Source organism: Schistocerca cancellata, chromosome 1, assembly GCF_023864275.1.
Source record: "Schistocerca cancellata isolate TAMUIC-IGC-003103 chromosome 1, iqSchCanc2.1, whole genome shotgun sequence".
Lineage (NCBI taxonomy): Eukaryota > Metazoa > Arthropoda > Insecta > Orthoptera > Acrididae > Schistocerca > Schistocerca cancellata.
Window position 1 is genome coordinate 477,870,532 of NC_064626.1, and position 288,358 is coordinate 478,158,889.

At 42.4% G+C, this 288,358-nt stretch overlaps 1 protein-coding gene and 1 non-coding gene across 2 annotated transcripts; both read right to left on the reverse strand.

Moving 5' to 3' along the window:
• Positions 1 to 65,998: 65,998 nt before the first annotated feature.
• Positions 65,999 to 221,111, reverse strand: LOC126177426 (serine protease easter-like). Its single transcript, XM_049924455.1, has 8 exons — positions 221,046 to 221,111; positions 145,304 to 145,506; positions 139,422 to 139,632; positions 124,792 to 124,897; positions 120,186 to 120,388; positions 103,597 to 103,695; positions 102,166 to 102,251; positions 65,999 to 68,075 (listed from the first exon to the last, which is right to left on the reverse strand). Exons 1-8 carry the CDS (start codon positions 221,107 to 221,109, stop codon positions 67,845 to 67,847), a joined length of 1,203 nt encoding a protein of 400 aa, XP_049780412.1. The 5' UTR covers positions 221,110 to 221,111; the 3' UTR covers positions 65,999 to 67,844.
• On the reverse strand, positions 152,147 to 152,229 carry Trnas-gga (transfer RNA serine (anticodon GGA)). The gene is given in 2 exon segments: positions 152,147 to 152,180; positions 152,190 to 152,229. It is a non-coding gene; the product is annotated as a tRNA-Ser (tRNA).
• Positions 221,112 to 288,358: the final 67,247 nt, after the last annotated feature.

Sequence of the window (288,358 nt, forward strand, 5' to 3'; positions counted from 1 at the left end):
GTGCATGGAGAATAACCTGAACATTGGACATATCCGTGAGCACGGTGCGTAAAATCCTACGAAACATCCTTCTTTGCTATCCATTCAAAATTGCATGTGCACGAGTTACTTCCTGTTGAGCTGCCAGCAAGAGAGACCTTTGCTTTAGAATTTCTTGCTCCGAAAATTCTCTCTCATTTCTTCAGGTGTAGCTGGAATGTCTTTATAAACAATGTCTTTTACGAATCCCCACAAGAAAAAAAATCCAGCGGCGCCATGTCTGGCGAACGAGCTGGCCACGACACATTTGCTCCACGTCCAATCCAACGATTTGGGAATTGTCCCTGCAACTCATTTCTAGCCATCAGTGAAAAATGTGCCGGTCACCTGTCGTGTTGATACCACATTCTGTTCCTTGTTCCTAAAGATATTTCTTCCGGTAACAGACCTAATGTTTTTTGCAGAAATGTGATGTGCTTCCTACCATTAAAATTTCCTTCGATGAAATAGGGGCCTATAATTCTGTCCTCCAGAATCCCACACCATACATTCACCGACCACTGTTTTTGTTGTGCAACTTGCCGCAGCCACCATGGATTTTCAGTTGCCCAATAATGCATGTTATGCAAATTAGCATTTCTATGGTTCGTGAATGAGCCTCTTCAGTAAATTAAATAAAATTAATAAACGTGCCATCCCTCTGAATCTGAAGTTGAACCCATCGGCAGAATTCAATGCGACGCACACAGTCCGTACCAGTTACGTTTTGGTGGAGACTGATATGGTAAGGATGATATTTAAGGCTATGCAGAACACGAACAACATTACTCTGGCTCATGTCAGATTTCCTTGCGATTTGACGCGAACTAATGCAAGGATCCCGAACCACCGTAGCAAGAGTACCAACTACCGATTCCTCGTTAGTGACTTTCCTTAGCCGGATATGTGTCCGATGCGTGAAAGATCCAGTTGTTCTAAATTTATCGCACACATATTTTAATGTACGACGTGTAGCGTGAGTACGTTGAAGATATCTTTCAGCTTAGAAGTGTCTAGCCCTCACTGAATGTCATTGGCATTTTCCATAAATTAGAAACATATCGACTTGTTCTTCGAAGGAATACATCATTCACATTCGCTTGATTCGACGATACTAGTCTTACTGCTCCTATTAGTGTTGTATTGCGAAACCGTCGAATGGTGTTTGCATGTCAATGGCACGTTAGATGGTTACGCCGTATTCGGCGAATATTTGCTATTTACACGATATACGAGAGAGAATTGTCAGAGCATATGCTTCGATAAGTACCGAAGTGATAAGGAATACCATTCAATCCATGATAAGAATATTGCAGAACTGCATTGATACCAACGCTCATCACTTCCAACAACTTCTGTAAATGGACGTTCATGCGACCTTCTTGACCTTCGTTGATCTTCAGAGACCTTACTGTTACACATCATTGGATTCGTCTCGATAGTCGCTAATCAGCAAGTGAGAACCAAAATACAGCATCCCATTAAAAAAAAAAGTTTACCTTCATATCTCTGACGCGACTCCACCTAGCATCAAAAAACCAACGTCATATAATGGCCCCCGTTGTCCCACGCAACATCCTTTGTTCCACATACTTTTCAGCTACTATCATACTTTCGGATTTATTCTAGGTGGCAATAGTTAGTGACTCACCCTGTATATATATATATATATATATATATATATATATATATATATATATATATATATATTCCTAATTTTCAAGAGTGGAGGATTTACCAAATTTCTTGTAGAGTGTGTAGTATGGCTAATATCCTGTTAAAATCACACTAGGCTAGCGGGTACAGGGGAAAATTCGGATACATTCCCATTGTGTTCAGTGTGATGTGGTCGCGGAGGGGGGACATAAAAGGCTTACCAAGTGAACCACATGGCCTTTGTAAAACGAAAATAGCCATGCAAAACAAACGTTGTTCATAGTTCTTACAGACTCAATTTCACTGGGAACTGAGTGTAAAAGATGTATTGCTGTATTGAACACATTTGTAAACAATCCATATTGTTAAAGCTGAGGATCCCGAAACATCCCTAACAGACTAGATCACAAATATAATTTTATTTTATTACTACTTTCAGCTTATCTACAACAAATAGTGGCTTATAGATAAGTTAATGTAATGAAATACAATTATATTTGTGATCTTGACTGTTAAGTTTTCAGAATCCACTGCTTTAACATAACAGATTACTTAGCTCCAAATGTGACCACGTGAAATAATAAGAATTCACATTCTATGCTCTGTACAATTTACAGTGTTTTCACCTTGCCCCATCCTTACTATCCTCAGGCCACATATTTAATTATTAGACAATTCGATTCAGTACTCCACCACAAGCAAAGTCCGAGAAATGTTTCAAACACATCACATCGCATTCATGCCACTCATTGGAACAGTGAAAACTGCTAGCTTGAATGACAGCAACTCCTGAGAGCTTGTCTCTCTTTAATTTTTATCACTGTTATGAAGTTTAATGAGATGGGGGTGACAGTAAATTCTTACTGTCCGCCTCGGTACTTAATTGCACTGACTGACAAGAGGTGATGGGCCTTTCCATCTGTTGACTAAGATTTTCTGACCTGTCCTTGCTGTTGTTATGTGGGGAGAGATGCACTGCTCTGAGTGTTACCTGAGTGCCGACTAATAAGCCGATCCTGGGAAGGCGGAAGTGGCCAAGCAACCAGCAGTGTAACGTTCTCAGTGATAGCCCTCTCGCACGACGAGCCGGTGGCCTAGAAATTATTTCCTGTCAGTAGACAAACTGTTTCGGAATGTGCAGGTATTTGTGGGCTGGACAGCTGATGATCACTTTTTCAGAGAACTGTATCTATTGGCGTTGTAAAACGTATCTTCTCTGAATCTGAAATAAATCTGTGCTGCTGGATGCCCAACAGTCTGTCGCCGACACAGCTGGTGCATTTTTTTTTGGAACGTTGGGTTCCCACGACAAGCTATCTCCTGTGCGCACTATTGGGGATCTGATGATGACGTCAGAGATGTACCGGCGGCGTCAGTAACTTTTGGCGGCAAGTCATTCTATTGGGGGAGTAACTTTCGCCCATCTCCTGTGAGCCATTTTTGATTACACGATTGGAGTGGAGGAATCTTGCCATGTGCCATTTGTAGGTTGATATTTGCGTGTTGCTCCAAGTGGAGTATTTTGGGAGAAAAGGATTTGGAACGACTTTTAGGACAGTTTTTTTCTGGGACGAAGAGGTGTAGGCATGAGTGAGTTGATTTTTGGGACTTCGTTTGGGGATGCTGAGCAGGAGAGTTCGTCTGCGGGAGGTGACTGAGGCGAAGTCCAACGCTGAAGCCTGAGCACTAGTGTCCTGGACAAGAACGCGCAGATTTTTTACAGCGCCGAGCACGGATTTACCCACGATGGGCAGTGTTCTGCGGTGAACATCTTTGCAGCTGTGGCACAGAGCGAATTATCTATGCTGCCTTACATCTTCAGTGGCATGTTCTTTCGACTCCCAGCAGCAGTTGTTCAAATAACGCATGTTGCACAGCCCTTCGATTTAGTGGTTTACAATCGCTGTCACATAAGACAGAGTCACTCAGATGGCATTACCATTGACACATGAAGAGAGAGGTGCTTTTAGAGAATTCCATTCCTTCATACAACTTTGGTAACCGATCGTAACTATTGACATAACTGTGATTTATACATGTTTTGTTGGGCCTGTTTTTCTGTACTATTTACGTTTTACATCTCATTTCATGTAGGTTTCTATTGTAGTAAATCAAACGTTTTAATGAAGAGCTTTCCTTATTTCAATAGAGATTATGTCTTGTTCATTTTGTAATTTTAAATTTTTTGTCGGATATTTGATGTTAAGTATTGTTTTATTGCAATTTAGGGTTCACTACTAGGGCCAGATAAAATTCACAGGCATTAAGATAGCGCATTGGCTACAGATTCCAGTAGTGTATCTGTAGGGTGGATGCCGCGCTGTTAGAGGTGGCATGTCAGGGATTGCGCGGCTCCTCCTGCCGGAGGTTCGAGTCCTCCCTCGGCCATGGGTGAGTGTGTTATTGTTAGCATAAGTTAGTTTTAGTAGAGTGTAAGTGTAAGGACCTATGACCTCAGCAGTTTGGTCTCTTAGAAATTCACACATTTTTTTGAAGGGTGGATCTGTGCCAGGTGCCATTTCAGTGGAGAAATTAATCACAGATAATTCCCACATTATCATTCGACCATGGCATCTTGTAAGCTCTGTGTATTTATCCTGTCTTGCGAGAATATTTTGACGTCAGTGATGGGGTGAAAGCTGGTATGCTGTCAGTCAACCGCGAAATTTGAGAATATTTGCTGTGGTTGATGGCTAACCGTCCAGCACAACACTGAAGATCCAATAAATCTTCAGTGTGAGAGAAAGCAGAAGCGAGTGTGTTTTGACAGGAGTGTCACTGGTGCGATTTCATTGCAAATTAAATACGCCAGTTGCACAACAATGTTTGTTCGATGTTTCAGAACCTCGCATCTTTATGAAAGCCATTTGATATTTTAGGCCTTATCGTCGCCTAATCTAATTCGACTAATTTTTATTGCCTTCTCTTACTTCAGCTGACATCCATTTTACAACCTCTTTTTAAGACACTGTCCTTTTTGTTCAAATGATCTTACCAGCCGTTTTCCTCTATTACAGAATTACCAGGTCAGTACAGTCTGATAAGTAGACCTCTGATAGATCTATAAGTCTGGTCGCAAGAGGAATGAACCATAAGATATTTACTTCCTGTATCAGGTACACCATGTCTTATGAGAGTGTCCAAAAAGTCGAGATGAAAAAAAGCAACATCATTTCACAAGAGTACTCTGCAAACTACTGTGAAAATGCGTGATAGAGGATACTTCCCATTGTATCGCGTATTAGTGTTTCTTGCCATTTCATTTATGAATGGAAAACGGGAAGAATGACTGCTAAAATGCATACGTGCGCGCTGTAGATACCACCACCTAGCTTTCGTGGTGCCTGTGGGAGTGATACGAGAAGGCTGTGGTATATCCTAGATGCCTTTCATACCTCGTAATACTGGTTCTTGAAACTTAGTTACCAGATTTTTATGGGATATTTAGCGTCTGTATTCAGGCTTTCATAACCCCACAACCTTTTTATCAAGTTTTTTTGTATGAGTTGACTGAATCCAGCTCTGACTAATGTCTATGTATTGATTAAATGCTATATTTCGTAGATTATGTTGGGTGCTCAATTTCTAAATGTGGAGCGGGAGTTGTTTTATTTTTTGTACTGGTTGAAAGTAATGAAAGGGGTTAACATGTTACCACATTACTGTTTGCAGAAGGACACATTCATTGTTGTTGTTGTTGTTGTGGTCTTCAGTCCTGAGACTGGTTTGATTCAGCTCTCCATGCTACTCTATCCTGTGCAAGCTTCTTCATTTCCCAGTACCTACTGCAACCTACATCCTTCTGAATCTGCTTAATGTTTCCATCTCTTGGTCTCCCTCTACGATTTTTATCCTCCACGCTGCCCTCCAATGCTAAATTATTGATCCCTTGATGCCTCAGATTATGTCCTACCAACCGGTCCCTTCTTCTTGTCAAGTTGTGCCACAAACTCCTCTTCTCCACAATTCTATTCAATACCACCTCATTAGTTACGTGATCTACCCATTTAATATTCAGCATTCTTCTGTAGCACCACATTTCGAAAGCTTCTATTCTCTTCTTGTCCAAACTATTTATCGTCCATGTTTCACTTCCATACATGGCTACACTCCATACAATTACTTTCAGAAACGACTTCCTGACACTTAAATCTATACTCGATGTTAACAAATTTCTCTTCTTCAGAAACGCTTTCCTTGCCATTGCCAGTCTACATTTTATATCCTCTCTACTTCGACCATCATCAGTTATTTTGCTCCCCAAATAGCAAAACTCCTTTACTACTTTAAGTGTCTCATTTCCTAATCTAATTCCCTCAGCATCACCCGACTTAATTCGACTACATTCCATTATCGTCGTTTTGCGTTTGTTGATGTTCATCTTATATATTCCTTTCAAGACACTATCCATTCCGTTCAACTGTTCTTCCAAGTGCTTTGCTGTCTCTGACAGAATTACAATGTCATCGGCGAACCTCAAAGTTTTTATTTCGTCTCCATGGATTTTAATAGCTATTCCGAATCTTTCTTTTGTTTCCTTTACTGCTTGCTCATGACACAGATTGAATACCATCGGGGAGAGGCTACAACCCTGTCTCACTCCCTTTCCAACCGCTACTTCCCTTTCATGTCCCTCGACTCTTATAACTGCCATTTTGTTTCTGTACAAATTGTAAATAGCCTTTCGCTCCCTATATTTTACCCCTGCCACCTTTAGAATTTGAAAGAGAGTATTCCAGTCAACACTGTTAAAAGCTTTCACTAAGTCTACAAATGCTAGAAACGTAGGTTTGCCTTTCCTTAATCTATCTTCTAAGATAAGTCGTAGGGTCAGTATTACCTCATGTGTTCCAATATTTCTACGGAATCCAAACTGATCTTCCCCAAGGTCGGCTTCTACTAGTTTTTCCATTCGTCTGTAAAGAATTCGCGTTAGTATTTTGCAGCTGTGGCTTATTAAACTGATTGTTCGGTAATTTTCACATCTGTCAACATCTGCTTTCTTTGGCATTGGAATTATTATATTCTTCTTGAAGTCTGAGGGTATTTCGCCTGTCTCATACATATTGCTCACCAGATGGTAGAGTTTTGTGAGGACTGGTTCTTCCAAGGCCGTCAGTAGTTCTAAAGGAATGTTATCTACTCCCGGGGCCTTGTTTCGACTCAGGTCTTTCAGTGCTCTGTCAAACTCTTCACGCAGTATTGTATCTCCCATTTCGTCTTCATCTACATTCTCTTCCATTTCCAGAATATTGTCCTCAACTACGTCGCCCTTGTATAGACCCTCTATATACTCCTTCCACCTTTCTGCTTTCCCTTCTTTGCTTAGAACTGGGTTTCCATCTGAGCTCTTGATATTCATACAAGTGGTTCCTTTTCTCCAAAGGTCTCTTTAATTTTCCTGTAGGCAGTATCTATCTTACCCCTAGCGAGATAAGTCTCTACATCCTTACATTTGTCCTCTAGCCATCTTTGCTTAGCCATTTTGCGCTTCCTGTCGATCTCATTTTTGAGACGTTTGTATTCCTTTTTGCCTGCTTCATTTACTGCATTTTTATATTTTCTCCTTTCATCAATTAAATTCAATATTTCTTCTGTTACCCAAGGATTTCTACTAGCCCTCGTCTTTTTACCTACTTGATCCTCTGCTGCCTTCACTACTTCATCCCTCAGAGCTACCCTCTCTTCTTCTACTGTATTTCTTTCCCCCATTCCTGTTAATTGTTCCTTTATGCTCTCACTGAAACTCTGTACATCCTCTGGTTTTATCAGTTTGTTCAGGTCCCATCTTCTTAAATTCCCACCTTTTTGCAGTTTCTTCAGTTTTAATCTACAGCTCATAACCAATAGATTGTGGTCAGAGTCCACATCTGCCCCTGGAAATGTCTTACAATTTAATACCTGGTTCCTAAATCTCTGTCTTACCATTATATAATCTATCTGATACCTTCTAGTATTTCCAGGATTCTTCCATGTGTACAGCCTTCTTTTATGATTCTTGAACCAAGTGTTAGCTATGATTAAGTTATGCTCTGTGCAAAATTCTACCATACGGCTTCCTCTTTCATTTCTTTCCCCCAATCCATATTCACCTACGATGTTTCCTTCTCTCCCTTTTCCTACTCTCGAATTCCAGTCACGCATGACTATTAAATTCAATTAAAAAATTTGGCAAAATGGTAAAAAGTCGAATATCGATTCGGGTTATAAAGTGAGCTGTAATAGTAGGCACTTGGTTGCAGGTGCCCTTCTCAAGAATGACGCTTTATCATGGGATTTGTAAAACGTGAAAAATGATGATAAGTGTCGTTACCGAACTTTAAAGTTGATCAGAGAAAAAATACTTATCATGCGTGCAAAGGAAATGCCAATGTCAGCAATTGACCCCTGCAGAAACACGTCTGAGAACAGGTCTGGGCAAGTTATTATAAGGTGGGGAGAAAAGGTGATACCTCGTTATTTTTATTCTTCCCTCTCAAATGTTTGGATAAGTGATTACGTGAACATATCACAAGATTTTGTTTTACTTAAATTGGTTGGAAGCTAACGAATCCAGAGGTTACAATTAAACAACTTTTATGAACCCACAGGTACAATTCAACAGCTTTTATCTTTGACAATATGTCCACGAACCCAGTAATGATGCAATATCGTTTTCGAAAACAGTGTATTGAGATCCTCATTTGCTTTCCATTAAACACTGGTAAAAATGGTAACTATGAGAAATTCTTTACTGTACTAATGATAGTCGAATTGTTATTCACAACTCATTCGAAAGATTTAGCTCTTGATGATGTGATTTTACTGCTGAATCTCTTCTTGCAATGCACTAAGAGTTTGAAGGCTATTTTCTTCCATATTCGCTAGTGCGGCAAATTTATCGAGCAAGACGGCGAAGTGATAAAGGCGCCAGTGTCAGATACGCAGAGCTGAAATCTCCTCCTTAGCTTCCAGATTTAAATTTGTTGAGTCCTACACAAATAGTTACATCCCAGATTTGTTTCTTTAGAAATGACAGAGAGGAATTCGTTCCCCTTTCTTCTTCTTCTTCAGTTTATGAAACTGCTATAAATACATCACTGTCTTCTATGGTACAAACCAAACTTGAGCTGGGCCACGTGGCTAGCATCTTGTGATATGCCCGCATTGCCAGACGTCTGTGCTAACAACGTTATGGGTCGTTCACTACCAGCTGCTTCAAGGTCTCTCTGTCTAGAAACTCGGCCTGTCCGCAAAGTACTCACTTTGTCGCACTTCATCTGGACCGTAAGATTTCCCAGATTAACCCACAGACACTATTCTTTTAATTAGACTTTCATCTTACCATAGATTCATTCTTTACAACTTTAAAATAAATATGATTGACAATTAAGGATTAAAACTTAATTAGTTGTGAAGTTAACTCTTTCGAGAAGATGTTTTAAGCATTTAATGAAATCTTATAGCTTGTCTCCATTGACAGAAATTTAAGACTAGCTGAGTACTCGTCATTTCCCAGGTATGCATTTATTCCGTCAGCCCATCTTCTCCTTACCACTCTCTTCATCCATCTCCTCCACTTCCCTCCTTCTGTCCACTTCCTCCTGTCCCTCGCTCTGTCCGTCTCGTGCTCGCCGTCTCTCTGCCCATCTCCTCTTCCATTTCTCTGCTTATTTCCTCCTCCCCATCTCTCTATCTATCTCCTCCTACTTCCTCCCTCTGTCCTTCTCCTCCTCTTTTCTCTGTCTGTCCATCTCTTCCCCTCTCCTCTTCCCTCATGATTTCTCATAACTGTGCCCATGCCTTCCACCCCCCTCTCTGTCGGCCCCCCCCTTTTGTCTCCACGTTATCACACCAATCCCAATTAGGAGTGGCTGACTCTTAACCCCGCAGTAATCGTATTTACACTCCTGGAAATGGAAAAAAGAACACATTGACACCGGTGTGTCAGACCCACCATACTTGCTCCGGACACTGCGAGAGGGCTGTACAAGCAATGATCACACGCACGGCACAGCGGACACACCAGGAACCGCTGTGTTGGCCGTCGAATGGCGCTAGCTGCGCAGCATTTGTGCACCGCCGCCGTCAGTGTCAGCCAGTTTGCCGTGGCATACGGAGCTCCATCGCAGTCTTTAACACTGGTAGCATGCCGCGACAGCGTGGACGTGAACCGTATGTGCAGTTGACGGACTTTGAGCGAGGGCGTATAGTGGGCATGCGGGAGGCCGGATGGACGTACCGCCGAATTGCTCAACACGTGGGGCGTGAGGTCTCCACAGTACATCGATGTTGTCGCCAGTGGTCGGCGGAAGGTGCACGTGCCCATCGACCTGGGACCGGACCGCAGCGACGCACGGATGCACGCCAAGACCGTAGGATCCTACGCAGTGCTGTAGGGGACCGCACCTCCACTTCCCAGCAAATTAGGGACACTGTTGCTCCTGGGGTATCGGCGAGGACCATTCGCAACCGTCTCCATGAAGCTGGGCTACGGTCCCGCACACCGTTAGGCCGTCTTCCGCTCACACCCCAACATCGTGCAGCCCGCCTCCAGTGGTGTCGCGACAGGCGTGAATGGAGGGACGAATGGAGACGTGTCGTCTTCAGCGATGAGAGTCGCTTCTGCCTTGGTGCCAATGATGGTCGTATGCGTGTTTGGCGCCGTGCAGGTGAGCGCCACAATCAGGACTGCATACGACCGAGGCACACAGGGCCAACACCCGGCATCATGGTGTGGGGAGCGATCTCCTACACTGGCCGTACACCACTGGTGATCGTCGAGGGGACACTGAATAGTGCACGGTACATCCAAACCGTCATCGAACCCATCTTCAGCGATGAGAGTCGCTTCTGCCTTGGTGCCAATGATGGTCGTATGCGTGTTTGGCGCCGTGCAGGTGAGCGCCACAATCAGGACTGCATACGACCGAGGCACACAGGGCCAACACCCGGCATCATGGTGTGGGGAGCGATCTCCTACACTGGCCGTACACCACTGGTGATCGTCGAGGGGACACTGAATAGTGCACGGTACATCCAAACCGTCATCGAACCCATCGTTCTACCATTCCTAGATCGGCAAGGGAACTTGCTGTTCCAACAGGACAATGCTCGTCCGCATGTATCCCGTGCCACCCAACGTGCTCTACAAGGTGTAAGTCAACTACCCTGGCCAGCAAGATCTCCGGATCTGTCCCCTATTGAGCATGTTTGGGACTGGATGAAGCGTCGTCTCACGCGGTCTGCACGTCCAGCACGAACGCTGGTCCAACTGAGGCGCCAGGTGGAAATGGCATGGCAAGCCGTTCCACAGGACTACATCCAGCATCTCTACGATCGTCTCCATGGGAGAATAGCAGCCTGCATTGCTGCGAAAGGTGGATATACACTGTACTAGTGCCGACATTGTACATGCTCTGTTGCCTGTGTCTATGTGCCTGTGGTTCTGTCAGTGTGATCATGTGATGTATCTGACCCCAGGAATGTGTCAATAAAGTTTCCCCTTCCTGGGACAATGAATTCACGGTGTTCTTATTTCAATTTCCAGGAGTGTATTTCCAGAAAGTAACGTGTGTACCAAGTTTGGTTCAAATCGATAGAGGGATTTAGGAGAAGCTTTTTACCCATGAATTTAACAGAGTGCACACATGCTACATATGCTTCACATATATTTAAGGCATTTCACGCATATTTATAGACATATTATACCCTTATCTCTAGCGAATTTCTTCTGCAGTTTCGTTTTCATACAGCTCAATCTCTATGATGTCATATCTCGTGAGCTATGTGTCGTACAATGATATAATTTGGTAGGTATATTTAGCGGCAAATGTGGATACTGTCTGCGATATTTGTTAGGAGCAAAGATAGCAGCAGAGAAGTAAAAAATTTAAACCTTATGCAGAAAGCGGCAGTTTTTCGCGCACTCTGTGTTTACGACATCATGTATCCTGTACTGTGTGTCGTACAATGATATTCTGCAGTACGTTCAGTTCAGTGATATATGCGAATACAGCCTGCAAAATGTGTCGTGAATACAACGTCACACCCAATGCGACAGTTTTACTGCGTGAGAAGCAGTCGTAAGCTACATACTTTCTCACAAGCAGTGCTGCCTCTTTGATAGGTACGTGCTTCTTACCACCACAGCGATTCTCTCCAGACACTAAGTGATATGTGTGCCAAGTTTGATTGAAATCGGTAATGTAGTTAGAAGGAGATGTGGGACATACAAAAATTCACATACAGGATATCCCGCTCCCCCCCCCCCCCCCCCCCCACAAGTCGTCAAGAGCATTTTCTCCGACGTTTCAGCAGATATTTGCAAATTTCGTTTCTACGTTGTGTAAGTAGAGTCAGCCCAAACAAATAAAGCTCATCACGTCTTTCATGCGACGCTCAGTGTCGACGGAACGCGTTGGTTTGTTTTTCGTTAGAAACAAAATTACTTTTGAAACGGAATTTTCCATGCTCATTCATTATGGCAGTCCAAGATTAGTCTAACCTGACAACTGTTTTACGAATATCTATTAACAGGTGAGCCGTGGCGCCATTGAGTTATTGGACTGGTCTGTCTGGCGCCACTAGCTCAAGGGTAGAATCGACTATCACGCTTGCGGCCCCATTGCCAATATCTATGAGGAAAAGTTGGTATTTGTGGGTTGTGACTTAGAAGATCTTTGATTGCCAATATATATACAGGTTCACTGGCCCGAGAGAGAGACGGCAGCAGTGGTCCAGCCACCCAGCAGCAGTGGTCCAGCCAGCAGCAGCAGAAGTAGCAGTGGCCCAGCCAGCCAGTAGCAGCAGTCCAGCCAGCCAGCAGCAGTGATCCAGCCAGCCAGTAGCAGCGGTCCAGCCAGCCAGTAGCAGCGGCCCACCCAGCCAGTAGCAGTGGTCCAGCCAGCCAGCCAGCAGCAGCAGTCCATCCAGCAGCAGCAGCGGTCCAGCCAGCCAGTAGAAGCGGTCCAGCCAGCCAGTAGCAGCAGTCCAGCCAGCAGCAGGACCGGCCCAGCCAGCCAGCAGCAGCGATCCAGCCAGCCAGTAGCAGCGATCCAGCCAGCAGCAGCAGCAGTCCAGCCAGCCAGCAGCAGCAGTCCAGCCAGCAGCAGCAGCAGTAGCAGCGGCCCAGCCAGCCAGTAGCAGCAGTCAAGCCAGCCAGCAGCTGTGGTCCAGCCATCAGCAGCAGCGGTCCCGCCAGCCAGCAGCAGTGGTCCAGCCAGCAGCAGCAGCGGTCCAGCCAGCAGCAGCAGCGGACCAGCCAGCCAGTAGCAGCGGTCCAGCCAGCCAGTAGCAGCGGTCCAGCCAGCCAGCAGCAGTAGTCCAGCCAGCCAGCAGCAGTGGTCCAGCCAGCCAGCAGCAGTGGTCTAGCCAGCCAGCAGCAGCAGTCCAGCCAGCCAGCAGCAGTGGTCCAGCCAGCCAGTAGCAGCGGTCCAGCCAGCCAGCAGCAGTAGTCCAGCCAGCCAGCAGCAGTGGTCCAGCCAGCCAGCAGCAGTGGTCTAGCCAGCCAGCAGCAGCAGTCCAGCCAGCCAGCAGCAGCGGTCCAGCCAGCAGCAGCAGTGGTCCAGCTAGCCAGCAGCAATGGTCCAGCAAGCCAGTAGCAGTGGTCTAACCAGCCAGTAGCAGCGGTCCAGCCAGCAGCAGCAGCGGTCCAGGAAGCAGCAGCAGCGGTCCAGCCAGCCAGCAGCAGTGGTCTAGCCAGCCAGCAGCAGCAGTCCAGCCTGCAGCAGCAGTGGTCCAGCCAGCCAGCAGCAGTGGTCCAGCCAGCCAGCAGCAGCAGTCCAGCCAGCCAGCTGCAGCAGTTCAGCCAGCGAGCAGCAGCAGTCCAGCCAGCAGCAGCAGCGGTCCAGCCAACCAGCAGCAATGGTTCAGCCAGCCAGATGCAGCGGTCCAGCAGCAGCAGCAGCAGTCCAGCCAGCAGCAGCAGCAGCGGTAACAGTGGCCCAGTCAGCAAGCAGCTGCTTCCAGCCAGCCAGCCAGGCAGCAGCAGCAGCAGCAGCAGCAGCCCCGGCCCCGTCCGTGGCAGCAGCAGCTGCGGCGTTCCTGCCAGCCGTCGCCAGCGGCAGCAGCGTGGGACTCTGGTCCTCGTCTTCATCTGTCTTTGTCCGTCTTTGTCCGTCTTCATCCGTCCCCAGTTTATCCTCTCTTTTCTTTGTCATGTACTGTCTTAGTTCATACCTGTCATCGTGTCAGCCCCCACCACCACTGCCACTCCTACCACCACTGCCATAGTTTATACTTTGCCCTCTGCCGGCACCAGCACCATTACATGGTGTGCCCAGTCACCCACCCCTTTCCATCCCTCCTCTTCTAACTCTCCCTTCGCCCTCGCTCTATGTTGCCCCCTCCCCAGCTTCTTCCTCCCGCTCCTCTACCTCTGATCCTTTCCCCCCACTCCCCCAGCCTGTCATTGCAGCTCCAGCTAGGGTGGTGACCTGACGGGCCACTGTCCATGCCCAGCTCTCCCCATCGCCTTCGCCATCATCGTCACCATCATCGCCGTCACCATCGCCATCGCCATCACCATCGCCATCTCTGGCGCTGACCACTGCGTCCACGCCGGGACCTGTCACTTCCCGCCACCTCCCTGTAGCTCCCGTCCCTCATGTCACCACGCACCCTTCTGCCGCCCTTAAACTCCCTAGTGGCACCACCACCTCCTCCACTCCCAAAAAGGCCCCACCCCTCCTTTCCCCCCACCCCCAGGATGCCATGGATGTCTCCCCACCTGGCCCTGCTCCCTCTGCCTCCTCCTTCTCCTCCTGCCCCCCTCTTCCTACAGATACCTCCTCTCTCATCCTGATCCTTCTCTCCTCGAGCCCCGGGACCTCTCCCTCCTCCTCCGGCAACACTTCCCAGGAGCCCCTAACTCCCTCCTCACTCCCAGATGGGACTCAGTTGTCATCTCCTCCCTCAACGCCTCCCTCACCCCTGCTCCTTCCCCATCTCCTACCCACCAACCACAACCCCCGTGTCACCTGCCAACCCTCACCGCCGTGATCACTCAGCTTAGTCCAATGATCACAGAGGAGGAGGTGTTGGCGGAGCTCAAGGTGCATCCCTCGCTGGAGGTGCAGGCGGTCCACCGCATTTTTAACTCTGCCAGCCCCACCCGCCTTATGTGGGTTTTCTCCGAGGACGCCCCCTCCATTGACCGCCTCCTGAAGGAGGGTGCCCTCCTCTTCAACCAGATATACAAAGTCGATCCCTCCTGTTCACCTCTTCAATCCCTCCACTGCTAGAGGTGTCTGCGCTACAAGGCACACACAACAGCTGAGTGCCATGAGGCCACCACCTGCCCGCATTGTTAGCAAGCGCACTTTCTCCGGCAGTGCCCTAACATTCAGTCCCCTCCTTACTGTAATACCTGCAACCTCCCACATCCCACCTACTCCCAAAAATGTAAAGCCTGACTCCCTGCAACCACCCCAGAACTCACCGTCCCTGTGCGCCCTCTGGACGCCCCCACACCTCCTGGCAACTCCCTTCGTCCCCCCCCCCCACCGCTGAGGACATCATCTGTTCCTCACCATTGTCCAGCAAAATGTCCACTATTTCTAGCGCCCTCACACCCTCCAACAAACAGATATCCCTCGCCACCTGTTCCATCTTCCACCTAAAAATGTATGCCACCTACTCCCACAACCAGGTCCATTTCACCATCTCCCGTCTCGACACCCTCGTCTAAATCCCTGTCATGGTGCGACAGAACCGTATCCTGTTCAACAACAACTGTTCCCTTCCTGCCAACAAGAACCTCTTCATGCACACCCTTGCCACCCACCGTGTGGATGCCTTCCTCCTCAATGAAACTTTTCTTCAGCCCCACCACACCCTCCACACTTCGCCCTAACTCCTTCACCGCTCCAACAATCCCTTCCCCATAACGAGTGGCGGAGTTGCCATTGGTCACCACCACCAGATCCCAGTTCGGCTCCAACCTCTCCTTCCCGACCCCACCGAACACCTGATCCTTAGTCTCTTCTTCCCTGGCCTTACCATAACCTGCGCCACCATCTATGTCCGGCCTAACATCCCTATTCCTTTTGACTTCCTCTTCCACATTGACCATACCTTCTCCTCCTACGTAATCGCCGCCGACCTCAACATCCATAGTCGTTCCGCCACCCAGTTACGGCAGTGGCATAGGTTCCTCTTCTCCCTCCAAGGCGACCTCGTCCCCATTCCCCAGCACACCCGCCCTGAATCCTACTCCACTCCTGATGTCATCCTCTCCTCCCCTAACCTCCTTGGCCGCATAACGGTGGATGTCCTGGACCCCATTGGTAGTGACCATCTCCCTGTCCTCAACGTTTCAGACGGTCGTCGCCCCTGCCCCAACCACCGCCATGACCCTCCCCCAAAGATCGTCCATGATATGATTACTCCCGTGCCAACTGGAATGCCTACCGGGATACCCTCTCCACCCAGGCCGATGGCTACCCCTTCACCTACCACCACCCTGATGATATTACCCATGCCACCTCCTTTCTCCAGCAGACCTTGTCTGAGGCCGTGGAGGCCCACGTCCCATCTGTCGCCATCCACCCCCACCGTCCTACCTTACCCCCACAGGCCGTCCTCCTCCGTGAATACCGCCGTATCTACAGTGCCTTCCTCCGCACGTGTGACCCGGACACACTACGATGCCGCCGGCAACTCCAGAGACACATCCGTAATTTGCTCGTGGCTAAGAAACGCCGGGACTGGCGACAGACATGCACCCGTTTAAACGCTACCCTTCCTATCAACTCGTCCAAGTACTGGTCAGCCTTCCGCCGCCTTACTGGATCTAAACCCCCCCTCCCCTACTATCCTCTCCTGCATGACAACCAACCTTTCCCTGACGCCATTAGTAAGGCCAATCACTTTGCTTCCTACCTCTCCGATGTCTTTACCATCCCTGACGATCCCCAGTTCGATTACTCCCTCTTCCCAGATGTCCTCGATAGAACTGATACCTCTGTCCCTCCCCTCGCACCTGGTTTCCAGTACTTGGACAACATTGCACACACAGAACTCAATGCCCCTATCACTACACACTCTGCACGAAACGCAACACCGCTCCTGGTCACGATCGTGTCACCTATCGCCATCTTCGTGAAGCTCCTGCCTCTTTCCTCTCCACGCTGGCCAGGCTCTACACTATAGTCCTGTCCACCGGCTACTACCCTGACCTGTGGAAAACCTCCCGTATCCTGATGTTCCTTAAACCGGTAAACCGCCTTCCGCTGTGTCCTCCTACCATCCCATCAGCCTTACCTCGGTCTTCGGCAAGGTCCTGGAATCCATCCTCACCTGACGCATCCACCAGCATCTCCGCCAGCACCACCTCCTTCCCATTACCCAATGTGGCTTTCGGCCGTTCTTCTCTTCCGATGACCTTCTCCTTCACCTCACTCATCTCCTCTCCAAACAGCTTAATTCCCGTCGTTCCACTATCTTCCTCTCCCTTGACCTCGAACGAGCCTATGACCGCGTGTGGCATTCCGGTCTCCTCTTCAAGCTCCAAACTTTCGCCCTTCCTATTAACTACGTCCGTCTAATCGGCTCCTTTCTTTCCCAACGTCCTTCCTACGTCACCATCCACAACATGGATTCCTACACCTTTTTCCCCTCCGCCGGTGTGCCCCAGGGTTCCGTCCTCTCCCCTCTTCTGTACCTCTTGTATATGGCGGACATGCCGCCGCCCTCACCCCCCATTCACCTTCTCCAGTACGCCGATGACACTGCCTTCCTTGCCCTTGCCCCCATCCTGCAGCGCTCCCAACACCTTCTCCAATTCCACCTTGACCGGTTCACCGCAGAATAATTAATTAAATCGATCAATTAATTAACTTCTCCCCCACTGGGAAATCCCTCAGCCGTCCCTTCCCTCCCCTTCCCCACTCCCCCTTCCCCCTCCCCCCCCCCACTTGGAAATTGGCAAGAAAGAGGCTTAATCTCCGCTGGAGAAGAGGAATCTCACTACACGATACTCAAATCAATGTCAGCTGCGTAGGAAAGGATATATTGTTTATTTATAAGATTCATTTTGCAGGAATTGGATCGTTCTTGTATTTGGTAGAAAAGCTTATCATTAACTGCTATTTATTTAATTTCGGCAGCTGCAGGTCTTGTAAAATACATCAAAAAGAATTAATCAAAGGGATCACTTTTTCTGGTCGTGCAAAGAATGTCATGAAATCAATCTTCTGATTGCGTCTTCACACTGATTGCAGGGATGCTACACCTGCCATCTCCCGTATTCCCACTTGCAAAACTCACTAGAGAGACCTGTACACACGGCCTTCTCATGTGGCACGTAGACTGGAAGTCATGAAAATCCCTGAACGAAGTGTCAGCTGATGGCAATCCTTTGCATAGTTGAGCCAACAGGTAAGAGGTGGTAAGAAGCACTAGATTTCTGCTGCCTCAAACCTCAGTTGTGATGTTCTGCTCTGATTAGAGTGCTACAAATTGGTATTGTGAATAACATGTCACAAAAAAACATCGCTAATGAAGACATTCCACAAAGATCGCGAAAAAATCTGCCTATCACATATAATGCAAGTAGATTCTATAAAACATACACCCACTAACAGTTCCAAGAAAATGCATGAAGCTATAAAAATAACTCCCTTACTGCACTTTGCTGTGACTATCGTGATAACATGCCTTCTTCCCACAGTGTCCAGAAGCCTTGTGCTTAGGCTGCAGACAACTAGCGAGCGATCCTAGCACCTTCAAGTGACATAAGTGGGAATTATTGACTGGTGATCACATCACAAAGAGTGATGTCATCCATCCCCATATGTATAGACAAGAGACAAACAAAAGCAAATCAAATAATTAAATTTCAAGAACACTCGCCATACATCTGAGGTCATGTACGCAGAGACGTCTGAGAACACAAGCACACTCCTCCACCTGCTTCCCATAACCAATGTGGTCACAAAGGCAGCTGAATGTGTATTGAACAGTAGTTCACTATTCACCCAACCAGGGGACGACTTAAGCATCGCCACCTGGACCGTCCAGGGACCCTAAAGCAGAAGTCGGCTCCTTTTGATACCTGGGAAACCACTTCCATCCTCTCTTAAATGGCTACTTCCTGTTTGTGTACGAACCAACATGTCCAAACATGCAGACACAGGTTTTTATCTGTCCTCAGACTACTGCATTCCTATTCGCTACTGCTGAATAAAACAAAGTACATACACCAAAAAACGTTTTGCTTCACACCGGTTCCCAAAACTCCTGAAGATAGACGATGGCTATGAATATTGTATCACAGACACAGTCCCTTTGACTGTTCAGAAATGTCACTAAAGACGCCCAAAGAAGTAAATAACCGTGCATGAGCAGCGCCTATTAGATGGAGGGGGTCAAACAACCGATCGTTCCAGTCATTCCACCAGGAAGAAGGTACATGGCTCATGTTGTATGTAGTTCATCCAAGCCTAGACGGTCAATACCGCGGTTCGATCGCTTCCGCACTGTTACTTTGTGCCAGGAAGGGTTCTCAACAAGGGAAGTGTCCAGGAGTCTTGAAGTGAACCAAAGCGATGTTGTTCGGACATGGAGAGATACAGACAGACAGGAACTGTCGATGACATGCCTGGCTCAGGCCGCCCAAGGGCTACTACTGCAGTGGGTGACCGTTACCTACGGATTATGGCTCGGAGGAACCCTGACAGCAACGCCACCATGTTGAATAATGCTTTTCATGCAGTCACAGGACGTCGTGTTACGACTAAAACTGTGCACAATAGGCTGCATGATGCGCAACTTCACTCCTGACGACCATGGCGAGGTCCATCTTTGCAACTACGACACCACGCAACTCAGTACAGATGGGCCCAACAACATGTCGAATGCACCGCTCAGGATTGGCATCACGTTCTCTTCACCGATGAGTTTCGCATATGCCTTCAACCAGACAATCGTCCGAGACGTGTTTGGACGCAACCCGGTCAGGCTGAACGTCTTAGACACACTGTCCGGCGAGTGCAGCAAAGTTTTGCTGTTTTGGGTTCGCATTATGTGGGGTCGACGTACGCCACTGGTGGTCATGGAAGGCTCTGTAACGGCTGCACGATACGTGAATGTCATCTTACAACCGATAGTGCAACCATACCGGCTGCATATTGGCGAGGCATTAGTCTTCATGGACGACAATTCGCGCCCCCATCATGTACATCTTGTGAGTGACTTCCTTCAGGATAACGACATAGCTCGACTAGAGTGGCCAGCACGTTCTCCAGATATGAACCCTATTGAAAATGCCTGGGATAGATTGAAAAGGGTTGTTTATGGACGACGTGACCCACTAATCACTCTGAGGGATCTACGCCGAATCGCCGTCGAGGAGTGGGACAATCTGGACCAACAGTGCCTTGATGAACTTGTGGATAGTATGCCACGATGAATACAGGCACGCGTCAATGCCAGAGGATATGCTGCTGGGTATTAGGGGTCCCATTGTGTACAGCAATTTGGACCACCGCCTCTGAAGGTTTCGCTGTTTGGTGGTACAACATGCAATGTGTGGTTTTCATGAACAATAAAAAGGGCGGAAATGATGTTTATGTTGACCTCTATTCCAGTTTTCTGTACAGGTTTCAGAAGTCTCAGAACCGAGGTGATGAAATACTTTTTTTGATGTGTGTATATAAACCCCACCCATCCATTTCCATCCTCATTCTGCTTTTCTCCACGGTGGAGTCATCTCGATTGCAATCCTTAGGTTGCTTGCAAGCTGCAGCGTTTATCAGTTAACAGCATCAGCAGTACCAATGGCGGCAAACGACCAAGACTGACGCAGGAATGGGACTACTGGATAAACACATACTTAATTTCACGGCATGGCATACCATGAGATCGGATATTTTCGTAAAAGTGTTTCGTAGTATCAAATAACTGTGTGCCAAGATTTCAAAGTATGTTTTCGCCCAAACAAGTTTTGTAGCATCAAATCATTATGTGTTCAGATTTCGACGTACATTTTCGTAGAAAAGTTTTGTAGTATCAAATCCTTGTGTGTTGAGATATAGAATTTAAAAAATGTTCTTAGTATGTGTGTTCAGAAAGAAGCTTTTTTTTTCCTTGTTGCTTCAACATACAAACGCCAAATCGCGAATGGGTTAGAGATGCCGGCCGCGGTGGCTAAGCGGTTCTGGGCGCTGCAGTCCGGAACCGCGCTACTGCTACGGTCGCAGGTTCGAATCCTGCCTCGGGAATGGATGTGGGTGATGTCCTTAGGTTTAAGTAGTTCTAAGTCTAGGGGACTGATGACCTAAGATGTTGAGTCCCATAGTACTCAGAGCCATTTCATTTTTTTTTTTTTTTTTTTTTTTTTTTTTTTTTTTTTTGTTAGAGGTGGAGAAATTGCAGTGGCAGCAGCAGCAACAGGATCGTAAGTGTATATATACTCTTCTTTCTATATGAGATATGCTTCTGTTATTTAGTGGGCAGTGAGTCTTTGCTGTTGTACATGATTTCGAGGATCAAAATCGATAGCTGTAACTTTTTCACTAAGAATTTCGTAGAACTGAATACATGTCATCTTATTGTTTCAGTATACATCCAGCGGACAACAGGCGACCTCACTCATGAAAGCCAGCAATAGCAGCATTGTAAGTAGTAAAATTTTTCTTCTTCGTGGTATTGTGTGTATATGTAATATGCTGCTGTTAGATATTTCGTCATATACGTAAAATATATTGCATGTCCTTTGTTGATGTTGTAGATGATTTCGAGCAGACGGAAGAGGGAAGCAGGGAGGGACAGAGGTTGTGCCACGCACGTCACAGCAATCGTTTAAGTACGTATTTGTTTGTCAGATTTTTTTCTTCGTTCTGGGTGTGTACTTTTTTTATTAAATCGATATGTTGCTGTTGCAGGTGGTTTCGGAGACTTCAATCGACTGGTCCTTGGTGGTTCACGTGAGGAGAGCCTGAATGGGTGGAGGAGATGGAGAGGGAGTTGTGTCATTCTCTCTTCCTCTAGCTGCTCCTGGGAGTTCTGTGCGTTCTTGACTGTTCTGGCAATAGCCGCAGCGTCACCAGTTAGTGAACCCATCCGTGAGAGACCTGCAATGGCCAGAATGAGGAAGGGAATAAGTCCTCCTGGTGTATTGCGTATCAGCAGAATCCTGGGAGCTTGGTGTCTTCTTCTTTTTTAGTGCACGACTTACAGCTTTCATAAATTGCTTGAAATTCACACCCAAACCCGACTTAATTTTACCATACACAGTTTTATCAACTACAAATGCTGCAATGCGCTGTCCTATGACAATATCGTTTCTTGCACATATTACCTTGGCTTTATCAGCTAAAATTTGATCTGTAGCATGATCTCCTTGGAGGTCATTTTGTTTTGTCTATCCAATGTCATGTTACACACACACCTTTTGAAGCAGGTTAATCAGCTTGTTAACACAAGTCAAACATTTTGGAAGCTTTGTATCAGGTCCTCAGTAATTATATCCTGGAGTATGCAGTTCGACTAGAAGGTGTTTTCGAGAATAACGTCATCTCCTATAATGCGTCTCCTGTCACTCATGTTATGTTACTGTGCTAGTTGTGCTCTGTGCACACCAATATATAGCAAATCGTCAACGTTAATCCAGCTATTCTGTATTGCGGGAAAACGAAGCCATTTAACTAGTGGTCTATTCTCTCGACGTCTTATGACATATCCCATGAGAAACACATGGGGTTCTGAGCTCTTCTGCATTTCCTTCGTGTAAAAGCATCCTGAAATTTCAGTTCCAATGCCATCCCTTTTGATGTAAGTTCTGGGATTTGTTCTCTGTACTTTGGAAACTGTGAACATCTCACTCGACCAGTTTGAGAGGTATGACTTCTCAAATGCTGTCTTGTGTTTCGAGATATGGACAAATCAGCCACATAAAATTTCTGTTTATGGGGATATAGCATTTTAAAATGCTCCTGTTCATGAGTTCATTATCACAAACATCGATTGCTCTCACTCTTATCGTGCTATGTTAGGTTCTATTATACTGTGCAATTATTTCTGGGAGGATGTCTGTCCATTTATAGGAGCCATAAAGATGAAAACGTATCCACGTTTGATCTTCTATTGTTCTGTTCAGACATTCCACGATACTCGCCTTCAGATGGGTGAATGTTGAGTAGTAATGTATTCCACTACCCGTATCACAGTCTTGAAATACCTATAGTAAAACTCTCCACCGTGATCTGTTTGGAGGTTGTCAGGACATCGATTCGTCCTTGTCTGCAACAAATGCACAGACAACTCTTTAAGGGTTGTGGAAAAATGGGGTTCAGTAGAAGTGGTCTCCTTTTAAATTAGCTAACCACTATCTGTATTGGTTTTCATTTAAAGTTATAAGCTGCATGCGCAATTTGAATGGTTTTTCACCAGTGACACTAAATGTTTTGTCTATCCTAGTATCTCTGTGACGGTTAATGAAACTGACAGTAGCATCGCCGTCGTCGTTGTGTGATTTTGCTGAGAGTTCATCGAATGATTCATTAACTGGTTTAAACGTTTCTCTCAGTGTGTGCTCTCGATCCAAATGTTCTAACCTTAGCAACAGTAGCTTCTCTCGAACAGTCTTCCATGCAGCGATGACTTATGCTTAGTCGACATCTTGCTATATACTAAGCGAGCTGCTTCACAGGCTTCACCTTATATAATTTCACTCAACCTTTACCGTCAAATCATGTATTTTCTTTTTCAATTCCATTAACGTTAGAACTACGTCGTCTACTTTCTTTCTCAGAATCATGTTGGTGTACGTCTCTAGTTTCTTAATGTTAGCATCTGATTCGTTGATTAATCTCAGAAGGGCTTAGCCATACGTCTCTAGCTCCTTAACTTTAGGTCTGAGAGACTATATACAGACGCATTCTCTGTATATGCACACCTATCCTCTCGGGCTGAGTGCCTGACATATGTGTGAACTTGTCGTGCTGTGATGTATATTAACAGACTCATTACTTTTTTCATATATAAAGAAACACCTGGAAGTTGCACCTGTATCTACCGTCATTCAGTTTTCTTATTTCATCAATAACAAGAAACCAGTATAGTGTATGAGTCCATCAATCTCTACACATCTTTACAAAATCATTGAATGATATGTCGGTTCCCACATGCGTCTGGTAAATGTGTTTTGGATTTCAACTATCTTGTTTGAAAACTAGAATGAGATTTGCATTATCCCTCATCAACTATTTTGGGATTCTGGAAAACATCTGACTCAAATAAAATACGTCAACACCCATACGACGGCCAAGACAGAAACATCGTACAATTTTATCCTGGTTTTCCACAGCAACAGCGTTAAATACGAAAACTGTTGAACTTTAATTTTTCTGGTGGAGGGATTTGACTGCTCTGGCTTAATGTCATACATGCTACACGATCTACAACATGCAGTATATTTTGCAGTGGCTGGTACAGTCACTTGGGTTGAAACAGTGTTTTTGATACACACATAAATGCTCAAAGTGGACTCCATGGGTGTGTTAGTGCTGACATGAGAATATTTGTCATGGGCAGTTGGATGGACCTACACCTATCGCTTGTATGTTATCAGGTAGGAGAAAACCATTCGTCTTCTTCTTCTTCTTCTTCTTCTTCCATACAATCACAGGACTAGTCACTTAAAACGAAGTCCTGATGCTTCATTCACCCTGCCATGATACCCACTATATCATGTTTTGTTGTACGATAGCTCAATCATCTTATCAAGTGAGCTACCGTGAATACGTTGTAATGAGAGGGTTATGAAGTAAGCAATAACGCACAGGATATATATATATATATATATATATATATATATATATATATATATATATATATCCTGCATTAAATCAACAACAAAAACCACTGATTCATTTTTTTACAGTCTCTTCCATGCAACTGTTTCTTGAATGCACTAAATACTGAGTGTATTTCTCTCAAACTGATAGGTGTTCCTTAGGCTTCTTCTTGATACACTGTTCTAAATCGTCTGCATGCGCACTACATGTGCAGATATAGTTTACAATATCCTTGTACACAGTCTGAACACACAGCGGCCCACAGTTCTGTCTTTCCAGCCCAAGGGCTAGCACCATTCATAGGCCAAACAAGTTTGTGACAATGGACTGTTTCAGATCGATCTCCAGATCTCACTATGAGTGTCACGCCTTCGTACAGTGATGTTACAAATGGCGTCAGGCCAACACAGAAAATGTTTGTAGATGAAGAAAACTCGGAGGTCATCTGTTGATTGATGTAAGATTGTGCATTACGCAGTTCATCCCATTTCAACTCCATAAGCCACACTTTAACACTTCTCGATGCATTTTGAGTCTCTAACACAGCATGCCAGTCACTGCCCACTGATGCTTCTATACCAATATTTTAGCGGTTTTAACCGCTAGCCGTTAAATTATAATTTGAAATGAAAAGCAGTAGAACACTAGGAGGAATCTATAGCTTCTTTAATACTACTTCAACACTCCGTCCTTGCAGTAACACCAGAATAGTTTGGGATGGTGTGTATGTCAACGACCAGTACTGACTTGCACCATATGGTGTAGGACCCCCAGCACAGTTCTTCTGAGAGTCGGGAACTGGTTGGGTGTCTTCGTTACACAAATCGATGAGTGGGATGAACAATAGTAGCTCGTGGACCTGCCCGAACATGCCGGTCAGGTGCGCTACTGGATTCCATGGTGCTGGCCCTGACACGTTGCAGGTCACTGCAGGTCCCGATGAGCCGGTGGTGGCCACTGCTGATCCAGACACGCTGGATATCGCGTCCGGTTCAGACATGCTGGAGGCTACTCCTGAACAAAGAAGAAGAAACAATATGAGTCCACAGACAGTGGCATGGAGTTGAGCCAAGAAAGGGAACTTGACGAACTTGACAAAGAAGATGAAGAACCAGTACATGGTATGTTGTTTTTATGCTTCTTCTGCAACGCAGAGGCAGATGCAGACCTCGGCTGCTCCTGAGGCTGATGGTTCCTCAACTGACTGCGACTGAGAGGAAGTCCGTTTTACATCCCTAGACGTTACGATTACTTGACCAGATTTAGTGTTCCTACATTCCTATAGGCTCCCACGAATTTTTACGTGGGGGAAGGGTGTGAATTCTGTCTTCCTATTGGTTCCCAGGGTAAGTATTGCGGGAGGAAAAAGCCATTTTAAGCGCCCTCTGTGGCAGTTTTGTAAGCTAGCTGAGCTGCAGCCCATGTCTCAACGTGAACGCCTCTGGTTCATTCTACTTGGGTTAGGAGAAAAGGACGAAGTTGTCTCCTGCACTGCGGGCTTCTCTCCCAACCTTTGCGCTCAGGAGTACCCTAGGCGGCAGGTGCGGCTGTCCTGTAGTCAGTACAAAGACGCGATCAGAAGATTTTTTAGGAGCGTAATTACACGCATTGAGTTATGATGACGTCGATTTCGTGACGGTGTTTCTTGCACGATCGGAAGAGAACCAGTCTATTTAACCCTTTAGTGAGCCGTGGGAAACATGCTTCCCACTACAATGAACTCGCTCCTAGTCCCGTGGGATTCACAGTTCCCACCTCTGTACGGTGCTACCGCCTAGTGAACAGTACTACTTCCAATCGGAAGTTCCCGCCGTTTTTGCTGTACCTTCGTGCAGAGGCATTGTATAGCTGAGTGTTGCTCTGTAGAGGAGCCTTTCAGTGCTGTTTGCGTGACATTTTGTGATTTTTTCCTCAAAGCTATAGTATAAGGTAAATACTTTTGTTTTACCCAAATTTACGAAGGAAAACTTAAAATTGGAACGAGGAGAATTCCAGTTTGAAACAAAAGGAGCCATTTCTGCAGTAAAATGGATGGATAACCGTCCAGTCACTTTCCTGTCCTCAATTCATGACCCATGAGAAACAGCCACAGTGAAAAGGAAAAACAAGGATGGTAATAGTGCAGAGATTTCTTGTCCTGAATTTGTGGCAGAATACAACAAAACAATGGGTGGTGTCGACAAGTTTGATCAATTAAGAGAAAGGTATGCTATTGGCAGACGTTCTGCAAAATGTTGGCACAGAATATTTTATTTCCTGGTGGACGTTGCTGCAGTGAACAGTTTTATCCTGTGGAAAATAAGTAAAAGAGAAAGTGGACAGCATGATCAGCTCACATACTGGATCCATCTAGCCAGACAATTGATCGCTGGCTTCTCATCCCAAAAAAGGCGTGGACAAAAACCTGTCTTTCTGGCAAAAAGGGGTAAAGTACCTGCAGTTTTTTGTCATGTGGCTGTAGGGGAGCAAAATGGAGAAACCTACTGGACGTGCCGTCATTGTAGTACCAAAGCTGCGGAAAAGAGCTCTCGCTGTGTTGTACATATTGTCAAATACCACTTGGCATACACCCATGTTTCAGAAAATTTCATGGCAAGTAATTTTGAACAATCATATATGTCATAAATATGACGTATATTGAAAAAGTTGTTTTTGTCATTTAACTCCAAGGAAGGGCACTGGGAAGAATACTTCCCACCTTGTTGTGTGACCTCACTTTCACAGTTGGAGCAAATTTGATATTCTGATATATATATTATGATAAATATACCTATCTGTTAACTACTATCTGCTCTCCATTCACTAAAAAAAAACTGCTCAATAATTTTGCCCACGAAAGGGTTAATTATTTCTTCTCGATATGTTGTACAAGATCTGCATGTCCCCAAATCAAGTAATCAGCAGAGAATGATGAGCTTTTCCCTCGGAATAAAAGAGAGATCCAACCCCCGTGAATTGAATTTTACAAATAAAAATATATCCATTTCTATATAACTGACACTTATTTGAATCTCATGACGTGAGATCCTTCCTCTCTAGCAGAGAATAAGTCTTTTTCCCATCAATTTCCAGGGAGGAGGGGAGGGGATGTGGGGGAGTGCAAGGGAGGGTTGAGGGATTTATCAGAGAGACAAGTCAATTAATTGATCAATTTAATTAATTAGTCAATTATCTGATTCATAAGTGTGCTTGTATTGGCGAGGGGCAGGGGGTAGGACTGGGGATTTCACAGAAGGGTGGGGGTGATGGAGAGGGAGGGGCAGGGGTGTGGGAGCTACTCAGAAGAACGGATTATCCCCAGTGGGTCATAAATCAACTCCAGGGACTGTAAATCGATTAATCCCCAAGGGGTCAGAGAACAGTCAAGTTTGCCCCCGAATGTATGCAATCTGCACACACAAAGTGGCTCAGAATGTTACAGTGACAGAGTGGGAGTTTGTGTTCTAAAAAAATTCCATATTGTCCGAGTATTTACTGTGTCTAGAACGGTATTTTAATTCTTTGCTAGATATAGTGGAATCCATACTTATTATAAGAATCGATATAATGGGTGGTTAAAACTAAAGTGCAGCTATTCTGACGTCTACATCTACATCTACATCTACATTTATACTCCGCAAGCCACCCAACGGTGTGTGGCGGAGGGCACTTTACGTGTCACTGTCATTACCTCCCTTTCCTGTTCCAGACGCGTATGGTTCGCGGGAAGAACGACTGTCTGAAGGCCTCTGTGCGCGCTCTAATCTCTCTAATTTTACATTCGTGATCTCCTCGGGAGGTATAAGTAGGGGGAAGCAATATATTCGATACCTCATCCAGAAACGCACCCTCTCGAAACCTGGACAGCAAGCTACACCGCGATGCAGAGCGCCTCTCTTGCAGAGTCTGCCACTTGAGTTTGTTAAACATCTCCGTAACGCTATCACGGTTACCAAATAACCCTGTGACGAAACGCGCCGCTCTTCTTTGAATCTGCTCTATCTCCTCCGTCAACCCGATCTGGTACGGATCCCACACTGATGAGCAATACTCAAGTATAGGTCGAACGAGTGTTTTGTAAGCCACCTCCTTTGTTGATGGACTACATTTTCTAAGGACTCTCCCAATGAATCTCAACCTGGTACCCGCCTTACCAACAATTAATTTTATATGATCATTCCACTTCAAATCGTTCCGCACGCATACTCCCAGATATTTTACAGAAGTAACTGCTACCAGTGTTTGTTCCGCTATCATATAATCATACAATAAAGGATCCTTCTTTCTATATTTTCGCAATACATTACATTTGTCTATGTTAAGGGTCAGTTGCCACTCCCTGCACCAAGTGCCTATCCGCTGCAGATCTTCCTGCATTTCGCTACAATTTACTAATGCTGCAACTTCTCTGTATACTACAGCATCATCCGCGAAAAGCCGCATGGAACTTCCGACACTATCAACTAGGTCATTTATATATATTGTGAAAAGCAATGGTCCCATAACACTGCCCTGTGGCACACCAGAGGTTACTTTAACGTCTGTAGACGTCTGGTGTGGGCTGCAATTATCTTATTGCAGCGAAAGTTCGTAGATGCACTAATACATTAATGTGAAACCGATTAACAATGGAAAAAATTAGTTCCAACTTTGACAACCAGGTGTAAATCTGGCGCTATACAGCATCTGTCGACACCTCCAGAACTCATACTGAAGAAACTGCTACCAGTGTTTGTTCCGCTATCATATAATCATACAATAAAGGATCCTTCTTTCTATATTTTCGCAATACATTACATTTGTCTATGTTAAGGGTCAGTTGCCACTCCCTGCACCAAGTGCCTATCCGCTGCAGATCTTCCTGCATTTCGCTACAATTTACTAATGCTGCAACTTCTCTGTATACTACAGCATCATCCGCGAAAAGCCGCATGGAACTTCCGACACTATCAACTAGGTCATTTATATATATTGTGAAAAGCAATGGTCCCATAACACTGCCCTGTGGCACACCAGAGGTTACTTTAACGTCTGTAGACGTCTGGTGTGGGCTGCAATTATCTTATTGCAGCGAAAGTTCGTAGATGCACTAATACATTAATGTGAAACCGATTAACAATGGAAAAAATTAGTTCCAACTTTGACAACCAGGTGTAAATCTGGCGCTATACAGCATCTGTCGACACCTCCAGAACTCATACTGAAGAAACTGTGTGAGCAGCAGTTGATAATAAAACAACATTATACTTTTCTGGCCATGTCCCGTTCCAAATACATTCCATATCAAAACATTTCTATACATCTTCCTTGTATTCACGACGCCAGATTTGCACCTGACAGCCAGAATAGGCAATAACCTTTTTTTTTAGCACAAATTGTTTCCGCATTAATGTATTAGGATATCTACCACGTGTTCCTTCCAGACAATAATTACAGCCCACACTGAACCTCTCTGAGGAGCTTCCTTTTAATTATAACCAACTGGTGAGATCACTCAGATGACAAAAGACATGGGACAGCGATATGCACATTTACAGATGGCGGTAGTATCGCATGCGCAATGTATAAAAGGGCAGTGCATTGGTGGAGCTGTTATTTGCACTTAGATAATTCATGTGTAACAGTTTACGACGTGATTATGGCCGCAAGACAGAAATTAACAAACTTCCAACGTGGAATGGTAGTTGGAACTAGACATATGGGACATTCCATTTCGAAAGTCGTTTGCGAATTCTATGTTCCTAGAACCACAGTGTTAAGAGCGTGGCGAGAATACCAGTTTTCAAACATTACCTCTTACCACGGACAACGCAATGACAGACACTTTCTCATAACCACGGAGAGCAATGGTGTTTGGGTAGAGTTGTCAGTGATAACAGACAAGCAAACTGCGTGAATTGACCGCTGAAGTCAATGTGGGACTACAACGAACGTATCCGTTCGGACAGTGCGACGAAATTTTGCGTTAATGGGCTATGGCAGCAGACGACCGCTGCAGGTCCCTTTGCTAATAGCACAACATCGCCTGCAGCGCCTGTCCTGGGCTCGTTACCATATCGGTCGGACCCTAGATGACTGGAAAACCGTGGTCTGGTCAGATGAGTCCCAATTCAGTTAATAAGAGTTAACGATAGGGTTTGGGTGTGGCGCAGACCCCACGAAGTCGTGTTCCCAGATTGTTAACAAATCAGTGTGCAGGCTGGTGCTGGCTCCTTAATGGTGTGGACTATACGAAATGGATGGGTCGTCTTGTCCATCTGAACCGATCATTGAGTGGAACTGGTTGTGTTCGGCTACTTGTAGACCATTTGCAGCTATTCATGGACTTCATGTTCCCATTCAACTCTGGAATTTTTATGGATAACAATGCGTCGTGTCACTGGGGCACAATTGTTCCCGATTGGTTTGAAGAACATTCTGGACGATTCGAGCTAATAATTTGGCCACCCAGATCACCGAACATGAATCCCGTCGCACATTTGTGGGACATGACTGAGAGGCCAGTTACTGCACAAAATCCTGCATCGACAACACTTTAGAAATTATGGACGATTGTAGAGGCGTCATAGCTCAATATTCTTGCAGGGTGCCTGCAATGGCCTGTTGAGCCCATGCCACATCGGGTTGCTGCACTACGCCGACACGATGTTAGGAGGTACCCAATGACTTTTATAAAAAAAATGGCTCTGAGCACTATGGGACTTAACTTCTATAGTCATCAGTCCCCTAGAACTTAGAACTACTTAAACCTAACTAACTTAAGGACAGAGCTGCGGACGACTTTTATCACCTCAGTGTGTGTGTGTGTGTGTGTGTGTGTGTGTGTGTGTGTGTGTGTACATTCCACACCTCCTCTTAAACCTTTGGACGGATTTCAACCAAACAACCCCTACTGTCAGGCAGCAGTCGCTTTTGAGGTAAGAACCACTTTCCTGTTATAGTACAGGAGATGTGACGTCATAAACACTGAGGCTCGTAAAAAAAGTGCCTCATCATGCATGAGGTTTAGATTTATTATTTCTTTACTACTAAGTCTATTGCGAACATTTCTCGCAGACAGTATCCACATATGGCACTGAATACACCTAAACAAATATATCATTGTATGAGACATAGTTCAAGAGATATGATATCATAAACACTGAGATGTGTGATAAAATGCCGCATCGTGCATGCAGTTTTAATACATTTATTCATCACATCTCAGATACTCCTACAAACTATTCTATTTAAAGAAATCTCTGACACGTGGCAGCGCTTTCGACAGCTTTCAACGGCGAAGTGTAAACGTCTATAGTCGAAAACAATAGCCATTTATAGAGCTACGAAGAGGCATTGTCATGGAGACGTTTACAGAATCGATTTTGTAGGCACGCGGAGCAGGTGCACCCAGCTTACAGAAACTGTGCAGGATCATCAGGTGTTTTGACGCATAAAGGGAAATGAAATTTTTTCGGTGTCACAGTACAAACAAAGTTTATGTTTTGTTTTTATTTCTAATATAAAAGTGGCAAAATGAATACCTAGGCAAGGCTGGGTTTGTCAGTTAGTTATAATATAAAAAAATTTCCGCTAGTCCTAGGTTGATTTGAAAACTCAGTGCTTTAATAGAACCTGTCCTACTGGAGGTTGTATGCCCTTGCCTCCCCTCAACCTCTGAACTGAGTTTCCCAGCCAGTTACAGGAGGATCTACAGTTTAACGAGGATTCTGAAACACGGTGCAGCTTGGATTTCTTTACATCGTGAATAGTGATCTAAATCAACTGCCCGCTTTTTGTCACTTTGTAGTCAGTTAAAGGATGATACCTGTGAAATGGAAGAATATAAAAAGAACTTAATGGTAATTCTAAGAAAAAACTAGAACGTACACCAATCTGCTTAAAGAATTACGTATTTGTCTCGTTAGAACGACCTAGTTGTAGACAAAGAGACCGAATCGACAACCAAACCTTGGACAACCCTGTCAACAGCAGGCAAGGTGCATTCTTCGGCATTTTACACACCAAGAAATCATTGCCGGAGATAAAAGAAGCGTTAAGTAATACAAAAAAGACTGAGTCCGACTTGGTTTTGATCGCCGACCCTATGGATTGGTAAGCTAGCTCTTACTCGTATCTAGTACGTCACCAAGAAGATCATAAATTTTAAGACTGCAGATTTCTCTCTTACACACGGATTTTGACATGATATGGGCAGAATTCATCGTAAGAATAAACGATCTAAGACGAAAGCAGAGAGAATTAGTGAGAAGTAGAAGGACAACCAGGTAAACATTAAGGTGAAGAAAAACAGAAATTTCAGCTGAAGAAGTCTGCCATATAAGTAATGAGCTTCACGAATTTGGCGGAAGTAAAGACGACAGAAGTAGCAGACTGGCATAGACGGAGAGAAGATTTCTTAAGAACTCATGCATGTGGGATTTCGACACACAGTGTGCTAGAGACAGCGGGTCCTTACTCTTGGTAAGATTTAAAAAAATTTATTATTCAAAGTATTGTCTCTCTCTGGGCACTAGTTTCTCCCATCTTTCGGGCAGCATACCAATCCTGCAGCGGAAGAACTGGGCGCCTTTTGAGGAAATCCATGAATCGATCCAATTTTGCTATTGTTCATATGACCGGAAGTACTGGTGAACCAAGCCGTGTGCCGTTGACGGGAAAAGGTGGTAGTCAGAGGGAGCAGTGTCTGGAGAATACGGCAGGTGGGGTAGGACTTCCCATTTCAGCGTTTCCAAGTATGTTTTGACGGGTTTTGCGACATAGAGTCGACACTGTCATGCTCCAAAATCATCTGTTCATGTCTGTCGCTGTATTGTGGCCCTTTTTCTGTCGCTCGGCTTACTCGCCCCTGCTGCTTTCGCTAACAATCTCCTGTGATCGTTTACGTCGGTTTCAGTAGCTTTGAAATCCTTCTCTCTTCGACGGTCATACCGGGCTTTGACGTCCAAATCGTCTTCTTCAAACTTTGAAATCATTCTCTGCACTAACTATTAGGTGTTTCACCCTGGGTCTTACCCAGAACTTTATGAATCTGAGCCTCAGATTTTTTCATGTTAAAGCAGAAAATTAAACCTTCCTCAAAAATGGTTCAAATGGCTCTGAGCACTATGGGACTTAACATCTGTGGTCATCAGTCCCCTAGAACGTAGAACTACTTAAACCTAACTAACCTAAGGACATCACACACATCCATGCCTGAGGCAGGATTCGAACCTGCGACCGTAGCGGTCGCGTGGTTCCGGACTGAGCGCCTACAACCGCTAGACCACCGCGGCCGGCAAACCTTCCTCAAATGACGAGAATTTGCCTAGTAATTTCATATATTGAATCGAGAATAGTAAACTGTCTGCTGCAAATGACTCGTGAGTATAGCTTCGAGTGCAATTGGATTGTATGAGAAGAGGAGCGGAGCAATAGTGTTTCTGATTGCGATGGTACTGCAAGGCGCCATTTGTTTTCATCTGCTCTGAAATTCGGCATAGCGCGCTGGGCTATACATGTACGAAACAAAACTTCTTAACGAAAACCTTGGCACATCTTATTGGGAGTAATCGAGTATTCAGGAGGGAATTTGTTGTGGATAGATGCAGTCCATTCAGCCACATATGGAATGCAAGTGATTTCTGCCTACGCCTTCTTAACTGTAGACCGTGCTTTTGGCGTGTCCCCTCTTCACAGCTCTCGGACCAAGATCTGCAAGGGTGGTCCAGGGGTATGTTTACAGAATCATAATGTTCACTCGTACTATTCGCCTAGAACAGAGCTCACAGGTGGAGCCAATCCGAATTGGTTACAATCACTATGAACTTAGCTAGCTGTGCCTTAGTTTTGGTTGTATAATGGAATTTGTTGTCACTGTGGTGTCTTATGTGAATAGTATGGTGAACTATTGTGAGGAGTAGTACGCTGGGCAAGAGTTAACCCTACTGCTTTCTGTGTTTAATTCACTTAAAATTTTTGATCACAGGGGTGAGCAGGAACCCTATACCTCTTAGAAAATTCTTTTAAGCAAGAATTTTGTTGTTGTTAATTATAGTTATTTTACGAAGTGTCAGTTTAAGCTTGTTCACTAGCATGGCTGTTTATGTTTTATCTCGGAGATGGAAGGGTGTTATTAAAATATTATATACCTGAAATGTGACGGACAAGGAATTTAATTGCCTTTTGCCCGAGAGTATGGTAGAAATTGGGATTGTGACCTTATATCTTGGCCATGTTCTAATGAGCAGAGTGTCAATTGTGTATAGGATTTAGCTGGGTGGTCAGCAAGGCCCACATGTTATCGGGTACCTTGAAGCTGCGGAGCAAGGTTACTTTCCGTGAAGTGAAGGCTGCTACTCATTGTATTTTGAGTAAACTGCCGAGTCAGCCTAGGCATTTGATGCATGAGTGTTTGTGGTGGCGTAAAGTAATGTAATTTTTTCTATTCTGAAACTCATTTGTGATGCCATCGTACTACTATACTTACAGTGGTTGGACAAAAATATGGAAACTAGCGCAATAAATGCACGGTTGAACATAAATGCAGATGCTAGCCAAGCCTGCATGTTGCGCTGTTATATTTGATCAAGAATGGCTCCTGTGCAGTGTTATCAATACGTTGCAAGTGTCAGTCACGGTGAGAACAGTTTTTTGTTTAGTTGTGAGAGCATTATGTCGGATAAGTGAGTTCTAAAGTGGGGAAATTGTTGATGTTCGCACAATGGGTGTTTCCGTAACCAAGGTAGTCGATGTGTTTGGTGTTTCAAGAATCATCACATTGAAGATTTATACCGAATACAGGGAAAGAGGAAAAACATCATTCACTACGTCACAATACGGAAGGAAGTCCGTATTTACGGGCCGTGAAGAGGATTGTGACGAAAAATAAGAGGACAAGAGCTGCAAAAGTCACTGCAGAACTGAATGCCGCAGTCAGCACCAAACACCAAGAAGCAGTGAATTTCAGGGCGAGATGGTTTTCCAAAACCACTCATGTCCTTAACAGGAAAAAATGGTGACGAAGTCGTAAGACCTGCCTGCGGAGCAAGGGATTCCTGCTGCACACTTTCCAACTTCTGGCAGAGTTCACGTCGCAAGAGTGAAACATGGCGGGGTTCGGTGATGATCTGGCCAGCCGCATCGTTACATTCCATGGGCCCCACGAGTACTCTGCACGGTCGCATAACTGCCAAGGAATATGCGACCATTTTGGCTGATCAGGTCCATCCCACAGAACAAGTTCTGTTCCGCAATAGTGATGTGTTCCAAGACGACAGGGCTTCTGTGCACACAGCTCGCATCTTCCGGGGCGGGGCTTATCAGCACGCGGATGAATTTTCGATCTCCCCTGGACATCACTCACCGGATCTCACTATTACTGAACCTCTGTCGTCTACTTTAGAGAGAAGGGCGCGTGGTCGCTATGCACCTCCATCACCGTTAGGTGAACTTGTCACTATTTTGCAGGAAGATTCCATTGAAAACGATACAGATCCTGTATTTACCCATTCCGTGACGGCTAGAAGCCGTGGCAATGTATTGTTTTTCGTTTTTCTATATTTTTGTCCAACCCCTATATAGGGTGTTACAAAAAGGTACGGCCAAACTTTCAGGAAACAATCCTCACATACAAATAAAGAAAAGATGTTATGTGGACATGTGTCCGGAAACGCTTAATTTCCATGTTAGAGCTCATTTTAGTTTCGTCAATGCGTACTGTACTTCCTCGATTCACCGCCAGTTGGCCCAATTGAAGGAAGGTAATGTTGCAATTGTGCAATCACGTCATCAACACAGATTTTCTGTGAACGTTTGGGCAGGCATTGTTGGTGATGTCTTGATTGGGCCCCATGTTCTTCCACCTACGCTCAATGGAGCACGTTATCATGATTTCATACGGGATACTCTACCTGTGCTGCTAGAACATGTGCCTTTACAAGTACGACACTACATGTGGTTCATGCACGATGGAGCTCCTGCACATTTCAGTCGAAGTGTTCGTACGCTTCTCAACAACAGATTCGGTGACCGATGGATTGGTAGAGGCGGACCAATTCCATGGCCTCCACGCTCTCCTGACCTCAACCCTCTTGACTTTCATTTATGGGGGCATTTGAAAGCTCTTGTCTACGCAACTCCGGTACCAAATGTAGAGACTCTTCGTGCCCATATTGTGGACGGCTGTGATACAATACGCCATTCTCCAGGGCTGCATCAGCGCATCAGGGAGTGCATGCGACGGAGGGTGGATGCATGTATCCTCGCTAACGGAGGACATTTTGAACATTTCCTGTAACAAAGTGTTTGAAGTCACGCTGGTACGTTCTGTTGCTGTGTGTTTCCATTCCATGATTAATGTGATTTGAAGGGAAGTAATAAAATGAGAGCTAACATGGAAAGTAAGCGTTTTCGGACACATGTCCACATAACATATTTTCCCTCCTTTGTGTGTGAGGAATGTTTCTTGAAAGTTTGGCTGTACCTTTTTGTAACAGCCTGTATGTAATTTACATCTGTACGTAAGTGATTTTTATGCTCAGAATTTGTAAATCTTAGTTAATATATGTTAAGCAGTCATTCTTCACTTTATTTACCCAGCTACCGATCACATAGCCCACCTGTGTAACATTGACCATCAACATAATATTTCAGTTTTTTACAGACCTCCTAGATGGGAAGAGAATCTTCCATAGAGTGCTCAAGCAATACTTATTTTTCATTTAACAACACACTGGTATAAAAATGGAAATGTCGTCTTTACTGCTTGTAATCTAAAGACGTGTAAGTAACATCAAGATATAAATAAACCTTCAGAAAAAACAGTGTGTATACGCCGAACGAAATAAACTACACAAAATAATCCACAATACTTAGATTCTTGAGATATTAGCGAAGAATGAACAGCAAATATAGTAAATCAAAGTCAAAAATTAAAACAGATATAAGTAACTGTGGAAGTATCTCAGATATCAGAACAGAGTGACACGCCACAGTGGTGTCGTACTCAAGAGGATTTGGGTGTTTGTCTAGAAAGACTAGCACCTTGAGTTGTGACTTTACCTACAAGATGCTGTATCAGACAGTGGCAGATCGACGAATATTCACTCTCGATCAGACATGTATTTTGCTAGACGAGGGAGAGACAGAAACAGGAAGACAATTTGATGAACCAAACGAAGGAAATGTTTTCTTTGTATTCTGCGTCGGAAGTGGCGAATGGCTATCTATTGTTACAACGCTAAGATTAACAAGTGGTTATAATAACGGTGGTAACAGTATCCAAAAATTTTAATCGATTAGACACGAAACTGTTTGTTGTGACGTGTGTCAGTACCTTCTTTAGTTTTTTAAACTGTTTCATATATTGAAATGACGCCCATTTCTAATTATAGTAACAGAATAATCTAATAATATTACGGCGGAGAACTAGGAATCATTTATTCACCCGTTATCTTTTCACTGGAGGAAATTGCCTAGAGGTTTTATAAAGATCAGATCATTTCATTAGGTATTACCACTTCATAAGGACAAGCACATCGAGTCACTTTTGCTGCTACCGACAATCTTGCTGTCGAATAATTAGTGTCATTTTTCTTATTGTATTGTAATTATGCATGTCATTGTTCCTTTTGAACTATAGTGTGTTATCTACAACACATTTCATGAATGAATAATATACAGGGCTATTACAAGTGATTGAAGCGATTTCATAAATTCACTGTAGCTCCATTCATTGACATATGGTCACGACACACTACAGATACGTAGAAAAACTCATAAAGTTTTGTTCGGATGAAGCCGCACTTCAGGTTTCTGCCGCCAGAGCGCTCGAGAGCGCAGTGAGACAAAATGGCGACAGGAGCCGAGAAAGCGTATGTCGTGCTTGAAATGCACTCACATCAGTCAGTCATAACAGTGCAACGACACTTCAGGACGAAGTTCAACAAAGATCCACCAACTGCTAACTCCATTCGGCGATGGTATGCGCAGTTTAAAGCTTCTGGATGCCTCTGTAAGGGGAAATCAACGGGTCGACCTGCAGTGAGCGAAGAAACGGTTGAACGCGTGCGGGCAAGTTTCACGCGTAGCCCACGGAAAATTGGCTCATGCCACAACTGGAGACCGACAGCGCCGACTTCATCTTTCAACAGGATGGTGCTCCACCGCACTTCCATCATGATGTTCGGCATTTCTTAAACAGGAGATTGGAAAACCGATGGATCGGTCGTGGTGGAGATCATGATCAGCAATTCATGTCATGGCCTCCACGCTCTCCCGACTTAACCCCATGCGATTTCTTTCTGTGGGGTTATGTGAAAGATTCAGTGTTTAAACCTCCTCTACCAAGAAACGTGCCAGAACTGCGAGCTCGCATCAACGATGCTTTCGAACTCATTGATGGGGACATGCTGTGCCGAGTGTGGGAGGAACTTGATTATCGGCTCGATGTCTGCCGAATCACTAAAGGGGCACATATCGAACATTTGTGAATGCCTAAAAAAACTTTTTGAGTTTTTGTATGTGTGTGCAAAGCATTGTGAAAATATCTCAAATAATAAAGTTACTGTAGAGCTGTGAAATCGCTTCAATCATTTGTAATAACCCTGTACTCTGATGCAGTAGGCAAAATGCTTCACTCCTCAGGCACATGTCTAAGTGATCATCGTGGGTGAGCACCACCTATTGATCTTACAAAGAACAATGAGAACTTTCTTTCTTAAAGATGAGTTGCCACAGAACATTATTCTGTACAGCTTCAAATGAAAATATGCGAAATATGATAACTTATTGATATTTCTCTCCTCAAAATTTACAGTAATTCGAAGTACAAATGTGGCTGAATTGAGTTGTTTTATTAGTACAATTTTTTCCAATTTAAATTCTAATCAGTATAGACACAAAAATTTTTTCAAGTTTCCACTCTACTTATTTCTCCTCAACATTTGTTATATTGATTAGTGGTGTAGCCACTCTAGGTGTGCAAAACTGAATAAGTTGGGTCTTTTTGATATAGAGTGAGAGAATTTGCAGAGAACCACTCAACAATATTTTTAAGAACATTGTTTGCCATTTCCTCTGTAGCTTGTAATGGTACTTGAATAACGCAACCATTACGGCACTTCATCTGAACCTCTCGATACCAGTAATATTCTACTGTATTTCTGTTAACTACTTAACATATTTCTGAGACAACATTCAGATTTGATTTCACTTTTGATACATCGATATGTTTATATTGAAATGACATTATTCTTATGTGTATTCTTTCTTTTGTCACTATGATCTTTGACGTACTTGTAACTCTGATTTTTGGGCGCGTAAGCGATAGTTAGTTAGTTGTTGAGTTGTTAGAGAGTCGGACCTTGAAAAGGTCAAGTCGTGGACATGATGTTGGAAAGACGAATATTGTCGTCAGCTTTGAGGAAGATGTTTTCAAGTATGTTTTGTATTGCGAAGTGATGTTTGTGTGTTACGTGATATAGCAATAAAAGCAATTAAAAGGAAGTATAACTTAAATTCGGAGTGCTGATTATTTTTTTACATCACCATTGCCCAGCAAAAGTGTAATCTTCAAGAATGGTTTGTGAAGCGTATCTACAAAACTTTTGAATATAGCAGGATAAAACCTAGGCTTCTTTGCATCCGAGCTTGGAATCATAACCACCTAGATTTTCAACGATTGAGCCATGATAATACGAGACCAGCGTGGGAAACACAAAAAGATGAGTGCCTAGTTTTTTGATTATTACATGAAATGACTTTATTAACTGTGCTCTAATGACACCTGCCACATAATATGACTGTTGTTGCCCGAAAATGCAGTATTTAGCAGCGTGAGCAACACCACAATCATTAAATTTTGACCTTTGTTGTGGTGGGGTTGTTATGTATGTTTTGATTCGTTAATGCTAGCGTTACCTATAAAAAGAAGTAATTCTCCTTGTTATATATTATACGGAAGGTTGTTCGCTTATGTGTAACAGTAGTGGATCTAAAACTGAGTCTGGTGACCCCCATAGGTGATTTCTCCACAGTCAGGAGATCCTTCCCTGGTTACACAGTTTGTTAGATATGACGTTGTCCGTTGATGGGCTGTACCATCAATTCCGTAACACATCAGTTTATCTAGGAAGATAGTCAACATATAGATTTCTTAGTCGCACCGAGAACATATCGGAAAGTAGTGGAATGGTCGTAATTATTTAGTTCTTATTTCAGTGAAATAGAAGACCACGTCTCCTCAAACTAAGGGTGTTCGATGCGAAACGTTAGAGTCGCACATGTGAGACACGAATGTTGCGGCATTCTGTTGGGAAAGAAGGCCGCCGAACAGGTTCCCAGAGGTGAGGGGTCACGGCTCGTCGTGCGTCACTGAAGTGCTCGCTGCCATGAACAGCGCTTCTGGCGGCAGCGGCAGCGGTCGCGGGGAGAGGTTTCGCAGAAGCTCCTCCTCTCTGACGACTTAACCTTCTGAAGACGTTAACAGTTTGGTATTTCCTCATCCAACAACTTCTCACTTGTGTTGTGTCCATAAGAGTGATGCAAGTCTGCAGACCTAACTTTCTTGTTGGTGGTGGCTGTTCATAATCGAAGTTGTGGACTCATACATGAATTAGTGAAAGAGTAAAATTCAATAACAAAGAAAAAATCGACGTCAACGTAGACGAAAGCGAAGGATCTAACTTCCCGTCGACTAGTAAATCGGGCTTGTCCTTTTCAAAGGAAGAACCTGGATATTTCTTTTGAGTGGTTCAGGGAACCACGTTGAAGTATGTCGGGATGAGCGGACGGGAGTTCGAATTCCGCCCTTAATCACGGCGCCATCACGTTCATTGTGCAGCTTAATACATAAATATCCAGCTGAGTCTACGAAGTTAATGTTTTGGCGCTGGATACCAGAATATGTATCTCTGACTCTTTCCCACTCTCGTGATTAGACTAACTGTATCACTGTTTTTCCCTACATGTTGTTATTCATAATCAAATGGTTCAAATGGCTCTGAGCACTATGGGACTTAACATCTGTGGTCATCAGTCCCCTAGAACTTAGAACTACTTAAACCTAACTAACCTAAGGACATCACACACATCCATGCCCGAGGGAGGATTCGAACCTGCGACCGTAGCGGTCACACTGTTCCAGACTGAAGTGCCTAGAACCGCACGGCAATTCATAATCTAGTAAGCTTTGAGTATGTTATAAATGTATGTTAAATATAAGGGCAGTGGTTATGTGTAGATACAACCTTCTATAGCAGTTTTTTCTGACGTGTAGCTCCTAGAACTTATGAGCAATTTTTACTAGATTTGTAGCCCCTGTACTTTGAATGGCCAGGAGCTCAGTCTATACTATTTTCATCAACTCATATGCTCACATGTACAGGGCTATTACAAATGATTGAAGCGATTTCATAAATTCACTGTAGCTCCATTCATTGACATATGGTCACGACACACTACAGATACGTAGAAAAACTCATAAAGTTTTGTTCGGATGAAGCCGCACTTCAGGTTTCTGCCGCCAGAGCGCTCGAGAGCGCAGTGAGACAAAATGGCGACAGGAGCCGAGAAAGCGTATGTCGTGCTTGAAATGCACTCACATCAGTCAGTCATAACAGTGCAACGACACTTCAGGACGAAGTTCAACAAAGATCCACCAACTGCTAACTCCATTCGGCGATGGTATGCGCAGTTTAAAGCTTCTGGATGCCTCTGTAAGGGGAAATCAACGGGTCGACCTGCAGTGAGCGAAGAAACGGTTGAACGCGTGCGGGCAAGTTTCACGCGTAGCCCACGGAAAATTGGCTCATGCCACAACTGGAGACCGACAGCGCCGACTTCATCTTTCAACAGGATGGTGCTCCACCGCACTTCCATCATGATGTTCAGCATTTCTTAAACAGGAGATTGGAAAACCGATGGATCGGTCGTGGTGGAGATCATGATCAGCAATTCATGTCATGGCCTCCACGCTCTCCCGACTTAACCCCATGCGATTTCTTTCTGTGGGGTTATGTGAAAGATTCAGTGTTTAAACCTCCTCTACCAAGAAACGTGCCAGAACTGCGAGCTCGCATCAACGATGCTTTCGAACTCATTGATGGGGACATGCTGTGCCGAGTGTGGGAGGAACTTGATTATCGGCTCGATGTCTGCCGAATCACTAAAGGGGCACATATCGAACATTTGTGAATGCCTAAAAAAACTTTTTGAGTTTTTGTATGTGTGTGCAAAGCATTTTGAAAATATCTCAAATAATAAAGTTATTGTAGAGCTGTGAAATCGCTTCAATCATTTGTAATAACCCTGTATATGTGTCATATATACGGACACTATTATTCCCTTGTATGTGACTACAGCGTTGTTTCTTTGCGGTGTGCCTTGTGGTCGGAATCCAATGTTATTGGTAAGCTCGCTGGACACTGCTTGCTTTGGAGCTCTATAGACGATGTAGAACTGATACCAAGAGGTAATGTGGACCTTCGCCGTTGACGTAAGCCGTGGCAGTAAAACAGAAGAGACGAAAAGAGCACCTACAGTTTACTTGAAACTGGAACAGGTAAGGATACCTAAACTAGAACTGGATATGATGACGGTAATCGATGTACCGTAACGGTGCAGTAACATGGGTCCACGTTGACAGTTACACAATGGTAGAAAAGAACTATCGTGTTTGGACGTGTCCACGATCACGCCGGGAATGAATTTACTCTATTTGTTGCTGCATCAGCGCTAAATGCCCAGCTTGTCTACAAAGACCGGTATACCACTCGCATCCAGGAAAGCAGTATGTGGAGAATGTAGTTCAGACCGCAGGTTGCTTTGTGATATTTGTAAAACCCCCGCGGTGTGTGAATATGAAATCGTACCCGAATGACGGAATTGCCCAGACTCGCGTCACACACTCCTTAAGAACCGATGTTAAATTTTAATTGGCCAACAGAGTCGTTATCTCAAAACTGAGTCTAACATGGAACCCTAAGGTGGAAAATTCCTACAAAATCGTACTGAATGACTATTTTTACTCAAACGACAAAAAGTAATAATAATAATTATAATAAATTGAAGGCAACTACAAGTTACTTCAATTGAAATACAAATAATACCAAACTGCTATTTTATTTTATTAAAAGTAATTAATAGCGTAAGACTAAATGACGGTTATTAGAAAAAGTGATTGCAATAAGAATATGAAGTGATGGCTGAGGAGGGGGGGGGGGGGGGGCAAGCATTACCGTATCCTAACATTGCATTCAACGAATGCAACCCATCAAACGTTGTAGTTACTCCCATGGTTGAGTGAATAATAAACGAAACGGTACTATCAATGGAACTGAGATTAGCAGTACTGTGGCAACGGAACGCCCCTTTGCATACATCAACGCCCACCTATCGCCGGTGCTGATGCGTCTTGTCATCAGTCTGCTGTGGCGGCTAGTCGGCTGTGCGTGGCCGCATGTGAAGAACCAGAATCTCGCTCGTCAGGACTCGGATACAGTGAAGCCCCATCCACTGTCTGAACTCAGAGTCATCGGCGTAAAAACCACCGATCTTTAACCTTCCACGTCCATACCGAGAGTGCCCGTCTTCACGTGTCCTTGCTCTCGATTCCGCTATTTTCGCCGTTCCAGCCACAACAGCTGATGAGGAAAAATGTTACTGTTTTCCGCCAATAGAGTGGGAACTGCCACGTTTAATAAATTCCCACCACAGAATGTCTCCAGACGTAGAGCACATCTTCCTCGCCAGTTTTCTCTAGAATTTCCCGTCTGACGTCAGTAGGCGACGGGCGAATCAGAGCGTTGTTTATATACTTTTGACTTTGCAGAAAACTGAGCAACACGACGGGAACTTCGCGAGGCTTATCCTCTCACAGCGCAGGCACAGAAATTCCAAGACTTGTGATTTCTCACCATACATTATTAGGTGACAGCCAGCACTTGAGAATATCACCCTCAGGCTTCTACAGAGCCGAACCGTGTTGAGTACCGCGAACCTTGTCTTATTGGCAGCCCTCTCACGTGGCTGCTTGACTCGCGTAAGCCGGAATAAAACCTCTGGATGTCGTGTGGTCTCCCCAGCCACTTTCAGAGTTTTGTGCGAACTGAGAGGTTCTCAAGCATTCTAAGAATAGAACTACAAGCTTCGACCGACAACCACCGCAGTTTCATAAAATACATTCCCCAGCACTTTAGCATGATGAAACTAAAGTGTCCTGCCTATCGCCGGTTGTGAGAAGCGGCAGATAAATTTAGCATACAAAAGGAAGGAGGCAACCGAACGGTTTGTAACCATATTTTGTTTTCCTTTTCCATATTATGATGTGGGACCACTCACTCAGGTTATCGTTAACGTGAACCGGAATGTCTATTTCAGTTTTCTCAGTAACCACATACTGCCCTTTCTGCTATATCTTCATGATGAGTATGTTATAGGCACTCCCGTCTCCCAAGATGCCGCTGTGCTCACAGGGCTAGGAGCCTAAGTTCCCGATGTGACGAACAATCGGGCACGCTATCGCACTTCTACTGGTCTGTTAAACCACCCGGTCTTAATCCTGCAGGAAAGTGTTTGGGACTGTTTGGAACAGCAAGTCAGATGTAGCAGTCGACATTCCCACAATTTCGTAGCTCTATGGGATCCAGGCGTCAATGAGAAATTTGTGGACTGTGTTCCTTGCCTAATTGAGGTTATTATGAAGACTAGAGGTGGTGTTACGTGACATTTGCGGTGATGCATTCTAGTGGGTGACTAATCTTTTCTGCACTGTAATTATCTTTACTATTGACACTGGAAGTCTAATGTACAGCTTTCAATTCGTGCATGACTGACTTCTGCCACAGCCACTCTGACGTTCCTACTATGCTTCATTTATCCGTTATTTTTGTAAAGAACGATTTCGGTCCTTTACTTTTAGCAACAGCAACGCTTACATTACAATGGATAATGACTTTCATTATACCGCAGAAACATAGGTTTGCTTGTTGGGTATTTAAAACGTAGATAAAGTAAGATTATTCAGACTTTCTCGGCCGTAGTTTGTAGAATTTCTTGGCATACTGGTTGTCTTCGGCCAATGCTTCATCTCCCCTCCGTTTCGCAGGTGATGGGCTATCGTTTTCAACGGTTTCGAATCAATGCTGGGAAACCCATCGGCGGAGACTAAATGCTGGGAAGAAGATACATTATTGAACATTGGACAATATTCCCTAAAATCTATGACCAAGTGAATTCTACACATGAAGAATTTTCCTAAAAAGGTAACCTCAAGAGCAATATCGCTGACTTCACAGCCAAACTGAACGAGTTACTTCAGTGTTTATATCAACGCATTTATCCGAACTTTCTTTCTATTGAGAAATTTAGACAGTCTCGCCCCCAGTCTTGCCAAGTTGAATACACGTATAGCTAAAAAAAAAAAATTTTGCCTGCATCACACCGTGCACTTGGCGGTATCACGAATCTTTGTTGTCTCACATATAATACAATCATAATGTATATAAACTTAGTGTATCAGTCTAAACACAGTGTGTAATATCTTTTATTTGTTAAGTAATACCACCATAGTCACGACAGTTACTGAAGTTAATAAATGCATCAAGAAGGCTAGGAGAGTTTTTGTGCTGGAAAGATCACTTAAGCAGTTGTTAGCACCCTTCCTAGACAATGAGAGGACGTCATTTAGTTCCAGTATGGTGCTCACACAAGGATTATGGGCAAATGTTAAACTGAATGTAAATCGCGCTTTGCAGAAATATGTGACGAGTAAATGTATTGTGACGCACAGTGGTTTAATAACAACATACGAGTACATTCACTGTCATGTGATCTGTGGTACGTGGGGAGTGTAGTTCCGACCGGAGGTTGTACTGTGATGTTTTGGTTATTTTATCCCATACCATGACTCTGGACCACACATTCGTATTGCTGTGAACACGAACTGGGACGTCTGTTTCAATGCTGGAAAACCGATGAAAATTCTAGTATGAAGTAAACAACGACTACACCCCTTCAGACTCTATTTCCTGAAACACTTTTGAAGGCATAACAATATTACCTACATTTCCAGAATTGCCCGGAGCCCCGATGCTGATCTGTGAGATGTCTTCTGTTCTGCTCCACTTTGATTACTACTTTAGGCCTATCAGGGCTACTCTATCCAGCAACAGTAGCGTTTTGTTACCTGCTTCATTTCTTGCTAGATCCACACAGTATATCGCAACTATTAGTCACACACTGCCTGGCACAGAAACTCAAGCACCGAGAAGGGGATGAGGGAACGAAACTTCACGGGTTGAGAGGCTACGTGATGTTATTTCAGCTATTGCAAAATCGAGTCAAGTTTACCAATAACTTGGCAGTATGAGTCACTGGCACCGGGAGACACTGGAAAGTTTCAGGTTGATTAAGTAATGGTACGACAGAGATTTCGAAGTCAGATTTTGAACTGTAAGAAATTTCTAGGGGCAAATGTGGTCTCTGAACACAATTTACGTTAATGAACTGAAGATTAAAACAGAAGAAATTACAAAAAGGTAGGAAAGTAAGGAGATGTGACCTGGATAAATTCAAAGAGGCAATGGCTGTTGAGAGTTTCAGAGGGAGCTTTAGGCAACAGTTGACCGAAACGGGGGAGAGGAATAGAGTGGAAGACGCATAATTGCTTTGAGAGCTGAAATAGTGAAGGAAGCAGAGGACCACATAGGTAAAACACAAGAACTAGTGGAAATCCATGGATCTCACATGAAATGTTGAATTTAACTGATGAAAGAAGAAAATATAAAATGCAGCAAGTGAATCAGACAAAAGGCAGACAGCTGCATTCAACCAGATGTCTAATCAATGAGACTGATAGCAAGTGCAAATTGGCTAAACGGGAATGGCTGCATAAAAAATGTGAGAATATAAAACTTATGTAAGTAGGGGCAAGACAGATACCGCCCATAGGAAAATTAAAGAGATCGTTGGAAAAAAGAGGAGCATCTGTAAGAATAATAAGAGCTCAGATGTGAAACCATTATTACGTGAAGAAGGGAAAGCTGAAAGGTTAAAGGAATATATAGGGGATCTATACAAGGGAAAGGGGGTAGATGAAGATGAGATGAGAGCTATGATCCTCCGAAAAGCACTGAAAGATCTAAGTCCAAACAAGAGTAGTGGAGCAGCCGGCATTCCCTCGGAATGACTGAGATCCTTGGGAGAGCCATCCACGACAAAACTATTTCCGTAGAGTGGGAGATGTATGAGACCGTCGAAATACCCTTAGACTTCAAGCAGAATATAATAATTCCAATTTCAAAGAAAGAGGGTGCAGACAGCTGCGAATATTATCGAGTTATCACTTTAGTAAGTCGTGAGTACAAAATATTGACGTGAATTATTTACAGAAAAGTGGAGAAACTGCTAGAAGCAGTCCTTGGGGAAGAACAGTTTTGGTTCCGGAGAAATGCTGGAATACGTGAGACAATATGACATTACGTCGTATCTTAGAAAATACGTTTATAACATTTGTAGATTTAGAGAAAGCTTTTGACAATGTTGATTGGAGTACACTCTTTGAAATTCTGAAGGTTGCAGGGGTAAATTACAGGTAGCGAAAGGTATTTACAACTTTTATAGAAATCAAAGGCAGTTCTAAGAGTCGAGCGGCAACGAAGGAAACCAGTGGTTATGTTATTCAGTCTCTACATGGAATAAGCAGTAAAGAAAATCAAAGAAAAATTTGTTGAAGGAATTACAGCTCAGGGTAAGAAATAAAAACTCTGATATTTGCCAAGGACATTGGACAGATCTAGAGAAGATGACATAAGACGAAAACATAAAAACAGAACGACGGTAACTGAACATAGTCGAATTAAATCAGGTTATGCTGAGTGAATTAGTTTAGGAAACGATACACAAAAAAGTATTGTTTGGGCAGTAAAATAACTGATGATGTCCGAAATACAGAGAATATAGAATGTTGGCTGATAGTGGCAAGAAAAGTGTTTCTGGAGAAGAGAAATTTATTAACATCGAATATAAATTTCGGTGTTAGGATGTTTCTCCCGAAAGCGGAGTTTAGCCTTGTATATAAGTGAAACGTGGACGATAAACAGTTCGTACAAGAAGAGAATAGGAAAATTTGAAGTGTAGCGCTACGGAAGAATGCTGGACATTAGATGTGTAGGTCATGTAACTAATGAGGAGGTACTGAGTAGAACTGAGGGAAAATTAAATCTTTTTGGTGCAACTTAACTGTACGAATTGATAGGTCAATAGGACAAATCCTGAGACATCAAGGGATGACCAGTTCAATACTGAATGGAAGTGTAGGGGTAAGAATTATAGAGGGAGGCAAAGAGATAAATTCAGTAAGAAGGTTCGAAAAGATGTAGGTTGCAGGAGTTATTCAGAGATGAAGAGGCTTTCACAAGATAGAGTAACATGGAGAGCTGCATTCAGCCAGTCTTCGGACTAAAGACCACTTCCTCGGCGAATGCGGGCTGGTTCCCTTATTCCGCCTAAATTACACTATATCGGCGACTGCTGCGCAAACCCTGTCTCCATGTACGCGTACACTAGAATTACTCTACCACGCAAACATTGGGTTACACTCGTCTGGAATGAGACGTTCCTGGGATGTCCACTGGGGGCTGAATCGCACAATAACCCTGGGTTCGGTGTGGGGCGGCGGTGGGGTGAGTGGACTGCTGTAGCCTGTTGTGGGGTTGGGTATCACTGAGGGCTAAGGCGGGGACGAAGCCTCTCCGTCGTGTCTAGGTCCCCAGTTCTATACAATACTATACAATACAATACTTAAGGAAGGAGAAGTGAAATGCTGCGAGAGTAAATAAAATAGAATACCTGACAAAGAAATGTAGCACCCAGAAGACAGTCTAATGCCATGTAACTTCATATGCTTACACACCATTATGTAAAAGAACAGAGTTGCAATTTTCCGTGACAGGTAGAGTGACCAACAGAGTGCATTAGTATTGCTCAACTTCATTGTTGTTACCAGGAGTCATAGGGTATAGTGTCAAGTGATGAGATATCAATTCAAAGAGATGACAGTTTGAAATGAACCGCATCTTTGATCTCCATTAGGCCTCCTGATCGAATCGTGCAATATTTAGATTTATGGAGCATTCGGACATCAGTGACCCGATGTTGGACTCAATGGGAAAGCGACAGCAAGTATTCTTGTCGTCAAGGTTCTGACCGAGCACGCCTGACCACAAAAAGTGGGATCGCTGTGTTGTGCACCAAGCACATCAGAAACCTTCGCATTGTGCCTACCATCCCAGGACAAGTAATGGACTTCTTGCAACATTCTGTGTCCTCCTGAACCATTGGTCAGAGGTTAGCAGCAAACGGACTGCGGAATTACTGTACCATGTGTAGTCTGTCGTTAAGACCACTACACAAATAGGGTTGAATTTGTAGTGGTGACATGACCAGGAAAAAGGGCTACTGATTAATGGCACTGGATTGTATTCATAGCGGAATCACGGTTCTGCACCATCCCAAATGACCATCGTTGATGAGTGTGGCAGTGATCTGGCGAAAGGATCCATTCATCCAAATTATTGGAGAGCCACAGCTGTGTTATTCCTGGCGTTGTGGCGTGGTGAGCCATTGGGTATGACTTCAGATCACGGCTGATGGTGATTTAGGGAACTCTGATGGCACAATGGTACATCACAAACATTGTGTATCCTCGTGTATTACCTCTCATTCGATAGTATCATAGCGCCATTTTTCAACAAGACAGTGCTGATCCACACACGGAACATGTCTCTATCAATGTCTGCATAGTGTTGAGATACCCCCTTGGTGTCTCCCATGGTCAGCAAGACCCTTGATGTCCCCGACAGAATACGTCTGGGGCTAGCTTTGACATCAGTTCTGGCCCTGTGCAGGTATCAAGGATACTGAATACTAGTTACACCAATTGGAGGCCAGTTTACCTCACAAGAGGATACAACGGCTCCAGGACACGTTTCCCAACAGAATCAGTGCGTGTATCCAGGCCGGAAGGGGTGGAGTGTTGTACTGGCAACTGGGCTCATAATTCTGTTGTGGTCTTTTGTCCGAAGGCTGGTTGGATGCAGCTCTCCATGTTACTCTATCTTGTGCAAGCCTCTTCGTCTCTGATTAACCCCTGCAACCTACATCTTTTCGAACCTTCTTACTGAATTTATCTCTTTGTCTTTGTGTATTCTATTTTATTTACTCTCGCAGCATTTCACTTCTCCTTCCTTAAGTATTGTATTGTATAGTATTGTATTGAACTGGGGACCTAGATACGATGGAGAGGCTTCGTCCCCGCCTTAGCCCTCAGTGGTACTCAACCCCACAACAGGCTACAGCAGTCCACTCACCCCACCGCCGCCCCACACCGAACGCAGGGTTATTGTGCGATTCAGCCCCCAGTGGACACCCCAGGAACGTCTCATTCCAGACGAGTGTAACCCAATGTTTGCGTGGTAGAGTAATTATGGTGTACGCATACATGGAGACAGTGTTTACGCAGCAGTCGCTGACAAAGTGTAACTTAGGCGGAATAAGGGAACCAGCCTGCAATCGCTGAGGAAGATGGAAAACCGCCTTAAAAACCATCCACAGGCTGGCTGGCACACCGGACCTCGACACTAATCCGCCATGCGGATTCGTGACGGGGACCGGCACGCCTTCCCGCTCGGGAAGCAGTGCGTTAGGCTAGGCGCAAATTGAGAAGCGTATAGCACGTGTGACGTGACACGACACTACAGCACGACACGCTGCCGCACGAGTCGCGCGGGTGCAGCGCATATTGCGCCTCGTACACCAACTTCTCAGGCGCCGACTGGCGAAGCACTGCGCTGACTGAACCGAAGCGCGCGCAACCTCTAATCTTTCTCATACGATTTTACAGAAACTATTCTCTGAAAATACATGATTTTTGCCTTACTTGTAGCGTTATATGTCAGCTTCGTGACGAAGTGCCCATCACCTCGCTAATGACCATTCTTATTGTGATGTACACATTTTAGTAAGACACTACGCAAAACTCAAAAAGTTTGCAACGAAAATTAGGGGTCGCTATGATTTTGCGTTTGATGCATATTACACCATATGTTGCTGCGTATGAAATTTAGCTAACATGCTGAATTTTTGTTTTGCTTTACTTGCCCGCGAGAATGAAATACTCGCAACATCTCTCGTATCTCCTAAACCGCTCGAGACATCGAAACGAAAGTTTGGCGAATGATAACACACAAGGAGGAGAGTGTTTTCCCAATTATTAAACACACGGAACTTTCTTATCTGTGGCGATATATCACTACTTTTTTTATTTATTTCACTCCAGTGACTAAGTTTTTAAGAGTTATCGACAGCTAGCGAAACAAGAGCTTCCTAGTATGAAAATAAACATGAAATTTCTTCTTTTATGTTACTGCAAACCGATACTAAGAGGTTTTTCGTAAGCTATTGAGCTCTCTGATTGCCAATTACTTGTTTAAGGAGGCCCTCCGTTTCGGAATTCTCTCTCAATAGCTGCTGTGTACCCGTGGTCTAGGGGTTGCGTTTTTGATTCATAATCAAAACGTCTTCGGTCCCGGGTTCGATCCCCGCCACTGCCTAAATTTTGATAAATAATCAGCATTGGCGGCTGAAGACTTCCGGCATAAGAAGTCAGCCTCATTCTGCCAACGGCCTTGTCAAAGAGGGCGGAGGAGCGGACAGAGGTTCAGGGCACTCTCTTGTGCTAGGGGTGGGAAACTGCCCCTAAAGACCGAAGAATCAGCAATGATCAACGACATGAGGATGCAGAAGGCAATGGAAACCACTGCATTAAAGACACGTAACATGAATCCACTGGATATGTGGCCTGTAATTGAAGAAGTGTCATGATGATCTCTCCATTGGCAAAAGATTCCGGAATAGTCCCCCATTCGGATCTCTGGGAGGGGACTGCCAAGGGGGAGGTTACCATGAGAAAAAGATTGAATAATCAACGAAAGGATAACGTTCTACGAGTCGGGACGTGGAATGTCAGAAGCTTGAACGTGATAGGGAAACTAGAAAATCTGAAAAGGGAAATGCAAAGGCTCAATCTAGATATAGTAGGGGTCAGTGAAGTGAAGTGGAAGGAAGACAAGGATTTCTGGTCAGATGAGTATCGGGTAATATCAACAGCAGCAGAAAATGGTATAACAGGTGTAGGATTCGTTATGAATAGGAAGGTAGGGCAGAGGGTGCGTTACTGTGAACAGTTAAGTGACCGGGTTGTTCTAATCAGAATCGACAGCAGACCAACACCGACAACGATAGTTCAGGTATACATGCCGACGTCGCAAGCTGAAGATGAACAGATAGAGAAAGTGTATGAGGATATTGAAAGGGTAATGCAGTATGTAAAGGGGGACGAAAATCTGATAGTCATGGGCGACTGGAATGCAGTTGTAGGGGAAGGAGTAGAAGAAAAGGTTACAGGAGAATATGGAACAAGGAAAGAAAGAGGAGAAAGACTAATTGAGTTCTGTAACAAGTTTCAGCTAGTAATAGCGAATACCCTGTTCAAGAATCACAAGAGGAGGAGGTATACTTGGAAAAGGCCGGGAGATACGGGAAGATTTCAATTAGATTACATCATGGTCAGACAGAGATTCCGAAATCATATACTGGATTATAAGGCGTACCCAGTAGCAGATATAGACTCAGATCACAATATAGTAGTGATGAAGAGTAGGCTGAAGTTCAAGACATTAGTCAGGAAGAATCAATACGCAAAGAAGTGGGATACGGAAGTACTAAGGAATGACGAGATACGTTTGAAGTTCTCTAACGCTATAGATACAGCAATAAGGAATAGCGCAGTAGGCAGTACAGTTGAAGAGGAATGGACATCTCTAAAAAGGGCCATCACAGAAGTTGGGAAGGAAAACATAGGTACAAAGATGGTAGCTGCGAAGAAACCATGGGTAACAGAAGAAATACTTCAGTTGATTGATGAAAGGAGGAAATACAAACATGTTCCGGGAAAATCAGGAATACAGAAATACAAGTCGCTGAGGAATGAAATAAATAGGAAGTGCAGGGAAGCTAAGACGAAATGGCTGCAGGAAAAATGTGAAGATATCGAAAAAGATATGATTGTCGGAAGGACAGACTCAGCATACAGGAAAATCAAAACAACCTTTGGTGACATTAAAAGCAACGGTGGTAACATTAACGATCAAATAAGGCAGAAGGGATAGATAGCATTCCATCAGAATATCTAAAATCATTGGGGGAAGTGGCAACAAAACGACTATTCACGTTAGTGTGTAGAATATATGAGTCTGGCGATGTACCATCTGACTTTCGGAAAAGCATCATCCACACAATTCCGAAGACGGCAAGAGCTGACAAGTGCGAGAATTGTCGCACAATCAGCTTAACAGCTCATGCATCGAAGCTGCTTACAAGAATAATATACAGAAGAATGGAAAAGAAAATTGAGAATGCGCTAGGTGACGATCAGTTTGGCTTTAGGATAAGTAAAGGGACGAGAGAGGCAATTCTGACGTTACGGCTAATAATGGAAGCAAGGCTAAAGAAAAATCAAGACACTTTCATAGGATTTGTCGACCTGGAAAAAGCGTTCGACAATATAAAATGGTGCAAGCTGTTCGAGATTCTGAAAAAGTAGGGGTAAGCTATAGGGAGAGACGGGTCGTATACAATATGTACAACAACCAAGAGGGAATAATAAGAGTGGACGATCAAGAACGAAGTGCTCGTATTAAGAAGGGTGTAAGACAAGGCTGTAGCCTTTCGCCCCTACTCTTCAATCTGTACATCGAGGAAGCAATGATGGAAATAAAAGAAAGGTTCAGGAGTGGAATTAAAATACAAGGTGAAAGGATATCAATGACACGATTCGCTGATGACATTGCTATCCTGAGTGAAAGTGAAGAAGAATTAAATGATCTGCTGAACGGAATGAACAGTCTAATGAGTACACAGGTATGGTTTGAGAGTAAATCGGAGAAAGACGAAGGTAATGAGAAGTAGTAGAAATGAGAACAGTGAGAAACTTAACATCAGGATTGATGGTCACGAAGTCAATGAAGTTAAGGAATTTTGCTACCTAGGCAGTAAACTAACCAATGACGGACAGAGCAAGGAGGACATCAAAAGCAGACTCGCTATGGCTAAAAAGGCATTTCTGGCCATGAGAAGTCTATTAATATCAAATACCGGCCTTAATTTGAGGAAGAAATTTCTGAGGATGTACTTCTGGAGTACAGCATTGTATGGTAGTGAAACATGGACTGTGGGAAAAAAAATGGCTCTGAGCACTATGGGACTTAACTTCTAAGGTCATCAGTCCCCTAGAACTTAGAACTACTTAAACCTAACTAACCTAAGGACATCACACACATCCATGCCCGAGGCAGGATTCGAACCTGCGTCCGTAGCGGCCGCGCGGTTCCAGACTGTAGCGCCTTTAACCGCTTGGCCACCACGACCGGCGACTGTGGGAAAACCGGAACAGAAGAGAATCGAAGCATTTGAGATGTGGTGCTATGGACGAATGTTGAAAATTAGGTGGACTGATAAGGTAAGGAATGAGGAGGTTCTACGCAGAATCGGAGAGGAAAGGAATATGTGGAAAACACTGATAAGGAGAAGGGACAGGATGATAGGACATCTGCTAAGACATGAGAGAATGACTTCCATGGTACTAGAGGGAGCTGTAGAGGGCAAAAACTGTAGAGGAAGACAGAGATTGGAATACGTCAAGCAAATAATTGAGGACGTAGGTTGCAAGTACTACTCTGAGATGAAGAGGTTAGCACAGGAAAGGAATTCGTGGCGGGCTGCATCAAACCAGTCAGTAGACTGATGACAAAAAAAAAAAGCTGCTGTGAGATGATTTTGGCAAATTACATTGTGACAAAGGAAGTACAATTAAACCAGTTACCAAGAGAAATGTGGCCTTTACTCATAAATGGTTATGCTTCTTCGAATGAGAAAAGGTTAACAACTCACACAAAAACAGACTGGCAATTCTGTTGGAATTTTGGTGGAATCCCCGTAACCCATCGCATTTTTACCACTGAGCGACTCGAATGGAAACTTACCAAAGGATTTTATTCCTTCTCTTGATCTGAGCAGTATTAAAATAATGACGAGCGTTCCTTCAGGTGGAATGATAGGCGCATGCCAGATACTGGTTACTCACCTATGGCTTGCAAAACTGACAATGCGTGATCGCGAATAAAATAGTTGTTATTGAGAAAAATAAACAATTGATCTGTCGCACAACACAATGGTCAGTGTATCGTCAGCAGCGAAGGATAATGTTCGCGACAGGAATGCACAAGCTAGCCATGTGTGCCTTGTGGGATGGAGTTCGAAAAACATTGTCACGAAAGTAGATCTGCCTTTGTCAGTAGCACATTTCAACAAATTAAATATATTTAATCATAACACACTTTTAGGATATTCCTACTTTCGTAATAATACCGACCATTTTCTTCATTTGTGTAGCCTGTTGTATAATTGTATAATTAGTTTATTAATGCTGATAATGCCCATGCAACAATTGAAATGCTTTTTCTCATCATGGCGAACCAATTAAAACATTGTTATTTGTGACTGCTTTCGACTGTTTCATGCTTGCAGTGGAAATATGTTGTTCACATGCATGTAGTACAGTGTGTTGTATTACATTATTACATCCATATCAGAGTAATCACAGCGAAACTTCTATACTTAAGATCTTGGACACTTTTTATCACATGCACAAATGGATCACACAAGTAGAGATCATCCCTTTCTAAATTTTTGTAACAGATCGTACAGATACGCTAGCTTACTAGGCAGCGAGAATATAACCTTGCTTCACTTTCCTGCCTTGGTTCTTAATCACGTGATTTTATAATATTCCTTGCTTCCTTATTCACTACCCTCTGTCCCTTCTTGCGATCTGAAAACATCACAGAGGCATATGGTGCAATTCCAGCGGCCAATGGCTCATCAGTTGCTGAAGTATACATTTTTCTTGACAGAAGAAAAACAAAACAAAACTGTTGTTGTTGTGGTCTTCAGTCCTGAGACTGGTTTGATGCAGCTCTCCATGCTACTCTATCCTGTGAAAGCTTCTTCATCTCCCAGTACCTGCAGCAACCTACATCCTTCTGAATCTGCTTAGTGTATTCATCTCTTGGTCTCCCCCTACGATTTTTACCCTCCACGCTGCCCTCCAATACTAAATTGGTGATCCCTTGATGCCTCAGAACATGACCTACTAACCGATCCCTTCTTCTGGTCAAGTTGTGCCACAAACTTATCTTCTCCCCAATCCTATTCAATACTTCCTCATTAGTTATCTGATCTACCCATCTAATCTTCAGCATTCTTCTGTATCACCACATTTCGAAAGCTTCTATTCTCTTCTTGTCCAAACTATTTACCGTCCATGTTTCACTTCCATACATGGCTACACTCCATACAAATACTTTCAGAAATGACTTCCTGACACTGAAATCTATACTCGATGTTAACAAATTTCTCTTCTTCAGAAACGCTTTCCTTGCCATTGCCAGTCTACATTTTATATCCTCTCTACTTCGACCATCATCAGTTATTTTGCTCCCCAAATAGCAAAACTCCTTTACTACTTTAAGTGTCTCATTTCCTAATCTAATTCCCTCAGCATCACCCGACTTAATTCGACTACATTCCATTATCCTCGTTTTGCTTTTGTTGATGTTCATCTTATATCCTCCTTTCAAGACACTGTCCATTCCGTTCAACTGCACTTCCAGGTCCTTTGCTGTCTCTGACAGAATTACAATGTTATCGGCAAACCTCAAGGTTTTTATTTCTTCTCCATGGATTTTAATACCTACTCCGAATTTTTCTTTTGTTTCCTTTACTGCTTGCTCGATATACAGATTGAATAACATCGGGGAGAGGCTACAACCCTGTCTTACTCCCTTCCCAACCACTGCTTCCCTTTCATGTCCCTCGACTCTTATAACTGCCATCTGGTTTCTGTACAAATTGTAAATAGCCTTTCGCTCCCTGTATTTTACCCCTGCCACCTTTAGAATTTGAAAGAGAGTATTCCAGTCAACATTGTCAAAAGCTTTCTCTAAGTCTACAAATGCTAGAAATGTAGGTTTGCCTTTCCTTAATCTTTCTTCTAAGATAAGTCGTAAGGTCAGTATTGCCTCACGTGTTCCAGTATTTCTACGGAATCCAAACTGATCTTCCCCGAGGTCAGCTTCTACTAGTTTTTCCATTCGTCTGTAAAGAATTCTTGTTAGTATTTTGCAGCTGTGACTTATTTAACTGATTGTTCGGTAATTTTCACATCTGTCAACACCTGCTTTCTTTGGGATTGGAATTATTATATTCTTCTTGAAGTCTGAGGGTATTTCGCCTGTTTCATACATCTTGCTCACCAGATGGTAGAGTTTTGTCAGGACTGGCTCTCCCAAGGCCGTCAGTAGTTCCAATGGAATGTTGTCTACTCCGGGGGCCTTGTTTCGACTCAGGTCTTTCAGTGCTCTGTCAAACTCTTCACGCAGTATCGTATCTCCCATTTCATCTTCATCTACATCCTCTTCCATTTCCATAATATTGTCCTCAAGTACATCGCCCTTGTATAGACCCTCTATATACTCCTTCCACCTTTCTGCTTTCCCTTCTTTGCTTAGAACTGGGTTTCCATCTGAGCTCTTGATGTTCATACAAGTGGTTCTCTTATCTCCAAAGGTCTCTTTAATTTTCCTGTAGGCAGTATCCATCTTACCCCTAGTGAAATAAGCCTCTACATCCTTACATTTGTCCTCTAGCCATCCCTGCTTAGCCATTTTGCACTTCCTGTCGATCTCATTTTTTAGACGTTTGTATTCCTTTTTGCCTGCTTCATTAACTGCATTTTTATATTTTCTCCTTTCATCAATTAAATTCAATATTTCTTCTGTTACCCAAGGATTTCTACTAGCCCTCGTCTTTTTACCTACTTGATCCTCTGCTGCCTTCACTACTTCATCCCTCAGAGCTATCCTCTCTTCTTCTACTGTATTTCTTTCCCCCATTCCTGTTAATTGTTCCTTTATGCTCTCACTGAAACTCTGTACATCCTCTGGTTTTATCAGTTTGTTCAGGTCCCATCTCCTTAAATTCCCACCTTTTTGCAGTTTCTTCAGTTTTAATCTACAGCTCATAACCAATAGATTGTGGTCAGAGTCCACATCTGCCCCTGGAAATGTCTTACAATTTAAAACCTGGTTCCTAAATCTCTGTCTTACCATTATATAATCTATCTGATACCTTTTAGTATCTCCAGGGTTCTTCCATGTATACAACCTTCTATCATGATTCTTAAACCAAGTGTTGGCTATGATTAAGTTGTGCTCTGTGCAAAATTCTACCAGGCGGCTTCCTCTTTCATTTCTTAGCCCCAATCCATATTCACCTACTACGTTTCCTTCTCTCCCTTTTCCTACACTCGAATTCCAGTCACCCATGACTATTAAATTTTCGTCTCCCTTCACTATCTGAATAATTTCTTTTATATCATCATACATTTCTTCAATTTCTTCTTCATCTGCAGAGCTAGTTGGCATATAAACTTGTACTACTGTAGTAGGCGTGGGCTTCGTGTCTATCTTGGCCACAATAATGCGTTCACTATGCTGTTTGTAGTAGCTAACCCGCTTTCCTATTTTCCTATTCATTATTAAACCTACTCCTGCATTGCCCCTATTTGACTTTGTGTTTATAACCCTGTAGTCACCTGACCAGAAGTCTTGTTCCTCCTGCCACCGTACTTCACTAATTCCCACTATATCTAACTTTAACCTATCCATTTCCCTTTTTAAATTTTCTAACCTACCTGCCCGATTAAGGGATCTGACATTCCACGCTCCGATCCGTAGGATGCCAGTTTTCTTTCTCCTGATAACGACATCCTCTTGAGTAGTCCCCGCCCGGAGATCCGAATGGGGGACTATTTTACCTCCGGAATATTTTACCCAAGAGGACGCCATCATCATTTAATCATACAGTAAAGCTGCATGCCCTCGGGAAAAATTACGGCCGTAGTTTCCCCTTGCTTTCAGCCGTTCGCAGTACCAGCACAGCAATGCCGTTTTGGTTATTGTTACAAGGCCAGATCAGTCAATCATCCAGACTGTTGCCCTTGCAACTACTGAAAAGGCTGCTACCCCTCTTCAGGAACCACACGTTTGTCTGGCCTCTCAACAGATACCCCTCCGTTGTGGTTGTACCTACGGTACGGCCATCTGTATCGCTGAGGCACGCAAGCCTCCCCACCAACGGCAAGGTCCATGGTTCATGGGGTAAAAAAAAACTATGCACATATAAATAACAGAAAAGTATATCGTGCTAACGAAGAAAGCTGGAGCGTTTAAATGGCGAAAAACGAAACACTACCCAAAAACACAAAAAAACAAAACTATGCACATATAAATAACAGAAAAGTATATCGTGCTAACGAAGAAAGCTGGAGCGTTTAAATGGCGAAAAACGAAACACTACCCAAAGGCAAGCTAGAAACAGTCGAAAAGCAGTCACAAATAACAATGTTTTAATTGGTTCGCCGTGATGAGAAAAAGCATTTCAATTGTTGCATGGACATAATTAGCATTAATAAACTAATTATACAACAACAGGCTGCACCAATGAAGAAAATGGTCGGTCTTACTAGGAAAGTAGGAATATCCTAAAAGAGTGTTATGATTAGATATATTTAATTTGTTGAAATGTGCTGCTGACAAAGGCAGATCTACTTTTATGACAATGTTTTTCCAACTCCATCTCACAAGGCACACATGGCTAACTTGTGCATTCCTGTCGCGCGCATTATCCTTCGCTGCTGACAATACACTGACCATTGTCTTGTGCGACAGATCAATTGTTTATTTTTCTCAATAACAACTATTTTATTCGCGATCACGCATTGTCAGTTTGGCAAGCCCTAGATGAGTAAACAGTATCTGGCATGTGCCTATCATTCCGCCTAAAGGAACGCTCGTCATTATTTTAATACTGCTCAGATCAAGAGAAGGAATAAAATCCTTTGGTAAGTTTCCATTCCCGTCGTTCAGTGTTAAAAATACGGTGGGTTACGGCGATTCCACCAAAATTCCAACAGAATTGCCAATCTGTTTTTGTGTGAGTTGTTAACCTTTTCTCATTCGAAGAAGCATCACCATTTATGAGTAAAGGCCACATTTCTCTTGGTGACTGGTTTAATTTTACTTGCTTTGTCACAATCTAATTTGCCAAACTCATCTCACATCAGCTATTGAGACAGAATTCCGAAACAGAGGGCCTCATTAAACAAGTAATTGGCAATCACAGAGCTCAATAGCTTGCTAAAAACCTCATAGTATCGGTTTGCAGTAACATAAAAGAAGAAATTTCATTTTTATTTTCATACTATGAAGCTACTGTTTCGCCAGCTGTCGATAACTATTAAAAAATTACAGTCACTGGAGTGAAATAAATAAAAAAAGAAGTATAAGTAGTGATATATCGCTATAGATAAAAAAGTTCCGTGTGTTTAATAATTGGCAAAACACTCTCCTCCTTGTGTGCTATCATTCGCCAAACTTTCGATGTCTCGAGCGGGTTAGGAGATACGAGAGATGTTGCGAGTATTTCATTCTCGCGGGCGTGAGATCGGAAGTGAGCGCGCTACATGGGATCCATTTTCTCGAGATCGGAGGCAGATAGAGATCTCCTCCCAAGCCTAAACAAAAATTCAGCATGTTAGCTAAATTTCATACGCAGCAACATATGGTGTAATACGCACTAAACGCAAAATCATAGCGACCCCTAATTTTCGTTGCAAACTTTTTGAGTTTTGCGTAGTGTCTTACTAAAATGTGTACAACACAATAAGAATGGTCATTAGCGAGGTGATGGGCACGAAGCTGACATATAACGCTACAAGTAAGGCAAAAATCATATATTTTCAGTGAATAGTTTCTGTAAAATCGTTTGAGGAAGATAACAGGTTGCGCGCGCTTCGGTTCTGTCAGCGCAGAGCGTCGCCAGTCGGCGCGTGCGAAGTATGGTGTACGCGTCGCAATATGCGCTGCACCCGCGCGACTCGTGCGGCACGTGCGTGTCGCGCTGTAGTGTCATGTCAAGTCACACGTGCTATACGCGTCTCAATTTGCGCCTAGCCTTAGACCGCACGGCTAGCCGGGCGGGCTTCCTTAAGTAACTAGAGTTGTCTTCGATTTGAAAGATGATTTTCATCAAGGCAGTCCTTTACATGGTCTTACTGGCATCGTACAGTAGGATGTTTACACATTCCCTCATGTAGCACCTGCAGTTAGTCTGAAAACTGTGATTTCGATTAAACTGGTAGAATTTCATAAGTGCTATCTGATGAAATAAATGGCGAAATCGTTGTGCTGGAATATTAAATATGTCAATCTGACTTTCATTCCTGAATTGTCACATCCCCTCTACACTCAGAAACGTGTAGCGTCGTACTTCTCGTCGTACAGCAGTTGCTTCTGCTGAAACATGCTGTATGAATTATGTACAGACAGGTGGGAAAGTTGCAGACGAAAAGTGTTACGGAGACTTTCCCGTAATTCAGAGGTGCTATTCTATGAGGAGTCTTTCCATTCTGTGAGGCTCTATCCACACTGTTGGACTGTCATTGGAAATACCCATATAGCAAATGGGAAAGCATTTAAAACGAAAACTTATTAAAAAGACAGAGTAGTTCACTTACTCCAGTCCGTGGCATGTTGATATGTAACCGCAAGACGGCAGCAGACAAACTAACTATCAAGCCTGCATAGGATACAGAAAGAGAATAGGAATTAACTAGCCATGGTAGTGCTAGAGATTCGCTCCAAATGCTGGCCAGACCGCAGCGCTTACCAACTTATCGACACCATGTAGACAGGTGGCAAAGTTGTAGCTCCGTCCTCGAGTCAGACATCCATCAATGCCTTATTCTCGCGATGCCACTGAATTAATAGCAAGTGACCAAGTTTCATCCAGAGGGCTGGACGAGTTCTTTAGTTTGTTTGGAAGGGGAGACCACCCTTGATTACCAACTTCTGCCGGTCGACGATGACAGAAGCAAGGCGCATGTCCTGCAATTTCTCAAACGATTTTACAGAAACTATTAGGTAAAAAAATTACATTTTTGTGTTACTTGTAGCTTTATATGTCAAGTTCTTGATGATGTGCCCTTCATTTCTTTAATGATCATAGTTCTTGAGATATGTACATGGAAGTAATACACTGTCCGAAATTCGAAACAGTTTACAATGAAAAATGGGGGGTCGCTATGATTTTGCGTCTGGTGCATATTGCATAATATGTTACCACGTATGAAATTTAGCTAAAATATCGAATTTTTCCTTAGACTTGGATGGAGGTCTCTATGTGTCACTAAGCTTGAGAAAACTGATCTGATGTAGGACATACATTTGCCATCACACCGCGCTAGTGATGAACCCAGAGTGTAATATCCACAACATTCCTCATATTTCATCAACGATCTTAGATATCCAAATGAGATTTTGGGAAATGATAGCACACAAAGAGGAGAGTATTTTTCCATATGGTTAATATGCAAAAATTCATTATCTGTAATGTTATTCCACCAGCTACAAACTTTTTAGATGAAAGAATGTAATTTTTAGGGGTCATCGATAGTTTATGAAACGAGAAATGCTATGTGTTTCGGAACAATATAAGTGAAGACATTACACATTTATTTTGTAGCGAGGCTATGTTTTTCATAAGCTACTGACTTTACTTTTCCTCAGTTCCTCTGTTAATAAACTTAAAAATAAAGCACTGCTTCAGAATTCTCTCCCAACTGCATATGCACAACATGATAGTGAGGTGGCACCGTGTGAACTCCGCTCTGTTTTGGCGAAAGAGTCAAATTTTAATATGGCAAGACGAGAAATGTGTAGGTTTTACTCAAAATTCGACACTCATGACGCTTCGCTGCAAGTTACAGAGGGTTAACATGTCAAGCGAAAATAAATCGCTGCACTTTCAGCAGAATTCTTTTTAGATACTAACTTAATGTTTATAAAAATTTGAGCGTAGGCTTCAGTTTAGAGCGGCCCATCCCCTCCAGCGCTTGGCATTCCCCCTACAGCGTCTGCTCATCATCCCCACCATTGCCTCTCTCGCCAAGCGCTTACCTGCCGACTGCGCATCTACCGGCCATGGTAGTCTGCGCCGACTCTAATGGGGGTAAGGACACGCTGCTACGACACGCTGCTACCTGGCATGGCACCAAGTAGCTACCACCGAACGAGAAATGACTGAAGCACAACAGGGCGTAGTGCAGTGTCTGAGGCCGTTTTACGACCCAGGTAGTGTGCTTAAATGGCTAAAATCATAATCCATGTTGTCAACTCTGCAGGGAGGTTGCACTGGTCTACCACTGTTACGTTTTTATATCGTGCGCGAGGACTTTTTGAACTTAAGCGTTTTCCCCTTATAAAATTTGAGCAGGTACAGGTTTTTCCAATATCGAACGCCATATTGGGATTTTTTAATATATGTTATTTATGGCAATAACATGATTATTATGGTAATACTGTGAGCCATTTCTTCACAAAACGTTGCTAGCGTCAGAAAGTCGCGCTTAATTAATTTCATGGGATAGATCAACATATAAGATTTCTGTAGTTGCTTAACATACATGCAATCTTCCGTGATTCCAATAATTCGTTTCGTAGTTTCATGAGCTGTTAAAATCTGTGATCGCTGTTTAGATGAATTGATTTATAACAAGCTATTCATTTACATGGACTGGATGTAATGGTTGATTTGGCCTCGCCAACGTGAGCATGAATCGCTCTGGAAAGACTATAACCTACACTCTTAGATGTGAAGTATATCCGAAGTAAGGTTTAATTTTAAAGTCTAAACGCAGCGCCACTCGACATTTTGACATAGATAACACAGCGCGATTCTGTGATCTAGTAGTTGTTGGTGTTGCCCTCTACCAATGCAGGGATCTCCGGTTTGATACATTGTCTGACAATTCTTGATACAAGTAATGTAGCACAAGTTTTTTAATGCCATGGGATTCAAAAGTTATTGTAATCAAATGACTTAACTGCACTCATTGAGCCTATTACACTCATGTAACTATATTTGATTACAAACATTCTCATTTATCATTGGCGGAGCAAAATGAATACGAGAAGCTCAAACAATATTGTCAACGTAAACCAAATATTGATTTTGCAAAGATAAATCACCCACAACCTGGATGAATACATGTTCTCCTCTTTCAATTGTCTACAAAAATTATTTCAAGTCTGACATGTGTTTAAAATATGTTGATATATTTGCAGAGTACTTACCTTCGGCGTATGAGCGTCAGCAATGTTTAATAATTTCTAGATGTGTGTGATAAAGCAAATGAGTGTGAACAGTATAAAACAGCTTTCTACCAGTAAATAACAATGAAATTTACGAGAGCTTCAAAACTAAATTATGAAGAATATTGGAGCGTGATTATTTAATTGAGCTGGAAAATACATTTGTGTTCATGAATGGCGAACGTAATTCACATAGGTCGATAATTTCTATGTAATTTGTCCATGTTTAAAAAGACTGCCATGAAATTTATGTTGACAAACGACATTATTAAGAACTGATGTGAAGGTGAACTATTGTTGGCACTAAGGACATGCTAAATCGCTTGAATGGACACGGTGGACTTCGTTCCCCATCCTTCCCTAATATGATGGGACCGATGACCTCGCTGTTTGGCAACCAACCAACCTAAGGACCTGATGAAGAAAATGTTGTGACAAACATCCTAGGCATCATCTCTGGCCACGAATATGTTTCGTTCACATTATTTTAACAAGGCAGTAATTCAGTTTCAAAATGTTTTTGAAAAATCATGATTTGTATACTAACTGTATGCCACTTTATTAAACACACGCAGATTACACAGACCATATCCGCGCATAAAAAATACACAAATCACAGGACATCTGTAAAACAGTATGTGTGAGCTTAATGCTTTCCTGCATTCTGTTGTTTTGATGCAGCTAGTCTTTAGCGTTGATGTACATACAAATTATCATGCGAGACGCGTCTTGGAATTAAAATCGTTTTTTTATACCTGAGAAGTGTTTTTCACTGAAACTGTTTTTAATAAAGTGACAAGCAGCTATTACGCAAATTACAATTGTTCCAAAACGCGTTAAGTCGTTTCGAGAGCCTCACAGATTAATAAAAAATGGTTCAAATGGCTCTGAGCACTATGGGACTTAACTGCTGTGGTCATCAGTCCCCTAGAACTTAGAACTACTTAAACCTAACTAACCTAAGGACATCACACACATCCATGCCCGAGGCAGGATTCGAACCTACGACCGTAGCGGTCACGTGGCTCCAGACTGTAGCGCCTAGAACCGCACGGCCACTTCGGCCGGCCCACAGATTAATAATGTAGCTGTAGAACGTAGGAGTATTAGTTACCTAAATATTGAAATCACTTTTTATTGCTAATAATTAGTCAAAATTAATAACACTGAAGTAAGATGGATTGCCATTAAAGAATGAGGGAGTTGTAACACTGAATGACTTTATTTCTCCATTTTATCAACATAAACAAAAGCCCCTGAGATCATTCTTAACGACATATTTTGTCAGTACAGAAATAGAGTTCTCTACTAGAATTATTTCGAACAGTAGTAAATGTGGAGACATTTATTTCACATTTCTCCTAGAATTTACTTTACCTACGTTACTGGTAACGTAACGAATTTCATTCCGCAAGTACAACGTAGTGAACACACTGTAAGCAATGCTATTCCGCAACGGACAATTAATGTAACAGGAAAATTTCTAGTGAAAGTAGCTTTTCGAGGTGACAGCTTCATGTGCAGAAAGTGCCACAGGTATCTAAGGAGTGCTCGTAGTGTACTGCAAATATAACCAATATCAAATAGAAATCTTCACGTGATGTAAGTATAACAACGTTTGCTTGCACGTAGACTGAAACTTTAATGTTGCATCGGTTTCCCTGTTTGAAACATTTGTTTATTATTAACAACAATCGTGAGTATTTGTTGCTGCTATAGGCGCAAACGGAGAAAAAATTTACTTGCCAAAGGTAATTACTGCAAGGGTCTAATCCGAGTTATCATACCAGAAAGAGGTGGTTTATATGTTGATTAATATCGAGACAAAGTCTAATAAGAAGTTAATGTCGTAGGGATATTTCACGTGACTGCATGTTTACAAGACAAGTTCCAGATAAATTTCGGTCGAGTGTTGTCAGTCAGTTCATTACATACATATTTCGTTACATGCATATTTCGACCAGTTTTCACCTACAAGCAAGATTTATGAAAAGCAGTGTGTAAGTCATTACCTTCGGATTATACAGATCTCCAAAGATTGTCGCATATTTTAAAGTAGCCACAATAGTCATGGACAAAGAGTATGTACGATTAATAGATTAGTTCTTGAAAACCGTTTCGTCAGTAAAAATATTTCTTTGTGTGGTAAATTGGTAATTGGAAGCATATGATAGCTCCAGATTCAATATTTTTTCTGCATTGTTTCACTTTGGTGTACTAGAGGCCATGTTAAAACACAAACTCGGATATATGGTCTGGTGCAGTATTTAACCTAAAAATAGCTGTGATCTGGTGCAGTATTAAACCTAAAAATAGTTCTGCCTTCTTTCCCTATAGCGGAAGAATTATCGGCGTCTTATCGCAAGTAAGTCAAACGCTCTCGCCTTTATCTCTTATAAGGCAAGATCATTCCAGATATAAATTGGAAATTATTAAGATGCCTACGGAGTGCGTTTACAAAATGCACGGTGCTTCTGAACGGGATCTGTCTGTACGAGCGATGTCATGACGTCCAAAATTCTCAGAGTGCTTACGGATCAACCTTACGCCGCACCGCAGTCATGTGACTTTCGGGATCCGTTTATGTAGGTAACAAAAATTACTTTTTGTCAAACTGAATTTTCACTCGATGGATATTCCTTCCTTGCATGTCTGAAGTTGAATAAGAAATTTACAATTAATTATCGAATCCTCAGCATCAGCTGTAGTTTTGCAACTGAGTAACAAAATTTTAAATTGTACGGTGGTCTTTTTCGTTTTCATTCAGAGGAGTCCTGTGTCTCAGGACGCTGCCTGAGCGACCGACAGATCCTGTTAGTAGTAGGACAAGTGTTTCGTCACGACTTCTTAATAGCAAACAGACATGTAGCGCTGTAACCAGTCCAGTAACAGGAACAAAGAAACACAATTTTATTTTTAGGCAAATTAATATTGCAACCAGGACGTAGGAAATATAAACTGTCCGTGAAGACAACCCCGGTTTCATTTAAAAGGAAGTGTCTGTCCCCGGAGACGGCAGAGCAGAATGTGAAAGTGAGGACGCCGGCTAGGGCTGCAGGGAGTCGAGTATCCAGGGCACGTAGGCGGCGACGCGCGTGTAGACGCCGGGCCAGCCGGCCTGGCCGCACTGGCGCGGCCCGTAAGACACGACGCCGGCCACGTGGTGGCGGTTGACGCCGTCGACGGCGCCCACCGCCATCAGCGGGCCGCCGCTGTCGCCCGTGCACGAGTCCTTGCCCTCCTGGCCGCCGGCGCACAGCTGCGTCGCGTAGCTCACCTGCAACATACCGAGCACACACACACTGTACATCGTGCTCGGTCACGACATCTACATCTACGCGATTACTCTGCTATTCACAATAAAGTGCTTGGCACAGTGTTCGATAAACCGCCTTCGAGCTGTCTCTCTACCGTTCCACTCTCGAACGGCACGCGGGAAAGAAGAGCGCTTAAATTTTTCTGTGCGAGCCCCGATTTCTCTTATTTTATCGTGACGGTCATTTCTCTCTCTGTAGGTGGGCGCCAACATAATGTTTTCGCAATCGGAGGAGAAAACTGGTGAATGCAATTTCACGAGAAGATCCCGTCGCAACGAAAAACGCCTTTGTTTTAATGATTGTCTGGCGAAATAAATTAAAAAAAATTAAATTTATTGATTTTTTGAAAAGAGAAAAAAATTATGGATATGGAACTGTAACTTTAGAATTTTTGAAAGGCTTTTTTACGGACTGTATTGACCGGCTTGAATACGGACAAATTCAGTGCTGCGTGAAATTTGCCTGTAATATAATTTACAGTTCCGATTAATTACATTTTTGAATTCTACGTCATTGTTGATTTAGTCAGAGTTCTCACCTTAGACGTAGAATTAGTCCTTCTGCCACAATATTAATTCATTAGTCGCCATCGATGTTCTTCTCTTTGTTGACCGTGTGTATCTTCCTAAGTTGGCATCGGTTTACTTCACGAAGACAGTGGAAACGAAGGAATACAATGCTACGTCGCTTTAAATAATTCTCGTAAAACTTAGATACTTCTCACTATTTTTTATTCACAAGACAATAAGGCTTGCTCTGCTCGTCGCACAAACCATTAATACTAACAAGATGGCTGCCTTTCCGCACACACCAAAAATTACGTCTATCCCCTACAAGGTAACAATCGAAAGTGTATCTTAACTCCTCCTTGGAGTATGAAACAAAAGAGGATCCAATATGAACATTATAGAGATTATATTCTACATCCCTCTCAATTTAATCTTTGGCGCAGCCTTTAAGGTATTGTATGTCTCTGCGTCGGAATGTGTCATTACAAATGCCACTCCAATTCACGTATCATGTCTGTGACACTATCACCCCTATTTCACGATAATACAAAACGAGCTGCCCTCCTTTGTACTTTTTAGAAGTCATCCGTCAGTCCCGCCTGATGCGCATCCCACACCGCACAGCAATACTCCAGAATAGGGCGGCAAGCGTGGTGTAAGCAGTCTCTTTAGTAGACCTGTTGCACCCTCTAAGTGTTCTGCCAATGAATCGCAGTCTTTAGTTTGCCTCTACCCACAATATTATCTATGTGATCGTTCCAATTTAGGTTATTTGTAATTGTAATCCCTTAGTTGAACGTAAAAGATTTGTTGATGACATGGTATCAGTGCCAGAAAGTGAGCGGACAGTGAATAACATGCTCAAAGACCTCAATGAAGCTTGTGTGGAATATGGAATGCAAATAAACACAGCAAAAACAAAGAGTATAGTCATCAGCACAATATTAAAATAGGACAACCTACCATTAGCCAAGTAAGTGAATTTAAATATCTCAGAAGCACAATAACTGAAGACTTCAGATGTCACCAGGAGGTGGAAACTCGAATTGCCATTGCGAAGGAGGCATTCAACAGGAAGAGGAGACTCTTTTGCTGCAAATTAGATAAAGGACTACGGAAAAGGCTTGGCAAATGTTTTGTCTGGAGTGTGGCACTACTCGTATATGGGGCAGAAACATGGACACTGAGACGAGAGGGTGAAAAAAGGTTAGAAGCATTTGAGATGTGGATGTGGAGGAGAATGGAGAGAATAAGCTGGATGGAAAGAGTGAGTAATGAAAGAGTATTGGAAAGGGTTGGTGAGAGAAGATGTCTGCTGAAGGTTGTAAGAGAAAGGAAAAAGAACTGGTTGGGACATTCATTGAGAAGGGAGTGCTTGCTAGTAGATGCGTTGGAAGGATTGGTTTGTGGGAGAAGACTGAGAGAAAGAAGGAGATACAAGATGATAGACGACATAAAGGGAAGAGGAAATTATGCAGACCTGAAGAAGACCGGACATCCTGGAGAATTACCATGTGAAAACCTGCCTTTAGGCAGAACACTGATGATGGTGATGATGATGGTGAGTTGAATTTACAGCCTTCAGATTTGTGTGACTTATCGTGTAATCGAAATTTAGCTGATTACTTTTAATACTCATGTGAATAACTTCACACTTTATTTAGGGTCAATTGCCACTTTTCGCACAATACAGATATCTTATCTAAATCATTTTGCAAGTCGTTTTGATCATCTGATGACTCGACAAGACGGTAAGTGACAGCGTCATCTGCAAAAAATCTAAGACGGCTACTCAGATTGTCTCCTGTGTCGTTAATATTGATCAGGAACAACAGAGAGCCTATAACACTTCCTTGGGGAACGCCGGATATTACTTCTGTTTTACTCGATGACTTTCCGTCTATTACTACGAACTGTGATATTTCTGACAGGAAATCACGAATCCAGTCGCACAACTGAGGCGATACTCCGTAGGCTCGCAGTTTGGTTAGAAGACGCTTGTGAGGAACGGTGTCGAAAGCCTTCGGTAAATCTAAAAATATGGAATCAATTTGACATCCCTTGTCGATATCACTTATTACTTCATGAGTATAAAGAACTAGTTGTGTTTCACAAGAAAGATACACTCCTCGAAATGGAAAAAAGAACACATTGACACCGGTGTGTCAGACCCACCATACTTGCTCCGGACACGGCGAGAGGGCTGTACAAGCAATGATCACACGCACGGCACAGCGGACACACCAGGAACCGCGGTGTTGGCCGTCGAATGGCGCTAGGTGCGCAGCATTTGTGCACCGCCGCCGTCAGTTTCAGCCAGTTTGCCGTGGCATACGGAGCTCCATCGCAGTCTTTAACACTGGTAGCATGCCGCGACAGCGTGGACGTGAACCGTATGTGTAGTTGACGGACTTTGAGCGAGGGCGTATAGTGGGCATGCGGGAGGCCGGGTGGACGTACCGCCGAATTGCTCAACACGTGGGGCGTGAGGTCTCCACAGTACATCGATGTTGTCGCCAGTGGTCGGCGGAAGGTGCACGTGCCCGTCGACCTGGGACCGGACCGCAGCAACACACGGATGCACGCCAAGACCGTAGGATCCTACGCAGTGCCGTAGGGGACCGCACCGCCACTTCCCAGCAAATTAGGGACACTGTTGCTCCTGGGGTATCGGCGAGGACCATTCGCAACCGTCTCCATGAAGCTGGGCTACGGTCCCGCACACCGTTAGGCCGTCTTCCGCTCACGCCCCAACATCGTGCAGCCCGCCTCCAGTGGTGTCGCGACAGGCGTGAATGGAGGGACGAATGGAGACGTGTCGTCTTCAGCGATGAGAGTCGCTTCTGCCTTGGTGCCAATGATGGTCGTATGCGTGTTTGGCGCCGTGCAGGTGAGCGCCACAATCAGGACTGCATACGACCGAGGCACACAGGGCCAACACCCGGCATCATGGTGTGGGGAGCGATCTCCTACACTGGCCGTACACCACTGGTGATCGTCGAGGGGACACTGAATAGTGCACGGTACATCCAAACCGTCATCGAACCCATCGTTCTACCATTCCTAGACCGGCAAGGGAACTTGCTGTTCCAACAGGACAATGCACGTCCGCATGTATCCCGTGCTACCCAACGTGCTCTAGAAGGTGTAAGTCAACTACCCTGGCCAGCAAGATCTCTAGATCTGCCCCCATTGAGCATGTTTGGGACTGGATGAAGCGTCGTCTCACGCGGTCTGCGCGTCCAGCACGAACGCTGGTCCAACTGAGGCGCCAGGTGGAAATGGCATGGCAAGCCATTCCACAGGACTACATCCAGCATTTCTACGATCGTCTCCATGGGAGAATAGCAGCCTGCATTGCTGCGAAAGGTGGATATACACTGTACTAGTGCCGACATTGTGCATGCTCTGTTGCCTGTGTCTATGTGCCTGTGGTTCTGTCAGTGTGATCATGTGATGTATCTGACCCCAGGAATGTGTCAATAAAGTTTCCCCTTCCTGGGACAATGAATTCACGGTGTTCTTATTTCAATTTCCAGGAGTGTATTTTCTTAAACCGTGCTGACTGTGTGTCAATAAATCGTTTTCTTCGAGGTACTTCATAATGTTCGAATACAGTATATGTTCCAAAACCCTACTGCATATCGACGTTAGTGATATAGGCCTGTAATTCAGAAGATTACTCCTACTTCCCTTTTCGGGTATTGGTGTGCAAGACTTCTCGGGTGCACTGCGTGCTGCTCGCGTGCGGACCGAGGCTCGGCCTGTCTCGCCACTACTCGGTACATCTCGGCATTAATCGGTCCTTCTCGGTACAGCGTGAGACTTCATTTAGCAGTGCGATGCGACACTTCCCTCTAACATTTGGTACGCCTTACTTTGGTCGTTACGACTTTTTTCAGTTTCGCAGAATCGGTGTAAGTGCGTTTATCCTTCCCTGCTTGTTCGTGGTATAAGGGGAGGTCAAGGTCCAGTAGCTGTTTGCCCAAAAGTGTCCTGTCTAGCGATCTATCTCGCAGTCCCTTAAAAATGAATAGGAATCACTGAGGAGAAAGACAAGAATTCTCAGAATCTGTTATGTAGTCGCATAATGTACGAGTACCACAAATTTGATGTGGAAAAACATTGCAACACCGTACACTAAGGATTTAAAGGTTTAGTTGATGATGAAAGTTAAAAATTATAACGATCGATAGACGGGAGACGGGAGTCATTGTTCTGTACGTCAAGAAGCATTTTGTGTTAATTATTCAGGCGTGGAACATGTGATAGAATTGGTAGTGCGAGTAGTGAATTTTGTTAAACTGCACTCATTATTACATCGTCGTAGTTGCTGATGCGTCCTCGGGGCTGTATTGCCGTGGCTGAAGAAACTTTTCGGTTCCTGATGTTCCGTCCAGAGCTGCACTGTACACCTTCGGAGGTGCTCCAGTCGACGCTGATTCTTGCCGCCTGACGAGTCGGACGTCGCAGACCGATTTCAGTACTGCATAAAATGAGAGTGGCCAGGTTTGCACTGTACAGCAGAGATAATCGTTGTTAGGGATAAAACATAACTATCGATTCTCGTCTCTCAAGAGTAGAAACTTACGTATCGATTTTGCACAGCCATTATCTATATTCGTATATCATTGAGTTCCATGGCTTCCACTTTTTTGTTCAAATTACCACTATCTCTTATACGTCTCGATGGTTTCACTATATAATCGTGGATAATAGTTTGTCACAGTAGATAAAATTTGGTTTCGGAAAACTTCATGATTTCCTGACTGAAGCGCATGTTCTGCAGTAGCTGATTTTTCGTTTCTCCCTATTCGGTAAAGACTCATATGGTTTCTCTTTCTTGTATTCACGCTTCTCTTGGTAGTTCCAATGTAGACCTTTCCGCAAGTGGCAAGTACACGGTATCTTATATACTCCACTTTTTGACGGAGGACGGCGATTGTCCTTTACCGATCGCAATCGCAGTGCTTGACATATTTTCTTAGATAGTCTGAAAACAAGTTTGATGTCATGTTTCAATCAAATCTTGCCGATCTCATTAACTACTTTTCTGACAGCCCGTGTTCAACGGATTTATTCTATACAAAAGCAGCTTTACATCGTCAGTTGCAACAGTTTTTAATGGATATGAACGAAGAGTACAGGGACGTTACATGTTATTGCAAAGTACGCTGTTTAAGTCAAAGGACATGACTCGAATGAGGTTTCGATTTAGGGCCTCTATTTTTGAAGTTATGAAAGAAAAGGAAAGCAAGAACGGATATTAGTACATCCGTAATGGATTGGAGATCGCTCGTTCTGCATAGAATTTACTGCAGACTGCCCGCAGTAATACATTTCCTGGTGAAAAGCAGCTTATTTATGATTTGAAGGGGTTGGATTTAGAAAGAAAATGCGCTGTGGAAGGGACGAATTCTTACAAAAAGCATAATCGATTTCCCTACATTCACTGGCCTTAAAGAAAACGCGAATTCAGAATAGTCCATTGTGGCGTTGAAATAATTACAGGAGTAGCTGTCTTAACGTTTGAAAATACCGACAGTTTCAAATCTGTTTTTGAGCTGATTTCGAGACAGTTTGCCATTTCAGCTTGTGCACCTTCAGATGGAAGCAGTCAACATGTAACGTAATTCCCGTTTAAAAGACAAATAGATTTATGTTACAGATTTCCAGGAGTTGTTGGCAGTTTTTCAAGGGAAAACTTTCCATGTCGCCAGAATGAGGTTACAAACGTGATATTAATCTTGCAACAAACATGTAAGGCTTTCACTAATGTGAATCTGTATAAGTCACAATTAGGTAGGAACCAGAGTGACGAAAATCTGCGAAACTGTCTGCATCTGTCCGTATGCCGACAGTTTCTGCCGGCAGTAACTGTACTATGCCTTCAGCGTACCAAAAGCAATTACATAATAGTAAAAGTTTCTTTTGTTTGTCATCTATGTTGTTAAGAAAAATGAAATATGAAACAAAGCCGCATGCGGCGCTTTCACAGTATCCGTTCCTTCTTCTTCCCGCTCAGACAGCGTAGACAGCGTGGCATGGTAGAAGGGAATGTGTGCACTCGCATGAGAGAGATTGACACGTGTGCAAAAACAGCCACGTAAGCCGTGTTCTTGGTCGTCACTGAGGCAAATATTCGCTGCCACACGCACCGCTGCGCGTGAGCATGATTCGAACGGCTCGAACAGTTTACGTCATAACTTCAGAAAACTCGGGTTCTGCTTGAGTTTTCAATAGCCCAGCAATCTAGCGACTTTCTTTGATACTGTGCCAACGTATATCTAAAACCCGTTGTAAAAGATCAAACACATCTGTCAAATTTCCTGCTTGCTATCCGCGGGTTTGTCAAACAGGAGCGTTTATCTACGAACCAAGTTTGACAATCATAACCTTACTTTTGGAACTGCTCTCACATTGTGTGCCGTCGTCTCGTGAGATATTTTGATACAGAATGGGTACCAGCAAAGACACAGCAATTCTTACCGTGACTTTAGCATTGTGTATAAAGGAAATCTGGTGAAGAAAATGTTACACACAGGACTGTCTGCGAATGGACATTCAAACTTTTAATGTAATAATTACTTGGCCCTGGTACTGAAAAACAACACACAGTTGCTCGCTCAACAGTCATCCGCTACGTTTAGATATCTGGCAAGTGGAGCAGATTTCGAATGTTTAAAATTTCTATTCCGCACTGCATGCACACAGTGAGTGGCGCTATTATGCGAAGCAATAAATGCGTTAAAAGATAATATTTGAAAAGTTTTTTAAAATATCGCTGCGTGAGAACATAAAAAAATTCTGTGGGAGAGCTGGAAAGCTTTTACGTCCTTATTTTCTTGCAGTTCATTTTAAATGTAGTGAGTACAATCTAAATTTTTTTCTTTTCTCTTCTCGTATTATACTGGGATGGGAACGTTGTAAAACCTCTACCAATTTCGTGACCACTGGTGATCTTTTCTTCTTGAAGGTATATTCGTTTGATCTTTGGGTCCAAACTGTGGGAATTTCATATAACGAGATGAGCTGCAGCAGTTTTCTTTCTGCTCATAATAACCGTGGAGACATCAACATGCGTATGGTCCACCATCTTAGAAGTTTGGCAAGCAACTGGCTTTTGTTTGACAAATGCAAGCACAAACTATCAAACTCGCTTGTCATGTTGTTGTTGTTGTTGTATTCAGTCCAGAGCCTGGTTTGATGCAGCTCTCCATGCTACTCTAACCTGTGCAAGCTTCTTCATCTCCCAGTACCTACTGTAACCTACATCCTTCTGAATCTGTTTACTGTATTCATCTCTTGGTCTCCCTCTACGATTTCTACCCTTCACGCTGCCCTCCAATACTAAACTGGTGATCCCTTGATGCCTCAGAACACGTCCTACCAACCGATCCTATCTTCTAGTTAAGTTGTGCCACAAATTTCTCTTCTCTTCAATTCTATTCAATACCTCATCATTAGTTATGTGATCTACCCATCTAATCTTCAGCATTCTCCTGTACCACCACATTTCGAAAGCTTCTATTCTCCTCTTGTCTAAACTATTTATCGTCCAAGTTTCACTTCCATACATGGCCACACTCCATACAAATACTTTCAGAAACGACGTCCTGACACTTAAATCTATACCCGATGTCAACAAATTTCTCTTCTTCAGAAACGCTTTCCTTGAGATTCCCAGTCTACATTTTATATCCTCTCTACTTCGACGATCATCAGTTATTTTGCTCCCCAAATAGCAAAACTCATTTACTACTTTAAGTGTCTTACTTCCTAATCTAATTCCGGCAGCATCACCCAACTTAATTCGACTACATTCCATTATCCTCGTTTTGCTTTTGTTGATGTTCATCTTATATCCTGCTTTCAAAACGCAGTCCATTCCGTTCAACTGCTTTTCCAAGTCCTTTGTTGTCTCTGACAGAATTACAATGTCATCGGCAAACCTTAAAGTTATTTCTTCTCTACGGATTTTAATACCTACTCCGAATTTTTCTTTTGTTTCCTTTACTGCTTGTTCAATATACATATTGAATAACAATGGGGAGAGACTGAACTTCCCCGAGATCGGCTTCTACCAGTTTTTCCATTCGTCTGTAAAGAATTCGTGTTAGTATTTTGAAGCCGTGGCTTATTAAACTGATAGTTCGATAATTTTCACATCTGTCAACACCTGCTTTATTTGGGATTGGAATTATTATATTCTTTTTCTTCTTCTTCTTTTGCCTGCTTGCCTGCTTCATTTAGTGCATCTGTCTCATACATCTTGCTCATTAGATGGTAGAGTTTTGTTAGGCCTGGCTCTCCCAAGGCGGTCATTAGTTCTAATGGGATGTTGTCTACTCCCGGGCCTTGTTTCGACTTAGGTCTTTCAGTGCTCTGTGAAACTCTTCACATAGAATCATATCTCCTATTTCATCTTCATCTACATTCTCTTCCATTTCTGTAATATTGTCCTCAAGAACATCGCCCTTGTATAGACCCTCTATATACTCCTTCCATCTTTCTGCTTTCCCTTCTTTGCTTCGAACTGGGTTTCCATCTGAGCTCTTGATGTTCATACAAGTGGTTCTCTTATCTCTAAAGGTCTCTTTAATTTTCCTGTAGGCAGTATCTATCTTACCCGTAGCGAGATAAGTCTCCACATCCGTACATTTGTCCTCTAGCCATCCCTGCTTAGCCATTTTGCACTTCCTGTCGATCTCATTTTTGTGACGTTTGTATTCCTTTTTGCCTGCCTCACTTACTGCATTTTTATATTCCCTCCTTCCATCGATTGAATTCAATATATTTCTGTTACCCAAGGATTTCTACTAGCCCTCGTATTTTTACCTATTTGTCCCTGCTGCCTTCACTATTTCATCTTTCTTCTACTGTATTTCTTTCCCCCATTCTTGTCAATCTTTGCCTAATGCTCTTCCTGAAACTCTACAACGTCTGGTTCTATCAGTTTACCCAGGTCCCATCTCCTTAAATTCCCACCTTTTTACAGTTTTTTCAGTTTTAATCTACAGTTTATAACCAATAGATCGTGGTCACAGTCCACATGTGTCCCTCGAAATGTCTTACAGTTTAAAACCTGGTTCCTGAATCTCTGTCTTACCATTATATAATCTATCTGAGACCTTCCAGTATCTCCAGGCTTCTTCCATGTATACAACCTTCTTTCATGACTCTTGAACAAAGTGTTAGCTATAATTAAGTTATGCTATGTGCAAAATTCTACCAGGCGGCTTCCTCTTTCATTCCTTACTCCAATTCCACATTCACCTACTACGTTTCCTTCTCTTCCTTTTCCTACTGTCGAGTTCCAGTCGTTTGTCATATCGGCACTGAATGTGAATTACTCTCTGGCAAAAAAAATGGCTCAAATGGCTCTGAGCACTATGGGACTTGACTTCTGAGATCATCAGTCCCCTAGAACTTAGAACTACTTAAACCTAACTAATCTAAGGACAACACACACATCCATGCCCGAGGCAGGATTCGAACCTGCTAACTCTCTGGCATCTCAGACACATCTTTTTTTGAAACTTCCTGGCAGATTAAAACTGTGTGCCCGACCGAGACTCGAACTCGGGACCTTTGCCTTTCGCGGGCAAGTGCTCTACCATCTGAGCTACCGAAGCACGACTCACGCCCGGTACTCACAGCTTTACTTCTGCCAGTACTTCGTCTCCTACCTTCCAAACTTTACAGAAGCTCTCCTGCGAACCTTGCAGAGCACTTGCCCGCGATAGGCAAAGGTCCCGAGTTCGAGTCTCGGTCGGGCACACAGTTTTAATCTGCCAGGAAGTTTCATATCAGCGCACACTCCGCTGCAGAGTGAAAATCTCATTCTGGAAACATCCCCCAGGCTGTAGCTAAGACATGTCTCCGCAATATCCTTTCTTTCAGAGTGTTAGTTCTGCAAGGTTCGCAGGAGAGCTTCTGTAAAGTTTGGAAGGTAGGAGACGAGGTACTGGCAGAAGTAAAGCTGTGAGTACGGGGCGTGAGTCATGCTTCGGTAGCTCAGATGGTAGAGCACTTGCCCGCGAAAGGCAAAGGTCCCGAGTTCGAGTCTCGGTCGGGCACACAGTTTTAATCTGCCAGGAAGTTTCATATCAGCGCACACTCCGCTGCAGAGTGAAAATCTCATTCTGGAAACATATTTTTTTGACAAACACGTCAAACAGCGCAGCACATTGCCAAATAATTTGCCAAACATACGAAATTTGGCAAATGTTTTGATCGTATATGAGGGTCTTTCGTAAAAATAATCGTCAAACGAGGATTCAATAGCTTCTAGGGTGGAAGTCATATATAAAAACACCAACTAATAAATAAATATAATACTGCAATAAAAATTCAGTCTAAATCTAGAATTTTTACTCGTTCCGGCATCCAGTGATGTTTGTGTGTACTACAGTACCCCCACAACAAATCTGGACGCTGTAATTTATTCTCGCGACCACCGTTACAGTTGATTCAAAGGATTTATTTTGTGTATGAGCTATTTAATTCTTAATTAGTTTTCTTCCTTGTTTTATCTTAATGTTAGCATTTTTTCAAACTAACGAAAAGCTTGTAACTATTTTAGTCGTTATTCTACTATGAGAAGGGGGACTGAAATTTTTATCTGTAACCCTCATGATAAATATATTCTCTAATATTACTGTTTTTGAATGAGATTTTCCCCTTTGAGTATTTGTCTTTACTGATATACCGACCAGCCAAAACATTATGACCACTGCCCACCGCGACGTTGGACGTCGCCTGGTGTCGCTACAGGCACATGACGCGGTAGCAAAAGTTTGTATGCAGAGCAGACACGGCCGGGGTCACCCTAAGGGGAATCCTTTGAAATAAGCGACTTTGACAAAGGTCAGATTATTATTATGCAGAGACTGTGAATGAGTATCTCGAAAACGGTGAAGTTGGTTGAATGTTCACGTGCTACTGTCGTAAGCACCTACAGAAAGTTGTAGAAGGACAGTGAAACTACCCCTAGGCAGGCACTAAATGGTTGGACGTCCACGACTCTTCACAGAATTTGAGATTCGGAGGCTTGTCTTCCCTGTAAATTGGGGTAGATGGTGATTTGTGGCCTATCTACCGAACGAGCACAATGCTTTGGCACGCACAAGTGTTTCGGAGCACACCGTTCACCGTACATTGTTGAACGTGGAGCTCCGCAGCAGACCACCCCTACGTATTCACATGTTGACCCAATTTCATCGTCAATTATGATTACAGTGAGCACGGGAACATCGGGATTCAACCGTAAACCTATGGATACGTGTCGGCTCTTCGAATGAATGACATTTTTGTTACGCTAGGTTGATGGAGGTCTCCACAAACGCTGTCATCGAGATGAATCTTCTTCTCCTTCCATTGACACCACATTCCGGGATGGGACTTGGTCTCCTCAATAATTTTCTGCCATTCCTCTCTGGACTTTGCTGGGTCCTCCAGTGACGCCAACCGACTCTGGCAGCGTCCTCTCCAACCTCGTCACTCCATTTCAATCTAGGTCGTCCTCTTGCTCTTCTTCTTCCAGGTTCACTACAGCAGGCATTCCTTGCGAGATCTGTCTCATCGAGTCGCATTACATGTCCAGCCCATGTCGGTCTGCACAGCTTTATGAAGTTTGCCACATCATCCTCCTTATAGCATTCATAAAGTTCGTCATTTTTTCGCCTTCTCCAGTTCTCATTTTCATATACAGGTCCAAAAATCCTCCTCAATATACTTATTTCATGTGCTCTCAGTTTCTTTTCACCCTGCTTCGTAATTGCTATGTTTCTGAGCCATAAGTAAGTACTTGGCGTATCAGCGTTTTGTAAGGTCTGCACTTAGTCCCTCGTGATATAAACTTGGATTTAAAATGTCGCAACATTCAAAAGTAGCATCGGTTAGAAGCACTTATGCGAGCCATAATTTCAGTAAAGGTGGTGTCATTTGCTTCTATCGTTGAGCCCAGATGGGTGAAACATTCTACTCGCTCAAATGTCATTCAATCAAGGGTTATTGTGGGCTGTAAGGGTTGGTTAGTGCCATTATATATATAATTCGTCTTTCCTGCATTAATTCTCAGGCCCATCTTCTCTGGACTCAGTTTAGAGCCGAAAATGCACTTTGTAGATCACTAAATGTTCTGCTCATTAAATCCAAGTCATCTGCATACCCCAGCAATTGTACAGACTTATAGTAGAGAGTTCCTCTCGTCTGGATACCCGATTCATGTACCACTTTTTCAAGCAGCTGATTGAAAAGTAGGCAGGAAATCCCATCTTCTTGCCTTAGCCCAGTTCGAGTGGGAAACTGAAGTGATAGCCTTGACTATACTCGCACGGTACACTGGGGATACTTTAGGGTGACCTCTATTAAACGCACCAATTTTCCAAGCACTCGAAATTCCCGCATTGCCTCATAAAGTTTGGCCCGGTTTATTGTGTCATACGCAGATTTAAAGTCAATGAAAGAATGGTGCACACAAACACTTAATTCATTGGTCTTTTCTACTATTTGTCGGAGAGTAAATACCTGGTTTAAGTGGACTTTCCTGGTCTGAACCCACATTGAGAGCTTCCAATAATATCTTCTGCTATAGGTGAAAGTCTACTAAACAGGATATTTGATAGTATTTTATATATAATATTTAAAAGTGTTCCGCCTCTGTAGTTGCTGCATTAAAATAGATCTCCTTTCTTATGCACCAGACACACTATCCCTGCATCCCATTCTTCTGGTAACTCTTCCTTTTTCCAGATGAGGCACACAATCTTGTAGATCCTACGAATTAGCTCAACTCCTCCAACTTTCAATACTTCAGATGTTGTATTGTCATTCCCCGGTGCTTTATTGTTCTGCAATCGAGCAATTGCTTTGTTCACGCCTCCTTGTGAACGGGGAGGTACTATGTCAACATCTTCTTGAGCGACTGGGATATCTTCTGCAGGGGACTCAGGCATTCAGCAGTTCACTGGAATACTCTACCCAACCCTCCAGTACCTCTCGGTCATCGGTTAGTAGTGTCCCATTTTTACCTTTACATAGGTTGATGCGCGGCTTAAATGCTCTTCTTCCACTATTAATTTTCTGATAAAATTTTCTGACATCGTTTGTTTTTCCAACTGTTTCCAGTTCTTCAGTCTGCTTTCTTTCCCATTCCTTTTTCTTTCTCCGATGCAGTTTCTTCTGTTCTTTCCTTTTATCTTGATAATTTCTTACCGCTAAACCAGTATATAACTTCTGAAGCATTTTCCTGTATTCCAGATTTTCCTCCTGACTTATTCTCTTACATTCTTCATTAAACCAGGAATTCCTCGGTTGTTTTCCTTCTTTCCCTTGCACTTCTTCTGCTGCTTTAATGACAGCATCCCTGCAAGCGTTCCATTCCTGATACAGGTTATCACTTACACTAGGGGCGTATAGTGCAAGATTCTCAGCAACCTTCCCAGAGTACGTTTCAGAGTTTTCCTAATTTTTTAACTTCGATACCATATGCTTACTCTGAGGGGTTCGTTTGACTTTTCTTGCATTGGATATTCGAGCTCTCAGTTTCGCAATTACAAGATAGTGGTCTGAATCGACATTAACTCCTCTGTAAGTTCGTACATCTAATAAGTATGAGGAATACCTGCCATCAATAATTACATGATCAATTTGGTTGAAGGTACGCTGATCAGGCCTACACCATGTTGCTTTATGAACCCTTTTGTGTGGGAACATAGTGCTACCTACAGCCATGTTATGTGACAGTGCAAACTGAATGATGGTTCAAATGGCTCTCAGCACTATGGGACTTAACATATGAAGTCATCAGTCCACTAGAACTTAGAACTACTTAAACCTAACTAACCTAAGGACATCACATACATCCATGCCCGAGGCAGGATTCGAACCTGCGACCGTAGCAGTCGCTCGGTTCCGGACTGAAGCGACTAGAACCGCTCGGCCACCGCGGCCGGCAAACTGAATGACTGTGACCATAGTAATTTGTGTATTCATGGAGGCAGTGCTTTCCTATTGCTGGGAGGTAATGTCCTTCTTTACCAATCAGTGCATTGAGGCCTCCATTAATTATTTTAGTGTCATACACAGGGAATCTGTCGTAAGTTCTCTCGAGGCTCTCAAAGGAGGTTTCTTTATCCTGGTCATCTGATACTTCTGCGGGTGCATGTACGTTGATCAATGAGTAGTTTGAGAATCGCGTCTTCAATCTCATATGTGAGATCCTTGATGTTATTCCAGTGAATCCACTCGCTATGTGTTCAAACTTTTGTCTTACTGTGAACCCTGTACCAAATTCATGGTGGCTATCTGAACTATGGTAGAAAATTATCCAGCTTCCACATCAAGCACTCCATGTCCAGTCCATCGTATTTCCTGTAGCGCAATTATGCCTTCATTGGTTTTAACGAGTTGATCTAGCACTGACCTCAGGGCCCCCGCCCTGTACAGCGATTGTATGTTCCAATAAACACATCATTTTTTCGTTTTCGTTTGCCTTTAACAGTGCCATGTCGTCGTCCAAAAATCCGTCCGGCTTCTTTACTCTGAGGTTTCTCAACAACAATTTTTTTTACAGGAAGAGATTGTTAGCCGCTTGCCCAACCCTCAACTTGGAGGACAAGGATTTGTATGAGGTTTAATCCTTTAGGGAAGCTGGCTTCACTACGCCTATAGAGCCCTCCCTGCCCTATGTTGTAGGACACTTGGCTCCGGCTTGGGTGACCCTGACAGTAGCTATGCTACCGCCGACACAGCTCTTGACTTCATCGGAGCACGCAAACCCTCCCACCCGGCACTGAAGGTCCTTCGATAAGGCGGTGTCCCCTGGGAAGGCATCGAGATGAATGGAGGCTCGAAACGTGCAGTTTCCACGGACGCAGGCTGATGGGAGCAGCTTTATGCTGTGGGGGACATTCTCCTGTACTTGCATAGGATCTGTGGTAGTAATCGAAGACACCCTGACAACTGTGACCCACCTGCATCCCTTCATGCTTGATTTCTTACTCGATGGCGATGGCATCTTTCAGCGGTATGATTGTACGTGTTTCGGAGCTAGAACCGCGGTATAGTGGGTTGAAGAGAATTTTAGTGAACTTACGTTTATGTTGCGGCGACCAAATTCGCCTGACGTAAATCCTATGGAACCCATTTGGGTCGTTGTTGGGAGCCTTCACCACATACGCAGGTCAGCGGCCCGTTATTTAATCGAATTACATGACCTGTGCGTAGACATCTAATGCCACGTACCTCCACAAACCTACCAACAAACTGTCAGATTCCTGATACCCAGAATTAGTTATGCATTTCGTTCCAAAGACGGACAAACAAGCTACTAAGGAGATGGTAATAATGTTTTGGCTCATCAGTGTACGTTATTTATGAATATACAAACATTTATGGTGATTTATGAGTAGTATTATTGTAAATTTGTTCAAATGCAACAGAGGTTTTGTACATCTGGATTTAAAGCTAGTTCCTCCTCTGTTTCACGAAATCGTTAGTTTGAAGCGGAGCTGTAGCTTCTTGATGTAGTTAGTTCGCATGGTTTCTCACCTATCAGTTGTCCTCGCGGTGCGTGAGAGTCCGCAGCTCGTGGTCTAGTGGATAGCGTTGCTGCCTCTGGATCACGGGGTCCCGGGTTCAATTCCCGGCCTGGGTTGGGGATTTTCTCATACCAGGGACTGGGTGCTTGTGTTGTCCTCCTCATTTCATTATCATCATTCGTGACAGTGGCTAGATTGGATTGTGAAAAAACTGGAATGTGTAAGAATTGGGACTTTGTACGGCCGCTGATGACCGCGTAGTTGAGCCCCCCACAAACCAAACATCTTCATCGTCGTGGCGAGTAAACCAAACGTCACATGATTGTTCGAACAGCACTCGATACCACAGCTAGCTCTGTGCATATTGAGAATTCTCGAGCCCTTTTGAACGTGAGTATCGTTTACTCAGTCCTAATAATTTCGCTCCAAGCACGACCTTATTTTTAGATATCGCTACCGTAACCCAAGCCTCATGACGTAACATTGAAATTAGAAACGTTGTATGAAATAATGAACAAACATAACGTTTATACACACCACCCACAGTGGTATTTAGGGTACTTTATTACGCCACAGCCAGTTTCTTTTCACGTTATGTAAAAACTGTTCGACCTCTTGAGTCATGATATCGAATTAATTCTGTAAGAATTAGTTACGAGGACTACGTGCGAATTTTCAGTGTCACCCTTTAACGTGCATTGCAACGAAACCGGTTGTGGCATAATAAAGGCACTATTAAAGTAGCTGTGGTAGTTTTTTTATTAACGTTAACACGGATCACCTGTGGCGAACAGAATAATCATGATTTAACAAACATGTAACTCTCCTTGTTGACGCAATTTTTTGCTAATGTAAGAGTTAAACAACTCGACTATTAACTACTCGTATAATTACAATATTAAATGTTTGATAAGTAGAGCAAAATACATTGTATGTGAAACCTGTGCGGAGTTGTGCTGCCTCGAGACTTACCGAGTCACGCACTAACCCGGGGGACTAATAATACTACAGAATAAAAGTAGCAGGAAATCACAGGCGGCTGTACGCCTAGGTTGTTTTCTCACTCGGTGAAGGGAAAGACATACCCTGGCGGCCGCAAACCGAAAAGCCACATTAGATGCAAATTCAAATATTCTTTTTTGTTTCTTACCACATTACTCATTTCATTTCACACTGTTTTTCATTAGTTACGGTATTTTATCTACTTATTGTTATGTATAAATATATATCGTTATTACTCCATTATTGAAGTTAAGAAGAGAAGAAGTATTATGTAGACAACTGTCAACGTTTTGAATATATAGTACGACCTTCTTTAGACACAAATAAGGCAGGTTTTCAGACAGCAATAAATAGACATCATTTTTATCGATATAAATACATACGCTCAGCATATCTAATATTGTTGGTAAAACCCATTGGACAACATGTTAATCACACTATTAAAAGAGCACACAGTATTCGAGCGCTGCATGCGGTGAAGAAATACCAGACGGTCATGTGACTCTCAACCGCTGAGGTGCATCATGGCAATGAAGTGCTGGGGATGTGGCAGTCGATTATATGGAATCAGCGGAGTAAAAGGTGGAAGTGCGACAGAACGGCATAAATGAGCTGTGCTATTTTGACCTGCCCTTAACCGCACCGTGACTTAAGTTGTTCGCTTTGTTGGCTATCAACGTGGACTGCCTAATATGTCTGAAACGAGTGGCGCACTACTGGGCAGCCTTTTAACAAGTCGTAAGTGCAGCGGCAGCCAAAAGACACTAAGGGACAGAGAAAGGACACAAATGTCTCGTCTTGTCGCTGACAAACCGCTTAAGACCCGACAAGAATTATTACTGTAGGTGCGTTTCAACAAGTCTCCTATCGAACATTGTGAAGGAAACTGCAGATGTTGGACGTGTGGAGTCGGGTAGAGGTGAAAAAGTTTTTGTTCAATGCTATAAACAGCTCCTCATCGCCAGTGGGTCTGACAGTACACATACTGGATACTGGCTGGCAGGAGCTACAATGAGTCGCGATTTTGTCTTTTTTCAAATGATGCAGGGCGTCGAGTGGACCGACAGCCCAATGAGGCGATTATCCCACACTGTGTGGAAGGTGTAGTTTGGGCCAGAGATTGTGAGGCTGTGTTAGTCTCCTATCACAGTTGTTATTTTAAGAACGCAACAAGAGCAATGACAGAGACATGGTCGACGGAACATTAATATAAAAGGATTTTGCACGACCTAAAGATTGGTTTGAATACCACTGCGCTCTAGTAGGCATGGTCTTGTTGGAGGTGGAGTGCTGTTTTCTTTCCCGATATCTTTGGACTGACTAATCCAGCTAGTTGTGCTGTTTTGTGTGTGTGTTGGGGGAGGGGCGGGGGGCGGAGGGAGAGAAATTACGTGGAAAGTGTAAACTGCTTTATTTCAAGTACTTCACGGAGTGCTCAAAAATATTTGAATGCCCTGAAATTTTTGCACAATTTTCAAAATTATCTATTCCTAAACTACATGAAGAGTATAACTTGTACTAATTTAAAAAAAAAAAAATACAGGATACTCAAAAGAATTCGAATGCGCCAATTTTTATCTGTCAAATTTACCGGTGTACCTGCTTGCCTCTTTAACCATTTACCTCTTTACTAATTTATGCTTGCAGTGTACCTCGTCTCTAAAGGAGACTGTGTATAGAGCATTGTTGAGTACTGGTTCAAATGGCTCTGAGCACTAAAGGACTTAACTTCTCAATTCATCAGTCCCCTAGAACTTAGAACTACTTAAACCTAACTAACCTAAGGACATCACAAACATCCATGCCCGAGGCAGGATTCGAACCTGCGACAGTAGCGGTCGCGCGGTTCCAGACTGTAGCGCCTAGAACCGCTCGGCCACTCCGGCCGGCCCTCTTAAGTACTACTCTGGTGTTTAGGATCCCCAGCAGAACAGATTAGAGAAAGGTTCGGAGGTATGCAGCTAGATTTGTTACTGCTAGGTTTGATGATCGTGCGAATATTGTGGATACGCTTCGTGAACTAAGTGGAAATCCCTAGAGGGAAGGCAACGTTCTTTCCGAGTAACACTAATGAGAAATTTGGAGAAGTGGGATATTTCTAATTAGTTAATTCCATTGCATAAACTAACGTTAGTTTTTAACTATTTATGTAGTATATGTTTTATTGTTATTCTGATATAGCAGAATTACAAATATCACAAATTGTATTATACAGTAAGGTGACTAAAGTCATGGTATAGCGGCATGCACATACACAGATGGTGGTAGAATCGCGTACACAAGGTATAAAAGGGCAGTGCACTGGCGGAGCTGTCATTTGTACTCAGGTGATTCATGTGAAAAGGTTTCTGACGTGATTATGGGCGCTCGATGGAAATTAACTGACTGAACGCGGATCGGTAGTTGGAGCTAGACACATTGGACATTTCATTTCGGAAATCGTTGGGTAATTCATTATTCCGAGAACCACAGTGCCAATAGTGTGCACGTAACTCCACATTTCAGGAATTGCTTATGACCACGGACAACGCAGTGGCCGACGGCCTTCACTGAAATGCAGTGCGGAGAGGGCCCCCCGGCGGATAGACCCGATCGCCTGGTGCAAGTCTTTTGAGATCACGCCACTTAGGAGGCTGAAATGATGATGAAAACGACACAACCACCCAGTCCCTGAGTGGAGAAAATCTCCAACCCAGACGGGAATCGAACCGGGCCCCCTGGCATGACAAGCCGGCGCGCTATCCATTCAGACGTGGCCTTCACTTAAAGACGGAGAGCAGCGGCGTATGCAGAGTTGTCACTCCTAACAAACAGGCAATATTGCTGAAATAACTGCAGTAGTCGTTAGGGCAGTGCGGCAAACTTTGGCGTTAATGGGCCATGGCAGCAGGTGACAAAAGAGAATGCTTTTGCTAACAACACGACATCTTCTGCAGCACCTCTCCTGAGCTCCTGACCATGTCGTTTGGACCGTCGATGGTTAGAAAACCGTGGCCCAGTCAGATGGATCCCTATTTGAGTTGTTAAGAGCTGATAATAGGGTTCGAATGTGACGCACACCCCACGAATCCATGGAGCCAAGTTGTCAATAAGGCGCTGTGGAAACTGGCGGTGACTCCATAATGCTGTGGGCTGTGTTTACATGGAACGGACTGGGTCCTCTGTTCCAACTGAACCGATCACTGACTGGAAATGCTTCTGTGCGGCTACTTTTAGACCGAAACTTCCTGGCAGATTAAAACTGTGTGCCCGACCGAGACTCGAACTCGGGACCTTTGCCTTTCGGGGGCAAGTGCTCTACCATCTGAGCTACCGAAGTACGACTCACGCCCGGTCTCACAGCTTTACTTTGGAAGGTAGGAGACGAGATATTGGCAGAAGTAAAGCTGTGAGACCGGGCGTGCGTCGTGCTTCGGTAGCTCAGATGGTAGAGCACTTGCCCGCGAAAGGCAAAGGTCCCGAGTTCGAGTCTCGGTCAGGCACACAGTTTTAATCTGCCAGGAAGTTTCATATCAGCGCACACTCCGCTGCAGAGTGAAAATCTCATTCTGGATACTTTTAGACCATTTGCGACCAGCCGGCCGCTGTAGCCGAGCGGTTCTAGGCGCTTCAGTCCGGAACCGCGCTGCTGCTACGGTTGCAGGTTCGAATCTAGCCTCGGGCATAGATGTGTGTGATGTCCTTAGATTAGTTAGGTTTAAGTAGTTATAAGTCTGTGGGACTGATGACCTCGGATGTTAAGTCCCATAGTGCTTAGAGCCATTTGAACCATTTGCAACCAGCCACGGACTTAATTGTTCCCAAACAGCGATGTCACGTCACCGAGCCACAGTTGTTCGCGAGTGACTTGAAGAACATTCTGGATAATTCGAACGAATGATTTGGCCACCCAGATCTCTCGACATGAATTCCATCGAATATTTATGAGAAAAAATCGAGAGGTGAGGTCGTGCACTACATCCTCCGCCCGGAAACACTTACGCAATTATGGACGGCTGTAAAGGCAGAAAGGCTCAATATTTCTGCAGGGGACTTCCAACGATTTGTTGAGTCCATGTCACGTCGAGTTGCAAGTTGCTGCAGTAAACAAGGCAAAAGGAGGTCCGACACGATACTAGGAGCAATCGTATGATTTTTGTTACCCCAGTGCATGATTATGGTAACTATTGAAATACACCACACAAGTATACGTTTTCGAGCAAGCAATAGCTTTTGTCATGTGACTGGACGATGGATAGCAAGTGGAGCACGAAATTGTTTTCCGGAAAGAGATTTCAGTTAACCCTGAAAATTCAATACAACTCACTCTGGGATGCTGCTCTGTCAAACTATCTAGAACAAAATTGAAGATCAAGACTCAGTGACTTGATCCATGTGTTCCATACTAAATTCTGGTTAACAGTTTATTAACAGACAAAGATTTTTGAAACTGTTTTAAGTTTGGTACAGTCGACCTCTGTTTCTGTAGCTCATCGTTTGCTCAAAAACGCCTCTAAATTTGATTTCTTATATCTGAGCTCTGCAACGTAACTACAAGAGATCTTTTTCAAAAAATGGCTCTGTGCACTATGGGACTCAACATCTGAGGTCATCAGTCCCCTAGAACTTAGAACTACTTAAACCTAACTAACCTAAAGACATCACACACATCCATGCCCGAGGCAGGATTCGAACCTGCGACCGTAGCGATCTCGCGGTTCCAGACTGTAGCGCCTAGAACCGCACGGTCACTCCGGCCGGCCAGATCTTTTTCCTAAACATTTTCCGTCAAAACACACATACCTTTAATCATGTCTATACTTCATGCTGTTGCTGTATTAAAAAAAAAAAACCTAATGCGTTAACACAACTGACAACTCCGCCCAGTGAGAATTTTGTAGTTAATGTTTGCCTCTTTTTCTTTCGTCCGAAATATGCCTAAAATCACAATTATGGGATAAGCAGTGGGAGACAGGAGAAAAACATCGTTTCCTTTCCTCGTAAAGTGCACTTTAAGATGTAAGTTTGATAAGCAATATTGACCATGTATGCGGCATGCGTACCACATGACGCCGATTGGATGTCAGTGAGACAAGACTTGTCGGAGCAAGCAAAATGTTCAGTCAGTAAGTTTAGTCTTACCTATGCCTGCCTGCCTGCCGTGTGATACTTGTCAGTCATCAAAGAACAATTTTCAAATGGAAAATATAAGGGGCGTTCAAAAAGAAACGAGCCGGAGTCTGAAATGTCCAAACCGGCGACAGGAGGGTAATATATAGGCGTGTGTAAGGAGTTGTCGTTCCGACCAGAGCGCGGAAGTTCACAGCCCGTCACGGGACTATACAGAGCTAGCAGCAGCATGCATCAATCGTCCAACGCTGCCAGTCGCATTGCAAACAGTAACATGGAGGCGACAAAAGGAGAGCAAAGAGGTGTTGTTCGTTTTATGACAGCGGAAGGAGTAGGAGGAACGGACATTCATCGATGAAAGTCATAAGTGCATGGAGAAACATTGCATGTCCCTTGCAAGGGTCAAGGCATGGCACAAGCGCTTCAGGGAAGGACGGGAGTCGTTAGCCGGTGATGCACGGTCTGGAGCACCACACTGCATTACCGATGACATCGTCCAGCTGGTGGATGCATTCATTACACAGGACCGCCGGGTGACAGTTGTCGGATTGAGTGTCGAAAGTGTTCACACATCATCATGAAGAAACGACAGAGTCTCCAGTGGAAGCATCCAGGGTCATCACCACAAAAAAAGCCAAGGCTATCCACACTAGTGCAGGAAATGTTGGGCTGAAGTTCTTCTTTGATCAAGCAGGCCCCCTTCTGATTCACTTCCTGCAGCACGGGACAGCACTGAACGCCCAGCGTTACTCGCAAACCTTGACCACCCTTCGCCAAGCGATTAACTTAAAACGACCAGGCAATCTCACCCGTGGGGTTATCCTGCTCCACGACAATGCAAAGCCTCATACGGCCAACACAGTCGTGGCACTCCTGCAGAAATTCAAATGGGAGGTTCTCGGCCACCCTCCATACAGTCTGGACCTCTCTCCCTGCGATCCATTTTTGGCCCTCTTAAAGAGGTTCCGAGGGGCAAACCATTCACCTCGGACGACGACGTACAGCTGTACGTGCGGAACTGGTTAACATCACAGCCCCGGGAATTTTATAAGACAGCCATTCACCGCCTTGTGTCACAGTGGGACGAGTGTCTCAACAGTCAGGGTCAGTACCTCTAACATACAGGTACCGGTTTCTGTAATTATGCCTCCGGCTCGTTTCTTTTTGAACGACCATTATAATTAATTTGAGGTTCCGTTGTGCGTGGTACCATCTATGACAAAGACACTGAACTTTGTGCCTGCACAACTGTTTCACATAATTTTTTGAATAAATATCTCTGAACGTGGCGAAAAAATAATCGGTGGCTTCAGATACTTTTGAGCACCCTGTAAATTACTTTGAAATTTTGCAAGTTACATTGACGACGTAAGTTTTTTGATTAACAGTTTTGAACGTAGCGCAAAACAAACAGCGTTTCGATACTTTTGGGCACTCAATAAAGAATTTTGAAATATTGCGCGTTAGACCCTTTACCTAAGTTTCTCGCCGAAAATGATGCAAAAAAATGTAATATTTTTATAACGAAATTTACATAGACTAGATTTTGTTTGATTTTTCCCAGTTCCACTTCTGTACTATATATAAAAAAGACAGAGATATAAAATATTTACTGATGAGGTAAAATTTTAAATGCGCCCACTTTTTATGCTGGAAATGTTGTAAGGAAGGATACTTTCAAAAACGGCTTAGAAATTCAAATATATGTGTGTGTGTGTGTGTGTGTGTGTGTGTGTGTGTGTGCAAGCGCTTACGAAATGTTGTGTGTGTGTGTTGTGTGTTTGTGGCTTATGAGAAGTTTTTGACAAATAACGCTGTGGGTAATTGCTGTGAATAATTTAGAACATGGAGAGGTATGGGAAAAAATGTATTCTTCACTGTTATTGATAGCGAAAGTTTTGCACTGTGATTGGCTGAAAAACACTTCCCATCGTCCGGCATCACGCAAATTTTAAATTTGCCACCACCCGCAACCATTAATTGTTTTAAATATTCCGTCCATCCATAATTTTAACATTCTCAAATCTTCCTCCATCTGCCACCTTCAATTTTTTAAAAGTACCTGACATCCGTCATCTCTATGACGTTAGTGAAAAAGGGGTGTGTGGCTTATGACGTCACTATGATCAAATCATAGGCCAGGGGCTTGCCTTGAACCGTAACAAATACAAACAAACTGGATCTGTTTGAGTAGGTGTGGCAAAATAGCAGTAGCATTCCTATTGCAAGGACGACGATTCAAATTCAAAACAAATGGAACTTCATCCTCTGGAATAGAAGAGAGGTTTTTGTTGTTGTTGTTGTGGTCTATAGTCCAAAGACTGGTTTGATGCAGCTCTCCATGCAACTCCATCCTGTGCAAGCCTCTTCATCTAAGAGTAACCACTGCAACCTACATTATTCTGAATCTGCTTAGTGAATTCATCTCTTGGTCTCTCTGTACGATTTTTACCCTGCACGATTCCCTCCAACATTAAATTGGTGATCCATTGATGCCACAGAATGTGTCCTACCAACCAATCCCTTCTCCTAGTCAAGTTGTGGCACAAATTCCTCTTCTCCCCAATTCTATTCATTACCTTCTCATTAGTTATGTGATCTATCCATCTAATCTTCAGCATTCTTCTGTAGCACCATACTTCAAAAGCTTCCATTCTCGTCTTGTCTCAACTGTTTATCGTCCATGTTTCACAACCGTACATGGCTACACTCCACACAAATACTTTCGAAAAAGACTTCCTGGGACTTAAAACTGTTCTCGATGTTAACAAGTTTCTCTTCGTCCGACTCGTATTCGGGATGATGACGGTTCAATCCCGTGTCCGGCCATTTGATTTACATTTTCTGTGATTTCCCTAAATCGCTCCAGGCAAATGCCGGGATGGTTCCTTGGTACGGCTGACCTCCTATCCTAATCCGATGAGACCGATGACCTCGCTGTCTGGTCTTCTCCCCCAAAACAGACCAACCATCTTCTTCCGAAACGTTTTTCTTGCCATTGCCAGTCCACGTTTTATATCCTCTCTACTTCGACAATTATCACCTATCTTGCTCCTCAAATAGGGAAACTCATTGCTACTTTAAGTGTCTCATTTCCTAATCTAATTCTCTCAGCATCAACTGATTTAATTCGACTACATTCCACAATTTTCGTTTTGCTTTTGTTGGTGTTCATCTTACATCCTCCTTTCAAGACACTGTCCATTCCGTTCAACTGCTCCTCCAAGTCCTTCTCTGCCTCTGATAGAATTAAAATGTCATCGGCAAACGTCAAGGTTTTTATTTCTTCTCCCTAGATTTTAATTCCTGCTCCAAACATTTTTTTTTCTTTTGCTTCCTTTAGTGCTTGCTTAATATACAGATTGAATAACGTCGGGGATAAGCTATAACCCTGTCTCACTCCCTTCTCAAGCACTGCTTTCCTTTCGTGCCCCTCAACTCTTTCAACGACCATCTGGTTTTTGTACAAATTGTAAATAGCCTTTCAGCCCCTGTATTTTATTCTTGCCACCTTCAGAATTTGAAAGACAGTATTCCAGTCAACATTGCCAAACCTTTCTCTAAGCATAAAAATGCTAGAAACATAGTTTTGTCTTTCCCTAACCTATCTTCTGAGATTAGTCGTAGGGTCAGTATTGCCTCGGGTGTTCCCAAATTTCAACAGAATCCAAACTGATCTTCTCCGATGTCAGTTTCTACCAGTTTTTCCATTCGTCTGTAAAGAATTTGTGTTAGTATTTCGCAAACGTGATGTATTAAGCTGACAGGTAATTTTCACACCTGTCAACACCTGCATTCTTTGGGACTGGAATTATTATACTCTTCTTGAAGTCTGAGGGTATTTCGCCTGACTCATACATCTTGCTCACCAGATGGAAGTGTTTTGTCATGGCTGGCTCTCCCAAGGCTATCAATAGTTCTAACGGAATCTTATCTACTCCCGGAGCCTTGTTTCGAGTTAGGTCTTGCAGTGCTCTACAAAATTCTTCACGCAGTATCATACCTCTCATTTCATCTTCATCTACGTCCTCTTCTATTTCCATAATTTTGCCCTCAAGTACATCGCCCTTGTATAGACTCTCTATATACCCCTTCCATCTTTCTGCTTGCCCTTCTTTGCTTAGGATTGGTTTTCCATATGAGCTCTTGATATTCCTACAGGTGGTTCTCTTGTCTCGAAAGGTCTCTTTAATATTTCTGTAAGCGGCATCTACCTTACCGCTAGCGATATATGCTTCTACATTCTTTTCATTTGTTCTTTAGCCATTCCTGCTTAACCATTTTGCACTTCCTGTCGGTCTCATTTTTAAGATGTTTGTATTCCCTTTCTCCAGGTTCTTTACTGGATTTTTATATTTTCTCCTTTGATTAGTTAAATTCAATGTCTCTTGTGTTATCCAAGGATTTATACTAGCCCTCGTCTTTTTACCTACTTAATCGTCCGCTGCATTCACCATTTCATCTCCCAAAGCTACCCATTCTTTTTCTACTGTAGTCCTTTCCCCCGTTCTTGCCAATAATTCCCTAATGCTTCCCTTCTGAAATTCTTTACAACCTCTGGTTCTTTCAGTTTATCCAGGCCCCATCTCCTTAAACTCCTACCTTTTTGCAGTTACTTCAGTTTTAATCTACAGTTCGTAACCAATAAATTGTGGTCAGAGTCCACATCTGCATCTGGAAATATCTTACAATTTAAAATCTGGTTCTTAAATTTCTGTCTTACCATTACATAATGTATCTGAAACCTCTCGGTGTCATCAGGCCTCTTTCATGATTCTTAAATAAATGTGTTCGCTACGATTAAATTATGTTGTGTCAAAATCCTAGCAGGCGGCTTCCTCTTTAATTCCTTTCCCCCACTCCAGTTTAGCCTACTACTTTACCTTCTCTTCCTTTTGCTACTGTCGAATCTTAGCCGCCCCCCCCCCCCGCCACCATTACTATTAAATTTTCTTTTTTCTTAACTATCTGAATAATTTCTTTTATCACATAATACATTTCTTCAATCTCTTCATCATCTGCGGTGTCAGCTGACACATTAATTTGTACTTCTGTGTTGGGCGTGGGCTTCGTGTCCGTCTTGGTTACAGTAATGCGTTCCCTAAGCTGTTCGTAGTAGCTTATCCGCGTTTCTTCTTTTTTTTTTGTTATTAAACCTACACCTTCATTACTCATATTTTATTTTGTATTGATGACCCTGCATTCACCTGACCAGAAGTCGTGTTCCTCCTGCCACTGAACTTTATTAATTCCTACTATATCTAACTTTAACATATCCATTTCCTTTTTTTTTTTTTTAATTTTCTAACCTACATGCCCGATCAAGGGATCTAACATTCCACGCTCCGATCCGTAGAACGCCAGTTTTGTTTCTCCTGATAACGATGTCCTTCCAGTCCGGAGATCCGAACGGGGGACTATTTTACCTCCAGAATATTTTACCCAAGAGGAAGCCACCATCATTTAACCATACAGTAGAGCTGCATGCCCTCGGGAAAAATTACTGCTGTAGTTCAGCCGTTCGCAGTACCAGCACAGCAAGGCCGTTTTGGTTGATGTTAGGAGGCCAGATCAGTCAATCATCCGGACAGTTGTCCTGCAACTTGTGAAAGGGCTGCTGCCCCTCTTCAGGAACTATATTTTTTTCTGGCCTGTCAAGAGATATCCCTCCGCTGTCGTTGCACCTACGGTACCGCTATCTGTATCACTGAGGCACGGAAGCCTCCCCACCAACGGCATGGTCCACGTGGAGGGAGAAACAGTAGATTAGAAATAATTTTTCCATCATGAAAAACTATCTGAAGCTTCCCATACATTAAGATTTCCTTGAAACTACAGTATTCTTACATAACAAAATTGATGTTGAAACCGAAAATTTTCTAATAACGGAAAACTGTCCCCCACTTACCGTTAGAGCCAGTTTAATTTTCCTCTCTCATTAAAATCCAGGACCGCGACTACAGTGCAGACTCTTTCGATATCTACATCTACTATTTTGTCTCGGAGTCTAACCCAATTCGCTTGTGGTCTTTTTGGCAGGAGAAAAGGATAAAATGGACTACTACGACGGTCTTTATCGCTCTTGTTTCCTACTATTCTCTTATTTACAGTATGGCCCGATGTTTATCTATTTTCTGACCAGATTTATAATTCTGTTTATTACTTATACGAAGAGTTTATGAACTAGAGATTGTCACTACTAATGGCTTACATAGTTTCACTCCCAGAAACATCAATGAAACTTTACTCCTGCATAGGAAGGTCAGATTAATGAGTTAACAGGTAGGAAGATTCCAATTTTGGCCAGAAACTGAGGCGACGTGTCGAATAGAGACAAATATGTTACGAAATTCTTGAGTAAAGAGCAACGGATGCAACCAAAACAACATCGGAACTGGTCTCGCGACGATCAGATGAGTTTTCTTCTGAGATGACAGTAGTTTCGCTATTCAAAATTCTACCGCGTTCACTCTAAGATAAAGGAAGGAATTATCCGAATGGGACGGAAATCGGTAGATGTCATACACATGTACAGGCAAACGATTACAATTTCAGAACAATTGGACGATTGATTCAAAAGAAGAGCTTTGCACTCTGAGAAAATCAGTAACGCGTTGGTCCACCTCTGACCCATTGCAAGCAGTTGTTCGGCTTAGCATTGGTTCACAGAGTTGTTAGATGTCCTCATGGGGAATCGCGGAAAATTGTATCCAGCTGGCGCTTTAGATCGTCAAAATCTCCAACTGGTTGGATCTCAGTTGGGGAGAGATTCGGTAACTTTTCTGCCGAAAGCAGGGTTTGAAAACCACAAAGACAAGCAGTAGAAACTCTCGCCGTGTGCTGGCGGACACTATCCTGCTGAAACGTAGCGCCAGTACAGCTCGCCATGAAGAGCACATCGCTGGCACCCTCACAGCACAGCGGCACGTCGACGATATTCTGTGCCCCCTTTCGTTGTCCTCTATGGCAAGCCATCCTGGGCTTACATCTCAGCGAGTAATGTCTACCCCCACAGGGTGACACTTCCTACTGCTTGTCTTCGTGCTTGCCAAACCATGCCTTGGCCAGCAAGGTCGCCGGATCTCTCCCCAACTGAGAACGTTTGGAGCATTATGGGCAGACCCTCCTACCAGCTCGGATTTTTGACGATCTAACGCGCCGATTGGATAGAATTTGCCACGATATCCCCATGAAGACATCCAACAATTCTGTGAACCACTGCTAAGCCGAATAACTGCTTGCATAATGGTCAGAGGTGTACCAATGTATTACAAAGCTCTTTCTTTTGAATGAACCGTGCAATTTTTCTGAAATTGTAATCATTTGCTTTTCTCTACATATACATCACATCTACCGATTTCTGTGCCATAGGATAATTTAATCGTGGGGAGTTGCGTTTTTGTCTTAGAATGTATTTTAATATGTCTCTAGGCAGACAAATTGGTTATTTCATCTGGACTTTTGCCACACATTTGAACTTTTCAGTTTGCCATAGTTTCTTTAGAAAAATGTTTAATTAATAGGTGTATTATGAATATACAGGGAACTAATTTCACGGACTTTAATTTTCATTAGCAAATGGTGCATTTAACCCCTCCGGATCGCCGTGCGTGTTAAAATGCCACTTCTGGGACAAGATGTGCACCGGTCACGTAACTAGTCCACTTGGCGGTTTAACGACGAGGGTCTACATCTACATCTACATATATACTCCGCTAGCTACCAAGCGGTGTGTGGTGGAGGGCATAATTCGCACCAAAGTCGTATTTCCTCCCCTCTGTTCCACTCGCGGATCACACGAGGTAAAAACGACTAATTTCCCTTATCTTTGAATGGTGATCATTGCGCGATTTGAAATTTGGTGGTAATGATATATGCTCTACATCCTCGGTGAAGATCGGATTTCGGAATTTAGTGAGCAGCCCCTTCCGTTTAGCCCGCCGTATATCTGCAAGTGTGACCCACTTCAAACTCTCTATGAGATTTGTAACACTCTCGCGATGGCTAAGTGTACCAGTCATGAATCTTGCAGCACTTTTTTGGGCCTTCTCAATATCTTGAATCAGATCCAACTGATAAGGGTCCCATACAGACGAACAATACTCTAAGACTGGAGACTGGACGAACTAACGTATTGTAAGCTATTTCCTTTGTTGAAGGACTGCATCGCTTCAGGATTCTACCAATAAACCGCAATCTAGAGTTTGTCTTACCCGTTACTTATGTAACCCGATCATTCCATTTTAGATCATTTCGAATAGTCACACAAAGGCACTTGGCGGATGTTACCGCTTCCAAGGACTGGGCATTTATTTTTTATGCGTACATTTATAGGGATTTTCGCCTTGTTATACGCAGTAAGTTACACTTACTACACTACTGGCCATTAAAATTGCTACACCAAGAAGAAATGCAGATGATAAACGGGTATTCATTGGACAAATATATTATACTACAACTGACATGTGATTACATTTTCACGCAATTTGGGTGCATAGATCCTGAGAAATCAGTACCCAGAACAACCACCTCTGGCCGTGATAACGGCCTTGATACGCCTGGGCATTGAGTCAAACAGAGCTTGGATGGCGTCTACAGGTACAGGTGCCCATGCAGCTTCAACACGATACCACAGTTCATCAAGTGTAGTGACAGGCGTATTGTGACGAGCCAGTTGCTCGGCCATCATTGACCAGACGTTTTCAGTTGGTGAGAGATCTGGAGAATGTGCTGGCCAGGGCAGCAGTCGAACATTTTCTGTATCCAGAAAGACCCGTACAGGACCTGCAACATGCGGTCGTGCATTGTCCTGCTGAAATGTAGGGCTTCGCAGGGATCGAATGAAGGGTAGAGCCACGGGTCGTAAGACATCTGAAATGTAACGACCACTGTTCAAAGTGTAGTCAAGGCGAACAAGAGGTGACCGAGACGTGTAACCAATGGCAGCCCATACCATCACGCTGGGTGATACACCAGTATGGCGATGACGAAAACACGCTTCCAATGTGAGTTCACCGCGATGTCGCCAAACACGAATGCGACCATCATGATGCTGTAAACAGAACATGGATTCATCCGAAAAAATGACGTTTTGCCATTCGTGCACCCAGGTTCGTCGTTGAGTACACCATCGCAGGCGCTCCTGTCTGTGATGCAGCGTCAAGGGTAACCGCAGCCATTGTCTCCGAGCTGATAGTCCATGCTGCTGCAAACGTCGTGGAACAGTTCGTGCAGATGGTTGTTGCCTTGCAAACGTCTCCATTTGTTGACTCAGGGATCGAGACGTTGCTGCACGATCCGTTTCAGCCATGCGGATAATATGCCTGTCATCTCGACTGCTAGTGATACGAGGCCGTTGGGATTCAGTACGGCGTTGCGTGTTACCCTCCTGAACCCACCGATTCCATGTTCTGCTTACAGTCATTGGATCTCGACCAACGCGAGCAGCAATGTTGCGATACGATAAACCGCAATCGCGATAGGCTACAATCCGATCATTATCAAAGTCGGAAACATGATGATACGCATTTCTCCTCCTTACATGAGGCATCACAACAACGTTTCAAAAAAATGGCTCTGAGCACTATGGGACTTAACATCTTAGGTCATCAGTCCTCTGGAACTTAGAACTACTTAAACCTAACTAACCTAAGGACATCACACAACACCCAGTCATCACGAGGCAGAGAAAATCTCTGACCCCGCCGGGAATCGAACCCAGGAACCCGGGCGTGGGAAGCGAGAACGCTACCGCACGACCACGAGATGCGGGCAACAACGTTTCACCAGGCAACGTTGGGCAACTGGTGTGTGTGTATGGGATACCGGTTGGAAACTTTCCTCATGTCAGCACGTTGTAGGGTTCGTCACCGGCGCTAACCTTGGTGAATGCTCTGAAAAGCTAATCGTTTGTATATCACAGCATCTTCTTCCTGTTGGTTAAATTTTGCGTCTGTAGCACGTCACCTTCGTGGTGCAGCAATTTTAATGGCCAGTAGTGTAATATCGGCCGCCCTGGATGTATTTCTTAGGCGCTTTGTCTCATCTTACTCGGTGAATAACGAGCTGGTACGCAAGTTCAGACTCAGCTAAGTGATTTGCAGACATTCATAAAAAATCGCCCATTTTCACATGACCGAGCAAGGTGGCGTAGTTGTTAGCACACTGGACTCCCATACGAGAGGGCGACGGTTCAAAGCCTCGTCCGGACATCCTGACATAGTTTTTCCGTGATATCCCTAAATCTCTTCAGACAAATGCCACGATTATTTCTTTGACAGGGCACGGCCGACTTCCTTCCCCATCATTCCCTAAACCGATGGTACCGATAACCTCGCTGTTTGGTCCTCTCCCCCGAATCAACCAACCAACTTTCATATGAATATCACTAAACGCAGACATTTGGCTTACACATATTTCGTCACAGAGGGTAACGGGATGGTGCAGGGAGGTCATCCGGTCATCTATTAAAAACTGGCCATGCCAAATCTGTTCATACCCATACCGCTATTTTGTAAACAAACGCACAAGAAAAAGAAGCAGAAAACAAACTTTTAGAAGCCACACTGAAGAAAACACCACGTGTTGGTTACTTAAGAAGTCTTCCAGTTCGGCTATGCTACAGTTGCAGCAATTATTCCAGTGAAGCAAAATGCGTCGTCTCCTCGCACAAAAACACCTTTCGTTTCACATTATTTTGCCTGTTTGCGTCACGGACCAGTGACGCAAAACTAGACTATAGCAGAATCCACGAGCTCTCCCTTCTCTATGATTACAAAATATTAACTTGTAGATCTGGCACTAATTTTTCTAGGCGTACAGGAAAACTCACTGTGCCCTGTTTACACTCTCCCAAGAACGGTTCGTATCATAACTTGCTGCATCTTTTTCGCAATTCAGTAGCGTCAAACGATTCCGATTTTTTATGTGGTGTTCCACGGCTGCAGCCTTCATAAACAAGAAATTTTCGTCAAATAAAGAGCTGCAAAGTAAATCCACCGTCTTTTGGATATCATTTGCAAGTACTATTTTAGTGTGTGGATTTCGATCATTTCAGTGTCATAAGAGAAACATGAATTTTTGAAGTTCGTATTTCAGATGACTATTGATTTATTGAGACACCTGACTCTTCTGTCTCCATCAGACAGTTTGCTTCATTATTGAGATACTACATCCATTATGAGAAGCAGAAGAGGGGTTTAGTTGACAGTGTAATTGGATGGCAACGGCTAAACGTCTCGTTAGCTACTTTTGCAAATAAACTAAGGAGGATTCCTGTATTTTCTTCAGTGATCAATGAGTACTTGGTCTCTCCCCCCCCCCCCCCCTTATCAATCTCAATGTTATCAGCTTTTAGACTGCACTTTGGCCTTTGTTTCTGCTCAGAGTCGAGATACTGGATTGGTCTTGTGCTCTTGCAGTTGGACAGTATGATCCAGTAAGGGTGACCGCGTTTGCAGTCTCATATTTTGTTCACATTCAGTTAATGAAGTGCTAATACAGCGAATATAACCAAGTTACTCTTGTAAAAATCAGTTACTGAATAATGGCCTGAAAATATGTATAAATATCTAGGTGTAGAAAAACGGTAGGAAAATCGTTGTACCTCTTGTAGTCACGAATTCACACTGTATGATCGTCTGTAACAATTTTATAACGATAATATTACAGAGAAATGTATGCTACATATCTCTAGGTACAGAGAATATTATTCCAATGCACGCATCCACAAAAATAATAGGCTCGGCACTTTTACTGCTCAATCTAAAATAATCGATGTACACGCAAGTTTAATCCTGGAAAAACCGTTATGCTACTTGGCTACACACGAGAACCCTTCATATTTAAGCAGAGGCTTGTACAAAGTCTAATCACAATGTGCTCACCGTGCGCCGTCCGTTGTACACTCCTTTGCACTCTTCCTCCGTGACTGCGGGCACTGCGACCTTCAGCTTCACTGGGCTGAACGCACCTGCAACATATTAATGCTAGATATTACCCAATATCACAAAAATAAGTACCACAATGTCTCGAGAAAAATATTCCTTAATTTTACGAAACTGCTGAAGGTGTAATAAATGAAGAAAGATAATGATTTTTCGTTACGTCATATAAAAGTGAAGTTAACTTGGATCACAATTTTGACAGAGAGAAACAACAAAAATTAAAAACGTATTAGTGAAACAGCGTAATTTACAGCATCTTTTTGCGGACATCAGCGTTATTTACCATTCTATAGCTATTAATATCATGACCATACTTTTACCGTTCTGCCTTTCTACCTGTAAAATTACTAACTACTGTTAACTACTTTTAAAATTATTTTTATGCGTCACTCTTGTTTCTCTGTCGACATTGCCCTGTTTTTTAGTTTTTAGTGAAATATGTGGGTCAAGGCTTTTTACTACAAAATTACAGAATGATATGTCTACTTTCTTCAGTGAATTAGTGTAATTTCTATGATGCAAATAGTGAAAATGCCAGATTCAGTATCACAGCTTCATTAGTGATGCATAGCTACCAGTTTTTCACTGCTTTTCTTCTGAATGAATTCCAGATTTACATTTTTACGATTTCGTCTACTCTAGAGAAATATTATTTGAAAGAAACTGGGACGTTTTCCATTGGTCACCGAGCGTATCGTTACAAATACAAAGAAAATGCTCCACGTAAAAACTAATTAAATTGAAGTATAAGAATTATAAAACGAAAATTTGATGCAATAAGTAGTATTACAAAAGCGACAACACTGTGTACAGAAACAAAGGTAATAAAGAAAGTGAATAGTGGAACTGTGGGAGTAACATGCAATTCATATTTTACGGACAATATAATTCTTGAAACACTGAGTGGAATCCTTTGAATTCATGGTACTCCTGAGCAGAACTTTGTTTTCATCATTAAAACATTAAAACCTTACTGTCCACTGATGAAAGCCATATCATAAAATGAAAAATTAGTCTTAAATTCTCTTAAAGTGCCTGTAAAATTTAAAACTACATCACAAATTTTAACCTTAAAAAGCGCCGTGGAAAATGAAATAACTATTTATTCTGTCATTTATCAGATTTGGTTTATACCTAATCGCAATGCCTGCGTTCATTCATTGCTGCCAAAATTCATGCTGCTGATTTAAATCAGTGACTCAAGATCTTGCAAAAAATTCCTGTACGACTTGTTCAATGTTTTTTTAATGCAAATTTAGTAATTATCAGAAACCTAAAGGTAATATGAGGTTATTTGCTCGTTTATTGACAGAAGTATAATGATATATATATAATATTCACGGTTCAGACACAAGAATGGCGGGTACTCACGTGACTCGGTCTTGCCCCAGCCAGCGACTACGAGGTCACGACCGGCGTAAGAGAGCTTTCCAGTGCTGCCCCTCGGCAGGCAGATAGGTCGGATGTAGTCTGCAAAGCCACCAAAGTTAATGAACTGCTCAAGGAACCACTACACTACACCACAAGAGATGTGACACTTATTTCATAAAATATGTACCAGCTCAGACATTTCAACATCTCCCACGATACAAACAAACCTTTGGTCATTCGCACGTCGACATAGTTTTTCCACTCTCTATACCCATTACTTGTTACATCTCGGTGTTTATCTTCGACGATTGAATCCAGTTATGATTGATGAACTATGTACCGAGCAAAGCGCTTAGGGTACTGATCTAGCATCCAGAAGGAGCAGCGGTTGTTCCCCACACGGCCATTAAGGGATAAGAGGTGTGTGAGAAAAGTAGTGCGACTGACAACACTGCGAGCAATCTGCGTAGGTTGTTGATCGGTTCCTCGCAAAGAATCAGCCGGCTGATTATCTCCCACGTCCTTGCACCTGTGTGGGCCGAGCTTTAGTTCCATCACTAAGGCAGGTGACACAAGTTTTATGATTTCACCACTTCCTATACTCAAAGACGGATAAGAACCATATGAGTTATAACTGACCAATTTCTTCAAACCATAAGCTCTTGGTTGTCAAACCTAACAACAAAGATAATAAAAGAAAGGTTCTGAGAAACAGGTGCTTTTCACTTTATGTTTCTTCTAATGCTAAACACATTGCGTACTATAGTGTGTTGAGACATGGTCAGGCCTGAAAAATTGGATGGAAGCCATCCCATCAGACAATGAAATTCCAGGCGAATCTGCTATAGCGCCATTGTATGCAGGATGGATTTCCACTTACTATTTAGCTTGTAGGTGAACAACAGAGCACAATGGAGGAGCCAGTCCAGAGACCAGATGAATTCACAGCGGAACAGGACATAGAGTTGGCAGATTCTGAAATCGGTACTGTGGAATGCTTTCAGGTAGAACATTTTTGAGAAGTGTGTGTATTATTAGCGTGGAAAATCAGCGATTTACTTAAGAGCAACATAGATGCTAGCCGATAATTAGCTTGCAGAGATACAAAATCGAAAGCTGGCCCTAAAACTGTAAAGGTAAATCCAATGCGAATTTTATAGAATACCAGGGGAGCGAGGACACTTTGATATATCCCTACTACGGGATACTTTGCTGCAATTCCTGATGTGTCACAACAGCATATGTTGGAGGGCGACTCGAGACACTGGTCATTCAGACTCGTTGCTGGAAGATGCCAGGTCTGCTTCAGGGAAGAATACAGCCGTCCGTATAACAGCCACTGTTTATCATTTCATGTGCACAGTGTGGAAATCACAATTTCTTGAAACCTATAGATTGATCTTGCAACACCTGACGATGAAACACATCAACATAGCCAAGTAAACGCCTGACTGCCAACATTGTGTTTGTATCCAAGTTATGGCTGACATCAAGCAAGGTGACTAAGATTACTGTTTACACAATGGGAGTAGTATGATTTTCTTTTTAATCTTAGTTTGTAATGAAAATATAGTAATTGGTTCGGTTAAGACACTCCAGAGTAAGTAGTTCTGTAAAGAGCAGCTAGTATTAATTTAGTCATAATGAAAGATAAGTACATTTCATAGAAATGTTACTATCAACTGTAGTCACATTCCTGCAGCTGCTTCCTATTACTTTTTACCGACTGAAAATGCCAGAATTAAGTGTTTTACAACGCCAGAAAAAATTAGTACGCCATTTTAGAGCTTTCCAATTCACTCAGAATTTATTGTTGCAACTGTACATATGGAGTATACGAAATTATTACATTCAGAGATCAATAGCACAAGCGATTCGGCGGGACCAGATATAGACCCATGCGAAAACATCCATACTATTACGTGGTGTAGGCTTCACGGGTGGCAATGTACAACTGACTCTGGCATCCAGTCAATCTTATAGATGGCACAATTGTCCTTGGATACGTTGTGCCAAGCCTCCTCGACCTGTTCACGTAGTTCTGTAAGGTTTGTTGGTCGACGAGCCGCAAGAGTCACTTCTCGTCCCATCAATTCCCATCCGTGCTCGACTGGAAACAAATCCGGAGATCATGCTGGTCAGGGAAGTTGCTACACGTTGAGTTTCACGAGTAATATGCAGCGGAGCATTGTCGTGTTGTAACAGCTCACGACCTATCTGTTGCAACAACAATGAAAGGACAGGTCTATCAACATTCTGCACGAACTGGGTGTTTCTTAGCGTTCCCTCTGTGACGCATATATATATATATATATATATATATATATATATATATATATATATATGAAACACATAAACATAGCCTCGGTGCCTACAGTGTCACGTCTGTGTCACACAAATTTTTATTTTTAAAGGGGATTACTTAAGACTATTTCCATGAGTTCGCCCCTCAAATTTCTCCTTCATACCACAAAATTGTCGTCTGATGTAGTACAAACTGAAAAAATAAATTTCTTTTAAAGCACAGTTCCGCATATAATTTATATTCAAAACCTTACACCTGTGTCAGAGAACAAATCCTACATCGAGAATACTTTACACAAGTTTAAGGGAAGAAATGCTTCCGATAATAATTACAGTATTTAAAGAACATCAAAATATGAACAAGCTGAAATGAACAAGCAGTACATTAGACTATGTTAATCAATTTAACTGTAAAAGGCTAAGGAGCATATTATTAGCAAAATGAGAAGTATGCAAAAATGAAATGCCAAAAGGAGCTCTTCTCAATTGGGAGAAAATCAAAACAATCAGAATGGCTGAAGGAGAGCACAATAACATGAGCCATAAACGAATAAGAGCTAAGCAACTAAGAGAATAGGCAAAAATGAGAGGCCAACAAAATGAGAGCTGGCCGAACTCCGTCGGCACTTATACTATACGGTTGCGCTCGTGGCGGCACCTCGCGGCCCGTACGCAACACGCGCGCCTGCGATCGCAATGCACTCTTTTTAGCGCTCGCGGCCGGCGTCTAGCGGCCCGTACGCAAGTTGTGCGATTGCTGTCGCAGGTCGATCCTTAATCTATGATGTTACACATCCACAAACATCAAAGGTGAACGAGAGTAGTAACGTATCGCAACCCAGATCATAAGGCCTGGAATGGGGCCAGTGTGTCCTGGACGAAGGCACTTTACTAGACAGCGCTCACCAGGTCTATGTCGTAAGCGCGAAGGACCATTACTTGCGAACAGGCAGAATCTGCTTTCCTCCCTGAAGTTCATGGCGGGCCATTCCAACCACCAAGTGATCCTCTGGCGGCACCAGTCGAGCCGTGCACATTTATGCCACGGCGTGAGTGGGAGGCGGGAGAGAGATGTGTGTGACCGGAGTCCCAGTGCTAATAACCAGTTCGAAACAGTTTGTGTTGACACGTCTGGGCTCACAAACTCTCTTAGCTGTGCAGTGGTAGCTGTAAGATCTGCACTGCTGTTCTTGCAAAATGACTATCCTGACGGGCGTCTGCGATGCGTGACGTCCAGAACGTCTTCTACGGGAGTGAGATACCAACAACGTTGTACAACTGACTCAGCACGACCAACTTTTGTGGCAATTCTCCGAAAGGACCATCGCGCCACTCGAAAGGCCACAATTCGACCCTTTTCAAACTCGTTCAGTTGGCTATACGAAGCACAAGTGCGTCTCCGTGACATAGTTGCCTGCTTGCTTCCACCACAGGGGGTCTTCTGGCTGTGAGCATTCCCTATTAAAGGGTACACACAGATGGCGCTCTGGTAGCTATGCCACTACGCAGTCTGTTTGCGGACGACGTGAAACCATTACCAATACATCTACTAACCCCAGGTGGCGTCCGCAGCTCGTGGTTGTGCGGTAGCGTTCTCGCTTCCCGCGCCCGGGTTCCCGGGTTCGATTCCCGGCGGGGTCAGGGATTTTCTCTGCCTCGTGATGACTGGGTGTTGTATGCTGTCCTTAGGCTAGTTAGGTTTAAGTAGTTCTAAGTTCTAGGGGACTGATGACTAAAGATGTTAAGTCCCATAGTGCTCAGAGCCATCTGAACCATTTGAACCCAGGTGGCATACGCCATCATCAGATCAAAAACGATGTTATCTTTCCAGGTGAATAATTTTTTTTCCGCCAGTGTACTCACTATTACTAACTGTAAATTAGATTGTAAATAGGGATAATTTAGTACAGCCATCGCTATACAAATAGATTCAGTGTAGTACATAGACTCGAACATATGTCAGTACATGAATCCCGTTTCCACTATCGTTTCCTTTTTGGAGATCATTCGCAAAATTTCTACCCCATATTGACAGTCAGAAGCATGTTTCACTCACATTGTGATAGAAATTTTGTGAGCGTGCCTTCCAGGTACTAATATCACCAGAACTGTAATGCGAAAGGCCTATACAACTTGTTTTCCGTTAGTTTTAATAAACAGCTCTTTGGAATAACTGAGGTATGTCTGTCATTGTGGGAGGTCAAAACTCTTCAGTTCAAACATCTAACATCTCTGAGAAGTTGATATCTTACGCAGTATTTTAATTAATTAAAAGCATATACATGAAAACATTTACGTTTCATACATGTTGCCACCACAAAATGGATTTCAGCTTCAGTCCTCACACAGAAACCTATCGCTCGGTATCGATAACGACGGTATGACACGTAATTTTTTATTTTGATAATATTACGCTAGGTAGTGTTCCAGCCTATGAATCATGAGAACTTTGCTTCGTAGAATGTAACAGATTTGTATCGTTTCCAGAACCTAACACCATAAATAGATTGCTTCAACAAAATTTCTCATCTCTTTGATTTCTCCACCGCACTGGGTGGAAATAGTCAATGTGCCTCAACTGCAAACGACGGTGTTACCGATTTATTCAGAGTACTCAGATCACACAGTTTAATTTGCACTCGTGCAACGGTACTGGTGCCAATCTGAACAGAAATGAACGGTCAGGGATAGGACAAAAATATGCAGATGCCACGAGATATGCGTGCTTGAACATAACTGCAGACGCTAGAAAAACCTCGGTGGCGCTGTTGTATCTGACCGCGGACGGCACATGTGCAATGTTCTCAATAAGTTGTAAGCGTCAGCCGTCGTCAGAACCGTGTTCTGTGCAGATGTGAGTGCATTATATCGGAGATAACTGAATTCGAACGTGGGCAAATTGTTGTTGCTCGTATGGTGGACGCTTCCGTAACCAAGGGAGCCGAAGTATTTGGTGTTCCAAAAGGCACCACAGACAGGGACAGTATACATCACCCGCTGAATCACGACACGGACATGTTGAGTGATCGTGAAAAATGGTCATCCAGGAGGTTTGTGACGAAAAGCAAGAGGTCGACAGCTGCAGAAGTTACTGCAAAACTGAATATCGCACTTGTGAACGATGTCAGCGCCAAAACACCGCGAAGTGGGCTCCAGAAGCAGGGAACTGTAGGGTGAGATGGGATTTCAAAGCCACTTATCAGTGATGCAAACGTCCATAAAGGAAAAAGCGGTGCCGAAACCATAAAACCTGGACTGTAGAGCAAGTGATTTCGTCGGATAAGTCTTGCTACATACTGTTTCCAGCTTACGACCCAAGAGTGAAACATGGCAGGGGTCAATGATGATTTGGGGAGCCACATCACGGTATTCCACGGGCGCCATGATTACTCTGCAAGGCTGGATTACTGCCAAGAACTGTGTACCATTCTGGCTGAACAGTTGCGTCCCATAAGAATATTTGTTCCTGAATGGTGATTCCGTGTTACACGGCGACTGGGCCTCTGCTCACACAGCTCGCGTCCTCCAGGATTGGTTTTTTGAGCACGAGGCTGAATTTTCGCTATATCCCCTGCCCATCACAGTCACCAGATCTCACTAATATTGAGTCCTTGTGATCTACTTTGGAGATTAGTCTTCCTCCGTTAGCGTTATCTGAACTTGCCACTATTCTGTTGAAAGAATGATTCAAGATTCGCGTGAAAACCATGCAGGATCTGTATTTACCCATTCCAAGACGAGTGGAAACTATTTTGAATGCTAGCTGGTTTCTTAAACTGTATTAGACATGGTAGAGTGTCGTGTTTATTTTTGCCCAACCCCTGTATCATTTATTGATTGCTTGGTGTTGAGTATTCTGAATGTATGACAGCCATGAACAATTTTAGTCGCTGCAACACCATGTGAGTACATTCTCGGGTCATCAGGTTTCGGCGACACCACAGCCATTACGACAGCGGGTTAGGCTGTTTCCCGCCGACGGAAACCTTTATCGCTGCGCGTGGACCACACATCCCGGTGCATTGCGAAAGCTCTGTCCACGCGTGACGCCTGACTTGGAAAAGCTGTTCGTGTAGTCTTAACCGTCATGATAGCTAACCTTCATTGATTGATGTCAACTATTGCCTAATGATGGAGTTTGGGAGAACATAACATCAGTCATGAATTTAAATACCTTTGCAGGAAGGCATTGTAGCTAAAGAAGATTCTATATTTTTCTATTAAGCTGTATTTTTATTCTTGTTCTTCTCTTACCACTTCCACTCACGTTTATCCAGGTTAAAATAACTCAGTTGCAGAATTCTCTAAGAATGCCTCTTTGAGAAATTATTTTTTTCTCCATTCGTGCTTGTTTTCTTCGTATGCTGAGGTGTAGAAATCTCAGGATAACACATACAGGTGAAAGCAAATGAAGCTCCAGTTTTCATGATTTTGCCCATTTTTCGAGACTTCGCGAAACGCTATATATGGCAAATATACACTAATCCTGCTAGTACTTTCATACTGGTAAGATAGGAAGATCTAAAATTTTTTGCCTGCTTTCTTAGTATTGATCTATTTTATTGTTTTATGGTTCCATAAAAAGCTTTTTTTTTTTGCATTGTCGTACACCTATCCTCTTTTTGGTCCCAGTGAAGGCAGATTTACTACGTTTTTCAGTATTATACTACTGGCCATTAAAATTGCTACACCACGAAGATGACGTGCTACAGACGCGAAATTGAACTGACAGGATAAAGATGCTGTGATATGCAAATGATTAGCTTTTCAGAGCATTCACACAAGGTTGGCGCCGGTGGCGAACCCTACAACGTACTGACATGAGGAAAGTTTCCAACCGATTTCTCATACACAAACACCAGTTGACCGGCGTTGCCTGGTGAAACGTTGTTGTGATGCCTCGTGTAAGGAGGAGAAATGCGTACCATCATGTTTACGACTTTGATAAAGATCGGATTGTAGCATATTGCGATTGCGGTTTATCGTATCGCAACATTGCTGCTCGCGTTGGTCGAGGTCCAATGACTGTAAGCAGAATATGGAATCGGTGGGTTCAGGACGGTAATACGCAACGCCGTACTAGAATCCCAACGGCCTCGTATCACTAGCAGTCGAGATGACAGGCATCTTATCCGCATGGCTGTAACGGATCGTGCAGCTACGTCTCGATCCCTGAGTCAACAGATGGGGACGTTGGCAAGACAACAACCATCTGCACGAACAGTTCGACGATGTTTTCAGCAGCATGGACTATCATCTCGGAGACAATGGCTGCGGTTACCCTTGATGCTGCATCACAGACAGGAGCCCCTGCGATGGTGTACTCAACGACGAACCTGGGTGCACGAATGGCAAAACGTCATTTTTTCGGATGAATCCATGTTCTGTTTACAGCATCATGATGGTCGCATCCGTGTTTGGCGACATCGCGGTGAACGCACATTGGAAGCGTGTATTCGTCATCGCCATATTGGCGTATCACCCGGCGTGATGGAATGGGGTCACCTCTTGTTCGCATTGACGGTACTTTGAACAGTGGACTTTACATTTCAGATGCGTTACGACCCGTGGCTCTACCCTTCATTCGATCCCTGCGAAACCCTACATTTCAGCAGGATAATGCACGACCGCATGTTGCAGGCCCTGTACGGGCCTTTCTGGATACAGAAAATGTTCGACTGCTGCCCTGGCCAGCGCATTCTCCAGATCTCTCACCAACTGAAAACGTCTGGTCAATGGCGGCCGAGCAACTGCCTCGTCACAAAATGGTTCAAATAGCTCTGAGCACTATGGGACTTAACTGCTGAGGTCATCAGTCCCCTAGAACTTAGAACTACTTAAACCTAACTAACCTAACGACATCACACACATCCATGTCCGAGGCAGGATTCGAACCTGCGACCGTAGTGGTCACGCGGTTCCAGACTGTAGCGCCTAGAACCGCTCGGCCACTCTGGCCGGCTGGATCGTCACAATACGCCAGTCACTACTCTTGATGGACTGTGGTATCATGTTGAAGCTGCATGGGCAGCTGTACCTGTACATGCCATCCAAGCTCTGTTTGATTCAATGCCCAGGCGTATCAAGGCCGGTATTACGGCCAGAGGCGTGCGGTTCTGGCGCTGCAGTCTGGAACCGCGAGACCGCTACGGTCGCAGGTTCGAATCCTGCCTCGGGCATGGATGTGTGTGATGTCCTTAGGTTAGTTAGGTTTAACTAGTTCTAAGTTCTAGGGGACTAATGACCTCAGAAGTTGAGTCCCATAGTGCTCAGAGCCATTTGAACCATTTAAACGGCTAGACGTGGTTGTTCTGGGTATTGATTTCTCAGGATCTATGTACCCAAGTTGCGTGAAAATGTAATCACATGTCAGTTCTAGTATAATATATTTGTCGAATGAATACCCGTTTATCATCTGCATATCTTCTTGGTGTAGCCATTTTAATGGCCAGTAGTGTACGTCTAATTCCTTAATTTGTGGCTATTTCAGGGGTTGCCAGTTGATCGGCACGATCTTAGATTTATGATATTAAGGATGAGGTCATTAGTCATATGTAACGTAAGTAGAGGAGGGGGTAATCCTTTCTGTACATGGCACCTGGGTTAATGCTCAGTGTGGTGGAGATGAGTGTGCACTTCCGTATGAGGTTTTCCCGATCGATGCGGCACTTAGTGAGAACCTATACATTATGTATGATATTTCAGCGTGTTTGTAAACAAGGGGAACTTCATGAAGCAGCAAAGAAAAAAAATATGCTCTAGAAAACCGTCTGCCTAAGGTAGTCGAAGAGCAATTCATATTAAGAGATCGTACTTTCATACAGAGGAGATGGCAAAAACACAGAGAAAACGGAAAGCAATGTTCGATAGTTACCTGCGACACCTTTGATCAAAGAACGTATCCCAGCAGGATATCACTCCAAGAGGTTAAAAGCTAATAAACACAAACCACGGAACAATCTCAGTCATATTTACGGGCGTCAGGAACTTCCCGAAGATGATAAGCGATAATGAGAACAGGTTCAAAATGGTTCAAATGGCTCTGAGCACTACGGGACTTAACATCTATGGTCATCAGTCCACTAGAACTTAGAACTACTTAAACCTAACTAACCTAAGAACATCACACAATACCCAGTCATCACGAGGCAGAGAAAATCCCTGACCCCGCCGGGAATCGAACCCGGGAACCCGGGCGTGGGAAGCGAGAACGCTACCGCACGACCACGAGCTGCGGACGGAGAACAGGTCAGAAGAAGGAATGGAAGCAGCTGGTTTAATAATCATACACACGAATAAAAATAATTCCTGTACTGCGATTTATACCCGTCCGGCACGTTTTCTCTAGTATTGTAGCAGTTAATTGCAAATCAGTTTTTCATCGTGCAGATAACTGCTCTTAGTGTTTATTGTATGGTCCAGAGTACACAGAAGAATCCGGTTTGTTTATTGCGACAAAATAAGTTTTCTAGTGAAATTTTTAGATGTGTCTTCCATACAGCTGTTCCGCATTGGCTTAGCGCAACGTTCAGTTTAACGACATTTCCTGTGGTACACGGCATAATGTTGAACATTTGTTCTTCGTGTCCTCATCCGATTTGTTACGCCTCGCGTGTCGTGGTGGCCCGCGTCACGCGTTCTGTCCGTCTGCTACCGCTGCTCAGCGCGCTGCCCAGTTGTTGCTTATGTGCTGTCTTTTCTAGGTATATTGCTGCACCTTTTAGCGTAAATCGTTAAACAGTCGCACTAGACTGATTTGGACCGCTCTATAATACGAACACGAAAAATTTTATTTAAAAATTTATCAGTAGTTTGAACCGGTTAGGAATGGTTATGTCTTACAATTAGTGTGTAAAAATGACTGCTATATTAAATTCCGTCACGGCTGTAATAAGTGAGCCGGCCGGAGTGGCCGAGCGGCTCTACGCGCTACAGTCTGGAACTGCGCGACCGCTACGGTTGCGGGTTCGAATCCTGCCTCGGGCATGGATGCGTGTGATGTCCTTAGGTTAGTTAGGTTTAAGTAGTTCTAAGTTCTAGGAATGAGGAGGTTCTACGCAGAATCGGAGAGGAAAGGAATATGTGGAAAACACTGATAAGGAGACGGGACAGGATGATAGGACATCTGCTAAGACATGAGGGAATGACTTCCATGGTACTAGAGGGAGCGGTAGAGGGCAAAAACTGTAGAGGAAGACAGAGATTGGAATAAGTCAAGCAAATAATTGAGGACGTAGGTTACAAGTGCTATTCTGAGATGAAGAGGTTAGCACAGGAAAGGAATTCGTGTCGGGCCGCATCAAACCAGTCAGTAGACAAAAAAAAAAGTTCTAGGGGACTGATGACCTCAGCAGTTAAGTCCCATAGTGCTCAGAGCCATTTGAACCATTTTTTTGTAATAAGTGAAGTCTCTGCAGTTACGTGCTTATTCGAGCAGTATATTAATGTTGGCAATATGAAAGATTGCTAATGGATTGCAATCAACCTGTAGGCCCTAATTATAATAATTTTTTTGTTGCGTCAGTTTTCTGACTGGTTTGATGCGGCCAGACACCAGTTCCTCTTATGTGCCAGCCTCTTAGTCTCAGAGTAGCACTTGCACCTTACGTCTTCAATTATTTGTTCGGTGTATGCCTACATCCGCCTACACCTAAGGTTTTCACACTTTGCATCTCCCTCTAACACCATGGACGTTACTTCGTGCTGTCGTAATACATGCCCAGTCATATTGTCCCTTCTTCTTCGCCGTTTTTGCGGAAACTTCTTCATCCCTTATCTTATCGGTACACTTCAATTTCCATAGCACCACACATCAAACGCTACAATTAATTGTCTTCTTTACCGGCTGTTTCGCTGTCCATAGTAAACTAACGTACAATTCAGTGCTCCAGATATACACTTTCAAAAATTTCTTCCTTTTATTAAAGCCTATATTTGATATTAGTAGACTTATAGTGGCCCCATTTTCCTCCGATAGTATGCCTTCAATGTCTTCCTTGCTTCGTCCATCAAGGGTTATTTTGCCTCCCAAAGTAGCAGAACTTCGTGGTCGCCAGTTTTGACTGAGTTTATACAGTCACATTTCTGCTACTCCACATTACTATCGTCTTTTTTTTCGTTTTACTATCTACCCATATTCTGTGGTCGTTAGACTGTTAATCCTGTTCAACAGGTCCTATAATTCTTCTTCAGTTTCACTGAGGATATTAATATCATCGGTGAACCTTGTCCTTGATATACTTTCATCTTTAATTTTAATCCCACTCTTGAACCTTTGTTTTATATCCGTCGTTACTTCTTCTGTCTATGAATTGAACAATAAAGACGAATGACTGCATCCTTTTCTTAAATCATATTTAATCCCAACACTTCGTCCTTGATCTTGCATTCTTATTATTCCCTCTTGGTTCTTATATATATTGCATATTACCCGTAATACTCTGTAGTTTACTGATACTTTTCTGAGAATTTCGAATATCTTGCACCATTTTACACTGACAACCGCTTTTTCTATATCGACAAAAATTATGAAGGAAGTCTTCCTTCAGAACTACCTCTCTTGTGTCTTTAGTTTTCGTAAAGCGAAACTGATCGTCAGCTCAATTTTCTATTCCGTTCTTCAGTATATTCTTGTTAGCAACGTGGATGCATCAGCTATCATGGGATAGTTCGTCGTACAATGATTTACTAATGACACACATGTATGAATATCAGCTTTTGAGAATACTTTAATTCCAAGCTTTTCCCTGTACTTTTATGGTTTTTGTTCAGTAATTAAATCTGCTGTTCAATACTCCTTTCGTATTCATATTTAGAAACCTGATGATGTCCCTTGGGAATGGGTGTGTGTGTGTGTGTGTGTGTGTGTGTGTGTGTGTGTGTGTGTGTGTGTTGCCCTTAGCGTTAGTTTAAGTTGTATTAAATAGTGTGTAAGCTCAGGGACCTATGACCTTAGCAGTTTGTCCCATAAGACTTTACCACAAATTTCCAAAACCTGAAGATGTCCTGTTGACCGAAACACGTAATAAATAAAATTGTTTAATTCAGTTGCAGAAGATGTTTCAATTACATATCTGTAAGAAAAAAATGTCTGTCGCTATGAATTGCGTACGTTTTCCGTCGGCATTGGGCACCGAATGAAACCCATTGTGAACATTTTGTTAGGGCGATATGCATCTACAAATTTCAAAAACGAAGCTGCAGATATCAGCCGGGGCACAAGAGAAACTCTTATGAGAGACATTCGGGGTATTTTTTTAATGAAGTAATGGAGATTTACTGTATTCGTCGACCAGTTCGGTTATTACAAACACTGAGAGCCTGTGTATTAATGCCCACAGAAGCGGAATGCGCCAACAAGAGAAAATATGTAGGAAGGTCATTCCGAAAGTAATGCGCTCTTCCTTTCATGTGTTGACTTTTGGCGTGCGAGCCAGATAATGTTGATGTAGTACTAATTTATGTATTTTCAAGCTGATTTCATTGTTGTGTAGCTCTCTTAATATATGTCTATTTACAATGACTTGAAAAAAGTCACTGAATAGTGATATGCACATTTACATTATAGCGTACACAAAGTACAAAAATGCATTGCATTGTCGGAGCTGTCATTTGTTCTCATGTGATTCATATGAAAAGAAGTAACAGTTTCAGAGACTTTACTGGTATTATAGAAATATGATTTTATGTGTACAGACCTGCCAGTTAGTAGGAGACCCAGATTAGATTCCCCTCTTCAGTACAAATTTTCACTCACCGCTTCAGTCTGTACACATAAAATCATATCTGTATGAGATCATTAATGTATCTGAAACTGTGACATTTCATTTATATAAGCACCTGCTCCTGGGTTTCTGGCTGGATCCCCCAATTAAGTTCGATGCTACTCCAGAATATGAAGAACCTCGGCAGTTCTGTTCATATGTAAAGGGGGAATTTAAAGTAGAATGGGGTAGGAATGCGATTTTTTATCGAGGAGGGAGATCAGTGAAGTTGTGTGAACAGCTGTTCCAAAGTGGCTTAGTGACTAACGCACCTGCCCGGATTCGATTCCCAGCCTTGGTACAAATTTTCGCTCGCCACTTCAGTCTATACACATAAAATCTTACCGACCTGATTATGACCATACTACCGGAATTAACTAGCGGAATGGTAGCTGGAGCTAAACACATGGGAAATTCCATTTCGGAAATCGCTAGGGAATCAACAATATGAGATCCACAATGTCAAGAGTGTGCCGAGACTACCAAATTTTAAACATTACTTCTCACTATGGGCAATGCAGTCGTCGGTGGCCTTCACTTTGCGACCGAGAGCAGCGGCGTTTTAGTAGGGTTGTCAGAGCTAGCATACAAGCGACACCGTGTGAAATAACCCCAGACATTAAAGTGGGACGTACAACGAAGGAATCCTAAGAACAGTGCACCGAAATATGGCGTCAGTGGGCTATAATAGCAGCACGACATTGGCTGCAACGGCTGTCCTGGGCTTGTGACCATATCGGCTGGACCTTAGACGACTGGAAAACTCTGGCCTGTTCAGATGAGTCCATATTTTAATTATTGATGATAAGTTTCGAATGTGACTCAGACCCCACGAATCCATGGACTCAAGTTGTCAACAAGTCACTGCAACCTGGTGGTGGCACCGTAATGCGTGGGCTGTGTTTACATGGAATTGACTGGGTCCCCTGGCCCAAATGGATCTTTGACTGAAAATGGTTATGTTCAGCTACTTGCAGCATGTTCCCAAATAATGATGGAATTTTTATGGACGACAATGTACCACATGTGCCATGTCACCAGACCACAGTTGACTGCGATTGGTTCGGGCATAGGACTACAGTGCCCACATTTATGCAGAATAAATACTGTCGAAAAATCTGTAAGACCGTGGCTAGCCTCCAGCTGATACGGGGTTTCTACGAGAGCGGCTTTCAGGCTCTTGTTGATCGATGGCAAAAGTGACTAACGAATGGAGGCAGTTGTGTGGAAGATTACACTATTTGCTGACATTGTAGTGTGTTTGTTCAGAAGTACGATGTAATGTTCCTTTATATATGCTAGCATATCCGAAGAAACAGGTACTGTGGCGACTACAGCCGTTATAAAATACATGGAATGTATTGGCAGTTGCGATTATGGACAATTATCAACTGTATATGGAATGATGACAATGAAAGTTTGTGCATGACAGGGACTTGAGCCCGAATTTCTCGTTTAGCGCGAGCGGATGTCTTATCATGAGGCTATCCGAGCACACGTCACGACCAGACCGAAACTTCCATACGTCGTCCACCATGTATCCATAACTTGCACTCGTACATCCATTATGTATATTCCCATACAGGGGAGACATTTTACTTGAAAGTCGCTTGCCTGGTGTCGAAAGATAGTACGATATTGCAGCGCCTGTGTTGTTCAGAAGTTTTGGGTTGTGAAGCGTGCTCGAATAGTCTAATGAAGGACAATCGATGGTGATAAGTGGCAGTTCTGGGTTCGAGTCCCGGTCTGGCACAAGTTTTCATTGCTGTCATTCCATCATGTAGTTGATGGTTTCCGGTTGTCCATACACGCAAGTTTGAATATATTTCATATATTATTTAACTGTATTTGTTTCCAAGAAAATAAAAGAGGCATAGGTTTGGGAATGATCTTCATAGATGACTCAACTGGCTGATTATGATTACTCGTAGGATCACATTTGAGGAAGTGCAGAAAATGGTCAATAGAGTGCAGTGCAATAAAGCGGCTGGGGTGGATGAAATTAAGTCGGAACTCATCAAATACAGAGGATTTCGGGTCTTAAATGGCTACACAGGATAATTGGAATGGCGTGGGAGTCGGGACAGGTTCCATCAGACTGGACGAAAGCAGTAATCACACCAATCTTTAAACATGGAAACAGAAAAGATTGTAACAACTACAGAGGTATCTCTTTAATCAGCGTTGTGGGTAAAATCTTCTCAGGTATTGTTGAAAGGAAAGTGCGAGTATTAGTTGAGGACAATTTGGATGAAAATCAGTGTGGGTTTAGGCCTCATAGAGGTTGTCAGGACCAGATCTTTAACTTACGGCAAATAATGGTGAAGCGTTACGAGTCCAACAGGGGATTGATCAACATATAGATCTACATATCAACATAAAGATCTAAAAAAGGCATACGACTGGGTTCCTAGGAGGAAGTTATTGTCTGTTCTACGAGATAATGGAATAGGAGGCAAACTTTTGCAAGCAATTAAAAGTCTTCACATAGATAGTTAGACAGCAGTTAGAGTTGACAGTAAATTAAGTACATGGTTCAGAGTAGTTTCAGGGGTAAGACAAGGCTGCAACCTGTCTCCACCGTTGTTCATATTATTTATGGAACATATGTTGAAAACAATAGACTGGCTGGGTGAGATTAAGATATATGAACACAAAATAAGCAGTCTCGCACATGCGGACGACTTAGTTGTGATGGCAGATTCGATTGAAAGTTTGCAAAGTAATATTTGAGAACTAGATCAGAAATGTAAGGACTATGGTATGAAGACTAGCATCTCCAAAACGAAAGTAATGTCATTGTGAAAGAGATATAAACGATTTGAGTGCCAAATAGGAGGAACAAAGAATAGGTGGACGGTGTCAAGTACTTACGATGCATATTCTCACAGGATGGCAACATAGTGAAAGAACTGGAAGCGAGGTGTAGCAAAGCTAATGCAGTGAGCGCTCAGCTACGATCTACTCTCTTCTGCAAGAAGGAAGTCAGTACCAAGACTAAGTTACCTGTGCACCGTTCAATCTTTCGACCAACTTTGTTGTATGGGAGCGAAAGCTGGGTAGATTCAGGTTACCTTATCAACAAGGTTGAGGTTATGGATATGAAAGTAGCTAGGATGATTGCAGGTACTAGTAGATGGGAACAATGGCAGGAGGGTGTTCACAATGAGGAAATCAAAGAAACACTGGGAATGAGTTCTATAGATGTAGCAGTCAGGGCGAACAGGCATAGATGGTGGGGTCATGTTACACGCATGGGAGAAGCAAGGTTACCCAAGAGACTCATGGGTTCAGCAGTAGAGGGTAGGAGGAGTCGGGGTAGATCAAGGAGAAGGTACCTGGATTCGATTAAGAATGATTTTGAAGTAATAGACTTAACATCAGAAGAGGCACCAATGTTACCACTGAATAGGCGATCATGGAGGAATTTTATAAGGGGGGCTATGCTCCAGACTGAACGCTGAAAGGCATTATCAGTCATAAATGATGATGATGATGATGTAGAGGAAGTGTGTTTATTACGTGTGGTAGGCGCGTCGCGGTCGAGGCGCAACAGCGCGATGTCGTTGAACTGGTTGGCGCTGAAGGGCTCGTAGTCGGGGTGCGGCAGCGACTGCTCGACGCCGAAGTCCTGCGGCGGGTCGGCGCACGTCTCGCCGCCCGTGTACTCCTCCACGCAGTCGCGATCCAGGTCCGTGTTGTACTCGCCCAGCCGCACGCTCACCCTGCGCACACCAAGCGAGCTGCACTGCTGCTTCCTGCCCCCTGGCGTCACGCACTGCCAATGTGCGTCCAGTGCAGAAACAAAGAAACTTTAATAAAACTAAACACGAGGAAGATGAGACTTCCCACATGACACTTGCTGATGTCAATTCTCACAGCAACACAATTTATTTGGAAACAATACAAACTACAACAGTAAAATAAACTGCTGACCATTAAAACTTGTAACAGAACATCCGCCTCTAGCATTACTTTTCCGCAGCGTAATAGTCGATACCACTATTATTTTCCGAGTTTTGGTCAGGTTAATATTATCTCAGTTTTTCTGAAAACTTTCATATAATTTTATACACAGTATGTTATATTCCAAGCTAAAATTTATGGAAAGGCATTACTTTATTAAATATTTAAGTTTTGATGTTATAAGCGATAAGGGCTAGTCCTGACAGTACATTTAAAATTACTTTTTTAGAAACGTCCGAAATTACGAATTATTTGCACACTTAAAATTTCTATTATTAATTACGCAATCCTGTACTGTTTACTATGTTTATTTCTGGATCCATTTATGAAATAATGATCGAAATTAATTATGTAACGAAAACTGGTGTGAATTCGTTTATTAAGAAAAATTGTAAACCCTTTATAACATTGTTATTTACGCAGAGTGATGTGATTGGACGTATTTTTATATAATCCGCGCGAACAATGTAATTTCGGCTTTATGAATGTGAAAAATCAAAATACTGTATGATACACTAAAAGGTGAGAAAATCAGTGGAAAATATATTTACGTAAAAAAAAAAATCTGCACCAACCAGCTTCCAGTTTATTTAGTTCAAACCAATCGTGAGGAACTGATGATACATTTTCAGCTTCAAGAAGCAGACTCCTAGACAAGAAGAACTTGAGCCATCTCAACATGACAAGCTAAGTAAACTTCAAAGTTTATTGCAATCTTCGCTCCTCTCAAATCTTCATAAAAGACTTTCCTTATTAATTATTTGGACTGGGCATTGTTTAATGTGGACAGTAGATGCAAGAAGTAAGGAGGGGGGGATTACAAGCTGCAACAGCAGAAAGAGTAGCAAACGAGAAAGTTTTATTTATTGTGTGTACAGTGATAAGATTTGTAGGTGTTTTAGGCGTATTAAGGGTGCCACATCTACGAACAACAATGGTTCTAAGGCTGGTGGTCATCGATCCAAACTGAGTTTGGGTGAAGGATACAGGTATGTCATTCCATGGTGCTTCAACGCTATGACAGAGCTAATAAATAGCAGTGTCTGGAGAGTGAGGGAGTGCCAGTCTCTTTGAAAACCGTGACCACATGTTTTCAGTGGATGACATCTAGAAAACGCGTTGGCCAGGGCAACAGTCGGATACAATCTATATTAATCAGGATCGGATGAGCAACAGACAGTCTTGTGTTATTTTGCTGGAAGATAGCGTAAAGATGACCTCGAAGATAGGGCGCTGACACCGGCCTTAAGACATCATAAATTTAACGGTTGCTGTCTGAATTATCAAAGGTGATCGTGTTGAGAACCCGTTGGCACCCTATACCATCATGCCTGTATGACAGTGACAAATGCAATCTGCCAACATTCGTTCTCCTCAGAGCCTCCACACATGGATACATCAAACGTGATTCTGTATTCAGAACTGGAAATCGCCTGAAAATTTGATATGGTCACACTCCTGTGTCCAGTGATGACGTTGTACACATCACTGTCGGCGCACATGTGTCTGCTGCTGCGTCAAGGGATGCCGCCATGATGGCCGCTGCGCTGATATACTGTGGTACTCCAGACGTCAGGCGTCATAGTACTGACCGCCTGGACACTTGTGTTGTCCCAGACAAGCACATTCCCTGTCTCAACTTACGTGGCGTAGTTGTACGGTCTGTAACTGCCAAACAGACGACGTGTTGTTCTCTCTGTCCCTAGTCGTGTAGGGCCTTCGAGATTTTGTGTGTCGTTAAGTATAGCCTCACCGAACGCGTAGAGTCCATATTCGCATGATGCTTAACAATGCGAGCAACAGTATCATAGAACTATAAACCGCAGCCTCAGTAATCCACAGTACTGCCGCTACCGTATTCCTGCACGTGCTGCTAAACGTTTCTTCTTCGTACCCGAAGCATGAGACGATCTTCTCACAAACAAACAACTTTCAAATACGACTTCCGTGTCAGAAGCTCACTGCTTTACCTCCCCTTATACAGGATTTTCGGAAATTCGCGTTAAAAACTTCTGGAACTTGTGGAGGGGAATGAGTACATAATATTTTGAACAGGAACTCATGTCTGGAAACGAATTCTTTTCGTACTACAAATGTTTGAAAACATATTTGCTTGCTAGGTTTGCAACGAGGTAGTCATGGTGGGGATGCTTACATCGGTTGACTGATGTCACTTGAAGTTTGTCCTATCTCACTGACCTGGTTCGAACCTCATTCACGCATCTGTGTTAGAGGTGGTCTGGAGTGTTGGAGGGGATATGGATGTAGTTGTAGTTCATCCAAAACATACCGGACTGTGCTGGGAGCAACATCCATTGCACGCGCAATTGCTCGTGTACTCGTTGATGCTTTCTCTGCAATATGATGCAGGGCGGTCTCTTCCAGTTCGGGTGTGCAGCGTCTCCTCGGAATACCAGGGTCCCGCCTGATACGGCGAAGGTAATCCCTTCTCGAAGCCGTTCGGTAATTGTGACGAAAAGGGTACGCGATGGAGTCGGACGTTGTGCACAACGATCTTCATAAAGGCTACTAGCAGTTTCTCGATTACTATCAACTTCGCCATACAGAAGGATCATGTCGGAGTATCCTGCAAACGAGTACTCAAACATGTTGCTCTGTAACTCACAGACACCTGAATGAAGCTCAAGCCAGGTGAGAGAGGTAGGTTAAACGAATATAGCACGGAAACTGTAAGTTTCCGGACGTGGGTTCTCTTATGTACTCACTCTCCTTTACAAGTCCTAGAAATCTGTAACAGGAATTTCCGAACACCCTGTATACTGACTGTAGATGGCGTCGCTGCTTCTTACTTCGTGTGGCTGCACTGAAATGCTAATTACGTGCATGTCCTGGCATACAGTACACTTCATGGCAATCTGATGTTCCTTGCGTGTAGCTTCCTGGTGCTATAATTTTAATGGCCACCAGCGCAAATGTAAATCTGTGCAAGTATAGGAAAATTAGTAGTCTCTTTGACAATGGTCTAGTCGTTCGTAGCACCATATGCCTCTGATGCTGTTATTTACACGTCAACCCTCTTGAAAGTTGTTTTAGGAAATACATTATCGGTCTTTTGAAACTACTTGGTAGATTAAAACCTTTTGCCTTATTGGGACTAGAAATTACGGGTGAAACCTTGATGCTAGTGGGCAAAGCCCTTGCTCACTGAGCTAGCCAGGTGCGGCTTACAACCTACGCTCACATCACTTCTACGAAGACCTCTCCTCCAATTTCCAAACTTCACTGAAACTCTCCAGTATACCTTCTACAGCAAAGCTCTGGGTTCGAATGTCGATCCGGCATACGGCTGTAAGCTGACAGGAACTTTCAGCACAGCACATATTGTCTGAAGAGCAACAGCATCATTCTGGAAATAAGCCATTTCTCGTCAGTTTCCAGGAGTGTTAGTCCAGCGAGGTGAAGTAGGGTTTGTGTCAAGTCTGGAAAGTGGGAAAGAAGTACTGAAAAACTGAGGAAAGGAAGTGTTGAGGGTGTGGGAGTGAGCTATGGAGGAAGAGCAGACGAGATTCGAGACTTCTTAATTTTTTTTAAGATAAAGGTCTGGTCTTCATGGACAAGTGCTGTATGTATCGCTACGACTACGAGGACAATCAAACAGTAGCAACATACTGCTCCACCGCCGTCGTGAGAGCTGAAGATCCAATCATTATTGGGCAAGTTGATGCTGTTTTTTGGGCCTGCCATGGTGTGGTGCCGACTGATTATGTTCGTTTGGGGCAAACCATTAAAGAATGACACCACCCAGATCTCCTGACAGTCTTACGGGAGACTACTACAGTGGGAGTTTTTAACCATTGCGTGACGGGAGTTTCCATCATGACGGCGAGCTGGTTTTCGAGGTGGAACACTTATTGAACAGCCAAAATGCAGGCTCGTACAGCAAAGGCCCGTGCTAACTCATCCCTCGTGGGGAAAAATTGAAGGGTGGTGACTATATAGAGGAAAACTCACCAGGTTTCATAGTCGCAGCTTCATATTTTGGAGGCGATGATTAAAATTGCAGAACTTGCCCTCGCACTGTTACACATTTGGCTGTCGTGTTTAATGGAATACATTTTGATATTGAACAGAAACTCCTTTTGTTACTATCGGAGAAGCAGGCGTTGCAATGACTGTAGGGGACTGCTTGGCGGATACTCACAGGCGATAATCACGGATGTCCCTCCCGTTGACGCAGTGGGACGCTGTGAGTACATATCTGCTGTTGATGAGGACTCCACCGCAAAGGAACAGCAGCTGCCCATCCCCTGAAAATGCAGAAAAATCGTCACGAGGTACCACCCTGCAATTAATGAAATACGTATGAGGAAAAGGACAATATCTAGTGACATCTCTGTTAATAGTTTCTGGGACTAAAAACAACATTTCAAAGGCTGGAAAATAAATGAGATTCCGACTTGCTATAAAAGCCAAATGCTTACGAGAAAACAAAACGCTGTACTGCATTTCAAAGTAAGGCTTATTATGGTGACTGCCTCTTCAAAGATAAAGATGTGTTGTGGAACATGGTATAGATCACAGCAACAGCTATTCATAAACTACTCCTCACTGAGAACGTGTCAAGCACGCATGACGACCCTTATAGACTTTCACAATAAGTGCTTCGCAGAGTATGAAGTAATTTTAAGACCGTGAGTGATCATTTATCAACTAATACGTCTAAGCACACACAAACACACCGCCGCAAAAAAATTGCAACAACAAAAAGGAGTTGTGCGACGTAAACAAAAGTTGGTAGAGAGTTTCTAATCTGAAAGAGGATGTCTTCTCAAATTTCACGCCAGTCGCATAAGAGTGGCGGTAGTAGCACTACGATGACGATGCAAATCAGGTTTGCTTTCAATACACGCTGTAACGATACCTTTTGGATTGGACGTGGTGAGTTGATGTTAGTCTAGAATGCCATTAATGCGACAAAGACGCCATTATAAGCAACACATTGAAGTTGAACGAGGTCGTGTAATAGGGCTACGAGTTCGTTCAGCGATAATGGAGAAAGACTTGGAAGGAATGTAGCCACTGTTCATGATACATGACAGCAGTTGTCGAGGGAATGTACGGGCTCCAGATGGCCACTTGGTAGTACCGAGAAGGACGACTATCGTGTTCAGCGCACCAGCTGGCAACACAATGACAATGGCGAACTATTTCAGATCGATTACTTCAAGGTCAGCTCCGAGCCAGAAGCCCTTTAGCGCGCATTCCAGCGATCCAACCAGCCGCCGTTTTGCGTCTCTAGTGGTGACAAGCGAGAGCTCATTGGAGGAGGGACTGGAAGTATGTGTGTTTTCTGATGAAAGCCTGTTCTGCCTCGGTGTTTTTGATGACTGTGTGTTGGTTAGGATGAGGTGAGGTGAGCGCCTGCAACGATCGTTACGGCGGCGTAGACACACTGAATCTACACCTTGGGTTGTGCTCTGGGATGCGGTTTCGTATGACATTAACAGCACTCTCGTGCTTATCCCACGCACACTGACTGCAGTACGTCACTCTGGTGATTCGACCTGTTGTGCTGCCATTAGTGCACAGCAATCCTGAAGGTGTTTTCCAGCATGGAATGGCGTACCCGCATCAGTTACCCAAACTCAGTTTGGCTCGATGACCACCCGGCTCAGAATCATTGTTGCTGGTAGAGATGGCACACTGAATAACTCTAAAACACAAACAAATTTATCACGAAATCTTGCTACTGTAAACGAACATGCTCTACAGAGTGTCGACATACTGTTTCGGCGTGCTTGATCACCAGATCTGTCTCCAGTCGAGAACATATGGCACTTCATTGGACGAAAACTCCAGCGTCATCTACAATTAACGTTAACCGTCCCTGTATTGATCGAGCAAGTGCAACAAGCATGGAACTCCATCCCACGAACTGAGTTGGGGTTGGGTTGTTTGGGGGAGGAGACCAGACAGCGACGTCATCAGTCTCATCGGATTAGGGAAGGACGGGGAAGGATGTCAGCCGTGCCCTTTCAAAGGAACCATCACGGAATTTTCCTGGAGCGATTTAGGGAAATCACAGAAAACCTATATCAGGATGGCCGGACGCGGGATTGAACCATCGTCCGCCCCAATGCGAGTGCAGTGTGCTAGCCACTGTGCCACCTCGCTCGGTCCACGAACTGATGTCCAGCGCCAGTATAACAGAATGCATGCATGTTTGCATACTTTCATTCAGCATTCTGGAGGTTACACCGGTTATTAATGCAAATTTCAGAGTTATCTCGCGCTTACATTAACCTGTGATCTTGCAGTGTTGGTTGCTTGAATAAGGTAGTAATTTCATTACTCTATATTAATAACTTTTTGGTGTTTAATTTCTTCCGTGATTGTAGTTCGTGAAGAATTACTATGGACTGTCTGAGTTACAAGTTACAAATCTGTCTCGAACCTTCTGAAGAAATAAAAAAAAAAGTCGTCTAGTTACTCGCCACAGACCATCCACTCCCTGCTCCTCCTGCACTGCTCAAAAAGTGGACGACACCGATGGATGCTCTGAAATAAGGGATTGAGACTGGCCTCTAGGCGTATGGATAAAGCCAAGAAGTCCAGTTTCCGTACTCCAGAAGTTACCATAGCAACTTTTTCATATTTAACATACGCAAAACTCTATCGGGATAGTGCAATCTCTTTTCTTCCGTGGTATGGCTTTTTTCGAATCTGAAGTACGATTCAGCGATGTTGTGTCGGTGACCTGTGTGTACCCTATTTTACATCTGTTTTCTGATAACCATAGTGCAGCTAAGCAGACATAAAACTCGCACTGCACTAAACGTCTGGCGAAATAATCGCCTAGGCCACAGAGATAATGGAATAAGAATTCAGGCTGTGTACTTCTACAAATAACAAGAGATAATCCACAACTGAAATCTCGACTGTACTAGAAAGTGAAGGATGTGATGCTGTTTGACCAGCAACATTATTAATAAGTTACGCGTAGTAGGGTAGATGTCACTAAGCCTGAGGGGTGGTAGACTGTGACGGAGTACCGTCGATGGCAGTAGTGGAAGAAACCGTGCTACCACTTTTCACATGTACTCGATTAACAGTACATTAAATATTTCAATAAAACATAGTAAATAAAATAAGCAACAGTGGAACGTAATAAGCTGGACATAATAGATGAGAAAAATATAGACCAAACTATGATATAATGTCGTTTATACAAGTGTTCCTAAGATAGCACTTCCCTAATACGTTGCACAAAAGAAATGCTGAATTATTACTATATTTCAGATTAGTAGGAAACGGACATTTTCCGCATTTTAACACTGTATACACTGTGATGAAGGTTTATTACACGTGAAAACCGCGCGTGAAGCCGGACTCAGCTTGTCAACCGTCTCCTTCTACAATCAGCGGTTGAATCTTAAGTTAGCCCATGAGACGAGCACCACTAGCGCAACTGGTGATGTAATGTCCTGCGAGAGGTACTGATCCAAGTCCGTCAAATGATTTCAGTTTATTATATCTGCGTAAATTTTAGAAAGACAACTAAGACAGTCCGATAATTAACATTCATTTCTTGCAGTACTACCTGTAAACTTTATCTGATAGTCAGGGGCGAAGGATACGGAGAGTGAACATCCAGTCATCACAGACTCTACTGCTAGGAATACAGAGGGAACAAATTCCATCTTCCACAGGAGGTCCACCTTCTATGACAGCAGAAAAAAGAAATGGAGGCAACTAACTCTAAACTATTCGTGTAATCCAATTTTCAAGAATTTTGTTAAGACGTTCACTAATCTACATGGACACGTTGCAAATCACATTTAAGTGCCTGGCAGAGGTTTCATCGAATCACCTTCACAATAATTCTCTATTATTCCAATATAGTAGAGTGTACGGAAAAAACAAACACCTATATCTTTCCGTGCGAGCTCTGATTTCCCTCATTTTATTGTGATGATCGTTTATTCTTATGTAGGTTTGCGCCAACAAAAATTTTCCAATTCGGAGGAGAAAGTTGGCGAGTGAAACTTGGTGAGAAAATTCCGCTGCGGGGAAAAACGCCTTTGTTTTAATGATATCCAAACCAAATCCTGTATCATTTCAGTGACACTCTCTCCCCTAATTCACGATAATACAAAACGTGTGCTCTTCTTTGAACTTTCTCAAAGTACTCCATCAGTCCTATCTGGTAATAACCCCACACGGCGCAGCAGTATTCTGAAAGAGAACGGACAAGCGTAGTTTAGGCAGTGTCTTTAGTAGATATGTGCCATTTTCTAAGTGTCCTCCCAATAAAACGCAATCTTTGGTTAGTCTTCCTCACAACATTTTCTATGTGTTCTTTCCAATTGAAGTGGTTCTTAATTGTAATTCCTAGGTGTTTAGTTGAATTTACGGCCTTTAGATTTGACAGATTTACTGTGTAACCTAAACTTAACGGTTTCCTTTTGGCATTCATGTGGATGGCCTCACAATTTTCATTTTTTAGGGTAATTTGCCAATTTTCACACCATACAGATATCTCCTCTAAATCTTTTTTCATTTTGTTTTGGTCTTCTGATGACATTACTGCTCGATAAGCGACAGTATCATTTGCAAACAACCTATGACGGATGCTCAGATTGTGTCCTAAATCGTTTATATAGATAAGGAACAGCAAAGCACCTACAACACTACGCCAGAAATCACTTCTGTTTTACTCGATGACTTTCCAACAATTACTACGAACTGTGACCTCTCTGACAGGAAATAACGAATCCATGCACATAACTGAGATCATATTCCATAAGCACGCAACTTCACTACAAGCCGCCTGTGTGTACAGTATCAAAAGCCTTCTGGAAATCTGGAAATACAGAATCAATTTAAAATCTCTTGTCAATAGCACTCAGGACTTCGTGTGAGTAAAGAGCTAGTTATGTTTCACAAGAACGACGTTTCCTAAATCCGTGTTGACTGCGTGTCAATAGACCGTTCTCTTCGGGGTAATTCATAATGTTCGTCACTAGCGTACTTCACATACGACCAGAATCTCTTTGGATTTTCTGCCAGGTTTCGAGACAAAGTTTCGTTGTGGAAACTGTTATAATTATCTCGCATTGAAGTCCGCGCTAATTTCCGAGCTTCTGAAAAAATTGCAAATCTTGGAGATTTTACTTCCGTTTATACTGGGCATGTTCGTTTCGTTGTTTTTGCAACAGTGTTCTGACTCGCTTTTTGTACGAAGGAGCATCAGCTCCGTCGTTTGCTAGTTTATTTGGTGTAAACCTTTCAAATGCTGCCGATACTACACATATCAAAAAAGTTTGGCATCACCTCGGTTCTGCGAGTTCCGGAACCTGTACAGAAAACTGGAATAGAGATCAACATAAACATCATTTCCGCCCTTTTTATTGCTCATGAAAACCACACATTGCATGTTGTACCATAATACAGCGTGAACTTCCGAAGTGGTGGTCCAGATTGCTGTACACACCGGTACCTCTAATACCCAGTAGCACGTCCTCTTGCATTGATGCATACCTGAATTCGTCAAGGCATATTATCCACTAGTTCATCAAGGCACTGTTGGTCCAGACTGTCGCACTCCTCAATGGCAATTCGGCATACATCCCTCAGAGTAGTTGGTGCGTCACGTCGTCTATTAACAGCCCTTTTCAATCTATCGCAGACATGTTCGATAGGATACATGCCTGGAGAACATGCTGGCCACTGTAGTCGAGCGATATCGTTATCCTGAAGGAAGTCATTCACATGATGTGCATGATGGGGGCTCGAATTGTCGTCCATGAAGACGAATGCGTCGCCAATATGCTGCCGATATGGTTGCACTATCGGTCGAAGGATGGAATCCACGTATCGCACAGCCGTTGCGGCGCCCTCCGTTACCACCAGCGGCATATGTCCGCCCCATAGTGCCATCCCAAAACAGCAGGGAACCTCCGCCTAGCTGCACTCGCTGGACAGTGTGTCTAAGGCGTTCAGCCTGACCGGGTTGCCTCCAAACACGTCTCCGACGTTTGTCTGGTTGAAGGCATATGCGACACTCATCGGTGAAGGGAACTTGATGCCAATCTTGAGCGGTCCATTCGGCAAGTTGTTGGGTCCATCTGTACCGCGCTGCATGGTGTCGTGGTTGCAAAGATGGACTTCGACATGGACTGCGGGAGTGAAGTCGCGCATCATGCAGCCTATTGTGCACAGTTTGAATCGTAACACGACGTCCTGTGGCTGCACGAAAAACTTTATTCAACATGGTGGCGTCAGGGTTCCTCCGAGCCATAATCCGTAGGTAGCGGTCATCCACTGCCAGAGCGAGGCCATCGACAGCTCCTGTCTCTCTGTATCTCCCCACGTCCGAACAACATCGCTTTGATTGACTCCAAGACACCTGGACACTTCCCTTGTTGAGAGCCCTTCCTGGCACAAAGTAACAATGCGGATGCGATCAAACCGCGGTATTGACCGTCTAGGCATGGTTGAACTACAGACAACACGAGTCGTGTACATGCTTCCTGCTGGAATGACTGGAACTGATCGGCTGTCGGACTCCCTCCGTCTAATAGGTGCTGCTCATGCATGGTTGTTTACATCTTTGGCCGGGTTTAGTGACATCTCTGAACAGTCAATGGGACTGGGAACCGGGGTGAAGCAAACCTTTATTTGATGTTTGTATTTCTTTGAATTCAAGCCACATCTAGTCTACACGTACATTCTTAATTTGGAAGGAGTGGAGATTGTCTCTCAGGAAGGCGCCAAGTGAATTTTTATCTGCTTATTTTAATGGGCATATTTTTCATTTATTTTTGGAGCAATTGGGGCTTACAATACTCAGTCTCGCTACGACAATCCTGCGTTCACTAATCCCAGTATTCGTTATGATGCTCGTTATCAGCTCAGGATTATTTGTTGTTAAGAGGTCAAGTATGTTTCACAATCGTTCACTGTTCGCGTGGGCTCATGAACTAACTGTTCGGAGTAATTTTCAGAGAATGCATTTAGCACAATTTCGGATGATGTTTTATGCGTACCTCCTGATTTAAACATGCATTTTCGCCAACTTATCGGGGGTAAATTAAAGTCGCCATCAACTATAATTCTACGAGTAGGGTACGTCTTTGAAGTTAAACTCAAGTTTTCTTTGAACCATTCATAAATTGTACCATTTGAATTTGGAGGTTAGTAAAAGGAGTGACCTCTGCCCATACTAACTCACTGGAACTATCCTCGTCAACCTCGCGACAAGACAAACTACTTCGAACAGCAACAAACACGCCACCGTGAACTGTGTTTAGCCTATCCTTTCGGAACACCGTTAGGTTCTCCGCAAACATTTCGGCTGAACTTACCTCCGGCTTTAGCCAGCTTTAAATCCTGTAACGATTTGAGCATCAGTGTTTTCTATTAGCGCTTGAAGCCCTTGTATTTTCCCAACACAGTTAAGACAATTTACAACTGTTATACCGATGGTTCCTGTATCTGCCTGTGTTCGGCCTGCACCCTTTGAGACTGAAGCCCTTTTTGTGTTTTCCCGAGACCGTCGAACCTAAAAAACCGCCCAGTCCACGCCACACGACCCCGCTACCCATATAGCCGCCTCCTGATCTGTTCAGCGGAGCCCGAAACCCAATCACCCTTTGGCGTAAGTTGAGGAATCTGTAGCGCTGATCTGTTCAGCGGAGCCTGAAACCCAATCACCCTTTGGCGTAAGTTGAGGAATCTGTAGCCTACACGGTCGCAGAACCGTCTACGCCTCTCATTCAGACCTTCCACTCGGCTCTGTACCACACGTCCGCAATCGGTCCTGTCGACTATGCAGCAAATTGTCAGTTCTGCTTTCATCTCGCAAGCAAGACTGGCAGCCTTTACCACTTCTGTCAGCCGCTCGAAACCAGAGAGAATCTCTTCAGATTCAAAATGACACACATGACTGGTATCACTGTGAGCCACCGACTGCAGTTGGCTGCACCGTGTGCTCTTCATGGCATCCGGAAGCACCCGTTTCACGTATGGAATGAGTCCACCCGGTATACACACGGAGTGCACATTGGATTTCTTCCCCCTCTTGTCATCCATGTCCCTAAGGGGTCCCACAACGCCCCTAACATTGGAGCTAACGGTATTTATTACTTCAAATTATGCACCAAAATGTAGAAACAAAACATTCACTAGTGGCAAGTATAGTGCTACTGCTGCTAAAATTACTAAGGCTCGCTGTGATCACAGACAAAGCGCTAAAGGCCTGAAATCAACCGCCTTACTTTGAATTCAGAACAAGGGAGCCTGGAACCCTAGAGAAAATATAAAAATACTACGTACTCGTAAAGGAATGCGAATGGATAGCTGATGGGCCGAGAAAGTTCTCTATTAAACTGCAAGAGATAATAAAAAAGCTCTACGACAACGTAATGGAACATAGTTACATTACATCGGAAAACATGCAGAAGCGACATGGATGTGTATACTTAACGGAAGATCGCAATACTTGATAAATTCTAGAGGAGAATTTGATACGGTTGTAGATGTCAAATGGCTGCTGCAGTTCGTGCTACTGATGATGACGATTTTGATGTGATGACAATTAATAGAAAACCCACAACACGCGAAAAGCAGCCATGTTGCATAATGTTGCTGACTGTATTCACTCACATGAATAAATTGATAGGCATTTCAAACGTTCTAACAAAAATGGTTCAAATGGCTCTGAGCACTATGGGACTTAACATTTGAGGTCATCAGTCCCCTAGAACTTAGAACTACTTAAACTAACCTAAGGACATCACACACGTCCATGCCCGAGGTAGGATTCGAACCTGCCACCGTAGCGGTCGCGCGGTTCCAGACTAAAGCGCCTAGAACCGCTCGGCCACAATGGCCGGCAAACGTTCTAACATTCACAAAATTTGCTAACAATCGAGGAGAAACTAGTTCGTGACTCTGAAATGTTTTATTAGAGTTGTTGTTGTTGTGGTCTTCAGTCCTGAGACTGGTTTGATGCAGCTCTCCATGCTACTCTATCCTGTGCAAGCTTCTTCATCTCCCAGTACCTACTGCAACCTACATCCTTCTGAATCTGCTTAGTGTATTCATCTCTTGGTCTCCCCCTACGATTTTTACCCTCCACGCTGCCCTCCAATACTAAATTGGTGATCCCTTGATGCCTCAGAACATGTCCTACCAAACGATCCCTTCTTCTTGTCAAGTTGTGCCACAAACTCCTCTTCTCCCCAATCCTATTCAGTACCTCCTCATTAGTTTTGTGATCTACCCATCTAATCTTCAGCATTCTTCTGTAGCACCACATTTCGAAAGCTTCTATTCTCCTTTTGTCCAAACTATTTATCGTCCATGTTTCACTTCCATACATGGCTACACTCCATACAAATACTTTCAGAAATGACTTCCTAACACTTAAATCTATACTCGATGTTAACAAATTTCTCTTCTTCAGAAACGCTCTCCTTGCCATTGCCAGTCTACATTTTATATCCTCTCTACTTCGACCATCATAAGTTATTTTGCTCCCCAAATAGCAAAACTCCTTTACTACTTTAAGTGTCTCATTTCCTATTCTAATACCCTCAACATCACCCGACTTAATTCGACTACATTCCATTATCCTCGTTTTGCTTTTGTTGATGTTCATCTTATATCCTCCCTTCAAGACACCATCCATTCCGTTCAACTGCTCTTCCAAGTCCTTTGCTGTCTCTGACAGAATTACAATGTCATCGGCGAACCTCAAAGTTTTTATTTCTTCTCCATGGATTTTAATACCTACTCCGAATTTTTCTTTTGTTTCCTTTACTGCGTGCTCAATATACAGATTGAATAACATCGGGGAGAGGCTACAACCTTGTCTTAGTCCTTCCCAACCACTGCTTCCCTTTCATGTCCCTCGACTCTTATAACTGCCATCTGCTTTCTGTACAAATTGTAAATAGCCTTTCGCTCCCTGTATTTTACCCCTGCCACCTTCAGAATTTGAAAGAGAGTATTCCAGTCAACATTGTCAAAAGCTTTCTCTAAGTCTACAAATGCTAGAAACGTAGGTTTGCCTTTCCTTAATCTTTCTTCTAAGATAAGTCGTAAGGTCAGTATTGCCTCACGTGTTCCAGTATTTCTACGGAATCCAAACTGATCTTCCCCGAGGTCGGCTTCTACTAGTTTTTCCATTCGTCTGTAAAGAATTCGTGTTAGTATTTTGCAGCTGTGGCTTATTAAACTGATTGTTCGGTAATTCTCACATCTGTCAATACCTGCCTTCTTTGGGATTGGAATTATTATATTCTTCTTGAAGTCTGAGGGTATTTCGCCTTTCTCATACATCTTGCTTACCAGATGGTAGAGTTTTGTCAGGACTGGCTCTCCCAAGGCCGTCAGTAGTTCCAATGGAATGTTGTCTAGTCCGGGGGCCTTGTTTCGACTCAAGTCTTTCAGTGCTCTGTCAAACTCTTCACGCAGTATCGTATCTCCCATTTCATCTTCATTTACATCCTCTTCCATTTCCATAATATTGTCCTCAAGTACATCGCCCTTGTATAGACCCTCTATATACTCCTTCCACCTTTCGGCTTTCCCTTCTTTGCTTAGAACTGGGTTTCCATCTGAGCTCTTGATGTTCATACAAGTGGTTCTCTTATCTCCAAAGGTCTCTTTAATTTTCCTGTAGGCAGTATCTATCTTACCCCTAGTGAGATAAGCCTCTACATCCTTACATTTGTCCTCTGGCCATCCCTGTTTAGCCATTTTGCACTTCCTGTCGATCTCATTTTTGAGACGTTTGTATTCCTTTTTGCCTGCTTCATTTACTGCATTTTTATATTTTCTCCTTTCATCAATTAAATTCAGTATTTCTTCTGTTACCCAAGGATTTCTACTAGCCCTCGTCTTTTTACCTACTTGATCCTCTGCTGCCTTCACTACTTCATCCCTCAAAGCTACCCATTCTTCTTCTACTGTATTTCTTTCCCCCATTCCTGTCAATTGTTTCCTTATGCTCTCCCTGAAACTCTGTACAACCTCTGGTTCTTTCAGTTTATCCAGGTCCCATCTCCTTAAATTCCAACCTTTTTGCAGTTTCTTCAGTTTTAATCTACAGGTCATAACCAATAGATTGTGGTCAGAGTCCACATCTGCCCCTGGAAATGTCTTACAATTTAAAACCTGGTTCCTAAATCTTTGTCTTGCCATTATAGAATCTATCTGATACCTTCCAGTATTTCCAGGGTTCTTCCATGTATACAACCTTCTATCATGATTCTTAAACCAAGTGTTAGCTATGATTAAGTTGTGCTCTGTGCAAAATTCTACCAGGCGACTTCCTCTTTCATTTCTTAGCCCCAATCCATATTCACCTACTACGTTTCCTTCTCTCCCTTTTCCTACACTCGAATTCCAGTCACCCATGACTATCAAATTTTCGTCTCCCTTCACTATCTGAATAATTTCTTTTATTTCATCATACATTTCTTCAATTTCTTCGTCATCTGCAGAGCTAGTTGGCATATAAACTTGTACTACTGTAGTAGGTGTGGGCTTCGTATCTATCTTGGCCACAATAATGCGTTCACTATGCTGTTTGTAGTAGCTTACCCGCGTTCCTATTTTCCTATTCATTATTAAACCTACTCCTGCATTACCCCTATTTGACTTTGTGTTTATAACCCTGTAGTCACCTAGTAGTGGAAACATTTTGAATCTGTTGATACTACCAGCCGGCCGGGGTGGCGAACGGTTCCAGGCGCTACAGTCTGGAACCGCGCGACCGCTACGGTCGCAGGTTCGAATCCTGCCTCGGGCATGGATGTGTGTGATGTCCTTAAGTTAGTTAGGTTTAAGTAGTTCTAAGTTCTAGGGGACTGATGACCTCAGAAGTTAAGTCCCATAGTGCTCAGAGCCATTTGAACCATTTTTTGTTGATACTACCATGTTCCAAGTCGGTGTATCTTGCAGCTGAGTATCGATAGGATTTCCATTGCTATTAGCAGCTACATTGAGATGACTTGATAGTATATGACTAGATTAAAATCTTGATACTGGGAAGCGTCATTTGGATTGAAGAAACATCAACTGACTCTTCCGTATAAACTCTTTATTTCGAAGTGTTGTTTTACACTGGTGCTATGATAGAATACTGTGATATTTATTCATAATTCTTCTGGGTATAGACCGTGTCGTGCTCTAAAATGATCTACCTACGTATCGGTCACCGTTGAAGTGGCCTTCATCAGAGTACGCAATACTAGTGGGGCAGCATATGTTCATTTGTAGTATGCACTATTTGACCTAAAGTATACAGATATCTGTCAGTGGACATTAATATGGGTTATTTCCGTCCTTCGAGTTTGTGAGGACTTTAACTACACTGGGGACATTTTCATTGAGACTGAATATCTGTGGATGAGTGTCACTCATTTTTTATATCCAATATCAATGAGAAACGGAACGACGGCTGATCAGTATGTGAGGACTGATGGAATCGTCTTCAGCCTCGTTTTTAAAGTTTGTTCATTTAGTGCACTGCATAAAGGAACTTTAGAAACACATGGCTAAAGGTGGATCCATCAGTCCTCACAGAATGTCAGTCTATTCTTCCTCAAGAGCGTTAACCAGGAAATGTGGTGATGGCCGAAGCTGGGGTCTGGAGCGAAGTCGATGTTCTAACCCATGCCCAAGGGTTTCCTTTGGGTACAGGTCGAGACTCTGGGCGCGCCACTCCACTTCAGGAATGTTATTGTCCACAGATCACTGCCTTGCAGATGCTGCTCTATCACAGAATTAATTGTCATGCTGATACAAGCAATCATCGTTTGTGAACTGTTCCTCTCCTGTACGCAGCACACAGTGATGTAAAATGTGTTTATATGCTGCCGCATTTAGATCAGAGATTATGTAAGAGTTTAACGTCCTGTAGTTACCGCATTTGCATTTTATTAACCTCAGTAAGGAGGCCACACCTGAACCACTAAAAACATTCTCATACCGTAAAACCATGTCCATTGTATTTCACTGTTGGCATTAGACATGGTGTCAGGTAACGCTTCCGGACAATCGCCAAATCCCGACCCTTCCACCGGACTGCCACAGGACATAGGCAGTTTCTAGTCATCCACCGTTCAGTGGCTTGCTCTTCACACTACCTAGAGCATCGCTTAGCTCTGACGACAGTTCAAAATGGTTCAAATGGCTCTGAGCACTTTGGGACTCAACATCTGAGGTCATCAGTCCCCTAAAACTTACAACTAAATAAACCTAACTAACCTAAGGACATCACACACATCCATGCCCGAGGCAGGATTCGAACCTGCGACCGTAGCGGTCGCGCGGTTCCAGACTGAAGCGCCTAGAACCGCTCGGCCACTCCGGCCAGGTGACGACAGTAATGCGTGCCTTATGAGGAGCTATTCGACCACTGCATCCCCTCTTTCAACTCCATACGCACAGTCATTGTGCAAGATGGACTGCTGATATTACTTTGAAGGTCACTGATTTCATGTAATTTTTTACAACCATCCTCAGCAATGCTCGAGGGTGACTGTCCATCAGTACGATGCGTTTTTTTTATATGTGGTTGCCCTCTTCACAATCACGCCACCAACAGTCGACTTGGGCAGCTTTAGAATGATTGAAATGTTTTTGGATTTTCTTTGTGTGACATCCAATGACCAGTGCACATTCGAAATCACAGAGCTCTTCTAAGCACCGCATTTTACTGTTACAGCTTCTCTACTCACTATACAATACTTTCTGCTTCCTTATATACTAGCAGGCTCGCCTTTCGTGACGTGTAGAGCTCACTTCCACGTTTCGTGGGGGTGTCCGTATATTTTTGATCAGGTAGCCTATAGTTATCACTGCCGCCTCCACAAGGAACGTAAATAAAATTCAACATAGGATTGGCTTTTGGTTGTGGAGGGTAAGTGAGCGTAAGTGTGCTGTTGTTGATTGTAATTTAATGTGGAATTATGTTGGCGAATCAGTGGGAGCTGCTACTCCCACGGTGTCAGTTTGTAGTTAGTACGGATCAGCACATTTTGCACCGGCGTACGTAACGGCACAGCGTCGCAGTCTGTTTATATGCCGGCTACCTCTCGTAACCAAGATGATGGAGGCCTTGACAATTATCGTGTCTCACGTTGGTGGGCCGCTTGACTATCTCGATCGCTCCCGTGGGCCGGCCGCGGTGGTCTAGCGGTTCTGGCGCTGCAGTCCGGAACCGCGGGACTGCTACGGTCGCAGGTTCGAATCCTGCCTCGGGCTTGGGTGTGTGTGATGTCCTTAGGTTAGTTAGGTTTAAGTAGTTCTAAGTTCTAGGGGACTTATGACCTAAGATGTTGAGTCCCATAGTGCTCAGAGCCATTTGAACCATTTTTTTCGCTCCCGTGTCCCCATTTTCAACTTAAGTGGCAGCCTAGCTAGCACACTAGCCTTCTCGAACTGTATATACTTCCCAGATTGATATTACTATTTTGTCGCTGCAGTTTTATGTTGTTATCCAAGTTGTATGTGTTACTTGTACTCCTTTTCGGTGAGTTATTACAAGTCGCTCCGTTTCTCTGCGTAAACTGCTCCACAATTCCAGCTGGCGTCATACACTCCCGGCGTGCGCTGCGTTTCGATTGTTTCTTTGGTGGACCACAGCAGGTCGCTAATTCTGTTGCTGCTCCGATAGACCGATTTACTACTCGAGCGGCGTAACTCGAAACGTTATATCATTTGACAATACTACCTCCTCGACAATCTACAAACCTCGTGTACTTTTTCCCCCTTTTTCCTGTTGTATTGTTGGGTAGCTGGAATGCGGGTACTCACTTGCGCGGTACCTGAGCAACGCGAGCCAGGGGTACTCGTCTATCTCGGTTGTCTTGCCACCGAAGATGCGCTCCGAGAAGTCGACGCCGCATTCGGTGGGCAGCAGGCGTGCATTGGGGTGGTCCGACTCCTGCTGTTGGCGCTGGTTGGTCGGCTCGGGGCGCCGCGTCGTCGTCTGCTCCTCCACCTGGGGCGGCTCGTACTGGAAGCCCTGTGTGGGAGACGTGCAGTGAGCAAATGCTCGCGGTTCAGGGACGCCATCGAGTGTGGTGCAGCCGGTCCTCCAGCTGTTCTTCTCGTTCTTTTTTATAATAATAATAATGGTAAAAGAAATTTGACAACATAATAATTACTGGTTACTGCAATTCCTTTCTAATAAACAAATTTTACATAGGACGTGTTTGATTTACAGAAAAGTAATCTTACGCAAGCACAAAATATAGTCCTCAGTTTCACAACATATATTTAATTTATTTAGTTTTTATTGGGGCGAGCTTATGATAATCACGCCCTCTCTCACATCTGGCAAGGCGTTCTGCATATTATACATTATTTTTACACTTGGGAGTAGTGAAAATACAAACAGCGGAGAGTAGTAGTAGCTATAGTAGATAAGAGCAGAGTTTATGTTAGTTCATAAAAGGCAGAAAGTGAAGGCAGGTAACATACACTCCTGGAAATGGAAAAAAGAACACATTGACACCGGTGTGTCAGACCCACCATACTTGCTCCGGACACTGCGAGAGGGCTGTACAAGCAATGATCACACGCACGGCACAGCGGACACACCAGGAACCGCGGTGTTGGCCGTCGAATGGCGCTAGCTGCGCAGCATTTGTGCACCGCCGCCGTCAGTGTTAGCCAGTTTGCCGTGGCATACGGAGCTCCATCGCAGTCTTTAACACTGGTAGCATGCCGCGACAGCGTGGACGTGAACCGTATGTGCAGTTGACGGACTTTGAGCGAGGGCGTATAGTGGGCATGCGGGAGGCCGGGTGGACGTACCGCCGAATTGCTCAACACGTGGGGCGTGAGGTCTCCACAGTACATCGATGTTGTCGCCAGTGGTCGGCGGAAGGTGCACGTGCCCGTCGACCTGGGACCGGACCGCAGCGACGCACGGATGCACGCCAAGACCGTAGGATCCTACGCAGTGCCGTAGGGGACCGCACCGCCACTTCCCAGCAAATTACGGACACTGTTGCTCCTGGGGTATCGGCGAGGATCATTCGCAACCGTCTCCATGAAGCTGGGCTACGGTCCCGCACACCGTTAGGCCGTCTTCCGCTCACGCCCCAACATCGTGCAGCCCGCCTCCAGTGGTGTCGCGACAGGCGTGAATGGAGGGACGAATGGAGACGTGTCGTCTTCAGCGATGAGAGTCGCTTCTGCCTTGGTACCAATGATAGTCGTATGCGTGTTTGGCGCCGTGCAGGTGAGCGCCACAATCAGGACTGCATACGACCGAGGCACACAGGGCCAACACCCGGCATCATGGTGTGGGGAGCGATCTCCTTCACTGGCCGTACACCACTGGTGATCGTCGAGGGGACACTGCATAGTGCACGGTACATCCAAACCGTCATCGAACCCATCGTTCTACCATTCCTAGACCGGCAAGGGAACTTGCTGTTCCAACAGGACAACGCACGTCCGCATGTATCCCGTGCCACCCAACGTGCTCTAGTAGGTGTAAGTCAACTACCCTGGCCAGCAAGATCTCCGGATCTGTCCCCCATTGAGCATGTTTGAGACTGGATGAAGCGTCGTCTCACGCGGTCTGCACGTCCAGCACGAACGCTGGTCCAACTGAGGCGCCAGGTGGAAATGGCATGGCAAGCCGTTCCACAGGACTACATCCAGCATCTCTACGATCGTCTCCATGGGAGAATAGCAGCCTGCATTGCTGCGAAAGGTGGATATACACTGTACTAGTGCCGACATTGTGCATGCTCTGTTGCCTGTGTCTATGTGCCTGTGGTTCTGTCAGTGTGATCATGTGATGTATCTGACCCCAGGAATGTGTCAATAAAGTTTCCCCTTCCTGGGACAATGAATTCACGGTGTTCTTATTTCAATTTCCAGGAGTGTATTTAAACTGAGGATACTGTTAGGAATGGACATGAAAAAGAGGTGCGAGGGGGGGGGGTGCGGAAAGAAGAGACAGGTGAATGTGATAGAAACACAAGTAATCAAGAAGGAAGGGAAGGATGACAACGTGGTCGTTAGAAATGGACAAGTAACGAAGAGAGGGGAAGTAAAATGGCGTGGTTGAAATCAATGAGATACACTCATAGTTCTGTCCATCAGGACTGCGACTCTTAATCTACATTGGAATGGCGTGATTCTCTTTCCAGTTGCGTGGCACTCTTGTTTCTTCCAATGTGCGACGATAAACTGTAGTTACAAGGAGGGAAAAATCTCCCCACATTCGACACAAACTATGACAGAAACCTTATCAGGCCCACAGCCATTTCCTCTGATGAGCGATTTGAGTGTGATTTTCAGTTCGATGCTCTGTTACTTCTTATACCATTTTCACAATAAGCATTGTGGACGGCAACATTACAGATTGAGGAAAATTTCATGTAGTGTCTATGTAGAAGAAGGGAAAAAATACGATGGAAAGGAACACCTCAAATGAAATACTTGATGAGAAACTGTGTGCTCCATTGTAAACGTACGTGCAACCTTTTTTCACATATAATTTATTTTGTGCATTCATAATCAGTACCATGTCGAGGTACCATATTTGCAAACAAAGTCTACCAAGCTTCGCGTGAACTTGTTGCAGAAATCTCTAAAGGTTTCTAGCGTTATTGTATGCTGCTCAGCTTGAAGCCAGGAAGAAGACATGAACATTACGGTTTGACATCCCCTCGACGAAATGGTCGTTAATTAGATTGTAGTAGCTCGCATGGGAGAAAGATGAAGACGAAAATCGGTCATGTACCTCTCAAAGGAGCCCTACCCGAAATTTGTCGCAAGACGTTTGGGGGAAACACGGAGAACCTAAATCTAGATGAACCGACAGAGCTCTGAAAATCTATCTTTCGTGGAGAACTCCTGTACACGTAATGAGATGCACTGACCATTAATGGAACGCCCATGTTGCCGAGAGGAACTAAAGTTCTCCAGACAAAATACACTCTAATGCCAAAAGAAAACAGACGCACCACGAAGAATTAATCCGAATGGGACGGAAATCGGTACATGTGATGCACATGTACAGACAGACAGATCATGATACGTAATTCCAGAAAAAAGGAAGATTTGTTCAAAAAAAGAGCTTCACAAATTGAGCAAGACAATAACGTGTTGGTCCATCTCTGTCCCTTACGCGAGCAGTTATTCGGCTTAATATTCATTGGTAGAGTTTTTGGATGTCCTCCTGAGAGATTTCGTGCCGAATTCCGTCTAACTGGCGCATTAAACAGTCAAAATGCCTAGATGATTGGAAGGCTCTGCCTATTATGATCCAAACGTTTTCAATTCTAGGGAGATCTGGCGACCTTGCAGGCTATGGTAGGGTTTGGCAAGCACGAAGACGAGCGTAGGAGCTCACGCCGTCTGTAGGTGGGCATTATCTTGCTCAAATATAAGCCCAGGATAGCTTGCCACGAGGGCAAAGTTAAACCGGGCATAAAATATGATCGGAATACAGTTGTGGAGTAAGGGTGCTGCGGATGGCAATCAAAGGGTTTCTGTTATGAAAAGAAGTGTCATCCCAGACCATCACTCATGGTTGTCGGATCATATGGCGGGAGATAGTCAGGTTGGTAAATCACCACTGTATGGAGCATCTCCAGACACATCTTCGCCGATCATAGGGACCCAAATCGGAGCGGCACCTATCAAAAAATGGTTCAAATGGCTCTGAGCACTATGGGACTTAACATCTGACGTCATCAGTCCCCTCGAACTTAGAACTACTTAAACCTAACTAACCTACGGACATCACACACATCCATGCCCGAGGCAGGATTCGAACCTGCGACCGTAGCGGTCGCGCGTTTCCAAACTGAAGCGCCTAAAACCGCTCGGTCACACTGGCCGGCGCGGGACTCACCAATGAAGACAATTCTGCTCCAGTCAATAAGAAGATTCCAGGCCGAAACGTATCTGGAGACGCTCCTGACAGCGATGGAATACAAACCTGATTCTCGCTCGCCAGAGCTGGTGGCCTGAGATCTCATTTATTTTCATAGCAGTATACCTTTGGGTGTCATCTGCGGCACCCTCACAGCACAGTGGTACGTCGACAACATTGTACGCCCCGTTTTGTTGCCCTCATGGGAAGCCATCTTGAGCTTCCAGTTCAGCAGTTCAGCATGCCCGCCCTCACACAGCAAGAATTTCTACTGCTTGCCAAATCCTAACTTGATCAGCAAGGTTCCTGGATCCCTCACCAGTTGAGGAGCTTTATGGGCAGGTCCCTCCAAGGGTCTAATGCATCAATTGGACAGAGTTTGGCACAATATCCTTCAACTCTGTCACTCAATTCCAATCCCAATAACTGCTCGCCTGAGGGCGAGAAGTGGACCAAAGCGTTATTGATTTCTTCAGTTGAAACTTCCGGGCTGAGAGGCAGCGGTCGATGTATAAAATTTCCACCTGACGTTTCGTCTCCATCTGCGGGAGACATCTTCTGAGGTTGTCCGGCTACTGCCATTGAGGCTCCAGGTACTCTAGCATTTATAGAGCACATAGAGGGCACCACCATTCGTCACGTGATGCCGACGGTATGCCTATCTTTGGAAGGCGTCATCACTCTTGATAAAGAGTAATCGATTGTCATTCTGCTGGCGCAACGTCGACATCCATATTTTGTCTAACTTTAAAACTTCCTCCTTTCTATTAACATTGTTATGGTGTTTGTGAATCTCTATTGCTTATCTATACATGCGCGCATGATAATGGGATATTCGTGCTAGAACGCTTGTCTCATTAAATTTAATTTCGTGATTCCCATCTCGAAAAACATGCTCAGCTACGGCCGATTTTTCGATGTGTCCTAAGCGACAATTTCTTTTATGTTCGGCTGAGCGGATGTTTACACTTCTTTTCGTTGTTCCAATAGATACTTGTGCACAACTGCATGGAATTTTGTATACCCCAGGTGTTGCTAGGGGGTGTCGAGCGTCTTTTGCACATCTTAAATATTCCTTAATCTTCTTGGTGGGCCTGAAGATTGTTTCGGTCCCATACTTGGCCAAAACTTACCAAATACGGTCCGTAACTTTATTAATGAACGGTAGGAAAACGTTTCCAGTAGGTGACCGTTGTTGCTCTGGACTTCTGGCTTCTTTTATTCTTTGATGGAAGGCTCGATCAATTTCCTTGCTGGTATATCCGTTTTTCATGAAGGCTGACCGTAAGTGATTTAGTTCATCTTGTAAATAAGCCGGCTCGCAGATTTTGTTGGCTCTGTCCACCAAGGTTTTCATGACACCTCTTTTTTTACCTAGGATGATGGTTAGATTCCTTGTGGAGGTATCGATCCGTGTGAGTGTTCTTTCTATATACCTTGTGGCCCAGCCCGGAAGTTTCAACCGAAGACAACACCGGCCATGAAAGCCTACATTGTGCGTTATTGACTTGTCGAATTTGCGAAGCTCTTTCTCTCTAAGAAATCGTCCAATTTTTGTGAAACTGTAGTCATTAGTTTGTTTGTAGCTGTAGATCACATCTACCGATTTCGGTCCCATTCGAATAATTCCTTCATGTTACGTCGTTTTTTTATCTAAATGTGTCTAAGGAGCGTTCAAGCTGCCCACGGTAATCGACTTTGGATAGGCGAATGCGTATGGAGCTGTGCGCTTACCTGTTTTCCTTGCGTTACGTCCACAGGGAGTCAGTAGTGGGAGGCGGCAGGTACGTACCTGGACGCAGCAGACGCGCGGGTAGCGGTTCTCGAAGCCGCACAGAGAGCTGCGCAGGAACTCGACGGCGCCGGGCGGGCGCGGCGTGGCGCGCAGCAGCGCCAGCAGCGGCGGGCAGCGCGTCACCTGCACGCACTCCCCCTCGGCGCCCATGGGCGAGCGGCACTGCTCCCGTTGCGGCTGGTAGCCGCCCCACCAGCCCTCTGCAGCACAAAATGAAAAAAAAAAGCTACAGTAGTGGCCCCGCGTGAATCGAGGAGCGTACAGGCATTATACTGACACATTGGTTTCATCTCGTCCTCGAAATTTACGTGCAGTCGCGCGAAATCACTTTCGCGACCGTGCTCAGAATCCGTGACCTGTTTGCGACTACGGCGCGCGAGACAAACAATGTGTCGCTCCTCAGGCTTACGCGGAAACATTTATTGGCGGAATGGTGGACCCGGATCAGAATTTTTTACTGTCTCTCGTTTTCTTTTCAGTTAATGTTGTTACTCGTTCTATGCGGCCTGCCACAAATACATTTATTGTACGAGGGTAATCCCAAAAGTAAGGTCTCCTATTTTTTTATAAGTACAGAACTGTGTTTGACTGGCAGTTGGTCACACTGTTACGACGAGAGCTTCATGTGTTGTGAGTAAACATGCGCACGTCGCACTGAGGCGCTGTCTTGGCTTGGCAGCCGTTGAGAATGGGGCTGCCGTTGGATGTTACCGCCAAGTGCGAATTGCGCGCAGTTATTCGGTTTTTGAACGTAAAGGGCACTGCGCCGATTGCAATCCATCGCCAATTGACGGAAGTGCATGATGACTCGTGCATGGATGTCAAAAATGTTCGTAAGTGGTGTACAGAGTTTGCAGCTGGTCGGACCGAAATTCACGACGAACAAAGGAGCGGGAGACCATCAATTTCTGAGGAGACAGTGTTGAAGGTTGAGCAAAGCATGCGTGAAGATCGGCGTACCACCCTGGATGATCTCTGACGTTGGTTCCTGAGGTTTCCCGAAGCACCGCTCGCAGAATTTTAACGGAAACATTGAACTACCGGAAGGTGTGCGCAAGATGGGGGCCACGCATGCTGACTGAGGACCACATGCGGCAACGAGTTGATGCTTCCCGCGCATTTCTACACCGCCTTGCAGCCAAATAGGACAAAGTTCTAGACTCAATTGTCACGGGTGACGAAACCTGGGCATACCACTTTAGACCTGAGACCAAGCCAGTGGCGGCATCCTTCTTCGTCAAAGCCGCGGAGCTGGCGTCGTGCTGGTATGACATGGGTATACAAAAACTGCCACAGCGTCTACAAAAATGAATCGATATAAATAGTGATTATGTCGAAAAATAGCTAAATGTTCAAGCTATAAACTGATGTAAACCATTGTAGAAATAAACAGATCTATGTACATACAAAAAAAAAAAAAACAGGAGACCTTACTTTTGGGATTACCCTCGTACCATTAATATCATCACACAGTACATACACCCTAGGTCCTCAGTTTTTTGATCAATACAGAACACCACCGCCACCGAAAAACTTTCAGAGATTGTAAGCATAGGCCTAAACAAGAAAAATGTGTCTAGCAAATGTGGACTCTGAACTAAGGACCTTAAAATCTGCGAGCGCTTTTTTCAGTACAAGCTAAGTGTTTCACAGAAGCGAAGATGAACAAGTGCGTATAATTCTGAAGGTATGCGCATTAGAGCCCGTGTTTCCTGTACAATATTTCTTGTTTTGGTCCATACTGCCGAGCAAAGGACTTTCCGCAAAAAACATAGGCTGATGAGCCAAACCATTATGACCACTGCCCATCGCGTCGTTGGATGCAACCTGGTTGCGTTGTGAAATACATGAAATATATTTGCAGTTATCATTATTTTAATTATTTTGTATCATAAAAATGAGTCACTAATTATTTTCAATTAACAAAATACATGTATGTGAAATGGTAAACTACAAAAGAACATAAAACAAAGATAAGTAAAATAAATAATCAGAATGGTAATGAATGTTTAGATATTTAAAGCAGGTATAGTGAAAATACTTTGACAACACACTGAGTACAGTTCATTTTCCAAACATTGTATTTGAGAAACCAGCTTTATTACACAGGGATGTATGTGGGTTGGAAGTTTTTAATTTTATGTTGTAACAAAAGTTTTCGTTTTTCCTAGTTAATTAATGGGGGTGGGTGCCTGTAAAATATCAAATTATTACGACAGTTGATTATATAGTTTTCAAGAACATTAATTACATATCAACCTTCATAAGAAAAATATTTTTTACGTATAATCGTTTTGAAGATTTCCCTTTAAACCTAAAACGCCAAATTACCTTTCAGAGTTTGTTATACCCTTAGAAGTGAAATTGGGCAGAAACGCACTATCTTCCCCCTCTACACAACCGCCAAGTTTCATCAAGTTCGTTTATTAGTACTTGGGAATGTTCCCTGGTAATTGAATGTCCCCCACAGTATAATACTGCCCCCGCTGACCTGAGTCCGTGGAAAAGTGCATATTTCCAGTATCCGTTCGCATGGATAACGGCGAATCTGGATATGAACATCGTCTGATGTAACTAGAAAATTGACTTAGGTGTCACGTTTCTTCCGGTCTCGATATTCTCGTACCCATTTCTCTGTTCAACAACGGGCGTTGCACCTTTATACCCAGTGCACTTCTACCTGCACCAGCTCGAGGAAGCGCTGATTATAGAGACTGTACAGAGGGCGCCACTGCCCATCACGTGGCGACAGCTATGAGGCTGTCTCTTGTAGTGCCAACATTCTCGATTAAAAGTAATCAATCGTCACGCTTCCGGTGCAAGGCTGATATCCAAATTTTATCCAGTTTAACACCTTACTCTTTCCTGTTAAAATTACTACGGTGTTTATCAATTTCGATGGCCTCTCTATACATGCACGCATAATAATGCGAGGTTTTAGATATGACGCTCGTCCCGCTGAATTTTATTTCATGATTACCTTCCTGGTAAACATGTTATGCTATTGCCGATTCATCAGTGTGATCCAGCCGGCAATTCCTATTATGTTCAACAAGACGGTTGTTAACACTTCTCTTTGTGATACCGATATAAACCTGTCCACAACTACAAGGAATTTCATAGACACCCGGTGTAGCCAAGGGATATCATACATCTTATGCCGATCTTAAATATTCTTTTATTTTCCTGGTGGGTCTGAAAGTAGTTTCCATCCCATACTTGCTTTCCCAATGCGATCTGTGCCTTGCCGTTGAGCGGCTGTTGTTCGTCGTCTCCATCTATCTTCTTGCTAGGATAGCCATTATTCACGAAAGTCGACCGTGGATGTTCAACCTCATCTTTTAAACAAACAGTTTCACAAATTTTGTACGTCCTGTCTACCAAGATTTTTGTTACACCTCTTTTTTGTCTAGGTAGGTTGTTTGAATCTTTGTACAGGTAACGATAAGTATGTGTGGCTTTTCTATAGACCTTGTGGTCCAACGTTGCGTCCCGTCGTTTAATCACAGACACATCCAGAAAATTCAGTTGTTCATTACTCTCCGTCTCCATAATAAACTAGATTTTCGGATTAATGCTGTTTAGATCTGTCAGAAAGGCACCCATCTCCTCTGCTCCGTGTGCCCATACTGCGAAAGTGTCATCGACATAGCGATACCATCTGGCTGATGTCTTACTGGCGGACTGTGTGTGAAATCTTATAGGACTTAACTGCTAAGGTCATCAATCCCTAAGCTTACACACTACTTAACCTAAATTATCCTAAGGACAAACACACACACCCGTGCCCGAGGGAGGACTCGAACCTCCGCCGGGACCAGCCGACTGGCGGACTACAACGCCCGTCTCCATAAACAATTTAGCGACAGCAGGACAAAGAGGACTGCCCATAGCCACCCCGTCAATCTATTCATAAAAGTCGCTATTGTATTGAAAGGAGGTTGTGACGAGGTAGTGTCGGAATAATGACACAGGATCGGTAGGAAAATTATCCGATATGCATGAGATAGCTTCGTTTACCGGAATCATATTAAACAATGAAACAATATCAAAACTAACGGGGATATCATCCGTGCCCACGCTCATTTCCTTTAACTTGCCAATTAAATGAGCTGAATTTTTAATGTGACTATCAGTCCTACGAATATAGGGTTGCAGCAATGAGGCAAGGTGTCTAACTAACTCGTGGGTGGGACCGCCTACAGCGCTGATAATTGGCCTCAAAGGCATCTCAGGTTTATGCACTTTCGGTAAGCCATACAGTCTAGTTGGGTATGCTTCTGTTTTACAAAGCAACTTCTTATCGTCGGCGGAGAATGAAGACGCTTTCACCAGTCGATTGGTCAACTTTAAAATCTTCATAGTCGGATCCTTCTGCCGTTTTTTGTAATTGAGGGAACCAAAATATCATTTATCTTTCCATGATAGTCCCAACTCATCAATATCATGGTGGCATTACCCTTATCCGCAGTAAGAACAATAATGTTTTTATCTGCGTTGATACCCCTCAGTGCCTTCCTTTGTACCTGCGACAAATTACTGTTAGGTGGCTTACATGCATGTAAAATCCTAGCTTCTTCCATCCTAATTACAACAGCGGAGTGCTGTGGAAGCTGACGGATACCTGTCTCAATATTTGCTACAATATCCCCCGTGGGTACGTTTTGAGGCGTCACAGCAAAATTATCTCCTTTGGATAGTACAGAAATTTCAGCTTTTGATAAACCTTTATCAGACAGGTTAATAACAGTTCGAGAATTATCCTCAACTGAACCTTCCGAAATGTTCTTTTGTAAGTTAGCGAACTTCTTCTTCTGTCTATTTACTGATATTTCTGCACTAACTTCCATAGTTTTGAATGTTAGACCGTCAGTCTTATTCCAACCACCACACTGCATAGCACTACTAATAACCAAGTGGAGGTGAAAAAGCTTAATCCTGGTTTCCGCCAATTCTCGCCGCGTCTGATGAATCCTCTCCCGTAACATTGCAGATTCAATATGGTTGTAAATACAATGAGACTGAGCCGAGCGAAATATCCTCTTCACCTTCGGAAGTTTCGGAACCGTCGAAGTGTCCCTGTATCGCAACAGGAAGGTGAGGGTACACAGTTGTTGTTCTTTCTTCTTGCGCATTCCTTCGAATCGTCGAACCTTGCTGACATATCCTCCCCGTAGAGGCGTTTGATCATACAGTGTAGGCTTTCACGGCCCGTAGTCTTCACTTAAAACTTCCGGGCTAATATTCCGTGGTCGATGTATAAAACTCTCCCCCGACGTTTCGTTTCCGACTACGGGAGACATCCTCCGAGGTAAAGCGGCGAACTGAAAAGAGAGCTCGAGGAAGCACTGATTATATATATGTTATGGTCTTCAGTCCTGAGACTGGTTTGATGCAGCTCTCCATGCTACTCTATCCTGTGCAAGCTTCTTCATCTCCCAGTACCTATTGCAGCCTACATCCTTCTGAATCTGCTTAGTGTATTCATCTCTTGGTCTCCCTCTATGATTTTTACCCTCCACGCTGCCCTCCAATACTAAATTGGTGATCCCTCAATGTCTCAGAACATGTCCTACCGACCGATCCCTTCTTCTAGTCAAGTTGTGCCACAAGCTCCTCTTCTCCCCAATTCTATTCAATACCTCCTCATTAGTTATGTGATCAACCCATCTAATCTTCAGCATTCTTCTGAAGCACCACATTTCGAAAGCTTCTATTCTCTTCTTGTCTAAGCTATTTATCGTCCACGTTTCACTTCCATACATGGCTACACTCCATACAAATACCTTCTGAAACGACTTCCTGACATTTAAATCTATACTCGATGTTAACACACACACACACACACACACACACACACACACACATATATATATATATATATATATATATATATATATATATATATATATATATATAATTATATGGCGCCCTCTGACCTCGGAGGATGTCTCCCGCGGTCGGTGAAGAAACGTCAGGGGAGAGTTTTACACATCGACCACGGCCTATCAGTCCGTACGTTTTAAGTGAAGACAATACCGCCCGTGAATGCCTACATTGTATGAACAGTACTCTGTTGTCAGATTTGCCATGGATCGCCGTCTGTACTGCTTTAGAGAGCGCTGAGAACTTTTATACTCGCAAAAGTAAATGATAAACTGAGAAAAACGTCGTGTCGACGATTCAGCTCCGCATGCCAGACTTGTGTGATATCTTACTCGCTTTAAAGAATGAGTGACACACACTCGCATTTTATTTAATTAACCCTTGAATTGTCCTTAACCTGAGGGTTTTAAACATCACAGTGCTTGCTCGTAATGGAGGTGGTAGTTATCTCCTTCTTTCCGACTTTAGACTTGATATATCTACCCAGTTACAGGATGACCTACCCATTAACGTGGACTCCGAAACACGGTGTAACTTGGTATTTTCCGGATGTAAAAATCGCTGCCAGAAGTAAAAGAAACAATGAGCGCCAGAAAAACAAAAGTCCGAGTGAGAATTATGCCCTAAACCTATGGCTCTAGGGCTTTCCTGTTTTAACCACGTAGCAACACAGTAGGAAGTGAGGTGTCTACGTTGTAGATAATAATGATAGAACCCTTCCTTTCTTTTTAGAGCCGTGGAGGCCATCAAAGAAGAATATGAGTTCAAAGCACAGTTATCACCTCTGGAATATTAATTCTTCTTCTTTTTACAAGTGTAATTATTCATTATGACTGATAACAAAAATGGTTCAAATGGCTCAGAGCACTATGGGACTCAACTGCTGTGGTCATAAGTCCCCTAGAACTTAGAACTACTTAAACCTAACTAACCTAAGGACATCACACACATCCATGCCCGAGGCAGGATTCGAACCTGCGCCGTAGCGGTCGTGCGGTTCCAGGCTGTAGCGCCTTTAACCGCTCGGCCACCCGGGCTGACCGACTGATAATATCTAATATTATGTTATATTATATTTGCGAAACAGTTACGCACCATGTATTTCTCGTAACTCAAGTATTTTTATGAAAATGATATAGTTTTGTAAAACGGTACTGCAAATACATTGGCATCGCTATTAAATAAAATCTTTGTACAGGACGAGTGTTAAGCCGTAGACAGAACGGCAGCGGTGGAGCTGCGAGACAGAGAGCACGATGCAGGTGTCTGTGACTGTCGCAGCGAACACGAAAGCTACAAATTCTTGTGACTACATATTGCGCTATAGGATACAGGGGCTACAGTACTGTGGCTACTAATTATGAGCCTCCGAGATGTCTGGGAGGAACAGTACTTAGCGTAACAACAATTACTTGACATTGCTATTTCCACAACTATTAGCATCGGGAAGCAAGGAACATTGTTGCCAGTAAGCTACTACTTTGCATTTGTAGCAGTAAAAACTGTAAAATCAAAACGCTGCAGACTTTTCGCAGTGTAGAAGACCTGTCAGTGTTTTGCGTAACAGGAGCAGTATATTTTTTGTATGCACTGTGAATGTAGACAGAAAACATTTCTCCATGTCATTATTATCTGGGACCGCATAAAGTCCTATTGTCCTGTATTATTAGTGAGAGTCCATAAATGATGATCTCCATAATTAATTAAATATATTAACTGAACTGCTGAAAATAGCATAATCTGGCAAAATTCAGTAATTTCTTTTTAATTTGTTTATTGTGTCCTGTGTTACAACGTATTTAGTTTGCCGGTAATCAAAGATTATACATCAAATTTAATTTTCATTCTCAATTCGTTCCTATCTGTCCACTCATTTTCTTCAATATTTCTTCTTCTAATTAATGACTGAAGCCCTTGTACCCATGTGGCCGGTGGCTTCTCTCTTTTCTTCCTTCCTTATTTTTATTTAACGATCGTTATTAAATATGTGTGCTTTCTGCATACCAATGTCTTGGCCGGCTTACTTCAGCGCTGCAGTAGTCTATTAGCGCTTTTTCAGTGCATTAACATTTCTGTTAAAGAATATTATTAGTGATATTTGGATATTTGTTGAAATTCGTTGTAGCAAGAGTTTCATTGACGTCATACATTTTCATTATTTTCGTGTTGCGTACAGCAGCTGTTAACTCGTTTACTATCCCATTAATAATCATATTAAGTAGGTCTAAATTTTATGAACCTGAATTGCGACTGAACTTAATTCTACTACCTCCTGAATGGAAAATTTGGTTCCACACAAGTAGTGGATGACGTCACCCGAACGAGTGTTACTATTTTTGTTTGTTGTGGTCATCTGTCCGAAGGCAGGCTTGATGCAGCTCTCCATGCTTGTCTTTCCTGTGCAACCTTCTTCATCTCCGAATAAATAGTGCACTCTACATCCATTTGAACCTGCTTTTTTCAGTCATTGGACTCCCTCTACAATTTTTGTCGTCCACACTTCCATCGATTACCACATTGACCATTCCTTGACGTGTTGTGTCTTATCAACCGATCCCTTCTTTTAGTCAAGTTGTCTCATAAATTTCTTTTTTCTTAGTTCCATTCAGTTATACTTAATTAGTCACTCGATCTACCCATCTAATCCCCAGTATTCCTCTGTAGCACCACATTTCAAAAGTTTCTATTCTCTTCTTGTCTGGACTGCTTATCGGAACTGTTTACTTGAACATAATTTTATTCACAAATATTTGATTCAAAAAGAATTTCTCCTGTATAGGACTTTCGACCATATACCTGTAATATCTTATCAATGTTTCACTGAAATACGTATTATATTCAATGAAAATCGCATTAAGTAATCAGAATTCAATTTTATAATTGTAACTCCCTTAATTAACATTTCATTCAGACAATGCACTAATCCGTCATTCTAGTGAATAGTTGTATACTCTCCCATAATATTTTGGTTAAAATGCTTTGGAATTGATACGTTAACAGAAATTTTGGATACGCGTGATCACGGTCAAATTTATCAAGTGGAACAAAGTAGAAGGGCTACAGGAGTATTGCCCTTTGTTTTCCTATTTTTAGCTGTAGCCATTTTCGCACTTCATATTTTTTGTTTTTTAGTTTCCTTATCAACTTACTGAGGAAGATATACTTCGCCTGCCACATGTGACATCATTCCTTTCGGACGCTTAACTGCAGCAAAACAAAACAAAACAAAAATAATAATAGTAATAATAATAATCGTCTTGATACAAGCGTTAGCTTCAGTTGAGCAAGTTCTTAAGGTGTCTGAGATGAGCATCCAACGGACAGTTCGCTAGAAGCGGAGAACTTCAGACAGGGAACCGTCAAAACAACAAACAACGTCGTTAAAAATCCATCTTGGCACATGCCTTAGATGTGAGGTGGAGGAAAATGGAAGCGATGATCGTCGACGTTCGTCCAAGCTCCCTTATACACCGTGACGTCTCAGTCTGATTCTCTTCAGTCTCAAGTAAAAGAAACCGTTACCTTAGAAGACCTCGAGCAAACCCAGCCACTCTCATACATTCACTGACACATTACAAGTGCAATAATAGTAGCGCGAAACACTATTGAACCTAACTCGATCAGGGCTGTCTCAGACGAGATACAGTTATTCCAGTGGGGAATGAGCAGCGAGCTGCACCACTGTGTATTGAAACGACGCTAACGTTTGCTCTGAACCCATCAGAGGCATACTTATAGCTACGCTCCTATTGATCGACACAGATTAGCGTCGCGCTAGAGTTGTCTGCGATTTTAATTAGACGGCATCAGCGGACAAGGCAGCTCAGGTGCCTGTCGATTATAAAATGGCCACCAAAGTTCGTGGGGAAGGCGAACGTAATCATCATGAGAAAGAATGCACTCCGTGGTTAGCCGTTCTTCGCTATCTTAAAGTGCGAATTACCTTAGAAGTTATACTCAGAATGCATACGTTCTACCAAAAGCGTATATATCAACTTAGTAATCAGTTTTTCGCACCTTCAGTAACTAATCCAAGTAGATACAATTTGTAATGCACAAATAAATTTAGTTATATTTCAGTGTTAGCAAAGAGATGTGGACGTGGCATGAGAATGAAAAGTATCAAACCATTTTCGTAGCAGAATATGGCCCAATGACGCCGGATGTTAATGCGAAGAGAACTGTTAAAATGGAAAATTTCTTCCAACGTCGCCTAAAAGCAAACGCTGTTACTAGTCTCAGTTCCAGTGACCCTTATCCTTACACGACATCAACGATTTATGTCTTCTACGAGAAGCAATGCTCTTGCTGCCTATACATCTACTACGAGAAACCGCATTCTACATGCTTGTGTGTGTGTGAGAGAGAGCACTCCAAACTATATTTTCACAATAATATTAAACAACTTATGTGAACATCGAAATAGTATGTCTAACTGATGAGCCTAAACACGGGAACTACCATAATTATACTCTTCTGGGTAAAAGAACATGGCGAAGTTCAGGGCAATGAAACTGCAGATCTAGCAGCCAATGTTCGAGCTTTAATTACTGTTCTCTACACGCATTAGCTTTGCTATTTAGGAACAAGAACATGTGTCAGCGTAAAGAATGTGATGGATTTGATAAACGGGGACTGTGATGGCTTTCATAATCTGACTGTTTTATAAAATTTTGTCTACGTTTCCTTATGCTGTAATAGCCAGTAAATGTTAAACTGAATGTAAGTTTTGTTTAAAGACGGCAGCAAGTTTGTATATGTATTTTTTTGCCTTCCGCCTGGTGCGCAGTACAGCCAAAGACAGTATTTTTACAACAGCCATACGCAAACTCTCTGCCAGTTACTTAAGAACGGCTTCCGTTAAACAAGTGAAAGTTTTTCATGTCTGGCTTCAGTGTTCCAAGACGGAGTTGCATTGAAAAGTTGCATTGAAATAATTTACAACAGGAAAATGGTAAATTTATTATGGGAGTGAGTGAAAGTCATGATCGTGCAGGAGTCTACATTGAAAACTACGCACCAGGCCATTTGAAACATGCATATTGTACGGAAGTTATGTGATATAGAAGATGGTTATTCATTGTTAGGGCAGGTGATTATAATCAGAGAGCGAATGTTCTAGAAGTTCTTCGTTATGAACTGAGTCAGATAATTATACAATCCATCTTTTATTATACTTCATATCTTTCTCAAGCTTTAAATATTGTAGGTGATTTCTTATGTGAATCGCGAGCTGTTTAACCTCCTGGATAATTTTTCTAAGTAATTTCAATAACTCGAAGAGATCGACCTACGACATCTTTTGTTCCGAACTGCCGAAGCCACAGATGATCTTCAAAACATCGACAGCACATCATTCAATGCATGGCAGGATCAAAAAATATCTGCTTCTTCCACACTTTTGCTGGTTAATGTTAATTACAGTAAAGTGCGTTAAGTAAAACCGATAATCCATGTCCCACGTAACGAGAGGAACTGTTTTCAGTACAACATTTAAGGTGCAAATAACAGTGAAAGACAATGCCAGTTGTAAACAGTTGATTACTCATACAGCGTACTGAACAAATTATGTAGTCATAAAGGGAGCATATAACTAAAATCATAATAAAGGAAGTAGCTATTTTCACCATACGATGTAGTAGTCTGTTGCTTATATCAAGTGATGTATAGATGTACGCACAAGAATAGCAATATAATTACTACTGTTTAACACGTGGCATACACAGCTTATTCTTTAATTGACGCATAAGTAGAAACAATTAGTATTTGTATGTGTATTGTGTTTGTTGTAAGTGAATGTGCATTCCATTGACCTACATTTTGCCTGGTTCTGAAATACATTTCGGCCACGCTTTCAGTACTGCAGCATCTGACATTCCATGGCAGTACATTCCTTATTTGTTAGCAGTGTTACTGACTACACACTAAATATCCGGCAGCATGCTAGTAGCTTTCACTATCGAAGATATGCAAATATTTTAATATGTTATTCTACAAGTAAAAGTAAAGAAAAAAAGTTTCTATAACCATAGGTCCGTAAATTTTTAGTTACGGAGTTTCGGCAAATAAAAGATTTTGCCTGGAATTTCGTTGTACGCCATACCGTAGATTGTGAGATGCTTAATCGTTGAGAGATATGTCGTGTATTGGTATACGGAATACGTTGAACACCGTCCATAATATCCTCATCATCGTCTTCAGGTATCTAGCGCACGTACTGATTATGAACGCTAGGTAGAGAACCTGTATCCCGTGACATTCGAAATACTCCACTAATGGTTGGTGCATTCGGAATCCTCCAAGTTGGATAACGTACGCGATATTCGCTAACTGCAGCCGTAGCATTACCATCACGTTTGCCATAGATAAACACCATATCGGCGTATTCCTTTGTCGTAAATTTGAAATGCATTCCTATTTTACAAATAATCTACAAACTAGAACAGTTACTAAGTGATTTCACTTAAATACACTGTTATTTTGATCTTTCACAGAACAATACAGAAAACTAAGTCGTTTCAAGGTTAAAAAACAACTGAAACAACTCACTAACGGTTGCCAACAATAACATAAACGTTTCTACGTTAACGGAATGTCAACAAATTTACTTGTATAATAATCTTTGCTTCTCTGATGCTCTGGAAAACTACTGCATATACACGTCTGGGACATATTTTATTAGAGTCACTACACCAGTAACAACAAAATAAATGGAAATCGTGCTTTACTGTAACCTCGTACAGTTTTGTGATGGCTTCACATTAGCGAATTTGCTAAATTTCAGGCAAAATCTTTTATTAGCCGTAACTAAACGTTTGCGGACCTATATGTATATGAACTTCTTTTCTTTAGTTTTTCTTGTAGAATAACATATTAAAATATTTGCATATCTACGTGAATCACCCTGTATAGTCAAAAGTGTAGGAAGTTAAAGCACATTATAGGCCAGCAGATTCCGTTACGAAAGCAGTGAACATGCGCATTTGACAAATCGAGTAAATCCGTGTTTCAACAAGATTTTTAAACTGTTGAAGCAGTTTGTTCACAACGTCCCTAATTTCTTATCTGCTGAAGCCGATAGAAGTCGGTCTACTTCAGGTCACGAATGTTTTGTGTCCGGCTGCTATGAAGTACCACCATGTTCCGTAGCCGTTATAAAGTGATCGGTCTGCCGTGAAGTGCTAAGCCAGTAAGGAAATAGCGACAGCACTACGAGAGAAAAGCGCAGCTTGTTTCCCCCTCAACACCATTCTCCCGGAGGTTGTCTTCTAATTGGGTTTGGGCAGATAGGGCTTACATCGTCTGCTCCACCTAGGCCCTTGAAAATTAGTTCAGGACGTCGTAAATGAAGTATAATATTATGATTAAAACTGAGAAGCTGGAAGCATTGGCAAGTATTATATATCGTAGCACAATCGGACGGTGTAATAGCAACAAATTACGACACGTAATGGATGGCTTATTATCTTTTTCATTATTTTCAGTTACATCATATTCAGTTAATTTGTCTTTCACCTTGCAACAAAATACTTGTCAAGGTTGTGGGGACCACTAGCTGTTGTTAGCCGCCATTTTTTCGCAAAGTTTGCGCCATGAACAGCTGCTGGTGCAACTACTTTGTATTAGATTGATCACATTTGAAATGAAGAATAATAGTCTCACAAACACGGTAGGTTCAGAATTACAGTGTGAATTTCAGCGAAATAAATTTGTCATTATTTTGAGGTTGTAATATATCACATATAATTCACCTGCGGCCTAACTCCTCACAAGCACAAGGGCGAAGTCCCTTACCCTTGCTTCGGACTGACTCATGGATTTTTACTGTGATGTGAGCCCCCGCTAGTATGGGGAACTTAACAGCGTATAATTGTATGCCACATTTTGGAATACTAAGCGAGACGGCGAGCAGTGATAAGCACGCTGGATTCGCATTCGGGAGGACGACGGTTCAAATCTGCGTCCGGCCATCCTGACGTGGGTTTTCCGTGATTTCTCTAAATCACGTTGGGCAAATGCCGGTATGGTTGCTTAAAAATGGCACGTCCGATTTCCTTCTCCATCGTTCCCTTATCCGATGGAACCGACGACCTCGCTGTTTGGTACCCTCCCCCCAAATCAATCAACCATTTTGGAACAGTGACCCGCCTTCCCCCCAGTCTATGAAATAAAGTTGTCTGGAATTTAGTTCCGAGCTTTCCGTCTGTCTCGTGTGACGATGAACAAAGTTTAATATTCCCCCTAAAATTTTGTACAGACAACACTATTTCCACTGGTATAACTTATTTTCATAAAATAGAGCTTACATCAACCACAACTAGAGAATTGCAACTAGTAGTCATTTTTATATGAACGTAAAAAAGACACATAGAATATACATTCGATTTTTGCAAAGTTTGTTGTGTTTATTCTCAAAAAGTTAGAAAAAAGTATTTGCCTGACTTAATTTTTTTCTTTTTAAATTCTTAACGGTTATATTGTATCAGTTTGTATAAACCGTATGTGTGTTCGATGTGATTTATTTAGTCGCCGGTTCACTAGAAAATGCCTACAAGGGGAAATTTGAAAATAGTGGTTTAAATCATCACAGGTCTATGAAAACATGCATTTTCTACAGAGATCGTGTTGGTTTCAGAAAATATGAAACAACCGTGGAACCAAACATGAGAAATTTAATTCTAAGTAAATATTTGTATATCTACTGAACTTAACACAAACGCTTGGAGGGAAAACGTTAGATTGGTCATAAAGCTAGATTTATCTGCCAACCTTTCCTATTTCATAGGTCTTCATAAATTACTGCAACATGTTTGTAAAATATATGTAAAGTTGTCCGCAAGTGAAAGGTTCATTTGACTCTCCCAGTGCTTTAATAGGCTTTGTTCTATTGAAGGTAGTATGCTTTTGTCATCCTCTAACCTCTGAACTGACTTTTCGAGCCAGTTATGTAGGGACCTATATTTTAGCAAGGACTCCGAACTAACTAGTTACTTTTCACATTAAGAAATTATTGTCAGAGGCGAAAGAAGCTACAGGAGAAGAAAAACTCCTACGAGCTTTTGGGTAAAAAACACAGATCCATAGTATGTTTTATTTCTGCGTCCGAAGAAAGGCCTTCAAGATAGCTAGAATGACCCAAAAGATTAGCTGCAGTGCCGTCGGCAGTATGTGAGTATTGACCCCAGCACATCGAAAATCCATACTTTCGTGTAAAGTGAAAGGACAAACCAAGCAAGACACTATAATTGTCATGCTGACGAGAGGGATTCGACATTTACTGCAACGTACCGATGAGTACAGTTCTGCTCGATTATTGTCTGGTAATGCTTAGAACATAGGCCACGAGTTTCGAGGTCTAGAGTTTCTATGACGTACCGGCCGCTGTTGAAGAAACCCTCAATTCAGAGAACGCAGAATCGTCTGTGATACGAATACCTCATTTTTCTAATACGGCAGTCGGAATGACATTGTCGAAGAAAAACGTCATCTCTACAGCAGTTAATCTGTTCTCAGCTATCACTGTAGTTCCCACTGAAGCCAAACAGGCTTGGTAAAATAGTGTTTATTGTAAATTGGAATAATATTATGATATCAACCTTACTGTGGTAAGTCGTGGTAAGCGGAGGTCTTTGATTTGGTGCCAAGGGTGCCTTGTGGAAAGACATTTCTATGCAGCCTACTGTGCATAAAGGGGAAGCTCCGTTGTTTCTCACTGCCACACGAACACTTCTTTACACACCGGTTTCTCAAGATCACATCTTTTGAGAGTGCATGAAGTTTCTCTTGGGGTTGTTAGCTCCATTTCCTATAATAACTTTTTTTATTCTCCTTGCGTACAAACTGATATTCTTAACTTAAACGCTTAACAGCCCTGCTTATTTCCAATCGTCAATCTGTTGCTGAACGTCACAAATCTTAAGAATTCTAAATGTAATTTTGTTTAACTATCGGTGATTCTTAAAACTGTGAAGGAGAGATAAATATACGTTTGTGACGACCATGCTGCCATGGCCAAACTTCCAAGATCTTCAAGGAAAGGACGTTGAAAACCATAACGATAAATGTATTTCTTGGTCTTCCACTCTTACCCATAATTTTGAATTAGTCTAGGCAAATGACTACAACAGACATTACATTTTCGAAATGTGATGTTTGTTGCGAAATGCTACGTCTGACGCGAGCCTGAAGATTAACTAATGAGTTTATTATCCTAGAATCGAAAAATATTAATATTCTTTACTTCATCTAACCGTTAAAAACAATGTCACACAAAAATAGATCGGTCATGCATTTAGAAAAGTCCGCTGTGTAAGGCAAATTTTGGTGTCAAAAAGCTATATGGAAAAATAGCATGTAGTCTACAGATTCAACTGAAAATAAAACCTTCCTGAGTCTACAGCTTATTCTAACAAGAGCTGAAGATCGCTTTACGCTGTGAAGCACCTACAAGACTTCAGAGAGGCCTTTATCGCTTTCATTGGCAGGTATAAGGAACGGTAAGGGCAGTCCCGAACACATTTGGCGAACTATTTGTTCGATAGCACATACGATATGCACCATTCTTATCGAAGGATTACGAGAGTAAACGAATCAAAACTAAGCGATTATGGAAGGGGTCAATATATAGTGTTGAGAGGACGAAAGCAGCATCGTACATCGTACCTAGCCGGCGTTATAAAGGTTTGCCTCTTGACCGTAATTAAAACTGAGTCACTCATCGCATTGATGGGCCGCTGGCTTTTGTAATACACCGCTGTAAAAGGGTTATTTTAAACAAATGACTAACTGAATTCGTAGGAATTATAATCCTAGTTGACATATAAGTGAAGTGACCGTCTTCTGTGAAGTTCGAATACTAAGAGAATGCTGCTTGTTAAGTCAATAATGAAACTGAAAGCGGTAACCCTTAACTATTATTATTATTGTATTGTATTGTAACTAGAAATGAAGCCGGTTGGGTATTATACGATGAAAAAGTTTATACTACCAAATACGAATTTAATTAGAGGTTCGCTTAAGATAACCTTTTGGCACAAACACATTCGTTACCAGTGAGCCGACACAGCTGCTGCTAAGAGTGCCCCATTACTCCTAGCTAAAACGTTCAATAAATGGACAGTACTTATAACAATTTGGCGAATTTCTTTGTGATTTAATTGGCAACAGCCAGCGGGAGGTTATCTCTTGAGAAATCATGTTGGATATAGTATAACTTATGATGAATTTGAATTTCCAGACTTAGCAAATGAACGGACAACGAAGAAGTCATAAGTCATAAGTGCAGACCGCTAGACATTAGTTTGTGTTCTGTTTGACCTGTGCCACCTGTGCTTGGAATTATATTATGTCTTCATGTCTTGCGTATTGAAATCGTTAAATCGGATAAGTATATACTGAAATACATCAGGACTACGACTGATAATCATCAGTACTGAAAGTGGCAGCCGCAGGGGCAGGACTTTACACAAACATTAGGTAAAAATATGCATGGATTCAGTATGACGAAAAATATGACAGTTTTTTTTTTTTTTTTTTTTTTTTTTGTACAGGTATAAGTCTGAAAGCAAGAGATTGGCTCCAAAAGCTTTACTGCAAACAATGATTTCTATAAAGCATTCGTTAAGTACGGCTTTAAGAATTGGTTCGTAGTTCTAAACAGATTCAAATCTCACGAAAAAAGTAATCTGCATATGTGTTCGCTTAGTAAAAATAATTATATGAAAAAAGAGATAAATATTCTGTCATCAATCAGTCATTCTAAAGCAAAAAAAAAAAAAAATACTGGCCGCTACTGTTTATTTAAGGAAAATTTTTACTTCAACATTGTTCTTGGCTGGCTAAGGATTTGCCTTACGTGGTCATGTTGATGAGTCTTATAATTTTGTCCATCTTCTGAAATTACGTTCGGAGAATGTTCCCGAACTGAAACTATGGCTTAATCAGACTAGTTATTGGTGGATGTTGCATGACATAATTAATGAAATTATGACACTGATAAGCACGCCTCTTCAGAGAATTTTGATATATGATGTATATGTGATTGATATGCATCGATGTTGGACGAGACATGTGATGTATCGATTAGAAAGCAAATGTCTATTTGTATACATACTATTGACCAAAATTTTTATGTTCATGATTTTTTGTGGTTTTTATGAGTCCCCATTAACTGACTCAGATACTAGGTTTAAATCTGTGAAGGATATATTATTAAGATATTCCATTTCTGTGAACAATTGTTATAGGCAATGCTATGACGGCTTAACAAACTTCAGCGGTTGTCTGCAAGGATTACAGTAATGGATAATGTAAATTGAACCCATGCTATTTACATTCACTGCTTGGCTCATTCCCTAAATTTAGTAGTTCATGACTCATTTCACAACATCCCTGCAGTAAGAGATAGTGTGTCATTTCTCAAAGATTTCATTTTATTTCGTGATTCACCCAAGAGGTTAGAAAAATTCGGTAATCTTAAAGAATTACGTTCAGATTCTCATGATATTCTGTCCAACGAGACGGTTCATGAGTGTTGTGTTCCTGCTGTGCATCGATAATAATTATGAACCTCTATTGGAATTTCTTGACGATACGCAAGATGAAAGAAACGATGCTGGTGCAGAAGCTAAAGGATTTCTAAGAAAGTCTCAAAAAATATGAAACTCTGTTTCATATCAAAATGCTAATTTTTGTAATTCAGTACAGCAAAAAGTGTCATTGAATATCCGCATTGCTCATAATTCTGTAGATGCTGTTTTGTCTTCAATACAAGGAACCAGAAATGCAGATACATTTTTATAAGTTTGGGAAGTCGCTAAGGAAAAGTGTGATGCATTGCAATTAATTTTTCCCACTGTTTCACGCCCTACAAAATTGCCATTAAAGTTAGAAGGTAGCACAATTCATCACATACCTCGGAAATGTTGCGAATTTCATTTTTTGAGACAGTGGACACTTGTCAAAATAGAACAATTTTTATTAGGCAAAGAATATAGTTACGTTACTTCTTTTTACGATTTCGGCTGTGTAGGACTGACTCTTCATTGAGGTGTTTTGATGGACGTGGTGAAAAAGCATACTGTCACATTAGACAGCTTTGAAAGTGTAGCAAGACAGAGGATGGCAAGTGTGTAGCTCTGAAGAACATGATACCAGAATATGTAAAAGTGTTGCGACTTTTTCAAAGATATCTGTATCCATATGTACTGCAGAACGTACGCTTTCTGCACTTCGCAGACTGAAAACTTTACCCAGTGCCACCATGAACCAAGTCCGGTTAAATCATGTAGCATTATTGAACATCCGTTCCGATCTCTCTGGAATGTCTAATCAACGAATTCATCATCAAAACAATTATCAGGAGGAGCACGTTCCAGTCTCTTCCTATTCAGGTGAGTGATCATGTATTTCAAGTTACTTTTGTAGCATTTACATTTATTATAAGTATATATGGGGTAATTATGAATTCTAAAGTGTCATATGATGAGCACACCCTAAGATTTTCAAAAGTCGGTGCATATGTTCGGGTACAGCATCAAAAATCTGTGTACTACATAAGGTATTAGAGATTTGTGAGGCGAAATCGTAGTTGATACCAGTGTACAGGAAGTCATATTCTGACTCAATACGAGAAAAGCAAAAGAACTAGTCTCTTCATTACAGCGAAAATCTCTCAACTATGATGATGAATTCCTGTAGAAAATGAAAGGAGTATTCACAAGGAAACTTTTCAACTTGTATCTAAAAATCAACGTTGATCAATTAAATATTTTAAAATACTATTGCAGGAGTATTTTGGAAAAGAAAGCTGCAGAAAAGTTTACATTTCTCTGTGCTGTTGAACTGCAGATCTTTCTTCCATTGCGCTCTGTGACTGAACTACGTCATCTCATTAACCACAAGTTTCGTGAGTGAGAATTTGTAGCGGCATAGCGTTTAAGAATTCCGAGACCTTTGAAGAAGAAAAATTCACACTAAGTTGGGGGACCGGCTCCTTAAATCTTACTACCATTTCGTAGACTGGAAGCCTCTCATATATATGGACACAACTGCTTCACATCATTTTAGCACAGAATTTATAGAGTGAATATAAGCTGTGTAAACAAACTTTCGTGTTTCAAGTCAGTAACAATGCAGAGTATTCTGCTGGTGACTGTTAACTACACTCAGATCCAGATAAAACCTTTATGTGAGGATTACAAAATAGCTTTCCAAGTTTCTTTGGGTCTGCGTTATGGTCATTTAGGAGTAGTAAAACACCTTATGTTTTACAAGAGGCCTGTCTCAGAATCTGTGTGCAGTGAGTTTATTGCAATGAGGCAACGACGATCTGTTTCTTGTAATCAAATATGCCCCCCCCCAATGACAGTCTATTTGTTATTAGTAAAAAGAATAAAAATAAATTTCCTCTTATGTATTTCGATAATACCTGCTTAATTAATTATATGTAATATACATAATAAAAAACAAATTTATTATGGTTTTTTAAAATGTAGCCATGGAATCTTCAATAAAATTGTGTTGACATAAGCTTCAAACATTACTGAGCTCTTGCAGATAAGGTTGACTGTTCTTGGACAAAAGGGTTCTTTTCACTGCCTGAAGCCTTCTTGATCGTAATTTTGTTCTTTGGGACGTAATGGCAAAATTCTACACAGTCGATTTTGTAGTTGCACAGAATCTGTAGGATTGCTTCAAGGGAGTCTACCTCCATTCTGTTCCCTTCGTCAGTCCACTGAATATTAATGAACGAATTATTCTTATACAGTACATTGGCATTATGGGCTGGCATTTCATTATCATCTCACCCTTTTTCTCATAACACTGCAATGGCGCTTCGTTATCATCATTCCACTTATGAAGATTTTCATCAACGAAATTTGTCAATATCCCGAACTGATCAAGGAGAATAGAGTCATCGATTTCAAATAAGAAACTGTCTCTTCAACACTTTCCCAATTTGCCACTTTTTTCAATACCATACAGTCAAACACCGACAATAATGGTGAATTTGAGATGCTTCATTTGTTCACATATTCTATACAAGTGTCATAAAATTTGTCAGCTACTTCCTTAAAGTAACTTTCTGCTGACTGTGTTACTCCTGGTCTTTTAATAATTGATTCAAGATTAAAAGAAATGAACTGCTACTCTTTTTCTCTTAGTAACAGTTTCAATGCACGTTTCAGAACATCCCTTACCTCTGTTACATTTTTCTTGCTCCTCTCCTTTACTCCATGCTGCAAAGTGCTTGTAGGATTTACTTAAAGGACTGCTGAAAAACTGACTAGTATTTTGGGGGCTTTGTCTACATCTAGGAAAAAAATCTTTTAAGGTCCAAGCAGCCTGATTACTCCCTCATCTGCTGGCTGACTGTGTATATCTTCACACTGATAGTTTCAACATCAAAGCTCAAACTATTGGCAAACGTCTGCACTCAGTTGTGTAAACCATGTGCAGGGCTGCCTATCCCATCAGTGTTTTCATGCAATGTCTTCAGTTTGGTAAATACGTTACATTTGTCTTGTCTTTCTAAACTGCGATAGGTGATGTTCGTACTGTCTCCACAAAATGCCACATATACATTTTTTTCTTTACATTTTAGAAGCATTCATACAAAATGTTGAAATTAAGTCAAACGCTTCCAATGGTAGGGAGCTCACCTTCAAACGTTTGGACAGAATTCCTTCCTTAACATCCAAAACTGAACAACAAACGAAAATATTTTAGCAGCTTTACGATCGGTGGCATTTGTGGATGTCCTACAGAAAGAAGACTTTTTGATGTTCTCAAGGCTTTACATTAAACTTTGGAGAGCAATAACATCTTTTAGTTTAGTTCTTATCGAAATAAACCTTTTGCAATGAAAAAACCATCAGATATAACGCTGTTAAGCTTATTAGTACAATCACTAGACCTAAGGCCTTTTGATGTTTTACCGCGTGGTAGGCTAGTGCAAGCTCGCTTCTTCGAATTTTTGTGTCTTCGCTTGACTGGAAAATAGCTAAAAAGAAAGAACAATACTTCTGTAAGCCTTTTGCTTCGTTCCGCACAACTACTGTGATCGTGATTTTACTACAGCTCGGTTGTTCCGTTGACTTGTGATTAACTATGTAACAATACCTACGATGATTGATACTAATAAAACGGTTACAAACCGAACACTCCGTTTCGTAATCAAGTCTACCTTTCTTTATGAAATTCCATTCCTTACAGTAGCTTTCACTGAATTTGCAGGCACGTGTCGGCATTGTGTTTTGCAACTAAATCGACTAACACGATAAGCCACCGGTAGAGATTGTCTGGCCTAAGACCGACAACTACACACTATTCTGACAATGACAATGGTCTATTCTCATGTTGAAACGCCAGGAACTGTTACACATTTACAACTACTCTTCAACCACACTACCACCCGAAATAGAGTGTTGTTTCTGTGTATCAATATTGATACTGTGATTACTGTGGGGCTATGGATGCTAGAAAAACAAATTAAAATGTATTAATTTATCGTGTTGTATCCCGTTTAATCGAGCGAAGTGAACAAAAACTTATAGAATTTCAAAAACCTGGCCAGAAGTTGAATCCCAGCGTCCCGTACAAAATTTTCGGAACACAGTATGTTTTGATGAAAAACCTGGACAATCTCGGTTTTCCGGACGTTTGTTGCTCTATGTACACCATGCGCCGATGTTACCTACGCTCTTATTTACTTACATAATGTTATAATAATGTTGTGTTATCCAGAAATGAACCCGTGAAACGAGAATTCAGTAAGACTCGAAGTTTATTTCTTGTTTCTTAAATAGGGGGCCTCCCCCCCCCCCCCCCCCCCCCCCCGGCCCTCGATTCAAAAAATGGTTCAAATGGCTCTGAGCATTATGGGACTTAACTGCTGTGGTCATCAGTCCCCTAGAACTTAGAACTACTTAAACCTAACTAACCTAAGGACATCACACACATCCATGCCTGAGGCAGGATTCGAACCTGCAACCGTAGCAATCGCGCGGCTCCGGACTGAGCGCCTAGAATCGCATGGCCACCGCGGCCGGCATTGGGCCATCGATTCCTGATTTCCAGATACGAGGGCAATTTTAGATCCGTTTGTAGCGTTTTAGCTCTTACAGAAGAACAAAATAGTTTACACTTGAATAAAAAGAAGAAAACGGCAAATGTATGTTTCATTATAGCTTAGGCGGCAATTTGAGAACCTTCTATTATTGTAAGAAACCACTGGGCGGGTCACCGTCCACGTCTGTTGTAAGTGGGCTGCACTCACTCATTGTGAGGCCAATTGAGAGGTAGCGACACCGGTCACGAAAACTGGCAATGGCCGGGAGAGCAGTGTGTTGACCACATGTCCTCTGTATCCGCATCTGGTGACGCCTTAGGACTGAGGATGAAGGCCTGTTCGGATGTGTTTGTTGTTTATTTGTTTTATATCATCATTAAGCAAAAGTAGAACGTAAACTTGGAAATAGATGGGTCTCCTAGGTGTTGGTGATAAATGTCGTACACATTTAGCACCAGTGGCAAAATAGTGTTGACAACGAACTGCATGCCCCGTTGCTACATTTGACCATGTATGTATTGACTTGGCTCTGAGCACCATGGGACTTAACAGCTGTGGTCATCAGTCCCCCAGAACGTAGAACTACTTAAACCTAACTAACTTAAGGACATCACACACATCCATGCCCAAGGCAGGATTCGAACCTGCGACCGTAGCAGTCGCGCGGTTCCGGACTGAGCGCCTAGAACCGCGAGACCACCGCGGCCGGCTCATGTATTTATTATATCTTCCTTAGAAAATATGATGACATTGAAATAATTTTTATTCTTTCTTTACATTACTGCAATTTACGCAGTCAGCAATGTGTACCGACAAAATTTTTTGTGACAGAGCTTGAAGGAAAGGTCAGCGTTGAATAACACGAAACAAGCTCCTTACAGACGGAGCACAAGCTCGGATTGCAGAAGAATAGGAAAGGAAATCGACCGCATTCTTTTCAAGGGAAATCCGGGCATTTGCCTTAAGAGAGTTATGCGAACCAAGGAAATCCTGAATCTGGATTGCTGGAAACGGATCTGAAAGGCTGCTCTTCGAATCCGGATCCACTACTTTAACTACTAGGCCACCTCGATCGACACTGATATATCTGGCCGGATGCACACAGACTACAAACAGTAATACATATCGTTCTCGTATTTATTGGTTTTAAGTAATTGTTCTTCAAACAGACATATCGTAGATTTTTCCCGTGTAGTCTCAGAGCTAACTCAATGGAGTGTTGCGAGTGCGACGCTAATGAGAAAGAACCACAGCTGCGACAACCGGATGGATCTGCCACAAGAACACTAACGAGAACGTGACGCGTGTGCTACGGCAATACACATACATTGCAGTTCGGTGATCTAGAGTTCAGGGCACCGTAAGGACGGGGAAAAACAATGCTAAAATATAACTTATATGGTGTAGGGTCACGTTCGGCAGCTAGTACAACCTGCCAAATCTTAAGTTGTGGTCAGCGTGATTTTATTCCTCACAAAGCAAGGGTTTCAATTCCATAAGAACCACTGGAAGAAGATAACTGACACATAATTGTGTTTCCGCTACAAGACTAAAGGCACAATTCGGCGACCACGGAAGTACGAAAAGACGAGTTATTTCGGAGAAAGCAGATTAACTCCACTACTATATGTGTAATAGCAATAAGGCAAATTGTTTTCTTGTTAAAATCATTGCTTGATTTCAGCAATAAATGAGAAAAACTGTAACCTTCAACTTCGCCCCATACAGTGCATAATAACAGAAACTCGGCGTCCTGCCCTGAGTCACAAGACTTCGATGTTGGTTTCCGAGTAATGACAGCACACGCAGTCTGTGTTATCTGTGATCTATGGATTACACGAAACACGCTGGTTATAACTGTCGCAAATCCGCGCATGCGCACTACGACAATAATGCACGAAACTCATAGCTAGTGACTCGCATGTGCAAAACTTCTGGCAACGTTTATTTTCATTATTAAGTAAGAAACTGATTATTTGTCCATTGTAAATAAGTTATTACTTGTATTTTCACAACAAACTTAACTGAACTCCGCCCGAACAGGCCATGAAGGCCCAACGGTACCGCCCGCCCGCTGTGTCTTCCGTAGCCCACAGGCGTCACTGGATGCGGATAGGGTGGGGCACGTAGTCAGCACACCGCCCTCCCGGCCGTAGGTCAGTTTCCGAGACCGGAGCCGCTACTCCGCAATCAAGTAGCTCCTCAGTTTGCCTCACAAGGGCTGAGTGGGTGCATCCCGCTTGCCAACAGCGCTCGGCAGGCCTGATGGTCACCCATCCAAGTATTAGCCCACCCGACTGGGCTTAACTTCGGTAATCTGAGGGGAACCAGTGTTACCACTGCGGCAAGGCCGTTGGTCACTTATATTTTGATACATTTATCAATTTTGTTACATTTTTCATAGTATGGCTATTTATTTCACATTTGTAAGGAAGGCAGTATCCAAATACAGTTCGTAGCATATTTCTTTGTCTGTAAAACGTGATTTGTTTTATTGTTCTATATTTTAGATAAGCTTTTCGAAAATAAATTTTATACTTTAAAATTTTTTATTCTGCTGTCGTACATGGCAGAACAAGAAAAGGTATTCTGCCTTGCTGATCACAGATGCTATTCTCTGTACTGTAACATTGAGTACTTTTGAGAACTGTATTTATCAGTCTACTTACCAAAAAAATATTCTTTAGATCATCTTGTCTAGAGGACCCTCCAGAGATAGACAAAGTGAGGAAATGGGAATCCAGTGCATAAAAAGAAGAAAGGCTGAGACGGTTACATCCAACAAAGCTATGAGTTCGAGTATGATGAAGTTTCTTAAGAAATCTTCTTCAGTAGTAATTGCTCCAGACACCTCTGATGAAACTCTTCTCCAAGATTCTTTAGTTTATGAAACAGACCCACCTTCAGGGACGTATAAATCTGTTAACCTTTCTCATAGAGCATCAGAGTTGGGGAAACTGCTGTGATCCCAGATTCTGAGCCGAATAATGAGGTTTTTGTAAAAAGATTTTTTACTCAGAAACTCAAAAGCAAACTGTTCATATAAGAGAGTCATTTATAGGAGTAGATCTGGGGATGAGAGTATTTCCAGTAACAGATTCACAGCGTTATGACGTAATTTAAAATAGTCCCCAACAAAACCTAGAGAAATCTATTGAAAGTTATGCCAAAGACTCAAATAAAAGACATTTTACTAAATTTCATTTTACCGCAAAACGGTGAAAAACAATATCGCAGATGGTTAGCCCACTCCATATCTCAAGATCAATTTTATTGTTTTCCATGAGACTTTTTCACATTTGCATACACAGTTGGTAATGTTGTGACTAGAAAGATCTGAGAAGGATATTGCAAAGTCATGAACAAAGTCAAGGACACATGGAGTGCATGATTAAATGGATGGAATTTTGAAAAGGAATCAAAATGGAAAAACAATAGATAAATAAAACGAGAGACTGATTAGTTAATCACAGAAGTACTGGTATAACTTGTTTGAAAGATTGATCGGTATTATCAGCTGCTTAGTCTTACACAATCAGGCATGTAGAGCTCATTGAGAAATCCTTACCGTGAACGACAGTAGAAACAGTGGAAATTGATAGATCTATTTACAATGTTTCCAGTAATGATTTAACACTGAAAGAGCACTTGCTGCGTATTACTGAAGAGCAACTGTGTCAAAGTTATCTGAGCCACGAAGCCCAAAGTGAATTAATTATTTATTAATATCCAGATCTGCTATTAACGAAATTATAAACAAAGTCAAATAAGCAAAATATTATGCTTTCATGTTCGATTGTACTAGGGAGTGAACCATGTGGAACAAATTTCAATAATATTAAGATTTTGCAATCCCTCTCGCTGAGTTTACTGCCGTCGTATAAACAACGGAAAATTATTTAACAAATGCAATTTTAAAGGAACTAGAAAGTAATGAACTAGATGTCCAAAACCGTCGTGGACAGGGATACGATAACGGCGCCAATATGATTTGCATTAATGAAGGTGTCACAACAAAAGTACTCCATATTAATCCACGAGCATTCTTCACATCGTGCAGATGTCATTGTTGGAATTTGATTTTGATATAGCTGCAGCTAACAGTTCTATTAGAGCTAATACATTTTTCGGATTCATCAATAAAGTTTATGTACCCATTACAAAGTCAAGCAAGCGTTGGGATAACATAACAATTAAATTAAAATTGACATTAAAACTTCTGCCTGAAACACGGTGGGAAAGTAGAATTGGAGTAGTAAAATCGATATCTTTGTAAGTTGATGATGTCATCGAAAGCGTGAATGACCTAAAAAATAAAACGGATGATAACGAAACTCTTAACTACTGTGAAGAAATCTTGAACGAAATGTTAACTTTTCAGTTTATAGTTGCAATGCACGTATGGTAGGAGATTTTACTAGTTGTGAACAATATAGGTAAAATATGGCAATCGAGTAAAGTGAACTTTTTTTTCGTTCCTATGGGACCAAACTGCTGAGGTCATCGGTTCCTAGGCGTACACACTACTTAATCTAACGTAAAACGTAAACTAACTTACGCTAAGAACGACACACCCATGCCCGAGGGAGGACTCGAACCTCCGACGGGGGAAGCCGCGCTCACCGTGGCAAGACGCCCAGACCGCACGGCTAAGTGAACTTGAAAGTCGGTTTTGACACTTTACGTTAATTTCGTGACGGTGCAAGAATTCGGTAATACAGGATTTGAAACAAGCGTTGCAGAAGCTCGATTGTTTGTAGAAAAAAAAATAGTTACGAAATTGAGTCTCAGAATTAAAGAAGAAGAATAGCACAGAAGAAACGAATGTTGGGATATGAACATACTGATGAACCTATACAATCTGTTGTAATGCAGTATAGGGTTTAACTTTTTAACACAATGATACATGCTATATAGTCAACACTGAATGTCGATTCAAAGCGCTCAACGAATAATTTGAACGGTTTGGTTTTATTTACAATATCAATTATTTGAAATCTTTATCCATGGTGGACCTCCTCAAGCACTGTAATGATCTAGGTACACTACCTCTAGAAGGAGAAAATAGTGACATACAGCCTTATAACTTAATGAGGAACTCCAGCTTTTAAAATCCAATCCAGTGGACTCAATCAAAGACGCAAAACAATTTATTCAGTACATTTTAGAGAATAATTTGGAATAAGTAGATCCAAATTTTTACAAAACAATCAGAATCCTACTCGACGTTCTGGACAGAGCAGCTTTGGCCGAGAGAAACTTCTTAAAGTTAAAATCGATTAACACGTACTTGCGAAATGACGATCCAAGAAAAACTATCCTCGTTGTCAGCACTATCAACTGAAGCGGAAAGAGCCGCTGGTGTTAACTATGACATAATCTTTAAAAAAGCAGTTAGTACTTCTACAGTACATCAACAAAATTTGTTTTTGATTATTATTAGTGTATACTTCAGCTCATTTAACATTTTCTTTCTGACTGGAAGATGAAAGAGTGTTTGCAAAGCTAATTTGTCGCCGACATCCAGTTTTCGTCTAGCGCCGCCACTGGTGACAACAGTTACGCGAATGGACTGTGATTGTCGTGGATAGAATCAGTCTGTTTTGCACATAAATGAGTTGCACGAACTCTGAATTTTGTTATATCATGTGCACCTTAATGAACTGCCGAGTTCGTTAAAATTGTCGCCGGGAGACTTTACAATTGCTCTGACGTGTGGTAGTGTTTTCGCCAGAACTGTGGACTCGTGGTTGTGATTGTGATTGTTAAAAGCTACGGACTGTAACTTTGCGATCGGCGAGTAAAAGTGCATTGTATATTATTTTAAAACTGTACATGGGATGTTAGAAACAGAAACGTGTGTGTATGTAACGTTGTAACCGCGCACTTACGAAACAACAACCAACGGCACTCATACGATAGTTTGTAGGGGAGGGGGGAGGATGTTAGACCTAGGGGTATGATGTATCTTTAATATTTTAGAAAAATGAATGGTACGAGTAATTAGCCATAAATAGTTTTCAGATGCGACCATGTTAAAAACCTATGTAATACTGACTTTTTTGAAAGAAAAGCGCCTGATTACACTTTTGTCTTTCCCGTAGCCCCCCTCCTCCCCCCACCCATGCTGATAGATATTGGAGACCTTGACGACAACGATTATGTATGAGGTCAGAACGCACAGACCACGCAATGATAGGCTGCAATACCAAACACTCTCCGTGTAAAGCAAGAATTTCGTGTACTTTTAAATGTTATTTCTTGTGGCAAGCTTGTCTCAGTGTAAGCGTTCTTTAAAAATTAATTCAATTTCTGTAAAGAACGTTCTTCAATCATTGTTGAGCCCACCCTTGAATTGTAGTTATTACTACTTACTCTCTGTCTTATTTGTTTTATTGTAGTTGTTACTGCATGTGTTTTACATATTCTTCTCGAAGGGTATTCTTTAACAGTGGTTTTAGCAGTCGCATTTACGCGTTTTGTTGTGGTCTGTACCAGCCCATGTAAGTCGTTGTAAATTCTGAGCGCCGACCAATCACAGTTAAACGGCTCGTCCGCTATTGGTGCAACGCACGCTACAGGTCGGAACTTTGAATGTGACAACTGATAGCTACGTAAACTATGTTTACATTCAATAAAACGTCACATAATGGGATACTCATGACCAGGTGCGTGTTTATTTGAATCTTACAGTTACGCCTGAATAAAATTATAACCATTTAATTAATTATTTACGAGTTTGTTTACGAGAATTTTCGTATTTTATGTTGTTTTGGTGTTTTTTGCTAAACTATGACGTGGTTACTTATGTCAAATTTGGTAGTAAAACCAGTTCTATGGAGTGTGAATAATCGAAATTCACGGTCAAAATTACGCAAAGTAGGTCTCTGAGAACCGCTTTATTCGCAACTCCTAGAAAGATATTCATATTACCTTGTGTGATCTCTTTGTATGTCTACGGACGCCATCAAAGGAATGAAAACGTCCATGTTCCGGAACTTAGCAAGTTGATCATTTTTACAAAGTCACTAAGTTAGTGATAACTGACAATCGCTGACGCTCTACAGTTATGTGGCTAATGTAAACATTTTGCTCAGTTGGTGCGGTAGTCACGAGTAGAAAAACGTGGAATTGTCTTTGTGGTTATACGAGAACAATAGCAGCAGCAGCAAGTCGAAGTTGTACTGAGTAGGAAGGTGAGCAGCTAATTTTGTTGTTGCAAATAGTGTACAGTGATCGATTTGTTCTCTTGAGGATTGTTACGTAGGCAACTCCAACCACCATTCTACAGGTTGACATGCCCACTGCTGGAGAAATGGGAAAAGTACGTGAAGAGACTGAAAACATGCTTAAGGAAGACGGGATTGCTGAAGAATATGATACAAGACGAAGAAACGAAACAGAAAAAAAGATTTTAATTGGGTGCTGAGACCATTTTTCTTCTAAAACATAACAGAAGACTCTGATCAACACGGGAAAATATCAACTGAACTTCATCAGGATAAAAACAAAGACTTAGGAACGAAATACAGGGCTGCAAAATTGTTCCCTTTGGAGAATAAGAATCTAGATAGTAAACTAGCAGGTTGACTGACAAAAGGATAAAGAGTAAGACAAACAAATATGTCGAATATCGGGCATTTAGAATGACTTGGAAGAAGCGAATATTATCCGTTGTAGGCTGTTCAGTAGAGGAGAACTGAAATATAACTCAGAAAGACGTAAAGAAAGTTAGAGAGGCAGCGATAGGGACAGAAAATGTATAAGTGAGAAAGCTCTCGATAATTTAAGAAATACCAAAGTTCATCGTTGAAAGAGATGGAAATATAAGAATGAAAAGCATGACCTGACACACCAGCAGTCAGCTTAGAAATACAATCATGAGGAAGCAAAAAGAAGCAAAGCACAACCGGTGAAAGAGTAATTTATCGAGAAGGTATGGTCGTTGGAAATGTTTACGCCACATGCAAGAATATTGTACGTAATTTCGGGGAAGTGACAAGTAAACAAGTTATTCAACGTCGTTGAGTGCAAAAGGCAAGCAGAGAGGTAGCAAGAGTACATGGTAGATCTCTTCGATTAAAGAAGCTGTCCTGCAACGCAATATAAAATGAAAGTGTATATACGAAACAAATAAATGATCCGTTAATGTGCTGAGAGTCTGACAGAGCACTGAATAATATGAGGTAAAACAGTTCAGCACGAGTTGATGAGATATCATCGGAGTAATCAATAGGCTGTGTAGGAACTGGGTGGCTCATCTGATGTCAAAAATCTGTGATACAGGAAACTTGCCTCAATTTTCCAGAAAAGCATTACTGCGCTGCATAATAATGCACAGGACGATATATGTGAGTGGTCTCAGACGACGTCTAACATCTCACACTTGTTAATGACTGAATGGAGCAGTACTTAGATGAATAGCAAGATTGTTTTATGAGATGCTGGACACAGATCTGGTTGGATACATTAAGAGTAAAGGTCTTAGAGAAGCAGTACTTAGTAAAGGAAAGGAGTATGAGGAAAATAAATGATTATTTTCTTAGCATTTGTGAATCTAAAGAAATCTTTCATTGATGATAAGTGGAATAAAATGTTTAAAGTCCTGAGAAGAAATGGAATGAATTAGAAAGTCAAACGAATAATCTACAAAAACACAATTAAAGTACTGTAAAAGGGAACTTAAGAAAATAGATTAGTGGTAAGCAGGGTGTTGGGCAGCAATGCAGCTCATAACAAGTTGTGCATTTTGTCTATTGTGGAAGTAAAGCAAGAAGAGAAAGCAATTTCCTGATGGATAAAAAAAGAACCAAAAAACAAAAGAAACGCAAGGGGAATATACATACCGTTGATAAGGGAAGTGCATGCTTATGCCTGAAAACAAAGAAGAAAACATTGAACAGAAGGGACGGCCTTCTCACCACAGAGTTTGGGATAAGGATAAATGGTCCAAAAATGAGGATGAAGGCGAATTGTAAAAAAGAAATGGGATTCTTCTAAAGACTAGTATAAGGAAGACAAAGTAAAATAAATGAAACAATTGTGCGATGAACAATTGGCTGGCTTTGCTAGGAACAATAGCAATGGACTTTTGATTAGCGGATTTACACGTAGTAGATAAACCAGTATTTACGAAACTGATTGCAGGCCGCAGAGTGAGACCAGTGTTGCCAACAGCGAGCTCCCCACCAGTTTCAAGTCCAAAAACCACCAGAAAACCACTAACAAAAATGCCCCTATTCTCATAATCGCTAAAATTTCCACTATTTTTTAATTATTTTGAAAGAAAACAATAAGTACATTAGTAATTAGTTTCCTTTATTATTAAGTAACAAAATATTCACAATCATCAAATGAATGTACAAGAAATCAACAAGTCAAGTTCTATAACAACAGCTAATTATTTAAATGAATTCGTATTCTTCAGATGAATAATTTTTGTCTGCAAATCATCATCATCGGCGGTTTAAGGCTGATACGTTTCTCTGGTACCGATTTGTTTTACAACGTTTATTGGAATTTCATATTCGTTGCAGCATTTTCCTTCCAACCTCAAACCACAGCGTATTCTTAATATAGCAATTAAAAGATTTAACTTCATTCCATTCCTCTGCTTGTGGTTTATTACATTCATACTGCTAAACAGTCTCTCAACATCGGCATTGGAATGAGGTAGTATTAGGAGAGTAATCGCCAAAGTCGCTACTTTCCCAAATCTAGATTCTTTTTGAGCGTCTTTGAAATTCAATACTTCATTCCAAAATTCTTTTGTATCTTTGGTCTCGTTCCATTTCAGCAAATGAATTTGTCACCACTGATCATCCACTCTTACCATAAATTCTAAACTTTTATTGAATTGAGCCATTGTATCAATTAGATCCTCTTTGTTGTGATCAAGTGCTTGTTCAACACTTATTCTGGAAATTTTTTCATCAACTTCAAAATTTCTGGTAACTTGTTTTTTTATTTCTTCAAATGTTATGCACCGATTACGCAATATTTCTTCGTCTTTCCTTGGTAATCCTTTTTCTCTCATTTCAAGCAAGTTTCAAAGCGGAATCCCAGATAACATCTTCGATCGAATAAATCACGAATATTTTGAGTAAAAATATTAACTTTATTTGCAGGAAACATAACTTTGCTGACAAGCATATCTGTCAGGTTGGTCAACTCATCAAAGAGTTCGGTGTGATGCGTATCTTTCGACTCGAACATTTTATTCACCCTGTCTATTTCTATTAATATTGGATATAAAAATGAAATATATGTGTAATTAATCTCGTTTGCGTACATAGCGTGCAATAACACTGCCATGTGACACCTTTCGCGCACTTTAGCTACGAAAAATGTGTTTTTAGCTCTGACCATTGCGTGTGTATTCTTGATGTAGCGGATTCTATTGCTAACCGCCTTGTCTGGCGCGCTTGAACTATTTTTAACGGTTCCTGTCCATCGTTGATGGTTTTGTATAGCTCCTTATGAAGAGATTATCTGGAAGAGGAGCGACTAAACCAATCATACGTCTCTTTAATTAAAAACCCCAACCGTGACAGAGGCATTATCTGTTCCAACGCCCATTAAAATTTCAAGTCGCAAATCGAATCACTGAAGTGTCTTCTGTATCGCAGAAACAATAGCTTCAGTATTACACCAGTGCTGTTCAGCAAGGTCAAAATATGTAGATACTATTTTTTGGTGTAATTTACTGTAACAAACTATAGTCAATCGCAAATATTTATGCACAGAAATATCAGTAGATTCATCAGTTAATAAGCTAAATGGTTGATCTTTGCAATGTTGTTTTAGAAGGTCAGTAAAACGCGGTGCTGACACGTTTTTTATAACTGAGGGACACTTAGTGCGGTGCAGCTGAACTTTTTCGATATCTTTTTCATGAATGTGATTAATTACCTCTCTCAAATGGTTGACTACACGTACTGTATAAGTATGCATGGCTGTGAATAATGGAAGTTTTGCTTCTTCCTTTTTTTTTACTTCCAATGGGCTCTGACTTAAAAAGCAATTTTATGCTGTGTAGTTACAACATGCAACAATTTACTTAGTCAAAGAGTGGTCAAAGATGTAAAACCGATCAATGAATGACTAATAAATTAAAAAAAAATAGGCTGCTTACCGTTTTATTTTGTAGATGCTTCTTTGACATCTCATGAAACTTCAAATCTCCGTAGTGACTCCTTAAAATTGTACCACAAAATTTGCACTTCGCTGACTTTACCCGTAGTACTTTCAATAACTTGAAGCCAGTCTTATAAATGTGGGTCTTGAAGCCAATACTCCCGAACCTTTTGCGTATATTGTGGTTTCGGCATAGTTACACACGTACGAAGTCGACAAATAATACGTACACTGAGAATCACAATTGTGAAGTGCACACCACGAACGATGACTTTTCCTGCGCATCTGACGTGAGGCACCCCGCGTGAGCCAGCAAACGCTCAGTGGTTATTGGAAGCGACAATCAAACAAGTGAGCACCCATTGTTTGAAACCGGTTGCTGCACTCCCTGCACCTGTGTAAGCCGCCTTCGCTCGTGAAATGAACTATAACTAGGTGCTACTAAATACTGTTCATTCTACAGGGAATCCCCCCATGTTATCGGTCGAGTGTGACGATTCGTTTGATGTCACATTGTAATGCATCAATGTTGTCTTCGCAGTAAAAGTAAATACTCCTCAAATCAAATAAAGTAGAAATATATAAATAGCTTAGTAGTTGAAAGATCGCACTTTCAGTGACTGAAACTGAATTCAACTAAACCACTATAAAATCCACCAGTCACTAGAAGCAATATTTCGCCGCTAAATGGAGGGTAGAAAGCACCAGTTGCAGTGGAAAATACACTAAGTTAGCAACACTAAGTGACGTGCTCGGCGTTGGCGGAGTCTCCTTACTGTGGAACAAACCTTAATGATTAAGTTTCAAGGGAACCTTTTCGCCGTAAGCACAAATTTGCGTAGGGCTGCTTTGAGTCTTCTGTGTAGCTGTATATTACACCACGACCATAATAGCTACCACGTGCATTATTCTGCCATTACCTTTCGTTTCTGTCGTATGCCTTCCTTATTCTTGCAGACCATTGCCTCTTCTTATCTACCAACATTCATCCAGCGAACATCTTTCCGTTGAGACATCGCTCTCATTTATATTGTGTTTTGTTCAGGAGCAATAGATGTCTAACCTGTTTATCATGTGGAATCCATTGGTCACTTAGCGAGCGACGTGGCGCAGTGATTAGCATAATCAACTTATATTTGGGAAGATGACGGTTCAGATACTCGTCCATGAAATGACTGTCTTGTTGTTGACTCTGATGATGTGTGCTCTAAATACGAACAATTTATCGCTGTAAATAAACCATTTTTGCATATAATATCCCTGTAGCGCAAAGAAAAATTCATTGGTAATTTGAGGTTGGGTGTTGTGGTAACAGCATACATAATTTTTTTTTTTTTCGGAACATCGGTCATAGTCAACAAATTGTGTCATTCGCCAAAGACCATACTCAAGAAGTCTAAACAGTACGTATAACAAAACTTCACATACTGTACCGAAATCATGTGCGCAGAAGAGACTAACAGACGGCGTCACGAAAACCCTACCAACTCTTCTTAGATTTTAAGCAGTCTAATATCCAAAATTTTATGAGCCATGGGCTAACCTCGGATTAAAAAATCACCTTTGGAGAACGCATTTGGCGGGACTTTAGATAGAGGAAGTGGAGGATTTGCAAAGAAGAGCTGCGCGTTCCTTTACAGGCCCATTTCATAAGCGTGAAAGCGTCACGGAGATTCTCAGCCAACTCCAGTGGCAAAGCCCTCTGCACGAAGGTGTGGTTTACTGTTAAGATTTCTAGAGCGTACTTTCCTATCAGAATCAACCACATACTTCTTTCAAAATTTATTTAATTATTTGGTAAGCTCCGTAACATTGTAGTATTACATGTCCACTAATATGACCATGAACACAAAATTACAGTGATTCGAGCTTACATGGAGGCTTGCCAACAATCGTTTCTCCGGCGAACCATTCGCGACTGAGACAGGAAAGGGAATAAGTGTCAGTGGTATACCCAGTACTCGCCAACACACACCGTAACGTGACTTGCTGAGAATAAGGTGGATGTAGACGTAGATGTAGGTGTGCATGTATGCCACCTATCGGCACAAAAGAGAAATAGTGACGGTTTCGTTCTGACGAAAACACGTTGCGCAAAGCTCTGAGTTTAATGTATGAGATGAGTAACGCGAGAATTACGGGAAGCACTGTGCAGCGCACTCCAAAGCCAGCGGGTTATGTCGTCGGTGGTTCCAGCGAGGTGCATCCCCGAAAGGCAACGGCGCACGTCCAGAGATCTGTGCAAATCGCTCGCACAAACGAGAGGCGGATAACGTCATTCGTCCTTGCGCAACTCGCCTTGTGAGTCAGGTAAATTACCCCAACAGAGGCAGAGTGGAATGAATAGCGCCTCACGCAGGCTTGCCTTGATGAAATTCGTGACGTCAGTTTATGCAGAAGATCCCGGCGTAAAACCTTTATCACCAGCAATCCGGAGAGCAATTTATGTGAAGTTTTATGCCGCCCGCGCATACGATATGAGAAACTGCCGTTCCACGTAGCGAGTGGTGCAGTTGTCGTGGCAATTAACTTGTATTCCCTGAGACAGAACTTAAATCCACTTGAACTACACTGTTTTAAGTTTTCCGTCGTTTCTGTAGTTGAACAAGACGAATGTAGGGACATTCTCATCAAAAAGGCCACGGCCGATTTTCTGCCCCATTCATGTCCAATCCGAGCCTGAGTTCCGCCTCTGAAAACATCATCGACGATTGGATGCAAGTCCGCCAGCTTGTTTTTTCTTCTGTTCCGACAGTGATCTAACTCGGCTTCGCCAAAATACTGTTCCTTCTTTATGTTTCCTAATTTAATAGTTTAATATAGGGGCTAGTGTCGAGTGTTGTTAATATACGTTACCTGATGAAAAACTACAACCCAGAAGACATGGTCGGATATCAGTGAAACTCAGTAGACGTACGCGCCATCGGCAGGTATGTAAATAATTAGAATTGCATCCTCTGTAACAGGTTCAACGGCCACCAAAGTAAATTAGAGTTTTTTGTGATAAGCGCCTTTAGCAGTCCTGGTAAACTTAACAATTCTAAATAATGCATCAAATGAAAGAGCAACTCAAAAGTTTTTCTTACAATTATTCAATGTGAGTACCATTCATCGCGCATCGAGTAGATAGGCGTGTTCCTCCAAAACCTTGATCAGTGTGTCGATTGTTGCAACACGCTGTTTCTGAGGTCAGGTATCAGTTGGTATCGGAGGCACATACACATGATCCTCTATGAACGCCCAAACGTAAAAAACGCTTGGCGTCAGATTGTATGTGAGCGTGGAGGTCAAGTAAAACAAGCTTGTCATCCGACCCCTTGCGGCCAACGCAGAGGTCAGGTAAATCGTCGTTTAACCAATCAAATGGCTCTAAGCACTATTGGACTTAACATCTGAGGTCATCAGTCCAGTAAGATTAGAACTACTTAAACCTAACTAACCTAAGGACATCACACACATCCATGCCCGAGGCAGGATTCGAACCTGTGACGTAGCGGTCGCGCGGTTCCAGACTGTAGCGCCTAGAACCGCTCGGCCACTCCGGCCGTCCAGATTGTTTCACTTGAGAATAGATCCATAGACCTAGCGAATAAAGATAAGAAACACCAGCTACAGTTGCTTCTCCCTCCCTCTCCCCCCCCCCCCCCCCCCCGGGAAACGGCACAAAAAAAATTTAATCTGGGGGAGTCTCGTTGCAACTGTACCATCTCGTCGGGCTTTACTGACCCCCAGATGTGCACATTATGTACCCGCCAGGATAGGCGCGAGCGCTAACGCGCTGCTTCCTGGACTCGGGTAGGCGCGCCGGCCCCGGATCGATTCGGCCCGGCGGATTAACGACGGCGGCCGGTGTGCCGGCGGCCAGCCTGGATGTGGTTTTTAGGCGGTTTCCCACATACTACTAGGCGAATACCGGGCTGGTCCCCACGTCCCGCCTTAGTTACACGACTCGCAGACATCTGAAACACATTCACACTATTTCACGAGTTACACTAGACGCAGACAGCTGGGGTGCACTAATTCCGTCCCAGGGGGGTATGGAGTGGCAGCAGGAAGAGCATCTGGCCACCCCTTAACTTAACCATGCCAAATCCATACTTAGCCTGCCGACCTGCACACAATACGGGATAAAGGCAGTAGCGAAAGAAAGAAAGATGTGCACATTATGTGTTTTCACATTAACACTTAGGAGAAATGTCCATTCAGCACTGACAAGGGCCCAATTCAGAAAATCTTCTCCATCATGCAGTAACATTTCGTTTGCATAGTTAGAACGTAAACCATAGTCTGTAGGCTTTACAGCTTGTAACAATTGCAAACGATAGGGACGTAGTTGTAAACGGTTCCTGAAACAGACGTCATTGGAATTGCTAATTCACGACTTGCCTGCCGAACTCATTTCTAAGCCTTAAAGACTGTCACTCGTTCAGCATTTTCTTCACTTACTCTTGGTCGGTCCAAACTCTTCCCTTTGTGCACAGGTGCACAAACAAAACTGTTTGAGTTGCTCTTTCATTACATGTATTATTTACAATTGTAAGTTAAATCTAATAAACGCTACAAAGCCATTAAACCCGTATGTTCATTTTGAAATACCATGTACAGCGGACGTTAACTGGCACAGATTTTGAGTGGTCGCTATGAAGGATGATGAGACGCTGTGTACCCATTTGAGACTGCATTATCAGGGGCCCTCACTGCGGCTCTCAGTTTGGCTAGTCGATTGAACATTGCAGTATCCAGATGTGTGGGGCATTCAGGAGCGATAGTGGCCCGATGATGCACCGGATGGGAACTTAGGGGCAGGCATATTCTTAGTCAGAGTTTCGGTCGACCACATCTGACCACCACATGCATCAAGCACATCGTAACGTCTTTACCTCTGCGCCTCCCATGCGTGAAGACGTGATGGGCCCCCTGCAATATTCTGTGGAATCGGCACCATACGTAGGAGTCTAGAAGCAGCCAGACCAGGGAATTATTGTCGCATACACAGGCTGCCTTAACACCAGAACATAAAATGGCTGCGTTTGGAGTGGTGCCGCGAACAGGAAGCGTGGTCTTCTGATGAGTGGCTACGCACAGTGTTCAGGTCTGAATCGCTATTCTGTACTACCCGGATGATAACTGTCGGCGAGTTTTACGGCGACCTGGGGAGAGATTCCTTACTTCCAATGATTTTGGAGCCGCACAGCGGTGTTACTCCTGGCGTCACGATGTGGGAAGGCATCGGTTAGGGCTTCCGATGACGGTGGTAATCTTTGAGGGAACTCTTACGGCACAGCACTACGTCACGGACATCCTGCGCCGTCATCAAGTGACTGCTGCGTTGTGACATTATTCAACAGGACAATGCCGGTCAATACGGAGGCACGTCTTTATGAACAGTCTGCTGAGGTACTGTTATGGCCAGCAATATTTTCGGATCTATCCCTTTTACAACATGTGTGGGACCAACTGGGACATCAACTCCAGGCAAGTGCCAATATCCAGGGGCCATATTGCCTCAGGAGAGAATACGACAGCTTTCTGAAATGTACTCCAACTGAATCAGCGCATGCTTCCAGTCCATAGAGGATGTAGAGCCTTACTGAAAAGTGGGATTATTCTGCTAAGTTCTTCGTAAATTTGACTCGATGTTGAACTCACTGAAATGACAGCACATACCTTGTCAGTCAGTGAAGATGCTTTTCGTTTCCTCATAAAACATGAATACACGCAATTCTGATATAAGCAAAGATCTGTTCACGATCTAGAAAACTTTCCTGCACCGCTGCAGTTTTGTTCTTCTGCCTCTGTCATCCATCGGCGCAGGGTTGGCATGCTTGTTAAAGAATTAGGCATGGATAGTTTAAGGAGCGGCCGGATGGCCTCGCTGTCGCCACCCCGTCACCTGCTGGGACGGAATTTGTAAACCCCGAACTGTCTGCTTGTAGTGTTATTCATGTAAAAAAGAGCGAAACTTTCCTAAATATTTGCGAATCGTGTAACTGATGCGGGACGTGAGTACCAGCCCGGTATTCACCTAGAGGGATGTGAGAAAACGCCTAAATACTACATCTGAGTAGGCTGGCAAACCGACGCTCGGCGTTAATCCGCCTGACGGATTCGATCCGGGGCCGAAGCTCCTCACCCTCCCGGAAGCAGCGGCTTTCGGGAAGGATTTGCATACTACAAGTGTCGATACATACTTAGGTAATCTGATAAAGCTTGGAAAAATTTCTGGTAGGAGTTATTGTTGTTTATTTGTTTACCGCATGGCAAAACTACAGAAAAATGAGACATACATAAAAACGAAAAACAAAACATGGAACAAAAGAGGTGCCAATACTGATCCATGTGTCAGTCCATTTTCTTACCTCGGCATGATTTACCCGAAAATTTTCCTTCAGTGACTGAACAATCGATGTTTAAGCTTTGTCTCCAGTAGTGAAATGAGCTTCACATTGCGGTGAGGTTCGAGTTAGCTTAATCACTAGTCAATCTAGCCAAACATTATGTGAGGTATGGTCAAGAAGGTGAGAGGAAAAGCGTGCTCACACGTTCGGTTTGATCTGAATCATCCTGAACCGGATGTACTTTGCTGTCAAATGGTTCAAGTGGCTCTGAGCGCTATGGGACTTAACTTCTGAGGTCATCAGTCCCCTAGAACTTAGAACTACTTAAACCTAACTAACCTAAGGACATCACACACATCCATGCCCGAGGCAGGATTCGAACCTGCGACCGTAGCGGTCACGCAGTTCCTGACTGTAGCGCCTAGAATCGCTCGGCGACCCCGGCCGGCCGTACTTTGCTGTCGATTATTGTATATCTTCTGTTGTAAATTAACCCTTCCTAATAGTCTATAGCATAAATTGAGCAATGCGAGGGGACGATAACTTACTGGGCAGTGTTAGATTTCTGTAGGTTTAGAATTTTTAAAGTGTAGTTATTTTGAATTGTTGTGGGCCTTTCAGCATTGACACTACTCTGTGAGCCACACAGATTTTTAATAAACTATGAATCAGTTTCATTATTTTGGCATCCTTCACCGGTTTGAACTTTATATTTCAGTGTTAATTCCGTCTTTTGTAAAGGGATGTCCAAGCAAGAGTTTTGTCCTTCTTCTGTGCTTTGTCTTCCATTTATCATTTAACGATCGTTTTAAAATGTGGATCAACAGCAAATTTTTTCCGCCTGGTTTTTGATTTGGTGGGCTACCTAGACCTGCTTGACTTCGTATTGGCATTGCTGCACCCAGTCGTCGTGAAAGAGACCAAGCTCCCTGGGTATTCTGGGTGAAGATCAGATATTGTTACTTCTCCCTATATAGTTTTTCGAGACCCACTGTCCTATCATAATCCGTTTTCCTATGTGTGTGTGTGTGTGTAACCTGTTTTTAGGTACTCTTTTTTCAGAATTTTTTGTAGCTTAATTCCAGCTATGTCTCTCTACATCCTGGAGCAATATTTCTCTTTGCCACATCCTTTACGACTCTAGGAAGCAATTATGAGTTTCTGCTCTTTGTGTAATAATTCGAGTTTGCCTTTCTAACATTCCATCACCAGTTTTGAGCTGTTCTAATCAAGGATAGTTCAATTCCAGTGTTAAGTAGACCTGGCCGTTGCCGAGTGCGCAGGCAACCGCAACAAATGTTTCTCGTGTGTCGAAATGCTTAACTGGGATTTTCTGTTGGAACAATTGATAGATACGAGCCGCAAGCGATTATCCGCACGGTCTAAGGCGTTGCAGTCATGGACTGTGTGGCTGGTCCCGGCAGAGGTTAGAGTCCTCCCTCGGGCATGTGTGTGTGTGTTTGTCCGTAGGATAATTTAGGTTAAGTAGTGTGTAAGCTTAGGGACTGATGACCTTAGCAGTTAAGTCCCATAAGATTTCACACACGTTTGATCGTTTGATAGATCCGATTTTTGTCGTGGTTAGACACTGGACTCGGATTCGGGAGGACGACGGTTCAATCCCGCGTCCAGCCATCCTGATTTAGGTTTTCTGTGATTTCCCTAAATCGCTCCAGGCAAATGCCTGAATGGTTCCTTTGAAAGGGTACGGTCGATTTCCATCGCCGTCCTTCCCAAATCTACTGAGACCGATGACCTCGCTGTCTGGCCTCCTTCCCCAAAACAACCAAACCGATTTTTGTCAATTTATGCTATGCTGACCTGAGTGTCTATCTGTCTTTTGTATCAAAAGCTAAACAGAGTCCTTGTTCTATTCAGTTCATCAAATTTTCAGTTCATTAAATTCCTTTCATTAAAATACGTGAACACCATGTAAGCATGGAGATGGAGAAGTTAAATATCAAGGAATTATAGACTAGCATCATTTTCGTGTAGAGTGTACATGGAAAAAGGAGGAGTTGCAACTGATGTTAAAGTTGGACGTAAGATCAAAAATATTGAAACAAATAGTTTTTGTGCAGATCAGTATCTAAAAGTATGAGCTGGTGAGTTAATACTGTAAAATACTTCTCTAGTGATTGTAACGATATACAGAGTCCCTCTATGAAATTTTCTGCTATTTACGGAAAATCTAGATGCGTTTTGAGCCACCTGTCAGACAAGGAGGAATAATAGCTTGTCAAGAATTCAATGCACACTTCGTAAAAAAATGTGGACAGGAAAAATGAACTGAATTATTATTAGGTTGTTTCATTCAAATTTCAGCAGTCAGTTTTCTAACTCATGTGCAACAAAATAGTGAGACACTATTCGGTAACATTTTTATAGACAGGGTTAAGGGTGAAACCATTAATGTGTACCCAGTTATTAACAGACTATCTGATCTTGATGCATAATTAAAAGAAGTAAACAATATAAGACCTTACCACGCCGAGGTAGCTTTATACAGAGCAATAAGGCTTATTAACGAGAGCAGGATACTTGAAGAGTAAGTTCAAACAAATGATATGGGATGAGGTATATACAGAAAAAGGTGCTAGTGTGAGATTCAATTTATTCTACAGTAAATCTGAATACAGTAAATTTGAATATTTGAAAGTTGCTTTCCTAAAACATTATCCAGAAAAGCACTTTAAAAGACAAGTTAGCCATGGATAACTAAGGGAAGTAAAAACTCATGTAAGAGGAAGAGATAAATATATAAAGACCAGAATAAGTGAAGACACGACATAAATTGCATATTACAAAAAATACGGTAATATTTCATAGAAAGACATTAAAATAACAAGAAGTGAGTACCTCCTGATAAAAATTAACGATGCAGGTAATAAGGTTAAAACGGAATGAGATACTGAAACTTCCTGGCAGCTTAAAACTGTGTTACTTCTATCAAATAATATATACTGCAACAGTTACTTGTTACTAAAATTTTACTAGTAGGACGCGTTTCGGCAGCATGCTGCCTTCATCAGCTGCATTTACAGTTACTTTTACATTGTAATTATTATGAAGTGAGATTAGTTGCCTTTGCTGTGTGTACCAGTGAGGTTATGTGTTGTTCTGGAAGATAATATATTATAGTGTGTTCATTATGTGATAAGCATGGTTAGTCATTTTGTTAGTGCATTTATTTACATTTTTGTAGGTAATTTCACTGCCTGGAACATAGAGCACAGTAACTAGCACATCAGAGCTGAAAACCTTCACAATCTTGTAAATTATAGATTTCAGCGATCAGTCGTCCTTTTTAAATTTTATTGGCAGATCTAGATTTCAGCTAGAAGCTAGCCATTCTCAATGCACTATTATTCAATGAACTGCCATTGATCTGCCAATAGAATTTAAAAAGGACGACTGATCGCTGAAATCTATAATTTACAAGTCAATATAACAGTCTCTGAGTGTAACAGCTTTCCCAATGGGAGGTAACCTGACTTTCACAATCATTTGTTTATATGAACTGAAAGAGTCTTGAAAGCTAAGAGAAACTACTTTCTATTGTTGAAACAGTACTGTGCAATAAGGATGTAACATTTGTGTCTAGATGTGTTTATGTCATAGCAAACCTTAGGTGAGTTGTTGGGAAAGATAATTTTTCTTTAAACACTATATCATAATTATCAACCTTTTCAGGCATCTTTTTCGACCCATAACCTAACTGCCACAAACAGCAAAGTAAACTGGCCTCACTTCATGTTAATTAAAATATAAAATAATTGTAAATGCACCTTGATGATGACAGCGAACTGTCGAAACGCGCTGTGCTAATAAAATTTTGTAAGCAGTGATTGTTGCAGTGTATAATATTTCATAAAAATCTCATGTCACAGTCGCTGCCCTCAAATAACATCTGTATAACATGGATAAATTTAAGTTAAAACTGTGTGCCAAACTTAGAGTTGTTCTCAGTATCTTTGTCTTTTGCAGGTCAAGTGGTCGTCTGGAAACATCCCCCAGGCAGTGACTAACCCATGTCTCCGCAATATCCTGTGTTCCAGGAGTGCTAGTGCTACAAATTTCACAGGATAACTTCTGGGAAGTTGAGAAGGTAGGAGACGAGATACTGGCACAGGTTAAGCTATAAGGATGAGTCATCAGTCACACTTGTGTAGCTCAATTGGTAGACCACATATCTGTGGAAGGAAAAGGTCCATATTTTGAGTCTCGGTCCAGCACACAGTTGTAACCTGCCAGGAAGTTTTATATCTTTACACACTTCGCTGCAGAGTGATAGTCCCTAACTAGATATTGTCAAATGGGAGACAGGACAGTCAGTCAGTGTACAAGATGCCATAAAGTTAAATTAAATGGCAATTTTGTCACCGATATTTCAAGTTTTGAGTATTTTTAACAATCACTCTCTTCGTGTAGCAGCGACAATAATATTAAATAGTTCAGATGAAGAAGCGAGGGAATATATTAAAAATGTCATTACACAAACCTTTGAACAACTAGAAGTAGCACCAACAATCTCCACTGAAATTAATACAGTTACAAAAATTCTAAAAAACAAAAGCTTATATGGTGTTGATGGAATTTTAAACATAATTCTCCAAAGTTTTTAAAACTTAATGAGTAATATCATTAGTGATAGATATAATGCACCACTGCCACAGGGAATCTTTACACACAGATAAAAATATACTGTTGTTAAACCTCTTCATAAGAAAGATAACAAGAAAGACTTTAATCATTATTGCCCATCTTATTTACTGACATATTTTTCCAAAATATTGGAAAAAGTAATGTACTCAAGAGTAGTCTCACATTTAAGTGGAAACAATTTGCTTAGCATACCACAGTTTGGGTTCCAGAAAGGTTGCTCTACTGAGAATGTTATTTGTACATTGACACATCAAATATTACAAGCCTTAAATAATAAAATATCGCCAGTTGCTATTTTTTGTGATTTCTCCAAGGCGTTTGACTGCATAGATCATGCTACACTCTTAGAAAAACTGAAGTTTTATGGGATCTGTGGCTTACAAGCAACTGGTTGCGGCCATACTTAACAAAGAGAATGCAAAACGTTGTGCTGAGTAATTCAGATAACCTTGGAAGATAGAAAATTCTAATGACTGGGGAGTAATCACAAAGAGAGTTCCACAGGGTTTAGTTCTGGGCCCCCTCCTATTCATTATGTATGTGAATGATCTTCCAATTAACATTCACGAATCAGAATTGGTACTTTTTGCAGACCATAGTGATGTTAAAATAAACTGATAAGGCTCTATTCAAAGAATTATTAAGAGATCCTCTGAAAATAGACTGTCCTAAATTTTTAGAAAACACACTATATTCAGCTGTGTATAATAAATAGCTTTGCACCAACAAATGATGTAGCACACAAACAGAAGTCGGTAAATAGGGCAGAATGTTCCAAATTTTTAGGTATGCATATAGATGAAGACTTGTACTGGAGAACCATATCACAAAGCTTCTCAAATAATTAGGTTCAGCCACTTTAGGTCTTTGTATAATTGCTGGTCTTGGAAACAAACGAATTATCTTCCTGACGTATTTTGCATATTTTTACTCATTAATGTATTACGGACAATTTTCTGCAGTAACTCACAACTTAGAAAAAACTTATTGCTTGCATAGAAGCGAACAGTAAGAACAATATGCGGTCGTCATATAGACACCTTTTCAAGGTATATAACATATATATTTTGTACCGAAATTCGTTATAAAAAATTCAGAACAGTTAGAGAAGAACAGTGGTGTCCGCAACTACAACACTAGAGGAAAAAGTGAAATTTATTACGAGTTTATTAAAGCTATCAGTGGCTCAGAAAGGAGTTCAGTATGCAGCATTTCCGCAATAATGTCTGACAGGTAGCAAAGCTAGTTAAAATGTAAACTAAAATCGTTTGTCCTGGTCATGTCCCTCTATTACGCGGACGAATTTTTATTTAAAAACTAGTAGTCAGGAAGAAAAGAAAGTTTTTAAGAGTAGTTGCATGAGAGGAACTAAAAAAATTATTTTTAATTAATGTTAACATTAAACACGTATACACGTGCTATAAACTGAGTCTTTCTTCGTAATTTAGATAAAAAGTCGGTTAAATGATCTATGGAATTCCAGCTAACTAAATAACTAATTAGACAATAATCATGGCAATGCTCCTCCAAACGTTTGAAAAAGAGAGCGAAGCAAGCAAAGAAAAAGAGATACGAGGGCGACAAAGAAAAAGATGGACCGGTAGGGGTACCAAGTTCGTGGCGAGATTGATGACAATCGAGCATGATAGTAATCAGTTACACTGCAAGCAACAGAGGGCAATGTTTTGTTGTCTCCTAGTCCTTTCTTTTTCATCATAATATTAATTAGCATCGTTAACTAAAAGGATCCTGAGAAATATCAGTTCCGAACGACAGAGTCCTTAGAGCGCTGTGGAACAGAATGAATTCTACTTAACACATCAAAAACTCTCATTTTAATGGAAGTTGTCAGTAACTGCCATATTCTGAGAACAGTTTGTGTGGCATTAATTATTACTGGCGAAGAGACTGCCTGCCGTGATCTGTAGCGTGTTACGTAGAGGACGTGTCTGTTCCTGTAATATTTAACTTTGGACGTAGAGCTATGCTTTAGCAATGTTTCTACTATGTAGCAGATTTAATAAGATTAAAAGCCAACATTATGCAGACTTTTTATTGTTTTTATACAAAGATTTACCCTTTTCTAACTGTACTTGTACATAATATTAACGATTAGTAGAACTATTTTTTCGAATTAAGGGAATGTAAATATCGAAATCTTTTCATATTTTACATTGGAAGAAGTACCTACCACTGATTGTCCGTCCATTTCACATGTGTTATATGGAGCCGATCGTAAACATCCGTGAAGCTATTAGGGTCCACAAAGCTTGAACGCTGTTAGTTTGAAGTAGAGTGCAGGTTTCCAGGAACACTTACGCGAATGCGCTAAACATAAGCGGTCGACGTTAACATACACGAACTTTACAATCTAGAAGGACAAACATTCAGCTCTTGCAGTGTAGATGTGCCTTTGCCTCCAGTTTTCCAATTTCCGCTCAGCCTAAAGTGACTATCTTGACATTTTGTTAATTTCCAGTCGTCAGTATCTATTGAGCACACTAACTTAGCTGGTCACTATCTGCGGATGAGAGCCTGTGCCTGGAGCACACTGCCGCAGCAAAAATATTTTTTAATTCATTGTTTTATATTACGATAGACAATGCTTTTTCAACTCCGTAGTTTTCTCTTTCGTCCTTAAAACAGTATATGCGACATCATAAGAATTTTTCTTTGTCACGCATTCCCAATACTCTGCAGGACGTTTATAGTTACAGCTCAGTGTGCACGATCAAAACCACATTGTTTATGCGAGTTACGTAAAGAGCGAACCAGGAAGTATTTACAACTGTAAAGACTGATAAGGCAGATGCCAGAGAAAGAAAGGCTTAAAGCAAACAGCAAAAGAGGCATTGCGATAGTATACTAGCTGTGTGTGTTTCAACGGTAAAGTCCAGGTGGGACATCCATGTGTAAACCACTAGGCTGTGTGCTGCCTTTTGGAGAAGTGATTCGTGTTGAGTACGGAGCCTGGTTTTTCTGTCGTGTGACTCATTCTGACGCAATCCTGAAGGGCGACAGCTAAAACACGGCAGCTGCCGAGTTCTGATACCAACTGCACTGCCAGCAGAAGTTGCTTTATTTTCCAAGAAAAGAGTTGTAAGGACCATAGGCAATATAGCCGTTAGAGCATGAAGCAAGTTGCTATTTAAGAAATTGCAAAATTCTTATCACTGCACTCTCTATTTATCCTGGAAGTTATATGTTTCATTAAGAAGATCATGGACACTGAAACCCTACTAGTGTATGCAAATAGAACAATTCATAATTATAATATTCGAAGAAAATGGAACTGCGTAGTGAATACCCAAAAACAAAATTGAGGCACGATAAACCTTTACTAGTAGGAGAAACTCTACAAGAAGTTATCACATTAGATTAAAACACAAAAAGTGGAAGGTATTTGAAACTGGCTGAAAAATATATATTTTAAATACATTGTTCCACAGTGTTGATGAACATATACAATCCTAAACAAGCTTGTTCTATAGTCTGGATGAGTTCGTCCAGAACCTTTCAATCAGTAACGGTCAGTAATAGCGTATGTTCTAAATATTTTAGAGACCTTTTAATTTTCGAATTTGAGTCTGTTCTACAAAAGCTTTGTACACTACTTCAATTAAGATGATTCTAAACCTGTAGTCATTATTTTGATATTTTAAATAGGTTAATTGTTGTACAATCATAAGAAGAATATCATGTAGTGTAAATTGGTTTCTTTCGCCAAAAAAGATGATCGCTACAATGCTGTAAGAGTGGTAACATCCTTCTGCTTTTTTAAGCAGAATTACTATTGTAAGTTCTTAAGAAGGATATAAGTATATTTAGCCATGCGTATATACCATGTACGTTTTTGTGAGATTTAATCACAGTCTGAACTGAAAAAAAAAATACTAAGCATCATAATAGATATACAATTTACAAATATCACAGTAATTCATGCCTTCTCAATTCATCATCTCATAACAACTGACCTGTCCGATATTAGTTTGTATCTAAGTACAAAAATGTTGAAGTGGATCAATAAAATAATGTAGTAGAATGCAATACACTTGCACAATGAGCGCTGTTAGTAGCTAAAATATGACTTTTCGGAATCAATGCTGAAGATACGAATGTTAATTTATAGTCAAATACATAAGGCGCAGGCAAGATGGCAAAATCACAAAAGGAACTTTAATCATATCCAATAAGACACCATTATTACGAATGTCATCAACCATTTTTCGCCAACTAATAAATAAAGTCCTCTTCCAAGCTTCTCGTCACATTACTATCTGTAGCTTTAAGCATACAAAATTACTCTGCGTTTTTCCTGACAACATTATTTCTTTACTCAGCAATACAACATTTTGTCTGATAGTATGCTAGCGCCATCGCAATTTGATGACAGCCTGTATGACATTCTAGACTCCTTTCTTTCTAGCATTTAATTAAATGTCTGCCCCTTTCTGGTATTTACAGTATAGTTATTTTCATTTCCCGCTTTCTTGGTTTTTAGATGACTTGTGCATGTAATGCTCATGCTTCACTAGGTAGGACTGGCAATACAGTCTGGTTTCATCTTTCAGTTCCAGTCCCCTTAGAACGTTACTTCCAAATAAAGCATCCAGGCTCTTCGATGGATCCCAATCCATTGAAGACACGGGAATTCATCAAGCGGTTCAATAACGTTATGGATAAACTCCAATGTATTACATTTAGGGTACTAATTCTACGTCTTTTAGGCTTCGCCATATAAAATTTTCATGGTTCTTAAGATCTTCTGAGTACAGCTATTCTGCGTTTTCAGATTGACATATGAAAACTGTTGGGGGGGGGGGGGGGGGTTATTCTGTGAAATTCATAGATAGGTAGCCTTACTCAATTCAATTTCAATTACTATCTCCTCCTGTGGGGCTGCATGAAATATTTTTTATGATGAGGTTATGCTTACTTAGCTCCTAACTTATTTCTGAATATTCGACTCTCGTAATGCAAACGGATCGAAGGTCTCTTTCTTTTCCTCCTTTTTAAATATTACTTAATAAATCTCTTGATGCTGATTTCATTGTTTGTTTCTCCAATATTATCAGGATAGAGTCAAGTAACAGTTCATCTCACTCTCACAGTGATTCACTATTATTTTTTCGAAATTATTCACATTAACCGTCGTAGTACGTCTCAAGAACATAATATTCTATACTTGACCATTTCAGATGGTGGAATCACTATGAGTTAGACAGTTCTACATGACTATGTTCCTATTAATAAGAAAATCAGTTTGTTCTGGTACGGGAATTTAAACAAAAATCTCATGTGCAACTGAGAAAAGAAAAATGGCAGTGTGGCTTTTTAGATAATTTCTGTTCTCTTTCATGCGAAGTAAAATTATTACAGCGCTGTTTCAAAGAGCAGGTGTGCCCATTTTAAGTAGACATTCTATGAATAATTCTGCAAGTTTCACTTTCACAACTTCCCCCAGCGTTGTCAGCTCAATCCTTATCGCGTTACGCTCCGCTATTGTCGAATTGTATCTGTTTGGTCTGGCAGTATTTAACAAACGAGTTCTCACGTATTCTGTAAAGTATACCTTCACACATTTGTGAGTGAAAGGAGGAAACAGGTAGTGCCAAGAATGAGCTTCTTTGTCCGCCCACAGTATGCAAGATAAGTCTAAACTCTACCATCACCCTTTCAGGCTGAACAGGGTGTCTGCTACATGTTTTAAGTGACTCTTTACCTTCGTGAGCGTGCTTCTCTGAGAACATCTGAAGGTCAGAGAACAAGCATATAATGTGAAATGTATGTCGTGCCTGTAGAGAAAACCATATATTTACTCAGGATGCTTCGGAAGACAGCAAAGTTAAATGAGCTCTTGCGTAATCGAACCCAAGTTTTAGCGGTTGCCACTTTAGAATCTGTCATGTGAACATGAGAAGATACAACCAAACTCAGAACAAGGACTAAAGGCAACAACCTTCTTACTGTGCGGTGTATCACCACCACCATCAGCAGTAACAGCAGTTCTGATATCCTCTACTGGGTACTAGCCTCCCATTTCCATGTACTACGCTTCTCAGCGATAACTGCCACTGTACTCCTGTAGGTTTTCTAACGACATCTATCCGTCTGCCGTCAGGTCGCAGCTTCGGCCTGTAATTATCTCTTGTAATACAGAGAAGAAATTCCTTGGTTTTCCTATCATACACACGTCCTACTTCCGTTTCATGTTCACTGCAGTCACAATTACGCCTTCTGCTGTAATCTGCTAGCTGACCCATTTGTCTGTCATAGTGATTCCAAATGTGAATCTCGCTATTATTCGCCAAACAAGCACAGTATGTGAATAGTTTTTTCGTTCAAAGACGTTCCATTAAATGTTTTAGCGATACACACTGTCTGATCAGTAGAACCCGGACAGATATTAGTGGATATTGATGTGGGGTGTGTCCACCCGCCTCCTATATGACGGCTTGAACGGTGTTGGGGATACTTTCAAGGAGATGGTTTGATGTCTGGAGGAATGCCAGCTCATTCTTCCTCAAAAGCCGAAAACAGAGAAAGTTTTATGTTGGACCCACGGTCTCGAGCGAAGTCGACGTTCTAACTCACCCCAGAGGTGTCCTATTGAACTCATTTCGGGGCTCTAAACAGGCTAATCTATTTCAGGAATGACATTGTCCACAAACCATTGCCTCACAGACGCGGCTTTATGACATGGTGCAGTGTAGCGCTGATACAGCCATCGTCTCCGAAATGTTCCTCTAGTGTACTAAGTACACAATACTCTGAAACGTGTTCATATCCTTCCTCATTTATCCTTTTCTTAAGCCCAATACGGTGACCACACTCCGACACTAAAACAATCCCTTACTATAACATGACGAGTACCGTACTTCACTATTGGCACTAAGGGACGTAACTTTCTCGAGGCATTCGCCTAATCCAGGGCTTCACAACATACGTGCTCGCGGAGCAAGCTGTGAGCAGCAAGGCGCGAGCACGGAGCAGCGCGAGCACGCTACCCCCACTACCGGACCGGAGCGGAGAGTGGGGAGAGTCACGTGGGGCACACAACAGCTGCCGCCAGTCAATGTAAATCCGCGGCCACCTGCAGGGATATCACTCACGAATTATTACTGCGACAAATGAAACAAATAAAGGAGAATGTACACGTGCCACATAATTTTATTAGCTTAGTGTATGCCTCTACATTCGTATTAATGTGTGAACTGTTACACAATAAAAGGTGTCACTGAAGTGTGGGGTTCTCGGTTATCTTGTACTTTTTGCCCTTTACAATTGCGTCTATGTTCGGAGTAATTGTTCTTGTGCATTGTAGGCGCAGCGTGCAGTTTAAATTTCGATCAGACAATGCATTTCTCAGGCGCGTCTTGTTACATTTCATTGCAGAGAACAGTTGTTTACAAACATACGTGGAACCGATCATTGATATTTTTGTAGCCGCCAGTTTGTGCAAACGAGGAAATCTATCCTGAGGGAAGCCTCTGTAGAATTCCAAAATGTTTTTCTTGTTCTGAAATTTGTCTCTGTATTCTCTGTCACACTGCAGGTCAATAATTTCTAGTTGCAGCTCAGGACGAATCTCTTCCATATTCGCTGAATATGGAGAGGAGAACAGATCGTCTAATGCTGTCAGACCTTGAAAGTGTTGATCAAATTCTTCCTTAAGGGCACGTGAATAACGTTCACAGTGTTTGTGAACATCTTGCATGGATGATAATGTAGGAAAATGAGCTAGATTTCCTGTTTCCAGCTGACTCACCCAAAGTGTCAATTTCATTTTAAAAGCTCGTATTCGATCTATGAAATGAGTAATTAGCAGATCTTTACCTTGTAGTGAAATGTTCAAAGCATTCAGATGGCTAATTAAATCTGCTAAGAACGCGAGATCACATTTCCATGAAGGCTCTTTCAATTCAGGAACACGCATATTATTTATTTCCATGAACATATTTATCTCATCTAATAGGCAAAAAAATCGATTTAATAATTCGCCACGACTAAGCCAGCGGACCTCGCTGTAATAAGGCAGGCTACCATACTTGCTTTCTACATACTCAAGAAAGCTTTTAAATTGCCTGTGTTGTAACCCATGCTTCCTTATATAATTGGTTGTACGAAAAACAACACTCATCACATTTTTTATAGTGATACTCTTTGCACATAGGTTTTCCTGGTGGATCAGCCAGTGAACGCCCCTTGTTTCATTCGGCACGGTCAGTTTTTGCATTTTCTCCTTCAACAGCGCGACAAAACCTGATTTTTTCCCTGTCACCGCTGGTGCACCGTCTGTAGACACTGAAACTAAAGAATTCCACGACAATCCTATATTTTCAACACTTTCTTCAACACTACTTAAAATATCACCTCCGGTTGTATTCTTCATGGCTACTACATCGAGGAGCTCCTCCCTCACCTGAAGATCTCTATTAACACCTCTAATAAATATGGTAAGCTGCGCTGTTCCTGTGATATCAACACTTTCGTCCAGAGATAGAGAATACGCCATAAAATCTTTAAGGATATTTGCAAGCTGGCTCTGGACGTCGTCTGCCATGTCCTGTATGCGACGCATAATGGTCACGTTAGATAATAGCACAATCCGAAGCTGTTCAACTTGAGAATGACACAAATGTTCCGCAGCAACTACCAAACATTCTTTTATTACATCGCCATCAGTGATGGGGAGCAGGGATTTTGCTAAAAGCAAACAATTTTGTAACTCACTCTGAGAGCTGCCTCAGTTGATTTTTCTTCGTCGTCCAGATCTTCTTCGGATAGCTTCCTTTTAAGTTTAATAACTTCCTGTGCACGATCTGGTCCATCACATTTTCCACTTCCGTAGTCTTTCGTGTGGTACGACATATAATGTCGCTGCAAATTAAATTTCCTAAAAGAATTCAGCGTTTTGTGACATACTAAACATTTTGCAACACCATCTTTTTCTGTAAACAGATACAATTCCTCCCAATGGGGGTTGAACTGCTAAAGCATGGTTGGGGTTACACAACGGCGACTTGACATGATTCTTAACCAGCGAAGTGACTGTTAGAGCTGATCGTAGTACTTTAAACGTTACACAGTCGGCGTGAATTCAGTAGGCACGCTGCGGCCCTATCCAAACGTGCGCGCGCATTTCCCCTCCCTCCCTACTCCGCGACCTTGCACCTGCTCGCGAGCACGTGCCTGAGCAGTCGCGAGTACTCGCGCTCAAAACCGGCCAGTTGTTAAGCCCTGGTCTAATCCAAACATCGGGCTGCCACAGGGTACAGCTTGATTCATCACTGCAGATCATTCATTTCCAGTCATCTACTATCTAGTGGTGTCGTTCTACATAGCACCTCAAGCATCGCTTAGCATTGACTAGAGAAATTTGCTGCTTCTGAGGAGGTTTCATGCGACTTTTTATAATCACGCTTCACATTGCTCGACGCTTGCTTGCTATCCGCACTGCATGAGATCTGCATGGTCTTCGTTTACGAGTAGTTGTAGTTGTAGTTGTTCCTTCGCGTTTAAGCTTCAGCATCACGTCACCAACACTCATACTGGCTGTTTAAGGACTGAAATGTGCCTGATAGATTTATAACTCCGATGACGTATAATGAACAGTCCACGTTCGAAGTCACTGGTCTCTCCTGGCCGACCCATTCTCTCGTTGCTGCTTCTCTATAGACAAAACAATACCGCTCGCCTCCTTGTATGCTAGCGAGTCCACATACAGTGATATTTATTGGGCAATTCTGCATCACATAGGGGAGTCCGGTTACTTTTGATCAGATTGTGTGGAATCTCCTCGTCTGACTTCTTTTCCAATTCTGGATCACCCAGTATAGTGGAAGCTGCAAAATCGGTCCATCTAATCTTCAGTATAGCCCTACTAACATAAGTTGAATCAGTGACACATTTCTTTAATGGAGATAATGTTGAAAGTCAGTGAGAACTGTTTTTAAACTTTATCAATCCCAGACATATTCGAGAATCCTTGCTCCGCTGTATAATGCTATTGATGACTTGAAGTTGACAATCGTGGAATATCTACTTTTAAAGTGAGTTTGTTTCTTGCTTCAAATCAAATATTTTATTTTTATGCACTTGTCGACAGTTAAATAGGTTACGGTAAGGTGGTAGGTTGGACCATAATTTCTAATGTTTTGGCTGTTTTCTTTCTTGTGAATTTCAACAATTACAACTTGCTTTCAGTTTATGAACTTTTCTTCATGCGCAGGAATCCTATAAATAATTTTGAAAGTTTCTTTTGACCTAATTTTCTTCCAGCGTTAAACATTTCTATTGAAGCACCATTACCCGGCGCCTTTCCTTTCTTTGTAGCTTGTATGACTTTATATGCTTCATCTCGGATTAACTCCTTACTATCGTTGTTGTTGTTGTGGTCTTCAGTCCTGAGACTGGTTTGATGCAGCTCTCCATGCTTCTCTATCCTGTGCAAGCTTCTTCATCTCCCAGTACCTACTGCATCCTACGTCCTTCTGAATCTGCTTAGTGTATTCATCTATTGGTCTCCCCCTACGATTTTTACCCTCCACGCTGCCCTCCAATACTAAATTGGTGATTCCTTGATGCCTCAGAACATGTCCTACCAACCGATCCCTTCTTCTGGTCAAGTTGTGCCACAAACTTCTCTTCTCCCCAATCCTATTCAATACTTCCTCATTAGTTATGTGATATACCCATCTAATCTTCAGCATTCGTCTGTAGCACCACATTTCAAAAGCTTCTATTCTCTTCTTGTCTAAACTATTTACCGTCCATGTTTCACTTCCATACGTGGCTACACTCCATACAAATACTTTCAGAAATGACTTCCTGACACTTAAATCTATACTCGATGTTAACAAATTTCTCTTCTTCAGAAACGCTTTCCTTGCCATTGCCAGTCTACATTTTATATTCTCTCTACTTCGACCATCATCAGTTATTTTGCTCCCCAAATAGCAAAACTCCTTTACTACTTTAAGTGTCTCATTTCCTAATCTAATACCCTCAACATCACCCGACTTAATTCGACTACATTCCATTGTCCTCGTTTTGCTTTTGTTTATGTTCATCTTATATCCTCCCTTCAAGACACCATCCATTCCGTTCAACTGCTCTTCCAAGTCCTTTGCTGTCTCTGACAGAATTACAATGTCATCGACGAACCTCAAAGTTTTTATTTCCTCTCCATGGATTTTAATACCTACTCCAAATATTTCTTTTGTTTCCTTTACTGCTTGCTCAATATACAGATTGAATAACATCGGGGATAGGCTACAACCCCGTCTTACTCCCTTCCCAACCACTGCTTCCCTTTCATGTCGCCGGCCGAAGTGGCCGTGCGGTTAAAGGCGCTGCAGTCTGGAACCGCAAGACCGCTACAGTCGCAGGTTCGAATCCTGCCTCGGGCATGGATGTTTGTGATGTCCTTAGGTTAGTTAGGTTTAACTAGTTCTAAGTTCTAGGGGACTAATGACCTCAGCAGTTGAGTCCCATAGTGTTCAGAGCCATTTGAACCATTTGAACCTTTCATGTCCTTCGACTCTTATAACTACCATCTGGTTTCTGTACAAATTGTAAATAGCCTTTCGCTCCCTGTATTTTACCCCTGCCACCTTTAGAATTTGAAAGAGAGTATTCCAGTCAACATTGTCAAAAGCTTTCTCTAAGTCTACAAATGCTAGAAACGTTTCTAACGTTTCTAGCACGTTTCTAGCGTTTCTAGCTTTCCTTACTATCATTATTTACATTATTGGCTGTCTGTGTTTCTGATTCTTCTCTTGAACTGTACATAGTTCTCTAGAAATTTTTGAATGCTTGCGTAATTTTCTCTATGTAACTGTGCCACTCATCATCGAATTTGACGAAACGTTTTTGTTTTCTTCACATTCTTATTGCTTCGAACAATTTCTCTTACTACAGTTTGTCACACACTGACAAAAAGTTATGTTTCGTTAAACAGGTTTATTGATTTTCCTACTGACGTTTGCTTGAAACACTAAATTTGTTTATAACAACTGCATTGTTCTGTTTTTCGCATGTAGAACATGTTTTGCTGTTTGCATAAGTACATTTCTTAAATAAATGTCCCTTTCGTCTGTGTGTGTATAACGCTCGATTTCCATGATGCTGTACTTTTTGCTTAATTAAAGTGGTATGCCTCTCTATTGATAAATAAATTCTGATGATCTACATTGCTCCCATACTGCCCGATGAGCTCGTTTCTTTCAAGATTTCGTACCTATTTTCATCCAGTACGTCAAAAGTTTACGATCATTATTATTTTTATAAAAAGAGTAAATATCATAATTCTCTCTTATTAAGCCTTTATTATGTTGGCTGGGCAATTATGTACAAATGTATGACTTCTATCATTTCTGGGATCATACCCAAAGTTTTCCAGTTTAATTTTTGTTCGACTTTCGCTCTAAAATGCACCACTACCACGAATTATTGAAAATATCAATCGGCATGATTACGACAAATTATTGAGTGGCGCACCGTGGACTGAAGCCCAGAGATTAGTGTAGGTAACTTCGTCTTATTGTGTTACTGCTTGTGAACAGTTTCCACTGCTGGAAACCATATGTGAGACGGGAATGAAGAACACACAGTTGAGGCCTGAACACGAAGACGTAGGTCATTTCACCCTGTTGTCAAGAGCGAGTCACTGGAAAGGCCCTCACACGACGCACACTCCTCGTTAAGGCCTATTCACTCTGGATCTGAACGGAACGCAAGGCTTCGTCACCGCCTAATAGTGGTAGGTTCACACTAGACAGAAAGTCAGCACATAAATTTGCTTAACCCAATGCCGATTACTGAATGAAATCAGGGTTCTGAGATACCGTCAATATAGCATCAGAATTAAGCTCCTAACTGCGAGGGAGTATATTAATGGACAAAGCAATAAAGGATAATCTTGATAAAGTGAAGGAACAGGAAATATGACATCCAAGCATTTCAAAAATTCACATTCGGCCGCTAGAGAAAATATATATGCATAAACGCACGAAATAATATTTAGAAGTCAATATACAGAATAATTTAACTATATTTTTGTGTTTCTTATTCTGGCTGAAAATCAAATAACATCGAAAACAGCTACACACTGCTGAAAAAAAGATGGTACACCCTTTAGGAGGTTTCCATTTCACGCAGGATTTATTGTCACAACAGTGCGTATGAAGTACATGAAATTATTGCATTTACATATCAATATCACAATCGGTTCTGAGGTACTCATGCTGTAACGTCCATACTAGTATGACGTGAGGCCTCCACAGGCAGCAACGCAGGCGCTGTCTCTGAGATCCAGCAGAACGTACAAATGGCGAATACTGTCCTGGCATACGTTATACTACGCGTGCTCGACCTGTGCACATAGTCCTGTAAGAGTTGTTGGTTGAGAACTCTCAGGAGCCACTTCTCATCCCGTCATATCCCACATATGCTCAATTGGAGACAAGTCCGGAGATCATGCTGGCCAGGGAAGTTGCTGCACGTTTTGCAGAGCACGTTGTATTTAGTGGGCAATATATGGCAAACATTATCCTTTGTGGGTGATCTAGCTATTCTGAACGGCACACTGGATCAACACAAGTATGCATCTATCCTTGAGGGCCACGTCCACCTCTACATGCAATTCGTTTTTCCTCGGCAAGAAGCCGGCCGGTGTGGCCGAGCGGTTCTAGGCGCTTCAGTCTCGAACCGCGCGACCGCTACGGTCGTAGGTTCGAATCCTGGCTCGGGCATGGATGTGTGTGATGTCCTTAGTTAGGTTTAAGTAGTTCTAAGTTCTAAGGGACTGATGACCTCAGAAGTCAAGTCCCATAGTGCTTAGGGCCATTTGAACCTCGGCGAGATGGCATCTTCCAGCAGAACAATTCAACGTGTCACACAACTCGCTGAGTACGTGCTTAGTTCTAAGAGCAACAGAATGATTTTGCTGTACTGTCCTGCCCACCAAACTTCCAGAATCAAAACTCAATCGAGAATCTGTGGGGCCACCTCGATTAGACTGTTTGCTTCATGGATCCTCAGCCGAGAAACCTAGCGCAGCTGGCCACGGCGCTACAGTCGACATGGCTCCACATCCCTGTCTGTACATTCTACAAACTCACTGACTTTCTGCCTGTACGTATCATAGTGGTCTGCGTTGCAAAACGTGGTTACTTAGGCTTTTGACAGGTGAACACATTAATGTGACAGGAAGCGTATAATTTACGAAATTTATATGCAAATTGTGCCATTACTACGAATTCTCCGCACATACACTTAAGAACAGCATGATTGTACCAGAATTCTCAGTCTATCAATAATCGTAATTATGTTATTAAAACGTACACTCCTGGAAATGGAAAAAAGAACACATTGACACCGGTGTGTCAGACCCACCATACTTGCTCCGGACACTGCGAGAGGGCTGTACAAGCAATGATCACACGCACGGCACAGCGGACACACCAGGAACCGCGGTGTTGGCCGTCGAATGGCGCTAACTGCGCAGCATTTGTGCACCGCCGCCGTCAGTGTCAGCCAGTTTGCCGTGGCATACGGAGCTCCATCGCAGTCTTTAACACTGGTAGCATGCCGCGACAGCGTGGAAGTGAACCGTATGTGCAGTTGACGGACTTTGAGCGAGGGCGTATAGTGGGCATGCGGGAGGCCGGGTGGACGTACCGCCGAATTGCTCAACACGTGGGGCGTGAGGTCTCCACAGTACATCGATGTTGTCGCCAGTGGTCGGCGGAAGGTGCACGTGCCCGTCGACCTGGGACCGGACCGCAGCGACGCACGGATGCACGCCAAGACCGTAGGATCCTACGCAGTGCCGTAGGGGACTGCACCGCCACTTCCCAGCAAATTAGGGACACTGTTGCTCCTGGGGTATCGGCGAGGACCATTCGCAACCGTCTCCATGAAGCTGGGCTACGGTCCCGCACACCGTTAGGCCGTCTTCCGCTCACGCCCCAACATCGTGCAGCCCGCCTCCAGTGGTGTCGCGACAGGCATGAATGGAGGGACGAATGGAGACGTGTCGTCTTCAGCGATGAGAGTCACTTCTGCCTTGGTGCCAATGATGGTCGTATGCGTGTTTGGCACCGTGCAGGTGAGCGCCACAATCAGGACTGCATACGACCGAGGCACACAGGGCCAACACCCGGCATCATGGTGTGGGGAGCGATCTCCTACACTGGCCGTACACCACTGGTGATCGTCGAGGGGACACTGAATAGTGCACGGTACATCCAAACCGTCATCGAACCCATCGTTCTACCATTCCTAGACCGGCAAGGGAACTTGCTGTTCCAACAGGACAATGCACGTCCGCATGTATCCCGTGCCACCCAACGTGCTCTAGAAGGTGTAAGTCAACTACCCTGGCCAGCAAGATCTCCGGATCTGTCCCCCATTGAGCATGTTTCGGACTGGATGAAGCGTCGTCTCACGCGGTCTGCACGTCCAGCTCGAACGCTGGTCCAACTGAGGTGCCAGGTGGAAATGGCATGGCAAGCCGTTCCACAGGACTACATCCAGCATCTCTACGATCGTCTCCATGGGAGAATAGCAGCCTGCATTGCTGCGAAAGGTGGATATACAGTGTACTAGTGCCGACATTGTGCATGCTCTGTTGCCTGTGTCTATGTGCCTGTGGTTCTGTCAGTGTGATCATGTGATGTATCTGACCCCAGGAATGTGTCAATAAAGTTTCCCCTTCCTGGGACAATGAATTCACGGTGTTCTTATTTCAATTTCCAGGAGTGTATTTGTAATTATAAACTGAGCTTAAACACGTCGCATGGCCGGATGTAAGCCTGCATTCGTGTAATTTGTTGATAAATATGGTAATAATGTGTACATATTTATGATATAGTGAGAGGTCGCAAAGTGACCACAGCATTTTTCTCTATGTACTAGTGTATTTCGAGTATATGTAACTGTCTTTGCAATTGAATGGTAGCCATTTCTTAAATGTCTAAATTGGTCATCACATCACGAAGTGCTTAAAAATGCCCTGTGTTTTTTGTTGTTGATCGCTTGCCATGGTATGTTGGTGAGGAATCGTGTGATCGTAATGCCGCATGTCTTGGGTTACGTTTCCTGGAGGATGAAGTTGAACGACATTGAACGACATTTAACGGGACTTTCATAAGCGTGGATTTCAGACTAAATTCTGACGGGACTTAGAATTAATTGTGTGGTTTTCGGTTATAGTCCTTATGAATACGTGAACTTTGAGATTGTTTAAGCAATTCAAGGCAGCTGTGAACTGTGACATTTTTTTCCATTTATTAGTTACAATAGTGTGACGAACTTGTTAAATATTTTATCTCAATAGTGACTGAGACTTATGAACATCAGTTTTCGTATCGACTATAGCTGAAATTCTCGAGCGGTCAAAGATTAAGTACTTGCTGCTGATTTTCGAATCTTAACGGGCTGTTCATGAAATTTATTTACGCATGCTACTGTGTTTAAAAGCCCTGCTTACACTGTGTGACTTCGTTTTTAGTCCCTAGTTAAATATTGTTCAACTTATATCATTTTTTTAATCTTCAAATTTATGTGAGACCGTCATTCGCTTAAGTGTGCATATTAATTTAATAAATATTCTTTGGCATCGAACATTGAACTATATCGTTTAGCCTTTATAATTATTCCATAGGGTTTTATGCATTCGTTCCGCTGTTTTAATAAATTTTCTTCTTTATGATTTGATTTCGCTAACGTGTTCTGCCTACTATTTAAAGCTTTGATAAGTATCTGTATGTTAATGAGTTGGGATTAAAAGCTATGATGCACTACCGACCTCTTCTGATTATAGCGAGCCGCGAGAGTCTTAGGGTATTCATTTGACCACGCCAACGGGGTTAACTGTCATCTGCGTACATTCGTAAAGTCACTTCCTATGAGCATGAACTATTTATCGATTAAATGGCGATCACGTAGTCAAATAATACTGGCCCTTTCCGCCTGTTTACATGCTTTATCTTATATTTCTTTATTTTTAGAGTTAGCTGCAAATGTTTACAAATAGTTAAAAACAAGTCTTCAGTCCAGTCATATATCTGCTCGGGTATTCCGCATGCTCTGATGCACTGCCTGATTTTAAGTATCTTCAAAACTTTTTGCGGTTTTCAACAATCCTGCTTCCAGTTTGATGCGGTGCTTCTCGAACTAGTACGACTGTTTTTACTTTGTTCAGTATTTGTTCGTCAGCAGTGCTTCGTGTTCGTTTTAATCTGCTATGCAGCTCTCCTTAGTTTCGTAGAAGCTTTCTAATATTAGTACTGAATCACGGTGATTCCTTCCTATCCATCACTAGCTTCTCCATAAAGTCAACCAATAGTAACAAACATGAGGACTACGGATTGCAGTACATTCATGGTTCTCTACGGCAACTGGCCACAGGTACCACAAGCTCACAACATCTACGTCATGTTAATATGCTCCTGGTGTAAATACTGGATTTGATCATGGCCATTCAGGTGCTGTTTAGACAGTTGGTTCATTTTCAGTCGCATTGCGCTTGCAGTAACTGTTTGTTTTATAACCAGATCAAGTTTTCACTACTGTTGGGTCACATAACTCTTTGATTCTTTAATGGTGATGCTGGTAGCGGTAACTGGTTCCTGACCGCTCAAATTTTTTTCCCATGACACCCCAGACACCCGCTTCCGCTATCTTCACTGGTACAATACAGTTGTGTTTTAAATTTGCTCCATGAGTGCAGCGGCACGTATCTCTACTGCGACCTAGACAGCCTCCAAGAAGCAAAGGCAATGCTTCCTTTTCAAAAATATTGTGTGGTACAAGAAACAGATGTTTCCGTTATCTTTAGTCATCAAGAAGACTTTTAGTGTATGCTTTTTAAAACTTGTATTCACTTTTGTGATGCCTTATGATATCTAAACATTGACAGCTCTGCCACATTCTGCATGCATCACTCGATCTCGGTCTTTGCACTTCACGGTCAGTTTCCAGTTTAGCACGTATTCGTTATTAAATTCATTGTCATCATTTTGATTTTCAGCTCCTTGTGTTGGCCGTGTTTGCAGTTAAAATTGCTGGATGTGAGTTCCGCCAGTTATGCAAAACACCATTTTTTCTCAGTACCCAAACACGTTTCGGTTGAAGAAGGATGGGAAAAGAAAGGTGCCATGGCCTGGTTAGTGAAACACCAAGGCATTCGCTTGCAGTTAACTGGATGACCAGACAAGAATTTGATCAGACTCACCCAATCCCCCAATAAGAATCTAATTGCTTAATCATCGCAGCACCTAATTAAGTCTTCTTCCACACTCTGCAACAACATCGTTTACCCTGCACACATGATAATATATTCCTATAAATGTAACATGTACAAGGCCAATTCAAGGATATGTTAGCAACGACAGCAATGAAATGAATTACCCTCGCCTAAAACATAACGCGTTTCAAGTGAAGATGCCAGCGGGATGACATATATTTCTGCTTGAGTGACTGAAGTGATTGATCAACTGTTAAGCAGGATCCAGCCCGAGTGCCTTAGCAAGAGAGCCTTCGTGGAAGGAGAGGACGTGGACTAAGATCCGCGCTCCTGATTACAAACTGGAAACTTCGTCGGCTGTTTCCGGTCACCTTGGGACACTTGGGCTTACCGATGGACTTCCCGTAAGCTGACATTGAGCAAATTTCCAACTGGTATCATGCGTCCCGCGACGTTTATCTTTTTTCTGCCTATTTCTGTGCTCAGTAGTTTACATTGTTTAATACTTTCATGGCATACTATTAAAATTCTTTGCCTTGTTTACTTCCTATTTAGATGTTTCCGAATTAGCATACCCCCAAAGTTTCAGTCCGACTTACATCTAGTACGTCTCAGACATAAGGGATATCACGGTATATTAGACTGTCTCGAAATTGTCGCTGGATAGGCGAGTGACACCCGGCTTCTTCATGAAGCATACACGACATGAAAATAAAATGCGTACATCATCATTACTAATACTATTTGGGCTAATAAATCATATTTAGAAGACAAAAACGAAGTATATCACAAGAAGATTTACACAACGTATTTAGTTTAAAAGCAATTCACATCACACAAATTAATTTTCCACGGCCTTTAACATATATTCCTTGTTTTCTACCATATATACGACTACCGTCGTAAATCGATGTGTTATTATTTTTGTGAGTTACGTCGATTAGCGAACTGGCTACCGACCTTCCAGTTCTGGTTTTAGAATGAAGACAGTGCTATAACCAAGACCAAATATGAACAGCCAGTATGATATATTTTTTTAAATTTCACTGTGTGCACGTCCATTTGGATCGCCTGTACTTGCACTGCCATACAATTAAAGTGAAGGACCCAGAAGGGGACCAGGAAACGAAACGAAACATCACGGTTTGAGAGGGTATGTGGTGTTATTTCAGTGATTACAAAATAAGGTCGAGCTTGGTAATATGAATCCACTTAGAACGACGTTGCAACCATATGGCCTTGATGCATGCACCGATTCTGTTGGGAACGGTAAGTCGTTGTACCCTCTCCCGAGGCCAACTGAACGACAATTATTTACTCGTAAGTGTACCTTGATATCTTGGATACAGGCATTGGGACAGAGTTGATATAAGAGCCAATTCACACAAGCTCTGTCGAGGCCATTCGGGGTTCCTGCTGGCACGGGAGTACCTCAGCATCACGCATATCGCCCATAGAGACACGCACCTTGTGTGCACGAGCATTGCCCTGTTGAAAAATGGTACCATTATACTATTGCATGAGAGATAACACGTGAGGGCACAGGATGTCTGTGACGCGTCATTGTCACGAGTTCCGTCAGTCAGCACCAGCCGTGATCTGAAGTCATACCCGATGGCTCCCCATTCATGACACCTGGAGTAACACTGCCGTGCCAATCCAACACATTGGAAGGATGCGGCTCTCCCCAGATGACGGTCACATTCACTGACGATGGTCATCCACGGTAGTGCAGGACCACGAATCATCGCTGACTACAATGCGACGCCATTCATCAACAATCCCTGCTTTTCAGTCGTGGCACCACTCCATGTGCAATCCCTTGTGTTGTGGTGCTAACAGCAGCCTACATATGGGACAGTAATTCCTAGTCCAGCTGCTGCTGGTCTCTCGCCGATGGTATGGGATGACACGGAATGTTATAGGGAGAACATTATTTTACGCTCAGGTGAAATGTGCAGATATGACGCCGCCACGATGTGCTTGGCGCACAATATGGCAAACCTCCCTTGTGCTAATCAGATGTGGTCGACCGGAACCGTAATGCCAAGAATGTCGGTCCTCCCGTTCCCATGCAGTGTGACATCGGCCCACTGTCCCACCAGAATGCTTCACAAATCTGGATCTCGTGCAATTAGACCAGCTGGCCAAACGTACAGTTACAGTGAGGTTACTTTCAGATTATGTCAGCTGCTGATAATGCTGTCTCACAAAAGAACGTAGTATCTTCATGTCCTCCAGAGTGATCACTCAACATTCAATGGAGATGAAAACCATTGACATACTGTACACCTCTGGTAACAGCTTCACACATGAATAACATTAATGCACTCTGCTGACCACCCTACCTGTTAGAGGGGTTTGGAACTTTAATCATTTACTTGCCTGCCGATGATGTGTATCTGTAAAAAATTGCATTGATATCTGACCATGTTTTTTGCGTGCTCCGCTGTTTTGTCAAGCTGTGTTTTCATAGAAAGAATGTGTTTCTGTAGATGTAAGAGAATAGAAATATATTATTGAAAGATGCTTTTTTTTCTTTCTCTAAAATTTCAAGTCCATCTAATTAAGTAAACGAAAGAAGTAATTTCTCCAAAAATGAAATTTAGTGTGAAGTAGCTATGTCAACCCACCAAAGAAGATTAATACATTCTTGCAGTTGCTTACGAATATTTTCATTCTGCTTGCCCCAGCTTAATAAAATATACAATGTGGAAAGAGAAGATAGAAGACATTACATCTTGAGAACTGATGATACAGTACCAAACTGAAAAACTAAGCCTAAATAATGTTTAAATGAAACTCGAATTCACGAACTGAAATAGCCCATATAATTTCTTCAGTTTGTTGTGCATGTCCTTGGCTGTTTTCTCCTCTGTGGTTACCTTGTTACCAAGAATCGTAATCGACAATCACCACAATATAACCACAGACGATAAAACAGCTAGTGTCAAGCATAATAAACAGAAGACTCACAATGTAATGATTACAAGGACAGGCAACGGGAGATCTTGATGTGCAGTTTCGTATTTTCGCGGCACAATGACTGATCCATTAGATTTATGTCTGCAACAGCATGAATTCTGGTAGAAGAAGAAGCTGAATTTATGTGGCTGAACACCCGAAATTTAACGGAGCAAGAGGAGATCTTGATCCTGTGCAAAAATTCCAAACAAACACACAAAAACTAGTGAAATAATTGTATCCAACCTTTCACAAAGCTACATAAATAAAACAAAACAGAAAAACCGCAGTGCGGCCACACTCATCAATTTACCAAAAATTCATCAATCCAAAATGCCAGCCAGACCACTCATAAATTTCAGAACTATATCAGCATAACGTTTATCCAGGCACTTGCATACTTTTTTAAATAAAAATATTGCCCTTATCCAGGTACCAGAAGCTTAGAAAGTACCAATGAATTAATCCATAAAATCGAAGATTTGAATATACGCTTCTCTCAGTTGACGTTACTATCAATGCACTCCCGCTACCAACTTAAGAAACAATCATAGGAATTGATAGATGATTAAAATGGGAAAATATTACACCTGAAATATAGATACAGAAAGTCCTAAACGGTTTAAAAGTAATCACAGGGCAAAATTACTTCAAGTTTAAGGGAAAATTTCTTGTCCAACGTGAACGACTCCCCATGGGATCACCAGTACATAGTTTACTGGTCACCATCCTTCTTAACAATCCAAAAAACTAAATCTTTTGGAAATAATAAAAGCAAATCAAGGTACTGTATTAGTACCGCTATATCAATGACTTAATTTGATTGGTAGATGACTGGATACTACAGTTACACAGGGATATCAATACTGCCCATCCGAATATTCATTTCATAATTGAAGCTAAAAAGAGAAAATATACCTCCTAGACAACACAACGTGAAATAAAAACCGCCACCGTCAGTTCTCAGTATGAAGAAAACCGCAACAACCAGTACAACAATACGCAATAAACCTAACCATTCCACACACAAAGAACCAGTCTCAAATATCTACTACACAGACCGAACAGAATTTCAATAAATAAATAGTGGTACACGCAAGAACTAAGCAGACAGCTAGGTGTACAAAATCTTTATAAATATGACTTAGTGGTCAAATTAATGATGGCACAGCGTAAAGCAACACACAAAGTACACAAAATGAGTAAACTGCGAACAACAGGAACACATGGCACATGCTGATATTCGACAACGAAATAACCCAGAGAATAGCAAACATAGTGAGAAAATAAGGAATACCTGTGACATGCAGAACAAACCATACACTATGAAAATATTCAGTTAACCTGCAAAGACTGTTGGGGGCCGGCCGGAGTAGCCGAGCGGTTCTAGGCACTACAGTCTGGAACCGCGCGGTCGCAGGTTCGAATCCTGCCTCGGGCATGGATGTGTGTGATGTCCTTAGGTTAGTTAGGTTTACGTAGTTTTAAGTTCTAGGGGACTGATGACCTCAGCAGTTACGTCCCATAGTGCTCAGAGCCATTTGAACCATTTTTGAACTGTTGGGGGTTGTTTGGGGGAAGAGAACAAACTGCGAGGTCATCGGTCTCATCGGATTAGGGAAGGACGGGGAAGGAAGTCGGCCGTGCCCTTTCAAATGAACCATATCGGCATTTGCCTGGAGCGATTTAGGGAAATCACGGAAAACTTAACTTAGGATGGCCGGACGCGGGATTGAACCGTCGCCATCCCGATTGCAAAGACTGTAAATCCATATACGTGTAGCAGAATGCAAAAATTACAGAACAAGATATTCTGAACATTTAAGAGTATTGAAAGTGAGTGTATAGACTCCATAATTGCAGAAAATCTCATTGAATATGATCACCACCTTTGTGGCATAAAAAGTGACTTCCAGATCCTTAGACAGGTACACAAACTGGGAAGAGAACTGAATAAATTCAAACTATTCACCCGGAAACCAAAAACTAAACAGCAGAACAGAAGGCTCCCAAAAAGGTACTTACAACGTAAATGAGCAAGTGATAAGTGAGTTTGCGAGTACGACATAAATGGTCGTCTGTTTTGATTGCAGTGGCTTAGCTTACACTTTTCACACTGCCACATGAGCGTAGAGCTTAGTATGTGTCATAAATTTTAGCTTGATAAGTCTATCAGCTCCTGAGGAAAAGGAGCCTTAACAGTCTGACAGAGAGACAGATAGAAAAGTGATCCTATAAGAGGCCTGTTTTTATCGATTGAGGTACGGACCCCTAAAAAAAGGACGATAATGGCCTTGTGAAGTTTATCAACTTTTCCATGAAATGCTTGAATACACTGTTCAAAAGAAGTAGGGGAACACGTAAATCAACAACGACCGTCATGTTAAATCTATTTTGATACGGGCGGTACCTGTGGTCTTACTGCATGGCTTGAGATCTTCGCTTTCATGGTATACAACAGTTAAAATGCTTCGCCATCTATTGGCTGTGATATGTAAATACAGAGTGAGGTGACCCCTCAGAAGGTGTCTTCTAGTGAGGTACACAGACGGCAGTTGTCATTGGCGGACGATACATTCAAGCAAGCAAATGATATGCGACATCTTAATACAATGTAAGTTGCAAGGGTGGACTGGTTGATGCAGAAAGGATGGACTTCCCGTCATACTGCTGCAAATTTCAATGTCTCTCCACACGTCATAGGCAGCGTGTCCAGGAATACGAGTGAGTACACAAGTCGAATTGGACGAGGCCGCAGATGCATTACAAACACATATAAAGACCGATCTCCGGCGATCTCTTCGTTGCAGCTTTGCACGGATACCGCCAGACTACTGCCAGACGATCTCAGAAATGTCACTAGAGCCGCTGTGTCCGATCACACTGTAACGAACAGGTTACGAGAAAGGGACGTAAGATCCAGACGTCCTGTTCGAGTAACCCGCTTGACACGACATTCTGCAGTTTGCCTTCGGTTGTGGCGTCCCCACGTCAACTGGTAACTTCGTCACTAGCGAAAAGTGTTATTCACAGACGAGTGCAGGTGTCCTCTGATTTAAGTGATGGCGGTGTTCGTGTGTAGGGACCCTTGGTGGGGGTACCTCCATGCTGTAAAGGAAATCGACAGATGGACAAGGTTATGTGATACTGTGGGAAGGCATCAGTGTTGACAGCCGTCCAGATCTTGCCACTGTCATGGTAGCGTTACCGCCAGGCAGTATGTCGACCGGATCCTGCTGGAGCATGTGGAGGGTGTTGCGGTAGGGATGTCCTGCGAAGCCTGCAGATTCAAGCAGTTGCATCGTTTGTGGAACGCGCTTGTTAGCCGTGTTCGTAGTCGCCCTGTTCCACCACAGACTCTTCACTCTCATTGAAACATGGGGAAGAGTACAATAGGCTGAAATCCGTAGACTTACACGGAGTCTGCCATGTAGGTGACAGGCAATGATAAACACTCACGGAGGGCACACACTTTACTGAAGCTCTTGAAGTCCAATGAAAAGCGTCCTGGATGACGGGATGAATGATTGTTTACACTTTGTTTTTGACACTTTTGGTACATTTCAGTGCATTTTGTTTAAACGATCGAGGTCTTAATGACGTTTTGTTGTGTACTTAATTTGTGAAAGGTAAAGTTATACATTGGTGACTTAGATTGCTCAGTGGAGTATGGCACACGCCCGAAATCATGTTCCCCTAATTCTTTTCAGCAGTGTAGCCTCGTCACATTAGTAACCGCAGTGCACAGTACCAAATCACGTAGAAATGTGCAAACGAAAGGCAGTGGGGAATCTGCTTACTGTGCTCTCGGATGTAGATTGCCGTCTGGAGCATGGCCGTAAGGGGAGTTAGAACGGAATTTTTTTTTTCACATTTTCGGATGTTTATCTCATTATAAAATTTGCAGTGATATACATCTCACTTATAACCTCAGATAGGGAGTATATCTACACCGGTTGAAAATGTTAAAATTTTTACGTGCATTACTTCAAGATCTAATAAAATCGGTAACTTTTTATATAGAAGGCTGGGGATTGCTGTGTTATAAATGTTAACAGTGTTGGTCATGTTCAGAAGAGGATGGGCACTAGGTTGAGGAAACTGAAACAAAGTTTGACAGACAAGAAACTTTCTGATGGTAATACCATAAGAAGCAGAAAATGATTGATGAATACTGCACTATTATGGGATGGCCATTAGAAATAACACTGAGGATTTGTTGAAAATGAAGCAGGCAGTATGGGCTACCTTCTTCCACAGACTGTCAACTGATGAAAAACCAGTACACCACCTTTGCCCTCCTGGACCTGATTCACGGTGCAATTACCGCAATGCCCAGTACTCAAACAGTTCATACAGCCATAAACATTCCATCCCAGCAGCAGTCATAGATATCACAAAACCTATTTACACAGACCTGGCAAATCCTGAATTACTGAAGAAGTGTCTGCATGGTCAGACTCAAAATCTCAATTAATCGTTCAATAATCTTATGCTGTTATTGCTTTTAATGATGGCAAAATTGATAGGGTGAAAGTGCTACAGCATATGAGAAGTAATTCTGGAGCAAACTGCATCAGAGAACTTTAACGGATGGACAAGGTTCGCATTGATAAAGCAGAGAACGCAGCACAGTTGGCCACTAAGGAATCCAAAAAGAAGAAAAGAAGATAAAACTTAGAAAAAGAGCAGGAGATGATATACAGTATGATGCAGGGTGCTTCTGAATGACTAAAAATAGAAAAAAATAAGCATATATTAACTTTAGAAGCCGTTCCCGAAAATTTACATTTTCTGTTGCATCTTCCCCTAAATCACAGAAACCACTTCGAGTAGAGCATACAAATTTTCAGGGAGTAATAACATACCTATCCTGAGTCTACTGAACTAAAAAAAGAACAGTGTTATGTGTAATTAAAATTATTTACGATAACGTCCAAAAAAGTGCACAAAATTTTAACCGTGTAATGAAAAAATTCTATTTCCGAAAGCAGTGACTGAAATGCAATTATTGTACTTCAGTAGACTCAGAACATACAGTTTAATGTCCTGTAAAAATTTCGTGTCAATGGCTACAGTGGTTCCTGAAATACAGGGAAGCCAAGTCACTAAATTTAACATTGTCGGTATAGGGCGTTCCAATTCCCCTTAAAGACAAAAAGCATTGCGGTTCAGCTGAGGACTGACAGAAGCACGTACCGTAATTTCTGGGACCTAGAACTGTTCATTTGAAGTCCCAACTCTTGCTTTTAGACTAATACACATGACAACACTATCCATAATTTAGTGGTTGCGGGTGAATTTCATTGGATTAAATTAACGACAAAGTAACTTCTGGAGAAGGCTGAAGGGCGACCCGTGTAGAAGAATAGGGCGGCAGATACGACCGGCGGCTTCCCAGAACCGCACGGCTGCAGCTTCGGACCGCGGCCATAGGCCGGCGTTACGCAAGCAGCGTGCTGCCCATTAGCTGTATGTGGCTCCTCTCCGTAGCGGCCAAACCGGCCCCCGTCAAGTCGTTACGCTAGTGTTTATGTGTTTCGAGGAAAAACGGTCTCCTTGAAACTCATCTGTCTCTTCCCAGATATTCCCAAGAAAAGTCGTCAAGCTCTTATCGCGCCGGACAAGGAAATTACAGAATGACTTTGAACTTCTTGTCACGGAACGAAATACTTTTGAAGGTGTGTCAGTTTCGTGTTTCAGAGGATTCATAAATGATAAACAGTATAGAAATATAGCTCTAACGACACATAAATCATGGCTACGACATAAATCTATTTCGTTTTCGCGAAAGGCTGGTGAACGTTACCCACGTTAGAGGATTGATCAAATAAAACTACTTTGTTTTAAGGACTTTATAACGCAAAAGGACACCCGCTTCATTGATGGAAAGAGAGAGCTGCCGGACACCTTTTCTGCTGAAAGGGATAATTCTGTCCTTTGATTTATCGCGCACTTCCTTCGTATCTTAGTTTCACTTCTTCTTTTGAGGTATGTTTCAGGTGTGTCACCGTTGTCAGTTTCTTCTCCGATAGTCCAACTAAAAACAGTAAGCCATAATTTACATGGCTGGCTACAGGCTTTATCGAAGTACTGTGGCTTTAAGGAGTCTCGAAATCAGACAGTGCCCTCTGTATATATAGCACGAAACCTTACAACGAGTCCTTGTTATCTGAGAGCAGACTATACACATCCATGCACATCCCACTCAACATACGAATCCTCTGCGATATTCTGAATATTTCCTATATGCAACATAAAAAATGCCATTTTTAGCCTGAAAGTTATTTGTACACTTCCATGGTATCTAATTTGGAGGATTCTCAAAGCTGTGACAGGTTAATCAGCGACACATGTTAAATAATGAACGAAAGTCATGAAAGAAACTCGATCGAAATTGTAAAATTGATTAGGTGCATTTTACTGGGCATTAATGTTATCAGTTGGAGACAGGTGGCTACTCGCTGGATGGCCACCTCCAGTGAACGCTTGTGTCGTTGCATTTAATAAGGAAAGGAAACTGAATTTACCGTCCATTCAAAACTGTCCTCTATGCACTAATGAATTATTTACAGCTACAGTGTGTGGAGAGGATAACTAAAACGCGATATTGGCGGAATGATGAATCCATCAACGGAAATTAACTGCTGCAATCTTTACCTATGGCAATATTTTCGTTTACTTTGTACTTTCTGTGTGATGTATTTGAAAATCTTTCTTTCAACAGCTCTTACGTAGATGTAATAAAGCTGAGATTCTATGGAATTTCAAATACAGAAAACTATGGTATGTATTTAAGTAGAGAATCTATTACAATGCCCGCCATATTATTTCGTGCCTAATGGGACACATTGTCGAACCTAGCGACGACTTACAGACGTCAGGGCAAGACAGCATCAGCTTCGACAAATTGTTGTCGAGAATCGCTCCTGAGAGAAAGATACCACTGGATAGAGAGGATAACTGTTGCAGGTTTCCATCAAACAGTGAGAGTCAAAATGGTTGACATATTTCACCATCATTTTCAAGATACTGGTTCCGAAGAAACACTCCAACATTAGCTTCATTAGGCGGATTTTGCAACGTATAAATTGTTGATTTAACTTAGAGAAACAATAGTTCGTACAGGGACAAGGAATACACCGCAGATAATGTATACCACATAACATGGTCCATCAGGTCTTTAAAACTAAAAGATGGCCACTTTAGCTTATGCCCTGCTCCAGCTGATGCGATACCTGTTATGGTCTGGGAAGTAGTGCCATGGGATCCTATCAGTGTTACTGCATTTCATAGAGTGTGACTTACTGTCAGCGGCCACTAAATATGTATGGTGGTGGTTGTTGGGATGTTTAAGGGGGACTAAACAGCGAAGGTCATCAGTCCCCCATATATATGATAGCCTACGTGTCTTCTGTTAAACGTATTGTTGCTTAATACGGTAGCTGAAGAAAGTTGACGGATTACGAGTATTAAGACACTGGATCGGCTTCGGTTGAATCGGCACCTAAACTCCCGCCCCGGCACAAAGACAGACATTTCCTACAGTACTTCTAAATCACGTAAGACGGGATGATTCCTTAAACAGGGCCAAGTCTAGCCGCATCTCTCATCCTTGCCCGTCTGAGCTTTGTCTCCAGTGACCTCAGCGAGACACGAAGCTTTTTAGTTTCCTTCCGTAACACGCTCTGATGTTTGTACTCGAAGTTGTGCAAGTAAATACAATAGATCTTGTGAGGTAACGCAGTGATTAAGACATGGGGCTCCCCATCTCACCATTTTCACTGCTAAATCACATGCAGCTAACGCTGGGTAGGTTCCTTTGGCAAGCTCGTGGCTGATTCCATTTCTATTCAGTTCTTGGTGAGTTTGTGCTCCGTCTCTGGCGATGTAGATACCGACAAGATGCTACATTCTAATTTCTCTTTTAGAACTACACTGCTATAGGGTTTTAAGAACAACGCAAGGTACACATGCTGTGCTGGAGGGGGGAAGGCGGGGGTGGACGGTCGGTATGGTTGGAAAAGAAGAACAGACTTCGTACGCCGCGATCGCAGTGTACACACTTTTGCTGCTCCAAGATGACCGATCTCAGCAGTGTTACGCAATCATCATATGATCTTAAGGGACTTGTAATGAAATTGTCATGTTGCGTTACAGGAAGTCAAAGGGTATAAGACAGTCCACACGTATACATATTTTCATAAGATGCACAGAGTTGATAAAATGCACACAGATACGTAAGAATGTGTGTATACGTATGGAGTGCCTTTGAGTTCGTGTAATGCAACATGGCAGTTTTATAACAAGTTTCATAAGATCAGATGGTGGGAACATAAAATCGTTGAAACCGGTCATAGTTTCATATGATCAGATGGTGGTAACATAAAATCGTTGAAACCGGTCATCTTGGAACAATAAAAGGTCTACACTGCGATCGCGGCTTAGGAAGTGCGTTCTTCATTTCCAGCCATGACCAGTGGTAGTCTTTTGGCCATATATATCATCAAGTGGCAATATTAATGTGACAGTGGTCTGTTCTGGAGACTAAGGTACACCGCAGATAGTCCTGTTCGGCATGATAATGACATTCGCCTCTTGTGCACGTATTGACACTTTGTGATCGATGTTTGTCTACATACTTTCTATATACTGTTCGTGACATACGTAGATGCCTAGTTCGAAATGGTTTGTAGTTCTGTGGGACTACTCGCAAACCACGCAACTGTGCGAAGTGTGTGACTTTGCTAGAAAAGTATTCCGAAGTACGTGCAAGCTTGCAGCGCTCAGTAAAAATGCTGGCTGCTCAATGTAATGTGATGCGCATAAATAGATGAAAGGAGTCGATATCGCTTGAGCAAACAATCGACGATCAGTGACTGGTGTCAGTCATAAACGTCAGGTATGTGGGAGTTTCTGCCCGGTACGATTTTGTAGCCAGCTGCTACACCGAGAGAGATCGTTAGGATTCGATGGAAGTGCTGTACACTCTCGAAGCAAGTCCCTCGTAAAACTGTCGTTCGACTCACAATGTTCGTCGGCCCAGGAACCACATCAGTTTTTATTGAATAGTGAAAACAGACAAAGTTGAAAGAAGAAACGCACGACGCGTCAGGGGTTTGTTTAGTCAGCTGAAGATAGTGACAGAAATTTCCGACAAACTCTGAAGATGTTACGTGAATCACAGATTATCTTACAAAATTCCGAGTGCTTACTTGTCAGTACGAGTCAAGAAACGTGTTACTACACCCAGCACATGTGTCGGGTTGTAACGGTGACGTAGGGTGGCAGGAGGGGGAATTCCGGTGCTGTGTGCGCTGCACCAGAGACGGTACCGAGGCTCGAGAAACAGAAATACGGACGCAGGTGCAGCAGAATGGCGGCCTCGTTGGCGCTGGAGCAGCGAGCGCGCGGCTGTGTACTCACGCGCGGAGCAAGCGGCGGCGAGCAGCGCCAGCAGTAGCGGCAGCGGCGGCGCGCTCGCGGTCATGGCTGCGGCCGGACTGTGCGCGCCGGCAGAGCCGCTGCCAGCCGGCGGCGCGGCCCCGCCACGGCCGCAGCGTCACGCGCGCCGCGCTGTGCCTCTTCCGCGCGCAGCCGCTGCAGACACCGCGCCGCGGCGGTTCAAGGGCGTGCGCACGCTCCGCTAACGGCGCGCAGCGCGATTCGCAACTACTGCCTGTCTACAGGTGGAGAAGACTCGGAAAGGCTCAAGAGTTCCCAGAATTTTACTCGTGACTTTCGAGTTTGACACTCTCGCATAGCGTAAAGCCGTCGGCACACGTTGAGCGTGGAGCGTGCCGAGTTTCTGACGTCATAGCGTTGAATAGCACGCTCAGGAGTCTTTTCGAACGTGCAGAGCAATATCTGGCATGTCAGATATTCTGAGCGTGCGTCTGAGCGTTGACCGATGAGATGGCACAACGCCACCTACGTCACACACACGCCGTCTCCCTTGAGTACAGAGTTGTGAGGGTCCATATTGGCATTCATTTCAAGCCTATATGTATATATGCCGTTTCTGAGCACCAGCAAAATGAGAATCACTGGAAAACCCGTTGTTAGCTGTGTGATTCGTTCCGATAAATAATAAGAAACATGTTCATGGCAAAAGAATTATTGTAACGAGCGTATTATGAGAGTAGGCTATTTGAAGGCAGTGACATACTGAATGTCCACCCAAAACGCATTCTTCTTCGTACAATTTGTTATAATTAAATTATAATTAATAACATAATTATCTACGATTAACGTTTTTACCAAGTGGTAACACAATATTTTTTAGAAATAGCATCCTATTGTTGGTTTAGCGTAAGGAGTAGCTGAGTGGTCAGCGCGGCAGTCTGTCAATCCTAAGGGCCCGGGTTCGATTCCCGGCTGGGTCGGAGACTTTCTCCGCTCAGGGACAGGGTGTTGTGTTGTCCTCCTCATCATATGGTAGCTCAGCGTGTTTGGTCAGAGGGTTTGCTGCCCTCTGTAGTAAAAAAACTGAGTTAATTGGTCAACGACGAACTTAAACGGGTGTCTTACCACTTCCGCCCCGAGCAGAGGCAACGAACGAAAATGAACAAAAATGAGATTAAAAAAAAAAAGCAGCATCTCTGTCCACTAATGAACTTTTGTTGGGGCGGTGGTTCGCGTCTTAATACATCCAAATTTTTTTACCTAACATTCGACTTTTTACATAGTTCTGATACTTTATTATTAGTTTAATATAAGTATATGCTATAATATTTGATGTTATATAAATATAAGTTCACCTTTTTGAGGGGTGATTTTGTTCGATTGGCTTAATTGCAGGACAGCTTGCGCTACTTGTATAAAGATATTTTGCTCGTTTTTCTTTTACGCTTCGTAAGTCACATGTTGCAAAGATTCTGCTACTGGGTAGGAACAGTGATCAAGTAAGACTGACCTTGAGGTTTTACTAAAATGTGGGAATGATGAAATAATGTTTATCTTATACGGAGAAGTATTCCAAATTTGTACCGCACTGTTTGTAATGGAACTTTTGTAAGCCTGTGTCCTTATTGACTGAACATGGGACTCTCCTTTTCGTGGACGATGGAGGAAATGTGCGTTTTAATAGACCTAACGTGGGGATTTTACGCTCGCCCGTTCAGTAAACAGTGTGATTTACGAACTAGAAACATCCTCAAACTGCCGCTGGAGTGCGTTGCGATCGCGTATACCACGTACCGTACGCACAAGTCGTATCGTTCCAGAGCGTTCAGCAGCACGTTGAACTTGGCACGCTCAACGTTAACGTTCGACAGCACGGTCCGTGTGCCGACGGCTTAAGGCCATCGACACAGGGACCGTGCATTCGAACGCTGAACGTTGAGCGTGCCAAATTTCTGACGTCCTAGTGTGGGAAAAGCACGTTGGGGAGTCTCTCCAAAAGTACACAGCAATATCCAACATGACAGACATTCTGAACGTGCATTTATCCGTTGACCAGTCGGATGGAAGAACGCCACCTACGTCATATGTACGCCATCTCTCTTTCGTACAGACCCGTGAGACGCTAGATTGGCCATCAGTTGAACCCCGTATTTACGAGTGAATATGCCGTCGTCCGCACCCGGTAGCTGAGTGGCCAGCGCGGCAGACTGTCAATCCTAAGGGCCCGGGTTCGATTCCCGGCTGGGTTGGAGACTTTCTCCGCTCAGGGACAGGGTGTTGTGTTGTCCTCATCATCATCATCATTTCACCCCATCGATGCGCAAGTCGCCGAAGTGGCGTCAAATCGAAAGACTTGCACCAGGCGAGTGGTCTACCCGACGGGAGGCCCTCGTCACACGCAATTATTATAATATGCCGTTTCCAAGCATAAGAAAATTCGAGATCTCTCGAAAACCTGTCGTTAATTGTATGATATGTTGTTATAAAATGACGGATAACTTGTGTATTATGAAAGTACGCTATTTCAAGACAACGGCACACTGAGGATCCGTAAGAAATTTAATGTTCTTTATACAGTTTGTTATAATTAAATATCAGTTAATAGCATATCTACGAGGAAAGCTTTCGGTAGACGGTGAGGAGCAAAGTATCGCAACCAAACGCCTGTGCTCGGTATAGCGCAGTGAATAACGTCGCAGACTGCTAAAGCAAGGGGTCCAGTGTCGAAGGTTGACGCCATGCTAAATCCAGATATTTTCATTACTAGCCTTCGCGTTTTCTAATAGGTTCCGATACTTTCTTATTGGTTTAATGAAAGTATATTCTATAATATTCGATGTCATGTAAATATAAGTGCTGTCTTTCTGAGCAGTGAGTTTGTTCGATTGGCTATACCTACAAAACAGTGTGCACTACTTGCAGTAAGATATTTTCCACTTCAATGTTTTAAGTTTTTTTGTTTCACATGTTTAAAAATTTTACTGCTGAATAGGAACAGCAATCAAATAAGAATTTTTATCGCACTATTTGTAATGGAGTTTTTATAAAGCGATGTCCTTAGTGACTGGACATCGTACTTTTCTTTTTGACTCATAACACGCCCATGGATACTGAAATTTTTATTTATATATACTACAAACAGAACAACATAACTAGTATATGGACAAGGGAGCAAATCGGCGTTTTAGTAGAGCGCCTCCATTACGTAAACAGTGTAATCTGCGAGCCAGATACAGCCGACAGCTGCCGCTGGAGAGCACTCCGATCGTGAATACCAGTTGAGAACGCTGTGCACAAGTCGCATCGCTTCCGAGCATTCAGCCGCACGTCGGTCTTGGCACGCTCAACGTTGACGTTCGGAAGCACGGTCCGTGTGCCGACGGTTTAAAGCTGTTGGCACAAGGACTGTGCGTTCCAACTTTGAGCGTTGAACGTGTCAAATTCCTGACGTCATAGTGTGGAAAAAGCACGTTGGGGAGTGTTTCCGAACGTGGATAGCGATATCTAGTATGTCAGATATGTTTGCGTTTGATGGTAGACCAATGAGATGGAAGAACGCCACCCACTCCACATGACGCCGTCTCTTTTCGGTAGAGCCGTGAGACTTCATATTGGCTTTCAGTTGAAGCCCATATGTACGAATATAGATACTGTCTCTAAGCACCAGAAAACTGACCATCTCTTGAAAACCCGTCGTTAATTGTACGACTGGTTGCACCGTAATAAAATGACGGGAAACGTCATGTTGGCGCTTAAAACATTATTGTAACTTTGTTTTATCAAAGCTTGCCGTTTCAAGGCAACTGTACATCGAAGATTCGTCAAAAACGCATTATTCTTGTACTTGTTATTATTAAGCGTCGGTTCAAAAAATCGTTCAAATGACTCTGAGCACTATGCGACTTAACTTCTGAGGTCATCAGTCGCCTAGAACGTAGAACTAATTAAACCTAACTAACCTAAGGACATCACACACATCCATGCCCGAGGCAGGATTCGAACCCGCGACCGTAGCGGTCGCTCTGCTCCAGACTGTAGCGCCTAGAACCGCACGGCCACTCAGGCCGGCTAAGCGTCAGTTAATGAAGCATTCAGACAGTGGTAAGATACAAAGTATGGTCATAAATTATCCGTAGTCGGAGTAGCGTAATGCTTAGAGATGTGGAATTGTAAGACAACAGGTGATGCGTTGTTGGTTCGAATCTCACTAATCAAAATATCCTTGGTCCGGGCTCGAACCCCATCACCGCTTAAATTTCACCGGCACAGTAGCTCAGGGTGTTCGGTCAGAGGGTTGGCTGCCCTCTGTAATAAAAAAAAAAAAAAGAGTGAAGAAGTTCACCGCTGAACTTGAACGGTTGTGTAGTGACGTCTGCCCCGACCAAATGCAACGAACAATACGAACAAAATGGAGAAAAAAGTCTCAATGCATCCTAGTATTCTTTTTACTAACGTTGAAATTTTATAACATGTCTGATACTTTCATGTTGCTTTAATAGAAGTATTTATTATAGTATTGGATGTGATGTAAATAAAGTGCGTTATTTCTGAGGAGTGAGGTTGTTCGATTGGCTTTATCTACAAGACAGCTTGTACTAAGATATTTTTCACTATCGTATATCTAGTTCTGTATCACATGATGTAAAGATTCTGTTATTGAATAGGCACAGCAGTGAAGCATGAGTGACCTCAGGGTTTCACTGAAAGGTGAGGATAGTGAAATAATTTTATCTCAAGTGAAGAACCTTAAAGTTTTCTAATATGTCTGATACTTTCATGTTACTTTAACAGAAGTATTTTCCATAATATTGGATGTGATGTAAATAAAAGTGCGCTGTTTCTGAGAAGTGAGGTTGTTCGATTGGCTTCATCTACAAGACAGCTTGAACTAAGATACCTTTCACTATCTTATATCAAGTTTTGTATTTCACACGATGTAAAGATTCTGTTACTGAGTAGGCACAGTAGTCAAGCATGAATTAGCTTAGGGTATGACTAAAACGTGAGGATAATTAAATAATTTTATCTCGTGTGAAGAACCATCGTAAATTTGTATCGCACTGCTTGTAATGGAACTTACATAAGCCGATGTCCTTATTGACTGGTCAGGAACTTTCCTTTTTGCCTTATAACATGTGCATGAATGAAGTTTATCTTTATTTAAACTACAAAGAGAATAACGTGACTAGCATATGGAAAATGGAGGAATTGTGCGTTTTAATACAGTTAACGTACGAATTTTGCACTCGTCCATTTCGTTAACACTGTGATATGCGAACCAGATACAGCGGACAACTACCGCTGGAGCGTGCTGCTATAGCGTACGAGCCCAGATAGAAGCATACGTACCGTACACACAAGTCGTGTCGTTTCTGAGCGTTCAGAGCACGTTGAATTAGGCACACTCATTCAAAAGCGCGGTCCATGCCGACTGGTTAATGCGTGGATTGCTAACTTGCGAGAGACGATTGTTATAGTTCTTTGCACTGAAACTCATTAATTATTATTGGTTGTAGAATACATGAACATAAAATGAGATATTTTGAAAATATAATGAGACATTCTGTAATATTTATTAGTGAATTTCAATATAAGATCCTGAAAATGTAAGCATGAATCTCATCGTTCCTGTGTACACCGAAACAAGCTTGCTAACATACAGGGGTTGGACAGAGATATGGAAACACTTAAAACACAACACATTACCATGCCTCATACGGTGTAGGAAACCCGTTGGTATTCAAAGCAGCTTCCAGTCGTCTCGCAATGGATAAATACAGGTCCTGAATGGTTTTTAAGGAAATCTTATGCCATTATTCCTGCAAAATAATGGCAAGTTTAAGTAATGATGATGGACGTGGATAGCGGTCACGCACCCTTATCTCCAAAGTAAACCACAAAAGGTCAGCAATACTGAAATCTGATGACTGGAGGCCAGGGGAGATGCGACAATTCATCCTCATTCTCACAAAAAGAATCCTGCACAATGTGAGGGACCACGACATCTTGGAACATACGTTCATAATTAGGTGACAAACATTGCACCATGGGATTGGCCTGATCACACAAAATGGTTACATAATCTTTGGCAGTAATGCGACCTTGCAGAGGAACCGTGGGGCCTATGGAATACCACAGTATGGCTGCCCAAATCATAATCGAGCTGACGCTGCATTTCACCCTGGGGACATAAACTCAGCCATAAGTTGGAAACAGGGACCAGCAAGATTCATACGACCAAATGACTTTCTTCCATTGCTTCATAGTCCAGGTTTTTTGGTTCTGCACATTGTCATCTTCTACGGGCATTTCATTGCTGATGTGCGACTTATGAATTCCAGCTCTCCCTGCAGTCCCTGTTTGTGGAGTTCCCTGCGTGTTGTTTTGATGCTGACAGGGTTCGCGAATGCGACATTCAGTTCCATAATGACTTTTACAGCTACCGTCCTCTTATTTTTCATCACAATCCTGTTCAATGACCGCCTGTCACGATCACTCAAAACACATTTTCTGCCATGTTATGACTTAGTGGATGATGTTTTCCGGCTTTCCCTGAATGAAATGTAAATCTTCGATACGGTTGTAAGGTGGCGTGGTCTCCTGACCTTCCTTTCTTACATATTCCGACTTCAGCATCGTATTCTGCATATCAAGACGTTTCATTCGAGCCCAAACTCAATAGGATAGAGTTAATTTTACATATTTCCATGGAATCGATATGCAAATCTAATAAATAAATTGCAAGTGCACAACGAGATAAAAAGTTGAGGCTGGCGTACACAAACATTCAAGACACGACGGCCACAGGAGTTTTTGTTCGGTGGAGGCAACCAGCCCGCTGGAAAGTCCGTAGGAGAGTGAGTTAGCATGCAGCTGTGCTGGCCAGCTGACCGCCCACGGACCAAAACAGTTTTTGCCAGAGAAAAGGGATAATGGCCTGCGTGTTCACCTTAAAAGCAAAACCCTTTGTATTGTTTGGGAGAACCCCAGCATACGCATTTTTTGACGGACCTAGTGCTCAGTCTCAGAGTTCTCACAAGTGGACAGGAAATGCCTAACACAGATGCTATATGTTTCCGGATTGGTTGGCTTAGCCATTTTCCCATTTGTAAGAGTAACGCTGATTGGTGGACTGTTTCTGACGCAATGAGTCGGAGGAGTGAGGGGAAGACAGTGGATGATATGCCCTTTCACTTTTTCTGTGGAGGGAAGTCGTTACGGTGATGCTCTTGCGGCGGGGACACGTAGAGGGAGCGAGTGTGCTCGTGCGTGTACGCAGAGAGTGTGGAACAAAGTCTGTACTCACAAGGGAACCTCCCCATCGCACCCCCCCTCAGATTTAGTTATAAGTTGGCACAGTGGATAGGCCTTGAAAAACTGAACACAGATCAATCGAGAAATCAGGAAGAAGTTGTGGAAGTTGTGTGGAACTATGAAAAAAATAAGCAAAATATACAAACTAAGAAGTCCATGCGCAAGATAGGCACAACAAGGAGATTATGAGCTCAGGAGCGCCCTGGTCCCGAGGTTAGCGTGAGCAACTGCGGAACGAGAGTTCCTTGGTTCAAGTCGAGTGATAAGTTTACTTTCTCTATTTTCGCAAAGTTATGGTCTGTCCGTTCGTTCATTGACGTCTCTGTTCACTGTAATAAGTTTAGTGTCTGTGTTTTGCGACCACACCGCAAAACCGTGCATTTAGTAGACGAAAGGACGTGCCTGTCCAATGGGAACCGAAAAAATTTGATCGCAAGGTCATAGTTCAACCGATTCCTCCACAGGAAAACACGTCTGATATATTCTATACAACACTGGTGACGGCATGTGCGTCACATGACAGGAATATGTTGTCGACCCACCTAACTTGTACACCTGGCGAACGGGTAAAAAGATTCTTCTACCTTGCCCGATTTAGGTTTTCTTGTGGATGTGATAATCACTCCCAAGAAAGTGATGAAAACATAAGAGTTTGTCACATAAACTGCAACAAATGAATGCAACAGTTTCACAGTCGCCAAGTTTTCCCTGTGCTCTATCAAAACATATGTTGTTAACCTTATCAAATTTTTCCGTGTGTAGACCGTCAAATCCAGAATATGTCCAAGCAAATCTGAGCATGTCCTTGAATTTTGTAGAGCGAAGTTGATTATGTGTGAGTGCCTGAACTTTGATAATTGTCTGAAAATAAAAAATTAAACTTTTCACTCAAGGGAAGACTTGAACGAATGACGCCTCGTTCCGCAGCTGCTCACGCTAACCACGGGACCACGGCGCTCCTGAGCTCACATTCTCCTTGATGTTGCCTATGTTGTGCATGGACTACTTAGTTTGTATATTTAGTTTATTTTTTTCATAGTTCCACACAATTTCTTCCTGTTTTCTCGATTGATCTGTGTTCAGTTTTTCAAGGCCTATCCACTGTGTCAACTTATAACTAAATCTGAGGGGGGTGCGATGGGGAGGTTTCCTTGTCAGTACTGCACTGAGAGAGCACCTCTATCGCTAGTGAATTGGAGTGATACTCTATACTGAGTCACTTGCGATTGGCTCAAAATGGTTCAAATGGCTCTGAGCACTATGCGACTTAACTTCTGAGGTCATCAGTCGCCTAGAACATAGAACTAATTAAACCTAACTAACCTAAGGACATCACACACATCCATGTCTGAGGCAGGATTCGAATCTGCGACCGTAGCGGTCGATCGGCTCCAGACTGTAGCGCCTAGAACCGCACGGCCACTCCGGCCGGCCCGCTCGCGATTAAGCGTTTGTTCACTGTGTTGGTCGCGACACTTAATGTGTGGTGTGCACACAGACAGAGTATTAGTTAGCGCATGCGAGCGAACATTGAGTGGCATGACGGTGGACTGGTTATCTGACCGGTGTACCACGCCAATAGTTAGACTAGGGGCAGATAGGAATCCTTGACTTCATCAAGGCGTAGCGAGACTTCGATTGGCGAAGGTCAATCGAGATAGAAAGAGATAGTTTAGTTATTTTTCAGCTGCAAACAACGCAGGTAGCAGTCGTCAAAGCTCATGGTATTGTGCACTACACCGTAGGCGAGCCCCATCTTCCCTCCATTAGAAATAACATACTTCATTTACGTCACTCCATCACATTTCTCACGCGACAGCCTCGACTGTACTTAGAAAACTTCAATCGGATAACTATTTAAGTTGAGTAGGCACGCCTCTTAGCCATTCTGCCGAGTAAAGAACATTCTTAAAGACACTTGTATATAAATCTCATTAACGTGACTCCTATCCATAATAGGTAACTTTCTATGCCGAAAAAAACCCAGAAATTTGTGTATCAGTTTATAAATAAAAGTTTCATTTGATTTTTCTTAATTTTTGCAATACATAATATTTTCCGTTTGTTTAATATTTTTCTTACACTAACTAGCAATACTCCAGTACTGAAGTTGCGAGGTGCCGGGGCAAGCAGTGTATTTAACACTAAATTCTTCTAGAATCTCCATATGTAAATGATGCTCTAAGCCCCCCCTATTCTAACTCCGACTTTTGCTGTTGCACATGGATTAAAAAATATACGCGAACTGACTGTAATCAATCCTGTAAGTGGAGTAGAAAAGAGTTTGGCACCTGCAATAATTTAATTTGATAAATAATTTAAATAAAGGAAGGTTTCATTAACGTAGTGAGAAATGAGAGGTTGCTCTACTGATTAACAGAATGAAAGTTCTGTCCAAAATAACAATATGATTTATTAAGACTAAACACAAAATAATAAACAAAAACACATGAAACATTTATAATACATCAAATTGGCTCAAATTGGATACTCAAACAAACGCTGTGAAGGTGAAGTTGTCCCTAAACTAGATTGTGAGGTTTAAGACGAAGTGGTATGAGGAGCCAATTCCTTGCCACTCAAATCTTAAGAGAGACACACAGCTAACCCAACATTAATTGCTGCTACTCAAGACAGAACAAAGTTAGAAAAAGACGAACAGGCGCACTCTGCTGAGCTCTGATTATCACCTAGGAAAATCCCTATCTGCCGATGCTGCGGACATACATTACCAAACTGTCTTCTTAACTGCCAGTACACGATCTGGCGTACCGGAGGCGATGGCTGGTTGCTTCGACGTCCTCGACCGAAAGGCGAGAGCCGACTACCTAGAGCACCCGTACAGGCCGAACACACAACATTCCCGCCCCCACGACAGTGGCCATGGTTAAACGTTCCAATCAGCAACTCGAAAACCGGCGGAAAATTCCACTCTATTGCCGGAGCACTACCATTCCACCAATGGAGATTCTTGGCGCCAATTTCTGCGCTGATTTTGCTACGTCACGGAGCTATGCCCTGAACAAGCCAATCACAGCGTGGGAATTTTCCCGCCACAACTGCCTGGGTACACAAGTCATTCCCACGCCTCGCTGGTAGCCCGCCAGAAAGTGTTTTCGCTAAGTTTCTGCGAAGTAACGGAACCTCTAGCCCAGCCGCTACTTCAGACCCCTCCGGGCGTGTCTTTTGACAATGTCGGCATCTGCAAAGCATTCACTCGACTTCCTCACACCCATCAGCTTAACGCTTTCCAGATCAGAAGTGCCCGCCTGTCACCGGGCCACCTGGGTGACGAGAGACGCTGCGTGGGAAGTCCGCGTGTGAAGGAATAGCGACTTTTCACTGCATGCAATTAGAGAGGAAAATCGTAAGATAGAAATATGAGAGGGGGCTCATGCCACGTCTCATAGCCCCTACGCCATTTTAGATTGTAATTGGTGAGCGGTTGGCTCACTTAGGAGCAAGGTAGTGAGTCAATCGGCAAGAACAATCTCGCAAACTGGCTGCACATGCCGCCCTCTATAAAGAAAATCACTGCAACTGAAAAATGCAGCTCATAGAGGGAGGATTATTTATGATGTAGCCAACTTCACCTTCTTAATATGGAACACTAACACTCACATCACACATCCATACCCAGGGAGCCCCTTCCAAACACCGATTCACACAGACATTCACTCTCTAAATATGGCCTGGGCATGTGAGCCAAATATGGAGCAATTTATTGTTTACAATCAGAGTTGGAGTGCTCCGCAATTAAATGCCCAAGATGTTACAACAATTTTAATCATTAAACTAATGAACTCACTCACACATGATACTATTTAAGTTAACAATCTCTTTGTGCGCTTTCAGAATCTAATTACAACCTCCGATTCATTCTGTCTCCCTGCAGCAAGAATAACCTTTACAAAATGTTCCCTGAACTGATGGTCCATTCACAATGACAGTGGTGGTATCTGCTTCAGTTTATGGGGACTTCAGGCACACTGTTTGCATACACACAATAAATACAAATAAATACAAAATACAAAAAAACATGGTGTGGAGAACAATACAGTAATTTGTAATAAGAATTACAGTGTAAAACACAAACACATAGAAGGTATAACATACATTACAAAAACGACACTAGAGAAAGAAATTTTAGAAAAAAACAAGGTTCATGGGGCATCAAGTTGTGTGTGCACATTGCACACTGTTCACGACTGTGCTGAGAATGAGGTACTAAATCACATTGTTAGAAATATTCGAAACACTTCACAAATTCATTAGTTTCTCTGAGGGGGTTGGTATGTTGAGTCATATGCATTGATGCACGTGGTTCCATGTCTTGAGCATCAGAGGGGGGCTTTTGGGATGGTGGGATGGGGCCACAGTACTGACATCACATAGGGCTGAACGTCGGGTGTTGTTGCTACGTTGTTGCAACAGCAATAGGGAGTGCTGGAGCGTCTGCAGTACGCTGTTGAGATTGCAGTCAGACCCACGCATATGATAATGGCAGTATGGTAGGAAGACACAGTGATAGGCTCTCCTCACCTCGATTAATTGTCACTGAGGTCTACTAGTTGGGATACATCACTAGTATAGGTCTCTTCTCTCGCTGGACAGTACTTTACGTTTCCCAATATTGCAGTTCGACGAGGGATGATGGCACGTGGAGTGACTCCACAAGTGTGTGAGGTCATCCATACAGGATCGAACTAGGAGCGACGATTGCTACAACTGCTCTCTAATAGAGAGGGGAAGTTAGAAATGAGACCATTCATTTGTTAGAGTGTGTGGCACGATACTGCTATGTGTATGCAGATCGGTCAATGCTAGTGAGTTGTAAAATCCCAAACAGGTGAGTATAAACGTCCCTTTCTGTCCTGAGGCACATGAGACGCAGGTTCTGACACCATATGTGATCTTCTTCGTGTACTCACGACAACGTGGTCTGCCGCAGGGAATCCCTCCAAACGGCTGCCGCGTCCAGAGAGCTAGCAGGCTGTCGTGTGTGGGTCGCGTGTCAGTGTCAACGGCCAGCCCCACTTTCGCTTGTGGGCCGGCGAGGATCCCGCCTAATCCCTCAGGTATATGGCCCGGTGACTGACAGCTTGTAGGACCGGATGCTCTCGCGCCCTTCACGTCAGGTGGCGCGCTGACGCTCCCCTTCTTGCAGGTAGCTGATGACCTCTTGTTCTTGCTGCGCCTGGCCTCTGCATTCCCACGATTCACATCATCTGCACAGTTCTGACAAAAATCTTATGCCTAACTTTTTCCCATGACCTTCTATGTTATAATAAATTTACATAACGATACATTGATGGTCTGTCATTTCAGACACACTAATTTTAATTTTATAGTTATTTATCTGTAGCTATCATTATAACAAAATCCTAGTGTATCTAATCTAGACATGGAAATAATTTATTTTCATATTTGTGTAGAGACCGATCTCAGTATTGTACATGGTGTGTGATTACTGATGCTATGTAATGGATGAACAACTAAATGTACGGGCCCGCACCAATATTACTATTACTTATATAGATCGACAGTAGACATGCTCAAGAATTAACTACCATATGTCAACGATCTACATTCTATGTCTTCTGAATAAATTATGTCATTATGCAGGCTGAAGTTTTACTGAGCTATAAAGAACATGCAACTATTCTACGTTCGCTCGCCGGTCGTCCCTCCATCTCGGGTCTGTGATTTGATGACCTGAAAAATAACATCCCAACAGGCTCGCGCCAAACACTTGTGGTAGAAAACCCCCACAATATTAATCTAGTTATTGTTAAATCCTACAGTTTAACTTATCCTAGTATATCGTACCTTTTTTTTTTTACGTTATACAACACTCTTACATGATTCCTGTTACGCTGAGATGTCTCGCTGCTCGCCACTATTGACGACGACAGAGATGTGCGCGCCGTACGACATGGCCTCCGAGTTCTCACTACGCCTCACTGAAACTCCAGAGACTGGGTTAGCCATGACTATACAAGACAAATTTATAGTTGCAACTTCCTTCTCTATGTGATGCGGTTTTCGCGATCAAAGCACACCTTTCCAGAGGCAATGCAATATGACCAAGCCAGGACTGGTTCCTGTTGCGGATTCAGTCCCCAACCCACGCCAGCTACAGGATATGTCACGAATCTCCAAGTATAATACCTTGGTTATTCATCTGTGACAGTCACGAGCAGCACGGTAAATCCCCAACCAGCACATTTGCATGGTAGGCTTTATGCCCGCCTTTCTACCGTCTGGGGCACTATTGGAGTCAAACGCTCACAGGTTCACCCCGACTTGCAAGACAACGATGCTGGCGCATCACTGTAAAAACTATACTGCCCATATTCATCCTCGAAATCACGCAATATACCACAATCTTGCAGTGCACTGACGCGTGCCTGCAAGCATTGGTATGAACGTCTCACGAACTGGTTCTGGCCGCTATGGAGCGTATCACGACTTCTCAGAACGCTTCTAAGAGCACGTTCTTGTATGAGCCCGTTTGTGCGACATCTCCTCACTCATCATTATCCCTCAACATGGACACCAGACAGGAAAGGACTAAAACATTGCTCATGGAAAGGTAGCGTCTCCAACTCCATCGACATTGGAAGTCGCGAACAGAAACAAAAAAGGATATCTGCAGTAAATTCTTATGTGAGACAATGAAGCGTGTTAATAATTTAACATTCTTAATCTATTAATGCAACAATTATTGTTCCCTGAAGAAAGGTTCATATATTTGCCTATTCTACTATGTACATCACTTAAACTACTATTATTCCACGAACTTCTTTGTGTGAGAGATGTGGTGGGATCCTATGGACTAGCGCCAATCCCTTGTTAGGCTCCCCCTCTTCTGACGTGCATTAGGATTTGCAGGTCTAATTTCAATCTCCTGGTTCTCCTGTTGTCCTTGATTTCGCTCTCTCCAATTACGGTCGCTTTGCCGTTCGTTATTCCTCCTGTCCCAGATTCCTTGTCTAGATTGACCCTGTTCCCTGACGTTCTGGTTTCCGTGTCTCTGGTTTCCATAACCTTGAATAGCGTAACCTTGATTTCCGTAACCCTGGTTTCCTAACTGACGAGTGCGATTTTGCGATCTGTTGTCGTCTTCCCTTGCTGGCCCGTGGTATTTGTTATTTTGCGCCTTCTTCCTGTCCTTTGCGTCTTGTTTATCGAAGACTACTTCGAGTTCGCGCAATAGACTCTTGAATGCTTCTATGTCAGATCCACATTTCCCGACAAGTGTCTGTTGATACCTAACAGGCAATTTGGAAAAGCAAAATTTAATGATTTCTCCGTTGCTATATGGACTATCTAAAAACTGATTCTTCTTGAGTAAATCATCAAAAAATTTGGTTGCGTTCCTGTGCCCGGACACTTCCAGTTCAGGACAAAATATTATTCCCTCCTTAATCCTGTCTTGCGTTTCCTTTGACCAGTAGGTCCGCAGGAATGCACCAACAAATTCCTGATAAGTCCGACACGTCGCTGCCACACCCGCATCTTTTCCGCGGCTTGGCCTTCGATGTGTCCACACATGAATTCTAATTTTGCCTGGGTTGGCCATGATGACGGTAATGAATTTGTAAACTGCGTCACCCAGCTCTTCGGATGCATCGACCCTCCATTATCTTTGAACTTCTGGAATTTTAGTATCGACAGGAAGTGATTGTGATCAAAATCCTGTCCGATCCTCGCACTTCTGTTGTCACTCGTTTCCCGTACTTGCACGCCTGCTGAGTGTCCTGATCTATCTTGCTGATAACTGTGATTTGCTACCTCTGTATTACAGTGGACGTGGCATTCAGCATTCACTATTCTAAGTGGGCTGCAATTATTGGAGCTATTACTCTCTGTTTCTGCGTGTGCATTGTTAGTTCCGCACTCCGTCACTGGGCTAGAGCACGGCGGGCTTTTCCTCGGAGACACAATTCTGTGTACTCCATCATTGGTATCCGAACGCGCAGTGCTCGTGTGCCCGTTTCGCTCTAGTTTTGGTATCTGACTCTCTACTTCTTTCATTCGTTTCGTGATGTTCGTAACCACAATATTACCTTGAGTCTTTAAGACCGCTAGGGATTTTGAGTGTGCTTGTGTCGCACGTCGCAAGCGCCCTGCGAGTTGAGAAGTTACTTTTGCGATTTTCATTGCCCCTGTTGCTGCCGTTTTGGCTAGGCCTGCTACTTTTTGTGCTACCATTGACATTTGTTTTGCTTCTCCACATTCTTTCTTTATTGTTAGTAATTCCCCACGAATTTCCCCTATATGCGACATTATTGCCTCAGTGTCCTTCTTACGCTGTTCGTCAGCTTCTTCCTTCTCCCTCTTACGTTGTTTCTGATCTTCTTCCTTCTCCTTCTTACGCTGTTCGTCAGCTTCTTCCTTCTCTTTCTTACGTTGTTTCTCCTCTTCTTCCTTCTCCCTCTTACGTTGTTTCTCATCTTCTGCCTTCTCCTTCTTACGCTGTTCGTCAGCTTCTTCTTTCATTGATCGTAGGAAGCTCAGTATTGGGTTTACATCATCTTTTTGATCCTCTTCAAACGTGGGTGATGTAACTCTGGACACCTGGGCGCTAGAGCTCTGACGTGGCCGAGCTAGCCCCTGTCTGCTCTCGTTCGTTTGATTATAAACTTCTGCTACCGTCTCGACCTGTGTGCCTGTCTCTGTTTCATCCTCTACCTCACTATCATAATCACGGCCGCAACGCTACTCTAAGATTGCGTCCAAATCACCTTCCTCATCAATGACCCTGGCGTCCTGTCCTGCTAAAAATGTGCCCATCTCATCTCCGAACCTATTCCCGTCGGTAAACTGCCCCGTATCCATTATGCTATCCTCTTTTTTTTTAGCTTCGCTCGATAATAGTCGTGCCTTACTTCTCGTTATCATTCATGAAAAACAAATTTATCTAAAATGCACAATAAAATTAATCTACTCCATGTATTTTTACACATAGACATAAAATTTCAACAACGCCTCTCCAACGCTGTAATTATACGCACGATTTGTTGTGGTACAGAAACCACACACAAACCCGACAAAGTGTGATGTGATACGGACACACCATCAAAGGAACACCAGAACAATGAACAAAAGAATATATACACTGAAAACAAAAACTGTAATCATGCGCCGCTACTTAAAACTAAACGCGGAACTACCAGAAAAAACTTGGGTATTAATCAATAAAAAAATTAAGCAAAAAAATTCTGAGTGCCCCTACTGATAATACTGCTTGCTTATCAGCGTTTCACAGGGAAGATCCGAGGCTAAGGGTCGCCATTTTATGCAAGGTGCAGGGCAAGCAGTGTATTTAACACTAAATTCTTCTAGAATCTCCATATGTAAATGATGCTCTAAGCCCCCCCCTATTCTAACTCCGACTTTTGCTGTTGCACATGGATTAAAAAATATACGCGAACTGACTGTAGTCAACCCTGTAAGTGGAGTAGAAAAGAGTTTGGCACCTGCAATAATTTAATTTGATAAATAAGTTAAATAAAGGAAGGTTTCATTAACGTAGTGAGAAATGATGGGTTGCTCTACCGATTAACAGAATGAAAGTTCTGTCCAAAATAACAATATGATTTATTAAGACTAAACACAAAATAATAAACAAAAACACATGAAACATTTATAATACATCAAATTGGCTCAAATTGGATACTCAAACAAACGCTGTGAAGGTGAAGTTGTCCCTAAACTAGATTGTGAGGTTTAAGACGAAGTGGTATGTGGAGCCAATTCCTTGCCACTCAAATCTTAAGAGAGACACACAGCTAGCCCAACATTAATTGCTGCTACTCAAGACAGAACAAAGTTAGAAAAAGACGAACAGGCGCGCTCTGCTGAGCTCTGATTATCACCTAGGAAAATCCCTATCTGCTGGTGCTGCGGACATACATTACCAAACTGTCTTCTTAACTGCCAGAACACGATCTGGCGTACCGGAGGCGATGGCTGGTTGCTTCGACGTCCTCGACCGAAAGGCGAGAGCCGACTACCTAGAGCACCCATACGGGCCGAACACACAACATTCCCGCCCCCACGACAGTGGCCGTGGTTAAACGTTCCAATCAGCAACTCGAAAACCGGCGGAAAATGCCACTCTATTGCTGGAGCACTACCATTCCACCAATGGAGATTCTTGGCGCCAATTTCTGCGCTGATTTTGCTACGTCACGGAGCTATGCCCTGAGCAAGCCAATCACAGTTACTATTTTGCAGAAAGCGCGGGAATTTTCCCGCCACAACTGCCTGGGTACACAAGTCATTCCCACGCCTCGCTGGTAGCCCGCCAGAAAGTGTTTTCGCTAAGTTTCTGCAAAGTAACGGAACCTCTAGCCCAGCCGCTACTTCAGACCCCTCCGGGCGTGTCTTTTGACAATGTCGGCGTCTGCAAAGCATTCACTCGGCTTCCTCAGACCCGTCGGCTTAACGCTTTCCAGATCAGAAGTGCCCGCCTGTCACCGGACCACCCGGGTGACGAGAGACGCTGTGTGGGAAGTCCGCGTGTGAAGGAATAGCGACTTTTCACTGCATGCAAATAGAGAGGAAAATCGTAAGATAGAAATATGAGAGGGGGCTCATGCCACCTCTCAAAGTATCCCTCTAGTTACGTAAGAAAGTAGAATATTTTTGTGTCTGTACCTTACAGTGGATGACTCTAGAAGATATTTATTGCTGAAAGTTTTTCAGACATTTCTTTTTGGTTCGTTAGGAGCGTCTGTTTGACTTCTGTCATAGTGTGGGGTGGAAATTGCTTCTTGCAGGAGCCAAAGGGTACTTGTCAGATCAATCCGTTGCGCAACTCGTCAACCTAACACCCACACTCTGACATGGTATCTCTCGAAACACCAAATACTTTGGCTCTCTTGCTCACAGAAGCATCCTCCATATATGCACCAATAATTTGCCCTTTTAAATTCGTTAAGTTCCTACATAATGCACTTGGAACTAAACGGAACACTGTTGTAACCATGACTGGCACTCGCAAGGTATCGACGACATTCCACAGGTGCTGTTTATGGTCATATGCAACAGAGCCATCTGAACGATAAGCTATAATCTCCATTTATGTGCAAGAGTGCATTTCTCGCTGTGTTTCCTTGTTTTTGCCCAACACAATATAGTTTTTCAGTTGTTGAAGATTACTGATACTAATGTGATACACTTTCGACTCGATAAATCCCCAGACGAATCCCCACACAATATAGTTTTTCAGTTGTTGAAGATTACTGATACTAATGTGATACACTTTCGACTCGATAAATCCCCAGACGAAAATATCGGGCGACCTCGAAGCAGTCTTGGCGATGCACGGCCAGTCCATGTCCCAGGAAAAGTGAGATTCATGCAGTCCCGAACAATTATCGAAAATTGTGGAGGTACATTAGTTACCACGTACTGTCTCCTCACCGAATATGAACGGTCCAAATACTGTCGACCTCGTAATTTCCCGTGGTCGAAGGAGCCGGCACGGTAACTCAGCGTGTTCGGTCAGAAGCTTAGCTGCCCTCTGTAACAACAAAAACAGAGTTAATGGATCAACGACGAACTGACGGGTGTCTTGCGACGTCCGCCCCGAGGAGATACAACGAACGAAAACGAACAAAATGAGGTTAAAAAAAAGGAGTAGCGTCTTTGATTCATAATCAAAACGTCATCGGTCCTGGATTCGAATCCCGCCGTTACTTACATTTTGTTTAATAATCAGCATTGACGGCCGAAGACTTCCGGCATAAGAAGTCTCCCTCATTCTGCCAACGGCCTTGTCAAAGAGGGCTGAGGAGCGGACAGAGGTTCAGGGCACTCTCTTGTCCTAGGGGTGGGAAACTGCCCCTAAAGCTGGAAGAATCAGCAATAATCAACGGCATGAGGATGCAGAAGGCAATGGAAATCACTCCATTAAAGACACACAAGGTGTATCCACAGGACATGTGGCCTGTAATTGAAGAACTGTCATGATGATCTCTCCATTCGGATCTCCGGGAGGGGACTGCCAAGAGGGAGGTTACCATGAAACAAAAGACCGAATAATCAACGAACGGATAACGTTCTACGAGTTGGAGAGTGAAATGTCAGAAGCTTGAACGTGGTAGGGAAACTAGAAAATCTGAAAAGATAAATGCAAAGGCTCATTCTAAATATAGTACGGGTCAGTGAAGTGAAGTGGAAAGAAGACAAGGATTTCTGGTTATATGTTTATAGGGTAATATCAACAGCAGCAGAAAATGGTATAACTGGAGTAGAATTCGTTATGAATAGGAAGGTAGAGCAGAGAGTGTGTTACTGTCAGCAGTTCAGTGACAGGGTTGTTCTTATCAGAATCGACAGCAAATCAACACCGACAACTATTGTTCAGGTATACATGCCGACGTCGAAATCTGAAGGTGAAGAGACAAAGAAAGTGTTTGAGGATATTGAAAGGGTAGTATAGTATGTAAAGGGGGAAGAAAATCTAATAGTTAAGGAATGCAGTTGCAGGGGAAGGAGCAGAAGAAAAGGTTGCAGGAGAGTATGGACTTCGGACAAGGAATGAGAGACGAGAAAGACTAATTGAGTTCTGAAACAAGTTTCTGCTAGTAATAGCCGGGTGACACAGGAAGATTTCAGTTAGATTATGCCATGGTCAGACAGAGGTTACGAAATCAGGTACTGGATTTTAAGGTGTAACCAGGAGAAGATGTAGACTCAGATCCCAATACAGTAGTGATGAAGAGTAGGCTGAAGTTTAAGCCATTGGTCAGGAAAAATCAATTCGCAAAGAAGTGGGATACGGAAGTACTAAGGAATGACGAGATTCGGTTGAAGTTCTCTAAGATTATAGATACAGTAATAGGAAATAGCTCAGTAGTCAGTACAGTTGAAGAGGAATGGACATCTCTAGAAAGGGCGATAACAGAAGTTGGGAAGGGAAACGTAGGTACAAAGAATGTAACTGCGAAGAAACAGTGGGTAACAGAAGAAATACTTCAATTGAGTGATGAAGGGAGGAAGTATGAAAATGTTCCAGGAAACTCAGGAAAACAGAAATACAAGTCGCTGAGGAATGAAACAAATAGGAAGTGCACGGAAGTTAAGACAAAATGTCTGCAGGAAAAATGTGAAGACATTGACTAAGATATGATTGTCGGAAGTACAGACTCAGCATACAGGAAATTCAAAACAACGTTCGATGACATTAAAAGCAAGGGTGATAACTTTAAGAGTGCAACGGGGAGTCCACTGTTAAATTCAGACGAGAGAGCTGATAAGTGGAAAGAGTACACTGAAAACCTCTGTGAAGGGTAAAAATTTGTCTCATGTGATAGAAGAAGAACAGGAGTCGATTTAGTAGATAGGAGATCAACTATTAGAATCAGAATTTAAAAGAGCTTTGGAGGACTTAAGATTTAATAAGGCAGAAGGCAGAAGAGATAGATAACATTCTATCAAAATTTCTAAAATCGTTGGGGGATGTGTTAACAAAACGACTATTCACGTGAAGTGTGTAGAATGTATGAGTCTGACTTTCGGAAAACCATCATCCACACAATTTCGAAGACGGTAAGAGCTGACAAGTGCCAGAATTATCGCACAATCAGCTTAACAACTCATGCATCCAAGTTGCTTACAGAAATAATATACAGAAGAATGGAAAAGAAAATTGAGGATGCGCTGGATGACCATCAGTTTGGCTTTAGGAAAGGTAAAGGCACGAGAGAGGCAATTCTGAAATTGGAGTTGATAAGGGAAGCAAGACTACAGAAAAATCAAGACACGTTCATAGGATTTGTCGACCTGGAAAAAGCATTCGACAATGTAAAATTGTGCAAGATGTTCGAAATTCTGAAAAAAGTAGGGGCAAGCTATAGGAAGAGACGGCTCATATATAATATGTACAGCAGCCAAGAGGGAATAATAAGAGTGGACGACCAAGAACGAAGTGTTCGTATTAAAAAGGGTGTAAGACAAGGATGTAGCCTTTCACCCCTACTGTTCAGTCTGTATGTCGAGGAAGCAGTGACGGAAGTAAAAGAAAGGTTCAGGAGTGGATTTAAAATTCGAGGTGAAAGGATATCAATGATACGATTCGCTGATGACATTGCTATCCTGAGTGAAAGTGAAGAAGAATTACATGATCTGCTGAACGGAATGAACAGTCTAATGAGTACAGAGTATGGACTGAGAGTAAATCGAATAAAGACGAAGGTAATGAGAAGTAGTAAAAATGAGAAGAGCGAGAAACTTAACATCAGGATTGATGGTCACGAAGTAGATGAAGTTAAGGAATTCTGATACCTAGGCAGTAAAATAACCAATGACAGAAGGAGCAAGGAGGACATCAAAAGCAGACTACCAATGGCCAACAGGGCATTCCTGGCCAAGAGAAGTCTACTAATATCAAATATAGGCTTTGATTTGAGGAAGAAATTTCTGAGAATCTACGCCTGGAGTACAGCATTGTATGGTAGTGGAACACGGACTGTGGGAAAACCGGAACGGGAGAGAATCGAAGCGTTTGAGATGTGGTGCTACAGACGAATGTTGAAAATTAAGTGGACTGAAAAGGTAAGAAATGAGGAGGTTCAGCGCAGAATCGGAGAGGAAAGGAATATGTGGAAAACACTGATAAAGTGAAGGGACAGGATGATAGGACATCTGTTAAGACATCAGGGGATGACTTCCATGGTAGTAGAGGGAGCTGTAAAGGGAGAAAACTGAACTGTAGAGGAAGACAGAGATTGGAATACATCCAGCAAATAATTGAAAGTGCTACCCTGAGATGAAGAGGTTAGCACAGGAGAGGATTTCGTGGCGGTTCGCATCAAACCAGTCAGAAGACTGATTGCCCAAATATATACATATATTTCCATGTACACTATCTACTTTTGACATGTCCAGTTCCCCTACTTCTAATAAATTACCTGTTCATCTGCCGAATTTCTTGTTTTGTCTGTTCAAACGTCCACAGGTGTGAAATATTGCCTCGTCGCTGAACTGAATGTGACGCATTCAGTTTGCATTTTTAACAGCATTCGGTAAGTCATAGCACATACCTTGTCTAGCGGCACAATAATCACTTCAAGTTTATGGACAACTTGAATGCGTCAGGCACGTTTGTGCAATTTGAATAGTAGTGTTTTGGACACATTATTCGTGTGGGATACCAAATTCCTTGCTTAATCTTCTGGTTGATGCTGGACACTGCGAGTAGTTTCTTCCTGAGTACTTTCCGTAGATTCGTCTGCTACAGTCAGCCTTCGAAACGGTGCTCTTCAGTAACACAATTCAAATGAATTTGTTGACCACGTTGTTAATGGCATGTCTCGTAGAAGCTGGTTTCTTAAATTTATGCATAAAATTGTTGCATACCTCCTCACACAATATTCAACGCAGTCGACAGTACCAACAGCTGTTCAGTGTTGTACTGTGTACATTTTTTTTAAATTAAATGCAAAGAAGTCAAAATTTTAACGTTAAGGCAGAAATGGTAAGGGATTTCATAAACGTGATTGTGTACGTAACTGGCCTTTTATTCAAACTCTAACATCCGGAAACATTGTAAATAACGAAATTTTGTTATGTGATTACATAACAGTGTGAAAATATATGATTAAATTTGTGGGAAATTCGGAGAAATACAGGGTGCGAAAGTTAATCTACGAATTTGTATTCTCTAGGAGAAACAAGGACTTTAACTCAGTTACACAGCGAGTCGAACAGAGCTTTGATGGTAAAAACAAGTACTTTGTTCGACCCTGCTTCAGCACTACATCAATTGTACTGGCTGACGATTGATCTGAGTGGGCTGGAGGAAGAGCCAGCTGGGGTAATAGTCAAACACCCTTTGTCTCGAAGCAGGGACCGGCCGCTGTGCTCGAGCGGTTCTAGGCGCTTCATTCCAGAACCACGCAGCTGCTACGGTCGCAGGTTCGAATCCTGCCTCGGGCACGGATGTGTGTGATAGGTTAGTTAGGTTTAAGTAGTTCAAAGTCTAGGGGACTGATGACCTCGGATGTTAAGTCCCATACTGCTTGGAGCCATTTGAACCATTTTTTTCGAAGCAGGCCAGGACATCAAGGGCAACCTAATGTACTACTGTGTTGTCTAGCTGAAAACCAACCTCATTGAATACTCGAATTTAGGGCACAGCCACCGGCCTCGACACGTCTAACTGTAAAGCCTGCATCGAAATCAGAAGCTATGTGCACAAGAGGCTATCGTCTTGTGTAGCCAGTGGCACCCCATACCACCATACAAAATGCTGGACTCGTATGAGGAAAGCAAGCAGGTAACGTTAGTTCTCCTCTTAACCTCCACACACGGATACGTCCATCGCGATGCAGTATGGTGAACCGGGACTCGTGTGGAAAGACAGGTAGGTGCCGCTCCTATGTCCAGTTCTGTGAGCAGTACTGGCGGTGTGCCTCTTTCTGAAGGAGGGCGCCAGCAATGTTGGCTGACAATCGGTGGTGTTCCAGACGTCGTCACTCTTGTCTTCCAGAAACAACCTCATTTCTTGTCTGATTTCCAGGAAGGCAGTCACATTATGTAATAACATGTGAACAGTGTGTTTGCACCCCCAGACGCTAGTCACGTGGAGCCACAAAGTATAGTCCTCATGAACCCATTGATTCCATATCCATATGGAGGACTTGGGATCTTGACCAAGCGATGAGAAATACTGCAGAACGATAGAGTACAGTCTGGATAAGCTGCGATTCTACCGTTGCTGAATTTCGACATGTGCCAGATGTTTCTGTTACTTGGGTGAGGCATAAAAATATCTTCTCACAAACAACTAGTATCCAAATATGATTCCAGAATGAGAAACCTGCAGCTCAGTGGTTCCTTATGTTCAGAATGAAGACAGCGTTACTACAACTCACGTTATGTGGTTGTTCTGAAATGTTAATTATTTGCGTATCTAACCGTGTAGCAAATTTGACGTTTACTGCATACCGCCTTCATGGTGTTGCATATTTCAACGGCAATCAGGGTATTTTACGTTACATTCATCATTGCAAATACAAGGGGCCCCACACCTAATGTGGAAAGCAACACTTAGAAATAATGACGACATTAGTAGTGCAAAGAATAAGAGCTAGAGTAGGCAGAAATATCCGCTATCAGAGTGTGCGTGGAGGAGATTTTCCGTACGTCCTACAATGACTGTAGTATCTACATTTATTCAGACAGCCAAACACCTGTGAAATCTATGTCAGTCCCAGCAATGATATTAAAGACAACTGGCTTGCAGAATGGCATGGAGCACTTGTGAGACTAGAAGAAAGCAACAACAGGGTAAACCTGCTATTGGTCCCTGGTCACTCAGGAATTAGTGGCAAAGAACCTGCTGTTAGACCGATTAGGACAAGCGCGAGGACTCCATTTACTGAACCGGAACCTGCCATAGCCATCACTAAGGCATAGTAAAATCAAAACTACATAGCTGAATCAGGAGGCAGCACGTAGAATATTGAACTATGTTGCAAAAACAAAACATGGTGAGCTAATGATGCCGAAGTCATATTTCTAGAGAAGTTCTGCAATCCTGGACTTGAACAGGAGATAGATTAAGCTCATGGTAGATCTTCTAATTGGCCATGGGAACTTTAAGAAACTTCTGCACATTGTGGGTATAGAGAAAGAAGCCCCTGAGTCTAGGCAATGTGGTAGGAGCATGAATGCGCACCACGCCCAATTTTCCAGTGAGAGACGTTGAAGAGCAGAAAAGACCTAGTATTAGGGTCATTAATTACGCAGAAATTGTGTCTAGTAAGAAACTTGTAAATGTGTCCTACTACATTTTTAAAGGTACCGGTTGGCTTCACTAGAATCACATGGAACGAAACCGCACTATAAACTCAGTTCCAGTGCGTGCAACAGTATGCTAAGACCACTGTTGTTTTCCTCTCCGTGGGTTAATCAAACCAAATCAAATGAAACTCCTATAGTAGAAAAATACCCAGTTTATATTGGTTTGTGAGAAGTCTAACAACAAAGATTACTAGAAGGTAGCTTTGAACTGCGGGCATTGGCTGCAATGGACACGATGGATCGGGTGGGAGAGTAACAGAAAGAGTATTACAAAAAATGAAGTGAGGGGAAAAAGATAGTGTGGCAGGTTCCGAACGAAAAGTGAAAAGCGTATCTGCGGGGTGATGTCAGTATTTTCTTAACTGTTTGGCGGAGAGAACTGGCCAAATATGTTAATTTTTTAAGGAAAAGTTATGAGGCTTACCACAGAAAGTGCTTCAGCTTTTTTTTTTTCAATAAAATCATTAAATTGTGGGCAGACTGCTGGGTAACTTGTTCCAGACATGGGCAGCAGCAACGGATTTCTTATGTAAGGGCGCAGCTTAGGATATTAGATAAATAGGATCTAGAATTGCGATTTTCATGTTCACAAGAAATTTGTCACCAAAGAAATATGCAGCAAATGAAGTTTTGATACAGTAATTTAACCACGGAAGTTTATGCCGAAAGATGTCCCCATTGCGTATACACGGATCTGGAACTTCTCACAATATTTCAATTTGCACTTGCTTATACATCTTCTGGCACAGTTTTTAATTCTTCAAGTACCGTAACTTTAAACTAGCACACCATTTGGGACATGCGAATGTAGACTTGACATAGCCTATGAGGAAGAAAAAAATCATAGGTTGATAGGTGCGGTGAGTGTGGGGACAGGATTGCATGCTAGATTACGTGTTGCGATCCTTGTTATGTCGGACTTTTTCATACTGAATTTAATCTTTGAAGTCGCATGTGCAGAAAAAAGGCGCATAGACCCGACACACCGCACTCATTTTTCACTGTGTCCCTTTTAGTAAAAAAGAAAGAGTTTTCCGATATGTAAATGCCACATCAAACTGTAATCTTAGCACTATGGAGGGATCTCTGATATACATGGATTCTTTATTGCCCAAAACTTGTGTTTTGCGAATTGACGAAACTTTCCAAATGGAAATATGCCTCATCAGTCATCATCAAATCAATGTTAACAGAGCTTCGGGTACACCCTCACAAAAAAAGCCTACGATGGACAAAAGAATCTTAATACCAGCTATTGAGTTATCAGCATTTTTGATGGATGAAATCACTACGTTGGATGTACTGAAGCGAGACAAGAGACTGCCTGTGTTGGAGCACTCTGTCTGGCAACTCTGAGGAATCGCATCAGTTTTGGAGCGTTACCTATATGGCGATAACAATTTGAATTCTCTTCAGAAGAGACCAATTTGTGTGAAACGACTCAACCGATTGGAGAGTACATAAACGACAGAAGATCATTCCCTGTCTCACAGCGTTGAACTGTAGACGGTATAATTACTTTTAAAATAGTGCTCGATGGCATAAGCACGAATGAGCCACGCATGTTAAAAGTACATGGTCAGTTGAGAGTGGGAGCAAGTCGTCATCTACCTTCTTGAAGCTGTCGCCGACCAGAAGGCTGGTTTCAAAAGCACACTGCGACACTAGGTGTGGTCGTGTTAGAATTGGATTCCCTTGCCTTTCTCCGACCTTTGAACAGACCTTTCGAGCCAATTATAGGGGAACCTACATTCTGACATCGACTCCGAACCACGTTGCAACTTAGCAATTTTTTACATTCTGATTACAACCGATATCTAAAGAGTTCATCCTATTTTTCGCTATTTTGCAGTGAATTAAATGAAGATAACAGTGAAATGGAGGACTATAATAGGAGACTAAGACAAAGTCAATAAGAAACAATGTACAGGAACATAGTTAAACACCCCCTCGAAAAGTTACACGCTTGGCTGATTAGAATGGCCTAGTCGGAGCAAGAGGGGGCGAAAGCATAATCAATCAGTGAACAGCACTTCCACCATCAGGCAAGGTGCATTCCTCTAATATGTAGTCTACCTTCGTGCGTATGCCACAAACTTGAGGAAGTGGTATGTTCCCGTTGGGCAAGGAATACGTGTATCAGAGGGCAGTGACTTTCTGTGAAGCGAGGAAACTCTATTTCATCCTAACCAAGTGATCGGTTAGTTGGCTTCAATGTCTATAACTTGTTGTTCCTCACTATCAGTCACTCATTCTCTCACTTAATTATTCTTTGCTTCAAATAAAGGTCACTGTGAGAAGAAAATGCCATAAAGTTCCACAATTGCAATCGTGCAAGGCAGATCCACAGCTGATTAACTGTCGTTCGTTTTCAAATCGGGAGTTTTCAGAATTTCCCACAGCAATTAGGGAAATGCTACGTGGTTCCAAAGATTCAACACATGAACTGTGCGAGCACCTTTACATAGGCAACAGAGTTTGTGTGATTTCTACGAAGACGAGATACACAGTGTTCTTCCTCTAACGCTACGCTGTCATAGCCTCACGATGTGCATTCAGTCACATAAACGACTTTCAGGGTAACGCTGAGCAGTTCTCCGCAACCGGGCAGTTCAGTATGTGTAAGCGATTTCGAATCAGAGACAGGTCAGAATTTCCTTTAGTATCCATTTCTTCGTTGAAATAGCTACGTCCGAATATATCTCCATTTAACTAACCTTTCTATTACATGCATTTCAAAACCCTGTAACGGGAAAAAAATTCACTGTGAATGGGAGCATTCATTTCCAGTTTGGTAAGGTTTAATACAGTTACTTTCCGCAGTGTTGTCAGCTGAATTGGTCACTAAATATTTGGTACAATACGAGTGAAATAGACTATGTTCTAGCGTTGTGTTTCGCCGTCTTTTCAGTTCTGTACGACTCAGATGTAACACTAAACTTCACGGGCAGTCTTTAGTGTCATCCATATTTTGCAATAAAAGGTGGCAGTCAGAACCACACAATGGGCTTTTATCTCCACGATCAGTGAGTCACATAATTTCCTTTATTGATACCACCGAATACATGAAAAATGAGCTGCTTTTCAAAATGTTTCATTTCCTTTTCTGTAAACCATTTAGTCCCAAATCAGAGTTTTAGAATACTTACGTACATTTATCCTTTGCTTCCCTGAGCATTTATGTACGCCAGCTAACTTCAGCTAAGGGCTGTCCAGATAAAACATAATCTTCCAACTCCTTAACCGAACTTGTTGCGTCATCTTCACTAACTGTATAATTCGTTGATGCGCCACTCCATGTGAAATTCTGTTTTTAAGATCTTCTTTCCTAATTCTTAGTCCAGAATACTCTATAATATCTATTACTTGCATTGTGACTTTTGTAAATAGTCTACTGTTGATGTTTTTATTTTCTGTGAGGTGACTGAATATGTCAATACGTAATTCAGTTTGTCCTCAGTAGTATGAACACTTTGATTAGTCTGGTACCATAAGTAGTGGTAGAGTGCAATTCTTAGCTCGAACGACAATGTCAGGATGAGGCTCATCCCTCTCCTTCCCGCTTCCTGTCCTTCCTCCCATCTCCACATCCTCCTCCTGCAGGCCAATTCAGTGAGTTAAAAAGGGTGGCAAATGAAAGGAGCATTATCCTATTGGCCATGAGTCTTATGTGGACACAGCCTGGCATGCTGCCACATATGGTTTGTACCATTCTTTGAAGGCAGCTTATGAGGCAGTGGGATCATCTTCATAGAACATTACAGGAACAAGGAGGCACTCAAAGTCAGTGTATACTACAAAGGTAACATGGTCTTGGTAGTGGATAGTCTTAAGGTTTAGGAATTTATTTTTTTCGGTGGGCATTTCAACACAGTCTGGTTCCTGTGTAGAACAGTCTCTCAGATCCCTTGTTACTTACTCACTCAAAGTAAATGGGCTGACATACCTAGGACAAAAATGCTCTATATCATCTTTTTACTCAACTGGAAAGAGAGAAATTTGGACATATTCTTGACCCAGCAGTAGTATTATTTTTCTCCTTTAGAGAACTGCAGCAAGTCTACACGTCGCTGACATTGATCAGTGAAATATGAGAATTACAGTGGTCCAAAGTCCCCGTGTGTAACAACATATTCATGATCTGTCTCACATTTCTTCAGGTTATAAATGTAAGGAAATGTATGGGGATTACGTATGTCTTGAAGACTTGCGACGAAATATTACCTTCAAAGTTATAATACCGTTGAATATTGTTACCCACATGGTATTTATCTCGATGCATGGCATTTGTCTTATAATCTCTCACAAGCGAGGATTGACCACACGAATCAGACATCATCTTCAAGATATTTTGGACATTTGTAGAAGCTATGTCCATTGGAAGGGGGGAGGGGTACAGGAAGACCCTACATTTAATGTGTTAAAACATGTTAGTGAATGTGGAGTACTCAGCTGTGTGGCTTACTAGATCCTCTTTCCTGCATTTAGGAAAACTGACCTAGTATGCCACTCTAGGTACAATTTCAGAACCATTCAACAATTGAGGTGCCCTGTGATATCACACCGTTTTATTTCAAAATATAGACAACGTAATCATCTTGTTTTGGTTTATATATGAGTTCGAAGCATGAACCACGAAACGTTCATGATTTTGGGAAACTCCCTAACCAAAATGGGAAGACATGAATTTATGGAATGGTTGGATCTCGGGAGCCTGGAGTAGATTTATCAATGCAGATATACAATATCCTGTTCTCAAATGCTCCTTGAATTACTGAGTACGTTAATTCCAGCATATGGCTGACCTGGTGCTCATCTGTTTTAACAGGATAGTGCTACCTGGAGGATGATGGATGATTATAACTAACTCAGGGGCGAAGTAACATCATCAACGGTCCGGGACAGTGTGCTCGTGATGGTCTGGGAGGATGCGATCATTGTGACAATCGTTTGGAGTGAGGCGATTGTGGTTGTTGAAAAATAATGAAATATATAAGTATTGTGGAAAGAGTTCAAGGGAAGAAAAACAAGCACATTGGATATGTGTAATTGCAAATAATAATTTCTTGTATTTATGTTAGAATTCTACTGCAAAAAAATGGTTCAAATAGCTCTGAGCACTATGGGACTTAGCATCTAAGGTCATCAGTCCCATAGAACTTAGAACTACTTAAGCCTAACTAACCTAAGGACATCACACACATCCATGCCCGAGGCAGGATTCGAACCTGCGACCGTAGCGGTCGCGCGGTTCCAGACTGGAGCGCCTAGAACCATTCGGCCACAACGGCAGGCAATTCTACTGCAGCATACCGTTGCAGCATACTGATTCCTTCCCCTCATCAAGATGTTGTAATTTAGGTATTTATTTAAAAATCTGCTTCAGCTCACAATTTATATTCATGTCATTCATTTTGTTATCATTATCCAGACTCCCTATAAACAAGAATGTTAGATAATCATTGTACGCAAGTAAATGGTTATAGAAACACTTTTATTTGAATTACTATTTACAAATCTGTTCGTCAACAATTTCAGTCATCCCCTATGAAATTAGGGTGGGTAAGATTGTCATGTTTTTGTGTCGTCAAAATGTCGGCCATCTCACCATAATGTGTATCAGCGACTGCAGCACCAACAAATTACGCCATCCCAATTTTACCATCTAAGCTTTCTAAAAACAAAAACGTCTGATAAGAGAACATAATATTGTGCCCTGCCCGCGACGTAATAACATACTATTTTCTTTTTCTATTGAAGTATTAAGATTTAACGATATAATTTAAGCACTAAGTCAATAAACTGCACTGGAAGTCAGCGAATATGTACGCCCAGCATAACGTGAGCGGCTTATCATTATTATATGTGTTTTGCTCTATATAAGAATATGCGTCCGACTTTTTTCTCTCCTCTTCCTCTTTTTTTAATCGCGCGCCTTTGCCGCAGCATCTTACGCTATGAGGCTCCTATTTTCTTCCATTTTGTTCAAATGAAACAGTATTCCTGTTAGGAATTTATTTAATCATTCCATTATTATCACCAATTGCGACTACTGATAGTATCTTATTATGAATACTTTATTCTTTCGCTCCAGAGTTGAGCTAAGATTATTGTAATTTCCAAGTATTTCTCCGAAACGCGGCACAATTCTTTGTTATGTTCAAAACTGTGAGAATTTTTCACAAAATGGTAGATTTCAGTATTAAAAACTTACTTTGTTAAATAATAGTTTAATTTAACATTCTTATTTTCATTTCGTAGTAGCAATCACAAATTCCCAATTATAAATGTTATAGATTTTTTTACTACATTTTTTCTTACCATGCCAACGCGATACTCTCGAGATTAAATTAAATCATTCAGAATCTCTCGCGAGAAGCTAGTTAGAAATTTCCTTGAGATTAAAAAAACACAAATTAAACGCTTTTCAGCACGCTACAAGTCTACTGAATTTCACTTCAAACAATAAAAGGTAAAAAAGAGTAGAATAAACTAAAAAGTGGCGTGTGTGAAATACTTAATTCATTTACTCTTAGTTAATGATAAGAAGTGATACCACTAATTAATCCACGTACTAATAAATGTGAGTGATATTTAAGTAATAAAAATAACCAGTCTCATGCTCATATTAAAAATGAAACATCATCATCATCATTTAAGACTGATTATGCCTTTCAGCGTTCAGTCTGGAGCATAGCCCCCCTTATACAGTTCCTCCATGATCCCCTATTCAGTGCTAACATTGGTGCCTCTTCTGATGTTAAACCTATTACTTCAAAATCATTCTTAACCGAATCCAGGTACCTTCTCCTCGGTCTACCCCGACTCCTCCTACCCTCTACTGCTGAATCCATGAGTCTCTTGGGTAACCTTGCTTCTCCCATGCGTGTAACATGACCCCACCATCTAAGCCTGTTCGCCCTGACTGCTACATCTATAGAGTTCATTCCCAGTTTTTCGTTGATTTCCTCATTGTGGACACCCTCCTGCCATTGTTCCCATCTACTAGTACCTGCAATCATCCTAGCTACTTTCATATCCGTAACCTCAACCTTGTTGATAAGGTAACCTGAATCCACCCAGCCTTCTCTCCCATACAACAAAGTTTGTCGAAAGATTGAACGGTGCACAGATAACTTAGTCTTGATACTGACCTCCTTCTTGCAGAAGAGAGTAGATCGTAGCTGAGCGCTCACTGCATTAACTTTGCTACACCTCGCTTCCAGTTCTTTCACTATGTTGCCATCCTGTGAGAATATGCATCCTAAGTACTTGAAACCGTCCACCTGTTCTAACTTTGTTCCTCCTATTTGTCACTCAATCCGTTTATATTTCTTTCCCACTGACATTACTTTCGTTTTGGAGATGCTAATCTTCATACCATAGTCATTACATTCTGATATAGCTTTGAAATATTACTTTGCAAACTTTCAATCGAATCTGCCATCACAACTAAGTCATCCGCATATGCGAGAGTGCTTATTTTGTGTTCACATATCTTAATATCACCCAGCCAGTCTATTGTTTTCAACATATGATCCATAAATAATATGAACAACAGTGGAGACAGGTTGCAGCCTTGTCTTACCCCTGAAACTACTCTGAACCATGAACTCAATTTACCGTCAACTCTAACTGCTGCCTGACTATCCATGTAAAGACCTTTAATTGCTTGCAAAAGTTTGCCTCCTATTCCATAATCTTGTAGAACAGACAATAACTTCCTCCTAGGAACCCGGTCATATGCCTTTTCTAGATCTATAAAGCATAGATACAATTCCCTGTTCCACTCATAACACTTCTCCATTATTTGCCGTAAGCTAAAGATCTGGTCCTGACAACCTCTAAGAGGCCTAAACCCACACTGAGTTTCATCCAATTGGTCCTCAACTAATACTCGCACTTTCCTTTCAACAATACCTGAGAAGATTTTACCCACAACGCTGATTAAAGAGATACCTCTGTAGTTGTTACAATCTTTTCTGTTTCCGTGTTTAAAGATTGGTGTTATTACTGCTTTTGTCCAGTCTGATGGAACCTGTCCCAACTCCCAGGCCATTTCAATTATCCTGTGTAGCCATTTAAGACCTGACATTCCACTGTATTTGATGAGTTCCGACTTAATTTCATCCACCCCAGCCGCTTTATTGCACTGCAATCTATTGACCATTTTTTCCACTTCCTCAAATGTGATCTTATTTCCATCATCATTCCTATCCCATTCTACCTCGAAATCTGAAACATTACTGATCGCATTTTCACCTACATTGAGCAACTATTCAAAATATTCCCTCCATCTGCCCAAGGCGTCCACAGGATTCACCAGCAGTTTTCCTGACCTGTCCAAAATACTAGTCATTTCCTTCTTACCTCCCTTTCGAAGACTGCTAATTACACTCCAGAATGGTTTTCCAGCAGCTTGACCCATAGTCTTCAACCTGTTTCCAAAGTCTTCCCACGATTTCTTCTTGGATGCTGCAATTATCTGTTTGGCTTTGTTTCTTTCTTCAACATAACTTTCTCTGTCTACCTGGGTTCTGGTATGTAGCCATTTTTGATACGCCTTCTTTTTCCTTTTACAGGCTGCCTTGACTGTATCATTCCACCAAGCTGTTTGCTTCATCCTACTTTTACACACTACTGTTCCAAGACATTCTTTAGCCACTTCTAGTACTGTGTCACTGTACCTTGTCCATTCCTTTTCCAATGACTGTAATTGACTACATTCAACTAACTGGTACCTTTCTGAGATCGCTGTTATGTACTTGTGTCTGATTTCCTTATCCTGAAGTTTCTCCACTCTTATCCTCCTACATATGGACCTGACCTCCTGCACTTTCGGCCTCACAATCCCAATTTCACTGCAGATTAAATAATGATCAGTGTCATCAAAGAATCCCCTGAATACACGTGTGTCCCTCACAGCCTTCCTGAATTCCTGATCTGTTATTATATAGTCAATGACAGATCTGATTCCCCAGCCTTCCCAAGCATACCGGTGAATGTTCTTATGTTTAAAAAAGGAGTTTGTGATTGCTAAGCCCATACTGGCACAGAAATCCAAGAGTTGTTTCCCGTTCCTGTTGGCCTCCATATCCTCTCCAAATTTACCCATAACCTTTTCATGCCCTTCTGTTCGATTTCCAATCCTGGCGTTAAAATCACCCATGAGCAGAACACTGTCCTTGTCCTTTACTCTAACAACTACATCACTGAGTGCCTCATAAAAACTATCCATCTTATCTTGATCTGTCCCTTCACAATGCGAATGTACTGACACAACCCTAATTTTCTTGCTAGACACTGTCAAATCTATCCACATCAGTCGTTCGTTTACATACCTTATTGCAACAACGCTGGGTTCCATTTCTTTCCTGATGTAAAGCCCTACACCCTATTGTGCTATTCCTGCTTTGACTCCTGACAGGTAGACCTTGTATTCTCCCACTTCCTCTTCTTTCTCACCCCTTACCCGAATGTCACTAACAGCTAAAACGTCCAGCCCCATCTTACTTGCAGTCTCTGCCAGCTCTACCTTCTTCCCAGAGTAGTCCCCATTGATATTAATAGCTCCCCATCTCATTACCATTTGTTTGCCAAGTCGGACCTTAGGAGTCCCTGGTTTGTCAGTTAGAGGTGGGACTCTATCACCTCGAAAGGTCCGAGGCATTTTGCTCTGATTGTTGCCAGCATAATATATAAAGTACCAGGGAAGCAGGTTGCTAGCCTTACTTGGCCCGAGTCCCATTGGGTTTTACCCCTAACGGCTGAGGGACTAACCGGTGGATTTGGTAGTCTTTGCCGTATGAGCACAAAGGCGACCACGACTCAGAATATGTCCGAGATGCCCAGCCTTATTCCATAGTAGCTGGTATCCCAACTGTCGGGTCCACTTACTTGGCCACTCATACGTTGCCCGTGGTTCATGAACTAGGACATGACTACAGGAACCCACACCATGAACCATGAAAATGAAAAATCAAGAATAATTGGGATGCATTAAGTTGAAGAAATTCTGCTCAATAACCAAATATTTATTCAATTACTGAATTATTACAAATATATGAAAATACTTAAGCTTGTTTTACACCGATTACAATTAACGCTGGCGAAGCACAAATCTCCATAATTCCATAATCATATCCACCCATATTTATAAATACCGCAGTTCAAAGCTTTAGTATAATAAGTTATTGGAGAACCACTTTTATGTGAATCAGCACAGACATATTCGTTCAACAATCGTGTGCGTGCTAGTCCTTCAAAATTAGGGCTGAGAATAGCGTCATATTCTGTGATGACAAATCCACATCATCTACTTGAAGGCTAGGCAGCTCCTCATGGATCTGATGCAGCAGAAGATGATAAGTATAAGCGCACACACACACACACACACACACACACACACACACACACACACTATAGAGAGCTATGTTACCTATATCTGCAGCTGGTGACAGGGTTTAACTATACTGGGTTATACAGAGGTGTCTGCTTCTGAAAGGCAATACACCTGCCATCGGACAAATGTGTCTATAGCTACTACCCGAAATTGTAATAGATTAAACACATTTTAAATAAACATTTTATTCAGAACAGGTGGGCGAAGTAAGCAATGCGCAGAAGTAACGCATTTTCGCAGTTGGGCGCATGACTTCAGAATGGAAGCAGCCGCGCCAAACAGTACATTAGTTCGCGTTGTATGTCATAGTTTTTGCTGTATATAGTACAGTACTCTGATTGAGTGCTCACCTCGGAAGTACACAGTCAACAGTGAAAACTTTAACGAATTCGACGGTGTTATGGTTTTTAATGCAATTCCTTAGAGATTTGATTCGGAACTTAAAGAGTTACCCAACTGTGGACAACGGGATCAATATTGCATTCGCCAGCTTTATGGTTTATCCTGAGAAATATTCAGTGCAGAATGTACTAGTGAGTGTGAAAATTAATTTTTACAATACCAGGCTGTACTGTTACGTGCCGTTCTCGCTTCCCACGCCCGGGTTCCCAGGTTCGATTCCCGGCGGGGTCAGGGATTTTCTCTGCCTTGTGATGGCTGGGTGTTGTGTGATGTCCTTAGGTTAGTTAGGTTTAAGTAGTTCTAAGTTCTAGGGGACTTATGACCACAGCAGTTGAGTCCCATAGTGCTCAGAGCCATTTGAACCATTTGTTACGTGCTGTTTTCCTGAAACCGGAACGCAAAAGAGAACTGACATAACATATCACAGTTTACGCGTAATGGAACATAGCAAAAACTTTGGATGACGAAATGTTGCCGGAACTAAAGTGTAAATGTTACACATGAACGAATATGCCCTCGCCATTTCGCAGAAGAAGATTACATGAGGAATTTACAGTCTGTATTGATCAGTTTGCCCGAAGAAGGGTGCTCAAGCCAGACGTAATTCTCTCGTGCAATTTAACGTGCAGTAGTGCGATTGTCAATGTGTCACCTGCAACAGAAGATAGAAGCACACGACATAAGAAACGAGAACAACATAAAACATCTCAAATCTCTCGAGACTCTGGAAAGGCTGTCACAAAATAAGAAACATTTTAATAAGGGCCCATGTACGGATGACACTCTTTCTTCTGACACATACAAAGTAACTATGATGAATGCTGTAGCGGCGTTAGAAAGAAGGAATGCTGCTCTTACAAACAAGTGCAACTTTGAGCGCGTAATGATCTTCGGAATCAGTAGTCAAGAACACGACTTCTGCGCGAGGAAAAAAAATTAGTAAGCGGTTCTTGTGTCTAATGAAATTACTCGTGTGTTGGGAAAAATATTTCCACCTAATCAAATAAAAAGTTTATTAAATGACTGAAAAAAGCTTCGATGTAGCAATGAGGACATTTGTAAAGCGATTTCTCTGCGTGCTATAACGCCGAAATGTTATATAATTTTCTGAGGAAAGAAAAACAGGCATCCTCTAACGGCAGTGTCAACGTTGAGGACCTGGATAAACCTCTCTTTTATCTGCAGTCCCGGCATTTTGAAAGACATTTTAATTATGATGAAAATACAGGCTAAAACAGTCACCGACAGGAAAAGTGTTTGCGTTTGTTCTTTGACGAAACGAACATTGACTGCAGGATTTGCTATGCTCAACAAGAAGACGAGGTGTTATGACACCACAGAAATGTATTAGTTGTTACGGTGCGTGAGATTTTTGCAGGTTTGAAACAACCCGTTTATTTTGATTTTGACATTCATGTCACGTGACAGCTGTCCTCCTCAGTGAAATTATTGTCACCTTAGCCAGTAACTCGTATACGGATGTAGCTTGTGTAGCAGACATGGGAACAAAAACAATTTCGTTTCGAATGAGCTTGGTGTGACGCGCATGAACAGTTGTTTCCCTCATCGTAGCGATGCTCGGGAACGTGTGTGAGTATTCGCTGATATCCCACATTTGCTGAAGCTCTTACGGAATCATTTGCTATATCATTTACTATTCTTGATTCAGAATGACTTAACTAACAAAATAAATACTTTTCTTAATGAAACGCAGTTGTACACTTTATTTTACTCAATCATTGTTTACCATCGACGGCTTGGCACATTCGCTGTAACTGATCGAGAGATAGATTAACAGATGAAAATGCATTGGATAATATGCAGTTGCATGCTGTGTCGATTCAGTTGCACATATGGTCTGGCGTAATTACGGCTTCATGACAAGCTGCATCTTTAAGAATTTCGCATGGAAAGAAATCAAGAGGAGTCAAATCAGGGGGCAAGATCAGTCATTGTACTGCAGTATTTCGTCCTGTAGAGTGGCCAGGAAACATTTCATTTGAAACTAATCTATAAGACTTATAAACTCGTGTTTTAAGTGTCTAGTTGGTATCTGAGAAATGTATAAACTTATTTTAACATCGAAATACGTTAAGCCTCAGTGCTGGGCAACAGAGCTGTGTTAAAATTAGATGTTGAACGGAAATATGTGAAGCTCGAGCTACACGATGCGAAATACAGACCGGCCGGTACGTCAAACAATTTAACTGCGAAAGAACAATCCGTTTTCAGTGAAATTTACATATGCCATCTGACTGCAAAATAAATGACTCAGATTAAAATGTTTGCCTTGAAAATAACTAATTTTTATCTTTAAATCTGCAAACAAACACTGTACCACAACTGTTATTTTAATTACAGGGGAAATGAACATAAGAATTAACGTTAACGAATCTAACTCCCTGATAAAACTGCTTGAAAATTTACAACACTTCACTGAAAGCTTCTAATGATGTTAAGCCCCAGAAATGATACTAATATTTACACAAAAACGCTCTGACAATCACAGTGGCTTATAGTGGACATTAACTTTGATGGTAATTAAATTTATTGGCGTACCTGTGCATACGGAACGCTCGTCTGCTCTGAAACCTGTTAATATTTCGATAATGATGAGACTGTCAAAATGAGATTTCATTTGCCATACTTGCAATGTGCATTACAAGGCAGTACGTCATCAATTTTCATAAAATACTCCTCAGTACACAACTCTCGATGAGCAATGCGAATATACAAGCACAATCAGGAAAGTAAAGAATGGAAGCTGAGTAACTAAACTTAACGACTGATAAATGAGAATAAAGACTCCAAGTAAAACTATGCTTCATTGAGCCATGACGACAATACATATTTTCATCAAGTTCACACACCTAGACAAGATAGCAAAAGATTTCTTAATAACGGCTCTGTGTACAATTGCTTTCCTTGACACTTGTTTCAGTTCTCAGACAAGTCCATGTGCACCACTATTACATTTCTATAGTAAACTTTAACCATACAGAATGTTGTAACAATAAGAAACGACACAATTACAGATAGAAAAAAACTGTATTACCTAAAAACTTTTGCTTTTGAATTCTTGCATTGAAGTCATCTCATTTCCACAAAATTTTTCATCCGTTACACAGTAGGCCAGCTTCCATCCATTTCATGTACAAGGTTTGACTGAAAAGTAATGCCTCCACCTTCTTAACTCTTCAACAGTTGGCAGCATTGGTATGCAGCAGGTACTATCTTGTTCCGTAGCCTCTTCTCTACAGCTCCAGTTGGCAGGAAGCCTTATCATTGAACGGTTGTGTTTTTACAGTGTAAAGTACGAGTATGGAACCCTGCGCAGGCGGGCGGTCAATGCGATTTAAGCAACGTGCAGTCACTGAATTTTTGACAGAAGAAGGTGTCATCCCAAAGGAGATTCATCAGAGAATGAAAGCAGTTTATGGTGATTGTATTGATGTCAGTACTGTTCGTCGATGGGCGAGTAAATTTAAAAATGTTGAGGCGGGAACATCGGACCTGCATAACAAAGTATTGTAAGTCCTGTGACAGCAACCATCGAGTTTCACAAGCAAAATATTGACAGACTGATTCAGGAACGATCGTCGTATCACTCAGAGAAATTGCAAGCACAATCGGCATTTCACAAGAACGTGTGGGTCACATTATTGCTTTGATTGACCATCGGAAGATCTGTGCACGATGGGTACCCCGGATGCCGACTCCTGAAATGAAAGTGCACGGACTTGAAATTTGCCAGGAACTCCTCTCGCGTTACAAGAATGAAACTGACGCCTTCCTCCAATTTGTGACAGGAGATCAAACGTGCGTACAGTATTACGACCTGGAGACGAAATGTCAGTCTATGGAATATCGACAGAAAGACTCGCCCCAGGAAAAGCAATTCAAGACGGAGCCCTCAGCTGGAAAAATCATGGCTACAGTGTTCTTGGACGCAGATGGTGTTATCTATGTTGATTTCCTGGATCGTGGATCAACAATACATTCAGAGCGTTACATAACAACGCTGCGAACTCTGAAACGACGCCTAATAAGGGTCCGAAAGGAAAAGGGAAATATTTACCTGCAGCATAACAATGCCAAACCACACCACACGCTTCACTTGCCACCACAGTAGAACTTCAGAGACTGAATCTCACCACCGTACGGCACCGTCTGACTTCCATCTGTTCCCGATAATGAAAGACGATCTGCGGGGACATCATTATGCCTCTGAAGAAGACGTTGAGAGGACTGTGAGACTGGTTGCGGAAACAGAGTGTCGACTTCTTCCATGACAGCTTCAGAAAACTTGTTCATCGTCGGCAGAAATGTTTCCAATTGGCTGGTGATTATGTGGAAAAGTGAATATTGGTAATTAAATATTACATTCTAAGGATTATATCTGCATTTGATTTATTAAAATATTCCCATCCAAACCCAATTAACGAAGGTGGAGGTATTACTTTTCAATCAACCCTCGTACATTGGCAGACTGTCCAATACACACTGCTACTCTCCTCAAAAGAAGTAACCTTTCTGACCGACATCTGTGGTCTCAAGAATAGACTTACAAGGAATATGGTTACATCTATTATACAGAGTTCGAGTATATTTATTAAATTCTCAACTAAATTCATATTTGTGGGCAAAACATCTCGAAAGTCCTCATGGCAAATAGGGCATCTACGTCTCACATTCAGGATTTGCGTTATAACATGGAAAGAGTGAGCTGGGTGGCAGTCGTGCTGGAACCACATATACTGTCTCTTCTCCAGTGGTAACATTTTTGAAAGAACAGGCAGAATGTTCGTAAGAAAGTGTGCATATGTATTTCCATTTAATGGCTTTGGGATGAAGTAAGTTCCCATAATGGAATTCCCAATGATGCCGCACCATATGCTTATGCTCCACGGTCGTTTATTTGCACATGATGAAGCTGCCTGGTAGTGCATTTTATGAAAATTTACATTCTCATGGTCCATAAACGTTGCTTCGTCGGTAAAGAGCGGTCGTTGGGGGAACATAGTGCTGTCTTCCAGGTATTGCAGGACAAACCGAAAAAATTCTTTATGTCATTCGACATCATGTTCTCAGAGTGCGTGATGTAGTGACATATAAAAGTGGAATTTATTCAACACAGGGTTTGTATGACAGTCTTCTGACTAATATCACATTCCTTGGCAGTGCATCTCAAGCCACCATGTGGGTTGATAAGTGTCATAGCCAGAACAGTTTCTTCATGTGCTCTGTCAGTTACACTCTCCAGCCTTGTTTTCTGTTTGCCTTTGAAGCTGCCTGATTGCACTATTGACCTAATAATTGGTGAAGTGCCTGATGCAACAGGCATAAAAAAACTGGACAGAATCCCTGTACCGCAATGCCGTTTAGACAGTATTTCTTTGATATTCGCCGTATAAAAGTAGCATGTCTGACTTCCTCCTGCGTCCAAACGCAAAAAAATGTTGAAACAGAAATGATCTGCCATTAGAGGACACACTTCCTACCAGTTCTGCAGGGCGTAAACAGTCGAAAGGCTTGGTACAGTGGTGCAATCTGGCATGATCATGTTTACGACGCAACAGTCGATTCCATCCGACTTGCCTTTTAGTTTTAGACTATATCTCTCATTCCTCAGCGAAGAGCTCAGCTTGAGAATTAAGAAGCATTACATCACTGTATTCATATTTTCAAGCGCTCTTGGATGCCGTTAATATAGGTGTATCATTCTACTCAAAAATATCTTGATCAATATAAGAGTTCAGACTCTTTATCACATAACACAAGTACATACCCCATATCGTACTATCATTTCGATATCTGACGAAAAAATAAGGGTGTTAAATCTTATGCAACTCTCCCTGTATGTAGTGAGACATGTTACATACATGCATTTGATCGTGTGGCACACTGGCGTCATTTAGGTTAGGTGTATGCAAAGCCAATGGAGTTTGTTCAGCCATAACACATCAATCCATCTGGCTGGCATCATTCAGTAATCCTGGAAAAAATAAAATGTCACATATTCATCATAAAATTATTCAGATATCAACCAATGATATATATTTTGTCATTAGTTGACGGTGCTGATTCAGTGATCCCTAACCAGCTATAAGGGTCGGTGGCCTGTGACCCTTGTGGATGCAGGATAATGAAGCACGGGGCGCAATGTTGAGGGTCAGGCACAGTGGGTGCTAATGACGCAGCATTTGTGAATTTGACATTTATAGCTTTAGTTTACAACTGAACTGTGCTCTTTGTGGCAGCAGCAAGGAGGACTGAAAACAAAGCACACAGTCTCTTGAGGCTGTTGTTGAGGTCATAGTGCCTCATACAGCACAAAAGTGCCACGCAGCTTAGCCCACGCAAATGACTGCAGTCTTGCTCATACAGTATCGACAAGCTACAGCTTGACAATGCTTTTGACTAGGGCACACGAGAGTATGTCATGGGGAGTGCCTCCATCAGCTTCCACTGGCTCTGCACAGAATGGCGATGGCAGTGCAGAGTTACAGCATGGCCTCTCCACCATAAGAAGGCCAGTTGAGCTCACAGATGCGATTCAGGAGCAGCAGCAGCTAGTACGACTCCCACGTACAATGAAGGGTGACAGTGCAGCAAGCACCATCAGTTTGGCCCCAGTGAGCCAGTGATGGTAGGCTCTAAGGCTTCCCATCAGGATATGGGAGTTTGTCAGCTCACAGCAGCTATGTCCAGCACACCAGGCTAACTGCCGTCTAGAAAGTAGTAGTCATCTGCTTTGTTGCTGGATCACTGCTATGGGAACACAGAGGGGCTCAGGGACGTTATGTGTTGCAATGACGTTATGTGTTGGCAAGGAAGACAGAGTGTGACCTTGTTTCCTGGGTTCAACAGTAGTCTTCACCACACTTTGGTGTTCCAACAGTGGCCTCCAGCACTCCCACTTGGTGCTTTTCTGCAATACCAGCAGGTTTAAAGATGTTGTTATGTAAGATTTAAGCATTGTTACAGTACCTTTCAGCGCTATCAAAATGACATGTTCCTTCCACAGTGAGGTCATTTTGCTGAACTGGCCATTCCTGTACCTCTTGATCAAGCGATGTGAGACAATGGCTTTACTTGCATGGTACAATATTGTACTATCGGCTCTCCTGCCTGTTTGACATTCCATTTGTGACACAGTAGTCGAGCCTGCCTTGCCCTGGTTCAGCAAGGGTTCAGGAAAAATTACAAATTTTTACATTCACTTGGTGTACCTTTCTGTGATGCAGCACAGCTGCCTCCCTTAGGAGCACCAATAATTTGCATCAGCTGCTCCAAAGTAAGGATGACAATATCCATCAGTGGCGACAGCATACTCGTACTATTATCTGTGACAACATGAAATTCATTAGTTCATGGCTATACATGAAGAAATCGATATGTACATATAATGATGATGCATACCTTCAATGTAGTCATCCAGACTAGGATATCTGCTACAATCATCACGCATCTCACCAGACCTACGAAAGGAATGCTTCATAGCTGCTGCGGATGCTCAGACTAAAACAAAAGTGAGTTTAAGTGGGAAGGATGCATTGCTATATCTCCCATATGGAGATGCTTGGTAAGAAACAGTAAGCCACAATTAAACAGGAACAAAGGTTTATTACGATTACAGTAGAGGGATCTAACAACTAAGGAAAACTATTATCAACAAAAAAATAACACAACTTCTCAGAGACTAACAGGTATATGCCTGAAAACCACTGTGAATAAACGTAATGGGGCATGAAGACTATGTCACTGGTGATTCCCGACGATGGCGGTTGAGCGTTCAGCGTAGTTAGCTGACAAGTATATCGCAAAATAGAACTGGAAAGTCGTAGGTCCCGCTGCAGTGGCTTCCGACAGGGCTCTGGCTGATGGGCTATTAAGAGCAGGCGCATGAATTGTCGCAGAGCGCTGGTGGAGTGAACAGCCAACGTTTCGCTTGCGCCCCCCTGTGTAGCTGGAGTGTGGAGGAATTCGTGCCAATCCACTTTTGCACACATGGCATGGCGGAGGAAGTAGCACATAGGACTTCTAATGGCGCTTGTCCTGACATCTGTTGTCTTTGTTAATATCGAAGAATCTGGGGAGGCAAAGCCTTGTATACATGCAACCCTGAAGGTACTTCATTGTCTGATGGGTTGCCAATACCTTTAGGTGAATCACAGGTACATGGAACACATCTCATATATGTCCACCTATGATGAGTGGAGGGAGGATGCAGGATGATGCCTGTATCTACCTTGTGTTGCTGGGAGCAAATCCTGGTCAATTGGGTAAATTCTCCAACTTTTAGTCCAGCCAGTCAGAGTATATGGTACTGACGCAACTAAAAAATAACGTGAGAGTCCACCAAAAACACATTTGCCAGTCGTCAGATAGTAAAATTTTAATCAAGCTTCTAAGAAACACATTTATGTGGAAAAATATAACAATCAGTTTGTAGAGTGTCAGTAACGATCTTTGATGGAAAAATGGTAGCAAGACCCTTAGAACTATATCTACAGATGATTACAGTGAAAAATATAGTACGTTCATGGGAAAACATGCTGTAAGCAGAACCTCCAGGCAGTCTTAATTGGAAAACATGTAACTGTCTTGGATGGAAAAATTATAGCAGGTTCTTTGAAAGTATATGATAAGTATCGTAGTGAAATATTACAGAATCTTCGTGGGAAGGAATGCTGTAACCATGACCACTGAGCAGTCCATGTAACTGTCAGCGTGAGAAATTATAGTTGGTTCTTGGAAAATATCTGCCATGTACCACAGTGAAATATTGTAGTGTCATCGTGGGAAGTAGTACCATCATGAGAAACTATATGATAAATTATAGTGATAATGCAAGCATTTTCCTGATCTCATATCCATTTTTTCTTGGTTTAGATATCCAGTTTGACAGATGTTGCACGATAATGACCTGTAACACAACTCATTGCACTTCAGGCTCTGGTGTTGACAGCATACAAAGGATGGATGGAGTAGTGTGATAGAAGCCAGCGTCTCATATCCCAGCATGAGAAGGTGCCACAGGGGTGAGGACGTGAGGTCATAGGTAATCTACAGTGGACTGCAGATGCTTGCCACCAGAGGGTGGAGGTGAACTGAATGATGGACACACAAGCCCTTTGTCTGCCACTGTGGGAAGTGCAGCCACCAGAGAACAACGTGACACAGGAGCCTGAGTGATCTGTGCAGAGGGGTGTTAGCTTCTGAGAGGGGCAAGGTTACTTGGTAGAGTGCAGTTGTGCATGCTCTATACTTGCTACCACTGTGATTCGGAGATGCATTTCCAGAAATGGTTGTCAAGAAGAAAGTGCAGTTTGCATATAGGCGATGTGACTCAGTTCACAAAATACACTCCTGGAAATTGAAATAAGAACACCGTGAATTCATTGTCCCAGGAAGGGGAAACTTTATTGACACATTCATGGGGTCAGATACATCACATGATCACACTGACAGAACCACAGGCACATAGACACAGGCAACAGAGCATGCACAATGTCGGCACTAGTACAGTGTATATCCACCTTTCGCCGCAATGCAGGCTGCTATTCTCCCATGGAGACGATCGTAGAGATGCTGGATGTAGTCCTGTGGAACGGCTTGCCATGCCATTTCCACCTGGCGCCTCAGTTGGACAAGCGTTCGTGCTGGACGTGCAGACCGCGTGAGACGACGCTTCATCCAGTCCCAAACATGCTCAATGGGGGACAGATCCGGAGATCTTGCTGGCCAGGGTAGTTGACTTACACCTTCTAGAGCACGTTGGGTGGCACGGGATACATGCGGACGTGCGTTGTCCTGTTGGAACAGCAAGTTCCCTTGCCGGTCTAGGAATGGGAGAACGATGGGTTCGATGACGGTTTGGATGTACCGTGCACTATTGTGTCCCCTCGACGATCACCAGTGGTGTACGGCCAGTGTTGGAGATCGCTCCCCACACCATGATGCCGGGTGTTGGCCCTGTGTGCCTCGGTCGTATGCAGTCCTGATTGTGGCGCTCACCTGCACGGCGCCAAACACGCATACGACCATCATTGGCACCAAGGCAGAAGCGACTCTCATCGCTGAAGACGACACGTCTCCATTCGTCCCTCCATTCACGCCTGTCGCGACACCACTGGAGGCGGGCTGCACGATGTTGGGGCGTGAGCGGAAGACGGCCTAACGGTGTGCGGGACCGTAGCCCAGCTTCATGGAGACGGTTGCGAATGGTCCTCGCCGATACCCCAGGAGCAACAGTGTCCCTAATTTGCTGGGAAGTGGCGGTGCGGTCCCCTACGGCACTACGTAGGATCCTACGGTCTTGGCGTGCATCCGTGCGTCGCTGCGGTCCGGTCCCAGGTCGACGGGCACGTGCACCTTCCGCCGACCACTGGCGACAACATCGATGTACTGTGGAGACCTCACGCCCCACGTGTTGAGCAATTCGGCGGTACGTCCACCCGGCCTCCCGCATGCCCACTATACGCCCTCGCTCAAAGTCCGTCAACTGCACGTACGGTTCACGTCCACGCTGTCGCGGCATGCTACCAGTGTTAAAGACTGCGATGGAGCTCCGTATGCCACGGCAAACTGGCTGACACTGACGGCGGCGGTGCACAAATGCTGCGCAGCTAGCGCCATTCGACGGCCAACACCGCGGTTCCTGGTGTGTCCGCTGTGCCGTGCGTGTGATCATTGCTTGTACAGCCCTCTCGCAGTGTCCGGAGCAAGTATGGTGGGTCTGACATACCGGTGTCAATGTGTTCTTTTTTCCATTTCCAGGAGTGTAATCACATGCGATTTCAAATATTGTGCAGCATGTATGGACAGGGGGACAGTCAACAGACTACTGTAGCCTTCTCTAGAGGAGTATCGAGGACCAGCAAAATTGTGTCACCTGTAATGCAGTAGATGTCATATCTGGCTGAAGTATCATGAATGACTTTCTCACCATAAGTATTTGTTCTTATTTAGACATCTCACATGCATATTTACATGGGATCTTGTTGAAACCCATCAGTCAAATGTGGCTGGAACTTGCTCAGATCTGTCAATGTGGGAGGAAGACAAGTTGAACCATTCTGTCCAGTGTTGGACAAGTCATACTTGCTCAAACCAGGGAGATGGTGAACTGGGAAATTTAAAATAAATATTACATCTGTTAAAAAAATATTTGTTTGTCAACCAAAAGTAACTTTCGATTTTTGAAACACACATAACATTATTTTGTTCTCCTTCTCCCTACTTCTGCTTGAGCTGCTGGAGTGGTGGGTAGCTGTAGATTCCAAATTACAGCATATTTGTAGATATTACACATTAACGAAGTCCACCCCTTTCATGTGCAGTCTTAGACATAAAAACTGACCGCCAGCAGGCGGCAACAGAGATTAAGTCCTTTTCGTTCAGTTAAGGTGACCAATAAAACCGAATGCTCCTCACAACGCAAGTCCGACCATTTGCATAATGTGGCAACACTGTAAGATGCGGAAATGTCAGGAGGAAGTGTTGTCTACTTCCGAGAAGTTGTACTGGGTGAGCCCGTGAGCTAGCGGTAATTGTCGTGCCTTCTAAACTTGTAGTCGCGTGTTCAGGTCCAATCTTATCTCCTTTTATTGTTACCACTTTTCGGCTCTCGTCTAAAGTTATGAGTCTGATTGAACATAGAAGATAATTCGCTTCACATTCTAACCATCAGTAATAAAAAATACTTCTAGAAACACTTCCGCAGGACAGAACGTGGCTGCGTCTCGATCAGATCTTACGCTCGAGCATTTCCACGCGCTGCGGTGGCTACCGGCCACCGATCAGACGCCACCCGTCGTCTGAAATCGGGCACCGTCCAGGTGAACGCGGCGCGACACTGTCAGTGTATGTACCAACTGCCATTTCCGAATTAGAAGTTCTAGTTATCATCTTGCAGTTAAGCAGTGGATTTTGTATACTTGAAAATGATGAACTACGGTTAAGTGTTGTAAAATTGGGTCGCAAGTGGAAAGGGGTGTAACATCTGCAACACAATATTTAATTTCGGTATAATAGAGTGATGATTGCAGAGGAGGCAGTTCGAATGATTTGAACTGTGTGTGGAGCGAGTGCTTTTGGGAAGAATACGCCAGAAAAAGATATTCTTGTTTCAACAGATATCATTCTGGCATGAATGATGTTCCACATTAAGGAAGCCTCGACTACTGGTATAAGTGATGGATTACCATTTAACCACGCGACTTATGCATTCAATAGGCAAGGTTCAGAAATCTGGTGTAGGAATACTGCATGCTCTATTTTGAAACAACAACAATCAACCGAGTGATTGTTATTACAGTTTTGCTCGAAGATCATTACGTCGCTTATTGAGCATTCCTATGCAATACTGTTACTGGTGACGTTTTATGATGGCTTTATCGTTAATTTCCTAAGAAAAAATGAAAGGCTGAGCCCTGCCAAATGACGTAAACTCGAGCAAAGAGTAGTGTGAACATAATATTTTCCATCTGATAGCTCCGAAAGTGTGTTCTGCATTACTAATTCTTACCAAAGGGTGTGTCCATCACACCAAAGGGTGTGTCCGTCACAGAGATTAGATTAGATTAGACTTGTTCCATAGATCATGAATACGACACTTCGTAATGATGTGGAACGTGTCAGGTTAATAAAAGGCGTCTATACAAGATATTACATTACACAAAATATTACATGACACTTAATATTTTTAATTTTTTTGTGGGGGTTGGGGAAATTACCCTAATAGCATAAGTAGCTGAACTCAAATGTTTCAGCAGATCCTCAGTGTGTTTTTTCCAGTTCAACCCCTCATCAATGCATACACCTAGAAAGTTTGAATATTCTACCTTAGCTACCGATTTCTGATCGAATTCTATATTTATTAATGGTGTCATTCCATTTACCGTGTGGAACTGTATATACTGTGTTTTGTCAAAGTTTAATGAGAGCCTATTTGCAGAGAACCACTTAACGATTTTCTGAAAAACATCGTTTACAATTTCGCCAGTTAATTCTTGTCTGTTGGGTGTGATAGCTATACTTGTATCATCAGCAAAAAGTACCAGCTTTGCATCTTCGTGAATATAGAATGGTAGAATGGCAAGTCATTGGCTCAAATGGTTCAAATGGCTCTGGGCACTATGGGACTTAACTTCTGAGGTCATCAGTCCCCTAGAACTTAGAACTACTTAAACCTAACTAACCTAAGGTCGTTACACACATCCATGCCTGAGGCAGGATTCGAACCTGCGACCGTAGCAGTCGCACGGTTCCAGACTGAAGCGCCTAGAACCGCACGGCCACACCGGCCGGCGGCAAGTCATTAATATATATTAAGAACAGCAGAGGACCCAAGACCGAACCTTGCGGCACCCCATTCTTTGATTGTTCCACAGTATGAGAAATCACCAGTTTTTTGCATATTATGTGAACTGCTTACTTCAACTTTCTGCACTCTTCCAGTTAGATATGATTTAAACCGTTTGAGCATACCACAGTACTTGAGCCTATCTAGAAGTATTCCATGATTTACACAATCAAAAGCCTTCGATAGATCACAAAAAATCCCAATGAGTGACTTCCGGTTATTCAGAGCATTTAATATTTCATTAGTGAAAGTATATATAGCCTTTTCTGTTGAAAAGCTCTTCTGGAAACCAAACTGACATTTTGTTAAAACTTTATTTTTTCAAAGGTGTGAAGCTACTCTACAATACATTACTTTTTCAAGAATTTTGGATAAGACAGTCAGAAGAGAGATTGGGCGGTAGTTGTTGACATCAGACGTATCCCCTTTTTTATTCAGTGGTTTAACAATGGTATACTTCAGTCTATCTGGGAAAATACGCTGCTTCAGAGAGCTATTACATATGTGGTTAAGAATCCCACTTATTTCTTGGGAACAAGCTTTTATTATCCTGCTGAAAATGCCATCAATTCCATGTGAGCTTTTATTCTTGAGAGAGTTTATTATCTTCCTAATTTCAGAAGGAGAGTGGGTGGAATTTCAATTGTATCAAATTCTGTGGGTAAGGCCTCTTCCATTAACCGAGTTGCTTCTTTTAATGGACATTTAGATACTATTTTCTCTACAACATTTAAAAAATGATTATTCAAAATGTTTTCGACTTCCGGCTTGTTGTTTATCAAGTTTCAATTCGCTTTGATGGTGATGCCATCATCCTGTACTTTTGGTTGCCCTGTCTCCCTTGTAATAATATTCCAAATTGTTTTGATTTTGTTATCAGAGGTATTAATCTCTGACATGACGTACATGCTTCTGGACTTTTCAATAACCTTTCTTAATGTAGCACAGTAGTTTTTATAATATTTGGCTGTTTCTGGGTCATTACTTTTTCTTGTTGTTAGATACAGTTCCCTTTTGTGGATACAAGATATTTTGATTCCTTTAGTAAGCCAAGGTTTTTTGCATGGTATATTATAATTAGATTTAACTACTTTCTAGGGGAAATATTCAAATTCTCTTACAAGTGTATCATGAAATAAGTTATTTTTTAAATTAGCGTCAGGTTCCTTGTACACCTCACCCCAGTCTAACTGCTGAAGATTTTCTCTGAAATTTCTAATTTATTAATTGAATGCACAACTTTGGAGGGTAGTTTTGAATTACTGAATGGAGCTACATCATATACTGTAACTAGCTGAGCATCATGATCAGAAAGCCCATTCTCAACAGGACAATAATTTATGTTTTTAAACCTATCTTGGTCTATAAAAGTGTTATCTATCAATGTGCTGCTGTCCTTTACTACCCGAGTAGGAAAATTAACGAATTTTTTTTCAGCGTTTTTAATATTCTTGAGGTCACCTTTGTAAATGAGGTTTAGTGTTTCACTGGCGTAGAGTGTTTCAGGTTTGGTAACAGTCGTGTATTGTCTAATTCTGGTTTTCATGTTCATGCGTTTCTTGTGGTATACGCCCTCGATGTTTTCATATGCTTTCCGCATTTTCCATTGGCGTGTTTTTGTGCTAGTCTTTCTGTACCTGTGGGTTCAATGATTTCACCTAAGTATTTAAAGTAGTTGACCTTGTTTATTGTGCCGTATTTTATGATCAAATTTTGTGTTTTGTTGTGTTTTGTGGCGATGAATTTGGTTTCTGAGAAAGAAATTTGTAGTCCAACTTTCTCGGCACATCCTTGAGGACTTCGGTCTGATGAACTGCTGTTTGTTCATCTTCGGAAAGGATTACAAGATCATCACCAAAGGCTAGGCATGTGACGTTGATGTTATGCTGTTTTCTTCCTAGCCTGATGGGTCTCCATTTGTTTCTGTTTGTCATTTCTTTTGTAACGTCCCCTTAGAAGAATTGTACACGACTGTGCTTAAACTGACACACAATAATTTTAGCGCAACGCAATCTGACTTTCAAAAATTCCTACAAAAGAATGGCCCTGACTAACATTAACCTATACGTTTCACAAATCACTTACCTCACCAAAAATCTTCCTTACTCGAACTACTGCAATACAGCGAGCGCTACAGAAACCATGCTCGGATAGAATTTTTTGGCTGGAGCAAATATCGAAATAAGACGAAAGATCTATGGAATGAAGTTTTGGGTTGGACTGCAGTATCAAATGTTACACTGAAAACAAACCCTGTCCTTTCCTTTTGGTGTTATCCCACTATGTGTTTGTGTACCCTCGTGTATTTGTTTTCTTCCTGTCTCTGTGTAGTTTCATAGAAGTTTTTCTTCTTCTAATACTAAGCTATATTCACTATGATGAGGAATACTGTCATCCTCAAATATAATTGGCATTAATAATATGTTATTTACTTTGTAAAGGTGTTTAGACATTATTAATTCTGTTCTGTTTTAATGCTCATCATGTGAAAAGTTGATGTTTCGAAAGTTATTCTGATCTTTTATGTATTTACTTATGTCATAATTCCTGTAACACTGATGTATATGTTTATTTCTATTCTGTTGTAAAGCCTGTACTACAAATGTTATCTGTATTGTTATGTTCTTTAATGATGTATTTTGTACCTTTGTAATTGGCGCAACGCTACGCGCTGTTCACATCCAGCTGCCGCTGCCCAACACTACAATGGCAGACAACAATGCAAACTAGCCACAGACTGCACACAGCACAGCCAGTGATTTTCATATAGAGCGCTACGTAACGTTGCCAATAAGAAAACATAAACAGCCTACTTACATAAAGAAAACATAAACAGCCTACTTACACTTTTTCTCATTCTTTGATGCCTTTGTCTAGGACGATGTTGAAGAGTAATGAGGAGAGGCCATCGCCCTGCTGGACGCCGATCTTGATGGAGAAGAGTTGTGAGATTTCGCCATTGAATTAGACTTTGGAAGTTGTGTCTGTTACGGTTTGTTGATGCGTCGTCGTGTTTTAGGATCGAGTATATTAAAAGCGGATTGTTGGTTGATGGAGTCGTAGGCTTTCCAGAAGTCAACCAATGTGAAGATGGTTGGGAGATTTCTTATGGCTCTCGAATTTTCAGTATGGATTCCAGGTTGAAAATTTGTTCGGTGCCAAATCTGTGTGGTCTGAAGCCTGCTTGGTATTCTCCAAATGGGAGTTCGACTCCTCCTAAAAGGCACGCGGAGATTTATTATAAAGGACTGAAAGGAGGGAAATTCCTCTGTAGTTATTCACATCAGATTTCTCTCCTTTTTTGTGGAGTGGGTTGGTCAGTGCACATTTCCAGTCGTCTGGGAGTTTGTCATTTCGCTAGATTTCTTGAATGATCTGTGTGATTTTCTGTAGTGATCGTGGTCCAAAATGTATCATTAGTTCTGCGATGATTCCGTCTTTTTTCTTACGAATTTCCATTCTTGAGTTTTTTGATGTGCTGCTGGGTTTCGTCTTGTGTCGGTGGATCGGCATCGGGTTTTGTGTATCTTGGGGATGTGTGTGGGAATCGTTCGGATGGTTTGGGGCAGTTAAAGAGATCGGAAAAGTAGTATGCCAGGTCTTCAAAGTTTTCTTGGTTGGTGGGGACGAATTTTCCATTTTGTTTCTTGAAGATCAAATTTTGTGGTGAGTAACCTTTAATTTTTTTTGCGAAAGTTCTGTAGAAATTTATGCTGTTGTAGTTTCTAAAGTTGTCCTCAACTGAGTTCAGCTGTTTGGCGATGTAGTTGCGTTTGGTTTTTCTAATGGTTGTGTTTGTCTGTTTGTGCTTGTCGAGGAAGTGTTGTAAGTTTCCTGTCGATTTGTTGCTGTTGTATTTTTGGAAGGCGAGTAAGCGATTGATGATGGCATGATCGCAGTTGGAGTCCCACCAAGGATGCTTTGCCTTTTTTTTAAGTGGAATTAATTCTTCTTAGGTTTTTCAGATAATTTTACTGACTTGTAAGTAACAGATTTCAGCTATCAGTCGTCCTTTTTAAATTTTATTGGCAGATCTAGATTTCAGCTAGAAACTAGCCATTCTCAATGCACTATCATTATTGATCAATGCATGTAATGCCTGTTGGTAGGAATTCATCCACAGTTCATTGAATACTCAATATATTTCAGTCCGGAACCGCGAGACTGCTACGGTCGTAGGTTCGAATCCTGTCTCGGGCATGGATGTGTGTGATGTCCTTAGGTTAGTTAGGTTTTAGTAGTTCTAAGTTCTAGGGGACTGATGACCTCAGATGTTAAGTCTCATAGTGCTCAGAGCTGTTTGAACCATTTTTGCTCCCAGGTGCGATGTTTCCTGGACGTGCCGACGAAGCTGCTTTAGTCAAACGATATCTACATAACAGCCAGCCACACTCCCTTGTAGTGTGCAGCGAGTTGTTTAGACGCCAAATGACGTATACACTGAGCAAGGTCCGATCGGTTAGCTAACATGGTGAAGGCTAATCGAATGTTTCGTGGAATTATGGAACTCTGTCCGGAAATATGAACTAATGACGAAAAACTTGAACAATAACAACTTCTACTGTTCATCTGAACAAGGTAAATGAATGAATGAATGAGTGAATGAATGAATGAAGATTCTTATTTGTGTTAACAGTAAAGTATGCGATTAAGTCAGAGCAAACTTGTAAGTTCCTACCCCTTCTTGGGGTACTGACTATTTCAACTGAGTTCCCTGAATTCTTAATTATCAAAGTCTAGGCCCTAGGCCTGTCCTACACGGGGTGTCAGTTGGAATAACTGAACTCTTAAATTAAGTAACTTGTTAACTGACTCAAGGGTGTCGGGCGTTGTGCTGCCATACCATATGAGTGGCCACGGCCTTCCTCCGACGTTGGCACTTGCGCTGACGCCCAGCTAGGCCTCGTATAGTCATATGTGATCAGTTTCTACGAAGCCAGCGGGCTCCGCTCCTAGCGGCCTCTTCACGTGACCCCATATGAGTTCTATTTTAACATCCAGCTAACGCTTAAGCCAGTGACCTTCCAACAGCGACTCCTGTTGTATTCTCAAGCAAAATCATTTGTTTGCCTTTTTAGACGTCGTATTGTTCACATCTGCAACAGCATCCCCACTTCCCTCCACTTCACACCCCGTCTCCCAAGGTGAAAAATTCTAGTTATTGTCCTCAGCTGCTAGAAATTTTTCTAGAAGTTTTACACAAGTTTTGTTCGGTTAAAAGAAGTGTCTATTTGCTTCATAATGATCAAGGAAAGAAATTCATAGTTGCTTTACAATGATCAACAAATATCTTCCCCGGAAGAGATACATGTTCACATTACAATAAATCGACATTTTGTACCATAATTAAAATTCTGTTTCCTGGAAAAGATGGTTATACGCTTTGTTTACAACTGACTTTACAATGATTTTACACTTCCTATCGTGCTAACAGTTCTAATACCTGAAAGAGAGACTTACATACTTTACAGTATTTCCTACTTCTTATCATTTCTACTACTCTGATAAATGAAAGGGAGACAAATTTACCTTAAAATTTTGCACACTTCCTCCCATAGTTACAATTCCGCCTTTCACGTTTATCTGTTTTAACTACAGTCCTAAGAGGCTGTGCTTTGTCCTCATCTCTCGAATATCCAATGTCACTTTGCGTATGACTAGCGGGCACACTGGGACTGTCAAAAATTGTTTCTTCACTGTCTCTCAATTTCCTTGGCATATATCGCTACGTGGGCATTGATTTACGGTCATTTTCTGAAGACATATTTTCTCTACGGTAGTCATCACTCATTGTCTTGAACCTAAATTAAAAACAGTCTCTGTAACATTTAGGCCGTACTCTTATAGAACGAGTTACCTATCGTCGACGTGGAGCTGTACGAGTTTTGTGATGTCACTTCTTGTTAGTTTTTATTGAGGAGTCATTGCCCACGTGAAAAACAAAATGCGTTCCGCGATATTTCGGTAACGCCCTACGGGACGCTAAGAAAAGAGAATGCTCTCCCTATCACTAGAGGAAATTGCGAGAGTGTATATATCTTTTTCAGTTCAAGGCTATATTTGGCGCGTTTTCCAGTATAACTTACATCCTATACATATGTGTAGTGGCTAAATACCAGCGCATTGAGTATCTTTCGAAAACGCGTCGTTTTTGTAATAAAATGACAGGACATATCGTAGTGGTGGTTAAAGAATTTTAGAATTTAGTTATTTTGTGCTGCTTTATGACAGTGGCGCATTAAAGATTCATCATAAACGTCTCGTTATTGGTAGGATTTGTTGTAATCAAATGCCAGTTAATAAGATGTCGGCGATTGATTAAAGCTTTCAGAAGATCTTAACATAAAAATACAAGATCGTTTCTTGTCGATGTTCAGCGTAGTGTAGCTGGTAACCTACTCGTTTATGTAATACATGTAATATGTCTGCATTTGCTGTAGCTAATTCTTTTTTCATCTCTACGTTTTCTAAATGGTTGTGAGACTTCGTTTTCAATTAATAGCAATATTTTCTGTAATATTGATGTTATGTAAATGTGACTTTATCGAGTTTTGTGAAATTTGATAAGGTGGTGTTCCTATTGATTGGACATGGAATATTCCTTTTCGTCTTATGTTAATAAATATCGAAGTTTCTGCTTATGTATACTAGAGACAGGATAACATGACTAGCATGTGGACAAGGGAGGAAATGTGCACTGCAACAGAGCTAACGTAGGAATTTTACGACCACCCATTTTAGTAAACAAACTGTAATTCACGAGCGTAGATACAGCCGACAGTTGCTGCTAGAGAGCGCTTCCGGTGTGATGTGGGCCCTGTCTCTCGTGACGATGGATTTTCCATCTGAGCCCATGTCGATGTCAACGTTAGCTGTCTCGTCCTGTGTGACGACGACTTTAAAGTATCTACAAAGACAACACATATCCGTCACTAAACTGTTATCCCGCAACTTGATAGCTGTTGCAAGTTGCCTTTCTAATGGCTTCCAGGCGCAACAAAAATGTGATTTCCAATATTTCACGTAATTATTGGCCGAACTTAAACATTTAAAATGTTGTTATAATATGCTCGTTAAGATGTATAACCTTATGTTAAAAACTGTAAGACAAGGGAAATATTACAATTACTAACAGAGTGTTTGTCTTGTAGCAGCGTAACAAATGGCATGCAAATACCCAAATACTATTTATCCAGCATTTGAGAAGAAGTGCACTTAGCGACTTCCACTAAATGTTGCACATATTATCAAATCTTTTCATACTTTGTACCGTTAACTTCCACACAAAATGATAAAAAAAGCTTATCGCTCACTGCATTTTCGCTGTTCACACAGTCCAACTTCAGCATCAGGCATGACGTTTTAATTTACTACACCTTTATATTCAACTCTGTTCGCAACAGTGTTTGTAGACAGTAACCAAATATACCACTAAATGTACCTGCAAAATTATATCATTTTGCGACGAACAGTTCAGGAGGTATAACGTCATAAATATTAAGATGCGTGAAAAAATAAGCTTTTGCTTGAAATGGAGCGCGCATTACCCAGAGTACATTCATCCTGTTTTCCACAATGGTAGCATTTAGTCACTTTCAACAGATTATAAGGGTAATTTCACACCTTTCGTGAACTTTTTCTCGCTGGCAAGCTTAAAGTCAAATGTTTAACAGATTATCTCATTTGTAATCAAACATTTGAAGCTGCTTCATACATAGAACTTCGATTCTTGAAATACTCGGGAATTTACTGATAATTACTATATACTTTATGCCAGAGCCTATGTAGCTCCAGAAAGAGAAATTATTTATCGAGAAGTTACTGAAGGCACTTACTACCGAAATTCAATTTCGCTCTGAAGCTTGTGAAGCTAGTGTCCGACAACTGTCTGGTCATCTAACTGCCTAGCTACATAATGTACTGGCAAATACAACTTAATTTCAGTGATATTCTTTCGTTGTTTACTAAGCAGCAATAGATTTCCATGCTTAAGTTCGACAACTGGTGACATTTGTTCGTATCATATGCTCTGATTGTATCACCCTTTGAGCAGCATATCCATGACGTTTATCTAGAAATTTTAACTTTCCTGAGCCTTGGAAGATGACATCAGAATGCTTAACTTCGTGAAAAATGACAGTTATGGCTTCTCCTACGTACAACAAACAGCCATTCATTATTATTATTTCTGTATCTCTAAATCAGTACAAAAACAACAACCACCGCAAATAAGACCTTTGTGTCGTTTTTGTTTACACACTGCCAATCTCGCGTCTTTGAAAAATTGAAAACATTCTTTAATCTTAATTATTCTTCCGAAACTGACCATGAGTGAGGGATTTGTTGCCAATCTTGTAGGAAGTATTTTCACTGCGGGGGGACGCAGTGGGGAGAATGTTGGGAGAACAGAAGAGGCTCTCTCCTGGAACTGCAGAGTATGCAGTAGGAACATTTTGATTGGGGAACAGGAAAGGAAAATCTGTGCCCTTCAGGCACAGTTGGAGGAAGCAAGGAAGGAACTCATAAGGATCAAGGGAGATGGGGAAGGAGGGTCTTTGGGAACTGGCAGCTGGAGGATAGGAAGAAAGAGAGCGCGATCTGACAGTTTTACCATCAACACCGAAAACAGGTATCTACCACTGCCAGAGTTAAGTGGAGAAGAGCCTCAGATAGAATGAGGAGCAGGACATGCGCAGCACACTTCAATCGAGGCCAAGAAGCCTAGGAATGAGCAAAGTCTTTGGAAGAAGAAAGTGCTGCTGCTAGATAGTAGCTGTGGGCGATGTGTAGGCCCTCATTTACAGGAAAGTTTAGGGGCAGCGTACCAGGCCACCAGTAACTTCAAGCCAAATGTAGGGTTAAGTCAAGTGATAGAGTAGCTAGGGTTTTTATGTAAGGCCTTTACAAAAGAAGACCATGTAGTGATAGTGGGTGGGGTGGGAAACAGTTTGGACAGGGATGGTGCATATGACGTAGGTGGTGACCAGGACAAGATAGCTTACCTGACTCATGGCACCAACGTACACTTTGTTGAGCTGTTCTGGCGTCATGATCGACCACACCTTGATCGAGCTGTGAGGCGAATCAATGTGGGGTTAGGGATGGCTCTTAGGACAGCCAACTTTGTTCATGTTTCTCTGGTGCCCGTCAGGACTATAAACAGATGGGGTTTCACTAGGCATTCCTACACCTAAACAGGGCTGGGAAGGGAAAATTGGTACAGGTGTTTCATGAAAGTATAGGGGGTGGATTTGGGGCCACACATGGTCAAATACCTGTTGTCGTAGATAGGAAAAGTAGGTCTTTTCAGGATAAATCCAGACAACAGGTTCCTCTGCCTAAACACTATCTCCAGCAGTTTAAAAAATACTGACACAATCACTCGCAAAACAGATTTTAACACTTCAAATATCACATATACCAGGTGTCACAAAGAAAAACAAACCATTGGAAAGAGTAACATGGGGCATTTCACATACTTAACAATCCTCCATCAAAACATGCAATCAATAAAAAATAAAATACAACTGTTAGAAGTTGAGCTCCAATCTTTGAACTGCACAGTAGTTTGTATTAATGAGCACTGGTGTAGAGACACAGAAATCCAATATGTAGTATTATCTTTGCATGAAAACGCTAACTCTTACTGCAGAACTACTTCAAGGGATGGAGGATCATGCATTTATATTAGAAAAGGAACACAGTTCAAATAAAGACATGATCTCAGTACAGTATGTGAAGACAAACACTTTGAAATATCAGCTGTTGAATTAACAGGGCTTGATATCACCAAGAAATTAATCATTTTGTGTGTGTATAGATCTCCCAGTGGTAGTGTGGATACTTTTTCAATAAATTAACAGAAGTTGTAGATAAAGTCTTAAGTACAAAGGTCAACATAATTCTGTGTGGGGGCATTACATCCACACTAATACGAGGTGCATTCAAGTTCTAAGGCCTCCGATTTTTTTTTCTAATTAACTACTCACCCGAAATCGATGAAACTGGGGTTACTTCTCGACGTAGTCGCCCTGCAGACGTACACATTTTTCACAACGCTGACGCCATGATTCCATGGCAGCGGCGAAGGCTTTTTTAGGAATCTGTTTTGACCACTGGAAAATCGCTGAGGCAATAGCAGAACGGCTGGTGAATGTGCGGCCACGGAGAATGTCTTTAATTGTTGGAAAAAGCCAAAAGTCACTAGCAGCCAGGTCAGGTGAGTAGGGAGCATGAGGAATCACTTCAAATTTGTTATCACGAAGAAACTGTTGCGTAACGTTAGCTCGATGTGCGGGTGCGTTGTCTTGGTGAAACAGCACACACGCAGCCCTTCCCGGACGTTTTTGTTGCAGTGCAGGCTCTGAGCACTATGGGACTCAACTGCTGAGGTCATTAGTCCCCTAGAACTTAGAACTAGTTAAACCTAACTAACCTAAGGACATCACAAACATCCATGCCCGAGGCAGGATTCGAACCTGCGACCGTAGCGGTCTTGCGGTTTCAGACTGCAGCGCCTTTAACCGCACGGCCACTTCGGCCGGCTGTTGCAGTGCAGGAAGGAATTTGTTCTTCAAAACATTTTCGTAGGATGCACCTGTTACCGTAGCGCAATTTGGAACGCAATGGGTAAGGATTACGCCCTCGCTGTCCCAGAACATGGACACCATCATTTTTTCAGCACTGGCGGTTACCCGAAATTTTTTTGGTGGTGGTGAATCTGTGTGCTTGCATTGAGCTGACTGGCGCTTTGTTTCTGGATTGAAAAATGGCATCCACGTCTCATCCATTGTCACAACTAACGAAAAGAAAGTCCCATTCATGCTGTCGTTGTCCGTCAACATTGCTTAGCAACATGCCACACGGGCAGCCATGTGGTCGTCCGTCAGCATTTGTGGCACCCACCTGGATGACACTTTTTGCATTTTCAGGTCGTCATGCAGGATTGTGTGCACAGAACCCACAGAAATGCCAACTCTGGAGGCGATCTGTTCAACAGTCATTCAGCAATCCCCCTAAACAATTCTCTCCACTTTCTCGATCATGTTGTCAGACCGGCTTGTGCGAGCCCGAGGTTGTTTCGGTTTGTTGTCACACGATGTTCTGCCTTCATTAAACTGTTGCACCCATGAACGCACTTTCGACACATCCGTAACTCCATCACCACATGTCTCCTTCAACTGTCGATGAATTTCAATTGGTTTCACACCACGCAAATTCAGAAAATGAATGATTGCACACTGTTCAAGTAAGGAAATCGTCGCCATTTTAAGTATTTAAAACAGTTCTCATTCTCGCTGCTGGCGGCAAAATTCCATCTGCCGTACGGTGTTGCCATCTCTGGGACGTATTGACAATGAACGCGGACTCATTTTAAAACAAAGCACATGTTTCTATCTCTTTCCAGTCCGGAGAAAAAAAATCGGAGGCCTTAGAACTTGAATGCACCTCGTATCATAAATTATTCCAGCAGCTCCTTCTTAAACATCAAATGGTTCAAATGGCTCTGAGCACTATGGGACTTAACTTCTGAGGAGGTCATCAGTCCCCTAGAACTTAGAACTAGTTAAACCTAACTAACCTAAGGACATCACACACATCCTTGCCCGAGGCAGGATTCAAACCTGCGACCGTAGCGGTCGCGCGGTTCCAGACTGCAGAGCCTAGAACTGCTCGGCCACTCCAGCCAGCTCTTAAACATCTTTCAAAGTTTTGGCATGTCCCTATTGGTCAATAGAGCAAAAAGGGTTACTACAACGACTGCGTCAGTAATTGACCATGCAGCCACAAATATGGCCAAGGAAAAATGTGATGTAGCTGTAAAAAATCTCGGACTATCAGACCATCTCTGTCAAATAACAACAATAAAATCAGGCATCGAATCATTCCATAAACTAAAAGCCTACAAACGACATCTATCAGGAATCAAAATAAAAGATTTTTCAAAACTACTAGAAAAGAAAAGGTCAGATGAAGTGTATAAGGGAACCAATGTGAATATGTATTTCTCTAAATTCTGCACATTGTTTAAACTGAACTTTGAAAAGGCATTTTCAAAAGTATGCATGTCTGTATCAACATCTCACAAAAACAGATGGATAACAGCAGGTATTAAGAAGTCCTCCCAAACACTTAAACACCTCAGTTCTATGAAAAAGATTTGCAATGTTCTAGAATTCTTAAATTTCTTTCATAGATACAAAAAGATATATAGGAAGGTGCTGATTACTGCAGAAAGCTCATTTAATGACAAAATAATATATGATGCAGAGAATAAAAGCAAAGCAGTCTGGGATGTTATAAAAAAGGAAATGGGGAGAGGCAAACAAATGCAGAAGAACATACTGCTAAGGGAGGGGATAAGGTAACAAATGATCCACAACACTTAGCAAACTGTGTAACCGAGGATTTTTCAAGTATTGCAGAGAAATTACAGCAAAAATTCCGCAAGACAAATATAACACTTGTAAATAATATTGCACTAAATACAATGATGTTTTTTCCAACCACAGAGAATGAAGTCAATAAAACTGTTCAAAAACTAAAAAATAAAAGTCAGTAGGCTTAGATGATGTACCAATGTGTGTACTGAAACAATGCATACGGATTATACAAGGCCCCTTAAGAATTATAATAAATGAATCCTTCACATTAGGGACATTTCCAGAGCATTTAAAACAGGCAAGTGTTGTACCTTTGCATAAGAAAAGTAATGCAGAAGACATAAAAATTATGAGCCCATTTTTCTGTTGTCGGCAGTCTCAAAAACAACACAAGCAATTATGAAAGACAGATTAATGAATTACCTGAATAAATACAAGCTTTTAAGTGAATCACAGTTTGGTTTCCGAAGTGTTAAAAATGCAGAGTCAGCGAAAGTAGAATTCACAAAAGTTGTATTTGTTGCTCTTGATAAAGATGAGTGTGTCACAGGCATTGTTTTGGAACTTTCTGAGGCGTTTGATACAGTCCACGACAAGATTCTGTTAAATAAATTAGAAGCAATAGGAATAAGAGGGGTAGCTAATGAATGATTTCGATCATACCTAACAGATAGGGTACAAAGATCAGAGATAACATATATTTCAAATAGACCCAAACGTTTAGTAAAACACTTATCAGCATCAAAATACATTAATATAGGGTTTCCGCAAGGTAGCATATTAGGACCAATACTGTATGTGATATACATCAATGATTTTCCCAGTAGTGTTACTCATGGTGAAAAAATTCTCTTCGTTGATGACAGCAATTTTCTAGTCACTGAGAAAATAAGAGAACTCCTTGCCGAGAAAGCAAATGAAACTCCCAAGGAAGTTTATGATTGGTCAATAAGCAATAAAGTGACATTGAACATAAGGAAAACTAATGCCATAAATATCAGTTTGAAGATGAAAAATGACAGTGTTAAATTAAATGTAGATGGTACCTCCATAGACTGTGTAACAAATGCATAATTTCTCGGAATGAATATTGACTCTCAGCTGAAGTGATGTGAACACACAAAGGTACTTGCAAACAGAATGTCATCAGTATGTTATGCCATTAGAATCCTATCATCAGTGTGTAACATGCAGTGTCTTTTAGTTATATATTATTCATATGTGCACTCATTTCTTAGCCATGGCAATCTTTTTTGGAGAATAAACACACAAAATATGAACACAATTTTCCAACTGCAGAAAAGAGCCATAAGAATAATAACCAAAAATACTAGTCGAGCTCATTGTAAGGATCTGTTCAAAACACTGAGGATTTTAACTGCTCCATGTGAATACATTTACCAGTTAGTTGTACACATCAAAAGTAACATTGATAAACACAAACAACTCTGTCCATGAATATGCAACAAGAGATAGTCTCAACTTACATTTACCAAGAAAAAATAAACTAAAACTCAAAACAGCATTTTCTGCCAAGGAATACAATTACCAAAAGAGATTAAAGAAATTGCAAAAATACAATTATTTAAAAAGGCAGTAAAAAGTACCTGTTATGCAATACATTTTATACATTGAAGGATTACTTGGATAAAACTAAGTAGGGGTTTGATAAAAAATGTTATACAAATAAATAATAATAACAATGATTATCAAACATCAAACATTCCACATAAAACCTTCACTTTATGTCTTTTTCCTTCTTTTTTCCGTTCTAGAAGTACTTACCCCCCATGCTATGAATAGCACAATACCGAGACCTCTTCCACTTTCTGAGCTCATCATCTCACTCATTATGGAAGGACGCTGACTCAGTTTTTCAGGATAGCAAATGGGAAGATGTGATACAGAAAATGGCCCAGAGATCATCAGTGTGTGTGTGTGTCTGTGTAGTTTAGCATTACACAAAATGTTTCCTGTAATATAATAGCCCAGTGGCCATATAAATACATTCTATGGAAGAGAACATGAAAGTAACGTCTTCCAGACGATTAACAAAATAAATAAATAAATCGTCACCACGTTCATTGGCCACAGAAAATCGTGTAGTATACATAAAATACTCGTTATTTTCGTCGGTAAAAGAATGACTGTTATGGAGAACAGTTTGTCAAACCACGTAGTATTTATATTAAAATTATTCATACCCTAAAACATTTGATCAAAAGAGAGAGAATTTAAGCGGGCATACATGGGCATAACTGTGGTACGATTGTACGTATAGCAATAGTATTCTAATTAGTATTATTGGGCCTATGGTAAGTGATAATGAATTGAGCTCTTGATCTCTTTATTATAAAAGCACAAGGAGAAGACAAAAGTTCAGTGCAATATTTTTCCCTATAGTCAAGCTGTTCATTCAACAACAACAGTGTCTTATTTTTTCCACTGATAGAACGCTTACTATAATTTTCCATTCATTATTACACATTGGCATCCACAAAATTTCGTTTAGTACTATTAACGTCTGCACCCAATCTTTCGGAGTTTCTCGGACAAGCTGCAGCACCTTAACCTCGCATATCTCATGTTTGTACGTGAATAAAAATATAAAAACTTACATATTACGAGGTTTTGATTGTTTTGCACCGTAGCTGGCCGCTACACAATTTCGCATATTGACGTTTCGCTTCGTGGATTACCAGTAGCTCCTTCTAGGGTGCAAAGTAAATAAACAAATGGTTCTCTCTGTCCCCTTCCAGCGATAACGGGAACATTCTGTACAGGTTATATTCACTCTCTAGCAACGGAATACTAAACAATGAAAGCACCCAGATCAGTAATTCCGTTCGGTTGGTAACCACTGTCTGCCGTAAGAACGACACGGAGCCTTTTGTCCTTGATCATTTCTAAACACTTCTCAATAGGAACTGGACTGATCAGATGATGACCTGTAACATCCTTCTGCGCACTCACTATTTATATTCCCGCTCTAGTTAACTGAAGATACCCTTAAGCTGTGTAAGTATTTCATTAATGGCAATCAAAATCACGGCGCACTGCAAGTGTCTTGTGGTGTTGCTTTCGTAATTGGCTACGTGTCAGCATATTTGTTTCATTCACTGTGTTATAATCTCTTTATTTTTTGCAACTGAGTTTACTTTTTGATTAAAATTAGTTAAAGTTGCTTTAACTATTGTAGCTTGTTTCTTCAAAAAACTGAGTAGGTGTTTCTGTTCTCCTTCTGACACATCTACACTATGTGATCAAAAGTATCAGGACACATCCAAAAACGTATGTTTTTCATATTAAAGTGCATTGTGCCGCCACCTACTACCAGGTACTCCATCAGCGACCTCAGTAGCCATTAGACATCGTGAGAGAGCAGAATGGGGCGCTCCGCGGAACTCACGGACTTCCAACGTGGTCACATGATTAGGTGTCACTTGTGTCATACGTCTGTACGCTAGATTTTCACACTCCTAAATATCCCTAGGTCCACTGTTTCCAATGTAATAGTGAAGTGGAAACGTGAAGGGACACGTACAGCACAAAAGCATACAGGCCGTCCTCGTCTGTTGACTGACAGAGACCGCCGACAGTTGAAGAAGGTCGTAATGTGTAATATGCAGACATCTATCCAGACCATCACACAGGAATTCCTAACTGCATCAGGATCCACCTCAAGTACTATGACAGTTAGGCGGGAGATAAGAAAACTTAGATTTCATGGTGGAACGGCTGCTCATAAGCCACACATCACGCCGGTAAATGCCAAACGACGCCTGGCTTGGTGTAAGGAGCGTTAACATTGGACGACTGAACAGTGGAAAAACGTTGTGTGGAATGACGAATCACGGTACACAATGTGGCGATCAGATGGCAGTGCGTGGGTATGGCGAATGCCCGATGAACGTCATCTGCCGGCGTGTGTAGTGCCAACAGTAAACTACTGAGGCGGTGGTGTTTTTCTTAGAGGGGCTATCACAGGGCACAGGCCTACTTTGATGTTTTAAGTACCTTCTTGCTTCCCACTGTTGAAGAGCAATTCGGGGATGGCGATTACATCTTTCAACACGATCGAGCACCTGTTCATAATTCAAGGCCTGTGGCGGAGTGGTTACACGACAATAACATCCCTGTAATGTAATGGCCTGCACAGAGTCCTGACCTCAATCCTATAGCCGACCGGGGTGGCCGAGCGGTTCTAGGCGCTACAGTGTGGAACCGCGCGACCGCTATGGTCGCGGATTCGAATCCTGCCTCGGACATGGATGTGTGTGATGTCTTTAGGTTAGTTAGGTTCAAGTAGTTGTAAGTTCTAGAGGACTGATGACCTTGGAAGTTAAGTCCCATAGTGCTCAGAGTCATTTTTGAACCTCAATCCTACAGAGCACGTTTGGGATATTTTGGAACGCCGACTTCATGCCAGGCCTCACCGACCGACATCGATACCTCTCCTCAGTGCAGCACTCCGTGAAGAATGGGCTGCCATTCCCCAAGAAACCTTCCAGCACCAGATTGAACGTATGCCTGCGAGAGTGGAAGCTGTCTTCAAGGCTAAGGGTGGACCAACACCATATTGAATTCCAGCGTTATCGATGGAGGGGGCCACGAACTTGTAAGTCATTTTCAGCCAGATGTCCTGATACTTTTGATCACATAGTGTATCTTCTCCTTGATGCATGTTACTTTATCTTCGTATAGTGTTCCAAACAAAGTTTTACTGACCTCTCCCGTGAAGTTGAAGATTTGTCAGCGGCGACTCAAGCCGTACAAATTATGTGTTTAGACCTTGCGCTTTTTCGATTTTTTCCACGTGACAATGTAACGCATGTTCCGCGCTTTTACATTCCGTTTTACTCATATTAAGCGCTGCAAATCTTCCTTTACAGAATCCGCTTGCTCGCTTCGCGAGAATCTCCGTGTGTTCGAAATTCTTCTTCAACTCTAGCAAAGTGAACTAACTTACTCATCTTCAAATTACACTATAAATTTTCATTTTGTCTATGTTGTGTCATAAGACAGTTCGGGTGGAGAGTGAAATTTTGTTATCCGCGTGTGCAGCTTCTATTCTACATCTATTTCTCCATACATACTCCGCTAGCCACTGCATAGTACATGGCGGAGGGTACCTTGCAGCACTACTAGTCATTTCATTTCCTATTCCAATCGCTAATAGAGCGAGGGAAAAACGAGTGTCTACATACCTCCGTATGGGCCCTAAATTTTCATATTTGATCTTTGTGGTCCTTACGCGAAATGTATGCTGACGGCATTAGAATCGTTCTACACTCAGCCTCGAACGGCAGTACTCTGAATTAACTCATTAGTGTTCCTCGAAAAGAACGTTGCCATCTTTCCAGGAACATACATTTGAGTTCACGAAATACCTCCAAATACTTGCGTGTTCCTCGAATCTGCCGGTAACAAGTCTAGCAGCCCGTCTCAGAATGGCTTCGAAACCTTCCTTTAATCTGACCCGACGTGGGTCCCAGATACTCGAGCAGTACTAAAGAATAGGTCGAACTAACGTCCTATATGCGGTCTCCTTTACAGACGACCATTCGCCTTCCCTATCACAACCCACACATACTCATTCCATTTGATATCACTTTGCAACGTTACGCCCTGGTACGTGACG

Coding starts and splice junctions, on each gene's coding strand:
- LOC126177426 (XM_049924455.1), bottom strand. CDS start 221,109: ATGACCGCGAGCGCGCCGCCGCTGCCGCTACTGCTGGCGCTGCTCGCC. Junction 145,507..221,045: donor CGCCGCCGCTTGCTCCGCGC/GTGAGTACACAG, acceptor TTTGTGCTGCAG/AGGGCTGGTGGGGCGGCTAC. Junction 68,076..102,165: donor TGTACAACGGACGGCGCACG/GTGAGCACATTG, acceptor GGTATGTTGCAG/GTGAGCTACGCGACGCAGCT.